The sequence below is a fragment of the Gouania willdenowi genome, chromosome 22 (genome assembly GCF_900634775.1).
Source record: "Gouania willdenowi chromosome 22, fGouWil2.1, whole genome shotgun sequence".
Classification (NCBI taxonomy): domain Eukaryota; kingdom Metazoa; phylum Chordata; class Actinopteri; order Blenniiformes; family Gobiesocidae; genus Gouania; species Gouania willdenowi.
The window spans coordinates 11,977,351-12,265,708 of NC_041065.1; the positions used below are offsets into that span (position 1 = coordinate 11,977,351).

Genomic DNA, 288,358 nt, shown 5'->3' on the forward strand with positions numbered 1-288,358 from the left:
AGATGACGGCTCTCCTCTTAATATTAGCATTGCAAATGAATTAGAAGAAAAAGAAGTGAAGCTATGGAGACTCGGGCCTGCAGGAAGGGAGCAGATCAGTATCTGCTCGCATTTGCTTTCAGGACAAACTGGAGCAGCTGACTGTGGTGTGTACGTATCGCTAAGTCGCTACAAAATCATTTGTAACTGTTAATTACCTTTACGTGGATTATAATCAAGACATGTAAACGGGTTCGTCTGTGCTCAGAAACATTGTGCAGTGATGTGAGGTATCAGACTTTGTCCTGCAATATAATCCATGTTTTTCTTGTTCAAATAGTCACATTTTCACAATAAAGTCAATCCACGTCATTTACATTTTTTTTCAGACATCCCACGCACTTGTGTTTAAAAAAATTCTGAAATTTTTACCAATTGATTTTTAATAATTCAATTGACCTTTCGCAAAAGCCCCATCGCCCCCTAATTTACTTTTGGGATGTCCGCCATGTTCCTGAGTTTGTCTCGTCTGTGATGGCTTGGAGAAGTCTACTGGTGAGTCTTAGTGACTCTTTTTGGAGCAATACCTGCGCAAATCCTCCAGATCCAGGCATCAGTGGATACTATATGCTGTGGAGGGATATATTCAATATATTAAAATAAAGAAAGTGTCTGTTTGTACAGTTGCCTTACAGACAACCCCCGGTATGGTTACCAAAGTACATGTACGTAGCGTCTTAGGGTTAGGTTTAGGTTTAGGTTTTTTGGTTAGGGTTTAAGTTAGGTTATAACCCAATATTGCAACAATTTTTAGGGTTACGCTCAGTGTTGGGAACGTTACTTTAAAAAGGAAATTAGTTATAGTTACTCACTACTTGTTCCAAAAAGTAACTGATTTAGTAACTGAATTACTTTATAATAAAAGTAACTCATTACCAAGGAAAGTAACTATTTGCGTTACTGTTAAAAAAAAATGGTCATTAAATTTGAGTTGCTTACAACGGATGTCGACAAAGTCATCACTCCTGGATATAATGAACACTTCACATGCACGTTCTTGTTTTTGACCACAATTAATTTAAAGTAGTGTTTGTATCGACACCTTAAAAATGTCAACTTTTCATCTGACTGCTCAACGCTCGCCATCTCTGCTGATTCATCAAATCTGTAGTGTGTGTGTGTGTGTGTGTGTGTGTGTGCTGGCACATGAGTAAAAACACTGGCTCTGATTGGCTACCATGAAACATGACTCCGTCTTAGCCAATCATAATCGCTCACCTTGTTTCTAACCCACCTCCTCACAACAGCTGAGTAAGAAGCCATGGGTGCTTTTGGATAATAGTTTATTCAATCAGTGCATGTAACGCACCGCATTTAACGTTCAGTAACAATAACGACGTTGTAACGGCATAAAAAGTAATTAGTTAGATTACCCCATTACTGAAAAACAAACGCCGTTATCTAACGCTGTTATCTAACGCCGTTATTCCAAACACTGGTTATGGTTAAGGTTAGGGTAAGGTTTAGCCTTAGTCACGCGACCTAAACTGGCCAATGACTGACCTATCATCACGTGAACTAAACTGGCCAAATAGGGTCACTGTGTACGAATAGAATGTCAATATATTGATACGGCAACCGTACGATACCAGTAAGGGATGATAGCAGTGTTGTAGTACTTGACCGGTCTTGGTCTCGAGACCACATTTTAAAGATCTTGGTCTTGTCTTGGAAGCATTTTTACTCGGTCTTGCCTCGGACTCGGGATTTTCTGTCAAGACCAGTCGAGACCAGCAGTAATTACTGCTATTTTTAAACTTTTATATAATGTGATATAACAAGGAGAAGAACTAGATGAAACGATAAATATCCTAAATGAATGCGTTAATCCACCTCGTATAATGACCACAAGCTTTCTAATGGGACTGACATGTGTGACGCACACACCTATACACACAAGCAGGAGAGAGAGGTGGGAGGCGTTACAAGGACGAGAATTTTGAGCGCAGACACACGAGAGCTAAAGAAATGTCCGCCAACTCGTTGGTTGTTAAATCTGGCTTCACAAACCACAAAGAGTAACTTTGTAAAACCACAGTGTAAAGGAAACACTCTGCAGTGTGAAAGTTCTGCAACTGAGTGAATCGGCGGGGACGACGTCTAATTTCATCCAACATCTCGAAAGGAAACACAGAGACATGTCAGCTAACGTTAGCTAACACTAGCAATGCTAACTTTGTCTTTTTTAAGAGATGATTTACACCTCAGTGGCAGAGACGTTGGAGGTCAATGCATTGATATGGGGCAGTAGTGGAATAGTGGTAAGGAAAACGGGCTTGTAACTGGAGGGTGGTGGGTTCTAGTCCAGCGCTGGTCAACGATTTTTAACTGTGTAGCTGTTTAACTCCAGCAGCTACACCATGGCTGCTCAACCCTCCTCGGAGATGGTGAAATGCAGGGAACAAATTTCCATGTGGGATGACTAAAGTATAATTTAGGTTGTATGTGTTTATTTCAAGCCAAATTGTACCATCTAGTGTCCAAACATAATACTAAAAATGATTGAGATCCATCTGAATGACACAGTTCACACTTTTGCCAAAACTGCTTCCACCTCAACTTAAAAAAAAAAAAAAAAAAAGTGTATTTTTGGCTTATTTTGTCATCATTATTAATGGTTTCATATTTTCATATTTTTCTTAGTTGGAGTACATATTTTTATACTTATATTATAACATAATTTATTGTCACTCAATATCATTTATTTCCAAAATTTCACATCACTAAAGGGTCCCACTTCCATGTGAATTTGTATTGTTTTCCATTGTGTTATACTCTAAGCAGCTATTATCTGTGCTTGATGGATTATTTATTATGGGTATGTGATTTTTGGATAAAGGAGCTTGGGTTTAACAGGTTGGTGACTTGCGTGTACACACGTATGGAGGACCAACTCTGCCGTAATTGAAAATAAAGTAAATTACCTCTCTTTTGTTTAGGCCAAATGCAAATGATCAATATATAGCACTATTTCTATAAATAAAGACTTCATTTCAAAGACACATAATAAAAATCAACTTTATGTAAACAGTAGGGCTTTTTTTAGGCATTTATGAGGTGTCACCCACAGCATGCATCATTTTGGGTTTTACATTTTATTGTATTTCATAGGATACTGCTCTGCCATGTTTCTCTGAATGATTATAACCTTTGGAATTCATCTCTTGTATAGTATGATACATTTCTTTGTCAAATGTATTTAAAAGAAACTAAAACAGAATGTTATTTAACTGTTGAGCCTTGTCATGGTTTTAATTTTTTTATTTTTTTTTTAATGGTCTTGGTCTTGACTCGGTCTCGGCTCCCGAAAGTCTTGGTCTTGGTGCATTCTGGTCTCGGGCAAGTCTTGGTCTTGGATAATGTGGTCTTGAGCACAACACTAGAAAATGGGTTTCAAAACAGGGAGGGGAGGGGGAGCGTGGTTGTTTCTATACAAGTCTCACAATTCTACATACTTCAGCTTTAAGAAAACAGAAATTTAGATCGGATATTGTATACTTTAGAATAATGTTTGGGTTGTGTTTGTCATCTGAAATCAAGGAAAAGAACACAACAATGTCCACAAAATTTGGCTATAACTTGTACACAGGAATACTTCAAATATAGACTCTTGGTTATTCGGAGGGATCTTACATCGATTAAAATGCCTTAGAATTACAGTGAGTTAAGTGCAATAAGAGAATATCGTTGAGGTGGATTTACATTAAATATACTGCCTTTATTTACATTTTTTAATCATTTTTATTTTATTCTTTTGTATGCTGAAATTAGAACAGCATTCCTGGTTACTTCATTTTGCCAATAATAGCAAAGTCAATTTGAGTTATATGATAATAACTTGTCATATACAAGTTGCGGTGTGCCTTCCAGGCCTAGGGACCGTTAAAGTCGATCTGTTCATGTTGTCGTCATTACTTTGTCAGATTTACCTGTTAATACCAGGTATTTGTGGCTAGTTGCTCTCAATCACACGGTCATAAGCATAAACACTTTCATTCTCCTTTTGTGTTGCCTTAAAGCCATTAGTGATTTGTCCACTACTGTTAATCAGAGATATTTCAGGAGAGTAGCTCCTCGTCGGTGCGGACCAAAGAGAAGCAAAGAGGACAAACAAGGAAACTGTCTCTGTCCTTTACAAACCCCCGAGTGGCCTTCCTCCTTCTGCCGGTCCTCACACACAGAGCCACAATTAAATTCTTCACCCACTTATTCTTCTGGTTTTTTTTTTGTCTGGAAAAGACGCCTCACTTGAGAAACCACTGAGGCTGCTTTTAAAGGGTCCCTGTTTGGCAGGCTGACAGAGGACACTATACTCTCTGCCTTTTCTCTCCTTTGGAAAGACCTGAGCAAAGTAAAAAAAAAAAAGGAGTTCTCTTCTCAGCTCAGTCCCCTAAGGAGCCTCTCCTTTTCTGCACCCCCCACCCACCGCCACACCGCGGCCCGGTTGGACTCCCCTGGTTACTTCTCAGACCTCCCTTGTCTGTGTAACCGTGGTATTGTGAGGGTCTCACAAAGAACAGGAAGCCTGAGGGTCAGCAGGGCAGCCATGAAGGTCAGCTCAATCAGTCTCTGTGATGGATGCGTCGTAGGTCACCTGAAGACGCAACAGGCAAGATGGACGCATACCCACCATGCCCCCCCCCCCCCCCCCCCCTCGCCCTCAGTTGAAGTCAGAGATAAAAATAATGGATTACAAATATTCACGTCACTGTAATTGAGTAGCTTTTATGGGTACTTGTACTTTTTTGAGTGCATTTCTAAAAACAGTGATTTTACTTGTAAGTACATTTTAAAAGAAGTCAAGTATTTTTTAATATTTCTATACCCAACCCTTACAGAGTAAATTACTGCTTTTTGTGATTGTTTTCTATTCCCGTTTCATGGTCGCATTGAAATATGTTCTTAGTCGTGCCATTTCTGATCAACACCCATAGCCACTTTCTTTGGTTCAGGTTGGGGTTTTTACCTTTTATGTTGTTAGCTACATCATGCAGAGGTGTAAAGAGTACTGATATATCCTACTCACGTATAAGTGATTGAAATTGTACTCAAGTACAAGTACAAGTAAGTCATACATAAAATACTCAAGTACAAGTAAAAAGTAGCTAAATTAAATAGTACTAAAAGTAAAAGCTACTTTCACCCCCCACGTTTTTTTCCCACAAATGCTTCTATATAAAATAGATGGATAAATAAAATAACGCCAATGAATTATCAGGTCGTATATATACACTAATAAACTCTAAAACTGAGAAAATAACCTCCATTAACTACTGTTTTGGTGCAGTACTTTACTTTATTTACATTACGTAATTTAGTCAGTCACGGTTGGGTGTGGAAATGTAACAAATTACTTATTTTAAAACGTACTTACGTACAAGTAAATTTACTACCTATAAAAGCAAGAATGTTTTGTGTTTGACCTGAAACTTCCAAATACTCCAAGTGTGTGCATCCGTTATCCGTTATTTTGGAGTAATTTGGTGTTGCAAAACGTTCAAAACGTTCATTTTAAGATTACGGCACTCTCGCCCTCTTGGTTCTTGGTATTGCGCGCGCTACTTCTGGTTCGGGTTTCCTGACGTCACTGTGTCGCAGTTTTTTTGTGTTTAAAAAAGAAGGTCAGTATTAAAAAAACATTTTTGTACTGCTAAAAATGATTTAAGTTAATATTTCATGGTTATTCAAAATGATCCCCATGATCCCAAACTTCCTTTAAATCGCGGGTAGCACGGACTCCACTTCCTCTTCCGTCTCCATCTCTGTGCTAAACACGGGGGCTCTCTGAATAAGTCATTTGAAAGCGACAGCCACTGGTGAGTCTTTGTCGACAAGTTTCCCATTGTTTAAACCATATAACTGTCTGTGTAATTGCTCACTAACGCAATGTTTCACTATAGTCGGTAAACTGCGGATTCTCTGTGGTGCCGCGCATGGAAGTTAAGCTCTGACCAGTCGGTTCGAAGGTAAACAATGATTTTTGTTTTAAAAAAAGACAACCGAAATGTAAATAATACTTTAATTTACTTACTCATTAAAGTAGTTTGAAGCTTTACATCTTGTTTTGCGCAGTTTTGTTACTTTTCTGATTGGCGCTACAATGGCTATGGAGTTTGGACGTCAGCGTCTCAAACATTTCACGGAAGCATTCACACGCACGCGCACACGCACACACACCCTCACCACACATAAGGTATTTATAATAAAAATATACTAAATGAGTAAAATAAAACAAAGGACTAAACAACATTTATACAAAAAATACACCAAATGAGAACAGAAATGCACAAAACGACACTAAAAAAGATACAAAAATATACATAATGACTCCAAAAAACATACATTACAGAAAAATACACCAAACAACAAAAATATGAAAATGACTCAAAATACACAAAACTAAATGTTTATACAAAAAATACACAAAATGGCAACAGAAATGCACAAAAATACACAAAAAACATGCAAAAATACACATAATGACTCACCAATACACCAAACAATAAAATATATAAAAATTAGTAAAAAAAAAACAAAACAAAAAACAAACACATTTATCATGCACATGTCCCATAGAATTAAACCAAAGAAATCACACACACTATTTTACTTTGGATCCGCAAATTTACCCCTTTATAACACTACAGAGTACAGAGTATGTACACCTCTTTGTACATCCAACCTTCAAACACACAGTCATTGGGCCATAATTGACAACTCTACTTAAGCTCCTCCCACTATATGAATGCATACTTCCGACGGGCACTGTACTAGTTCCTGATAAAGTAAAAAATATCAAAAGTGAACGCATTACCTTAAATAACCTTAAAATAAGACTTAAAACATAACTTTTTAGGATGATCCTACAACTTTGCACAGCATAAGATACATTTCAAGCAGAAAATGGATTAATAAATGATTATTCATAAATATTGTACTCTGCGGTTTTAAATAAACTAATGTTACGTTATTTGCCTCCAAGGGACAATTTGGGTTAAAATTGATACTAGACTTAGATATATATATATCTTTAATTAACTTTAAAACTTCAAACAATAGCATCACATTATTTGTCAAAAATCTGAATGTAGTAGTGTTGGATGTACTACTACAGATGCCTCTGAGGAAGACTGTTGGGAGATCAAAGTAAATTTCCTGAAAAAAGTTGTCTGAATTAATGAAACCATATCATATTAGTGATGAATGCAGTTTGTACACATTTGCACATAGTTTAAGGTGTTTGCATGCAAAATGACGTGCATGAGTCAGTGGATGTGGGGGGGGTGGGTGTGTTTGTTTGTGAGAGGGCGGTGGGCTCCAGTGTCGTCATGGTGACCCCAGGGTGTGGGAAGCAGCCCAAACATGTCAGGGCTGAGTTTACTGACTCAAGGTGACTGGGCTGAGGCCACAGCAGCACACAATGAGCCCTCCATTAGGGTTAATGGGGGACACATGTAACTGGATTAGGATGAGGACACCTTAGAGGGACCACATGGGGAGATGGCACACACTCGCTCCACCCTCAGACCCCTCCCGCCCTCCCCCGTCCTGTCCTACTCCATCAAAGCCTGCTGGGATGGAAGGGAGATGGTGACGTTTCCCATCCTGCAGACATCAGCATCAGGACAATTCCCAGTTTGGCCCCACTGTAACATATTTCAAGGGAGCGTCTGCATTATTATTTTTTTTTTTTTTGTAAAAATATTTTCCTTCTCGTTCTAGAAATTCAAACGTTGTTGATACATGTATAGGTTTTTGTTTTTTTAAATTACTATTTATTGCAACAATTTACAACGTTTTTACTTTGGAAACTTGTTTGCATCACTTTTAAAGAATAAACCTCAAACTAGGGCTCATCATCCCCGGTTTTCATGAATTTCTTAAATTATGCCTGAAATATGTTACAATGATGATCAAAGAAATTACATTTTCAAAAATAAAGGAAAATATTCAGTAATCGAGTTTTCCTCAAGGAAATATTGTCTGGAAGTCAATCCAGGCACAATAAACAAAGAAAGCGAATGGTCCTCTTTTAAGAAGAATTAGTTTAAGTTTTTATATAATACTATGTAAAAATAATAATGATGTATTCAGCTTCTTTTGGGAAAAAAAGAATAATAATTCAATGTTGTCATTTGTTACAATGCGTTGGAACTGGCCTTTCTGGTAGGAACATTTTATATTTTTTGCATAGTTTTTGTCAGAAATAGAATAGAATAAAATAGAATAGAATACAAGCTTTTTATTGTCATTGTACAAAAATACAGCAAAATTAAAGTGCTCTCCAAGAACGAGGAATGACGTACTGTATAACACACTTAAATAGAATATTGGAAAATATACACTATATACATCACCATAACACATAATGTCATGTTTTATTCTCTATGTATTTTAATACCTTTAACATTTTAGATAAATAATAATAATAGTGGATTACACTTTGAATATGGAATGTGGAAAAGGAAATTAAAGGATCGATCGGCTTTTTTTTTAAACGTAGTTTTGCATTTTAGAATGAAACAATAACTTGACAAGTTAGACTTATAAGATGTGAGATTTAAAGTTTTTCCAGGAAGTAACAGCAGCTGAGAGGTGTGGAAAAAAGGACTTTCCCCAAACTGCAGAGTCATCATTATGTTACCTTCACTTTTGCCCTTTTGGACAGCAGTGTAAATCAACTGGCGCTTGGGGGGATGGGGGGGGGGGATTCTCAAACTGAGGTCAATGAGTCTCCATTGGTAGGTTGTGAATCTTCCCGCCCCTCCATCCTCCCATCCCTCCCAGCTCATCCCTCATCCCTACTTCCCAGTCCCTCTCCCTTCCTCCAAATTCCTGCACTTTGCCCAAGACGCCCAGTCAATTAATAAGACATTGTCTCCTCCCCTTGGAGCCTGTGCACAAGAGGCCACCCAGGAGCCACTGCGCCTTCCCTTCTAAAGCTGCTTCACTGGTGGCCCCCAGGAATGCCAATCGCTTTTGGGAACAGGCAAAACAGGGTGTAGGACCGGGTGAGGCAGAGGAGTCCCGGTGGGGGGGGGGTTTCTTGGATGTGGATAATAGAACCAGCCTCATCATGCTCATGTGCCGGGGCCAGTCAGTCAAAATTTTGGAGGGCCACAATAGGAAATGCGTTGCTCTCCCAAGGATTGGAGGCACTTCACCCCTCTACACTCCAGCTTAAGCCCCAACTGAGAAGCAAACGGACAGGACGACACACACACAAACACACACCAGTGTTTGGTAGTCCTCCTGCATGCAATGCATTGGGTTAAATCACTTCCTGTTGCCTTGTTATAAACCTCCCCTTCATCATCACAACAGCCATATTCATACAGGATTACACAGAGTTGGAACAATGACATATTCATGATCAGGATGTCAAATGAAATCTAATTATGTCAGTATATTAGTGATGCTTGATGTTGCCAGTAGTTTACAACTCGTTTGGCTGATAACTGATATTTTTCTATAATTATCTATATATAATAGTTTCTGTAGTAGAATTAACATTTAGAATTACTCTGCAGACTCTTTATATCATGTTGGCCTTCTGGCAAATGCAGATATAAGACAAAGTCACATCAGTAATCAGTGCTTGTGCAAAATTTACTTACATCATTATGTAAAACATTTATTTATTATTTAGATTTTTTCTCTACTTATTTTTATGTTAAATATCAGTATGCTGTGTGCTTGATTTTTATTCTGTGTATTTTATTTATTTACTTTCAATTGATTTTGTAAATTTCGTTCATTTTATGAATACGTGTATACAATATGTGCATAAATCTATGGGTATATGTGTGTATATATATTGTATATCTGCGTATACGTTCTAACTTTGACTCAGGGGCGGGTCTTAAAAATCTTGGTTAGGGGGATACTGCAGGGGCACAGACTGATATTATCATGGCACTCTAAATTTCAAACAATTAAAACAACCACTTAAAATCCCAGTTAGTAATACAGTGTACCCCAAATGATATAATAATTTGCAACATGGGCATTTTCCTTATATATTGAAGTAACAAAACCAAGGTAAATATCTTAAGGAAAGAAAGAAAATGCATGTGACATGTAGTTAATGCTGTAAAATAGTTTTCATATCTGCGTGTGAATCAAATTCCAGCTCTGAAAGTTCCTACCCAGTACATACAAGGTACAATTTCATTTGTCTTCTGTGAATCTGGATGGGGTGGCACTTGGGGTGGCCAATCAGATTTTAGGGGTGGCACCCCTTTGGCCCCACCCATGGTGCAACCCCCCCCCTTTTTTTTTTTTTTTTTGCTTTGTATTCTTACGAGTATCCAATATCTATTGATTTTACTTGATTATTTGTTTAACTCTATTGTTGCTATTATTCCTACAATTACTACTGGTATTATTGTCATTTTTTGTCCTTGATCCTGTTTTTTTTTTTTATTGTTTTTGTTTTTTAATGCAACTAATTACTGTACCAAAAGTGGAAATCTTTGTTGATTGAGTGCAAAAAATTAATAAAAAGAGTGTTTTGAGTGGTGAAAACACCTTTTTTTGCAAGATCCAATCATTTTGTGTCAAACCTGTGGCCTATGATGAAAAAACCAAATCAAACCATTTGGAAATTGGTAAATTCAGTGAGTAATTCAACTTTTAAATTGTTGAGTTCCTCTTACTTCTTTTGATTTACAAGCACTCCTGCAGTCTGCCCCCTACACACAAGGTGGTGGCGCTTAGCCACGCCTCTCCACGGGTGATGAGGCGTCTACGTACAGTGTCTGATGTCTGGGTTGATCAAGGAAGTAAAGCCTGTTAATTACATCGAACGGAATGTATTCTTACTTTTAAAGACAATGGCAGCCGATATCGATAACGTGCCGATAATATCGTGCATTACTAATACTTATATAAGGTATCTACTATAAACACATGATATTGTTGTAATAATAAATCTGTATCTGTTTAAATAGCAGGAGGACAAGGCGTAGGAGTCGATGTACGGAAATGCACCAAGTTTGTTGGTGTCAGACTTGTTGTCAGATCATTTATTAGTCAGATTGCTTTGCTTCAGTTTGTAATGAGTAGTTCTAATGTATTTTTGTCTCTTTGAATGTACATGAGCTAATGTTTACTTCAAAAAAAAAAAAAAAACTGAGACGAGCTCGAGTGTAAACCCTCTTTAGAAATGCCTCGCAGAACACAGAATAGTCTTTGGTAATGGATAGCATGTTAGCGCACTGAGATTTCAAAGAAATCTGATATTATACATTACATGTACACACACACTTCTGTGAGGGAGAGAGAATCGACTGCATAATGAGTTTTTTTTTTCCTGCTGAACATTCACAAAGTAAAAGTATTACCAGTGTGAGTGCTCTGTGAGTGCACTATCTGTATTGTTACATATGGTAGCAAGTGGGGTGAAACCACAATTAGAGGATTGAAAAGCATGCGGAGGAGAAAAAAAAAAAATCTGCTTTTGTTTTGGAAGCATTATGCAGCAGCCCTGCATCCGTTTGACCGAGTCGTGTAAAGGCCATCCCACTCTCAACACGCCTGTGGGTCATAATAGGAAGGTGAAAGTAGGAGGAATATGCTGAGCTTCACATTAATCACTGCGAACAAAACCAGGATGAGGAACACATCATATAGTCATTTTGTAAAGATTCAATCATTTTTTTGTTTTGTCACTTTTCAACTGTACTAGGAAGCTTATTTTGGTTTTTCTGAATTGATTAGATAAAACTAAGTAAATGTTTTTTTTTTTTTTTTAAAAATCCCTGTTTTTTGGTTTTTATAGGAAATAGTTTTCAGTTTTTCCTGAATTGATTAGATTTTTTTTTTTTAGAGGAAATATTTTTTTTCATTTTTTCTGAGTCGATACAATCATTTTACAAGGGGATAAAACCGAAAAATGTCTCTTATAAAAGCAGAAAAACAGGGCCAATTTTTTTTTTTTTATTATGAAATTATTTTTATTTCATCAATTCAGAAAAATACACAACTTTTTTTTTTTCTGTATAAATCTCTAAAGCAGTGGTTTCCAATCTTTTTTGGACCGTGGCCCCTTTTTTAATATCATACATTATCACACATATCACAAAACGTTTCTTTCTATATATATATATATACACATACATTTTTTTTTTTTTTTTTTTTTGATCATTGTAGCCAGGATTAATTCGTGCACAAAGTGATAAGATGCACCAGCTCAGATATTTCCATAATGTATTTTATTTATTTAATGAATTCCTTTTTTTTTTTACTTCTTTACTTTATACTGCATGTTAATGAACTCGATTTATATTTGAGATACTGAAAGTATAGAATACAGTTCATTTAAATTGTGTGTTATGTTTTAATTTGAATTTTTTTTTTTTTTAATCTGTAATGTTATTTTCATCAATTATCACACATTTCAGGTGACCCCATTTATGGAAAATGTTGGAAAATACTGCCCTCAAAAGTTCAAACTTGAATAAAAAATAATTTTGACGCATTGAGTCATTATGTATATATATATATATATATATAAGATAACTTGATACATCTTTGATATATCGCCCAGCCCTAATCCCTAAATTATAAAACAGCCTAAATAAAAACATAAATATGAAGCACATGTGTTTATTTAATATACTTACAGTTCATATACAAGTCAACACATTGCATATTTACCGTTAATTTCACATTGCTTGTCTTTAAGTTAGACATTAACATTTTAATTTCTCATGTGGTTCACTGGTATTCACTAATGACTGTATTGATATTGTAAATAAATAGTATTTGTGAGAAATTAAACTGATGACCTCCTCACGTCAACTTTGCTGTAGTTCCAGTTGTAGTTTAGATGGTAACACTTTCATTTCACAATAAAATGACTATTTTCCTTTAATAAACTAGAATAAAATGACAAAAACAAAGCCTCCTGCTCCAGCAGCTTTTCAGCTCATCACCAAAAATGTAAGATTCATTTAATAACATCTATACACTGATAATAAAAACACCCTATGGCCCAAAATGATTTATAAGATCTTGGTTTAAATGCCTCATATTTAGCCAAACTCTTTATTTAAAGATAATACAGACTTTGGTTCATCTAATACACAACAAAAGGAGCAACACATTGTCATAGCTTTAATTTAAACTTCCATTTACAAGTTTCAAAAGGTTTACTAATCCTAAAAGTGGTGACTGTAGCTTTCCATCTAGCAGTCCTCCAAACTGACCACGCCTCTTTTTTTGTTACTCCACCTCCTGTGTAAAAACTATGTAATAGCACTTCAATTATAGATATATAAAAAATTAATTTAAATAAAATAAAGGGAAACGTTTTGTAGAACTTGATTTAAACCAGTGGTTCCCAACTTTTTGGATCTTAACTTTATTTTTACATCATAAATTTATGGTGACCCCAAACAATTTTTTTCTATAATCAGTTTTTTGATCATATTTGTTATACTGTGTGACAAATAGAGCAGAATTAGTGCACAAAGTGTTCCTCTTTCTTCCTATTTTATACTGAATTTTATGGGAACTACATTAATATTTGAGAAAATACAATTGCTGGTTGTGTAATTTCTTATTTTATTTTTAATTTTAATTATTTTTAACATATTCCAGCTGACCCCACATGAGGTCACGACCCCCAAGGTTGAAAAACACTGATTTAAACCAATAATATGAATATATATATATAAATACATATATACAGACATACACACTGTAAGGAGCAACGTGAAAATAATAATAACTTTGAACCTGGAAAGTCTTAAATTTGACATGAGATTTAGTGCTTATTAATTTTAAGGTGATAATTGTTAACAAATATTACCATAATAATCTGTTGCTTTTGGAAAAGCAGTTTATAAAATCTACTTCCACAAATATTTCTAAATATATGATTTTTTAAAAGAAAAATCTTTATAATTACTGACTCGAGTGATATCTTTTTTTTTTTTTTTTTTAACTGTGATGATAATGTTCATTAAATTATGGTTAAATTATTTAATTCAAGGTTTAAGTAAAATAACTACACTTCCACCTTTTTTTCCCCCCATTACAATGACAGCAGTCAGAGCTGCTTTGGTAAACACTGCCACCTAGCGGACACACACTACACTTCGAATAAAACATGCTTCAACGTGGGAAGTTTTGCACATCATTTATTAGCCAAAAATCAACAGATGGACTGGACAACAGACATTTATTAGCAGATAAAGCATTTATTGATGAGAATCAGGATTATTTCCCCCCCCCCACACACACACACACTCTCTCTAAAAACCTGTATGATAATAAATGTTCACAGTGCCCTAAATGGCAGATATGCAGTATAAGGAGAACACATATGAGGTGCTGAGGTTTCTATTCTGAAGTATCAACGTAGAAATATTAAACCTTTAAAACGGAGAGAGAACTCACACAAACACTAAAGAAGAGACGCGTCGGATTAAAAAGACAGTTATAAACAACACCTAAGTGCAATTTCTTTTTTTTTTTTTTGCCCTTTTAAAACTTAACAGCATTGAATGTTTCGTATTGACCAATTTCAAAGGGATCTGCTGCTACAGTACCTTCTGACACTGTTCAGTGTCTGTCACAAGCAGAAAATGATCAAACCCGTCTAATGGCATCCCATGCAGTGATGATGATGATGATGATGATGTAGCTTTAAAATTTAAAAAAAAAAAAAAACCTGAACGTACAGCACTGTTTTTAAAGTTCAAGGCAGGTTTTCCTTTTTTTTTTTTTTTTAACCCTGTAAACTGAGAATACCTTAAATAAAAAACCATATTGAAAGTATCTGAAGCCAAACCATCACTTCCACAGCCTATGTTTGAGGTCTACTGATGGATTTGAAGTGTTTCTGCGTCTCCTCTTCACTGGTTCACTGTTAATATTTGATGTTGTCTTTAAGGCAAAAGGCATTAACATCAAACACGGATTCAATTTAGATTAAACGCATCATTATTTGTGGGTTTTTTTTTTAGCACGTACACTTAGTTTGGCCCCAAACCTGTTGAAATCTTTTGCACAGTACTGTAGTTCAGATTGAGAAAACACTTTTTAAAGAGTTTTTTTTTTCATTTATTTTTTTTACAACGAACATGTCCTTTCAGCACAGCGGACAGCTCCTGAAATACCAAACGAAGCCTGAAGCTGCATCCAGCTGTACATAACGGATACACGACTAAAAGGCCATGCTGTCACTCTGTGTCGGTGAAATCTTAGCGGACACAAACATAGAAATACCTCCAGCCAATTTCTTTACAAAAAAAAAAAGAAGGAGTAAGTACCAGCCCTCAGATCATGGTTTTAAAACCAATTTAAAGGTTTAGCTCATTGGTGTGATGTTTTCACCGTTAAGGAAGAGAGGAAGCACTTCAGGCAGAATGGAAAAAAGAATAGAAGAACATGAATATATTCAGTTTCCTGGGAACCGAAAAAAGAAAAATTGCTTCAAAGACCCCCCCCCCCCCCACCCACCTTCTTCCTCACAGAAGCACTGCCAACGAGTTGTTCTTCAAAAGGTTGGGATGGCAGCGAAAGGGGGCGGGACCCCCAGTTTGAAAATCATCCCAGGAGATGTTTTGTGCAAACCGAGCCCTTCTTCCCCTGTGATGCACTGTTATTTCCTTCACAAAGGGAGAGAGCTGCGTCCCACTGAGGCAGTGAGAGGAGTGTGGGATTTTTTTTTCTTTGGAACAAACAGCGCTGCCGCACATCAGCTAATAGAGCCTGGCTCCCAGAGGGGCGCTCAATATAGGACACTCTTCCTTTTCCTGCACTCCAGCTATTAATACACCCAAACAGAGGAAAAGAGGCTTAATGAGGCAGTAACAAGGAACTCATGCGAACTGAGAAAGACAAGAGCTTTGTAGTGTTTAGCTCCAAGGATTCCAGCTTTCTCATGCAGGCCATAGATCTCACTTTGCTACTTGTATTGTGGCTGGAGCTGTTGTGCACCACCAAACGGATTTCAGGAGGTCAAAAAGGAACACGACAGACAAAATAGATGCATAGTTTAAGGATGGAAAAATGCAAATACTCCTCGTTTTGTTATTTTTTTGCTAAACAACGAGAAGAAAAGCGTCCCACTGCACGGTCCGACCAACACGAGAGCTCGACACACAAACCGTATTACTGCACAAAACTAAAGGTAACAGACAAATGACGTGGTTCTTTGCATAATTGCATGAAAGGAAAACGTAGTTTTAAAGCAGCTACCTTGAAGTTAATGCTTTGGTTCGGAATCAGAGGAAGATGAGGGAGCGAGTTTCTACGCAAGAGAAACATCTACAGGCAGCTGAACAAACTGATCACACTAACTCCACTTTTTGCTCCTGAAATAAAGAAAAAAAAAATCCCATACTTAAATAAAGAAGGAAAAAAAAACATCACAATTACGTCACAAGCAAAAAAATCTATCGAGAAAGGGAATTAAAAAACCCAAAAAGTAAATAAAACAAAAGTGGTAGAGCAGGTTTCCATTCACATCATGGACCGGGAAGTTTACACAGACCATGTATGTGCATCAAAGTGCGAGCAGTCACACAGTGCAACGATCACTCTTTCCCATCATGCAGTGCAAAATTGGGGGAGAAAAAAAAAAAAAAAAAAAGCTAGGACGGAGCTGAAATTTGACACTTCAGGCAACTTTTGGCATGTGTTGCCCAACCATGATGAGTGCTTTTTTTCTTTTTGGCACATAACCCAACCCTTTAACAACAGTAACTTTAAGTCATTTCTAAAGCCATATGAGATGAAAAAACAAAGCTCAGAGGCTTTTCATGTTGCACCAATCTGCTCAGAGGTTGCATTCAGGCTCTGTGCAAACAAGCCGGTCTCATATGACAAGGCAGATCTATTCACTACTACACAGACATGAGGATCAAACACGGGCAGCTGTGTTTTTGAAATAGTCCGAGTCTCACAGTAAGAGGAAATAAATAATCCTAAAATAGATATTCTTAAGGGGACACTATGATTCAGGCAGCAGCATTCCCCATTTACGTATTAAAAAAAAAAAACAGATTTTGGCAAAACTTCTCTTTTTCATGTTTGCTTGTCTCTACAAACAAATACTCAGAGAGGAGGAATAAAAATGTTTCCCTTTTTGCAAAAAAATCACCACAATAAATACTCAAACAAGGATCTGAACTATTATTAACCAGCATCGACTGGTTTGGAATCTCTTTTGCCGACAATAAACGTACATTAGAACTACACATCAGTAACACATTGAAGGACTTGATGCGACTACACGACAACAGCCTAATGAGCTGATGACAAACGTACAAAGTTATATTATCTTCTGTTTCTTAACCACTTCTTAAGCCCACCACTCTTAACCATAAATAATTTATTAATAAAGCTTGTCATAAATAAAGATCAGTCTGTAAAAGTCACATATAAATCACCTGCGGCGTCTTGCACACAAAGCATCTGTGGCGTAAACACGGCCACTTCCTGTTTGAAGGACATACTGTACAGTGATTGGACCAGGACAAAGACACCCATGATGACAACATCTTCCTGATCGGTGTAGAAAAAAGAAAAAAAAAAAAAGACGACTATTGCTAGTGATGGATTGATTAGCTGATCGGTAAGTCGCTGCTCCTGCTGCATGCTTGGTTTGGGAGACGTTTGGGGGGTGCCCATGCAATGGAGCCAAAGGCAGGAAGCTGCCAGGGACTGAGGGAAAGCCCACGGTCGCCTCTGTAGTGGGCGGAGCAATTCAGTCCATTAAAGTGTCTGCGTTTCTCATAGTCCTCCTGCTTCACTGTCCGTCTGAGAAGCTAAAGGCTGGAGGTGCTGGGTGGGGGCCACCATCTGCTCCCAGGGCCACTGGTGTGTTAACGGGTGTGCTGTTGGAGGGCGGGTGATTAGAGTCGCCCTCGGGGGAAGTCTTCTCCTGAGACTGAGAAGAGGAGGATGAAGAGTGGGTGCTCTCACTGGAGCTGCTGCGGGTGTCTGTGCTGGTACTCGTCTTCTTCATCTTCCTCCTCTTGGCTAAGGGCGCTTTGTCCACCGTCTGCAGGTGGAAGCCTTCCCGTTTACATTTGATGAATGCCTGGTGATGCAAACAAACAGGATGGGTTAAAGCACATGTGTCAAACTCAAGGCCCGGGGGCCAAATCCGGCCCTTTTGGCCGTGGTTCTCAAACTTTTTTTGGCTCAAGTACCCCTTTCTCTTACTTTGGAATCCAAGTACCCCCTAGAACATTTTGCTCAGAAATCTGTGAAATTAATCACTTTAAAGCATAAAGATAGAATGCATTGAACACATTTTAAAGAATCTTGTAAATAAGTTATAATGAAACAGTATTTAGATTTATTTTTATCATTTTGATCATTTACGGTCATTTCCTGCATGATGTGGAACCAAGACTAATCCATGTATTTTCAGTTCATGTTCTAATCTAAATAATTTCTATCATCATTTTGTGTTTTGGTTTTTTTTGTGTGCGTCATTTTGTGTGTTTTTAGTGACATTTTGCGTATTTTGTTGTTGTTGTTTGTCTGTTCTTTTTATTATTCGGTATACTGTTATCTTATTTTGTGTGTTCTTGTTATTATTTAAAATAATCTGTGCTTTATTTTTTTATGTCATTTGGTTGTTTCTTATGTCGTTTTGTATGTTTCTCTGTTATTTTTGTGCATTTTGTAGAGATCTTGTGTATTTCTCTTTCATTTGTTGTCGTTTTGTGCATCACTCTTAGTCTCTTTTTGGTGTCATTTTGTGTATTTTGTTGTCGTTGCTTGTTCTTTTTATTATTTAGTATATTTTTCTCTTATTTTGTAAGTTTGTGTTGTCGTTTTGTGAGTTGCTGGTAATATTTAGTATGATTATAATTTTGAACTAAACATAATCATTATAAAACTCCATATTTTTATGCTTTTATTTGTTGATTTTTCCCTCTCTCTCAAGTACCCCCTGTAGATCCATTGCGTACCCCCATTTGAGAAACACTGCTTTAGAGCATGAAATTCGACCCCGCTCCAGAAAGTCAAAAAGAAACATTTTGTAAATGACCAACTAATTTAGTTGAATATATCTCAGCACCTCCAAATACAAAAAATCTATTCAAATGCACAATATTTGCAGAGCTCAGTTTTCCAAGGTCTTAAATCATATGACGACAATCATTTTTATTCTCAAAATGTTGAAAGAACTCTCAATTTTTCCCAGAATCTGTCAAATTTTACTCAAATTATCCCACAAAATTTCTCCAAATTCCCCAAATCAGGGAAATTTAAGTGAAGATCCTGCACTGACTGATATACTCACATATTTTATCATTTTTACATCACTTATGTGGAAGTGCAAAACAGGGCACATTAATGTTTAATTTGCTCTTTTTCCCATAACAAATCTGTGGCCCACTTAAAGTCAAACTGGTCCGTATTGGGCCCCTGAACTAAAATGAGTTTGACTGATGTTCAAAGCTCAATTTAAAATGTAAAAAAACCCCAAAAAACATAACTGCTCCTCTTATTACATTACAAAACAGAATACATGTGTGTGTGTCTAAAACAAAGGTGTCCAACTCATTTTAGTTCAGAAAAATCCATGTTTTTGTGAAGGAAAACACACAAATTCAAACAAAATCCTGAATGTTAAGTAATTGGTGAAAATCCTTTGACATTGCAACTCTTTCTCAAAATTTGCAATGTAATTTGCCAGAATTCTGTGGGATAGAATGCAATAATTTTCCAGGTTTTTAAAAAAATTGTGATTTAATATTACTGTAAATAATGTAGTACTACAACTTATTTGGTAATTTACAAAAAGTCCTGTTTTTTATGTTTAACAAAATCTTCCTGTGGGCCGGACTAGATGCTCTGGTGGGCCGTACTTGGCCCCCGGGCCTTGAGTTTGACAATACGGGGTTTAAAATCTTTCTCTGTGTATAGATGCTATGTGTTATGGGAATATTCAAAGTTGTTAACTTTCCATAAGAATTGATACAAAAGTAATGGTTGGCTCTTAACTGGGATGTTAAATAAAGATGGGAAAATATATTTCATCATTATCTTGACTTCCTTAAGTCCCCCGCATACCTAACCCTATTTTAACATAAGGGATCAGGAAATGCAATAACATTTTACTCAACTTTGGTGTTTTTGTTGTAAAAGAATCATTCGTTTAATCAAATAATTTATAAATAATTTAAAACAAACACTACTTGGTTTATGTTAAAACAGTTATTGGTATCATTGCTGCTGTTTTTACCTTGATTATAAAGGTATTGAGTTTACATCTAATTTTTTATGTTGAAATCATATTACAATTTGCAAAAAATATGTTTACACAACTTGAAAAATTGTAGTTATACTTTCAAATAAATATGTTGAACTCTTACGTTTTTAATAGCATTATTTTGCACGAGTGCACGATATGTTTACTAATGATATTTTAAAATGAATCCATTTTCCAATAAATAATTCCAATGAAAAGCTTCTACTTTTGAATATTCCAAAAATTCCAAAGCTTAAGTTCCTGTATATTCACTGGAAATGTTCCAGAAATGTTCCACCCCTTTGCAAACCTTGTTATGGGACCCAAACTTTTTATTTTGGATGGATTTGACACTTCAAGCATGCACAGTATCGGTTTCTTTCTTACATTAAAGGTAGCTTTGACATAAGTGTGCACGGAGGCAGTGGAGGAACCCAGGATATCTGGAGTCATGAGTGGGTTGGAGGACAGCTGGCTGTCGTCCTGTAGCCAAGTGTTGTAGCGAAGACTGGACATCTTAATCCTCTTGTTGGGGTCCACCGTCAGCAGCTCTGCGCGAATGAGACACAGATAATTACTTTTCGAGCATGTAATGCGCAAGACGAGAAAGTGATTCAGAATAGAGGGAGTGGACTGTGTGTGAGCAGCTTTGTGATGTCGTGGTTTTTAGTCGTAATGTAAACAGAGCGGAGCGTGGAATTCAGAGCAAAGTGGGATGTTGAGCAAGTCCATTAACCTTAATCCACAATATATGTGGTTACTTTTTTATTTTTCTATTTATAGAATTTAAGAACTTAACAGAATCTGTTGTCGAAGCAAGAGTTAAACTTTTTTGAAAGATGTCATTTGACAGTTTGATAAACATACCACTTGTTTTTAATAATGGTACTTGAATTACAGTTAGCTACCATTTTGTACTGTTACGGTGAAAATTTGTGGTTACCTCGTCTTTGGCTGGTTAACACCCTCAGCGTTGGTGAATGATGGAGATCAGACGAAAAGGTTGATGAATTAATAAAAAATGATTTTATTCTAAACTAAATGAAAAAAAGTACAAAGTAGGATGGTCAAAAATGAGAAACCCTCCGGCCGGAGGTTTGAGACAGAGTGCCCAACAGTTCTACACATCACACATTATTACCCCAGTGTGTGTCTGACCTTGTATCAGATCCTTGGCCTGCTGGGACACATTCCTCCAAGCCTCCCCTTCAAAAGAAAAGTCTCCCTGTTTGATTTTCTTCATGATCTCCTCAGCGCTGGTGAGGGTCAAACTCTTTTCCTGACACTGAAAAGGCACCTGTCCAGACAGCATGGTGTACTGGGAACAGAAGGAAAGCCGAGCAATAAGCCAAAAACAACAAAACAACACAAACAAGAAGACAGTCATCAACATCCCCCGCCAGATTGGTTCTTATTATAACTCACAACTTTTTCTTAAATGTCCTAAATCTAAGAACTTAGATGTATACATATGAAAATATTATCACGTCAGAATATAAAATAAATAAAATATTTGCGCACTTCTCATTTTCGAACTCCATCAAGGTATTGATACCCTGAAGCCACACACCAAATGTGGTTATCCTATCTTAAACAATGTCTAAGAAAAGCTGTCCCCTTTGAAGATACCGCGAACAAAGTAAAGAAAAACGGAAAAAGGGCAATAACTCCAGAAAAATAATTGTGCACTTCTCATTTTCAAACTCCATCAAGGTATTGATACCCTGAAGCCACACACCGAATTTCCTCTCTTAAACGGTTTGAAAGAAAAACTGTCCCCTTTGAAATACCTTGAACAGAGTAAAAAAAACGGAACAAGGGCAATAACTCCGGAAAAAATATTGCGCGCTTGTTAGAGCCCGATATTCAACAATGACCTGAAATGTGACAAGAACTGATTTGTTATAATTTTTTTTTTTTGTTTTTATAAAATCTGAAATGTAATAACTGGTCAATAATTTTAAAAAAGTGCTGAGCTCGAAATGTAATTAGAAAAAATGTAATAGTCTCAATCCCCCACACTGAGTGTGTGGAAAACACAAATGATGGAGAAAAAGGAGTTTTGTTTTAGTCAACAGATGTGTTGATTTGCCTACCTTGCCTGTTTACGTGCCTCTAAACCTTGTTTTTATTTATCTAGTTAGTTTTGTTTTGTTTTTTGTTTTTCCTTTGACCTCCATTATGTATGTTATGTCGATACATGTTTGTTTGTTTATATCTTCTGTTTGCAATATTGAAAGTACAACAAAACTTTGAATTATAAAAAAGCAAAATGTTATAGAACCCAAAATGTTACAAATGATCATTAATGTAACACGATGCTGCGCCCCAAAACATAGCAACTTGTCATATTTTGGGTTGAATCAGAATTAGAAATAAAATTGTATGAATTGAGATAAAATGATGATATCCAGGTATATACATATAACATAATTTGTAAAACATAATCTACAATTTAATATAATAAAATTGACAAATCATACACAAATGTATATGCGTACATATTATATATATATACACAACTGGTCAAAAGTTTTAGAACACCCGAATTTTTCCACTTATTTATTGCAATTCAAGTTGTGCCAGGCCAATGAATAGCTTGAAATGGTACAAAGGTAAATACTGAACAACCAGAGGTAAAAAAAAAAAAAAAAAAGGTTTGGTTTTCCCAAAACTGAAAAAAAATGTACATTTCAGAATTATACAAATAGGCCTTTTTCAGGGAACATGAAGTGGGTTAACAATTTAAAGCTGTTCTGCAAAAATGAAGGTTGAATCAACCTTGAAAGCTGGTGCTACTAATTCCTACAGGTGTTCCAATGTTTCTTGGTTACTAACAACTCCCTCTGTCTGTATAAAAGCAGTGTTGGAACACACTGTACTTTGATGAGTCAAAAGTTTAGAACACAGTTTGGTCTATGAATTGATTCCATGATTTGTTTTTCAACTCAAATTGCTTATTTGTTCTAAGCTTTAATATTTCAGAGTGCAATGACACAATAAACGGAATCATTTTCAGTCAAAAACTGGAAAAAGTGTGGTGTTTTAAAACTTGTGACCGGTAGTGTATACTATATATATATATATATATATATTTACATTTATATTTACGCGCACACACACGCGCACACACACTTGTGTATGATAATATGATAATACACTCTACATTGAAGCAAAAGGGCCTTTAATACATAAATCTTTGACTCACTCTATGATGTAATAGAGTTATTACACTATTAGGAGGAAAATGTTTTGCCTGCCCCATAATGTAATAACGACAGCAAAAAGTTGTTGTGTTTTGGGCTCAGCATGTTGTCACATTACTGACCAGTTGTAACTAGGGCTGGGCGGTTTTTGCTTACAAAAATAATCTCCGATTTTTTTGAAGAAAAATTTGAGTTTCGATTCGATTTTATTTTTTTCAATGCACTTAAAAATGACTGCAGACATCAGATAAATTGTCAAAAGTGCAACTTTATTGCTGTGATTGTCCTCAAGAGTTAAAATGCATAGAACAATCCAAAACAAAAAGTAAATGAGCCTCTGTCATTCAACAATTTCAAGCTTTAACCCAGGTTTAAGCAAAAGTGCAACAGCTACTTCACAGTAGCTTCAACATGTAACATTACAAATAAAATTAAAAAAAAACATGTATTTATATATATGTATTTAAACTCAAATTTGCAAAATAAAAATCATTTTTAGCTACAAATTTGATAAATCGATTAAATTGATATTTTGCCCAGCTCTAATTGTAACATTTTAGGTTTCATTACCGTACTTTTATTTTTATAGCAATTGGGGTATTGTTAAGTTTCGGGTCATTGGTAAATATCGGTCTTTCACAAAGCAAAAACATCCATAACATAAAGTGTGATTTTTTTTATTTTTACTAAAAAAAGGAGGCACATGTGTGTGAATATGAAACTGCAGAAAGAACAGCTTTCATTTGGGGCTGATGAGCGATCACGACAGTTTTCATCACAGTCTGAGAGTAAAGCAGCAGAAAAGGAACTCTCATTGTGTGATCTCTCTCTCTTTCACACACAGCTTGTCACTAGCAGTTTCATCACAGCTCCACGAGGCGACGGTGTGAAGCGCGCACACACACACACACACAGTGCAGGCTCAGCGTGGGTGACTGTCTGCTCTATTCTTATCTTCTCTACCACTCAGTACAAGGTTGAATTGGACTGACATTTAGGCCGATGGGACTGAGAGAGCTGCTCTAAAGCTCCTTATAGCAGTTGGTCAGCTTTTTCTTCATTTGGTAGTCCAACGTCAGCTCACCAAGGTTATAGCACGGAGCACGATATGGAGATTCATATCATGTAAATTAGATTAAGCAGAATTCAAGCAAACACATACTGTACATGTGATGAAAGCCACCCAAGCAGCTTAAATCAGCTCAAATAACGGCTGATTGCTTCATCAACATGGCCTGCAGCGAATGTTGAAACCATAAACTTGATAACACGAACAAATCAATAGTGCATGGAGCCTCTGATTACATACTAATGTAAAACTAATTCAAAGTAGGGCTATGTGCTTTGGATATAAATGCTTGTTTAATTCATGAATGCATATAATCAGTGCAGTTTCCTGAGGCCTTGAGGAAGGTGAAAGTCTAGCTTTAACCAATACTTGTCAAGACCATGACGTTACAACGAGAGATGCTTCTAAACAGGCCAAATCAATGTTGTGCTATTTACTTCTGTTACAACGAGAGTCTTTGGAATTATCAATGTTGAAGTCGTTTCATTTTCAAAATGTGGCGGTCACATGACAAACATCTACCTGTGCTTTTCCGTCGGCTCATTGGTAAATATACTAAATAAAGTCCATCACAGCAGCAAAACCACAAAGACGATCACAATCACACACACAAAGTTACTCCTACGTAGAGTTGTCACGATACCAAAATGAGTAACCATGATACTATACCAGACAAAGTATCACGTTCCGGGTAATATCGCAAAACTGAAGCCTTTTTCTTTAATTATTATTATTTTTATGAACTGCAATGTATTTGTACAAGTTAGAAATACTTATTATTACTTATAGTGTTGTTTGGTGCATGATAAGAGTACATGAATAAAAGCATATGAGCGATAAAAAAAAATAAATTTGGATGTGATCCTTCCTTTGTATGTATATCTGTTGTAAATATTGTTTGTAAATATCTCTGCAAATAAAAAAAATAAAGAATAAAAAAAAGAGCTCTGAGTCTGTGCGAAAGAACAAAAAAAGTGTTCCCTCCTTTGGCTCCTATAACTGGTGACAGCGCCTGCACAGTAGATCTCCTTCTGCTTTACTGTCTCTGCCTCGTTTAAAGCCAAAATAGTTCCAAATGGGATTTTGGAGTTTGGTTTTTTGAGCAGAATTAGTGATGCTACTGACGACGCCGCGGCAGACTGGCCGCTCAGGCCCGGTGCTTCTACCATGTGTTGTCTCATGTTTGTGACTGTAAGCCGTGCACGCGTCCAGGCGAGACAGAACTTTAGCTTGCTGTTTGTTTTGAAGTGAGTTTCTGTCACAGCAGAGCGGTCTTCAGTTCCTTCATGCTGGCAGAAACACATGAACAGCCACTAAGCTAACAGACGGGCGGACCCAGCGTGCGGAAACAGCCTATCATATCTCCATACGTCACCAGTAACAGGCAAACAGCCAATCATTCAGCAGCTGTGGAGTTTGGTTGCCGCTATGTAGTGGAAACTAGCACCGGTAGTATCGTAGTATAGTAGGAACCGTTACAGTTTGGCACCGCGGGTACCATGTGTATCGTGCAACTATACTCCAACGTCCCAATAGGAGACTTAAATAAAGGAAAAACACATTTTTGGAAAAGGAAAATTTTAAGTATCCAGTGAAAACTATTTAAAAGCACTCTAAATATTGACTTTGTCAGAAAAGTTTCGCGTATTGCATTGTGGGATGTGGAGTCCCATAGAAAGATCATAGAAGTGGTTTTGTTACATTCTTACTGTGATCTTTATGTGTTTGCCATCAAAAAAAAAATCTGCTAAAGTGACTTCCCAACACATTTCTGGTGTTTTCACAGGCTGAAATTTGTGGCAAAACAATGGGGACTCTACATCCCACAATGCAATGCGGGAAACTTTTCTGAAAATCACAATAAACCGATTGTTTGCGTGTATATGAAAACAAACGTTCAAGCAGCAATTTCAATCTTTTACATCTTTTTTTCGGAATAAATTAGCTTTGATTTATAAATATGAGTCCTACACTGAGTCTTTACTTGATAAAAAAAAAAAAAAGTATCTTCTCCAGCAAAGAGATCATGCAAACTCGAGTCGGAGTTGAACTAGCAATTTTCACGCTGTAAGGCAGCAGTGCTTATTTATTTACAGAAGCTTGGGCCATGTCACCAATAATAATAATAATATAATTAACAAAATTAAGGAATTCCAACCAAGGAAAGTAATGACGTCTGTGACACATGGTAGAGAGTCTACGACTTTGGAAATCTAAATCCATGTAGCAAATCAATCATTTGACGTGTTATGCGTTTGATAGGAAACAATAAAATGGTTTTGCAAAGATGAATACAGTTTAAGTCCTTTTGGTCATGATATTTAAAGTGTTAACACCCACCCCTCTTATATGAGTTGACATACCTAAATCTTTCACCACATTTAATGTAGGGTAACCATATTTTGATTTCCAAAAAAGAGGACACTGGGGCCAACCTTGGCATACTCAAAATACTCAAGGTTTTCTTGAATCTACCTTGTAATGGCAAAATTCAACCTACCGTATTAGATAAAATACTTGTTATTGTCCATAAGGTTTAAAAAGCATAAAGATTAATGTACACATGTAAAGATTAGATACATTAAAGCAGAACAACATTTATTCATCCAGAAATTGAACTTATTTTAGGTCTAAGTTTTTTCCCAGTGGGTCCTTCCTTTTCAAAGCTCTCTCTGAACCTCCATGGAGGTTTTATCATCCAGGAGGCTCTTCCTGCTAAAATCTTTTTATTAAATCCACCAGTATTTGGTCTTTCTCTTCTCTCTTCTGCGTATCTCTGATTCTGTCATGTGTGAGTAAAATTACTGTAACAACATGATACTGGATTTAAATGGTAACTCCTTAGCTTTCAGAAACTGGTGTTATTTCTCAGATGGAGCAAATATTAGCAGAGTTATGATCTTTTAAATTAACATGTTCCAAAGATGCGTTCAGGGTCCCTGGGAAACCCGGACATTTTTAAATTCGGCCGGACAGTCTGGACAAGACATGAAAAGAGGACATGCTGGGGTAAAACTGAACCTTGTTGTATGATGACCGTAATTTTACGAACTATCAACTACTAATTGGCATAAACATCAGTCCATGACCACTGAGTCAAATTTGAAAGATTAAAAAAATCTCTAAGTATATAAAATGAGGTCTCAAAATCATGGAAAAACAAGCACTCTGCTCTGAGACGCTGGGGGGCGTGTCAGTTAGAGACACTGGAACCGCCTCCACACGCGGGAAGGGCACCGCCTCCTTGCTGTGTCTATGGGAAAGAGCAGTGTGAAAGCAGCTCCAGCGTTGATAGTGCTTTCAAAAGAACTTGGATCAGGTCAAACAAGATATCAGCGGAAAGGTCTGCTCCGCCAAAGTCCAAATATGTGCATCCCTCCCGGGTAGAGTCAAAACTGCACCTGCTAGAGGCGAAAAACTAAATTGTGGTGTATAAACGTGGTAATTGAATGGAAAATGTGGCACCGGCGGATGCGTTTTGTTCCACTGAGTCTGAAGATGTGGTTTGTTTTCGGCTAGGGGCTGAATTGCGTCCGCTGGAGGCCGCAGAAGTTTAGTGAGCTTCAGCAGCAGGGTTGGGTTTATGCTAATGATGGCTCCGTTACGTAACTCGTCCCTGATTTCTGACCCGCCCATTAAATCCTAAACACAGAAATTGGAAACAGTTTTTGAATCCTAGCTCCACTTTTCAATTATAAATGGTTGATAGACTTTTTAAGGAATACATTTATGACCCATTTAATGTGTTTAGAAGAAAATGTCAGAATTTGCTTTACAAGGTCTTTAAGACATGCTGGCTTCTTATCAATTGGTAAATACAGTAATTCATAAAATCAACATGTGCTCCTTAAGCACTTAAACCTGTGTGTGATTCCCATACTCACCAGTATGACGCCCAGACTCCACAGGTCGCAGGACTCATCGTAACCATCGTATTTGAGTATCTCAGGCGCTGCATACTGCAGGGTGAAGCAGGGGGTCTTCAAGAGCTGATTGTCTGGCGGTTTGAGACGAGCAAAGCCAAAGTCTATGATTTTGATCTCGGAGTTGTCACTCTCGTCCGTGAAAAGCAGGTTCTACAAAGCAATTCAAGACAGCAATCTCTTTTTTTCCCCCTTTTTCTTCAGCTCAACAAAACTAGTTCAACTCAATGGCTGACAGATCTGCACATCGCTGGTTGACCTATACTATACTATACTATACTATACTATACTATACTATACTATACTATACTATACTATACTATACTATACCGCTCACCTACTGTAGGTTGTGGTCATTGGGAGAAAGCTGTAAGGCATTGTCAACATTTGATTTGACTTTTTCCATTTGATTTTTGATTTATTTGGAAAATGTAAACAACACCATAAGAAACAAAAAAAAAAACTAAAAGTTTCTCAACATATTTTTGCAATTCAGTTTACATTTTCAAAAAGGGGTGGGAAGAAGTACTTATTTTATCCCACCCCCTATCCATAAATCCCTTTTTACTTAATTAACTAGCTTCACATTATAATAATTAACAATATAAACTGTTCATTTCACCTTACAAAGCCTTGCAAATTATTTTAAAAAACATAAATTCACAGTCAACATATACCAAAATACAATTTTACAAATATAGCAAACAAAGATCACCATAAATAAACAAAGAAAGTTACTGCTGAGGATTGTCCTCACTATATCTTTGATTGAGTTATATTTTCTTTAATATTATTATTTCATATTCTGTGCATTTTTTGCGAATAACTCGCCCCCCAACTTTAACCCGATTTACTAATCAGGGTAATGAATTTCATTTCATTTTACTTTATAGCAGAGAAAAAAGGCTGTCTCCTGATTGGCTGCGTTTAAAGATGATGTCACAGCCTGATTTGGCATTCTCACTTGAATTTTCTCTGTAAATGCAGTTTCTCAAGTTTTACTCTTGTTTTGAAAAAGAATGCAGAGTCGGCAAATTTAGTACGACGGATCGTAAATCATTCAGGAAAAACACTGTCATTTCACTTTGGAAGCATGAGAACCTGAAAGCCTGCATTCATCACAAAAAAAACACACACACACTGTGCTGAGACATAAGACCCGTAAACAGCTAGGCCCTGGCTTTGTGATGACCAGTACCTCTGGTTTGAGATCCCTGTGCACCACTCCAACGTCGTGCATGTGGCTGACAGCAGACACCAGTTTGCGCATGATGCGACTGGCCTCGGTTTCGCTGAAATGTTGCTTCTGGCGAATTCTCTCCAGCAACTCCCCTCCACCGAGCAGCTCCAAGACCAAGTATGTGTGGAGCTACAGTAAACACACACACAAAGCAAATGGGTTTCTCCCACACCCTTGTCACACACTGAACACAGGATTTCACACTGAGTGACAACCATTGCTTTCACAATGAACAAATATTAACAAGTTAATGATGTTTTATAACGAACAATCAACCTTTCCTCTAGAAATAAATACATATTGTGGGATGTTGGCTTAAACACTACATTTAAAAAGAAAAACACTTAGTAACAGTAACATGTTGGGGATCAAACAAATCAGAAAGAGTTGTTCAGACAACTTTTTTTCATTGACATGCTTCAACTGTCAGTCTTTCTCAGAGGCATCTGCTGATCGCTTTAATGTTGTATTGAATTCCATGTAATAATTCCAGCAGTTTAATTGTGTCTTCTTTTTGAAGAGTATATTAAGGTTTAATTTATTCAGACTGCATTTTCTCAGAAAAATTACTTTGATCTCCTGACATGTTTTGACTGTCAACTGCCAGTCTTCTTCAGAGACATCTGCTGATTGCTTTGATGTTTTCTTGACTTCCGCATAACAATTTCAGCATATTGTTAAAAAAAAAAAAAAAAAAAAAGACAAAATGAACTTGCTTGAATTCTAATTTAGGAAGAAAATAATGTGTCAGGGAGGTGAGGAAGAGTCTCTCATTAGTGCTGAATCTGGGGAACAAAGGCAGGACTTGCTCAAGAACTGTGAGGCAGCCGTTACCGTGCTTTGATCTGGGTCACAAGCCTGTGAGCTACAGTAATAACCCACTGGGCTCATCAGGGCTGAAGAGGTGCTCAGAGGCATGAAGGACCGATTCTAATGAACACGCACACGCTACCGTCTGTCATGAAGACACACCTTTCCTATATGAACGCTAGCGCTACATTTGGATAATGCACACTCACTTTGAAGTGAGCGATCCATTAGCAACGCAAGAGAATCTGGGTACCGGTAGTTGTTCGACAGACCTAAATGGATGTTATCACAGTTGCAGTAAGTTAATAAATAGGCTGTAAATTATCAAGTACACTGGGATATTTTTATGCAACAACGAAGGACAGAAACTCCCCTGATGGATACAGCAACCCCATTAATTAGCCTTGTTCCACTTGTCGAATTTAATAGAGCACAGTCCCCAGACACGTGAAGAGGACAATGGACAACAGAAAAAAAAGGTAATAATACACCCACCACAATCAACTTTACCTGATCGTGGTAAATTTCATGTAGCTTGACAATGTTTGAGTGGCCATCACACAGCTTCAAGGCAGCGATTTCCCTCTGAGTTTGAGCCTCCATCCTGTGATAAACACACAACATAAACACTCCAACACTTTGATTCCCATACTTTTTGTTTTAACACACATGCACACTTAAACAGCTGATGGCGGCGGTTTTCCATGAGGAGCGTACTGGCAGACAGACATCAAACAAGAGTTACTTTATTTATTATTTAAAAAGTGATCAATGTTTATGTGTCAGTAATGCTGCACACCCATTTGCTGACCAATCAGAGCGGTAAATTAAAGCAGTGGTTCTCAACCTTTTCAGCCTCCAACCCCCGAAATAAAGGTGCCAGAGACCAGGGACCCCCACTGTACCTGAAGGTGGTTGAACACAGACATGAACATTCAAGTGGTTAAAAGGCCATCTATAAGGCTCTAGGGCCATCCATCTATATGGTCCATTGTTATATGAATCTGTGATCATCACATGTATTTATTTATCTGAATAAAATCCATTGTTATCCAGGAAGTTTATTATTATTTGTGCTATAGTACATAGTCATCTCAAAGATGTAAATCCTTGTTACAGCTCCACGTTCCAGAAATAAAAATGGGTTCAAATTGACAAAAAATTGTGGAAAAGGTGGTGAAATAGGGATTTTAAAAACCACGGAAATTGGTTAAAAGTTGCAAGAAAGGATAGAAAAAGTGGTAAAAAAGGTTTCAAACTTTCAATATTGGCTTAAAAGTGGCAGAAATGGGGGAGGGGGGTTGGGGTAAAGTAATTTAAAAAGTAGGAACAATTAGTTTAAACTAGAAAATAATGGGCATGACAAATCGTGAATATGGTTAAATTGGCTAAAAATAAGTATAAAATAAAGAGAAAAGAGGTTAAAAGTGACAATAATGGTTCAACATATGCAACATTACTAAGGTGAGAAAAGTGGTGGAAATGTGTTGAAAGTAGAAAAAATGTCCAGAAAAGGCATTGAAATTTGATGAAGTGGCAGGAATGGGACCAATGTGGTAAAAATACATTAAAGCAGCAAAAATATGGCAAGAAAAAATGATGAAAATAGGTTAAAATATGGCAAGTTTGGTGTAGTTGCAGAAAAAGGGTAAAAATAAACAAAAAGGGGCTGAAATTGTTCAGAAAATATTCTTAGCTTCTTGAAGTCATCTGGCGAGTCCTTTCCAGTGTCTGGCGACCCCAGATGGGGTCTTGACCCTAAGGTTGAGAACTGAATTAAATAACACCTCTTTAGTGTGTTTGCTCACAGAGCACCAGCTAATGCATTATTCACCCATTTCTACCATGTTGCTAACCTATCCCATACTGCAAGCCAACCAGGGGTAGAGTTGAACGATCAATTGCATTTCGATATTATCGAGATATCATAAAATGCAATTTTCTAATCGCAAAAACTGCAATTTTTTTTATTTATTTATGTTTTCTTTTCATGTCCTGTTAAGTTCAGAGCGTGTTTAAGAAGTGCAGTCCACATGTTTACATGTTTCATGAAACGTGAAGTTAGGTAGATATGCTGAAGAGGTAACGCCACAGATTTGTTTGCTTTATTGTTGTAATCTGTGCTTTAAAATTTATCATTTCTATTTATTTAAACTTTAAATAAATCTGAAATAGTTTTTTATAATGAAACATATTGATTTATTACTCGTGTTCACTGAAAAATACATGACAAGAGGCCCTTGAAAAAAATAATCGCATATTAAATCGCAATTTTGAGGAAAAATATTGCAATTAGATTATTTTCCACAATTGTTCAGCCCTAATCAGGAGCACAGATTTGATTGTTTTATTATCCATTACAAACTAAAACTCTAAGGTTGTGATGTCATTATCAAACTATTAAAACGATTTCCTATAGTTTTCTCTTTGAAAGTTACGTCAAACACTTCAAAGAATCATCCCAGCTACTCCAATGCTTTCAAAGATTTCGAATGGCCATAGAAAAGGGAAGTCTGAAGTGATTGCAGGGGTTTGTCAGTCTCCGTGTGTACAATAATTTTTGCTCCCACACTATCAGAACACAAGAGCAGCCACATTGGGACACAATCAAACAATTGTACTGAAGTAATAAGCAGTTGTGGATAGAAGTGTATGTTTAGCAGCCTCCCTTTATGACCTTAAATGGAATCCACAGGAAGAAATTTACATCTATTAGGAATTACATTACACAAAAACAAAAAATGTGGCTTTGTAAATCCAATCTTTAATTTTCAAGCAAGTATTTCTTTAAAGTTGCTGACCAAAACCAGATGTTTCCCATGAAAGTAGAAATGATACCAATCATAAACGCACGTACACGTGTTAAAAACACATCTGAGGGAGTGGCCTGTGAACGTTTACCTTTTGCTGACGATCTTAACTGCATATTTCTGCCCCGTCTTCTTGTGTGTACATCGTCTGCAGATTGAAAAGCTCCCCTCTCCCAGTGCGCTGTCTCTCAGGTCCATTTCATAGCTCATATAAAACGGAGAATCCTGCGGGAGGGAAAAAAAAAAAGTCAAAACGGAAATTATGATCAAGAGGCTTTGATGAAATTGCCTTGTAATTGCAAGTGGTCTCCTTTGATAAGTTTTCTTCATCACAAAATATCTCTATGACATTATTAATAAGTCAGAACAGAACCATAAGGGGCTGTATTTCTAAGGATTTGATTGTGGAGTTTAAATATATTCAAAGATAAATGCTCTAAAGGCCTTATTGTTTCTGTACAGATTTTTCTTATGATTATCACAAGAATCCTCCAGTTTTTTTTTTAAGCCAAGCCTCAACAGGCCATACATCTACAGCTTGACCATTATACAAACAAACTTATTTTTCCGAAAAATCTTTCTTTGCAAAATAGTGTTACAACAAAAGGGAGGATGAGGTCAAATAAATCAGGTAAAATATTTATATATTCAAATTTAAATGTACAAAAAAGGAAGATATGCATACAATACAGTGGAAGTCAAAGAAGGGAGTGTTTGCTCAAATCAAGGAACTATTAGAATGTTCCCGTTTATGAAGGCCTGAGCCATCAAAACGTTAAAACACTGTAGACTTCACAATTTGTTTTATGCAACAGGACTCTTGCCTGAGTATACCCAGAGATACAGTATATCTGATATTTTACAACACTTCATTTCTGATTATTTTAAATAAAAATAAAAAAAGAGACTGTACTAGTTCCACTGGGTCAAACATAAATAGCATAATTTACAGCAAAGTAAAAACTGCTAAAGTAGCTCAAATGTCAGATTAACATTCAGAAGCGTCACATGGTATCTCTACTTGGAGCCCAGTGAGCTGAAAAACTCCACACTTACACTACAGCAGTGGAAAAAGTGCAATCACCACGTCACAGCTATGCTTTTCAGTTACTGGCAGTAGTGGAGACCTCCTCAACAGGACCTCACCAGCCCAGAATATTTTAGAACAAAGCCAGGACAAAGGCCCACCAAGTATTTATACCTCAACAGAAGTGCACCTAGATAAATAGCTTTAATGATATAAACAACCAGGTACTCATTGTATGACACAAAGACTTAAGGGGACACATGACTAAAACTAGGGCTGCCAACTTTGGTCATTTAGTCGACTAATTGGTCGATTCAGTCATTGGTCGACCAGCAATTGTATCAGTTTTAATACCATTTAAAAACAAAATGCAATACACTTAAATAGGTGATAGATTAAATATAAAATATATTGAATTGAATGCCTAAACATGATTATATGTCCAGCAACAGCTGTGTAAGTAAGTGCTAGCTGCAAAAAGAAAAAGAAAAGTTTTGCGCTTCAACTATCAGTGCAGTGTGCTGTCCTCACAGCAGATCGGAGCAGAGAGGGAATGAATTAAGACAGGCTTGAAGCACAAGCATCCACTACTGAATCAATCCTTTTTCTGCACAAGAATATGGATTATCCTTATATTTGATACGTGGATTATGTAAATAGATCCACTGCTGTCTCTAGCGCGGCCGCGCGCACTGCGCACCTGTGTTTGACGTGCATTTGTTTCCCCGTCCGATTATCTGATGTTGACATTAACAGTAGTTTATTAATAAAAGCAGGCTTACCACTAAAACAAACGTAAATATGTCATTTGTGGGGAAAAATAGGTTTTATTTGTCGGTTTCATGTCGGGCTCTGATATAAATACCTAACTTTTGCTTTGTCGGGTTCTGGTCAAAGCTTGAATAAGGTTCATATCATAACTGATAGCAAATCGGCACCACAAAACGCTAAAACTAAATATTTCTTTTTCTTTCTCCTCGTCCTCCTCTGTACCTGCTAAAATAAATTCAGAATTTTGAGCCCAGGCTGGTCAACTGGATGAAGATTTTATTTATTTATTTTTTTATTTATGAATGATTCAATGGCATTTCACACATTAACAGTCATGTTTACACACATTAACAAACAAAAAAACTTTAAAATAAGATGTCTGACATGACTCTCTCAATGTACTGTATCTCTTTCCCCTGTTTTGTTTAGTTTTTTTCATTTTTGAGTCTTTTACTTTAATAACTATTAACAACTATAACCGAGGAGTGTGTACACATGTAATATACAAATAGATACAGAGACAATTCAGCAATAAATCCTTTTCCAACTTATATCGGAGGTAGAATGATGATATAAATGTCATTAACTATGTTCTCCCACTCTTTAATTGTGGGGGAGTCAGAATGCAGCCAGAGGCAAGTTTATTTTTTATTTTTTTAATTAGATGAGCCAAATAAGCAACCCAACTCTTCTTAACGCATGAAAATAACTCTATATATATATATATATATATATATATATATATGTAAATAAAAAAACAGGCTCTTTCCTGAGAGCTGAGTGCAATTAAACAAACACAGCAGAAATAAATGTAGCAACAGTGAGAAAACTAAAACTAACCTGTGGGTGACGACAGCCATTAGCTTAAGTGTGTTTGTGTTGAGGGTTGGAGTCCATTCATCTTACCTTCATCATGGCGCTGCGGGCCACCGCGGCAGAGCCGGGCCTCTCCGAGCTGCCACACAACTGGACAGGGTCGTCCATCACCACATTCCTCTGGAACAGGATGGAGGGAGCCATGAAAGAGTATCCCTGCGCACAGAAACACAACAGCTCTCAGTGTTTACAGTTTTACTCAAAGGGAGCAGAGAGTTAGGAACAGAGGAAACATGAACTTCACCAAACTGTTCTTTAAAATAATGGCTTGGATTTTCTTTTAAAAACTGCTTCAATATTTCCTCAGATGCTAAAAAGTTGCCGCCGCCCATCAACTCCACAATTAGACAAAATTCTGTTTGATTGTGACTGACAATGGCTGTCCAGCTGTTCCTATTGTTAGACCTGTCATTGTGGAGGAGTGCCGCCTGCTTAATTCCAGCTGTGGAAAGCCCAGCGCTTTGAGCCGACATCAATCTCATTCTCTCTTTCCCACAGACACACACACAGCTGTGTGGCATGTAGTGACAGCAATGGATGGACGGAAGGATGGATGTTGAATGAATGAGATGCCCTTAATTGCCGGGCTTGAATATTTGATTGCTCTGCTGTGAAATTACATCTTGGCACTCTTAATGCAATTTTAATTTTGTTTTGTGAGGCACAGTGGGGGAGCAAGTGCACGGTTAAAAACTGGGATTGCAGTCGTTATTGAAAAGATTGCTGGGATTGCAAATTATAAAGACCGCAAAATTTCAGAGTGTGTGTGTGAATGGCAGCTGAGAGCGAAAAAATGCCAAGATGAAGTTGGCAATCAAAGACTGAAGGCGTAACCGAGACAGACGTAGTGATGCTCTCAAAGTGTAACCTTTTATTCCACAAGAGAAGCCCGTTAATGGATCTATTGATCTAGCGAGCTCAAGGATCCAGAAGGCAATCAGAGTCGAAATTTCATGCAATACATCAGACAGCCATCAGCTGGCATGAAGTCGTCGGCCATATTACAGTTCAAAGCTAGATCAAAAATAGTCATTCGCATCTGTTACTTCAATGAGAGTTGCATATGGCGGCAATTACCTCAATAAAAGACTCTTTAGTCCATTTGAATACTAATGCACACAGACAGACGAATGTTGACTTACAGCAACCTTTTGAGGACATTCACAACTTCACTTGATTACTTCAATTACAGTGGAGTATGTCAAATATAGTTGCAGACAAAAAGTGAGAGATGTGAAATGCCCTTTTCACCTTCCTTGTCAACATTTCACCCCAACTACAACCGAAGCGAAGACAAACATTAGCGCAGAAGAAAGAAGAACAAAAAAGCTGAGGCAGACAGACGTATTTATCATGACTTTTCTAAATGGAATAACAGAGTGATGGCATGTTCTCCCACCTGGAAGATGCGGCCACAGTTCTGAGGCAGAGCTGCGGGGGAGTACGTGGGGTCCATCTCTGTGAACTCGTGTGCAAAGTTGCTGACGTCCAGCTCATCTCGAATCACGGGTTTGAACGGAGCAAGTACCGTCTTCGCTGCCAAGTCCTCCCAGTTAATTTTCTAACGGCCAAAAAAGAAAAAAGTTCTTACCAGGTTTTTGTTGAAACTCTGCCAGTCAGTTTTTCTCTAAATATTGTGAAGTAGTCAAGACAAGCAATGAGATCCACCTGATAAAATGGGTGTTTCTTTACATTCTCTGCTCCGTTTGGACCCGAGCCCAATCTCTTTTTTGGATCTTTTATGAGAAGGCGCTGGATTAGGTCTTTGGCCAGCGTTCCCATGTCTTTGGGAAAAGGAGGATCCTTTTTGGAAATTCTCCTGTGATGAAAAAAAACAGGTTGATCAGGGGATTTTAACAGGCTGCTGGCTTAAAACTCTGAGAGTCCATACTTGGCAATGTCTGTGTGTGTATTTTCGTTTCCATCAACAGTGAATGGTGATCCACCAGTAAGGAGCTCATACATCAGCACACCAAGACTCCACCAGTCCACAGCCTAGAACACATTAAAGCAACCAATTGGTACTTTGTTAACAAATGGAAAAATCTCAGTTGGCTACTTGAATATACACATATATATACGTATATATATATATATATACAGTATATATGACACAAAACAAGTATATTCACCTTACCATGTCATGGCCAGACTCTCCTCCTCCTACAATTTCTGGAGCCATATATTCAATGGTGCCACAGACAGAAAACGTCCTCTCCACCTGTAATCAATAATAATAATAACAATAATAGAAAATGAAGAGGCCTCTAGAGGTCATGTAACAATGACCCGAAATGTTAATATAATTTTATTTTTTTAAATAAAACCCAAAATGTAATAACGTAAAAAAAAATGTCACAAGATGCTGAGCCCAAAACATAAAACTTGTTGTTATTACATTCTGCGGCAACATTTTTCCCCTAATAGTGTAATAATTTTATTACATAATAGAGTAAGTCAATGATTTATGGATTAAAGGGCATTTCGCGTCATTGTAGAGAGTAATATCATAATTATTCATATTGAAGCATTTTGGAAAACCTTGACATTTTTGGTGACTTCCCTTCATATATATGTACAGTATAGAATCAGAATGATTTTTATTCACCAAGTACAGTTTAAATACAGTACAAGGAATTAATTTTAGGTAGTTGGTGCGAAGAACAGAAAAAGAACAAAAAACAATAATAATAATGACCATAATAATGATAAATATAAAGGATAAAGAATATACTGTACATATATATTTCAAAAAAAGTTTATACATACATATATACATATAAATAAAGAAGTAAAAAGTTTTTTTTAATGTTTTGGGCTCAGCATCTTGCTACATTATTGGCCAGTTGTAACAGTTTCGGTTTTATTACATTTTTTTTTAATAATATTTTGGGCTCAGCACCTTTGTTATATTATTGACCAGTTATTAAATTTCGGGTTTCATTTAAAAAAAAAAATTCAGGTCTTGTTACATTTTGGGTCATTACATATTTGGCTCTAAAAAGGCAAAAGTTGAAAAAAACAAAACAAAAACCAAAATAGTTAACTTTAAAAAGTAAAAACGTGTGTCTTTTTACATTAAAGCTGTTAGTAAAATGGAAGTTTAAATCGCCATTAAAATAATAATAATAATAAACACTGCAAATGTCCCCTTTGTGGAACTAATAAAGGTTATCTTTATCTTTACTTTAATGCACACAATATGTACAAGATTTATTGAATGTGTTTAATTTGCGAGACTGTTCAACATAACACTGTAAAAATCATGTCAAAGCCAGAAATAAAATAAGAAACTCACTGTAAAATAAATTAAAATGCGGAAAATAAACGGCTCTAAAGTAGGACTATTGTGCTGGTATGTTTGCGACGTACCAGGTCAAAATAATCAACTTTCAACAGCGATGCTGAATAAATATTCATTATTAATCGGGTCTAGAACCAATTTTTAGAGTGATCCCAGCCGTGTGTGCTGGGACTTTCCTCCAAATGTAAAAGTTACCTTATATAAAGCTACAAAAGCGCAGCTTGTATGTGAAGCTTGTATTCAAATATTCACAGGAACGAAAGCGGAAATAAACGTGATAAATACTTGAGAAAGGATAATCAACAAAAGGCTTGATTAAAGTGGCAAAAGACAAATGTACCTGATCAAACTCTTTACTCAGGCCAAAGTCTGTGAGTACGATGTGTCCGTTTGAATCCAGCAAAATATTCTCAAGCTTTAAATCTCGATAAACAATACCAAGCTGTAAATAGAAGATTAAAAGGAGTCAGAGCTCAGTCAATTCATGTTTCAACAGACAAAATAACTGGAGTGTAATAAAGAAGGAAACCTTGTGGAGGTGTTCTAGTGCCAAAACAATCTCTCCGCTGTACAGGGCCACTTCCTGCTCTTTAAATCGTACCCTTTGCACCAGGTGTGTGAACAGTTCTCCTCCATTTACATAATCTGTAACAGAAGATACTGTATGTTAGCTGAAATAAGTTAAATGTAATAAACTCATTCAAATTGAAAAATATAACATCTTTTCCTGTGTTTAAGAGAGTTTGTAACCTTTATTCATACAGAGGACATTGATCAGGAAATAAGCAGAGCAATGAAAACAGCAGAGGTGGCAAAAGTACTAGTCTTTAGTACTCAAGTAAAAGTATAGACACTTGAATAAAAAATTACTCTGGTAAAAGTAAAAAGTAAATTAATTGTCTTTTCGATAAGACAGGGTTTTTAAACCAGCAAATTCCATATCTTTTGTTTTTTATTTTTTTAAGAACTTGTGAAAAACTGGTACATGGAAATAAATTAAATCTGTTACCTTTAAACACCTGGAGAATTTAGCCCTCATTATAGATAACATTTGTAAATAAAATGTTTTTAAGAAAAATAAAATATTTTAACATTTTTAAAAACTTGAAAATGTTAAACATAAAACTAAGGGACCTGCCCAATAGAAAAAAAGCTCAAACTACCAACATTTTGTGTCTTTTTACGTCGTGACGTCATCTTCGAAGGTCTTAAAAGTAACAAGCTCATTTTAAAAATGTAAAGGAGTAGAAAGTACAAATATTTGTTTAAAAAAGTAAGGAGTAAACGTAAAAAGTCGCCAAAAAATTAATTACTCAAGTTAAGGAAAGACACCAGAAAAAACAACTTAAGTACAGTGGGTGATTTTGCCTAAAAAAAAAAAACTCCATTTTTTTAAAGGAAAACTCGAGTTTCGATTAAATTTTTATTTTTCAATGCACTTAAAAATGACTGCAGACATCAGATATATTGTCAAAAGTGCAACTTTATTGCTGTGATTGTCCTCAAGAGTTAAAATGCATAGAACAATAATAAGTAAAGTAAAAAAGTAAATGAGGCTCCGTCATTCAATTTCAAGCTTTAACCCAGGTTTAAGCAAAAGTGCAACAGAAACTTCACAGTAGCTTCAATTTTCAGATTAAGAAATCAGATAACTACATATTTTATAACATTACAATTAACTCTTTCCTTAGCATCTCAGCATAGTGAGAATAAAAAATGAAACATTCCTGTGGTCCACATATAGCCTACTCAAAGAGTAAACACATGTAAACAAAGAGGGGGCGGGCTCACATCGTGCTACGGTAACCCACAAGGATGGAACGCAAAAAAGTCCGAAAAAACTGTGGTGGGAAAAAAATTTAATAAATAAAAAAATAAAAAGTAAAAAAAATAAAAGTAAAATAAATAAATTTAAAAAAAAAAAAAAAAAACTCAAATTTGCAAAATCAAAATAGTTTTCATCTACCAATTAGACAAAACGATTTTTAGCCCAGCACTATTGTCACCTCTGAAAAACAGTTGATTATAAAGTCTCCTCACCAAGAATGAGGTGGAGCTTAGTGTCCGTTTGGAAGGCGTAATGAAGCGTGACTAGAAACGGGGACTGGCGGATGTTCTCCAACACTTGGCGCTCTGTCCGCGTGTGCTCAGCTGTCTTTGCCTTCTGTATGATGGTGGCCTTCTTCAAAACCTTCATGGCGTACAGCTTCCCTGCATCGTGACCACTGACCTTTCTCACCAGGAACACCTTGCCATACGCTAGTGGATAAAATGATGAAGAGTAAAGGGCGAAACTCATGCATGTTCATAAACTGTCTGACATTCTGTGAGACCCAATGGTTTACTACTCACCTCCTGTGCCCAGCACCTTTAAAAGCTCAAAGTTTTCGATGCCCACTCTCTCCACATGACCCGTCAGGTTGGCTATAGATAGAACACAGACAAACAAAAGTGTGGTTTCATGACTGCATGATTTTAGCTTGGATGAAAATGAATCACAACTACTCAGACATCAGTTGCGAAACTGTACATGATTACCTTACTCCGACATCCATTAAATCAAACTCTACAACAAACATAATACCTGAACAGTAAATCTTGTGTAACTGCAATAATGTCAGTAATGTTGATCACAGCATCTTAAAAAAAACCTTCCTCCAAGGCCCTAAAATTTACATGTTAATGGAATCACGGACAAAATTGACCAATAACGCAGAAAATGATATAATGTGAACGAAACGGCGTCATCATGAACCAAAATATTTGTTATTATTACCCCCCCTCAAAAATGCAGAAGGAGGATATAGGTTTGCGCTCCATCCGTCCGTAAAGGGGACAGCTTTTCTCAGAAACCATTTAAGATAGGAAAACCAAATTAGGTGTGTGGCTTGCTTCAGGGTATCAATACCTTGATGGAGTTTGAAAATGAGAAGTGCGCAATAATTTTTTCCAGAGTTATTGTTCGTGTTTCATTTTTCTTTACTATGTTTGAGGTATCTTCAAAGGGGACAGCTTTTCTTAGAAACCGTTAAAGATAGGATAACCAAATTTGGTGTGTGGCTTCAGGGTATCAATACCTTGATGGAGTTCGAAAATGAGAGGTGTGCAAATATTTTTTCTGTAGTTATTGCCCTAGTTCAATTTTTCTTTACTCTGTTCAAGGTATCTTCAAAGGGGACAGCTTTTCTGTTCTAAGCACCAACTACCAAATTATATTCCTTGTGCTGTTTTTAATCTGTTCCTGGAATAAAAACACGATTCTGAATCTGAAGGACGTTTGTCTGGGAAAATGTTTCCGGGGGCTGCTCATTCGGTGCACCACACACCCCCTTCTTGGTCCTGAGCTGAACAACATGTCAAAGTGGCCACCCGAAACTCCGTCTAAGACTGCCAAAAAAAAACTATGCAACTCCTCACTGACACCAAAATATAGAGCGTCTCTGAAGCGCTGCCCATTTAAATGACATGTTTTGTTTAATTAGGGTTATTATTATTTATTTTTCTTTCTTCACAGGAATTGAAAACCAATATTTTCTGGAAAGACATTGATAAAAGATTTTACTTAAGTTAACTCGTAAAACTTGAGTGCTTAAAAGCAAAACAATGCATAACTTCCAGTTGACAAAAAACGCAAGAAAGAAACCCAAAAAGGGTCGGTTTCATAACATGACGACAGAGAAATGGGTGTCAATGGTCTGCAACAGAAATTCAAAGTGCATAAATGTTCAAAAAAAAAAAAAAACTGTACCTTCTTTTGTTTAAACATTCCTTCAAGTGGAAAAAAAAGAAAGAAAAAATTAAAACATATAATCTTTCTCCACACAACAAAACATTCTTTCATGCATCAGCTTGCACACTCCCTACATCCACCATTATCTCTCATCAAATCAGTGAATATGTTGCTCCTTGTGTTTTCCTAATCCCGCCCTCCCTTCACAGCTCAGTGGGCCTAGCATGCTTTTAGATGAGCATGCCCATTGTAGTGAGCACGCTCCTTCTGTCTCACATGCTGGCGATGGGGCAATTAAAGTAGCTGATTTCATCTTTCCTCTTGCTTCTCCAATAGCACGCAAATAGAAATGCAGCAAGCCCTGAGTCAATATGACGCCATAACGTAACATTTCAGAACAATCCTGTCCTTTAAAATTTAGGGTCAGACAATCGGGTTACATAACGGACTTGCCAGGGTCACCCTGTGAAGTCCTGGTTTAATTTAGACGTTTATTAATAGACCGACAGGGGTGTAGAACCAGATGATGTTGTAGTGAGCAGCAAGCTTTCCTTTACTCCATTATTTTTGTTATTCATTCAATCATTAATTCTGACATTAACTGCTGTTGAATTTTAACTGAACTTATGTTTCTTCAACTTGCATATAAAAAACATTACTTGTAATAATTCATAAACTTGTGAATGCATTAAAATTTACTATAAATGTGTAAAAAAAAAAAAAAAAAAAACATTAAATAGATGCTACAGAAACAAGACAAAATAGGGGTTAGTTGACTCAACAGCTAAAAGCCTAGAGGTAATAACACAAAGCCAGAAACAACTAGACGGGCTGCATATTTGGGGCGTGACAGTAATATGGGGTGAAGCACAGTAGTCATGTTACAGCCTGAATAGTAGGACCTTCAATCTATGAACCAGTCACAAATGAAGCGTATAGTCTAAGTCCCAAATACATCCAGCATCCCACAGAACTCTGCACACAGATGTTCTACACTACACTCACACACAGCCTATAAAACATGTTGGAATTCAAACTATGCGTTGCTGTTTGTCTTAAAAGTCATGCACTGGCACATCAAGGATGCATGTGTGTAGTAGATGGATACACGCTTACACACCAACATGACAATGAGCCTGGGTCAGGGTCAGGGTGCCTTTATTCCACCAAAGTGACACTAGGGCTGTGCATTGCCATGAATTTGACAAATTTGCATGTCACGATACGATACAACCCGATACTAAACAACACGGTATAAATCGCAATATATTGCAATAATTACAAATTTCACCTTTAGAAGTACGAAATGGTATGACATACAATTTATACTTGAACAAGTAAATGGTAACTAACTGTAATTCAAGGACCGATACCAAAAACAAGTGGTATGTTTATCAAACTGTCAAATTTTCCAAAAAACTTTAACTTTTGCTTCTCTAACAGTTCCTGATTCTGTAAAGTTCTTAAAGAAGTAACCACACACATTTATATAAGTGCCCAGTATGTTTTATGAAAATAAAGTGCAATCAACTTCCAAACTAAAATGTATTGAGGAGTGAGGTCGTTCAATAAGGTTCTCGTTCTTCTTGTAGTGCACTAGTTAAAATTGCTACTCCTCTGTTATTCAAGAACGGATCGAGTTGAAATCTGGTAGGTATAATCTATGGACGTGTATGCATAGACCCATGGAGGCAGATTTTTGATTTGGGGCCCAGGGGGCCCCAAGGGGCTCCGAAAGAAAAAAAACGAAAATGTCGATTTCTCATTTATTTGCGAGTCACCCCTCATTTCCGGTAATTTCCAAATGAATGGGAACATAGTCGTGTGATATATCGTTTCAAAGGTAATTCAACGTAGATTACGATTATGCCTCGCATAATTTGATGAGGGGCCTAGGGGCCCACCCACTTTTCCGGTAATTTATACATATATCGGAACATAGTTGAGTGAAATATCATTTCAAAGGTAAATCAACGTATATTAAGATTTTACGTCGCACAATTTGATTTGTTTTACTCGGTGGAACCGAGTTATTTGACTGAATTCTCGGGAACGTGGTACGTGCTATTCGGTGCGGAGATGTTCCGTGGGCGCGGCCGTAGTTCATCTGAACTTTTTTTTTTGTTAGAATACATGATTTTTTTTTTTCATATTTGGACATTTTTCGGATTGATACAATCATCGCGTGGTAAATATTGCCAAATCAATTTTTTCTTACACCCTTACTTGACGCTTTACTTAGCACTTGATCGTGGCAAAGCATTCTGCAGCAACATCGAGTCGTTTTAACCTCACGCCACCTTTAGTCTAACTTCTACATTCATATTTAGCTCTACTGTTTATTCATACCCACAGTCATGTGAAAGATACAGTACGAGTATCCCTGCCATAGGATAATGGCTACAAACTCAAATGTATCTCACGTTGGCAATTGGAGATGGGTTAGCCTGACGAAAACCCTCAGAAAAAAAAAAAAAAAAAAAACTCGCTAAGAGCAGATTTACAAACCTCTGAACTGCCTTCTTACCGTCTTACTTGTTATAATTTACTCATTTTGAGGGCAGGTTGGTCTGTTTGAATGAAAGATCAGTTTCGGGAGGACACTGTGTGTGGATACTGTAACACTCACTGTAATCAGGTGAGTTAAAGCTGGCAGACAACTAAAATATGCAGGACAGCTGGCTGCGAGGAGTGGAGTTTGCACTTGATCATCCATGATCATGATCACGTGTTTTAATCCATTATAACTGCTTAATCCAAGTGGAAACACAGTCAAAAGTGAGATGCTCTCACATCCATTATATTACATCCCTCACGTTGCACTCATAGCTTTAGATAATACAACTACATCATTTAATAAGACAGTGAATAATATCGACTTCAACCTGTGGTTACAAAAACAAACTCATTGTTTGTAAAAACCCACAAAGTAAATGAGTTTTAATACTTTTCTAAAACAAGAAATGCAATTACAATTTACCAAATCATTTTAATGTTGAAACATTGTTATTAAGTATGAATATTAAAAGCAACAGTGTCCCTGTCTGCCAACAGTTAGCATCAGCTTCTGTTCTATTAATCACCGTATCTCCCAGAAGGGAAACTCTAGCATGCTTGTTCATTAAAATCCTGTTTAAAGGCGTAAAGGCGCCTAATACTCCAAGTGTTCCTGACAGCTACATAAAACACTAGAGGAGGCATTCAAATCTATAACAGAGTTGTTTTAGCATCAGGTAATCAACACTATTTTAAGCTAATGCTGCAGGATTTCAGAACAACAAGAGATGTTAAATACGTTCAATAATGGGGTGTTTCCCAAATGTTTTTATAACGATAATAGTCTGTTATATTGTGTGTTATTTGGGTTTTTTGCTCATTTTGTTCTGTAAATAAGGCAGGTTGCCGTGCTTAGCAACTAGTTGCAGTTAATATGAATGTTAATTTAAATTAGAGGAGTAGAATGTGGTGGTGGGGTTGCACACGTTTTCTTACTTCCCTGTCTTTCTTGGCACATAATTACATTTGTAATACTGCTGAATCATGTAAAATATGAGAACGTTAAACTAATGTCAGTTCAGAAGTTCAACAGTGTTGTTTTTCTGACATGGTACTGTAACTTTCCCCACCCTCCATTGTTGTTGTTGTCTAGTATTGGATAATAAATAAATAAAGGTACAGTTTTGGTAATTTTTCACACACTTGGCACAAAAAGCCACAATTAAAAGCGATACACATACAATCCATCACATGAATGCACTTTGATGTGCACATTGGTCCCCAACCACTGGGCTGCAGCCTGCTAGCGGTCCATGGACCCTTTGGTATAGCAGAAAAAATAAAATAAAATAATGAATTTTAAATAATAATATGCTTTCTCTTAATGTGCATTTTATCTTGAAAAATTCCAACTTCTGCATTAACAATCAGTCTTCCAGCCGGGGTCAATTGTTGACCAAGTTTTTGTGTCAAGCACTTTGTTTATTTGTTGTCTACATAAATAACGCCTCGATAAAGAAACCTTGACCTGTTCTCTAGCGCCACCATCAGGCCAAACGTTTATATTAGATTTAATTTATCTCGAATAGTTTTCATCCAAATCTTCTCACATTTAAGAGTATGAGCCCTATTGGTTGTGGTGATGATGTGAGCTTTTCTACAGCGCCACCATCAGGTCAAACTTTCAGTTTTAGAGTCAGTCAATCTTTCATCCAATGTGTGCCCATTGAAAAGAATACCACCAAGATCATTTTATGCTTATCAATTGTACCCATCGAATTAGAAAAAGTCATGAAATATGAAGCAAATAATAAATAATAATAATTAAGAGAGTTAAAGAGTACGAAGTGTATCCATACGGAAACGTATGACTAGACTCCGGAACTATTGATACGGAAACGTATGACAAGACCCCGGGACTATTGATACGGAAACGTACGTTTGCCGGATCTTTTCTACATCAAGCGTAATGTGCCTGTGTGTTTTCGCCGTGCCAGGATTGCTGAGTGGTCTAAGGTGCCGCACTTAAGGATCCTTCCTTTCACTAACGTGGGTTTGTATCCCGCTTTTGTCATATACATTTTTTTCATTTTAACACGGCAAATTACACCTTTAAAAATGCATAAACAAAAAAAGAATAAACATTTTAAAGTATTTCCTGGGTTAGGGTTAGGGCTAGGGATAGGGTTACGGTAAAGAAAAAACATATACGAAAAAATTAAATTAAATAAACATTTTAGGGTATTTCCTGAGTTAAGGTTAGGGATAAAGTTAGGGTTACGGAACTACAAGCGAAGTGGTGCACTTATCAAGTCACCTAAACTGGCCAATGAGGGGGCGTGTACTGATAGAGGGGGCGTCAACTGGTATGTCTCCTTATGAATAGCCACGGCCTAAAGTGTATGCTATGATCAGATGAGTTTCCAGTATCATGAGTTACGTGACTGGCGCACTTCCCTGAGTAATCACTACGTCACAGTTTGTCAAACATGTCAACCTCCACAGGTGTTTTTAGTTTAATATGTAGCTTCTAAATCACTCATTCCTACCAGTAAAATTTACATCTTATAGTCTTTCAGTTGAGCTGTCTTTGTATTTCAGGGAGAATGACCCTTGAAGCAGTAATACATTTATTATTATTATTATTATTATTATTACATTGTCTCTAACTCTGCAACATTGTGTCACTACAGAGGCCCAGCTGGGCCCTGCTGCAGGCCTATTGTTTACCTTGCAGACCGCATGTTGACATCCAAAATGGAGACGCAATTAATTTATTTACAGACCCCTGTGTTATCTCAGTTTAAAGATGATGTGATAGGCTCAAGTTTACTGTTTATGACTTAACATCACTGCAGAACAGGCACATCTGTTCCTGGTGTTATAACATCTGTAGCAGCTAAAAAAAAACAACTAAAAAAAAAAAAAAAAAAAAAAAACCTACAATTTTGACCCAAAACATAATGTCAACAACGGCACAAACTTGGTAGGATCATGGTTATTTGTTTACATTACCCTAGTCACATTGATCAAACAAGCTTAAGTGCATGTTATTACCCGGTGCTGTTGATAATTAATATTAGCTATTAGCTCGTGATAATGAGAATACCATTTAGCAAAACAGCATTTGTGCTTTCCTTAGCGTCCAAACTTGGACTTAACCACTTTACTACGACAACCTGGCTCCATTGAGCTAGTCAGCTAACATTTCCCCCTCTTCACACGTGTCTCAAATGATAAATGCCACATGAGATGAAGCTTCCGCTAACTTACCATGTTTCAGCTCGTGTTTCACAGTAAACATGTCCCCATCTGTGGAAGATCCCTCCATCGGGGATGGCATCGTAATTTCGTGTCCCTCTTTATTTTCAAAGATGCCTTTCGAGGCCGGGTTAGGTTCCCCCTCCTAAGTCCGTTTGCGGTGCCCACATACAGACGCTGACATGTTAAAACCGAGTAGACACTAGTTAATGCGGTAACAAACTTGAAAAGTAGATAAACGTAATGTTTTCAACGAAGATGACAGCCGTCAAATACCGGAGGAAACACTCAGCTCTTCCACCGCCACCACTACCTTCGCAACCAGACAGTCCCTTCTTGCTGATTGGTGTTGCTATGTGGAAATCTCACGTCTGATTGGATACTTTCTCCTTAACAACACATTATCCCGCCTTTCTCCAATCACTGGTGCTGCATTCAAGTTTCCCCTGTAAATACTACTGCCAAGAGGTCAGAATGAAAAAAATAATAAAGTATCGTGGCCCTTATAATTAAACTGTAAGATCTTAGTTTGTATCCTTTATCTCATCAAACCAAATGTAACATTTAGATATTTTTGATTAGCTAATTTTCAGTCTTTTTATTTCATCCAGGTTCGAAATGATTATTATTATTATTATTATTATTATTATTATTATTATTATTATTATTATTATTATTATTATTATTATTATAACAATAATAATATTTATTATTATTATTGTTATAATAATAATAATAATAATAATAATAATAATAATAATAATAATAATAATAACAGTTTAAAATCTTGAGTTTCAGTATTAGTAGTGATGCAGAACAAATACAAAGGCATTAAATGGTTTCAGGCAGAGCATGTTATATTAGTTTTGCTTTGAATAATATATGAAAATATATATTGAAATAAATATAAACATAATCATTTCTATCACCCCCCTGTGGTACTTTTTTCCTATTGCATGCATTTATTTCGTTGTTAATGTGTCATGACACGAAGGTAATGACAATACTATTTAAAAGACAACTGAGGGAAAAAAAAACTCATATATGGTAAGTACAACGTTCTTATCATAATTTTTATCATTTAGGTTTTACAGTGTCGGAAAATAAAGATTATGTTTTGGAAAACCAATCAGCTTTTAGTTTCAAAACGTTCACCCAACACAGTTTAGTGCCCAATCCTTTCACGGACCTGATCCTTTCAGATCATTTTAACGCATGCGCAAAACGCATCTACATCCGGTCGGCCTATTTTACGGCAGTTCTTGTACTATTTAAAAGGTTGAAACGCTGCTTTTTAAAATGAATTAGAAATGTATGTTTTGAGTGAATTCCGATATATTTTGGTGTTTATTTTATCAACTGTTTGGTTTTTGATTGTCAGTGTTGTGTATTGTGTTTTGATCTGTTTTTGTATATTTCGTCTTGCTGTGTTTTTTTTTTTTTCTTTCCTTTTTGTCTTTTTGTTTTATTTTATTAACAAAGCAGTCACATATTTACATGTGTTTCCAAATAAAATATTCCACAAACGTTGAATGGTCAGTTTACATTGAAATATCACGTCCCAGGAGCTCTGTCGTAAAGGTTGCGTGTGAAGGAAGTGACGTAGTCTATGCGCATGCGTTGAAATGATCAGGCGCGAGAAAAGATCGGGCACTGACACCTGTCAAATGAGAGAAGTTTGAGAGCAGCTAGTTAGCTTGACTGCACACCGCTCTCCCTGACCTCCGCTCCAACATGGCTGGCGTTCGAGCCCTTGGTGTACTTTCCAGACTGTCTACCAGGAGATATGCAGGTAGAGAACACATGTTAGTGATGAATGTGTGTGGCAAAACGAGTTTTGGTAGTGGTACTTGAGAACGAGGTTTGCTAAGTGTTGCTAAGTGCAAACCAGACGGTCACTTGGCTAGATTAGCCGCTAGTCCTCATAAAAGGTCCTGTTTTGAATGACACTGCCCCTGGATGTTTGTACGAAACTAAGATATATTCATATATATAAACCTAAATGAAAATGACTTTAAATACGTTAGTGTGAGTCTCCATATGACGCTTTAGGAGCAATGTTAGCAACGATGCTAGAAAACCACATGCCAGAGTCCAGGTTCTAAATGAAAAGTTTTCTACCAAAGTGTCTGGTTGAATGGGTTTTATAAAGATGTTCCATACGGGGTCATGGGACGTGGTTTTGGTGCCATTCATTTGGCCCAGTGTGATGTCTGTGTGACTGGTAGGCGGAGAATGTAGGTGAAAAGTCGCTTCATTCTGAATCACGTACAGCATGGCCGAGACCGTCTGAGGTCAAGATGATCCTGGTTAAATGTTCACATTTATAGAGTTGTGGCCATGCTTTGACACCGAGATGCGGCTTTTAAACTGGTGACAGAATTTGTTTGAGTTTAGCTATAGTTATAGAGGACAATGGGGAGGAGTTAGTGAGTTTAACCCTTTTAATATAGTGCAAAGGTTCACTTCCGGGTTCATAAACACCCCAGGAAGATCTGTAGTGAGACAGACTAAAAATGTTATACCATCACTGCCAATTAATGACAACTATTTATTTTTTCCTCTTTTTGCTTTATAGTGAATGCGTTCTTGTGAAATCAAATTATTTAATGCATGTTTCATGTTTTATAAATTTGAAGTAAACAAATATGTATAACTAAAAAGAAAAAGTTTAAAAGAAAAAGAAATCCCAAAGAAAAATGTATTTAATTTTAGAACATACCATAATACCATACATTGACAAACACAGCACAATGCCCATTTAGAAAAAAAAAAAAAAATATATATATATATATATATCACACAATTTCCAATGCTCAAAGGCCTTTCACATACAACATAAAAGGCCCCGAGACACTAAAAAAAAAAAAAAAAAAACCCAAAAAAATACTTTTGTCTGCCCTTCAACACATAGGTGATCTTCTCCAGTGAGAGGGTTGACAACATCTGATGCCTGGTCCATAACTCTTCTTCCAATATATTATATTTATGAATATTTTTTCACTTTTCATATATGTAAGCTGAAATAAGAATAGTATTTGGTCCAAAATATATATCTTGGAAATAATCCTTACCTCTTATTCTTTCCCATAACAATACAATCTTCCAACAATACCACATACAATGAGCTAATAGGGGTGTTGGGAAAAAAAACCATTTGGCAATATATCGCGATATTACGCGACATATTGCGTATATGGCCTTCCTGGATTAACGATAATATGTCGTGCGATTCTCGGATCGATTCAAAATGCATCAATATTGATTTTTCATTTATTTTACCACCTTTATTTAACCAGGAAAGTCTTCTCCACTGCAGGAGACATTGTATCTGCACAAAGAATGATGAAACCTGGGCATGTTGACCAGCTTGTGTGTTTTCAATAAAATCTAAAAAGAAAGTACTAACTTTCTGCATTTATTTGTTGTTCTAGGAATATACCTCAGTTAAGTTGCACTAAAGTCAAAGTTGGTTTAAAAACCACAGGCAGATTGTATGCTATTTTTTATTCTATGCTGTTGGCACATGACATGTTAAAGCCAATGTTTTGAGTGTAAAATATGCCAATAAAATGTTTCATACATAATGTTCTCATGAAGGTGTACACATTTACAGATTAGTTGTTTAAGTCGTATATTAAAAGAAAAAATCTCAATCGCCTTATACTTCAATATCGGGATAGAGGATACAAATCGTATCACCAGATGCCAGGTAATACACACCCCTATGAGCCAGTATTCCTCTACAGTCAGTACATTTTGGACATAGATCAGGAATGTTATCATTATGTATATTTGGATCTACCAGCGTTGCATACATTTGCATCAACCATTTGAATTAATCTGAAGCGTACATTAATAGATATGGTATGTGACAAGTTGCATGCAGCTCTCCACCTTTTCTCAGATAAATCCAATGATTAACCTTCATTCCAAGCTTTGAGTCTACGTTATGAATCTTCGAATTTGCGTAGGTAGAAATGTGTTTACATTTTTTATTGATATATAATTTTATCGCTTTATCCCTGCAAACTTAAGTAATAAAGATTTTTTTAAAAATGTGTATAATAATGACAAGATGGCAAATATCTGTGTACATTGATGGAAACAGAGTGAAGTGAACAAATGACATGCTAATAAATAGGCAATAATTCACATCACTGGTCATTTAGACCCACTCTTGGTCATCAGGAAAACATTTTGTCTTTTCTTGCCACATTTATTCTTTTTTTTTTCCCACAGCTAATACGTCCCGAACCTTCTCAGTAGCTCCAGCCATGCTAGGTAATAATAATGTTAATAATAGCTTAATTTGCAGATTTAAGACCATTTATTTAGCTCATGAAATGACAACATTGATTGCCTTCCCTGTGTATTTATAGCACGCACACACGTGAGCTATGAAGTCAAGGACGATGTTGCTGTTGTCCGAATGAACGACCCAAACTCCAAGGTGAGAGAGCCCCCCCATCGGACTTTTGATTATTCCTTTCCGTCACATTATTGATGATTCAAACCCAATCATCTGGTTTACTCGCCTGTTCTAGGTTAACACAATTTCAATCCAAATGCAAAATGAGATGACGGAGGTGATGAATGAGTTGTGGGCTAACGATGCCGTTAAAAGTGCCGTCCTCATCTCCTCCAAGCCTGGATGCTTTATTGCAGGAGCTGATATCAAGTACGACTCATTCAATCCCATTTATATTGTAACTTTGTTTATACTTTTTCCTGTAATCTTGCAATTAATTCTTGAATCAATTGTGAGTTAACGCTTTCGTAGCGCATAATATTTGGATTAGAGTTTTAAAGGAGTTGTATCCCTCTGTCACAGCATGATCCAGGCATGCAGCTCAGCAGAGGAGGTGACCAAGCTTTCACAAGAAGGCCAGAAGATGTTTGAGCTGGTTGAAAAATCCCCAAAGCCAATCGTCGCTGCCATTAATGGGTCGTGTTTAGGAGGAGGTTTAGAGGTTTGTAAGGGTGTTCAACATGTGACAAAGATGGATCATAAGCATGTGCTCACTAACTATCCGTTTCTGCATTTCAGTTTGCCATCGCATGCCAGTACAGGATTGCAACAAAGAGCAAGAAAACAGTGCTCGGTACTCCTGAGGTAATGCTGGGTCTACTTCCTGGAGCTGGTGGAACGCAAAGACTCCCTAAAATGGTATGCTGCACTGGAATATATACTTTCTATGATTAGTTTAACATTTAATAACCCTCATGAGTAGGGATTTAACAACTTTGTGGCGCAAAATTTTGCGATTTAAAACACACTGATCATTTAAAAAAAAAAAAATGGCAATATGAAAATCAAAGGTTCACAAAACTAGGGCTGGGATAAACTATTATATTTAGCAATTATTTCTTTGATGCATCAATTAATCTAACAATTCATTTTTCAGGTTTAATTCGATTATCTCCCCACTAATTAACTAAAAGTAATCTATACATGTTAATTTACTTATCTAAAATGAAAACAAAAACATGAATTCCTTAACATTGCAATATGTTTACTGCTCTTCAACTCAAAACTCCAAAATAAAGTTTAATTAAGAATATAAAAGTACATAATAATGCATTTAGAGTCAGAGGTAGTAGCATTCAATAAAAAATAAAAGGCAGTGGAAGCTGACAGCCTGTCATAGTGTAGTATGTTGAAAACATAGGCCTAGTTTACTGGAAAAAGTGCATCTTTTAATTCTTCATTCACATGAAAATAACAACAACTTAAAGTAATACACTCTGGAATTTTGAGTTTAAGAAAAACGTGAGTTGCAAACGCTAATACAGAAAGTGCTTTTCCAACAAAAAATAAACTTTCCTTTTACCTTAAGAATAGTGCGTGTGTGTTTCCTCCTTGTCGCGTCGACGCGCTGTCGTCCAGTCACACCAGGCATAAAGGACGAGGGTTATGGGGAACAGCTGCCTTCGACGAGCGAGTGCGTGTCTTCGCTGCCTTGCACTTTTGAAACTCGGAGGAGCCACTCTCATTTGTTATTCCCTGGCGCCGCCATCTTTGTTTTGGTCGGACGACACATCAGCAAGCATATTTTGCGTCGACGTCATCGATGACGCGTTGTCCTGGCCCTACATGAAACAATCCATGAATCTGTCGATACAATACAAATCATGATTTGCATGTCACTATACGATACATTGTGATACTAAACAATACGATATACATCGCGATATACATTGTGATGTCAATAACTATTAATTTCACTTTTACAAGTACAAAATGGTATGAAATGCAAGAACAACTAAATGGTACCTATGTGTAAGTCAAGTACCAATATTAAAAACAAGTGGTATGTTTATCAAACTGTCAGATTACATTTTTCAAAAAAGTTTCTTTTTTCTAAAATAAATAAAGATTCTTTTAAGTTCTTAAAAACAAAAAAAAAGTATCCGCATAGATCTATATAAGTGTCCAGTATGTTTTAAGAAAGTAAAGTGCAATTAGCTTCCAAGCTAAAATGTATTGGGGAGTGATTTAGTTTAACAAGGTCTGATGTGGTTCACTGACACCGCGTGACCGGGCGTTTACGTGCTATGCATGTGTTAACGAAAAAAAAAAAAAACACATTATTGCGCTAAGTGTGATGACAAATATAAATTTGGACATTTTTGGATTGATACGATAATCGCGCTGTGGAATATTGCGAAATATCTCCAAATTGTTTTTTTTCTTTTTTTACACCCTTAAAATTCTGTAAACAAACTTTAAAAAACGCGATGACATTTGTCCCTTTTGCTTGCCGTAGTAGCTCAGACGCTGCAGTGTTTACAAGATGGATGCTCTGTCGACTCATCGGTTATGTGTTGTGATGAAAAAGCGAGCAAACAACGCGGTCAGTGAGCGCCCGTGTGGAAACGGACCGATATGTACGTGGAGGATCCACATTTCAACACATCTGAGCACCAAAGGGTCTTCTAAACAGAAGTTGCGATGAAGCATGGAGTGCGGGCAGGGCTCTCAGGTGTGACTTATGTTTCCGTCACATCAACACATGGATACCACTTGGTGCATTAAAGTGAAAGACACCATGGCGAAGGCTGAGAGAGTAGAGATAATGCCATAGACTTGCTACTCAAAGCCACATAACAGTTAGAGCACACTCCATTGAGATGATGATTGGAAAATGAAAAGCTAAAAGCTACAAACACGAACCATATTTGAATCGCACCAGGGTTGGGATCAATTACATTCTTCAGTTACATTTAAGTTTTCAATTATCCATGTTCAATTACGATTACAGTGACCAGCAATTTTTACAATAAAATTACAAATATTTTTTATCCTCAAAGCCAATTACAATTGTTCTCAATTACTGAAGTTTAATTACAGTTATTCACAATTAATAAGCCTGAAATAAATAACCTACTAAAAATTAGCCTTCCTCTTGTGTTAGCTTTCTGTTAGGATCTCTTATGATAATGGGTCCCAAATCAGCTGTAAAATACAACAAAAGCAAATATCTCTCATTTAATTTATTTCTTATATACTGGTTTCCTTGTTAGGCTTCAGAATCAATGAAAATATAGGTTTCAATATTTTTGGTGTGGGCGTCTGAGCCTTTTTTGTGTCAGTATATCCCTCGATTTCTTTTTTTTTTTTTAAGTGGTAAAATATGAGGAAGCTTGATCTGAAACATGTTTATATAGTTAACTATGTCTGTGTAGAACTGTACATAGAACTGTAACATGGTTCCCCAGTTTTGTGTTCAATTATAACTGACAATTTTTATAGAATTTTCATGGCAGTTACAAATACAAAGTAAATTATCTGAACACAATTACGACAGCGACAGATTTTTAAAATTATAATTATGCAATAAGTATAATTAATCATCAATTATAATTGACCCCAACCCTGAATCACACACAGGCCAAAACATTGCTTCAGTACTGAAAGACTGAGCTTATGAATGGAAAGTCCAACGTATAACGGCCGTAAGAATCAAAGCTTTCAAAACTTTTATGTTTAAGAATTAGAAATAATTAAAAAAAAAAAAAAAACAGTTGAAGGTAAATTTGTTTATATATATTTTTTTTTTGGGAAACAAAAACACTCCCACGTACTGCCTCCCATTTTTGCAGTCAAATTGTTTTCATCAACAGAAAATTGTTAGATCGTTATTACTCTTAATTAAGATACATTGTATCGTGAGCCCAATATCATACCGTGAGTTGATTATTATGCTACACCCCTACTCATGAGACGTCATACACATGATTATGTGGTGCTTCATCCTATGGTCGTTATGGTGGGACCAGACTGAGACCTGACTCAGCCTTTATCTATAATAATCTGGTTAGTTCCTATAAATGGTTTAAAATGTTTACCTGTACCAGTGTATTTCCACATGTGATATTATTCTAAGCAGTGCAGTCACACACTCTTCTTTCTCCAGGTTGGTCTACCCAATGCCTTTGACATGATGCTGACCGGAAGAAATATTCGAGCAGATAAAGCTAAAAAGATGGGGCTTGTTCATCACCTTGTAGACCCTTTAGGTAACACTTCTTTACTCCAGATGTGACCAACATGCTTGTATTCCCAGTGGTAGTAATTATACAATTATTGTGATAGGGCCTGGGCTCAAGAGTCCAGAACAAAGAACGATGGACTACCTTGAGGAAGTTGCTATTCAGTTTGCCAAAGGGATTGTGGACAAGAAGATTCCTCTTCAGAAAGATAAAGGCATGATGCAGAGTAAGTAGCGCTGCCTCCAAGTGTTGACAATTTTTCTTTTAGCGCATCTTTTTTTTTTTCAGATGGTGAATTATTTACTTTATTTTCTCTTCCACAGAAATTCAGGACTACGTAATGAGCTTTGAGTTTGTGCGGAATCAGATTTATAAGACAGTCCATGGTAAAGTTATGAAGCAGAGCAAAGGTCTCTATCCAGCACCACTGAAAATCATTGAAGTAAGTCAAAGCCAGTATTTGGTAGCATGTATTAGAGCTGCACAATTAATCGAATTTTAATCACGATTGTCATGATTAATTAAACCTGATTGTCTGTAATATTTACATTTATAATACGACTCATTGAGGTTAGCCTTTGGTATATTTTAAATTCTTGGGTTAAATTAAAAATACTTCATTATAATTCGTATTTCTAGCTTAATTTTGCACTGTAAACTGTACACATATTGTTTAAAAGTAGTGTAATAAAACTGTTTTTTACCAGCAAATATGATTAATAATTGTGATTATAATCGTAATTACAATATTGGATTATCATGTTGGCCATACTTGTGCAGCCCAAGCATATATAATGAATAACTTGGAAATAAGACATTTCTGTGACGTTGCTGTTTTTGATGCTGTTTTGTCAATAACTGCAAAAAACCTCTAACAACACAAAAACTGATATTTAGTCAAGATAAGGAAAATTAGAGTAGACCCCGGCACAATTTAGAGGGAAAAACTCACATTTTTCTTTAAAATTGTATTTATTTTTTTGCATAAACCTAATGTACAATACATTATATTTGAATGACTTGAACAACACTTACATTACACAGGAAAAGGCATCTAAAAAAACAATTGTTGTATCCTTAATTTGATATATGATTGATATGGTAATATTTGTCTAACTTTCTGTAAACTTCCTTTTTCAGTGTGTAAAGACCGGAGTGGAACAAGGGCCCACCGCTGGTTACTTGGCTGAGTCTCAGGTTTGTTGTTCCACATTACTGACAAATGTATTATAATGATAAAAATATTATTACTTCACATGACCACAATGCGTCTCGTCTATTCAGAATTTTGGTCAGTTGGCAATGACTGCAGAGTCGTCGGCCCTGATCGGCCTTTATCACGGTCAAGTTGCGTGTAAGAAGAATCGCTTTGGATCTCCTGCAAAAGAAGTGAAGTAAGTGCATAGAAGAGATTCCACTTGCACTTGGCACTGTTTAATAGCATGTTTAATCAGTCATTTAATAGCATGTGTTTTTTTTTTTTCCTTCCACGAGGACGCTTGCCATCTTGGGAGCAGGTCTGATGGGAGCAGGCATCGCCCAGGTGACTGTGGATAAAGGTGTGCGTACGATTCTGAAGGACACGACTGTGCAGGGTTTAGCCAGAGGAGAAGAGCAGGTTTACAAAGGGTACGTGCACTTTGATTGTGTATCACATTGAATCATGGTGATAATGAAAGGGCTCATTGTTTTTCAACCACTGTTCAAAGGCCATATATTGTCTATGATAATTTATCAGAAGTTTGGGGAAATAATTACAAAACAAAATTACAGTCAATAGCTAAACTTCAAAAGAGCTATACGCTATACTGTAAACATAATGCTAGATATTTGGATTATACCAAGCCATTTATTTGTTCCTCAAGTCAAAGTTACTTAAATTTGAAGAATTACTCATTTTTCAAACAATTCAAGTTGTATTTAAGGTCAAGAATGAATTATTGAACAGCTCTTTATTGAGAGATAAAACTGAGAAGTAAAATACATTTTAGGTCTGAGTGTGTGGACAACAAGGAAAAGCTTTTGTGTTTCAGTATATTTATGGAGCAGTTTGCCAATGGATATTAAAGAGTGTACAAATATCAAGCAATTTAAAAGAAAATATTTTTGTATGACAATTTTGAAAGTGTAATGTTTTTGCCTGTATTATAATCAAAATCATATAAAGAGACAAAATAATTTTTATTAACAGCAGTGGTTAGAAAACGGGATGCTGAAAAGTAGATTTGTTTACTGTAAATATAGGAAAAGGGGTGGGACTAATAAGTTTATACTTCCACCCACTCCTTTTCAAACACAAAGTATGTGCATGCATTAATATATGTAATTGTTTTTTGGGGGTTTTTTTCAATAGGGAGGCCATCTGCATCAAATCTTTTGTTTCTTGTAATATTGTTTCTTTTATTATTGCATCAGCAAATTGTTGGAAATAAATGTATTGTTACATACTGTACATACGTTTATGTTCATTGTGCGCTTTGCTTAAGGCTCAACGATAAGACAAAGAAGAAGAGCATTACGTCTTTTGAACGGGACTCCATCCTGTCCAACCTTTGTGGCCAGTTGGACTACAAAGGTTTCGAGAAGGTGGACATGGTCATTGAAGCTGTTTTTGAAGATATTAAAATCAAACATGCCGTCCTTAAAGAGGTTGAGGCTGTAAGTGAGACAGTATAATATATATATCTTCAATATGTCTCTTAAAGTATGGGGGAATTTAATTTATACTGAGTTTTTTTTTCATTAGGTTGTGTCCCCTCACTGCATCTTTGCCAGCAACACATCTGCCCTGCCAATTAAAGACATTGCTGCTGCCAGCAAGAGACCAGACAAGGTTTGTTATGGAAAGACTAAACACAACCTCAATGTTTTAAAGAACATATTATGTTACCCATCTCCATTTGTTCTAAGAACCCCAAAAACATAGTATTTGAGGTTTATTTTCTCAAACACGCCTGTTTTCTGGAGTTTTATCCTTTGATAAGTCACATTTCTGACCAATTCTGAAACCGAGCTGTTTGAATGGGCGTGTCTATACACACAGACTCCACACAACAGTTGATCACTAGCGACTTTCTTTTGCTGTCTACACACTCTTGTTATTGTTTTCAATCAAAAAACTGCACATTACAGTAAAACACATGGCTATTTAAGCAGCTATTGTGATTGTGAGTCATAAAAACACTGTTTTGTGACGTGTATAAACCGTGCAGCAACAGCAGCTTCTAACACTTACTGGAGCTGCTACGTTGCTTCATTGTCATCGTCTCATGTAGAGATTACAGGAATAGTCCATTCAACGTAATAGTTCACTCTTTTGTGCAGCGGTCGCATTGTGTCACAAACACAGGATTGCCAGGTTTGTGTTTGGGCTGTTTTTATTAGAACGGGCGGGTTCTAAGATGATCTGATCTGCCAACACTTGTACGTGTGACGTCACAAATGTAGAAAATTTGAAACGGAGCAATTTTCTGTGTTATAAGACTTACACAGACCACAAACAAAGGACTGGATGGTTTTATTTCCTATTTTGTGCACTGGTGGACACTCAATTTACCTCATGTGATTTTAAAAAAAAAAAAAAAAAAAAAAAAAAACAGCAAAAGTAGATTTTTCATATGTTCCCTTTGAGAAACAGCTTTAAAGTGTTGGTAATTTTTAAAGATCTTTTTTGATGCATATTTATCTGTTGTTCACGTGGTATTGCAGCTTATCTTTTGAGTTCAATGGTTAGCAGTTTAATTCATGTGTTGAAGGGTCCTCATGTAGAAGTAGTAAGTGAACTAGGTAGGTTGGAGGTCAACTAGGTTGCAAATAAACATGCTGTTGTAGGCTGGTCCCGTACAAACAGACACACCTATAAAATATAACTTTACTATCCTAAATTTAAAAAAAACATCAATAAGTTTTGGTTTTTCTACAAAATGTTGGTTTTACATTCTAGTTTTCTTATTTCAAACACCCACTGTATGTTTTCAGTTGGTTTGAGTTATACGTCAGATTACCATGCCAACACTAGAGGGTGCTCATGGACCGTCATGGTGCCCATGACAACATAGAAATGTAGTCTACATACATCAGGCTACAGGCACATGATCATATTATCTTATTCATACAAACAAAGCTGTTCCTGTATTGGTTTGTATTCTTACCCTTTGATTGTGATTGTGTTTAACAGCTAACTGGTGCTTGGTCAGAGTTGTGATTATTTAATTACCTTACCAAGTGTTTTATTAATCTTCTTTCTGCTTACATCATAACATAACTCCAAAATATATTTTTTCCAACATTAAAAATGCAGTTTTCTTAAGCTATATAGCTGTTGAGGACCCCTGTAAGAATAAATACATGATATTGGTATTTGTAATGTTTTTTTTATTCATGAATATGTTGAAAAGATTTCCTGTGGTCCAAATTTCTGAACACAATTTTTTTTCTATTTTTTTAAAACCATTCACTCTAAACATTGTATCTTCATTCTTAGGTGATTGGAATGCATTACTTCTCTCCAGTGGACAAGATGCAGCTCCTTGAGATTATAACAACAGATCAGACATCAAAGGACACCACAGCCTCTGCCGTGGCCGTTGGACTGAAACAGGGCAAAGTCATCATAGTGGTCGGGGTGAGAGTTTTGTCACATGATTTGTCACCTAACCACAGATGGACCGGGGAGTTCAAAATCTATATTTCCCTTAAATTCTACAGGAGTTTTTGGCAAATTGATGTCTGTTTTAACAAAGTAGTATTATTGTGTATATAACAGAACATTGTTTTATTGATAGGATGGTCCTGGGTTCTATACAACAAGGTGTCTGGCTCCCGTGTTGGTTGAAGCTGTGAGAGTTCTCCAGGTTAGTCATTTAATGTGCTTTCACACTGAACGTGACTGAAGCAACTAGAATCAAATCAATGTAGATGACGCGACCTCAAGTTATCCCCCCTCAAGCGACGTGACTTGCGTGAAGTTGAAAAATCTGGACTTTATAAACGACCTCAAGTGACAACTCTCCCGTCCGTCACCGTCTGTAGAGCGGAGTGCAGACGGCTGCAGCGGAGGTTGTACAACTTCCTCAATTTATCGGGGCAAAATTAAAGTGGTTAACTTCTTGAAAACAACAGTAACTACTGATCACAACACATTCTCAGTGAACTCATTCTTTAATATCTCTGTAAATTGAAATTTAAACCGTAAAAGCGGAGCAAGAAGGAAAAGAAGTGATCACCCTCTCTCTTTCTCTCTTCCCTATCAATGGATCAACACACACACACACACACACTGTTCCCTGGTAATGACCTCACTGGAGCAATGGAGTAACCAAAAAGCACCACCTTCAAGCGACTCATCAGGGGCGCTTGAAGTGACTGCAGTCGCTTCAGTTGCATTTGGTGTGAACACACATTTAGAGTTTCAGGATTCAGTGTGTCTGAAGAGTTGCTGGTTTGTGTAAATGGTATTTCATGGACATTACAGGAAGGTGCTGACCCCAAGAAGCTGGACTCACTCACTACTAGCTTTGGATTCCCTGTGGGTGCTGCCACACTGGTTGATGAAGTTGGTATTGACGTAGCGGTTCATGTCGCTGAGGATCTTGGGAAAGCGTTTGGTTCCCGCTTTGGAGGCGGAAATGTGGATGTTTTGAAGACTATGGTGGAACTGGGATTTAAAGGTATCGGATAAGTTATTAATGAGCTCCATACAATATATAACATTGTTTTGAATTAACCCTTTGAATCCTTTTTGGTGACCAGGCCGTAAGTCAGGAAAGGGTTGGTATGTCTACGAGCCAGGCAGAAAAATCAAAGAAGTCAACCCAGAAATCGGAGAAATTCTGGAGAATTACAGAATGAAAGCCAATCCTGCTGTGTAAGTTGGCCTTTATTAACTGCTGTGTAAAGCCAGTTAATGTTCACTGTTTTTCACCCTTTCTTTGTTTTGTTTTTAATAGTTCCTCAGACTCCGATGTACAGTACAGGCTTATTTCCCGATTTGTCAATGAAGCTGTGCTGTGTTTGCAAGAAGGCATCCTGAACGGCCCGTTGGAAGGCGACATCGGGGCTGTGTTTGGACTGGGATTCCCACCTTGCCTTGGAGGTCAGAGTTCAACTTAGGATCATTTTTAGTTGTTTTCTGTGATCGAGTTTCCTTCAAATCTGCTGGTTACACGACTTTTATACAAACAATGTGTAAAATGTTTAGTGCAAAATAAAGATTTAAATATCAACTATTCTAAAAAAAAATTAAAAATCATGGCAACTAAAGTTGTGATCACATTCAAATGTGATTAATTGTGCATCCCTAGTGCAAAGTGTTGAGTATTTTGTTAGTGTACCTGCTCTGCTGTTACTTGCTTCCTCTCTTGTGTTAGTCATTCTAACAAAACCTCTCACTACTTTCAGGACCATTCCGCTTTCTGGACAGTTTTGGTGCTGACAAACTGGTGGCAAAGATGCAACAGTTTGAAGCCGTCTATGGGAATCAGTTTTCCCCATGCCAACTCCTGCTGGATCACGCTAAAGATTCCAGCAAAAAGTTTCACAAGTGACCGACTCTCACCACGTGTGCCAATAAAGCATCAAAATGATAAACTCCAGTTTGCCTAACATTGGACACGAGCTGGGGAAATTACTGTAAATTTACCATAAGATTGAATAAAACTTTAAGGTGAGTTTAAAAAAAAAAAAAGTAAGGTAAACCTCTCTTCACAGTAAATGTAGTCTAAATTATTTAACAGCTCATTTAATATTCAAATTAAAGTGTTCATTTAGTTTATATTATACAGTCAGAAGCACTTACCCAGGTTTAACTCACAAATAGTGAATTGGGCATAATTTAATGACAAAAGTGAAGGGTTTTCTACTTAAATGATATTACTGTATGTAAAAAATAAATAAAAAAAGACATGTTCAATGCAATAATTGGAATAAACTGACAATTGTTAACTATTATTGAATGTCTGGAGGTGAATCTGGGTCATTTTTGTATATTAAAGGTGTTCAGCTTGGCTTTGAACAATGGTGTAAATGTGAAGCATAAATAAACTTTGTTATTGAATGAAAGAGGTGTGAAATGTTTTTTGTGCTGGTTTTGAGGACGATGAATCACAGGCATGGAGCAGATTCTTGCAGAGGTGAAAGTAACAGATAACAAGTACTCACATTGCTGTAATTGAGTAGTTTCTATGGGAACTTGTACTTTTTTCAGTATATTTTTACTTGTAATTTATGTTACATGTGTTTTAAAAAAAAAAAAGTAAAATAATTTGTTGCGTTTCTACATCCAGTTGGTAATAAGAAAATAATTTTTTGTTTTAAAATGATCAACGGACATTCTGAAAGTACAAAAAAACAAATGACCAGACAACAATGGAATGTATCACGTCATAGCCGACCAATCAGATTAGATGTAATGTATGGTGCCAAAACAGCATTGAATACCGGTTATTTTCTTAGGTTTAGAGTTCATAAATGTAGCTATACTTACAGCCATTTTTTTTTTTTATTATTATTGAATTTATTCATGTAATTGTATTTAAAAAAAAATAAATAAAAATATTTTATACGTATGGCTTTGTGGAAAATAAATGAATTTCCAATAATGCAAAATTTGGTTTCTTTATACATGAGATGTTTACTGTATGCAAGGGAACCGTGGCAAAATGTATTGCCAAAAATAAACGTGGGGGTTGAAAGTAAGGAGTACCTGTTACTTTGAGTAATATTTAATTGAGCTACTTTTCAATATTTTGAGTTTTTTACGTATGACTTACCGGTACGTTTACTTCAGTATGGAGGTAAATTTGTGTCTTTATTATTCAATTAAAAAATTAAAAATCACTTCAATCCAATAAAAGGTTTACAATTTCAACCAAAGAAAAGTGCAAATAATTGCACGTGAACACTTCATTTGATTGAAAATTTTCAGTTTGATTGAAAACGTTTTTTTTAATTTTTATTGTTTGGTTGATTTTTTTTTTTTTTTTTTTTTTTTTGATTGAATAATAAAAACACAAATGTATTACAAATAAAATGGCCCAAATGCAAAAAAAAAAAACACCCCAAAACAAAATGCTTCAATTAAAAAAAAAAAAAAAAAACATTTTCAATCAAAGAAAAAAGTGTTCAAATGTAAATCTCAAATCTGTTTTTTCATTTGAACACTTATTTTGTTTGATTGAAAATATTTATTTTTGATTGTTTGAAGATATATATATATATATATATATATATATATATATATATATATATAGAATAATAAAGACACAAATCTACCTCCATACTTCAGTACAATTCCAATCAAGTAACAGTACTTCTACTTGTGTATATATCAGTTCTTTACATCTGGGTTCTTGGATCTCATTCGTTGCGCAGGTCACATGTTGTGATTCCTATTGTCCGCAGAGCAGAGCAGGGTGTGTGCATCATCATCATCATCATCATCAGCGTGGGCTGGGTGGATATCTATTCCCTCTCCTCAGCATCATCCTCTGGTATCCCGTGACATCGCATCTTTACTGAGGGGCGGTGGTAGCGACGCTGGATCAGAAAAAAAGCTCCAAACATGGCTCACAAGAAGCGCGTCATCATCCGCGGGGAAACATTTATAAAGAAACGATTCACCATCGCGCATCAGCTGTTTCCTAAATAGCGGGTTTGTTGTTGTTGTTTTGGCCACAGGAGGATGTCTAAAGCCAAGCCCTGTGAGACGGTGAGGGTGGTGGTGCGATGCCGGCCCTTCAGCACGAGGGAGGAAGGCGCAAAGTGCGAGAACATTCTGGACATCGACGATAAACTGGGCCAGATCACCATCAGGAACCCCAGGGCAACATCTGATGAGCCTCTTAAAGTCTTCACCTTCAACTCCGTGTATGGATGGAGATCAAAACAAAACGACATATACGACGATGCGGTGAGACCTCTGGTGGAGTCTGTGCTCCAGGGATTCAACGGGACTATATTTGCTTATGGACAAACGGGCACAGGTAAAACATACACCATGCAAGGGGTTTCCAACGACCCAGAGAGGAGAGGAGTTATCCCCAATTCCTTCCAGCACATCTTCACACTAATATCTAGAACTCAGAACCAGAAATACCTGGTGAGGTCATCCTACCTTGAGATCTACCAAGAAGAAATCAGGGACCTCCTGTGCAAGGACAACAACAAGAAACTAGAGCTTAAGGAGAGTCCCGACTTTGGGATTTACGTGAAAGATCTCTCTTCAGTGGTGACCAAGAATGCTGCTGAGATTGGACACGTGATGAACATAGGCAACCAGTCCAGATCTGTTGGTTTCACCAACATGAATGAACGTAGCTCCAGGTCTCACGCCATTTTCGTCGTCACTGTAGAGTGCAGTGAAATGGGCCCAGATGGTGAAGACCACATCAGAGTTGGGAAGCTCAACATGGTTGATCTCGCTGGCAGCGAGCGTCAAAGCAAGACTGGAGCGAAGGGGAAGCGTCTGAAGGAAGCTGCCAAAATCAACCTGTCTCTGTCAGCCCTGGGGAATGTCATATCAGCTCTGGTGGATGGAAAGAGCACCCACGTCCCGTACAGGGACTCCAAGCTCACCCGCTTGCTCCAGGACTCTCTTGGTGGCAATGCCAGGACTGTCATGATAGCTACAGTGGGGCCGTCGCACAAGAACTTTGGAGAAACTCTGGCCACGCTGAGGTACGCCAGCAGGACCAAGAAAATAAAGAACAAACCTCGGATCAACGAGGACCCCAAAGACGCCCTGCTGAGGAAGTTCCAGGAGGAGATCGCTCGCCTCAAAGCTCAGCTGGAGGAGAGGGGGATGCTCGCCAAGGAGAGGAGGCGGAGGAGGGACAGCAAGAGACTGAGTAGAAGTTTGGCTTGGATGGAAGAAGATGACAGCAATATCTGTGGAAAAGAATCAGAAATGAACCATTGCACAAATGACGTCCCAAAGGTTTCGATCAGCCAGGGAAGCAGTGAGAAGTTAAAGCACCTGAATGAGAAGAGGAAAAGCTTGGAGGACATGCACTGGGACCAGGATGCTTTAGTGAAGATCATTGAGAAATACAAGGTATATATAGTGCACCCCTTAGCTTTTATTTAGTGTCACAACTACGCCCTTAGTTCATGTTATACGTTATTTATTTGTGTCTGCAGGCTCGTCTAAACTCTGTCCTGTGTCTCGTCGAACATTAACCTTGAATTTAAGCCTTTTTTTTATTCATGTATTTCTGATGTTTTGCTTGTTTTAACTTAAACTTAAAGAGTTATTGATGGATGAGGAAAAAGAAAGAAAAAATCTATAATATTGAAAAAATAAACTGACAAAAGTTTCTGTGTACCTCCTGAGAGGTGTTTTTAAGTACCCCTCGGGGTACACGTACCCCAGTTTGGGAACCACCGATGTATAGTGTAGTGATGATTATGAAGGCGGTGTAATTAATACGGTGTGTGCTGGTAAATGAGACACTGGTGGAACAAAAGAAATGATCATGAATAATTGATTGAATGTCTTTGTTCTGCAGGCAATGGAGAGCAAACTGTTAGTGGGAGGAAAGACTATTATTGATCACACGAATGAACAACAAAAGATGCTCGAGCGGAAGAGACAAGAAATTGCTGAGCAGGTAATTCACATTGTTTTAAAAGCTGACTTTTGTCTCGCCTCATGAATCAGGCAGGTTTTGTTTCACCGTAGGGAGAAAGATGTTTTTTTTAAACAGATCTGGAGGCTTTCTGTGAGTCATCTTGGGTTTTGGTCCTGATTCGCAGATAAGACGAGAGCGTGAGATCCAGCAGCAGATGATGCTGCAGGAAGAGGAGACTTTGGAAATGAGAGAGACTTTCTCCTCCATGCAGCAAGAGGTGGAACTGAAGACCAAGAAGCTGAAGAGGGTGAGATACTGTAACTCCGCCCACTCATTCTCCTTTTGCAAAACCCATGAAATGATTTTCTACTGTTCACCAGGGTTAGGGTCAATTATAATTGTAATCACGTAATTGATAATTAATTGACAATTGGCGTCATTATATATGTTTGCTCAGAAAATTCACTTTGTAATTGTAATTGCCTTGAAATTCTATAAAAAAATGTCAATTATAATTCAATGCAAAACTGGGGACCCATGTTTCAGTTCTACGTACAGTTCTACACATACGTAGTTAACAATTATTAAAATATGTTTCATATCAGGCTTTCCCACATTAAAAAAATAAAAATCGAGCTTTTATACTGACACAAAAAAGGCTCAGACGCCCACACCATAAATATTAAAACCTATATTTTCATTGATTAGGAAGCCTAACAAGTAGGGGTGTCCCAATCCGATATTGATATTGGATATCGGTTCGATATCAGCCAGAAAACGAATATCGGATTTTATTGAACTGCATCTAAAATCTCTGATATAAGCGCTCTGATAAGTTTTTTGTTGTTTTTGTCCCCGCCCTCAGTTTTTCCCACCATATACTGACAGTAAATAATAACTGAAGTGAACTTAAATTGCTGACTATTGTTTTCTGTTTGAGTAACATCACTTGATCAAGCTTTTTCTAACATTCCACACTACAAAATGGGTCATAAATGTATGCATGAATTGTGCTGATTTCGGATCGATATTGGTATCGGCCGATACGCAAGGCGGCAATATCTGTATCGTATCGGAAGTGAACAAATTGTATCGGGACATCTCTACTAACAAGGTAAACAAGAGATGAGAAAGAAATAAAGATGATAGATCATTTTAGTGTATTTCACAGCTGATTTAGGATCCGTTATCATCAGAGATGCTAACACAAAGCTAACGCAGCAGGAAAGTTGGCTTTTATTAGGTTGTTTATGTCAGATTGTGATTAATTGTAATTGAACTTTAGTAATTGAGAACATAATTGTGATTGACTTTCTGAGGATAAAAAAAAAAGTAGTGTAATTTAATTGTAATTTGAAGAAATGCTTGTCACTGTAATTGTAATGGATAATTGAAAATGTATTTGTAACTAAAAATGTAATTAACCCCAACCCTGCTGTTTACAAATGTATTTGTCTATATTGTTTTTGGTACTGTGCCTTTAAATGAAATGATGTCTATTCGGTTTCATTTGATTTTATGAGCTTTCTGTAGCCTAGCAACAAGTGTTCCTTCCTCTGCGTAGATGTACGCTAAAGTACAGCTGTTAAAGGGAGAGATGAGAGACATTATTGATGAACACGTCACTACCAGACAGGAACTGGAAGAGACGCAGACTGAACTCACCAGAGAGCTCAAGTACAAGTAAGTAGCATCCATCCATCCATCCATCCATCCATCCATCCATGACAATTATTTGATGTATAGGCCAAAAATATTTTATACATGTTGCAGTATAAATGTAGTTTATATCTCACAAAGACTATTAAAGCACAAGTTCATCATATTGAAATGTTTATTTGCTGTATGTTGATGAAAAGCATGTGTTGCAATGTGTTTACAGATTTCTCCTAATTGAGAACTTCATACCTCCCGAGGAGAAGAACAAGATAATAAACAGGCTGGACTTTGACAGTGAAGAGGATCAGTGGAGACTCTGGCCAGTCCTCCCAGTTGAGAGGTAAATACATTGTTTTAAATAACTGTAAAAAAAGGTAATCTTCTACAACAATCACAGTAGAATGCATGCACACAATCCTTGCTTGGTCGTTATTTTCAGTATGAATAGAGACTTGGGATAGCAGAGCTACCAAACTTCAAATCATTACTCAAAACCCACCTGTTCAAACTGGCTTTTCCATAAACCCCTTTTGTTTTAATTTAATTTAATTTAATTTAATTTAATTTAATTTAATTTAATTTAATTTAATTTAATTATTTAATTTAATTTAATTTAATTTAATTTTATTTTATTTTATTTTATTTTATTTTATTTATGATGTCACTACTGGTACTTGTACTTCCCATACTCCCTCACAACAGTAGGGGGCAGTATGTAGCACAAAAATGCAGTTCAACCTACCTCACAAATATATGGAAAAAACACTGATTTATCTTTTAAAGCAGTGGTTCTCAAACTTATTTGGCTCAAGTACCCCTTTTTCTTATTTCTGAATCAAAGTACCCCCTTTGTACAACATTTTACTTAGAATTCTGTAAAAAAACAAAAAAAAAACAACTATAGAGCATAATGATGGAATAAATGAGTGATAACACATATTCTAAAGAATCTCATTTTGTAAATAAGTGGAATGAAACAGTATTTAGTGCCTCCTGAATAGATTTATTTCAATATTTTTCTCTTGCTTCATGTGGGACCAAGACTGACTCTTGTAATTTCAGTTCATGTTATAATCAAGATCATTTTGTGTGTTTTTTGGTGTTGTTTGGTTATTTATTATGTAGTTTTGTATGTTTTTCTGTTATTTTTCTGTATTTTGTTGTTGTTTGTCTGTTCTTTTCATTATTCAGTATATTTTTTCTCTTATTTTGTGTGTTTTTGTTGTCATTTTGTGATAATATTTTGTATGATTATCATTTTTAACTAAAAATAAATACTATAAACCCCATATTTTTAATACTTTCACTTGTTAATTTTCCCCCCTCTCTCTCTGTCAAGTATCCCCTGTAGTGCCATCACGTACCCCCATTTGAGAAACACTGTTTTAAAGCCTAAATTATTATTATATTATTAGATTTCTTTGTTCTATTCTGTGGAGATAATCCCAGACTACAAAACACTGAGTTGTTACCAATCGATACAGACAAATGTTTTTTTTTTTAAATTGGCACATTTGTCATTTACATCAACTCATAATCCATATTCATATGTACACAATAAGCTGTCTGCATGTAAACCTGGTTTACAACATTCTGAAATATTTACAGTAAAAATAAATGGCAGACTAGTAATATTTCATCTGATGAACAGTATTTGGGAACTCGTCTTATATAGTATACTAAGAGGCATTACAAGCACAAGTGTGCAACATGTTTATATATAGACAATAACGTGCTTTGGGGGTCTATGAAATGCATTGTATGAAATCTAATGCATTATTTTTTATTATTAATTAAATTTGTGTTAAAAAAAAAACACGAAAGTGTAGTAGTAGCCAATTTTCTTGTTCTTAACTGAAACTTCTGCCTATAAAAAGCCTGATAAAATGTTTTGGTTTTTTTTTGTTTTTTTTTTTAAATCAAAGTTTGTCAAAAACATCTGCCAACATCATCATGTGATCTTTAAACACAATAACACTCGTCCAATCACAGCCAGGACCAATCAGAAATGTCCATTGTGGAATTGTATATATTATTTAATTGATATAGTTAAATTGAATCATAAAATATATAAATGTGCAGTTTTAATGCCTCTTAGTATATTTCTATCTGATACAGAGGGATTACATTGTGTTTTAAAAGTTTAGCGTCTTAAATGAATAAATAATCATCCTCAGCCTTTTCTTTCCTTGACCTCTTCTCACAGTTTTCCCTCTCAGGTCAAGAGGAGGCCTCTCTCAGCTGTAGGTTACAAAAGGCCCATTAGCCAATACGCACAAATGGCTGTTGCCACGGCTACATGTAGTGGAGCCCCACACAGATACCAGGTGAGTGACCATGTGGACATAAGGACATGTAGCTATAGAAACTAAGCCTTATTTTGCATACATGTCCATGTTGAACATGTTTGTCTTCTTTGCCAAGATGTGTGGATGATTATAACAATTCCAAACATTTACTTCAAATGTGAGCAATTTGATCTCACTGACATATACATATATATATATGTGTGTGTGTGTGTGTGTGTGTGTGTGTGTGTATCAGTCCTTGTAGGATCTTCACTACAAAATCCTTGATTTTGTGACAAATTGTGTCATTTTTAAAGGAATTGTTTGTGAGAAATTGCAGGACTTTAGAAAAATGAGAGTTTGTTGAACAATTTGCAGTTTAAATGGCTGAAGTCATGTGATATAAGCATGGGAAAACCTCTAGCCCCCTGCATTTATTCTGGAGTTTCACTGAATATTGAATGTAGATGGGCATTGATATCTACTGCTGAATTATTCAGTAACTTACACAATGATTTTTGTGTTTTTGTTTGTTTTAGAATTTAACTTTTACTACTTTAACACTCAATTATCTAACTAATCAGTTGAAAGGGTGTAGGTTGAAGCAAAAGCTTAAATATACACCTACCCCATCACAAAAACAAAACAAGGCTTTCTAGATAATATTAGGATATATTTATAATAATTAGGAAATTAATGTTACTAGTTTTACAATACACACTCAATATATATTCTACAAAAAAAATTGTATATACAGTTTACACATGCACATCAAACATATATACATATACGTTTACACACATACATAGCCTACATACATATTTGCACATATACATACATATTGTACATATACATACATGTACATAACATTATATTAATGATGTACAGACCCTGCCCAATAAATTAGAATATAATGGAAAAATTGTTTAATTTCCACAATTCCATTCAAAAAGTTAAACTTTAATAGATTATAGATTAAGGGCCCACAATTTAAACAATTTCTAGTATTTATTTGTTTATTTTTACATAATTTGGGCTTCCAGCTCATAAAAGACGGGTGAGGAACAGAACCCAAGTTGCTTGAGGTCCAGTGTGAAATATCCACAGTCAGTCATGATTTAGGGTGCAATGTTCTGTTCTGTTCCTCACTCGTCTTCCTTCAAACCCTTGGACTTTGATTCCAGGATGAAAGGCACACTTTACTTTCATCATAAAAGAGGACCACGGACCACTGGCCAACAATCCAGTCCTTCTTTTCCTATTTTTTATCTGCAAAAACTGAGAAGTAAATGGTGATTTCTTCACAGTATTCTAATTTTTTGAAATCTTGTTTTCCTGGGTTTTATGAGCTGGAAGCCCAAATTATGTAAAAATAAACAAATAAATACTTGAAGTCTTTTAAATTGTGGGCCCTGAATCTATAATCTATAAAAGAAACTAAACAACTTTTCCATGATATTCTAATTTTTTGAAAAGGGTCTGTACTGCTAGACAAATTTAATCAATTACATTTTAAATATAAAATATAGTGTGGCAATAATGAAATTAATAATGTTCTCTATCACAATATATACCTTTTATTATGTTTATTAAGTATTAATATATTTTATACCATTATATATATATATATATATATATATATATATATATATCGGTGCTTCTGTGTGGCTGAATAATCTACTCTATAGCAAAACGATGATGTAAGAACATAACCAGAGGAATGGATGTTAGTGTGATTTAAACTTTACAATGGTTGGCTCTTCCAGGCTGAGAACATAATGCTGCTGGAGTTGGACATGTCTCCTCCAACCATGTTCAACCTGAATCTTAATGGCTCTCACCTGGAAAGAGCCTTTTCACCCCGAGTGATGCAGGATCCTTTCCTACCTTTCCCCACAAGAGAGAGGACCGCTTCAGCATCTCGGGTCAGGAAATCCCAATCCTGGTAAGAGAGGAGTGGGGGGAAGAAAGTTGCACAGTTTCTATTTAATCTCTCTTTATTGAAACGGTGCCTGAATTCTGCAGTCTTTGATCGTTGAATAAATGGTTTTGTGCTGCAGGTATCAAGCACCACAAGCTGCTTCTGTCACTGCCTCCTCATCGTCCACCGCTCTGATGGCGGCACCACTGAGCTCCTCTCCGTCACTCAGACAAAGACCATCATCTGCTGTCAATCTTCCATTGGGAGATTCACTTCAGAACGTCCCCTGACTCGTGTCAGTGTGTATTTATTTAGTAGAAGGGCTGGGCTGGAGCTCCATGTGGCATCCACTGATTCTGATTCACTCCAAACCACTCCCACACAATGGCCCTCATTTATCCACCGTTTGTACGTTCAGATCTGAGCGTACGACGTGCATTCGACCATATTCACACACGCTTCGGTATTTATCATTTTTGACGTCGGCGTACACAACGATCAGATCTCACGTCAGGTCTGAGCTCATGTACGCAAACGTGAGTGAGTGAATTTGTGGTACAGCACAACAAAATCTGCCTGAGACTGGTTTAAACATAAGCAGACACACGTTCAGAACAGATCCAAACGGATTATTAAAACAAATTAAAAAAAAAAACTTTTTTGTTTTAAACCCCTATTATTTCTGATACCACTATTTGGGTTTTCTTTTCATGGAGTACCGTATGACCCAGCTGGTAAACTCTACTACCGAGCAGAAGCGCATAGGTTCACCCAGTACGCACACACATACACACACATGAGACGCAGCGCTGCTATGCTCTGTCTAGGAGAACGAGGTCCTATTCCCTGCGTACAGCACATCACTGGGGGCTGTACGGAGGAAACAGGACCTTATTCATGCTTTTAAATGTAAATAGGTTCTTAAACTTTTACAAATGCACTGCAGTAATCGGTAATGTGATGAATTATAGATCAAATTGGCTGAAGGCATAATTAACACAGACAAAGGGATATTTAATCAATGTTTAGTTTAGTTTGTTTTTAAGCGTTTTGAAGGTACATTTTTTTAAACGCGATATTTATTGCCTAAAACATGCAGACTGGGACCTATATAAATGTGGCAGTGGCTAGCCGTATGGTTTCCGTATCAATATACTGACATTCTATACGTACGCAGCGCCCCTATTTGGCCGGTTGAGGTCACGTGACTAAGACTGAACCTTACCCTAACCCTAAAAATTGTTGCAATATTGGGTTATAACCTAACCCTAACACTAAGACGCTACGTACTTGTACTTCGGTAAACGTACCAATAGCACCGGGGGCTGCCTGTACGGCAACGTACAAATAGACACCTTCTAGAAACGTCATATCCGTGCGTCTCTCCTGGATCTCTGTTTTGAAGTCGCTCTCAGTGCACACAGGGGGGCAGACGTCACCTGCTCACGAGCTGATTCTTGTCACAGAGCGTTTAAATGAGCTTCTTTAATTCGAGTTTTCACACTGTCAAAAAGCACATCTTTGTTTTTGCTCCAAAACAGATGTGAAGTTGGCGATTTTCGTCTTGGAAAAGCTTATTTTCTTGTTTGACCTCAGTGGGTGGGGCCTCCAAAAACAGAGACGATCGAAAGCAGCTGCCGCATTTATCAACACCTGACCGTTTGTACGCTACGGATGTTTCATGAATCACACGTTGGTCCTGTCGTACAACCAAATGTGCACTCAAATTTGCACCCGTTTTCACGCAAGGTTGATAAATGAGGGCCATTATTGTTCCGTGTTGATTTGACATTTAAAAAGCTTTACCTTTAGTTAGCATCTCGTCAACATAGCCATGGAGAAAAGCATAGTGCACTAGTCATCTAAGAAGGTCTCACATGAATGTATTTTTTTACACTAATTAGTTTTGTATTATTCGTGGATCTTTGATCGTTTGTCTTGTTGACTTGCCGCAACTTATAGGGCACGTTATCACATGATGTTAGCGTCAAGTTCAGTTGTTTATTTAATTGTGTACAAATCAAATTATTGAAAAACCGAAAGATCTGAAAATAGTCTTTGCAAACTTTACTATCAAACTTGCAGTTGCCGAGTTCGTCTGGATTTTTGACCAAAAACACAAACATTGTGAAAGTAAAACAGCTTAATGCATTAACCACCACATGTAGAAAGCTGGCTGTGCCTCTTCTTACTCTCTCTTCTCTACTTTTAAAACCACTTCTCTTTTATTTGCAAATGACAGTATTGATACTATAGTAAATCTAATTCATCAGTACATTAAAATGGATTTGAACACGTATTATTACGTTAGAATTGGAATGTTAAGGCACTGCCAACCTAATGATGATTTGTTTGTTTAAAAATGAGAAAATTAATCTTTATTAGAATTATTTACACCTATTACAAGTACCTTACAACTCTGGGTTAATGCTGTTGAACCACTGAAAATTAGAGTAAAACAAAACTACTTCTATAAAAAAAAAAAAAACTCAAATTGTCCACAGGAACAATTTTATGGTTATTAACCTGGAAAAACAAATCGTAGTTTTTTTTTTTTTCTTCAACTTTTCTTCTCTTCAGGTGCCAACACAAGTTATAGGTTTAATGTGCACACGTGCACTAATCCTAAATCTTATTCATCTGTATCCAGCTTTATCCACAGATTACATTACTATTTGAAAACATCATTTTTCACTGCGACTCTTGTCTAACAGCACATGTCAATGCTTGATCACCATTTCAGGAACCATATGATGCATTTCTTAATGGTTTATTACAGAGATGGGCCATTTTTAAAACAGCGGGGGCCACAAAAATGTGATTGGCAAATCTGAGGGCCACAATATCAACATTCATGCCAGCATTAAGAATAATGACCAATCTGAGCATTAATACAGGAAAGAATAAAGGGTTTTTGTAGTGATTTTGTGTATTTTTGTACTCGTTTTGCAAATTTTTGTAGTTGATATGTATTTTTTTTTTTAGTGTTTTTGTGTATTTTCTGAATAATTTTGTGTATTTTTGTTGTCAATTTATGTGTTATGAGTCATTTTGTGCATTTTTTGTTGTGTATTTTTGGAGTCACTTTCATACATTTTTTTTTGCTGTGGAAATGTTCCTTTTATTTTTTTTTTGTCTTTTTTAGGTATTTTTTTTAAAAAAATTGAGTGTTTTTGGAGTTGTTTTGTACATTTTTCTAGTGATTTTGTATTTTTTTTTTTCCTTTTTGTGTATGTTTTTGTTGTCGTTTTGGGTATTTTCTGAATAAGTTTGTGTATTTTTGTTGTCATTTTGTGTGTTATGAGTAATTTTGTGCATTTTTTGTTGTGTATTTTTGGAGTCACTTTCATACATTTTTTTTTTGTTGTGGTAATGTTCCTTTTATTTTTTTGTCTTTTTTAGGTATTTTTTAAAATAATTTTGAGTGTTTTTGGAGTTGTTTTGTACATTTTTCTGGTGATTTTGTTTTTTTTTTTCCTTTTTTGTGTACGTTTTTGTTGTCGTTTTGGGTATTTTCTGAATAATTTTGTGTATTTTTGTTGTCATTTTGTGTGTTATGAGTCATTTTGTGCATTTTTTGTTGTGTATTTTTGGAGTCACTTATTTATTTTTGTTGTCTTTTTTGTGTATTTTTTTTTTTAATATTTTTGAGTGTTTTTGGAGTTATTCTAACTTTGCAGTCTGCACAAAATTAGACCGAGGGCCATACGTGGCCCCCGTGCCACCAGGTGCCCATTTCTGGTTTAGTATCCTGAGAGATGGTGATTGTTACTGATCTCTGAGAGCATGTACCAGTAGTAAATCTTTTTAAATGTTACACGCAAACTCTTGGTTACATTTGATTAACCTAGCCTTATGTTCTGGCTTATTATTTGTAAAGTCACTATTAAAAAGTGAGGGCCAAAAAGGGACGCTGTTATGTGTCGCATATGGTCCGCTGCCCGTATGTTGACAATGCTTTCAAACATGTATTTGCCAAAAAATAATTAGGGTAATCTGTTCACAGCCTGTAAACTTGATGAATTGTTGCTTTAATCAATGGTAATTGTAATTTTGTGCCAAAAAATATGCTTATTTCATTAGCTGCCTTATTTTTCATGGTGGTGAAAGCGTGCAAAGTTGCTTATAGCATGGAAATAAACAGACTTGACAATAGCTCTGGTTGTCTGTGTGTGTGAAAAGCATTGGGGGGGGGGGGACTTCAGACATGGGAATGACAGGTATGTACAGTAAGATGACGTGTGGAGTCACGTGACCCTTTACTGTAAATCCAACATGGCAGACGGAGTGGATCCTTCGCGGTAACTACAGCAACGTTTTATCTAAAGTAGACTCAATCAACAAACACTAGTCTGCACTGGGACGTCTACGATGAGGGAGAGACAGAGGAAGAAGAAGGGTCGGACATGGGCCGAAGCCGCTAAAACGGTACAAATGAGCGTCTTTAATGGAGCTGACGTGTGTTTGTGCTTGTTTTCCTTGGACACTCGTACCTCAGGGTTTATGAGTTCATGACCCGCTGAAGAAGCCGCTGCCACAGGCCTGTTGTTGGACGGCTAGCGCTGTCACTTAGCCGCGGAGCTAGCTCACTCATTTTTACACACGGGCTTTACTCACGTAGCATTAATGTCAGCAATGTGCACCCAAGCAGGTCTGGAAAACTGCTGTGTGTCTCCCGCCTGGTTATAAAAAGTGACACCGTGCGCGTCGTTTTAATTCAGTAAAGTCATCACGAAGTTTCCGTGCCAGTGTTGTGAGTTAGCTAGTGTTCTGGATGTGCTCGTGTCCGTGTTAGCCTGGGGAGTGGCTTCCCGCTGTCTTTGCGGTTGCATGTAGTAATATACTGTTATAACATATTATAATGTTATAATATTGTCTATTGGTGTTCTCAATATCAAACGGTTTTTGAGTTATTGTATTGCAAAGATGGGGAATCAACACATTTAAACCCAAGTTAGTTTGCCAAGTTTAGCCCTCTGTGTGCCCTCGATGTACATTTAAATAATCATATCCTACATTTAACACAAATAAATAAAACAATTTTACCAAATAATGTTGAAATATACATGTTCCATTTGTTTTTTTATTACGAGCCGGAAAAACATATTCAAATCCTGTGGCAGTCGGAAGTCAGTCACAATTTAATCCGGAAACCACTCGACCTGAAGCATCGTTAGCATTAGCTCCGTCTGCTAGCATAACTTAACACCGTCAACAACTTTGACCATTGTCACACTAATGCAACACAGTTAATTGTACACAGCACATGATAAACGAATCCGTCACTTGACTCTTATACGTGAAGATAAAGTATTAAGAAATGCAACATTTAAACTAAAGAACTGTTTACATTTAGCACCAGAGCTAACAGAACGGCAAAATTATTTTCATCTTTACTTCACGCAAAAGTTCAGTAAACAAAATACACATTGTATTTGTTTTGCTACCACTGTGGTGACGTTATATTGAACCTTATTTATTCACCTGAAAATGAACATAATTCATTCAAATATGTTACGGTCACGCTATTTATTTAATATTTGTTTGCTATAATACACCACTTAATGGGTTTAAAATAATGGTATGATTACAGAAGGTTACACAAGATGTGCAGGTTTAATCCCAGTGAATTACTGACAGGATATTAACAATGTAGAGGGTGTATTCCTTGTAGTAATGCAGCTTTATAGAAACAAGTATTGCCTAAAGCAGTGTTTCCCTAACTTTTCACAGTCATGTACCCCTTCAGACATTTAACCTGAAGCCATGTACCCCCTACTCTACACTTAAAAAAACATGATTTTTACCTATCCTGATGAGGAATAATATATAATTATAATATTTGCATTTCCTGAAGAAAATACAATTGAGGATGCAGGTGCTGGCCCTTGTCGCACTTCATTAGTTTATCATTGCCATTAGCACTATCTAGCATTAGCCTAGCAATAGCATTCACGTAACATTAACATTAGCATAGCATTAGCCTAGCAATAGCATTAACGTAACATTAGCATAGCATTAGCCTAGCATTCACATTAGCCTAGCATTCACATTAGCCTAGCATTCACATTAACTTAGCATTAACCTAGCAATAACATTAACATAGCAATAGAATTAGCCTAGCATTAACATTGACCTAGCATTAGCTTTAACCTATCATTTGCCTAGCTTTCACCTTGCATTAGCATTGACATTCACTTAGCATTAGCCTAGCAATAGCATTAACCTAGCATCAACATTAGCTTAGCATTAATATTGACCTAGTATTAGCTTTAACATAGCATTAGCCTCGCATTCGCATGAACCTAGCATTAATCTAGCAATAGTAATAACCTAGCAACAACATTAACCTAGCATTAACACTGCAATAGAATTAGCTTAGCATTAGCCCAGCATTAACATTGACCTAGCATTAGCTTTAACCTTGGATTAGCCACGCATTAGCATTCACCTAGCATTAGCATTCACATTGCATTAGCATTCACATTGCATTAGCCTAGCTTTATCGTTAACCTAGCATTAACATTAACTCTTCTATTTATATTCTAGTTTCCATGTTGTCATTGTTTTTAATTCATTCACATACCCTGGGGGTACCCGTACCCCACTTTGGGATGGGATATTTTAATGTGTGTACTATCACAGCGTTTGTTATACTTGTCATAGTAACTGGCATATGGCTTTGTGCTGTTAGCCCCCACTTTAAGATTGAACCACCTGTTCAGGATTAACAGCATAATCTATAGATATACATTTAGGGAAGAAAAAGTCTGCGTGGAAAAGGCTGTGAACAGACACATTTACACCTTAAATCCCATTATATCTAGGCGTCATGAGTGCAAATGTTTTATTCTGAACTGGTTTTGTAAATTCACTAATTTGTATATTTTATATTTCTATGTTTAATGCAATCACATGTTGAAAGTTAACTGTTTGTATGTTACTTGCCGATGTTGGCCAGGTCTCTCAATAGGACGAACCAGTTTAAATAAAGGTTATTATATTTATTAACATAACAAGGAAAGAGGAAGATTTTTTTAATCTAGTTTAGATTTAATCAAATAGTTAAAAACATTTTTAACAACAAACTAATGAGGAATTGCAGTCATTGCACCTCTCTCACAGATTAAGTCACAGTTCTTTTCATTTTTTAAAATGGAGTGACAGAAGGTACAATAATATTTTTTGGAGTAAAAGGCTCCATAGGTCATGTTCCAACTACCCTACAAAGTGTAAACAATAATGTATACACTCATTTGATCATTGTCATATTTATGATATGTTATGCTGTTTTCTGTCTCATCAGGTTTTGGAGAAGTACCCAAACACACCTATGAGCCATAAAGAAATCTTGCAGGTGATCCAAAGAGAAAGGCTTAAAGAGATAAGGTAAACATTGCTTGGGATGCTCTTCTCCTTTTTGATAGGAAACCCTTTCTCGGCCAAGAGTTGACAGTCTCACATCACGTTCACACACAGTTACAAGTATTAATTACTAATAATATTAATTGTTTTATTTCTTTTTGTTTCATTGTCACTGTTCTCATCCAGAAGGTAAGACATTTATAGCCCCAACCCCCCCCTAACCTTTTTAACAGCAGTTTGGATTTACCTTTTGCTTGTTATTAATAATCAAAAAAAATACATGTCCTTGATTCAGTTCCACAAGAAACATTTGATTTATATTCAAGGTACTTGTAGATTCTATATTAGTAAGATAATATATTTTTTCTACTATTTGTTTCTGTAACAATGTTAAAAAAAATAATGGTGTTATTTCATGTCTTATGAGTTTGTTATTGTCCAAAAAAAAACATGTCTACGCTTTGATTTATTGCATGTAAGAAGTCTGCGTTTTTTTCCTGTGAAACCAGTTCAGTCTTAAAGGGATCCTCCACTGTTTTTACAAATGTGGCCTAAAACCTTTGAAATGTCCTTATTAGATCTATGCCTAACAAAACGCATTATTTCACACCAAATATTTTTTATTAACTTTTAAAACTGGGACTACTTTACCCTGTGTGCCGCCATGTTGAATCGACATCATTGGTGATGTGATTAGCCCCTTTTAGACCATTGAGTTCTATAGAGAGATGAAGCGTTCAGGATCATTTAGCAGATTTTTCAGTCAAAATGACAACTTGTGTTGCTTTGGGGTTTTTTTTGTGGCCACAGGGGGCGACAGTTCCCACTCTGCTGTTTTGTAGACGCCATTAAGGCGAGAACTCCTTGTTGTCTTTATTGTCATGCACATGGGGCTTTTCTTCTCTCCTTAAAGGTCCCATATATCATGATATTTTTCACTCATCTCCATTTGTTCTAAGAACCCCAAAAACATAGTATTTGAGGTTTATTTTCCTAAACTCTAGAGTTTTAGCCTCTGAAAACCCTAGTTATGCATATTCATGAGTGGGCGTGTCTATAGACGGGACACTGACTTCCTCCTCCCCACACGGTGACGTCGGTTCAGAGGACGGCCCGCCCTCCTCCCACCCACTCCATAGCCGAGCTCGTGCTGCTTTATAAACACGAGACAGAGCGTGGGGGCGGGGCGTTCACCGGTGCATACATAGACTGTAGAAAATACATACATAGCACTGCGTGAAGGACGCTGAAATGCTCACCTTTGTGGGCGTGTCTGTTTACATGTCAATCAAGGCAAAGAGCTTCCTGGAGGCGTGGCTTCTCCAGCTCAGTGCCGTGTCAAATTTGTCATCAAAGTGGGAACGCGTCATCAAATTGGAGTGAGGTGTTTGGGCTCAATTTAAGAAGATGAAATAAAATGACTTACATTGAATATTCAGTTGTGTTATATTCTACTTTTGGAGAATCATGAACACGTATGAGTGAGGGGTCACTCATGGTTTGACAAAAAGGCTCAAGGGGTACACAAGACAAGAAAGGTTGGGAACCACTGCACTAACTAACAATTGAGGGAATCAATGAAAAAAACACTTTGGTCATGTGTATGAAGCCCAAATAGCACTTTTATCATGTTTAAAGCACAGAAAAGTAAATTTAACGTAACACGGGCCCTTTAAAGAGCAACCCAAAGCAGAACAAGTTGTCATTTTGACTGAAAAATCTGCTAAATGATCCTGAATGCTTCACCTCCTATAGAACTCAATGGACTAAAAGAGGCTAATCATGTCACCAATGACATCATTTCAACATGGCGGCGCACAGAGTAAAAGTAGTCCCACTTTTAAAAGGTAATAAAATGACTATGGTACACTGCATAATAATGCATTTTGTTAGGCATAGATCTTCTAAGGACATTTTAAAGGTTTTAGGCCACATTTGTAAAAACAGTGGAGGATCCCTTTAACAATTCTTCCCAGAGTCAGATCCAGTTCATGCAACTGATCCCTTTGTAATAGACTGAACAGTTTCCCACCCACCCGACACCCTACTCACGCGTTTCTGACCTGCACTCACGCATCTCCACCTGGTGCATGATAGCAGTTTGGCTTCAGTTGCAGTTGTTTCCTTTCAGATATCAGAGCAGCTTGCTCCCCTCCTCCACCCTTCCCATGCCTAGTCATCTGAAGTGTTGTCAAATGCATGTTTTAATTTGTTTCCTTTTTTTTTTTTTTGTCTGGTCATGCAGTGGAACCTCGCCGCTGGCATGTCTCAATGCGATGCTGCACACAAATTCTCGTGGCAAGGAGGGCCTGTTTTACAAAGTTCCAGGTAGAATGGGTGTCTACACGTTAAAGGTTAGTTTGTTCACTAGCGGTGGATCAGTAGTGATGTTTTACAGCAAAAAAAAGTTGTTTAACATGTGTTATTACATCATATGTTGACATTTAAAGGGTTAGTTGTACAACAAGTTACAATAAGAAAAATGTGTTTTGACAAAATCTGGATGTTTTGAGATGTATGACATAGAGAGTGGCTTGCAAAAGTATTCATACCTACTAAACCACATGTATCAAAGGCCCGGGGGCCAAATCCGGCCCTTTGAAGCATCCAATTTGGCCCGCAGAAGAAAGTAAAAATGACAGAGAAACATGAATCATTGTGTAAATTAAATGGAGGAATATTTACAGGGGCTCACAGTTTTCCCAGTCACATGATTGTAGTAAGTTTTTAAATGTTGAAAAAAAACATCAAAATTGGTATAAAATAATTTATTTTTCCTTAAATAATTACATAACATTAATAGGACTTCGTCACAAATCTAGGACATTAGGTATCTGTCACTTATTGCCTGGATATTGTCGGTTTCTTACATATTTAGTATTTTATGTATACGTACAAGTGCAAACTAGGGCACAATTAGCTTAAAATCCTTTAATTTTCTCAAAAATCGACTGTGCGCCTTATAATCAGGTGCGCCTTATGTATGAAATTAATATGTCAGAATGTTTTAGTACAACTTTGGTAAACTATGAAGCTGCACCACTTGATGGATTTTTGGCGCTTCAGGGCTACCGTAGTCTGACGCCTCGTGGAGTGATATGTACCAGTACTGTGCTTCAACATGCTTAATTGAAAAAGTGACTGTAATGTTCTATATTTTATGCGTTAAACCTGAACAATGTTGAGAATCATTGTTAATGAGTTGAATAAAGTTTGACTTATCTGACTATTTTGTTTCACTTAATGAGCCTTAATAATAATAATAATAATTATAACAAACCGGTGCGCCTTATGTATGAAATTGGACCCGGTCAGACCCATTCATTGATAGTGCGCCTTATAATCCGGTGCGCCTTATAGTCCAAAAAATATGGTAGATGCTGCATAACTGTGAAGTGGAAGGAAAATGATACATGATATTTAAATTATTTTTTAAAAAAAAGTGTGGCCTGCGAAAGTATTCAGCCACTCTTTATCAATACTTTGAAAAGTTTAGTTGAAGTCTTTTGGGCTACCGCTCTAGTAGTTTAGCACATTTTGAGACTAAACCAGTCTATTTCAGCTCTGGCTGTATATTTAGGGTCAATGACCTACTGAAGGGGAAGGGGAACTTTCCAGTTGTGCTGTACTATTTCCATTTTGAGATGATTAATTGCACTGTATTTTTTTTACTTAACTCTTTTTAACTGTACCTGTATGTCATCCATTACCAATGCCAGAGTGCCTCTAAAAAGACTGCTAAAGTGGCATTTCTGTTTTTTTCACACATACAGTAAAAGCGGATATTTATTTTGTGGCTTTCAATAGAAACACCCATATACGGCTTAGGGGTGGGAACCTCTGGGTACCTCACGATACGATACACGTCTCACGATAACGATTATCTCACGATATGACGATACTGCGATTATCGATATATTGGTCAGAAATCTATCTACGTTAATCTATGATATAACAAGAAAAAAAAAGATTAAGTAAAAAAATACAATTTTTATTTTATATCTCTGAAAGGCAATAAATTAAAAGTGTCCTATGAACAGTGACACTATTTTAGTGCAACATTTCTGTAAATAAGTGTCAACACACCAATGTAAATGAATAAGTATCTCCAATAGTGATTTCTGTAAACAAAAATAGGGTCTTTCTTACCAGTGACACCATTATAGTGCAATATTCCAGTAAACAATATATTGGTTCTTTCAACTAATAGTGACAAAATTTCTGTGAAGACCTACCTGCACATTTTAGTGAAAAAGCAGAAAAGGTTTTGAAAATAAGAAAATAAATCTTAAATCCAAAAAAAATAAATTAAGAAATGTATTTAAATAGATATTTAGCGCGAGCATATCGATAATCGATTGTGTGAAAAAATATCGCGATATACCGCCATACCGAGATATCGTCACACGCCTAATACGGCTAGCACTGAATATGTCACAGATAGGGATGTAACGATTCACTCAACTCCCGATACGATACTGTGTTCACGATACGATTCTCTCACAATGTATTTTACAAAAAGAGACTGTAGAGAAATGATGAGTGAAAAATATTCATTTTTTTTCTTCAAAAATAAAAACACTGTACTATTTTCTTTCGTCTTTCATTGTCAAAATAATCCCTTGACAAACAATGCAAAATGATGCAATTTAATTAAAAATAAATCCTGAATGGAATAAATAAATAGTACAAATGAAGAAGCCTATTCACTTAAATTCTGGCTCTACAGTAAATTATGCCAAACTGCATAATAGATCCTTTTCTTTTTAAAAGTGCAACTGAAAATGTATTTTGTGCCTCAACAATTGGACTTTAAAACAAATCCCATATCAAAGAAATAATATAAACAAACTATGGCGTTCATTCTCTCTCTCTGCCATTCCTCTCTGAGCTCCTCTTACCTTGGATTTCACATGTTCTTTCTTTCTCACCTCTTTCATTTAGTCTTGGGGAAACCAAAATGCTTCCACACTTCAGATTTAAAACACGGTGGTATGTCCTGAATTTCAAATTCTAAATAAATGTAAAATATATATATATATTATTGTTTATTTTTTTAAAGTACCTGTGATTCAATTTCAGAGAATCGATGTGAACCTTTGAATCAATTTTGAACTCCCTCACTATTATTCTTTACATCCCGAGTCACAGAGTGACATCATATCGCAGGATAAACCTTAAATGAGAATAAAAATAGCATCAAGCCAAGAAATAACAGTAAGAATGTAGTAAAAACACTTTTAGTTGAAATAAACTTTTCCACTGCATTCTTCTAATCTTTGGGATTCCCAATCCCACAATGCAATGTACAAAACCTTTCCCATGTTCAAGTCACATGACCATTCGTCAACAAACCCACTGTTTGTACTGGAGTCATAAACAATCTTGCAAGTAACATTTTCGACCTTCTACATTTGTTTTGTGATTCAATTGTCTTGTTTTTTAGAAGAAATATGAATGTATTGCTCTATGATGTTTATACTATGTCATATCTGTGTTGTAAAAAACATTATTTATTGTCTTCAGCAGCTTCTCAACTTCTCTATAATTTTATCCCTGACCAGGCTGCTGTGTTCCTTGGTCTACAGAATGCTGTTTGTTCACAGAATGTTCTGTCAACAGCAGACGTCTGAGGCCTGTAGTTTATATAACAGCTGTATTTATACTGAGATTAGATTGCACACAGGTGGACTCTATTTACTAATCAGCCGACTTCTAAAAGCACTGGATTTTATCAGAGTAAATGGAGCTGAATACTTTTGAACGCCATACTTTTCAGTTGAGTTTTTTTCTAATGTAAACACCATGTATAATTTTACTTAGACTGCACATTGTGTTGGTCTGTTATGAAATTATAATAAAATACATTTGTAGTTAATATGTGACAAAAAAATGCAACACAGTGATTTAGTTGTTCAAAGGGCATTTATTTTGTAACTGTGCTTCTGTTTTGCTGCTCTTTAAAAGTAAGTTGCATTTGAGGTGTTTTGTTGTTTTTCTTCTATGCAGAAGGACATCTCAGACGTGGTGAAGGAGCTGTCAGATGAGGCCTCTGAGGACAGCAGTGATGATCTCTCTGATTCCAGAAGCTCCGAAAACAACAGCAGTGCCATCAGTGAGGAAGGCAGGATGGGGAGGTGGATGCGAAGAGGTACAGTGCACTGAATTTTACTCCATACCTCAAAGTAATTATTTTTGGGAGGATTTGCTGATGAAGCTTAAGATTAAGTCCTGACATTTGTTACTTGTCTTTATGGAGAAAACAGTGTGTGCATGAACACAAGAGTTCACAAGAAGACCAGTAAGTTTAGTTCAGGAGGGGAGGGGGGAGTGTGGAACACCGTACGACATCATTACATCCCATCTTGAGTTTTTTTTTTTTTGTTTTTTTTTTAATTTTAGATGGGATTCAAATCCAATTGTTGGTTGAGCGTATCCTTCAACCCCTATCCTCCACTGATTCAAACAAAGGTTCTGCTTTTGTGCATCATAATCTGTAGCCTAACAGGAGCTGCAATCTGCACCAAACTAACATCAATGCAGTGCTTTTATCATATAGTCTTACTATAGATATCAGTGTAAATTCAAAGAATGAGTAGACTACTCAGTATTTTCTCTCTCATGTTGTGCTCTCACTGGCCCTTATTAATATATTAAGTGACTGTTAAACAGGAAACTGTATTTTCTCAGTATGACCCGTGACTACTTCCTCATTATGCACAAGGTAGGAGCACACATTCTTGGTTTACAGCTGAGTAGGAGGACATAGATTTATTTTTTATTTATGGAGCAATTCATGCAAAGAATCACATAGTCAAATGCAAATAAGAAGATGCTGGGAAAAAAAAACTTTAGGACCTTCTGTTATATAAAGTGTTATTGTCAACAGCAGGAAAACAACAGGATGGTTTAGCTCTAGAAATCCTATTGAGCTGTTTATGACTTTTCTTTTTTAGTAATGTGATATTTTAGTAAAGCAGTCTGTTCTAAACCATTGTGCGCAAAATTGGTTTCAGTTTCAACAGAAACAATACCATGTTGTGATATATCCTGCCTACCGCCCTCAGGAAATGTATATTGTAACATCAGTTCAGTTGTGTGCGTCTGTGATACGCAGTTCCCTCCAAGCTGCAGTCCCAGCCGACGTCTCCACAGCCTCGATGCTCATCGCCTTCTGTTCCCACCACCAAGATCATTTCTCCCTCACAAAAACACAGCAAGAAGGCTTTGAAGCAGGTACTGGATACTCATCTTGTGTTTTTGCTTTTTTGAATTGTTACAGGATTTCACATTAATTTCTGCTCATCTCAGGATGAAATTTAAGACTGAGCCTCATTACTCTACAATGTAAAGACACACCTCTAAGCATAATAGTGGCTCTGTTTGAAATCGCATACTAACGTTCTACTCATAGGTCTGACGTCAAAATTAGTATGTAGTACGTTCACTTTAGATATAATGCAAAGAGTGAGTATGCGAGAAATACCTGGATGTATACTATATCGAGACATTTCCTAAAAAGGCACGGTGGGCATACTAGTCATACTCAACCACCCCATAATGCATTGCGAGCGGAACGTAAAATCATCCTGGGACCGGCTTCAAGCTAAAAATCAAACATCCTCTTTTCAAAACAAAAGCATCTCTTCTTGTCTTCCATTAGGTCTTTGACACTTTTGTAAATAGGGCTCTTGTTTTGAAGTTAACAGGACGTTTTGTCAGTAGCACAATGGAGGGTCTCTGAAAATCTCAGAAAAGTCGCCATGAAATGCGTTTCCGTGAGTTTTATGGATGAAATGAGCACATGTTTATATTCTACTTGGTCACTTTCTCACTTAAAAGTTCTCAGAACTTTCAAAGGTGGAGAATATTTAGCCTCAGTGTGGTTCACGTTTTCATCTTTTTATGTTCAAAATGCATCTTGGGAAACTTGGAAGTATACTTCAGTGAGAATGATCATCATCCTAACCATACTTTTAGTATATGGTAGACAGTATATACTCATTGAGTTTGTAGTGCATAGTACGGAGTATGCCATTTCGAACACATGTCTCACTTCCATTCTCTTCAAGTATTACTCATCCATGATTCAGTAAGACTTTAATGCGTAAACATCTTTGGATTAGTTAATTATTAAACATTCACACATCTTTGTGTGGATTGCTGCTGCTTTTCATCTTATTCATATATAGCAAAACAATCCACCTTCCATCCCTGTTTTATTTTATACACTAGCTGCATCTTACAGCAAATACATTATTTGATCAATTATTGTTTCTATTATTTGTTACTTTGTATCTTTTGTGTTGCATTGAATTGCGTCTGATTGTAGTTGAGTCCATCTGTGCATGTGAGGAAGACCAATTGGTATTCATTTATTGGGCAGAGACAACAGGCAGCAGAACGAGAAGGCGTTTTTGCAGAAACATTTTGAACTAGCGGAAGAATTCTACTTCAACCAGCACAGATGCCCTCCATGCACTATTTTCTATTTTTTTAACTGGTCGATATTGAGCTGCTGCTTCATTGCTGTATTGTTACTTAGCTGCTTTTTAAACCAGGCAAGTGGCCCAGAGGGAGCAGATGCATGAAAACAAGAGTTGTCTATATTCATATTCACATTCTTTCCCTGTCTATTCTGCTGGTTTGTCAGGCCTTGAAGCAGCAGCAGCAGAGAAACCAGCGCAGACAGGGGGGGATGCCCAGCGCCTCCAGCCCCAGACTGCTTCTGAAGACCATCAAAGATATGGCCGATACCATGACGACCAAAACTGGTAAGAGGGTGACTGCGGTTGCTCTGTCACATTTGTGCTTAAATTATGTTGTAATTTTCAAAGGGAAGTGATGCGTCATGTCTTTAGAAGTGTTTGTTTTGAAATAATTATGATGAGCCAGCAGTGGAAAGCTCTTTCTTTATTCCTTTTTTTTCTTTTTCTTCTTCTTTCTTTCTTCTTTTTTTTCTTCTGTCTTCTTTCTTGGCGTGTTGCAACTACTGTCCATGTTTTATTTAATTACTTGGTTGGTGTGAAGCACTCCAATCTGCCGACTCATTTTAACTCTTCTCTCTGCCCAAACAGATTTATGCCACCCAGTCGTACCAAGGAAGGTGTCACACAGGTCTAGTCGCCTCAGCGCAGGTAGGCGGAACAATTGGTGAAAACTGCTCTATAATGACGTTTATTTACAATGGAAATATCTGAAATATTTAGTCATAAAGTTGCAGATGTTTAACAAGAAGTACCACATTTCAATCTAAATTTATGTAACATAAATATAGCCTTTGCTGGTGTGAAACTTCAAAGTCTCTGATCTTTAGGGGGAATCTTTAGTGTGTATTGATTTTGTCTTGTAATAATTTTGTAATGTTTTTGCACAAGTGGTTACATATGAACTGTACCTCTAAATTACCTGAGATGCCATTCAAGCATTGCAGAGAGATTCTTTGATGTAAAGACTAAAGCTCAATTCCATGACTTTTTAATGATGGCTAAAAACATTTGTTATATTGGCAAAATGTTTTGGGTCCTTATCAGACTGTAGGTAACATTACATTGCGGTATTTAATGATAGATGTGTGCAGCGACCCTCCCCTGTCATAATTATAAGAGAAAGTCAATCTGTCCACTTGACTGCTTTATCATTTTGTTTTCTGTATGCCCGAACATTTTTATGGTCAAAATTGCATTCAGTTCACAGTAGTGCAGTGTTTCTCAAACTTTTTCAGACTAAGGACCACCTAACTCAAAATGGCCCCAAAACAATATGCCAATATGCCAACATAGTCTCTGTACTTTTGTCATCTTATCCGCATTTCGACTCTCCTCTCTGAGAAAGATGGTGCTGCTTTTTTTTATTCTTGGCCATAATTCCATTTTCATGCGTGTGATTTTAATTTTAACCAGCATCCTGGCACTCAACAACTTTTCCTGTCGAGTCAGAATTTTCATCTGCTTTCTTTTTACACGACCCGGTCCTAAGCCACTGATCCATTGATAATTGGCTTTTGTGTTTGTTCGCACCATACATCCACGCTTTACATCGTCACATTCCCACAGTTACAGCAGCAGGATCACACTTAGTTTGACGTGAACCGGTTGTTGTCGCAAACTGGTCCGCTGCACTGCTCAAGTTAGACAATGCCACAAAAAATATATTTTGTCATTTTATATGCTAGTTTATTTGATATTGAAAACAACACACGTCACAGGCAGTTTGAAAAACACTGCATATTAAAACACTGACACATTAATTTTAAAACATGATGTGTCACATCTCACCTCACGGACCACTAGGGGTCTCTCACAGACCACCAGTGGTCCGGGGACCACACTTTGAGAAAGTATGCAGTAGTGGGTTGGGTCGTAGTGGATTAAATGTCCTTAAAATCCCTTTTAAACTTGGCATGAGTCTACAACTCATCGATCTTATTCCTGATGGACTGAACGTTTGACAGCAGGATGGAGGGGAGGTGGTTTTTAATCTCCGGTGAAAGCCACCTCTCCTTCCTCTTTTTTGATGTTTAGTCCTTTGTCCTGGTCTACAGAGTTCCATAGGAATGTTTGATGGTATGATACCGGTTGCGGATGCCCGTACGGATAGGAGAAAGTCTCAGCTGTGAGCGATACGACAGCAGACATCCAGCTCATCAGCATAACAGTAGATGTCAAAAAAGACCAAAAATATGCATAGAAGCCAATAGATCTTCAGGTTGTTTGTCTGCATCCTGAACATAGACAGTTCCAACACTCGCTCATGAAAAAAAATACACAAAATTTAAGGTATACTTGCTGCGAGCAACACACACTCTGCCGGGTCGCACACTCAGGAGCGCCCCTCCCACCAGAGTCAGTCCTGAGCTCCTGCAGATATTCTTCTAAGTCTCTAGTTTTGAAACTGTATTATTTTATTTTGACTTTTTGCTCCACTTCATGCTAGAGTTTCCCTTGCGACCAGCTTGTGTTGTGTGTGTATAAGTGGGTGTGCTTTTAAATAATGGATGAGGACAGCTGTAGTTGTGGACGAAGCTTACCTCCACCTGTATTACATTGTTATTGTTATTGTTCTTACATAATCCCAGATGTTGCACAGATGTTTTCCAAATGTTGATCTTTTTAGATATATTTTTCAACCTTCTCTATTTTGCAGGACAGATAAAGCGCACCAAGTGTACGATAGACGTGGAGACACCGGACTCCATTTTGGTCAACACCAACCTCCGAGCCCTCATCAACAAGCACACCTTCTCTGTGTTGCCTCCTGAGTGCCAACAGAGGCTCCTCCAACTTCTGCCTGAAGTTGACCGCCAGGTGATTTTAAAACAGTCAATGTTGAGTTTAGGTTAAATACTATACATTTGGTGTTTCTTTTAAAAAAATTTTTGAAATGACTGAAAATAAATTGTATCATGCAAAGTATTTTTTTTTTTTTTATTAAGATATCATTTTATACTAATGTTTTTGCACTCCTGAAACACAAGATACATTTCTGTGGTTGAATGTTTTGCTTGATACTTTTTATTTCTGACAATATAAAGACACGGTGCTGTGTTGCATGGTAACATGGTGTTTCTTCTCTGTAGGCTTGCTTGGACGGCCTTCTGAAGGTCACCAGCTCTGCGTTGAACAATGAGTTCTTCACATCAGCAGCACAGTCTTGGAAGGAGAGGCTAGCTGAGGGTCAGTTCACTGGCTTTTTCCACTCCACTGTCAAAATTGTGCTTCTGTATTTCAATGTATATCAGCAGAACAAGTGTTAGAATATGTTTTCTATTGTCAATGTCTCATTCGTAGGGGAATTCACTCCTGAGCTGCAGCTTCGACTGCGCCAAGAAATTGAAAAAGAGAAGAAAGTGGAGCACTGGAAAGAAGCATTTTTTGAAAACTATTATGGAGAAAAGTAGGTTGAATTATGCCGTTAAACTTCACTGGTCATTAATTACCTTAGGTTGAAGCTCTAGTGCAGCATTTTATTTCAGGGGCCAAATATGGACCATTGGGCTACAGATTTTCAGTGGGAAAAAGAGAAAATTCAACGTTACTGTGGCCTGGTTTGCGCTTCTACACCTACATAATATATAAATGCTAAAGTATGTATGTCAGTCCCTGCATGATCTTCACTTAAATTTCCCTGATTTTGGGAAATTTTGTGGAGTAATTTGAGGAAGACTTGCCAGATTTTGGAAAAATTGAGAGTTCTTTCAACAATTTGAGATTAAAAATTAACTGCCGTCACGTGATATAAGAACTAGAAAATTAGGCACTCCGTATATCATGGCTTTTATTAGATTTTTTTGTATTTAAATGGGCTGATCATATCTGCAACTGAATTAGTTGGTGATTTACAAAATCTTTCATGTTTTCTTTCCATAATTTTTAAGTTCTCGAGCCGGGCCAAATTTGATGCTCTAAAGGGCTGGATTTGGCCCCTGGGCCTTGAGTTTGACACATGCGTTCTTGTGTCAAAGACGGAATATTTTTTTTATCAGTGAAAAAGCTTCCGTAAATCAACCTCTGGTTTGGTTTATATTTGATTCAATTGAAATGTTTTACATGTTAGATCAACAAACATTAGTAATTGAATTCTGTGTGTAAAAATGAGATGATTTGACTCACTTCAAACAATCAAATGAATGATGACCAATCAATCAGCTGCATAGTGGCATCAACACAGGATTGGATGACGTTCTTATCGCATCCTCATGTTACACATAACTTAATATAAGTTCTAGTCGTTGTGGTATGTTTAAGTGTTTTCCTCTTTGATAATGCTTGTTTTAATCTCTGTATTGATTTCCTCTGGGCAGTTCTGGGCTCAGCTACGAGAACTCTGAAGAGCTGACGAACGCAGATCTGAATCAGAAGTCTGTAAGCCCGATGTCCTCCCCTCATCAGATGGAACCAAGAGCTCTAGTAGCAAAGAAATCTGATTGCACCAAGGACAGCAAACACACCGCTGCAGACATGAAGCTAATACAGGAACCTCTGAAGACCCAGTGCTTCCCCGTCGCAGAGCCTATGAAGACAAGGCGCCAGCACTCAGAAGATTGTAGGTTGAACAAAGCCAAACAGGCCGAGCAAACCCCTGTCGTCAGAACACCAGAGGTAGAAAAACAGACTGAATGTCAGGCAGCAAGTACGACACCTGAAAAGCAGCAGGAGGACATGGCAGAGGACAAAATTGAGGTCCCTCAGTCACCTTTGAAGAAGATCCCCACACTAAAGCCTGGCTCAGAGCTGAAAGTAGAGCCAGTGACTCCGACTGGGCCTGCCCCAGAGCCTGGAGAGGTGGTCTTTGAAGCCAGCAGCCCCCCAGATGTTCAGAAAAGGAAGTCTCTGAGTGAGACTGAGGGTGAACTGACACCTGAGAAAAGACCCCGCCTGTCCTCTGTGTCGTCAGTGTCTTCTGTGTCCCCCTCAGCGTCGTCCATATCCAGTCCTGCCACACCAAGTCCCACCGCAAATCAAAGGGTTCCCCCTCTTAAGGTAGGACCAGAGGTATAAAGAATACTGATATATCCTACGCAAGTAGAAATACTGTTACTTGATTGAAATTGTACAAGTAAATCATACATAAAATAATCAAATACAAGTAAAAAGTGGCTCAACAAATAGTACTCTCAGTAAAAATTACTAGTTACTCTCAACCCCCCATGTTTATTTTTGGTAATACATTTTCCCATGGTTCCGTTGCCTACAGTAAACATCTCATGTATAAACTAGGGAAAGTTTACATTACATTATGATACTGTTGCCTTTCCTTTTTTAAATGCAAATACTATATGTCAGAAAGATGGAGCCAGGGATTTGCATTCCAGACCGTAATGATTAAACAAAAATAAATGGACACAAAGTTGTATCAGTTATTTCACCACTAGGAGCCAGGATATTTGGCAGTATCAAAAGCTATCATTAGCCGACGATGTTTAAGACTCTACAAACCCTGGCATTGATGGCCTCTTCTACAACAGCACCACTTTTACCACAGATTTTCTGTAGCTCTGATGAGATGTTGTTCAAACGCTCTGAGCAGGTGAAGCTGTTTAAAGCCGATTATGTTTTTATGGAGTGCCTCAGCGCGTGATGAGAAACGGACGGAGCTTCACAGACGCATTGAAATTAAGCGGGAACTGGTGGCTCCTTATTTAGAAGTGAATGATGAGTTGCGCAAATTTTTTTGGCAGTTTAGACGGTGTTTCGGGTGGTTTAGGTGGTGTTTGAAGCGGCCAGGACGGGAGGGGGTCAGTCGTGCACCTAATGAGCGATCCCCATAAAAAAAAAAACTTTCTTTTCCTCACAGTGATGCCGTTTCTTTTTGAAAATTATTATTTTTTTAAATGCAACAGCGTTGGTCAACTAATTTTAACTAATTATCATCCTAGAACGCAGAATTGTGATGTATCGCATTCCACTAATGTAGAGGTTGAATAAATGTGACCTGGTTGTTTGGACTGTAGTAGATTTGCAAAATATGAAATACGGTTTAGATTTTTTGGGGGGGGGAAACGTATTGGATTTAGGACCACATATGAAAGTGACTTATGTCGGATTAGGAAAATTTTGCATGTGTGTTGTTTAAAATGTCTTTAACAGATCAGATACAGGTTGCATGTATTTGATCTGCAAAACCTGCAAAAAAATTAAAATTGGATTTGGCCCACATTTTCCTGCTTTGAATAGGCTAGGCAACGCAAGTTTATTTTTATAGCACATTTCATACACAAGGCAGTTCAATGATTAAGAAGTGCAACAGAAATCATTTAACAGTTAAAAAATCAATAAAATCATTAAATCAACAATAATATGATTAAAAATCTCCCTCTCAGTCAAACACAGTAGAGAAAAAAGTGCCTTTAACTTGGATTTAAAAATGTTCTCATTGGATGCTGACTTCAGCTCTGCTGGCAGTTTGTTCCACTTCTTTGCAGCATAACAACTAAAAGCAGTGTCATCATGTTTGCTGTGAACTCTGGGCTCCACTCTATGACCTGTGTCCATAGATTTGAGAGACCTGCTGGGTTCATGCCTGACTAACATCTCACTGATGTATTCTGGACTAAACATAATTCACACGTTTATACACCAGCAGCAGAACTTTGAAGTGTATATATAGCGTTAATCTTTCTTTTTGTGTGGCTTTCAAATGATTTATCTGAAAATATTTTGAAATAAATGTGTTTTTTTTCTTTGTAATTGCAGATTCCAGTGTCTCGAATCCTCTCAGTTCCTGGGTCACCAAGTCAAGTCTCAGCAAGAAGCCCTCTCCCCACCCCACTCAGTAGCCCGGGCCGTACGGGCGCTCGCACTTTAGCCGACATCAAAGCCAAAGCTCAGCAAGCCAGAGCACAGCGAGCAGCGGCAGCAGCAGCTGCTGTTTCATCTGCACTGAAGGGAGCTGTGCCTGGACCAGGACCTGGAGGGGGCGCTAGTGAGCAGGTACAGTGTTCACCAAGCCCGAGCCCCACATCCCTACACCCATCAACCAGGGTGCCATCCACTAGCAGTCTAACCAGCACACCTGCTCCTTCTCCAGTGGGTTCTGTCGGTCAGCTTAGCCCAAACCAGTCACAACGGGATGACAAACACATGAGTCATCCTGCAGCTGTTGGTAAAGCAGGTCCAGATGCAACGGCACAATCATCTATTCATGTTACAAAAGAACAAGAAATCCTATCAGCTGCTGGATCATCAGGTAGAAGTAGCTCCTGCATCTCTGCAAACAACCCGCTGGTCACTCAGCTCCTTCAGGGGAAAGAGGTTCCTCTAGAGCAGATCCTTCCAAAGCCTTTATCTAAGACAGAAGTGGCAACATCCAGCTTACCTCTGAGTAACAAATGCAGGATACCCAACACTGCTGAGCATGGGACCAATAAGCAAATATGTCAACAGGTCACAACTGTAGGAAAAGCTGCTGTTTTCCCAGAATTCCCTAAACATCACAGAGAACTTCCTGACCAGGAGACTCAGCAGCAGATCCTACAGACCCTCATGCAGAGAAAAGCTCAACAAAATCAACCTTACAAAGGTTTAGGGCTTCATCCCCCTCAGTACGATCCTCCTCAGCTGATGCGCGCAGAACAACAGGACCAGTCTAAGATTTCACTTGGGTTTTTGGGACAAAAGAGGAGGTCCAGGCCAGCCATGACTGGACACTATCTGCTCAACGTATCCACCTATGGAAGAGGATCAGAGAGCAAGAGACACCAGTCAGTCATCCCAAACACAACGTTATCTGTCTTAAAAACAGAAAGCACGGATGGTGATGTGTCCGTTAAGGAGGAAGAATCGTCCAGGAATAGTTTCTCATCTGTTACAAAAGTGAAATTAGAGCAGCAAGGATACCCCATATACCGGTGTGAGGACGCAGAAAGCCTGGAGCCTCAGGCCAGTGTAAAGACTGAGTCTGGATCAGATGATAATGACACCAGCAGAACCAGTGCACCAGCCAAAGACACCAGCGCTTTTTCTCAGCCTCGCCGACGGCAACTAGAACTCGGCAATCGCAATCAAGGAAACCCTGAGCCATATCTGACCCACATGGAGCCCAGTCACCAGCGGGCCACTGCCTATCACACACAGAGGACACTGGGTTATCAGGAACCAGTGCCTCACTCTTTGAACCACAGCACTGTTGGTGCCACCTCCTCCACATCCGATGCTGAGGCTGTCCACGGCAGCGTCATGTCTTTCTCTGTCACCGTGACAACCATACCAGCCGGTCACTCTTTAGACCACGGCAGCCAGGGCGAGCCCTCGTCCCAACAGTCCTTCATGGACAGATCCGACATGGGGGACGTCCAGTCTAAATGTTACTGCCGACTAAAGGCCATGATCGTGTGCAAAGGCTGCGGGGCTTTTTGTCATGACGACTGCATCGGCCCCTCAAAACTGTGCGTCTCATGTTTAGTGGTACGATGACTATGTAGACTCACACATAATAGGGTCGTGATCTACAAAGCAACTCGCTGTTTGGAAAGGCTATGGTTCCCACTCAGGGTCGGGGTCAATTACATTTTTAAATTACAATTACTTCTTCAATTATCCATGTTTATTTACAACTCAACTACGTTTACGGTGATCGGCATGTTTCCCCATTTACAATTAAAATTACAATTATTATTTTCCCTCTGACAGTCCATTACAATTACATTCTCAATTACTAAAGTTGAATTACAATTAATCACAATTACTAAAGTTCAGTTACAAATAATCACAATTACTGAGCCTTTAATAATCTTTTGTTAGCTTCCTGTTAACATCGCTAATGGTAACAGGTCAGTTTTGACCCATGTCTTAAATCATCTATAACATACTCTAGAAAATATTATTTATCATCTAATTTGTTTTTAATTTCTTGTTAGGATTTCTAATCAATGGAAATATTGGTATTTATATTTTTGGTATGGGCATCTGAGCCTTTTTTGTGTCAGTATACTCCTCGATTTAAAATATTTTTTTAATTTTCACCTTAAAATTTTCACTCTTCCCCACCCCTTTCCATTTTACTACCCTGACTCCCTCTTCCCTATTCCCTCCCCCCTCACCTAGGTGTAGCACTGCCCTATCTTTATTATTATTCTCCCTTTATTAAAGTGTTTATTACCCTTTCTTATGGAGGGCTGGTCATGGTCACAATTATCAATTATTCTGTAAAATAAATTCATTTATTTAATTGCAATAACAAAACATGCATTGTTGTCATGAAAATGTTGCACTATATATATGATCCTCATGAGAACTGAGATGAAACTTTAAAATGAAACATATTTTAGTAATTGTTAACATCTGTGTACGCCATAGAACTGTAACATGGTTCCACAGTTTTGTGTTTAATTACATTGTAAAATACAGTTTTTATAGTATTTCCATGCCAATTACAAGAGTCAATTATCTGAACTCGGTTACAATTCAATTATGATTGCAAAAGCAACAGATCTTTTTCAATTACAAATATTATTACGTTATAATTGTATTGAATTACCAATTACATTTGTTATTGACCCCAACCCTGGTTCACACTGGATGTTCTAGTTTTTCCCCCCAACATCGCTGAAACTTTTCGTGCAATTATTTAGTAGATTCGCCAATCGTTTAAATCACACGCGTATCCATGTGTGTGTAATCGAACACGTGGCAATGTTTGCACTCGGCTAGATTAGTGTGATATATTTTTCTAAATGTGCGTGAGTGCGCGTGTGTAGGAGAAGACGAATGTTATTTTTGTAAAACATCACGACTGTTATTTAGCTATAGACTGACACGTTTGAATCGGGCCTAGTATTCACGTTATGGTACAAAGGATCTTAAAAAGGGCGTTAATGATAATCAGCAGTTGTCAAGTAGCTCCTATTTGGCATTAATGCACACATGGCAGGGAAGTGCAACCCACTATGATTATTTTATATAGAACTGTACATAAAGAAAAACCCTAAAGACGTTTAGATTACAGAGCTGAACAGAGTACATATAGTTTTAGAGAGAAACCTGATTTTTGAATTTATAACAATTGCATTGTGATGATTTTTTTCCCCCACAGATAGATAGATATATATATATATATATATATATATATATATATATATATATTTACAGGGCAAAGCACTTGAAAGCAATCTAACTATAAGGTTGCAACTGTGTAAAGCACTTAGAAAAAAATGGAAAAAAAAGAAAAAGTTATATGTTTTATGTTCCTACCTAATCTGTGTCCTCCACACGTCTGTAGAGAGAGAAATGAAAATAGGTAAATGGTTGAAAATACAACACACAAACGAAGAAAGACTAAAGATGATTTATTACTGTACATATTTGTTTGTTTATAGTATCTGCTGAGATGTAGTTATTTGATTTGTGAAGCATTTTTTGTTTTGTTTTTTTTTTTAGCTTGAGCATATCCTGCTGTTTATATTGAAACAATTTTATTTTATAATGAAAAAGCTTGAGAAAGAGAAATTAGTTAGGGTGGAACGCTAAATGCTATGACGCAGATGGTTTTAGCCGCATTGGATAGATAAGAGAAATGTTTCAGATGTGCAATGAGTCACAGATTACAATGCCAGGCTAACACTTCACTTAAAAAAAGACTATTTTCAGACAGAAAAGCGGTACTTTATGTATTCATGATGAAATCAGAAATATCAATACAATAATGTGTGGGGATACACAACATTTGTGTGTTTCCTGCATGATAAATCATTAATGTTGCTCTCAAGAATTGAAAATAAGCCTTCAAATAAAAAGTAAGGGCTGGGCGATATGGACCAAAACTCATATGTCGATATTTTTTCTCAAAATGGCAATATACGATATAAATTTTGATCTATCTGAGGAACGTCTGTGTGCATGTGGAGAGAATATCTCCCCGACGCAGTGTCTGATCGACCTGAAACTTTGACAACGGCTTCTAAATACCCCAAGTCTGTGCATTCTTAATCTAGTCATTCCAAAACCAATTTGACCAATCTACACTGTGGAGCTCCGTCAAACATTGTTTTAGAACACCAAGAATGTTCAAACCGATGATGTCATCAACAGTGACGTCATCATCAGTGTTCTATTCTGTGCTAATGCAGTGCGACGCTGTCTGTCTGTACACGATAACTTGAAAAGTTACAAATGAATTTTGATGAAATTTTCAGGAAATGTTGATTAATGGTTAAGGAACAGCTGATTAAATGTCGGTGATGTTCTGGCTACCAAAAGAATATATATCCCATTCAATTTCCCATCCACACTGTGGAACTCCTGTTGATGTCAATATGAATATATACCTCCGACGGGCACTGTACTAGTATTTTTAATTCAAATAAAGTCTCATCAGAAATACAATTCAGGGTTAAATTTGATAATGAAAAATGTGACACAGGCACATTTATTAACAACTGATGAATATGTGCCACTTTTGGCTTTTTCTCCTCTAAGGGACAATACGTGAGTGAGTTCTGTAGTGTGGCTAATTTAGATGAAGGTCTGGGTTAGGACGCTCTCTAGTCCAGCCTAACTGTGCTTTTCATGCTGTATTTTGATACAAAATAAGCTATAAAATATATATATTACTCAAGGCGATACTGTATTTTTCTATATCGCCAAAATAGAAAACTCGATATATCTTGAGTCTTGATATATAACCCAGCCCTATTCCAAGGTCGACATACCAAAGTCATGTCAATAAAACTAATACAATCAGAACTTGATTTTAAAATTCACAACTCGTAATCAAAGTAATATATGTTAATTAATATATTTTAATATAAACCATTTATTTGCGAATTGTTTTTAACCAATCAACAGGGTGTTTACAATAATAGCATATTGGCTAATTCTTAATCTAATACAGACCACTGTACAGGAGTGTTTGGGTCTGTTATTTGAATTCCCCATTATTATTGTCCGTTATTTGTTTTTCACTAAATTCTTTGGTTTCTATTTCCACAAAGACATTGTCTAATAAAGTGTGTTTCCAGTAAGCTATCTATGTTGCTTTAAAAGAGCACAAATTTGTGTGTTTTTTTTAAAAGCATCTTTTTATATAAATAATATAAATCCATTCCTTGTGTGTGAGGGAGGATAGTGTGTCTTGTGGAAAAATTGAATTTCAAATTAGAATCAGGACATGTTTTCATATATTTTCCATAGATGTTTTAACGACTAAATCAGGCTCACAATGATTTATTTTATATGATTCTTATTTTCCACAAATTAAATGTCACCATTTGATATATTTGTGTGTTTTCCAGTTGAATGTGACATTAGAATGCAGATAAAATCAGGGACTGATTGCATGTCAGTGTGATGTGGAAATGAAAATCTTGAATCGTAAAGCTGTTGAAAGGCGTCGGTCAGCTTTTTCCCACTCGCCTGTTTTTTGTGCGTGATTTTTTATAGATTTGGTTAGGAGCGCAATATCACCATTTTTAAAACGTTTGGCACTAGATGAATTGGTTTTATATATCCCGTCTTCGTCTAAACTCTGGGTGGAATGTACTATAATAATCAGCACTTGTCAACAAAGTGTATTTTATCAAGAGTTCTAGAATATTATGAATAAAACATTGGAAGACAATTGTGGTTTTGATTTTATGCTCGCTCATGCTAGTCTTTTAAAGATAATTGGATTTACCTGCAGATTTTAAAATTTTAAACAACTTAGTTATGGTTGTATTTTTCATAATATAAAAACAGGTTATGATTGACTTATTTTTTTTAAAGTGTAGTACTTAACATTTCATGTAACCTTTGGAAGCCTTTTTGTTTGGAAAATGGGACCCCCCCCCAAATTTTTCAGAATCAGAAAAAGTTTTCACAATACAAGAAATGTGTTCCTTATGGTATATACAGTGGGGCAAAAAAAGTATTTATTCAGCCAGCAATTGTGCAAGTTCTCCCACTTAAAAAGATGAGGCCTGTAGTTTTCCTCACAGGAATACCTCAACTATGAGAGACAAAATGAGGGGAAAAAAATTTCAGAAAATCACATTGTATGAATTTATTTGCAAATTATGTGGAAAATATGTATTGGCTCAATAACAAAAATGAAACTCAATACTTTGTAATGGAGACTGGCTAGGCCACTACAGGCACTTGAAATGCTTCTTACAAAGCCACTCCTTTGTTGCCCGGGCGGTGTGTTTGGGATCATTGTCGTGCTGAAAGACCCAGCTACGTTTCATCTTCAATGCCCTTGCTGATTGAAGGAGGTTTTCACGATACATGGCCCCATTCATTCTTTCCTTTACACGGATCAGTCGTCCTGGTCCCTTTGCAGAGAAACAGCCCCAAAGCATGATGTAACCACCCCCATGCTTTACAGTAGGTATGGTGTTCTTTCTCCTCCAAACACGACAAGTTGAGTTTTTACCAAAACGTTCTATTTTGGTTTCATCTGACCATATGACATTCGCCCAATCCTCTTCTGGATCATCCAAATGCTCTCTAGCAAACTTCAGACGGGCCTGGACATGTATTGACTTAAGCAGGGGGGACACATCTGGCACTGCAGGTTTTGAGTCCCTGGCAGCGTAGTGTGTTACTGATGGTAGCCTTTGTTACTTTGGTCCTAGCAGGTCATTCGGGTACCCCCATGTGGTTCTGGGATTTTTGCTCACCGTTATCATTTTGACCCCATGGGGTGAGAGCTTGCGTGGCACCCCAGATTGAGGGAGATTATCAATGGTCTTGTATATCTTCCATTTTCCAATTATTAGTTGATTTCTTCACACCAAGCTGCTTACCTGTGCAGATTTAATCTTTCCAGCCTGGTGCAGGTCTACAATTTTGTTTCTGGTGTCCTTTGACAGCTCTTTGGTCTTGGCCATAGTGGAGTTTGGGGTGTGTCTATTCGAGGTTGTGGACAGGTGTCTTTTATAGTGATAATGAGTTCAAACAGGTGCCATTAATACAGGTAACGAGTGGAGGGCAGAGGAGCCTCTTAAAGAAGAAGTTACAGGTCTGTGAGAGCCAGAAATCTTGCGTGTTTGTAGGTGACCAAATACTTATTTTATCGAGGGGGTTTACAGAGGTTGATTTGCTGGTATGTTTTAGTTTGTTGTCCTACTGCACAAACCAAGAGTGCTTGAACTTTAAGGCACAAGCCAATGCCGAGACATTCACCTATGCATATTAGATAAAAAATTGGTCATAAAATCAAGGAAATTTAAAGTGAGGCTCCTGTATGGAGTAATATCTGTCACATAACGCCGCTTGGATATTGTCGTTGCTTTTCATTGTTTATACATCATTTCTACGTGAAAGTAAACTATACGACACAGTGATGGTGAAATTATATACTGTACTATAGTATAGTATAGTATAATCTGCTGCCATTTCTGTTCTGAACTAAAATTAGTTTGACATATCTGTAATGAGAATTAATATTTTAACAATGATCTTTCTTTTTTTCTTTTTTCTTTTTTTCTTCTTTTTTTTCTTTTTTTTCTTTCAAAACAAAAAATTTATACATAAATAGTTAGACTAAGAGAATAGATAAATGGAAAACACATTTTGCATATTTCTTTTCTATATAAGTAACCCCTTACATTTGATTACATTATGGAAATATGTAGCTACTTCTTGCAACGACAAAAAAGATGAATAAATGTATAAATAAATGGCTGAATAAGTAAACAACATTGACGAAGTTTTGTGTTGCTGTTTTATTGCTAATCCAGGTTAATCGATTTCAACATTATTCTTGTCGACGTAAAGTTCTGCTGCTGTTGAGAACAGTAAACAATGGTCTCGTGATATCAGCGGTGCGCCTTTAAACCAGCGCGTGTGCGCGCACATGCGTAAAGTGCGGCGCGTCGCGCATGGGCATCTGCATCTGCGCGCCGTGGCTGCGCAGTGCGTCCGTCTCTGCTCTGACGCTGTGGAGCTGATGCTGATGCTGATGCTGATGGTGCTGAGCGGAGCGGAGCTGCAGCCGCAGTTACCGACACCGAGGTCGGATGAAACGGGAGAAGGAGAAGGGCTGGAAATATGATGATGATGATGATGGATGACAGCAGCTGTTTCTCACCACAGCAGTTGTGACGGAAACACGCCCGGAATTATCACGAGGTGAGTGAATCATAGAGGAAATATCATCCATATTCAACTACCTATCGGTCCTATCTGCTGATGTTGCTGCTGCTGCTGCCGCGGATGATGATGATGATGATGATGATGATGATGAGGATGATGATGATGCTACTCCGGTAAAGGCCACCGCGCTCACACCCGCAAGATCTGACTAAGATGCGTGATTGCCTTTGTTGGTAATTACACTGAAAGTGCACTAAAGCACCACCGCACACACGTCTTATTTCATCGGAATGAGATGCAAACATCAATATGGCTACGTTTGTTCTGAGCCGGCTCTCCAGGAGTGATTTCCGAGGTGTTGCAGCACTGCTCGGTCGGTGTCAGGCTGAAGTGAATCATATCACAGATACTGCAGTGAGCGAAGCTTCTATGGATGTTGTCATTACCTCACACAGGCAGCCAAAGGTGCGGTTATAGTGGGAAAACGCATCTCCCTCAAACATCTAGATTTTTACTTGTATGTAAATTCATCTGCGAGGAAAACAAAACAATGTTACAAAACTAGATTTTAATGCACCGGATGGCTTTCATTTCATCATTCATTATTAATAATAATAATTAAAAAAAAAAAAAAAAAAAACACCTCCTACCTTGTCCTGCAGCCTATTCATTCATTATTTCGTGGTTTGCTCTGTTTACATTCAGCTCTGTGAAACGCTCTGCTGAGCTTCCCAACCATAGATTTATGCAGTTACTCCAAAGGCTTTAAATTGGCACTGAAACCATTGTATTGTTGTTTTTTTTTTTGTTTTGTTTTTTTTTTTTTGCTGACGTGACAGTTGGGTTTCCCTCTGCATAGAAATGATCTCCAAAGTACACCAGGCACCCCCCCTAAAAGAATACTTCTGTTTTTTTATGTCCTGTTGTTGAATTTTGTCTCCTTGGTTTGATGACGTATGTTCACTGTACTCAGGCCCTTCGTCATCCTGGTCAAGATCTGATTGATTAGATTCAATTTACTATTATAGATCCATTTTTACACCCTACCATTCATCATGATGCATGTCCATTACATGGCATATCTCTTTAAAAACAAAACAAAAGCACATCAATGTTCTCTGAGTTATTATCTTTAAAATGCACAGATGCACATTGTGTTTCATTTAGGACTCATATGAATGTATTTAAAACTAGGTCGACTGTGCTCTGTGGGGTAGTTTGCTACCAGCTAAAGACCCTGCAGTGTTAAATAAATATATCAAAAAAAAAAAAAGATGTTTAAAATTTTCTATGGCTACTAAAAATGTTATTTGTGATGCCTTTATTGTCATTATACAATTGTACAACTGGATTATTTGGCTTCACCTTAAAGTGCACACAGCTAAAAAGAAAAACAACAGAAGAAGAATATAATAAAGTAACTCTAATTAAGGTATGATGGGCTAAATATGCAGGAGTTATTTACAGGTAGCAGCGTAGTAAATTATCAATAGATATTGCAGAAAAAAAAACAAAAACATTTGCACAGTATAAAATGTAAAACTATTGCAGGAATATGAAATATAATTATTGCACAGTATGAAGTAACATAACAGAGGGTTAGGGTTATATAAATATTACACAATAGGCCCTATATCTCTGAATGACATCTATTTTTACCCACAATTTTCATTAATATGTGATTCATATTCAGTCTGGTATTTTTCAGCCACTATTCAACCCATTTGTACTTTGAGAGAAACGTATAGATGTGCTTACTGTCAACATTATTAAAGTAAATATTCACTGTAGTTGGCCATGATAATAATAATGATAATGCCATTATTGTTTGTAGGCAAAATAATCAAAACCATATCAGTAGGTGGCGTTAAAGAACACAATTACCCTGTAATGTATGGAAAATATTCTGCGTCAAAACCTTCTCTAATGATATAATAAATATGTCAAAGAATCAGTCAGTGCTGCTGTATCTGTTAGCGGTGTCTGGATATGACTTTTTTTTTACTTGTGATGCGATACCGATATTGCAGCCTTGGGCATTGATCAATACAGATATTGATCCGATATGACGTCAGTGTGAATCATACATAGCCTAATGTTATCACTTATTTTGTATTGTGAAATGTTAGAAAAGCCTTGATCAAGTGATGTTACTCAGAGAACAATAGTCAGCAACAGTAGGAAGGAGAAAAACCGACCTATTTATTAATAACTTTAAACATAAGAATATTCTACAGTTGAAAAAAAGAGAGAACATTAGATGAAAGTGAAAGCAAACTAAAAACCAATGATGTGTTAGAGTGCTTGTATGGGAGATTTGAAATGCAGGCTTGTTTGAGCCCAATATGTAACAACAACCCGAAATGTTATTTAAAAAAAATACGTAATGAAACCAAAAATGTTACAACTGGTCAATAATGTAACAAGAATTTGAGCCCAAAACGTAAAAAGTTTTTATCGTTGTTACATCATGGAGCAGGCAAAACAAATTTCCTCTAATAAATCATTGACTCACTCCTGTCGGCTGTAACTAGTAACCTTTAATATAATGGAAAGTTCCCTTTTTATTGGCTGAAAAAAGAGGTTCTGTAAGATATTGGTGTGAGAAAGACAATAGTTCTAACAGAGCTTCAGAAACCAGCAGGATGTTTACTTCTCTGGTCGTGCTCTGCTGATCACTGACCCAACGTCTCTCTCTTCCCTGTCAGTCATGTGAATGCACCCAGGGAACATACATGTGATCCACACATGTTTGGACCTCTCAGGTCTTTCAAAAAAAAAAAAAAAAAAAAAAAAAGCTTTTCCAGGAACGCTCAGATCTCATCACCCATTGGCTGGTCATAATGTGCTGGGTGTCCATCATCATTAAGTGGTTCCTTTGCAGCTCAGTCAGTGTCATTAGCCCACAGGATGCAGTCACTGTGGAGCAGGATGTCAAAGACGATCATCATTTGCACATAGCGGGAGTACTACCCAGCTGGCTAACCGGTATCTGCACAGGGGAGGAAGGGGGGGGGGGGGGGGGGAACTGAGCGAAAACTGAGAGTTAAGGACATCTCTAGAAGTGGGGGGGGGAGGAGAAGTGTGTTAAAAGTTTGGTATGGTTTGTCAGCAACTAATAGCTTTCCTCCAAAGGCAACGCTCACATTACATACTTTTACTTTAAGTGTTTTTCTTTCTTTGCAGGGTTGACGTTGAGTGATTCACTTTGGTCGAGACATTGAGAGAGTAGCAGGTAAGACTGAAGTTGTAAATGATCTAATATGTAATACATGTTCATTGCATCCCTTCATATTGAGAGTAATCAGCTGTGAATTACAGGTTTTGTTTGTCTATAGAAAAACCAAAATGATGGACACACCTTGCTCTAAATTCTACATTTTTGTCCATCCATCTCCCATTCCTTGCAACAAGTGATTGCGATTGATTTGCTTTTTTCCCTCTGGACCCTCGTTTGATGACGTTTGCGTAACCTTTTCCTCGACTAAAAGCTTTGTAAAGTCACAATCTGAGCTATTGCGTGTTCGTAAAGCTATATATGCTGTGGAGTTATACACAAATATACTGAAACATGACCTTTCCTGCTCATGGTTGTAGTCTTTTAGAGAGCAAGGAATAGATATTATTAATGTCGTATGTGAACGTGTTAAATGTCATCATCGCTTTATCATCCACTGCTGGCTGAAAAAAAACTTGTTTATCTTCAAAATGCAAATAACGTTTTCTTTACAAACCGAGCAACACCTTTCAGTCATTTTAATGTATTATCAGAGGTTCCATGTTAACAAAGCCAAAATGTGTGTTCGTCCTGAGCTGGAATGTGTTGATCCAGGATGTAGCAGTTCTGAAAACCAAGCCTGTGACCTTGTACAGATGAAGTGCGCAGATTTGATGATTGAGTGAATACAATTCTTGGTAACACTTGAAGTTTTATACATAAAGCTGACAGTACGCTGTCATTATATGACATGACACCTGTCATTAGCATGAAAAAGGTGTTATGAAGGCTGTGATTGTTTGTTACCCTAACCCAGGGGTGGCCAATCCTGGTCCTCAAGAGCCACTATCCAGCATGTTTTAGATGTTTCCCTCTTCCAACACACATGATTCAAATGACCAGGATTGTCATCAGGCTTCTGCAGAGCTTGATGATGAGTTAATCATCTGAATCAGGTGTGTTGGAAGAGGGAAACATCTAAAATATGCTGGTTAGTGGCTCTTGAGGACCAGGATTGGCCACCCCTGCCCTAACCCTAACTCTTTGTTATCCTAACCCTACCTCAACCCTACCTAACCTTAACCCTACCTAACCTTAACCCTACCTAACCTTAACCCTACCTAACCTTAACCCTACCTAACCTTAACCCTAACCCCCTAACCCTACCTTACCCTACTTAACCCTACCTAACCTTAACCCTACCTAACCTTAACCCTAACCCCCTAACCCCCTAACCCTACCTTACCCTACCTAACCCTACCTTGCCTTACCCTACCTAACCCTAACCCTACTTAACCTAACCCCATCTAACCCTAACCCTACCTATCTCTTCCTAACCCTACCTAGATCCCTCCACCTAACCCAAAAAATGCCAACATAGCTTCAAAGGTGTCATAATTTAGTGAACGACAATTAAAGACAGCCTTCATGACACCTTATCCATGCTAATGATAGATAATGACAGCGTAATGTCAGCCTTATATATAAAACTTCAAGTAAGGTGTTACCAAATTCTCGTTTTAAATACTGTAACTTTAATTACGTTGACTAGTTTTTCAACGGCATTTATTCATTTGTTTGTTTGTTGGTCGGTAAGCAGGATTACGTCAAAAGTACTGAACAGATTTGGACACAATTTTAACCAAAGATATTATGTAAATGGGAAAAATTATTATATATCTGCATCATAGTTGAAATTTAAAAAAATCATATGTGGGTTCATAATTTATCAATCTTTATGAAATTTGACTCCTCAATTACCCCACCGGGTTTCATCCGTAACTGATCTGGGTTCTGCAATCTATTGTTATTTTTTGGAAAAATTGATTTGCCATACATTTGGATCTATAATTTATTGTTATTAATGAAAATGTGAATGATCATGGTACCATGGTAATAAATACTCAGTTATCTTGTTAAGAATACCATATTAGTTTACATGGTTGTTTGCAAATGCAATCTTTGTTGTGCTCAACTATCTGTAAGGGCTAGAGCTCAACTCATGACCTTGTGCTTACTAAGAGTTCATCGGTGCATTTCATTGACTTATCTCAGAGTTAGATCTCACCACCCTTGGTAAAAAAAACACACATGAACACTAGTGCTCCAATCTCTCATGTTTTATTCACTGAAATCGTCCATATGTTACGTTCACGCTCTTCATGCATATTTGATTTCCTTCCTTCTTGTCATGTTTTGTGTCTTGGATACAGTAAAGGGAGGTGTGTACTTTTGTTTCCATAGTACTGTCTAAACGGAGCACACACTGCTCGTTCTGCTGTTTTTAATGTGCTGCAGAATGATCGAGGAAGGCAGTAAACGAGGCAAGGCCATGGTGGAGAAGAGACAGCTCTTCATGGAAATGAGTGAGTGGAGTCAACCGAGTCAAATCTCTGTCACTATAAACACTCAGCAAATGGAAGACTGTGACTGGCTTCAAGTTTGGACAGGAGATGCGTGGTCCTTCACACGCATAATTCCTCCCACACAAAGACAGCTTGGGATGGAGTTTTTATCGGCAGAGCGCCCGTTAGGCTTTTCAGATTTAGACTCACATGGGAGAATTTTGCAGAGATTTTGATATTTTTTCTTTTTTTAATATTTATTTGTTCTTGGCTGTCTTCAAATATATACAATACAATACAACGAATAAACATTTATTTTAACAACCAAATGGAATGGGCTGAAGCAGTAGCTGCTTATCGGAGACCATCCCCAAACAGCATTATTGAAAAAAACACCACAGAAACAACTCAAGAACAGCACTATTCATGAATTTATCAACATGTGTTTCAATAGGTGCAAAACTTTTTTGTTTTGTAAAGAATTTTTGAACATAGACAGTGAACTCCAAACACCGTAAACAGAAATGCATCTTCTTTTAACATATATTCTAAATTTACTCCTTTTAAATTATACTTTCCTTCTCTTTGTTTAAAAAGTGATGTAATATCCAAAGGAAGGCTTTTAATTCTTACTCTGAATAACATTTCCAACTCTTTTAACTTTACTAAATACATATGATTTATTGTTCTAGATTTTTTAAACAGTTTGTTGGTAGGTTCCCGGAATTGTACTTTATGTATTATTATCCCCCTCCTTAAAGTGTGGAAGAGCTCTGTCCATTCGTCCGTCCATCCGTGCGTCCATCCGTCTGAGTTAAAGGGAACAGCTTTTGTCAGAAAGTGTTTAAGATAAGATAACCAAATTTGGTGTGTGGCTTCAGGGTATCAATTCCTTGATGGAGTTCGAAAATGAGAAGTGCGCAATTATTGTTTACCGGAGTTGTTGCCCTTGTTCTGTTTTTTGTTTTTGTTTTTTTTTTTACTCTGTTTGAGGTATCTTAAAAGGAGACAGCTTTTCCTAGAAATCGTTTATGATAGGATGACCAAATTCGGTGTGTGGCTTCAGGGTATCAATACCTTGATGGAATTAGAAAATGAGAAGTGCGCAATTATTTTTTCCACAGTTGTTGCCCTCGTTTTTTTTTTCTTTACTCTGTTTGAGGTATCTTCAAAGGGGACTGCTTTTCCTAGAAATTGTTTAAGATAGTTAGTAATTTTATATTCTGATGTGATAATATTTTCTTATGTATACATCTAAGTTCTTAGATTTAGGACATTTAGGAAAAGCTTGTGAGTTATATTGACAACCAATCTGGTGGGGGATGTTGATGACTGTCTTCTTATTCTTAATGCTCTTTTTTTGTCATTTGATTATTGGATCGACATATGTTTTACATGTATTACCCCAGCTTTCTGAGCATTAGGCCAGGTAAGGCAATAAAATAGATGAATAAAGCAACTTCAGACACTCTTTATTTAATGTACTTTTTGTTCTATGTAGAATGCCAATATTCCAGCAAAGTTAATGACCTATGATGACGCCCAAGAACTTGGTCTCATAGACAAGATCGATTTCTGTTCCAATCAGACCCAACTTTAAAGTACAATCTGTCCTACACAATCCAAAATATGTGACGGATAAATGTTTAATGATTTTGTTGTTCGTGATTTGATTTTACAGGAGCTCAAAACTTTGATGTTATCAGACTGTCGACCTATAGGACAGCGTGCAAGCTTCGATTTGTGCAGAAGAGATGCAATCGTAAGAAAGTTTTTCTCCTTTCTCTGACAAATTATTCTTCAAACACACGGGAGAGACTCGATTGATCCCACTCTTTTGTGCTCCTCAGTCCATCTGGTGGATGTTTGGAACATGATCGAAGCTTTTCGTGACAATGGGCTCAACACGCTGGACCATAACGCTGAGATCAATGTGTCCCGGTTGGAGACTATTCTGTCTTCCATCTACTACCAGCTCAACAAGCGGCTGCCTACCACCCATCAGATCAATGTGGAACAATCCATCGGGCTGCTGCTCAACTTTATGGTGGCCACCTATGACAGGTAATGGGACGTGTGGTCCAGGGTTGGTGTCAATTACAATTTTCAGTTACAATTACACTATCAATTATCCTGTAATTATGCTGTAAAATACGCTAAAAACAAATATTGATCATCTAATGTCTTTCAGTGCAGGTTTTCAGCCAGACTCTGGTGATCTATTGGGTACCGTGTTAGGCTTCCTAATCAATACAAATTTAGTTTTTTAATATTTTTGGTGTGTCAGTATACACCTCGATTTCAAGTTCTTAAAATGGCAAAATGTAGGAAAGCTTGATATGAAACATATTTTAATAACTGTTAACTACATATGTGTAGAACTGTAACATAGAACTGTAACATGGTTCCAAAGTTTAGCGTAAAATTATGATTGACAAGTTTTATAGAATTTTCATGGCAATTACAATTACAAAGTGAATTATCTAAACTCAATTACAATTTAATTACAATTACGACAGCAACTGATTTTCAAAATTACAAATGCAATTATAATTACGCCATAATTGTAATTAATTGTCAATTACACGATTACAATTATAATTGACCCCAACCCTGATGTGGTCCGCATCTACTCAAGTAGAAGTACTGTTACATGATTTAAATTGTACTCAAGTACAAGTAAGTCATACATAAAATACTCAAGTACAAGTAAAAAGTAGCTCAATTAAATAGTACTCATACCAAAAGTTACTGTAGTTACTTTCACCCCCCACGTTTATTTTTGGTAATAAATCTTGCCACGGTTCCCTTGCATACAGTAAACATCTCATGTATAAACAGGAAGAGACAAAATCTTGCACATTTGGAATTTAATTTATTTTCCACAAAGACATATGTATGAAATAAAAGATTTGTCAAAATGTACAATTATATGTGAAATAAAATAACACCAATAACAGAAACTTGTAGAATCTTCTGGCATTCAATGCTGTTTTGGTGTCGTGCATTACATTTAATCTGGTTGGTCGGCTATGATGTGATGCATTTGATTGTTGTCGGGTTATTTCTTTTTGTGTAGTTTCACAATGTCCGTTGTTCATTTTAAAACTAAGATTATTAAAATACTTATTACTTCCTTTAAAATGTACTTAAGTACAAGTAAAAATACTGATTTAGGAATATACTCAAAAAAGTACAAGAACCCATAAAAGCAACTCAATTACAGTCGTGAGTACTTGTAATTTATTACTTTCACCTCCGGTGGTCGGTACTGACAAAGGAAAACATGAAAGTATTTCCTCAGAGATTCACTTTTTATTCAAACAAATACCAACATGAGAAAAATGTGGCACACAATAAGCAACATTATGCCTTATTTTATCCCAATTATTAACTTAAATTGTGCAGGTTTAATGTGTATTTATCTGTTTTTTGCTATAGCCACATTGTAATAAATGTGTACTAAATGCACCTCTGTAAGCATCCGATCGTTTTGGTCGACTTCTTCCTGATGTTTTTGTTGTGCTTCTAACTGGTGCCATCAAGTTAAAAGGTATATATAGTTTATCTTGTAATAAAGTCCACAATGCACCAACACACGCTGCACTATTTACCTTTAACACTAAGAGTCCTGGATATATGTGGGAATCCCCTTGTTGGTTAGATCATCACCCAGCCTTCCCCCTGCTATTTGCTTTTTTATTCCTAATGCTTACATTTCTGTTTATGGAAACATTGTTTCTTTATTAGCTTCCTCCAGTTTAGGTTTCATTTTCAGTCATTACATTTTTGTTTCTAAAGCATGAAAATTGAATGGCTTGTAAATATACTTAAGTCAATCTTTAGCATGTCATTCTATTTTAATTTTAATCAGTGAATTTAGATAAAATCTTAAGTGTTACAGAGTTTCTGCAAAATCATGTAAATTACACATCTGCAAATTCACTGCAAGTGTTTTACATTCATATACACCAAAAAGTGGAACAGTTGAGGGTAATTTCTCAGTCCAGGCACACACACACACACACACACACACACACACACACACACACACACACACACACACACACACACACACACACACACACACACACACACACACACACACACACACACACACACAAAAAATCAACCCTTAAAAACCCTGTGTTTATTGCAAAGTTTAACCATGCATGTTACAGAATATTAAAAGTTGTCTTTTTAATTTAGTCTGCATATAGATAAGATGCAATATGCTCTTTTTTTCCTTACATACAGCGCATTGAACATCAGTGACACAGTGCTGGATGAAGAATTTATATTAATAACTTCTGTTAGAGCCAGATCCAGGATTTTGGAGGTATTGAGGTCACGAGTCAAAATCCATTACTTGATGCTTCTAAGATGCTCAAAAAATGCGTAAACACTTCATACTTTAATTTGATGTACTGAGTTGAATTTAATTAACATTAGTTTCGAAATTCACTCAAATCCAAAGATTTCTTATTCAATGATGTTTAAAAGATGATTTTCTTACTCTTGTTTTACAAAACGTTATCTCTATAAAAACACAAATACTGAATTAAAAAGTAAACCCAAGGTTATGTGTATGTGTCCTTACGCATGATGGTTGGTGATGTACACACAATGTCTCCAATGAATGTGAACGAATGAAAACAATATTACATTTCAAGCCTTTGCTGCGTTCAATAAAGCGCAAACATATATTATTTTAAAATAAGGGTTTTATAAATACATTTAACGCATTATCCTCACTTAATTTAGAGTCTAGAAACACATGGTAAAAGGCGCATTTCGTATTTTGAAACAACTCTACAGTTATTCTACATCCCACCAAGACTCTACTATCAATTATCAGACGCTAGAGTTTTTTTTTTTTTTGGTTCAACAACACAAGCGATAGTTGTGCTATTGCTTGTGTTACTTGGTTTCCTGGGGGCCGCAGTGTTTTTTTTGCTAGTGTTTTGTCACGCTGACTTGAGCTTTCTCAGGAAAATGTTTTCTTACAGCTGTGCAATACAGCCACAGACTCAAAGTCCCTCCACTTCATCCTGTGGTCCAGCGTTTAGAGCAGTGTTTCTTAACCTCAACCTAAGAAGGAGCAGCAAAAATGGGACTTCATAAATGACTGAGAACACCATCATGTTTTTCCTGTTTAATTCATTTAATTCCACCTTTAATTAACTGCCCTGCTGTTGTTGACCATTACACTTTGGTTTTGCCATGCTGAAATAGAAAACTGCTGAAATAGATTTAAATTTGACTCAATTTACTTTCATAATATTGCTTTTGGTGGTATTTACTTTTTCGAATGTATTGATTATTTTCAATCCAGCTGAGTTTTTTTTTATTTTACATCCATTAATCTTTTCCTCTTTATCCTGTCTGGGTTGTGGGGGTAGCATCCTAAACAGGGAAGCCCAGACTTCCCTTTCCTCTGCCATGTTGTCCTCCCAGGGGAAAAACCTTCTTTATGTCTGTAAATAACTATTTAAAAAAGTAGAAGAAAAAAGTAAATAAATATTAAAGAGGAAATAAATAATTGGTAAAACTATACTTGAAGTTTTAGACATAAGTCTGACATTACGCTGTCATTATCTGTAGAAAGTATGACCTGCTATAGAAAAGTGGGAGGTTAAGTAGCTTTTTCATAGATGGTTTACATGGGAGCTTTAATTCCTTATTAATTAAGAATGAAAGTTAAATCATCTTTAAAACTTTGCTCACTGAGGACACATGCTGGTCAATATTTACGTTTTTTTTTTTTTTTTTTAAGGATATTAGACCCACTTTAGTTGTTTTTAAAAGCCCTTTCTGCAGTCACTCCTGTAGATCTCTATGCAGCTTTCAACTTATCCTGAGTTACCATGACTAGCTGTCAACATTGAGCTGTTATTTAAGACAATTTTGTGAAATAATTCATGAATGGTATCATTGCGGTCCAAACAAATTCGACATTGCACACCCTTGAACCAAGCAGCAGCCATGTTGAAAGTCTCAGGTCAATCTGAGCCTGATTCGCAGAGATATTTGGGGAACACACACATAGACAGAGATTCCTTGCTTGATAGATAGATAGATATAGAGGTAAATCGATAGATAGATAGATAGATAGATAGATAGATAGATATGGTGTCGTGAAGGCTGTCTTTAACTGTCGTTTGCTAAATTATGACACCTTTGGAGCTATGTTGGCATTTTTTGGGTTGGGTGGAGGAATCTGTGGTGTTAGGATTAAGGGTTAGGGTAACGAAGAGTTAGGGTAACGAACAACGCTTAATGACAGTCTTCATGACACCTTATTCATGCTAATGACAGGTGTCATGTCATAATAATGACAGCGTAATTTCCTCTTTGCTCTCAGAAAAGATAGACACTTTCTCCTTCCTAAATCTAAATCATGGAATTCAACACAATGTTAGAGCCCGTATGTCCTGATGATGTGGAAGACGTCCAGCAGATTGGAAGTATGATAACAGGTCTTCTGCTGATTGGAACTAGCATTTTCCTGATTAATCTCAAAATTCAAATTTGAACTTGGTTTTTGTTATGAATAATATAAAATCCATCAATTACATAAACCACTATCTTCATCTTCAAATCAGTTCTGGGCTGCTTTGTGCCTGAAAATTTGGGCCCTGAGCTCTCAAAGGTTAAAAACTACTGGTCTAAGACAGAACTTGCATCCCAAATGTGTGTATGTCACTGAGGTCTAGTGGAAAATATGAAGTAATATCTGATACCACAAATGAGTGGAGTTGTGTAGGGCTGTAGTGGAAATGTGTCATTGGAGAGCCTGAATTCAAATCCGTGACCTTTTTGCTTGGAGGCATCATTTGCTAATCTCTGCATCCCTGAGCAACAACAACTATCTAATGATCATTAAAAACACATTATAATTTACTAAATTTACAACCAATAAGTCTATTTTTCTTCCAACTATGAATTTAGCGACAACGTAGTTCACAAATTCACTGCTTTAGTGATGTAGAAACGTCAAAGTAACCACAGTGATGCTTTTCCTGTATATTCCTTTTCCTAATGTCTATTTTCTCTACCCAGAATGCAGTGCATCCCGGAGCAGAGAGCTTGATTATTGACTTTAAAGGCTCTCTCATTATTGCACTCTGTGCGCTCGCGTAGATCGGCTCCGTGTTCATTCAGGGACCTACTTTTATTTCTCAGGCCATTCAGGGTCCCTGCATTTTATGCTGTTGTATCTCTGGGAAACTTTAAGGGAAATGAACGTCTGCCATCACAGGAAGAGATCAGTCAGTCCCTCAGGTCCAAAGTGAATTAGCTTTCTGCTAGCCCCGTTAGGAACGCTGGTTTAATGACTACAATTAAACCGCGGGTCTCTCCGAGCTAGTTTTAAAAGATTTTGGAGCAGCTTTTTAAATAAGGCTTTCATGTTGTGATTAAGGTTTTGCCAAAGGTTCTTGATATTTAATGCACATAGCAAAGTTAGCAAAAAAAAAAAAAAAGATTGTCATGCTAACTTCAGAGTCCCTTAAGGGAAGAAATATACATTTTCTCCTCAAATAAATTCAACAAAATGACAAAACAAAAATGTCATCACTTTTTAAAGCTGAATTAAACCTTCTTTTCTTTGCAGTGAAAGTCACGGGAAGCTAACCGTTTTCTCAATGAGGGCCATGCTAGCAACAATGTGTGGCGGGAAAATTGTGGACAAACTACGCTGTGAGTAAAGTCCTTCCAGTTACTATTTAATATGTATCTATTCTTTATATTCTTTAAACTTTTGATACTATTCCATCCATCCATCCATCTTCATGCCCCCGCTTAGCCGTTTCCGGGTCGCGGGGGCAGCATCCCCAGCAGGGGATACTATTTTCTATTTATATTTATATATATCCTCTATTATTGTATTGTATATTTTACTCCTTCATTGCACTATTTTTTAGGTGTATTGCCTTCTGTTGTCTTTTTTTCTTGCACCGTATCTGAGCTGTAATGACAATGAATTTCACCACTGTGGGACAAATAAAGTCACTCTACTCTACTCTACTCTACTCTACTCTACGCTACTCTGTTCTATTTATAGAGGATATTTTACTTGTAGTTACTCTAGCTAAACACATTGGGGCAGTGTTAGGATGTATTGTGTATGAGTGATTTAAAAGTCATCTTTGGATTTCCATTAAGGATAATTGAGGCTTGCTGCCAGATTGTAAACACGTTGAGAGTAGAATACACACTCTCATGTTGTCCGTCTCTCAGATGTTTTCTCACAGATCTCAGACTCCAGTGGAGTCATGGTGTTTGCCAAGTTTGACCAGTTTCTCCGGGAGGTGCTGAAACTGCCCACAGCTGTGTTTGAAGGTCCATCATTTGGTTACACAGAGCACTCAGTAAGAACATGTTTCCCTCAGCAGGTAGGATCCTCTCCTGTGCTTCTTTATTTGGAACCTGTTCCCATCCTCTGTTGAATATGCGTGTGTGTCTGTTTGTGCGTTTCCATCTAGAAGAAGATCATTCTGAACACATTTTTGGACATTTTGATGGCAGATCCACCCCCTCAATGTCTTGTATGGCTGCCTCTCATGCACCGACTGGCTAATGTTGAAAATGGTAAGTTTGTACCTCTCATTTCTCTGCTGGTCTGACTCAAACTGCTGATTGTTCCACAGTAGTTTTTCTCTAAGTTAGCTGAACAGTCACCTTCGGCTGATCCGTTGTTCTTGCCGGCAATATTTCTGCAGGATGACTCACTTTGTTTAAGAGATGGAAATACAAAGTCATTTTTGAACCAATTCAATGGTTAAATTCCCATTTTGCAGCTTTGACATATCGGTCATTTTCCAGGAGTCACTGCAGAACTCAATGAAGAGGAGAAAAATGTGTAGAATTTGAAGGAGAAAAAATATGGCAAGGGCACATTTATTTGTATAGTGTCTTTCATACACAAGGTACTTTACATTATTAAAAGTGCCACAGAAAACATTAAACAAAGTTTCAAAATCAAACAGTTTGAAATCAACAAATAAAACGTCAAATCAACGGTTGGTTAAAAATTGTTAAAAATATTGTTAAAAATATCCCTCTCCGTCATAAGCAGTGTTCTCATCGGATGCAGCATAACAACTAAAAGTAGCGTCACCATGTTTACTGTGAACTCTGGGCTCCACTATCTGACCTGTCTCCATAGATCTGAGAGACCTGCTGGGTTCATACCTGACTAACATCTCACTGATGTATTCTGGACCAAACCAGTGTAGAGACTTTAAAAGTAGAGTCATGTGCTCCGACCTCTTTGTTCTGGTGAAGACCTGAGCTGCAGCGTTCTGCGCCAGCTGTAGCTGTTTGATGAGGACCATTACAATAGCTCAGTCTGCTGGAGATCAAAGCATGGAGCAGCTTCTCCTGACCGTTCCAAGTCATGAAATATTTAACTCTGGGGATGTTCTTTAGGTGGTAGAAGGCTGTTTTTGTAATTGAAGTAATATGACTGCTGAATGTCAGATCTGAGTCAATCAGAGAACCAGGGTTTCGGACTTGGTCTTTAGCTTTTAAAGATCAAATCTCATGGTACTCGCTGACAGCAGTCCTCTTTTCCCTGTTACCAAACACAATCATGTTCATCTTGTCATGATTTAGTTTTCAGTCACACAACACCTCTATGAGACCATAGAGGGTTTTTTTTATTATTATACGCTGCGACACAGTCTTGTTTGCTGTTGTGTTTCATCCTCTAGTCTTCCATCCAGTGGAATGTTCGTATTGTCGGAGTGAGAGCATGATGGGTTTCCGGTATCGATGCCAACAGTGTCATGGGTACCAGCTCTGTCAGAACTGCTTCTGGCGCGGCCATGCTAATGGTCCCCATAGCAACCAGCACCAGATGAAGGAGCACTCCTCATGGGTAAGGATGACCTCTGTGAGTGTGTGGAGGGAAACAACAGCATCTAGTACATCATGCACATTCACTTCGTGTCCTTCCAAACGACTGGTTGAAGGATTTTATGCCGTTTCACTTATTTTAGAAAATGAAAATGTATTGATTGAATTTGTGTTGTTGCTGTATTCCCTGGAGCTCAATCATTATGTGATCATTTGAAACAAAAGGAGTGGAACACATTTGCACGCATATTTTCAGAAGGAGTCGATGCTTGAAGTAAAAACACTGTCGGTCAGGGGTTGGAGATAGGGCGGCCATTTCCATAACACCAAATAACAGAGGACATTATTCAGAAAATCCATACCATAAATGAATACAAGTCTGAGAGAGAAGGGAGTTGACAGTGTCATTATATGAGTAGCGCGAAATGAACTATTTCATAGGTCGATGAATGAGCTGCTTCTGCCTTCAATATCTGTCTCCTGCTTATTTAGTTTTTCCACTCAACAATGTGTCAGTGTTTGAAGAATCTAACCTAGAAATCTGTATGTTCCACATTGCCAGATAGAGCTGGTGATTCCCGTTTGTTACCCTAACCCAGAGGTCTACAACCTTTACTCTCAAAGGAACCATTTGGCCTAATCTCACCTGGATTAGGCAGCTGAAAAAAACCCCATCCCAATTAGGGCTGAACGATTAATTGCATTTGCAATATTTTCTAATCGCAAAGGTTGCAAATTTTTATTTTATCTTTTTCTTGTCCTGTCCTGTCCTGTCCTGTTAAGAAGTGCAGTCCACATGTTTACATGTTTCACGAAACGTGAAGTTAGTTAGATACGTTGAAGAGGTAAAGCCACAGATTTGTTTGCTTTATTGTTGTAATCTGTGCTTTAAAATTTATATTTATTTAAAGTTTAAATAAATCTGAAATTGTTTATTGTGATTTATTGCTTGTGTTCATTGAAAAATACATGACAAGAGGCCCTTGAAATAATAATCGCATATTAAAATAGCAATATTGAGGAAAAAAAATCACAATTAGATTATTTTCCACAATCGTTCAGCCCTAATCTCAATGAAGACAATACAGTGTATTAAATTCTATACAATTAAAATTACTGTATATAGAATAATGTTTGATTTTATTTGATTTAATTGATTTATTTGGATCATGTAAATGGCAACTTAAAGACAGTTTAAAATAAATTAACATCAAGAAATAACAATAAAACTGTATCTTGCATCTTCAAATTCTCACACATCTTAGTTTATATGAACACATTGTTATATAAAGAAGATTTTTTTTGGTTAATGTATTTGAAAGGCTACAAAAAGTAAAAGTGAATTTAATCACACATGATCATGTGATCAACACATTTCTTGCCACACATAAATCATGCATATTTAACCGTCACATTGGTGGTTAAATGAATCTGTTCCCACACAATTAAAATCTCTATTTTCTTCCAGAATAGTGTTTTTGTTGGTTTAATTATCTTACCAGGGATTTAAAACTTAAGGTTAGCCACAGGTGCAGGAAAGTTGATGGTCTGTAGATGTTGCAGGAAGTAGGAAGGTGCTGAGTCATTGCACAACGTGATCTATTTTAGGTTAACAAATTGTTATATCTTGATTTTATTTGGTGTCAATGTCATTAATCATTAATAGACTCTGTAAGAAAATAACTTTTTATTTCAATATGTTTTTTAAAGCTATAGGGAGCCATTGCAAAAGAGTCAAAGAGCCACATGAGGCTCCAGAGCCACAGGTTGCAGACCCCATGCCCTAACTCAAAAAAGGTCAACGCAGCTCCTATGGTGTCATAATTTATCAAACAACACTTAATGACAGCTTTTGTGACACCTTATTCATGCTAATGACAGGTGTCATGTCATAATAATGACAGCGTAATGTCAGTTTATGTATACCACTTTAAGTAAAGTGTTCCCTGAAATTCTAAACCCAACCTTGCAGCACAGCTTCTGTTGATTCTCCTTTCTCTCAACTTTGCTTTTAGGTTTCTTTCCTCACTTAGATTCACATTTCATTTCCCCCATGAAGAGGAATTAAGACATTTTGATTTATTGTTTACTGATGTATTTTATTTAGACTTAATTTTTGTATACAATTAGATGAAAAGGCAAAATAAGCGTCCAGGATGATCCGAAGACATACAGGCCTTTAAAAAACTGGCCTTTCCGGCCCAGTGGATGTATGGTCACCCTAGTTGGAGACCGTGTAACAATATGCTGTAATATAAGTGTGATTTAGAAAAGTTATTTTTCTATATGAGGCTATAATGTTGGAATCATCAACCTGTGCTTATGCGTCTTTCTGCATTGACAGTCTGGGAATAAAAGTTAGAATAGAGAGAGAGAAAGCAGTAATATCCAGTAAGCTATAGACCTATAGGAATGAAGATGAATTTACTCCAACAGGCACCATAAGTGCAAAAGAAAAAGAGAAAATCCCAGTAATAATTGGATTATTTTGGTGCTTGGCTGTGCTTTGCCAGCCCATTTAAATGACAGTATTCTACAAAGTCAATGATGGCAAGGACGATAAATAAACTCCACAATAAAAGCTATAAGTACAGTAGAGTAGGTGACTGATTCTCTGTTTGTTTTTCCCCTTTTGTAGAAGTCTCCGGCTAAAAAGCTTAGCCACGCAATCAGTAAATCTCTAGGCTGTGTTCCTATCGGAGAGCCGCCACATCCTGTATTCCCAGAGCACACCGAGAGACCGCAGGAACTCACCCACACCGTGTAAGTAGCATTCCCATTTGTCATGTCTGTCTGTGACATTTGTGAGGGAAACCCAATTGATATGTTGATTAACAGTCCGGCTCGGCTTAGTGTGTGTGCTCATGATCTATAGTCAGCTCCCATCATGTAAAAGCCTTCATCTTTTCATTTGGCTGTCAGCACATGACTGGTGATGCTCCAACTCGCCTAAATGTCAAAGCCCTGGTAATTTGGTATGGCGGGAATAGCTGATATACTACACCAGCAGCCCAAGCCATCACCATTGCAGTCATCCCCATCAGTCGGCCGGCAATGAAACTGGAATGATGTTATAAATCCTACATCTCAGGCTTTGCTGCTGCTGAGAGTCATTGAACCGTGCACATCCATTTGCATTCTAGCTGAAGAAATAGTACAATTTATGACAATGAATTCCTCCAAGATACATCCACAACCTCTACTGTAGGAGGGAAGTATACCCTGCTTTTCTCAGCGTTGTTGCATGGAAACTGCTTGTGTCCAGGACTGCAAAGAGCAGCAGTGTGTTTCATTATCCTGAAGCTGTACACACCCTGGATACACACAGAAACAATATTGATTGATGTCAGTAATGGAATTTAAGCCATTTCTTAGTGTTTTCCTGACTTAGTGGCTTAAAAATAGATTCTGGTGTCCTCGTGAAAAAGATCAAATGAATAGGAAAACTATCAATCTATCAATAGAAATCAAATTAACCTATAATCCACTTAATAATATTTTCCCTACATTTGGGCTTAGGGGGGAAAGGACTTTTTTCCCGACAATAAATAAACAAATTTCCACTTCCGCTCAATTTAAAAGTTCACAACAAAGTTGTCGTCATAACAATGGGAAAAGGTGATTATATTTCAATGTATGAACAAAAAACTGTAAAAAATAATACTTTCTCCCTCTTTTATTAGAATGTACCATCTATTTTATTCCTACAAATGTTTCATCAGACAAAATGTCAGTGATTAAAGTTCAGGGGTTCCCCATCGCCGCGCCCCGGATCAGTACCGGTCCATTAAAACCCCTAACTCATGCAAAAAGGACCAGATGGAAGCATGCTTCACTCCGCCACTTGAAACAAATCAGAAACGTCCAGTATCAAAGAAAACATTAATGAGTTCTGCTTTTTATAGAGACACAGACATGATATGGTAAAACAAAAAACCTATGCTGTGGCCACAAATGACCTATGATTTGCGCACAAAACACTACTTTGTGGCCAGGAAATTAGTATAACGTGTACAGAATGTAGTACTTCATTGTCATGAAATAGCAATTAATAATACCTGAAGTGTACATGCTATGTAGTGTTTGTGTTTCAACAACTGCTACGTAGTTAATGCAGTGGACGGACAGGCAATCGTTTTTTTCTCTCATTGGTGCAGGAACGATACCACTTTGTAATGAGACACACATGTTGCTGGTTTCATTGTTTCATCACATTATACAGATTTTAAATGTTAAAATGTAAAAAAAAAAACACACATATGTTTGACAACATGCAAAAAAACAGTACCTTCTCATTATATATATATATATATATATATATATATATATATATATATATATATATATATATATATATATATATAGGACTTTTTTCGAGATTGGCCATTGGCCAAAAAAAAAAAAAAAAATATTTTTTATTTTTTTTAATTTTTTTTTACCATCACCAGCCCTCCTCTAAGAACCATTTTATTATAGGGAGGATATAAAAAGAGAGGGCAGTATTACACCTAGGCGAGGGGGAAGGGAACTGGGAGGAGAGACTCAAGGTAGAAATGGAAAGGGTGGGGAAGTGTTGATTATTATAAAGTGAGATGTGATGTTGTAGTTATGCATATTGTGACAAGTGTGAAGCTTAGGTGTATTGGTGGTGGCTGTGAAGGGTGGAGTGAATGGTTATACCTAAAACAGGTATTTAGTTTAAACCGACTACTTTTTTTTCTTTACTTTTTCTTTACTTGTCTGCATGTGCAGTAAATAATAAATAAATAAATAAATAAATAGACTACTTGCACATATATATACATACGTATATTGTTGTTGCACTTTACTGGTACCCTGTTACCCATCCTGTACTTTTTGTTTTACTTGGTTGTGTACGAGTGTATTTAAAGTTCAATAAATGTCAAGAGTTCTATTGGTGTATTTAATTTAATTTCTAATATATACATTTATATCATATGAGTGTTTCAATTGTCTTTCATAGTCAATGTGCTTTAAAAAAAATAAAAGTATATCGGCCTCAAATATCGGCTTCTAAAACAGGCTTTAGATATCGTCCATGGGCTGAATTTTTATTTTTTTTAAACTCGGTATCGGCCTTTGAAAATCCCATATCAGTCGACCTCTACTAATAATGATAGTGGTCTGTGGCACAAAAGGCTAAAGTATGTACAAAGTGTACTCCTGATTATCATTGTGTGCACTGGCTGAATCAGCAAAACACACACACACACACACACACACACACACACACACACACACACACACACACACACACACACACACACACACACACACACACACACACACACACACACACACACACACACACACACACACACACACACACACACACACAACTGCGGCTAATAGCAACCGCAAAATCTTTGGTCCAAAAACCCTCTCTCAGACCTGGGGGGCTAGTTAAACACACAGCGTAAACCTCTTGCTCTGTGTCATATATAATTCCCTCATTGTACAAATTCAACCATAAATCTAAGCTCTTCTTTCTCTATATAGTTTTACTTCTGGCAAGCGCCACTAAAAAAATCCACTGAGCTGCAATTCTGGGAAAGACTAGCCCAGAGAGAGGAATGTAAACAGATTCAGAGGATTTCATGTTTTTATTTTTTTTTTATCAAATACATCTCCGCTCATCATCTCTGAATCACTTCTCTTTGCTTCACTTGCATGAGGATTTTTCTGTGTTGTGCCCAACCTTGAACGTTAACATTTGCATAAATTTACAATTTATATCGAAGTGGAGAATCAGATCAAAGGTACTTTTCTTCCTCCTAGAGATGAGGCGAACAGATTAGTCTGCGTGGTACAGGCTGTGTAGCATGAAATTACATTACAGGAGTCGATTGATGTTGATAAGAATACATTTGGTTGCTAAAACTCCTTATTTGCTCTGTCTTTGTGGTATCCCCAGGGAAAAATGGGTTCATCATTTTAAGAACATGTGCTGTTTTAGATAATAAAGGATGTACAAAATTATGTATCTCTTAAAACTGTGAGAATAATAGACTAAAAGTACGAAAACTGATTATTTTATTTGTATTTCAGCTATCAGTCACAGAGGAAGTTGCATCTCCAGAAATAACATAGTCACAAAGGGCAACAATAGATAGAAACTGTTGACACAGGAAGAAATACTTGTTTGATTAAAAAAAAAAAATGTCTGGACTATCTAAGATTATTATTTAAAATGCATTAGTTTTACTGGATTTTTAAGGCTTCTGGTGGTGCGTTTGTGTTTTTGTTGCTTGAGGTTGAGGACCGATGCATACCACTGCAGACTCTGACTTGTTGTTTTTGTTTCTCTGGGTTTTTCGTTGTTGCCTCTGCTGCGTGTTTGCGATAGGCTTCTGTTTTCTGTGAAAGAAAAAAAGCTATTTTTGGTTGCAGGAACATTTGTTTTTGTGTGTGTGTAGTGATGAAGTTTTGCTTCAACTGTACAACATAAAGAATTTTTCCAACCTAGCAGGCTCTCTCTCTCTCTCTCTCTCTCTCTCACTCTCTCCCTCTCTCTCTCAAAAAAAAAAAAGAAAAAGAATTCAGTAGTGAATGTGTGTCTCTATAGGGTTCACAGTTTTATGGTTTCAAATGACAGGCTGCAAATGGCGTACAGAAAATAAGCGCAAAAAGTTATTAAGTTCACACATTGGCTGTGTTTGAAATGGCACACTCTGTAATATGCGCTAAAAACTCATTGAGTATATACTCTTTACTATATAATATAAGGATGATGACCAATGACCAATTGTGAGTCTTTTAAGCGAGAAAGTGACCAAGTAGAATATCAACATGTGGTCATTTGATCCATAAAACCCACGGAAACTAGGGCTGGGCGGTATATGGCCAAAAATGTATATCACGGTATTTTTCTAAATTCTAACGGTTTCACTGTATATGTATTTTTATTTTATTTTTCATGCATAATCAGTTGTTCACAGCATTTTCTACTGGTTGAGAGAGGAATTACTGCAGTCGATTGACTTAGGATGGTCTATTTTACTGTCATGATGAGTGAATATTGTAGAATAATTACACACTAGTAGTAATACAAGTTTGCAACAGCAGCCCAATGGCTCTTTTGCCGAGCTAGCTAAGCTGTAGCATTAGCTTGATTTCTAGCTTTAAATGCTGCATACTCAGTGGTGTGGTGGTTTCTTATGGTGAATAAGGTAGGGTTTGGTTTGGTTTGCAGCTCCACCAGGACTTATTTCCGCGTCATAGGAATTACAGATTGCGATCTTTTGCTCTCTATTTTTGTGTATTACTGCCAAACAGCCGACATGCTAAGCTAACCATGCCTCCATGTCCATGGTATTTCTCGCATGCTCAATCTTTTCATACTATCTAATGTGAACGCACTACATATCAAATTTGACTCAGACTTAGTATGAGCAGTACGTTAGTATAGTAAGTAGCAACCCCAAGGAGCAACTTGGGGTTCAGTGTCTAGCCCAAGGACACTTCAACACATAGACCGGTATAGACCGGGATAGAAAACTCAACCTCTCGGTCAGAGGACGACCCCCTGAGCCACGGTTGTGTTCAAAAGTATTACATTTTGAATGCAACCATTGTTGTTTGCTGTTGTACCCAAGCCCATGAATTCATAAAAACAGCTAGATGTGCAGATTGCTTCCAAAAATATTTGTGTAAAATCAGATCATTCTCAAGTGTGCTGCTTTAATAAGAGTAGACAGATCAAGAAATGGAATTAATATTGAATAAAAATTGTCAACTATTAGTGCGACCACGGCTTAGTGGTTAGCACGTCCGCCTCACAGCAAGAAGGTCCTGGGTTCAATCCCTGGGGTGGACACTTGGGTCCTTTCTGTGTGGAGTTTGCATGTTCTCCCCGTGCTGCGTGGGTTTCCTCCGGGTACTCCGGCTTCCTCCCACAATCCAAAAACATAACTGTAAGGTTGATTGGAGTCTCTAAATTGCCCATAGGAGTGAATGAGTGGTTGTCTGTCTGTGTTGCCCTGTAATGGACTGGCGCCCTGTCCAGGGTGTACCCCCGCCCAGCGCCCTATGAGAGCCGGAGATTGGCACCGGCAGACCCCTGCGACCCTGATAAACGGGAATAAGCGGGTATGAAAATGGATGGATGGATAGTGCGACCACTCACGACATGGCGGGACACATGAAATCACCAACCAACTTCAGATTAGCTCATGAAAAGTGAACTTTGTAGATTGGTAGCGTGGATTCCCCTCAGTATTCCCAGACTTTTGGACAATTTCATACTGTGTGTGAATCATCTTGTTTTAAAGTTCCATCAAGATGTGAGATTCGGAGTTTGTTGTAAATGAACTTGATAGAACCCCTGTATGATGAATCATTGTGTGAATTAATACCATGAACGTATAACTCCTAAACCTCTTCTCTAAAGACTTGTCCACACTGTTCAAAACTCTTGTTTTTGTGCAAGCTTAGCTTCAACATGCTTAGTTTAATTGTTTATGCGATTATACATGGATCAATACTACTCCCATTTTATGAACCCTGAGAGCTGTTTTTAGACTGCTCCTAATAAAGAAACGAATACAAATGGTAGTGCACGTCTCTCTTGCCAGATGGTTTTTTTTGCAGCGGCAGAGAACAGTGAAGCTTAACTGTTCTCTTAATTCAACCTTAATAATCATAACTCTTGATGCTACGTAGGAGAAGAACTGGCTCTAATGAAATTAGGCCCATCTGGTAATGGCCCATTTGAGTAAAAAAAAACAATGGCTACAGTGGTTATCTTCATATATTGCACTGCTGACAGCAGAAAGCTCCCCTTGAAGTGGACCCCTTAGATAATTAGAGATTGGAAAACTGCCAAGTCTATATCTTTTTGACGCTGAAAGCATTTTATTGGAACTATTTTGGAGTGATTGAAACGTTTTGAACATGGAGGAAAATGGTGCAGCTAGGTACTTGCCAGTCAGCATGAGTTTAAACTGCAAGAAAGAGCAAGCGAGAGTTTCGCTCTGCAAAGGAGAAGACATCCATCCCTGATGTGTGTGCATGTGTGTGTATGTGTGTGTACATGTGTGTGTTTGCATCTTGAGTGAGTCGCACTGGCAGAATTGGGTTAGAGCGTCAAGTTTGATCAAAATGCTCAAATCGAATGGACATGACTCTCCCAGTGTCCCAAACCATCATCCAGTCCCCAGATGAAATGCAGCTATTGTGAAGTTGTTCTGAAATATTTATGGTCCTCTGAAGGCAAAAAAAAAAAATAAGAGTCGACTTTTTTTAACAGAAGCTCAAGGTTTGAAGTCCACTCGTTGGTTCAAAGAAATCCACCACAGTAATGATCAGACATTTCTTCCCACTCTTCTCTTAATTGTAACAAAACAAAACAAAACTGTACATAAATCTCTTATTTTCATATATCTGACTTGACAAAGACAAACTGCAAAGATTAAGTCCAGATAATGTTTTTTTTCTTCTTTAAAATGTTATTTCTCCATTGACTTTAGGCCTTAATGCAGCAGATCTTAGTAGAGTTACTTAAACATCTTAAAAGGTAAAAGCATTAAGAAAAGAAACCATTTTAGGAGAAAAAAGACAAAATATGCAATATGCAATCACGGTAAACACACAATATAGTGTAGAGATAAAGTGAGTGGGAGCGTGATACATTGGAGTTTATATGTCAAAGGGCTACCAGTTAGAAATAGGTTCTTAAATGCTACATTTTCATGGTTTCACTTTAACTAGAAGGTAAGGTAATAAGCAAGGTTAGCAGTAACTTAGAAGACAAAATTAAGTTTCAACATGCAACACTTTATTCCTCCTAATTTATTCTTTTCTACATTATATACAAAATCCCCATGTTTCTATTTTACTAGCTACTAACAAACAACTAATCACAAATCATGTAAAATTTATAAAACCCTCCTTGCATTCAGTGAAAATTAACATTTAAAGATGGTTGATTTAATATTAAAACTTAATCACGTGCAGCAGTATTTAACTTTATTAAGTACCAACTACATCTGTCATCTGTATTAATCTTTGTGAGTTTAAATTCTGCAAAGTACTGTAAATCATATTTTAGATGGAGCTCATTGATGTCTAGAGCTCCTGAGGGCCACTCACGTGGTCCATGTGGGCTACCTGGTGCCCGCGGGCCGCGGTCACGTGTTGGTGACTCCTGCTCTGGAAAGTGACCTTGTGCTGCTCCCGCCTTTGCCTTTTGAATCCAGACCAAAACGGTTTGAACCAATCACGAGGCAGTGTTGTGGTTTAGGGCGGGATATCTGGGTGTGACGAAGGCAGAAGCGCCGAAGAAAACTGGTGCATGCGCAGTGGCGGAGAGAGGAACTAGCTAGGCTACCGCTATTAGCATAGCTCCAGATCAAAATAGAAAGATGTCGACGCAGGAGGATGGTTAACGTGTCCTTAACTCGCATACTCGTGTTGCAAAAACGGCAAAAGTCACTCAACGAGATAATGACCGCAGCATTACTATCCCAAAAGAATGTTTTCACCAGCGGAGCCTTGTTGTTGTTGTTGTTGTAAATGGTAAATGGACTTGATTTTATATAGCGCTTTATCACCACACTGAAGCAGTCTCAAAGCGCTTTACACATCAGCTCATTCACCCAATCACTCTCACATTCACACACCAATGGGACAGGACTGCCATGCAAGGCGCTAGTCGACCACTGGGAGCAACTTAGGGTTCAGTGTCTTGCCCAAGGACACTTCGACACATAGTCAGGTACTGGGATCGAACCCCCAACCTCTCGATCAGAAGACGACCCACTACCACCTGAACCACGGTCGCCGCGTTGTAGCAGCGTCTCTGCGGCGCATGCCGATGATGACATCATTTGTTACCGTGTGATTGGCTAAAACAAATCATGTTGGACAGGCGCTTCGCCCAATCAGCTTCAAACATTCTGTTCATGTCGCTCTCTGGTTCTGAAAGGATTTTCCAGACACAGACCCAGATCGATGTGGAGAACTTGAGTTAGAGGGAGGGGCTACACATCAATCTGACTCTGGCCTGGTTACTGGAAAGTAATTAAAATCATTTTGTCAACATTGAGGGTTTAAAGGTTTCTGGAAATGGAAAGGATGAACTTTCTGTAGCACATAGGCTTCTCTTCTGTTTTTATCAAACTTAACAGTGACATAACTGAGATTCTCCTCGTTGAGAAATCAAGGGTGTGCCCCACACTTTAGAAAACACTGATTTATATTATTATTACATTGAATGATTTTGGACGCTTGTTATTTTTCCACCAAACATTTTGACAAAAATGAAATGTTCTGAAGTTCCATTACAACAAGCTGTGCACAGATAGTGAGCATTATTCAGAATAAGGCACGTTGTGCGAAGCTGCTCGTGAAGTTCAAGGGAAGCATTAAAATATGTAAATGTAATGTTAGTACAGACCTTTAGTTTTTTTCTCCATATTTTTCTGCTGACGTGATAGAAGTAGATTAAAGCATTCCCTTTGCAAATTACGGCATTGTGATGAAATAGTCTAATACGCTCGAGCAGAGAGCTTCAGGCAAAAACAGAGAAGAGAGAGCATGTGTGTGTGTTTATGTGTGTGTGTGTGGAGAAACACTAGCACGTCATGAAGTCACATGACCGCTGAGTTTCCTTGGAGACAGTGGCAGTGTTGTACATTGAGATGCTCTCCTGCTCATTTGAGGGCAGATAAGGCAGCAGTCGGATGTACAGAGACAGGCAGGCAGTGCTTTCTCTCCTCACAGAGGTAAGATCTGCAACTTGCATATATCACTTTGGTCATTTGGACTCTTTTGAAGCTTATTTGTGCAGTTTTAAGTGCTTGCTCGCTGCTTTTCCTTTGTGTTATTTCTTTGTCGGAAACTTTCTCAGCTGATCTGATAGCTGCTGCCTTATTTTGTTCGGCTTGTATCTGATTAATTCAAATTTACCAGTGAATGTTCCCATTAAACATGTATTTTGATTATTCTCTTGATTATTGAGTTTATTATTTCCTTTGATTATATGATTGAACTTGTACTAATATGGTTTAGAAAGCCACTCGTAGCCAGTATTAATAAAAATACATACAAATAGTTTGGCCACAAAAATGCGGTTAGAAAATAAGCACATGGGACCGGAGTGTCCCTCTGGGCTCTGCCTTTTATGTGATAATGGAATCTTTAAATAAAACAGTCAGTTAGTGTAGAATCAGAGCTGACAAGTATGTGCAGATTGAAAGGATGCGAGTACAGAGACATGGAAATCAAGCTGCTGCTGCTGCTGCTGCTGCTGTGCGAGGCGCAGAGAACACCTGAGACGTACAAAAGGATATTTTTATGGATCAGTAAATGAGAAGCTTTGGTTTGGGCTTTGAAAAAAGATGATAGACGCCTGCTTTTGCTTCCTCTGACAAATGGCTTCCTATAATTTCACCTTTCCTACAGTTTCCAACTGAAGATGATTTCTTCTTATGCAGCTGTTGCTCTTTCTCTCGTTAAACTTGTTTTATGCTATTACTCCACACACATATATTTAAAGCAATATTCTTGGAAGAGTAATTATTATTTGCTACAATTTTAAACCAAACACAAGTTCAGCTGTTGGTTGGCTGTTTTATAATGACCCCCCACCACCACCCTTGTCGTTCCTTTTTTATCTTCCTACTTTGGATTCAATTACAACCAGTATAGCTGATTCACTATTAATAATATAATGCAAATGCACCCTGTATTTTATTTCTTGGTGATCCGCACCAAAGGCCGCTGCTGCAGTGTAGCATTAAAGACCTTTAATCTTGTCTTTTAGTCAGCCGAAACCAGTGGCCTACAACATGAACGACACAATGCTCATGTCCTCCGGGGCACCCACTCCTTCCAAAAGGTAAGCCACGCCCAGGATTGATGTCTCTTTTTTAAGGTCTTTGTACATTTTAAAAGATGACAAACTGACACAGTGAGATCAAACAGAGGAGAGATGTCGCTGTCGTCGCTGCAACACGATGGAATCGAATCCAGCGAAACTCGACGTGTTGTGTGTTTCTGCACGCTTGACGTGCTTTTCTTATGCACATGTGAGTGTAATTTTAGAGGAAGAGTTGTTGTGCTGAATAACGTGCTTAAATGAATATGACACACAAGCAGATTCTGATGAAATCCAAGCTTTTATGTTGGAAAATTATAGGCAAGGTTTCCATTGAAAGAAGCTGATTGTCCTCTCGTTTCAGTCCGTCTCAGTAAAAGGCCACGGTCATTATTACAAAATCAAACCGGCACTCATCAACTACTTTGGTCATGAATGCAATAATGGAATTTAGTATATTTAATATATCTACCGTGTGGGTTGCAGGATTTTACATTTGCGCACCAAACATCCTTTCAACAGCACTTCTGTGTTCCTGTAATGCATTTGATTTTCAAGAAATGTCACAATGTGTAACAAAACGTTTGCTTTGGAAAGATAAAAAAGATCTAAATTGATAATTCAGACCATTTTGTAAAGTCTCACAGCGTGTGAATTGATTTAAAACAGGGGTGTAAAAACTCATTTATTTCAGGGACCAAATATGAAGTAGTTTGATCTCAAGTGGGCCGCAGATTTTAGTGCAGGAAAACGAGCAATTTGAACATGAATGTCCCCAAGTTTTCACTTTGAAGTATAAATGATACATAAAGTATGTAAGGAGCCGACTATATTCAAGCATTAAGTGGCTGATATCAGTCCCTGTTGGATTTTCTCTTTTACATTTCCCTGATTTTGTGACCAGTTTGTATTTTATTTGTGGAAATTATTATTATTATTATTATTGTACTCCAAATATTGAGGAGTTTCATTAAATTTGTGTATTTAGAATAGCTGAGATATCTGCAACTGAATTATTTAGTAATTTGCACAATAATTCATGTTTTTTCTGTCTTTTTTTACTTTCTCCTGCGGGCCAAATTGGATGGTCCAAAGGGCCAGATTTTGCCCCCGGGCCTTGAGTTTGACATCAGTGCCTTGAAATCACACATTTGCCAAACTGTATCTTTGAATTTTTAAGATGTGCTTATATTTTTCCCATTAAGTCTTTTAAATTAGAGATTGACGAGACAAAAATCTGGATTTTTAACCTTGCTAAATATAAGGCAGCAGTCAATAGTGGATTGAGTTTCTGTGGTGTCCAATCAGCTGACAGTATCGTACAGTGGCTGACAACATGAGGACACACAGAGTGGTAAATGAAGACCCATGGAGGTCAGTGGAAGGTGCACGTGCTGCAGTGTGCATGAGAGCGAGCAACGGTTTGCTTCTCAAATGATCTTTTTCCTCATCAAAATATATAATATTGCCCTATTATAAGATATATATATATATATATATATATATATATATATATACATAGATAGTTTTAGATGTCCCAGTTGTAGAATATTGAATTTGATATTTGAGTTATTGTTTCCTCCAAATGTTTCCTTTTTTTTCAAAAGAGAAAAATATTTTAATTTGTAAAGATAAAACTCAATATTTTATATGCTTAACAGAAAATATTGTATTGCTTCATTCCCGTGTGTAATTTATCAAATGCACATTCTAGTTTGAACAGTCACGCATTATGTTCAATGTCTTTTTTTGCCATTTTACACCTTACAAATCTTTATGGGCCCAATTTGTCCTGGAAGTCCCATATTTGGTATGTAAGGGACATGTAGTTCTGCTCCAATCTACACATACAAGCAGTGGTGGCAGGTGGTGATATAACTTTAAGGGGGTTGATTGGGATACAGGCACATCTAAAAAAAAAAATTTAATATTAAAAAAAAGTTCAATATTTTCTGTCCCTCATTTCATAAAGTGTGATCTATATATGATATAGACTCATGACACATAGAGTGAAATACTGTATATCAAGCCTTTATTTCTTGAAATGTTGATGATAAGACTTACAGATACTTAAATATAAAAGCAAAAGGACTAAAACAGAAATGTCAGGCTTCTAAAAAGCCCGTTCATTTCTATGAACTTAATACTTGGTTAAGCGTGCTTTTGTATGATTTACTGCATCAGTGCAGCGTGTAAAAGTATGGTTATTTTTTTAATTGTGTTTTTTTTTTTTTCTTCTTTTCCAAAAACATTGCTTTGTATCCTAATCATCTATCACAGGGGTGTAAAACTCATTTTAGTTCAAGGGCAACATACATGACATATGACCCAGTTTAACTTCAAGTGGGCCGGATCAGAAAAATCCATATATTTGTTAAGGAAAAATAACAAACAAACAAAATCCTGATTGTTAAGCAATTGGTGAAAATTCCTTGACTTTGCAACTAATTTTCTCGAAATTTGCCAGAATTCTGTAGGATTCTTTGTGAGAATTTTCCAGGTTTTTAAAAATAATTGCTTCTTAATATTGCTGTAAATAATGTACCAGTAGTACTGCATCCCCCATCGTATTTTATCTACAATTTATATGGTAATTTACAAAAATTCCTGGTTTTGCTGTATTTTTTACTTCAAACAAAATCTTCCTGTGGGCCAGACTATATGCTCTAATGGGCTAGACATGGCCGCGGGCCTCGAGTTTGACATTGTTTATTGTATTGTGAAGTCAGAGTAAAATCCCACCTCTATTACGTAAATATTTTCTTATTTATAAGTTAAAAAAGTCGTTTTTATTTAGACTTTAATAGAGTACCCCATCAAACAAACTGTACAATATCTAAAAACTAATAATTATAATAATAATTAAGAAGTAAAATAAACATTAAAATCTAATTTGAAATTTCATGATCTCAGTCGGAAAATCATTCAAGCTTTTTGTCACGTCATGAGGAGTAAAACAAAAACGCATACATTAAATGATAGTTGTAAGTTTAGTGTTTTGGTTCCTACAAAAATGAATCAGTCGCTGAAACAAGACGTGTAAGAACATAAAGCATCTTACGTATTATAAAATAGGATATATTAAGTGAACCTGTTGTCCCGAATGCCACTGTTTCAGAAGCAGCAAAACACTGGTGTGTGCGTTCGAGTATGAGTTTGACAAGTCATGAATTGCGATGGATAAAAAAAACTGGGTCAGAGCATCTCTGAAACTGCTGCTCCTGTGGGGTGTTAAACATCTTGTGCCAGAAAGGGTCAATGGAAGGAAAAGCAGTGAAACAGCTGTTATAGCTTCTACAGATGAGCCAAAGGAGTTCCTGCTAACGCTAACAAAGGTGTGAGATAAGACAGTGTCACAGTTTGTCATCAAAAGGACAAATACAGTATTCAGATGGTCGTCATTTTGTTCCAGTTTGTTGATTTATTTGAACATTTTTACATAACTTTTCATGTTGGTTGACCAGGGAGACTAATGACCTCATTCTCTAGATTGTGTTGATGAACAGATGGTAAACTTTGTAAATAACTCAAAAATGATCAGCTTCAGATACTAAAACCTGCAGGGAAAACTTTGCCCCAGATTATACTGTACGTATGTGGGAACCGCGTCAATGCAGGAAGGTGTTTGAGGACATTATTGCGACTTTATGTAATTGGATCAGAAAAACACTTCAGGAAGAACTAAAGTCAAAAACATCGTCCGACTGAACCAAAACAAAAACACAAAAGATTTAATATTAGTTTGGTTTGCATCCCCTAAGTCGTAGTTTGAAGTTTGTTTGGTTTTTGTTTGTTTTTTAGCAGAGATTGACTGATTTTGATGGGCCTGTACTACAAAACTGGATAAGTACAGTATATCCGGGTTATATCTCCGTTTGCGGGCTTTACCTAACCAAACATTCTCCATCAGAGATCCCCTGTCCTATGAACCAGGATATAAACATGTTCACCTCAAGGGGCGATAATATGAAAAAAGTCACTTTATAACAGTTTTCCTACAGTGATATACATCCCTTTAGCCTCATTCAGAGGGCCAAAGTTGAAAAAGATCTGTTTCCTCCCTCCCTTGTTATTCCACATTTTGTAAAAAGTCAGCTCCAAACGGGTGAGTTGAATTTTTCTCGCCATGTGACGTCACGTAGCAGAAACTCCTCCTCCTCCTGACAATCCTGGCTCCTCCTACCCTATAAGAATGTGAGCTCCTCCCTCTCAAACTACCTCACAGCTAAAACAAACACTGCGGTTTAATATATAATATATATTATACTTTATTGTCATATATGTAGAGCTACATACACAAAATGTGTTATCTACATTAAACCGTTCCTGAGGAGCAGTGGGCAGCCATGGGGTAGTTCCATTTTTAGTATCCGTTATATCGCCTCGTATCACCTTTAACTTGATCTGATGTGTTTGTGATGCAATGCAACACAGCAGTTGGACAAAACAAATGATTATCACCTTAAATGCACTATTCATGTAGTTAGTAGAGATGAAGAGGAGAAGAAAGTGACTCAGCAGTTTTATACTCAGGTGGGTGTTGAAGCAGCGCTGAGACAGACTCACAATCACAATAGCCGCTTGAATAGTCATATGTTTTACTGTAAAGTGCAGTTTTTGGCTGAAAACAATACCAACAGTGCGTGGATAGCAAAAGAAAACCGCTTTGATGTGATCAGTGTTGTCCCTCAGAAGAGCGAGGCATAAAGTCTGCGTCTAAAGACACGCCTACTCATGCATATGCATGAAGGCCCCAAAACTGCCTGTTTATAGCAGCGTCATGAAATCGACTTTTCAGATGCTAAAACTCCAGAAAACAGACGAATTTGGAAAAAGAAACCTCAAATACTATGTTGTTGGGGTTCTTAGAACAAATGGAGAAAGATGAAAAATAGCATAATACTGGACCTTTAAGCGAGTTGATTTCAGACAGAATACGTGCGCGCTCCTATGACATGAGATTGCAGCGTCAGACCAATCACAAGCACAGAGAAACGGTGTAGAGCAACATACTGTACGTCACAATTGAGCAATAATTATGAAGAATTAAAATCCATAATTCAGACCAAAAACAAAACTGTTTATGCAGGAAAAAGCAGGAAGGAAGGAACACAGGCAGGAAGCTGCTGACACTGTTAATCCGTAAAAGACAGCATGAGATTATACAATATTAATCCATGGGATGAAAAACGGATAGCGTCGTCTTCATCATCTGACTGTAGATCAGTCCATCAGATGTAAATCTATATCTTTCCTGAAGGATGTCATCGGTAAATGAAAGGATTACATTCATCAATAACTAATCTTTCTTTCCTAAGCACAGCTGTCAGATCTGCACCAACCAGGTTGTTCTAACAATGGGCAGGTCCTTTTCCAAGAGAACTGATTGTTCAGGAGGCGGGACTTTTGTACTCGCTCAGATCTTATCTACTTCATGACCTGGTCTCGACCAGGTTAGGCGTTCAGCCTAAGTTACCATGGTGATTTAGCCCGGTAAGACGTTAGCCAGCGCCGTAGTACAGCACGCACCGAATAAATCCCATAAGTTAGCACGATAAGAGGAAATCCAGCTTTGTAGTACAGGCCTGACGAGTTTAGCATAAATCAAACAATACATACAGTACGAGGCTGTAGAACATGAATATTCAAAGTGGCGATGTTCTCAGTGGAGCAGTTTTAAATCCAGACTAGACTCAGTTGCATGTTTATTCTCCTTCATTACTAATTTCCAAATACCTCAACAGCACCTCTGGGATCATGCATTCACCACATGTAACGCACATTAACGCACATTATCATTTACTGTAATGTTGTGTGCCTAATTTGACATTATGTCGTCAATGACAAAATGTCAGGATGAGCACACATGCATCCACTCACACCCATCCATGTGTGTCTATCACCTCTGAAATCAAAGCTGGGTAGAAATCATCATGTGATTTATTTAATCAAATCCTTTAAACTGATTTATATTACCTGTATAAGAGCTTCTATGGAACAAGTGTGTGTGTGGTACAGAGGTTTAATTGTGTGTCTTTGGCTTTGGAGCAGTGTGTTGGAGAGTCCGAGTCGGTTAGATGAAGAGCATCGCCTCATCGCTCGGTACGCTGCACGCCTGGCAGCGGAAGCCAGTAACTCTGCAGTGAGTGAAATCCAATCATTGCACAGTATATTTACAGACATGTTTTTATGCTGTGAAAAAGTCTGTGTAGTTATATTACTATTTTTTTTTCTTTTTTGAGAGAGGAAATGTGATTGTTAATATTATCCTTTTTTATTATTATTACGTTGTTTCTTCAATTTCAAATAGAAATTGTCTTTAAAGCTGGAGTCCGCAACTCTCAGATCCCTCTCTCCCCCTCCCTCCCTGCTGCTCTCTTGCCCTGTCTCCAAACTTTCCAAAGTCCCTCCCTCAGAGGAGCTAAGAAGCTAACGTTAGTCCGACAGCAACATCACAGTAATATAACGTGCTCTGTTAAAAGCATATTACTGCAGCGCTTCTCTCTCTCAATGTGCACACACCTCAGCAACAGCAGCAACAACACAGTGTCACATAAAGCAGCCACATGGAGGCTGCTGCACATACATGAACACATGCACCACATGCACCACAGAGTTCTGGTGTAACTATTACAAATCAAACATAATGTAAATCATCCATCCATCCATCCATCCATCTTCTCCCGCTTCTCCCGCTTAGCCCTTTCCGGGTCGCGGGGGCAGCATCCTCAGTAGGGAGGCCCAGACTTCCCTCTCCCCGGCCACTTCCTCCAGCTCTTCCGGGGGGACCCCGAGACGTTCCCAGGCCAGCCGAGAGACATAGTCTCTCCAGCGTGTCCTGGGTCTTCCCCGGGGCCTCCTTCCGGAGGGATGCCCTCTGAACGCCTCCCTAGTGAGGCGTTCAGGGGGCATCCTAATTAGGTGCCCGAGCCACCTCATCTGGCTCTTCTCGATGCGGAGGAGCAGCGACTCTACTTTGAGCCCCTCCCGAATGACTGAGCTTCTCATCCTATCTCTAAGGGAGCCAGCCACCCTACAGAGGAAACTCATTTTGGCCGCTTGTACCCGTGATCTTGTTCTTTCGGTCATGACCCAAAGTTCATGACCATAGGTGAGGGTTGGAACGTAGACCGACCTGTAAATCGAGAGCTTCGCTTTTTGGCTCAGCTCCCTTTTTACAAAGACGGACCGGTGCAGACTCCGCATCACTGCAGACGCCGCACCAATCCGCCTGTCGATCTCTCGCTCCATCCTTCCCTCACTCGTGAACAAGACCCCGAGGTACTTGAACTCCTCCACCTGGGGCAGAACCTCATCTCCAACCCGGAGAAGGCACTCCACCTTTTTCCGGTCGAGATCCATGGACTCGGATTTGGAGGTGCTGATTCTCATTACGGCCGCTTCACACTCGGCTGCGAACCGATCCAGTGAGAGTTGAAGGTCACGGTATGTTGGAGCCAACAGGACCACATCATCTGCAAATAGCAGTGATGCATTACTGAGGCCCCCGAACCGGACCCCCTCAACGCCCTGACTGCGCCTAGAAATTCTGTCCATAAAAGTTATGAACAGAATCGGTGACAAAGAGCAGCCCTGGCGGAATCCAACCCTCACCAGAAACGATTTCGACTTACTGCCGGCAATGCGGACCAGACTCTGACTCCGGTCATACAGGGAACGAACTGCTCCTATCAGGAGGTTCGATACCCCATACTCCCGGAGAACCCCCCACAGGAATCCCCGAGGGACACGGTCAAATGCCTTTTCCAGGTCCACAAAACACATGTGGACTGGTTGGGCAAATTCCCATGACCCCTCAAGGACCCTGCTGAGGGTGTAGAGCTGGTCCACAGTTCCACGGCCAGGACGAAAACCACATTGCTCCTCCTGAATCCGAGGTTCAACTATCCGGCGGACCCTCCTCTCCAGTACCCCTGAATAGACCTTACCGGGGAGGCTGAGGAGTGTGATCCCTCTATAATTGGAACACACCCTCCGGTCCCCCTTCTTAAAAAGGGGAACCACCACCCCGGTCTGCCAATCCAGAGGCACTGCCCCCGATGTCCACGCGATGTTGCAGAGTCGTGTCAGCCATGACAGCCCCACAACATCCAGGGCCTTGAGGAACTCCGGGCGGATCTCATCCACCCCCGGAGCCCTGCCACCGAGGAGCTTTTTAACCACCTCGGCAACCTCAGCCCTAGAGATAGGAGAGCCCACTCTCAGGTCCCTGGGCCCTGCTTCCTGATTGGAAGGCGTGTCGGTGGGATTGAGGAGGTCTTCGAAGTATTCCCCCCACCGATCCACAACGTCTCTAGTCGAGGTCAGCAGCGCACCATCCGCACCATACATAGTGTTGACGGTGCACTGCTTCCCCCTCCTGAGACGCCGGATGGTGGTCCAGAATCTCTTCGAAGCTGTCCAGAAGTTGTTCTCCATGGCCTCACCAAACTCCTCCCATGTCCGGGCTTTTGCCTCGGCGACTGCCGTGGCTGCACTCCGCTTGGCCCGTCGGTACCTGTCTGCTGCCTCCGGAGTCCCACAGGCCAAAAAGGCCCGGTAGGACTCCTTCTTCAGCTTGACGGCATCCCTCACCCCCGGTGTCCACCAACGGGTTCGGGTATTGCCGCCACGACAGGCACCGACTACCTTGCGGCCACAGCACCGATCAGCCGCCTCAGCAACAGAGGCACGGAACATGGCCCACTCGGACTCAATGTCCCCCACCTCCTCCGAGACATGGTTGAAGTTTTCCCGGAGGTGGGAGTTGAAGCTCCTTCTGACGGGAGACTCTGCCAGGCGTTCCCAGCACACCCTCACTATACGTTTGGGTCTGCCAGGTCTAACCGGCATCCTCCCCCGCCATCGGAGCCAACTCACCACCAGGTGGTGATCAGTTGACAGCTCCGCCCCTCTCTTTACCCAAGTGTCCAAGACATGCGGCCGCAAGTCCAATGACACGACTACGAAGTCGATCATCGAACTGCGGCCTAGGGTCTCCTGGTGCCAAGTGCACATATGGACACCCTTATGTTTGAACATGGTGTTTGTTATGGACAATCTGTGACGAACACAGAAGTCCAACAACAAAGCACCGCTCGGGTTCCGATCAGGGGGGCCGTTCCTCCCAATCACGCCCCTCCAGGTCTCACTGTCGCTGCCAACGTGAGCGTTGAAGTCCCCCAGCAGAACAAGGGAATCCCCAGAAGGAGCACTCTCCAGTACTCCCTCTAAGGAATCCAAGAAGGGTGGATACTCCGAGCTGCTGTTTGGCCCATAGGCACAAACAACAGTCATGATCCGTCCCCCCACCCGAAGGCGGAGGGAGGCTACCCTCTCGTCTACCGGGGTAAACTCCAACGTACAAGCACTAAGTCGAGGGGCAAGAGGTATAGCCACCCCGGCCCGGCGCCTCTCACCATTGGCGACTCCAGAGTAGAAGAGAGTCCAACCCCTGTCGAGAAGGCTGGTTCCAGAGCCCTTGTTATGTGTTGAGGTGAGACCGACTATATCTAGTCCGAACTTCTCCACCTCGCACACAAGCTCAGGCTCCTTCCCCGCCAGAGAGGTGACATTCCACGTCCCTAACGCTAGCTTCTGTAGCCGGGGATCAGATCGCCAAGGCCCCCGCCCTGGATGACTGCCCAATCCACATTGCACCGGCCTCATATGATCCCTCCTGCGGGTGGTGGGCCTACGGGAGGGCGGGCCCACGTCGTCCTTTCGGGCTCTGCCCAGCCCGGGGCCCGTGGGCAAAGCCCCGGCCACCAGGCGCTCGCACTCGAGCCCCAACCCCGGGCCTGGCTCCAAGGTGGGGCCCCGGTAGCGCCAATCCGGGCGACGTGAACTGCCTTTGTTGTTTAATGTACATATATGGCTATTGAACCGCTCTTAGTCGGACCCGTCACCTGGGACCTGTTTGCCTTGGGAGACCCTACCAGGGACATTAAGCCCCCGACAACATAGCTCCCAGGATCACGTTAAGGTGGCGGTTCATGGAGGAGAAATCAAGCAGCAGTAATTACCTTTTAAGCAGAAAAGTTGCTAATTCCATCTTCTACTCCTCCAGACCTTTACACTGTGAAAAAGACGGCGCTACAGCCCCGGGAAGGGGGCGGGGACTGTGAACAACAGCTGTCAGACAGTCCATCACACACAATCTTAACTATGATTGTTTTTTTTTGCTCGGTCCCGGTGCGTTCTGGCAATCTGCCAAAGGCTGCAGGAGCAGCAGGGGGGACTCAATGAGTCTGTTTTTTTCACACAAACTACTAGTTTGATGTATAGCTGTCCTTACATAGTGACAGCTTTAGCAAATATGACAAAAAGTCACTTTTATAAGAGTTGCAGACTGCACCTTTAAGTAGAAATAAAATGGAGAATGTCTATAAAACCAATTTTTTTTGGCCATTATGTTAAATCTAATCTGTTATTCAATCCCATTAATAGTGTCAACTATTCAGATAGTGATCACTGTATAGTGTAAGCAACAAAATAAACATTTTTAAATCATTTATAAGACTTTGTAAGTTGAAATGAAGAGTTTATGTTGTTAATTATTATAATGAGAAGTGAGTTAATGAACAAAAAAAGGGATTTATAGATAGTGGGTAGGATTAAATAAGTATGCACTTCTTCCCACATCTAAATGGAATTTGTTTTATTTGTTTCTAATGATGTTCTGCTTTTTACATCTTCGAAATAAATTTTAAAAAAATCAAATCAGACACATGTTTGAATATTTATTGTATATTATTTATATTTATATAATATTTGTTATAATGTTCTGTATGTAAACCTCAAAGAATCAATAAATAATAGTTTGGCAATGTATTAAAGATCATTTTTAACTGTGAGTTGATTGTATTATACAGTAATTAAGCATTTGTTAACATCTAGGGATGTCTCGATACAACTTTTTCACTTCTGATACAATACCGATATTACGGCCTTGAGTATTGGCCGATATCAACCTGATACGATATCAGCACGAATCATTTATTATTATTACTTATTTTGTAGTGTGGAATGTTAGAAAAGGTTTGATCAAGTGATGTTACGACATGAGGTATGAGGAAAAACTGACCCATTATTAACCAATTGGTTAGATACATTTTAACCTTCAAGATTATATTGACAGTATTCTACAATTGAATAAAATAAATGAATTATCAGGGCGCTTATATCGGAGATTTTAGATGCAGTCTGATAAAATACGATTTTCGTTTTCTGGTTGATATCGGACTGATATCCCACATCAATATCGGATCAGGACACTCCTATGAACACCTTTTGTCTGTTTGGAACACAAAGACATGGCCAGGGTAAACTGATATAACGGGAACTCGTCTTTTTCATTTTCAGCAACAGTGTCCTCCATCAGATCTGGGTTTCAACTTTGATGCCAATAAGCAGCAGAGGCAGCTGATTGCAGAGCTGGAGAACAAAAACAGGTATGAGTTTTTACATATCCTACAGTACCAAGAGCCTGAGGCCTATCCCAGATGACAATGGGCATCAATAAAGATGCACTCAGTAAAGATTGACATTCCATCACACAGAATCACCACATAGAATCACCACATAGTTGCCACGTTGATCATTTAAAATGCCTCTGACCTGATCTCAAAGAAACAGCCACACGAATGCTGCTATATTAATAATTACCACTCTGGTAAAACTTGTCTTATAATAATTATTTGTATATTAGAGGCAAACCAGTGATAGTTTACTGGTTCACAGTGAATTTTTGTAAAACATAAAAATTAAGAAAGTTTTTATTTTGTTTAATCACTCAATCTTTGCATAAATAATGACCCCCCTCCCCCCCTCCCCACAAAATGTCATGTTTCCTTTATATAAAAGGATTTTGTACATTGGCAATTATGTATTTTCAGTTTTTTGCTTTTGATACAATATGATTTTTGCAGCCTTCAGTATTGTTGTCAGTATCCTTATATCGTTATGAATATGAATCACACATACTTGAATTACTTCTATTCTGTAGTGTGGAATGTTAGAAAAGGTTTGATGAAGTGATATTTTCTCAAACAGAGAACAATAGTCAGCAACAGTAGGTATGAGAAAAACGGACCCATGTATTCTTAACCAATGGGTTACAGACATTTTGGCCTTAAACTTGAGAATATTCTACATTTGAATAAAAATAAATAAGTAAGAAGACCCTGAAAAATAACCTCAATAAATCCAATTTAGACAAAATGTATATTTTTAAAGTCCAAAATTACCACTAGTTTTATGTAAATTTAAGCATATTCTACAATTTACATTTTGGAGATTTTAGAAACATGCCGATATAATCTGATACTAATGTTTTTGCTGTTATCGGACCGATATCCAATATCAATAACCCTTCATTTTCAGACCAAATGTTTAATTAATGTAAATATTTCTAATTTTCTTTCTCAATGGAATGCATTCAGGGAGATCCTGCAGGAGATCCAGCGACTGCGTTTGGAGCATGAACAGGCCTCTCAGCCGACGCCAGAAAAAGCCCAGCAGAACCCCACTCTTCTGACGGAGCTGAGGCTCCTCAGGTAACGTGTCTCTCCCCCCTTCGTACCCACACAGCACAGAACCTTCTGCACTGAGTGGAAGATGTAAAGAACCTAAAATGGACTGTTTTACACAGAAGACCTGATCAGAATTATTTTTGCTTATTATTCTGGTTGGAAACATGTAATTAAGATATTTTCTGAGTGGCATCTGCCTGATAATATGGGTTGAAACTACAAAATCTGGTCGGCATCAGCTGCATCGTAAATCTTTTGTTGCACTAATGAGAATCGTGAGAATAATAGAAAAAATATATATATATATATATGGGAGCAGAGTATGCATTAAAGAATTAGATGAGAGGGCAGTTTTCTAGTTTTTCTTAGAAAGTAAACTTCATATCAGGGGTTTTATTTGGATACCACAGGTTGACAAGCTTGTTTGTGACTGTAGTCCAAGTGCATTATTTGTTTGGAGGGTCTTGGTTTCATCTGAGGATGCTCTTCCTTGGTCTGCTTTGATTTGGTATGAATCTGTTTAAACAGTGATGCTGGAGAACAGATGTTTGTGGGTTTCTCTTTGGGTTCTTTGATGGTTTTCAGACCCCTCTCCTGGTTTTTGAAGTTACATTTACAAACTATGAACACCAGAGGGCAATAATAAGCAAGAACTCTCATTGAATACAGTAAAGTACATAGACCGGGCACTCTAGTCTAATTGCAGCAGAACACAAACACATTGACATACAATTACAGGATACTACAGGCGATGAAAATAATTGATTTTTAGCATTATCATTTATCAGTAAATGTTCAAGGACTCAATGACGAGTTAGGCAGCAAATAGATGCAAATCATTGCAGGTAGTTCAATCAATCAATCAATCAATCAATCAATGTTTATTTATAAAAAGTGCTTTTCATGCAAATAGTTGCAGCTCAAAGTGCTTTTACATATATAGTTAAAAATACACCCACCCCATACAAACCCAGCCCACCACACACAGACACACAGGTTAAAATAAAGACAATAGAACATGGCTGGGTACAGAGGATCTAGGTAAGGAGACATCACAAGGAGCCGTCAGCACCAGGAACAGGACACAGACCGTGGGTACAGGGCGCTGAGACAGAGCCCACAGTCCAGCAAAACAGCAGAAGCTATTCACCATCACTGAGGGCCACGAGACAGACAGCACCACTGCAGCCACTGACCACCACAGCCCCCAGTGCAGAGGGCTCCATCTGAGGAAACACTGGGATAGTAATCCTAAGACATAAAACAACAATCCTGAAACTACGAAAACAACATAAAACATAACAATCCTAAAATTATAAAAACAACAAAAGATAATAAAAACATAAAAGATAACAATCCTAAAACTATAAAAACAAAACTATAAAAACAACAAAAGATAATAAAAACATAAAAGATAACAATCCTAAAACCATTGAAACAACGAAAGATAAAAAATAAAAAAAAACATGAAACATAGCAATCCTAATTTTTTTTTTTGAAAAAGTGGGTCTCGAGTCTGTTTTAAAAAAAAAAAAAAAAAAGAATGTTCTCTGCATCCCTGAGGTTCTACGGCAGACGGGGGCCGTAAAACTGAAACAAAGCCTCACTGTGAGTGCGTGTTCTGACTTTTGGGATTATTTAAAGGCCAGCGCTGGAGGACCTCAAGGCCCGAGAAGTTTCATATGGTAAAAGTAGTTCTGAAAGATAAGAAGGCCCAAGACCATTAAGGCAAATAAAAACCAGTAACAGAACCTTAAAATCAATCCTGAAACACACGGGGAGCCATTGCAGTGATTTTAAAATAAGTGAAATGTGTTCCCGCCTCCTGGTCTTTGTCATGACACGTGCTGCTGAATTCTGTAATAATTGCAAACTTGAAATAGTCTTTTTGGGAAGACCAGAAAGCAGGGCATTACAGTAGTCAATTCAACTGGCGATAAAAGCATGCGTTAGCTTCTCCGTATTGGCCTGAGACAGAATGGGGCGGACTCTGACGATGTTCTTCAAATGATAAAAACCAAAAATGGTGACCACAGCCCTATTTTCCAACAATTTTAATTTCTTTTTAACATGTGTTGTTATTTTATGCATGATATCAGTTCCATATTTAATTAACGCAAGCCAAATAAATTCAACAGGTTGCCTTGGAAGCTTTTATTTGATCAAATAGAATCAGAATCATTAAACACGGGACGTGATGTTAAACTGTTCTTTGTGTCAGAAGATGCTAGTCTCATTTGAAAGTGGTGTGGCAGCTGTGTCTCAGTAATGGGAAGGATGTAGTTTATGATTCACCGTCATTAGTGTTCCTTTGAATCAGGGGATGTATCAGCCTTTTTAACACGAGACATCCTCATCAAAGGTGGTCAGCTACAGGGTGATCAAGCCTGAGCTTGCATCCCATAACTGGTTCCCACTCTGTCTCTTAATTAGTTTCCAGTTACAATTTGAAACAGGAGTCACGTGGTTTTGTTTCGTTTTGTTCATGTTGCTGTTTTGAATTTTGCTCAGCTTTGTCTTAGCAAATGTAGCCACAGGTAAATGTATACAATTATGTTATGAGAGACTTTCAGACTTTGTTGAAATTGATATTGTGGAGAACTTTTGGCACCGTTAGGTTACCTTTGTCTGAATTAATACCAGTCTCTCCCATGTGTAGCACCTTTTAGGGAAACACAAACCATTTGTGGCATTTAAAAACATAAGGTTTTATGTTTTTTTTTATTTTTTATTATTATTATTTTACAGTTGAGGCATGCATTATGTGAATCTCTTCAGGCACAGAAAGGACGAGCTGGAGCGACGCATGTCAGCCTTGCAAGAAAGCAGACGAGAGCTGATGGTGCAGCTGGAGGGACTGATGAGGCTGCTAAAGGTACGACTAGCACCCAGTGTGGTACAGCACTGATACACTTTGCTTGAAACATCAGTTATTTGTGGGTTGATCTTTTAAAAAAAAAAAAAAAAAACAGGTTTGAGACTTTAGTCGCTCGTGTCAGTGTGTGCATGCTGCATGTAGACGGCCTTCCTAATTTCTTCCATTGCTTTAATTGTGTTGCTCTCCCTCTCCTTGCTCTCTCTGTCTGTGCTTACCTTTGCTGGCTGATAGGATGAGGAACAGAAGCAGGCTGTAAGTTGTTCTTAATTCAGTTTGCAAAAGCTCAGTATTTGGCTTTAGCCTCATCACTTAGTTTAATGCTCTCATCTTCATAGAGATGGAATCAAAGGATATTTGACGGCACATTATTAGCGAGGCTGTTGTTAAAGAACATAGCATTACACCATCAAACATGGTTAAAGTGATCATGGCTGTGTTTGAAATCACATACTAACGTACTACTTATACTACGTCTGACGTCAAAATGAGTATGTAGTGCGTTCACATTAGATATTATGGAAAGATTGTGTGTGCAAGAAATACCTGGATGTATACTATATCGGGACATTTTTGAAGTGTGCACGGTGGACACGCTTGTTATACTTAACCGCCCCATAATGCATTGCAAGTGGAACATAAAATCGTCCTGGGACCGGCTTCAAGCTAAAAATCAAACATCCTTTTTTCAAAATAAAAGGAAAGTGTTTATTTGTACAGTTGCCGTACAGACAACCCCCGGTGCTATTGGTACGTTTACTAAAGTACACGTACAAAGCGTCTTAGGGTTAGGTTATAACTCTATATCACAACAATATTTAGGATTTGGGTTAAGGTTAGGTTTACGGTCAGGTTTTGTCTTAGTCACGTGACCTAAACTGGCCAACGAGGGGCGCTGCGTACGGATATAATGTCGGTATATTGATACGGCAAACCGTACAGATAGCCACTGCCAGATAAAAGCATCTCTTCTTGCCTTCCATTACTTTTTAACGCTTTCGTAAATATAGGGCTCGTTTTCAATTTAAGAGAAAGTTAAGTCTGTAGCACAATGGCAGGTCTCTGAAAATCTCCAAAATGTCAGCATGAAATGTGCTTTTGTGAGTTTTATTGATCAAATGACCACATGGCGATTTTCTACTTTGTCACTTTCTCGCTTAAAATGCTTAAAAGAACTTTCAAAGGTGGTGAATCAACAGAGATATTTATCATCAGTGTCCTTCAGGTTTTTGTTGTTGTAGGTTTGAAATGCATTGTGGGAAACTTAATCATACTAATAGTAAATAGTTGACAGCAGAGGTGTAAAGAGTACTAATATATCCTACTCAAGTAGAAGTAATGTTACTTGATTTAAATTGTACTCAAGTTCAAGTAAAAAGTAGCTCAATTAAACAGTATTCAAAGTAAAAGTTACTGTAGTTACTTTCAACCCCACACGTTTATTTTTGGTAATAAATCTTGCCACGGTTCCCTTGCATACAGTAAACATCTCATGTGTAAACTTAAAAAGGAAGAAACCAAATCTTGCACAATTGGAACTTAATTCATTTTCCACAAAGGCATCTGTATAAAATAATAGGTTTGTCAAAATGTGTGTAAATTCTTCTTTTTTTTTTCTAAATAAAATAACACCATTGAATTCAATTTAAAACAAAACAATTCTCAGGCTCTGGTATATCTACATTTATGAACTCTAAACAATGCCATGCCAAATGTGCCATGTAGGTAACAACATAATAGGTAGAAACCCCAACCAAGAACATCAGGATTATGTTCAATGTGCGACCATGAAACGGAACGAAAAAAATAATCACAAAAATGAACAATTTACTCAGTAACGGTTGGGTGTAGAAATATAGCAATTTATTTTGCTTGTTTCTTGTGTCGTGTGTAGTACCAAGTGTGTGATTTCAAACTAATCCAGGCTACTCTACAGCTTCTGTGACACCCACAAAGCAAATCATGTACTTTAAATACAGTTTTTTAACCCAGAAATGTTGTAGAGAACTGCATCTGAGTCCAAACCTCAAGAAAGTGCTCAGGCCATTGGCACAAACAGTTTCCACTTTAATGTGCCTGCAGTCTGTCTGGCCATCTGCTGCCTGGCCTGGAGCCATCAACCTGTGCCTGCACACACACACACACACACACACACACACACACACACACACACACACACACACACACACACACACACACACACACACACACACACACACACACACACAAAGCATGCAGCTCATTATACTGTACGTGCACAGTAAAGATGGACCAGTCATGTACAACCACAGCGAGCCTGGAATGGATTAGTCACAAGTAGTAGTTTTCATTTGTTTTACTTTAAAGGATTACGTTCTTTTTTGGTCACACATTTGTTTGAATAAAACCTTTAATTTTGTTAGAAAGAAGCTGTTGTTTCTTCAAGCTGCTAACAAGTTTAAATGTTGGATCCAGGTATTAATCAAATCTGATCAAATACCATAATAAGGGATCTACTGATGATGTGCAAACAAAGATTTTAAACATTTCTATAAACATAGTTCTGTGATAGATAGATAGAGTATTAGATATAGTTTAGATATAGTTTTATTGTCATTCAGACATACACATCATAGGTGCACCAGACTCGACTTTAGGCTTTAAAAATAAAAGAATAAAAACACACATTTAAAACAATGATACACTGGGTTTGTGATAAGTTATAGATTATTATTGAGCAGAAATTGACTTCATATTCTAACTCAAATGATATCCTCTTCCACAAACATTTTCTGGTATCCCAGGTAGGTTGTACCAAACATATTGAAAATATCACTCAAAGATCTAAAATCGAGAGTTTCACAATAAAGTCATGGAAGCCTTCCTGCTGTTATGCAACCTCCACCATGCTTCACTGTTACCTGCACACAATCATTTATGGATCACTCCTCACAGCCCTTCTCTGAACCTCTTGCTCATGAAGGGGACTCACCTCCAGTCCTGGAGAAGTGCAATCCTGCATGTGATTTTTCTCAGCTTTGTCTGCTTTGGTAGAAGTGTTTTTTTTTCTTGCATTTAGGTGTTTTTAAGCAGGGTGAGATATAATAGTATGATGCCTGATGGAGAGGATTTGAGCAGCACACCCAAAACATAAAATCACACCAATGTTTTGGTCTCCCATTGGTTCCTACCAGTACCAAGCTGACATCTTCTCATTTCAATGGGAAATAGTTTTGATCTTTCCTTTGTGACCTTGGCATCTTTAACCCTCCTATTATCCTCAAATATTACTAACACATTTTACCCTATCCAGAAAATGATTTTCAGTTTTGATGTCAGGCACTTTGTTTATTTGTTCAGTACATTAATAACCCCTTGATAATGAAACCGTGACCCATTCTCTAGCGTCACCATCAGGCCAAAATTTTAAATTGCAATGAATTTATCTTGAATAGCAAATCTTTTCTAATTTGGGGTTCACATTCAGGATTTTCACAGAATGAACCATATTTATTGATGTTGGTGACCCCCCCCCCCCCCCCCCACCCTCCTCTCATAAACATCTCCCTTTTGTAACATACCTGGGGTTAAGGGTGTGTATTGCCTGGAATCTGGCGATACGATTCGTATCCCGATACATTGGTCACGATACGATACAATACAATACCATACGATTTATCCCTTTTTTTTTTTTTTTACTTGTCTGCACATGCTGTCAAAGGTCAACACCACAGGAAGTGCAATCATTATGAGACAGCAATGCATATTTTGTTATTGCAATAAAATACATTGATTTATTTTATTGCTTAATTGTGACCATCACCAGCCCTCCCTAAGGAAGGGTAAGAAATCTTTTATTATAGGGAGGATATAAAAAGGGAGAGCAGTGTTACACCTAAGTGGAGGGCGAGGGGGAAGGGGAGGGGAAAGGGAGCAGGGAGGAGAGACTCAAGGCAGGAAATAGAAAAGGTGGGGAAGAATAGACTGTTTTGCTGTGAGGGTGAGATGTGAGGTTGTAGAATATATTGTGCTTATTATGTTGTGTAATCCAGCCAGTATGGTGACAAGTGTGAAGCTTAGCTATAATGGTGGTGGCTGTGAACAGGGGGAATGAGTGAATGGTAGTACCTAAAGCAGGTATTTGGGATTAACGTGTCTAAGATTAAGCCCAGTATGAGTTTTATCCCACATCCCAAGGCGTGCCAGTGCATAGTATACCAGTATATGTGCAAAAAAAAAACAACGCTACAGCAAGCCCGCAGATGCAGCCAGGCCAGCTGAAAGAGCGGAGGCCAGGGAGCCCCAGGCAACCCCCCCGCGGCCGAGCAACCCCCCAGATGCCCCCAAGATCCCAGGCCGAGAGGCAGCCACCGCCCCCCACACACACATCCGAGGAAGCCCCAAGCAGCCGAGCACCCAGCGCATCCCTCCACCGACCCCAACCTCCAACCCCAAGGCCCCCCGCCAGCATCCAGCCCCCCCCACCCACCCACACCCAAGCACCCAACCCCCCGAGGGAAGGGCCCAGAGAGCCCCCTGCCCGAGACCCCAGCAGAGGAGCCAAGGCCCCCGCCCAGCAGACAGCCAGAGCCGCGCGGAATGGGCAGCCGGCGGGCCCAGAGCCAGCAGGGTCCGGACCCCAGGCCAGAAGGACCCGGAACGGAAGCAGCACCGAGAGCAGCGCCCCCAGGGACGACAACCACGCCCATACGATATATCCCAATATTAGAGTATGAGGCGATTATTGCGATTTTTAATACAGTATATATATATATATATATATATATATATATAGATGACTTAGGAAACAAGTAATCTGTAAATGTCTACACCTTCATGAAAACATTATGTATGGAATATATTTTATTGGCATATTTTACACTCAAAAAATTGGCTTTAACATGCCATGTGCCAACAACTTAAAATAAAAAAATAACATACAATCTGCCTGTGGCATTTAAACCGACTTTGACTTTAGTGCAACTTAACTTAGGTATATGCCTAGAACAACAAATAAATGCAGAATGTTTGTACTTACTTTTTAGATTTCTTTGAAAAAGCACAAGCTGGTCAACATGCCCAGGTTACAGCGCACTTCTTTGTGCAGTTACAATGTCTCCTGCAGTGGAAAAGACTTTCCTGGTTAAATTAAGAAAAAAAAATATCAATATGGATGCATTTTGAATCAATCCGAGAATTGCGCGTTTTAATATTGCGATATGTCACAGAATCATTTTTTTTCAACACCCCTACTTGGAGTTAATCACTATAAAGTCCTCTGTCTCAGACACATCCTCCTTTTTTTGTCACTTTCACTGTCAAAGAGTTGACAGACAGCTAAAGTTTTACACAGCTAAAACAGCTTAGGGGTCAAGCTGACCCCAGAGGAACACTAATGCGTGCAATGTTGCAATGCATGTTCAGCACATTGAAAAACAATAAAAATAAATCCTTTTTATAATTTCCTGCTTAATCAGTTGTACCCATCAAATTAGGAAAAGTCATGAAATATGAAGCAAAAAAAACAAAAAGTTAACTATTGTTTTTTGAATGATAAACATTAAATGGGGTCAAATTGACCCCAAGGATAATAGGAGGGTTAAACCATGTCCGTTCTAGGATCTTTATCTGGTCGCTGCTGATGCTGAATAGATGCTGTGTGTCTTGCTGATGGCCTCAGTGTTTCCATAGTGACATTAATCCATCTCCCACAACCTTGCCTTTGCAGCAGCTTAGCTGTTCCCCATAAGGGTTTAGACCTCCCGCACAGTTTGTGTTTATGTTTCCACCTATACGTGTTACGTTCATGATAATCAGTTAGCCTCATTTGATTGTTCTATACACCAGACTATAATATAATATAGCGAAACGTGTGCGAGTTGACTACGAGGTCCATTTTGTTTCCTACTTTGTGAACAAAATATAATATACTGTATAATTCCAGAAAGTTTATTTTTTCTTCTTTTTAAAAAAATAGTATGTTGAGGTTATATTTATTTCAGACAACTTGTTTCAGGAAATTTGATCTCCTGGCATGTTTCGAATGCCAAATGTCAGTCTTCCTCAGAGGCTTAGTGACTGCTTTGATTGAATTCACAAGGAAAGCATCAAAGCATCTACTGATCGCTTTCATGTGTTTTTATTTTATTTTTTAAAATACCAGTTTATTTCTGCTGAAATATTACAAATTATATTTAATTAAGACAAAATGTTAAAAACTAAAAAAGATTCCTGAAAACATACGGACATGTTTCTGAAGGTTTTATAAAGAAAATAATAGTAAAAAATAAAAGAAAAGAAAAACAATAATGTCACTGCTTCATTAACTAGTCAATAGATTAAATACAAGAAATTTGGTCAAAATGTTTACAGGCACAGGACGAATTTAAAGATTTAGACCTTCTGCATTTTTACTCACAGAATTAACAAAAATGTTGAAAAAGGATGTATCAAATTTGGTCAATAATTTGGTCCTTCTTGTACTCCAGTTGTGCTCGCTGGTTAAACTGTGTATGTCTTGTTTCTTAAATCCATTGCAGTCCCAGTCTGGAGGTTCTCCTCACTCTTCTCCCAGTCACGGTGCCGGCTGCTCCATGCCGATGCCCATCCGGTCCACCTCTGCCGGCTCCACTCCAACACACACGCCACAGGACTGCCTGGCAGGAGTGGGAGGCGACGTGTTGGAGGCCTTCGCTCAGGGTGAGCTTAAACCAAAACATGTCAAACGGTCTTTAACCACGCCAGGCTCCACAGATTCTATATCAAAGAAGAACTGAAATCTAATAAATGCTTGCTACGAGTAGGTTTTGTGTTGCTATGTTTTGAGCTTGAAAAGCCACTTGGTGTAGGAAATATGTAAATTACCAGTAAATCACTGGCAGCGGATTTTACAGACTACTGGCAGCAGGGTTTGTCTACTGTGTTTTCTAGTTATTTATTACCATAATAATAATAATAATAATAACAGTTTTCCTCCCATTTCAACAACGTCGCAAATGAGTTTCACTATAGTACAATGTCTTGGTAGAGCTGTCCATTTTTATGAATTACGCACCTTTACTTTAACCTTGATTAACAATTTTCATGTGATATTCTATACAATATAGAAAGTGTCTATTGGTACGGTTGCCGAAATACAAGTACATAGCGTTTTAGGGTCAGAGTTAGGGTTAGGTTTAGGCTTAAGTTTAGGTTTAGGTTTAGGGTTTATTGCTACAGTTACCGAAGTACAAGTATGTAGCGTCTTAGTGTTCGAGTTAGGGTTAGGTTTAGGCTTAGGTTTAGGGTTTATTGGTACGGGGACCGAAGTACAAGTACGTAGCATCTTAGGTTTAGGCTTAGGTTTAGGCTTCGGGTTAGGCTTAGGGTTAGGGTTCGGTTTAGGCTTAGGCTTAGGCTAAGGCTTAGCTTAGGTTTAGGGTTTATTGGTACGGAGACCGAAGTACAAGTACGTAGCATCTTAGGTTTAGGCTTAGGTTTAGGCTTAGGGTTAGGCTTAGGGTTAGGGTTCGGTTTAGGCTTAGGCTTAGGCTAAGGCTTAGCTTAGGTTTAGGATTTATTGCTACGGTTATCAAAGTAGAAGTACGTAGTGTTAGGGTTAGGTTTAGGTTATAACCCAATATCACAACAATTTTTAGGGTTAGGGTTAGGGTTAGGGTTAGGGTTAGGTTTAGGGTAAGGGTAAGGTTTAGTGTAAGGTTTAGTCTTAGTCACGCGACCTAAACTGGCCAATGACTGACCTATATATCATATCATTTATTTGTAAATAGTTTAATAATGCAATTTTAAGATGGTAACTATTCAATGCGATAAAAATAAAGGAAGAGGAACAGATTTACATTTGCAGTAACTTGGAGCTCATTCATGGTCATTAGCAGCTGGACAACATAACCAAGTCTTCACACTTGGTGTTTTTACTCACACAGTATCATTCTCTACCAGTAGGAGTGTTTGCTAAAATTAGAACCAAATAAGACATGAGCACAAAAAGGCTTCTAGCTGCAAAATCAAATGAACAAAAAAACCAAAAACAATACAAAGTAGTTTGAACTTATATACAAAATAATCTAAACGTTAATGCTGTAGTGTTTAGTAACTGCATGCGAGTTCACAGGGCTTTTAGGGTCTTATTTTTGCTGTTGTCACAGTTTAGACATTGTATTAAAATTATCGCAAAAGATTAAATTAAATCCAACTGATTATCTTGTATTAATCAGGATTAAAGTGGAAAATGACTCCCAGAATGCAACCCTATTTACAGAATAATGCAGTATTTATGGAAGGTGACAAGCTGCAGATAAATATTGCCCACAATGCATTTTCCTATACAAAACATTACCATTTTAATGCTAAACGGTATATTGCAGTCAAATGTAGTTCTTTTTTTTTTTTTTTTTACAGTGCAGCGTTTAATTAACTAACCCTATGACTGATATGATCCCATTCTCAAGTACTTCCTTCCAAATGATTTGTGTTTATGGACGACCCAGACATGTCATTGGTTTTTTTTAATTTTTTTTATAAATATTCAACATCGAACACTTTTTTTCTTATGATTCCCAGACGTGCGTAAACACATTTAATTAACAGCAAACATGTTTCTTTTTTTCTTCTCACAGGTGTACCTAGAAATCTTCGAAATGATCTTTTAGTTGCTGCTGACTCAATCACAAACACCATGTCATCGCTGGTGAAAGAGCTCCACTCTGGTTAGTCACATCAAATTTTTTCATTAATCCTAAACATTTACTCTGTTATCAAATGAAACTTCTATCTATCTGCCTTTACTGCCTATAAATACTAGTATAAATGTTTTGTCTTTGTGTTTTAAAGTTGATGACGGGATAGAAGAGGAGGAGACTAACATGAGGAATGGAGGAGACCGAGGTGAGACTAAATGATTTGTAATGCACAAGTTTACGTAGGAGAGCTTAAAGGAGGTATGTTACGAAGCGAGATTACCTCTTATCGCGCTAACGTCCACGATTGAATCAGTGTGTGCTAGATTACGAAGCTGGGTAACGTCTTAAGAAGCAAAAACCGCCATGGAAACTTATGCTGAACGACTAGCCTGGTCGAGAGTAGGTTTTGTTCTGGATAGGATCTGAGCGAGTGCTAAAGTCCCGCCTCCTGACCAATCAGTTCTCTTAGAAAGCGAGCTCTCCAATAAAAGGTGATTCATGTCTAAATTTAGAATAATGACTGTTACGCTCAGCCTAGGAGCCACTGAACGGCACATGAACACGTCATCCTTTACCAGCCTCAAGCAGCATGCCAACACATCTTTTTCAAACTGGGCTATTTATTTGAGCCACATAAGAAAAATAATAAGTACCAAACTGGGTTACGCAGAACCCACAAATAAAAGAACATAAGTTTCCAAGCCAACTGGGCCAAACTGAAGAAAACGTATCACCGGGAATTTCTCTGTATTTTTTGTCATTGATATGTGCGTTTTTGCAGTAATTGGATGTTTTTGTTGTCCATTTCTATTTATATCTGTAAGTATGAGTGTTTATGGTGGTTTTTTTTGTGTGTGTATTTTGGCCGTTTTGTGTGTTTTTGGAGTAATTTTGAGCATTTACTTTGGGGGCCGGCGAAAATGAAACACATGGCCGCATGTTGCCCCCGTGTCACCAGTTGCCCATGTTTGATTTTGATTCTTTTTTCCCTCTAATACTTAAAAAACAAGAACAAAGAGTAGATAATAGCAATGAAGTAGGATTATTTATGAATGTAAATAAACATCTAATAAACAACAATTACTGTTTTTTTAAATTCCTCTCATAAACTTATAGCTACTATTATGATATTATTTGTGTAAGAAAATAAAACATTTTACTCAGATTATGTCCTAATCCTATTAGATTTGTTTTTCTAATTAAATCAACTCAGCTTCATCTGATTTTCATTGTCCTTGTTCCACAAATAGAAACATCAGCTGTTACTAAAAATGGCTGCAGATTGTAGAATTCCTTTGTTGCATTGTTAAACGAGTTGGCCGCAGGTAAATGCGCGCTCGGCTTCTTTACTGGCAAATAAAAAGCATCTTTATAGCTTTTTTTAATGAGCTGAAAGTGTGGCACATAACCACAGAGTTAGGTTTTTTTAATCCTGTTAATCACCTGGTTCATGCGGACTGTTGGCAGCACTCAGCATCATGTTTTTTTCTGCTTGTGCACACAGGCACAGTGAGAGTACTGAAGCACTGAAGAGAAAAACCACATCACCCCCATCCTGTGAGAACACACAGTCATCTCCTGGGAAGAATCAACAAGAATAACAAGCCCCCCCTGGCATTAGCACGTAGAGTAATGCATGCTGTAATTGACAGGATTTCACTATGTGAAAAAAGAAAAAAAAAAATCTCTCCACACCTTGCAGGTAGCAAGATGTGGCTCATTAGCGAGTGTGTACGTCATCCTGTAAACAAGAAAAAAAGCAAACTGCTGTGATTGCCCAATGAGTTCCCCCATGACTGCTGAGAAACGGCGAGGTGTGCTTTCAGTCATAGCAGCACAGCCTTCTGTATTTAAAGCCTGTTGTAAACACAGGATCTCTTGCACTGGCTCAACATGAGGGAGGCCTGGCTACTACTGTCACCACCTCCTACCTGTCCACATTGTTTACAAATTTAGTTTTAGCGCATATTTTTTTTCTAAAATGATATTTATTTATTCTTTATTTTTACTTTTTTTTTTGCATGATGTTGCACTAATTTTTCTACTGTTCTGTGCAATGCCAGATGTTTGTGGGGTTGTGATCACAGCAAAAAGGAGGGGTGTCGGAAATTAGTATTAGTTTCAAATGAATTCATCCAATTTCTTTCACCCCATAATTGATATATGGAAAACATTTTTCATTTCTGTTATTCAGAGTTTATAGATAGAATTATTGTTTTTTTGTTTTGTTTGTTTTTTTAAAAAGGGAATAAAAAGGTGCAACTTCACCTGAAACAACTCATATATAGACAAAAGAGGAATCAAACGTGGAAGCAATCAGGAAGTGTAGTTCCATTCTCTATTATTGACCTATTTCTATTTGTATCCATTATCAGGAATGAATCAATGGCTAAAAATGCTGCAGTTTGCACACATTTAAGACCATATTTTAAGGCTCGTCAAGGTTGTTGTTTGCCACCACCCTCTAACACCGCCTCCTCCAACAAAACGTTCCCCCTTTCCATATCCGACTTAGCAAATATAAAAGCTACTAAGCTGTTCCCGCTAAAACATCATTGTTGATTCGGTGCACCTGTATTCTGATCTTAAAATATTGCTTTTTGATTGGTCTAAAGCCTTAATGTTTCTTTGCCACTCACACCATCATAATTCATACCAGCAAAGGGTGGAAAAATGCACCAGACAACACCCTGCAACTTTTAGGAATCCACAGACCAAATTCCTGAGTTTGTGTGGAATCATGCATGGCAGAAAGTTAGACCAGGGCCATGTTGTTTCAAGCTCTGCACCCCATGTTGTTGCAGTTCATTTCTGACTGTTTAAAGTCTGTGCTCTGCCTCCACCTGCAGGTTTCCGCACAGTGACTCAGTCGAAACCGGGAATCAAAGGAAAGGTATATTTTCATCACAAATACAGTCCAAAATGATGGCGGCAACTACAGCTAACAAGATTTATGCCACGCCAGATACAGCACACTGATAATCTACACCAAGGTCTCTGCATAAAGACTCCCACATGTTTTGACTATCGCTATCAGAAACACACTTAAATGTGAAAAATAAAACCTGTGTCCACATTTGACCAAGGTTGGGGTCAATTATAATTGTAATCACACAATTGGTATTAAATGACAGAAATCATATTTGAAAAAAATATTTTGCTGTTTTATTCGTAATTGAGTTCAGATAACTGACTTTGTAATTGTAATTGGCGTGAACATTTTATAGAAACTGTCATTTACAATGTAATTAAATGCAAAACTGGGGAGCCATGTTATAGTTCTGTGGTTTACTCCTAGGCCTATGTAGTAAATAATTATTAAAATAGGTTTCATATCAAATGTAGCCATTAGTTCGCTTAAAGCTGCTATCTGGAGTTTTTGAGAAACATCTCGATGTCCCGCCCTAAACGGCCTCACTTCCTCCCACTGCCTCTGCCAATCTACCAGAAGCCACACCTCTACTTTTCTGCACGCGCATCATGTAACATAACGTCTCATCGGGTTGCATTGATATAGGTCTATGAATCAGGTAAGAGCCAAAATCATATTTACCTGTTTGCTGTTGTGACGCGCGGCCTTGTTTCCGTGCACAGTTCCACATTCACTTTGATTGACAGTCTCAAAAACAGGAAGTCGAAGCCTATTGGCTGGGCACATTCGGCGATCGTTTCCTTTTGTATAGGGGTCTATAGGACGAAGGAGGGGCTTAGATACATTAATGTATATGAATGACAGTAGACCTTAGTAAAATACTAGTTAGGTATTTTTTCGCATTTCAAAAGAATGATGCATAAACATAGATTTCTCAGAAACTCCATATATCAGCTTTAAGGATAATTGTACCATTTAAAAAACGGTTTAAATCTAGGGGTATACTGACAGAAAAAAGGCTTAGACACCCACACCAAAAATATTAATTGCAATAATTTCATGGAGATGATGTTTTCTTAGTGTATTTTACAGCTGATTTAAGACATGGGTCAAAACTGACCCGTTATCATAAGAGATGTTAACACAAGAGAAATGTCATGTTTTGTGTCATGTTCTTTTTTATTATTAAAGGCTCAGTAATTGTAATTGAACTTTAATTATTGAGAACGTCATTGTAATTGATTTCAGGGGGGAAAATAATTGTAATTTCAAAATGTATTGACCCTAACCCTGCATCTGACCAACCAACCCTAAAGCTTGACTCCATATTCACTCATTCACCTTAAACCACCATAACAGTAGCCCCCTGTTCTCTACGTCATACTCTTGAGTTTCTAAAATGCGCAGGTGAGCTGATTTTTGTTGTTTCCACCTGTGGACAAATAAAACTGATTATCCCTCATTGTGCATCTGTAAAAAAAAAAAAAAAAAAAATGTATATGAGCAAAGTAGGACACTGATAGCTTTACTTAGTAGAATGAAACGTGTAAGTGCAATGGAGGTGGGTGCTCAGGGAACTGCAGAGCAACTGAAGGTGAAATATGCTGAAAATGTCCTTTCATAAAACACATGTTAATAGGTATTAATATTAATGATCACCATTCCAAGGTTCCATTTTCCAAGTTGAAGACATTTGAGTAGCAGAACTTGCAGCAATGAATGTGGGTGAGGGAGGGAAGCTTATTTGCTATATGGTAAAGCATGTACATGGATATAGTTGTTTCTGTGTGGATTTGTGTGTGATTACAGAATAGCTGTTTTATTTATTTTATTTCACGTCACACAAGGAAAAAACCCGGTTGGAGTCACATGGGTAAAAAGCCCTGGTCAGTAATGTGCAGCAATAGTTTATGACTCATACACGTGAACGAAACATGACATTTTATCCGGTTAAACTTCAACTTTCAGGAGTTGACATTTGCGCTTTAAGCCTGTGCTATGAGCTACCTAAGGGTTTGAAAAATCTCTCACTGTGTCAGAAAACAAAACAAAAGTAAGCTTCTTTATTATTGTCGCTTTAAATGTGATGTTTCCATTCAGTTCTCTGTTGATATCTGTTATATTACTGTTATTATTCAGGTTTTACTGTAGTCGTAGAGAATAGATGTAATATGTTTAATAGACTGAAAACCATTTGCACACTGTCATAATCGCCCGTTGCAAAATGAGTAGCTATATACAAATTCTGTTAACCACTGCTGCCAAAATTTGAATATAACAGCTAAAGTATATACATATTATTTATTGCCTGTCTGCCCTTTTATTTTGACGTCTTTCTATATGTTCTTTCTTTCTGTGCCTGTAGCTGTTCCGTAAAGTGCTGTTTAAAGTAATCATTGAGCAAATGAGACAAGCTATCAGCCTTTATGTCGGAGTTTATGTCTGTGAATTTGTAGAGATTTCTTTTTTTATTTACTTGATATGTTCTCTGGGAGGGGGGAAATATATGCTCAGTCTTTACATTTGTGCCAAACTGTCTGCAGACATCGTGTGTCATACAAACTCCAGGTATATATCTGTATATTTGCTCCATAGTTTCAACACGGAATGCCTGAAGATGTTCTTAGTTCATGATTTCTGCTGCTGTGAGGAAGGAAAAAACAAACCTTACATTTGATATAGGATAAAATAACACATTCCAGGTCTAGTGAGATGTCATTTTAACCAATGTGAAGGCAATACTGCATCAAGACCCAGTCAAACTGCACTCGGGGTGATTATACGCATACACATCACAGCACAGTCAAAGAGTGGTGCATACATAGTTGTTCCATTGTTTGCAATCCTCAAAGACAATGATATGATTTAGTTTGTTGTGTGTTCTGTACAGTTATGTTCTTGGTAAAGATTTATTTTTCATGTTGTTTTGACAAATCACAGATTTATGTCACAAAGCCACTGTTTTTGTAAATAAATCAAATGTGAGATATATTAAAAAGATTTCAAATATGACAATAATGTGTACTCGTGTGTGTATATAGGAGGGTGAATGTGTTACAGTATTAGTCACCTCAGAGGTAACACTCCCAACAGAGCATTTGACTATTAGTATAGATTCTGTGGCACATACAACTATAGGAGTGTATTTTCTTTTGAGAACATGTGTAGATTATTATTATTATTATTATTTCAAACATGAACGCAAACAATGTGCAGTATACACAATTATAAATAAGAAACGTAATAAAAACTCAAGGAAAATAAAAGGAAATTATAAACTTGTATAATCCTACCTTTTTGATATCCAGTATATATCTACTCATCTATTGGTCCCTATAATAAATGACTACAATATATTGTGAGCTACTGAAATACACATGTGCATATTAAAGATTAATGTAAAATAGGTGGATAATAATTAACCTACATATACTTCATTTCTATACATTTCTATTCAAATAAAACACACCTATTCACACTCAGAAAGGAGACATTACACCTATAATTCAACGTTTATATATATATTCCATTTATAATTAACTTATCTATTCATATACATACATATATACAGTACACATATTTATAAACACATATATACAAACATTACATACTGTATATATATTTTAACAAAGTTTTTTTTTCAAACACTTGTCGATCTTGAAGAGGATTTTTTTTAATTTGTTTTTAAGCATTTTTGTAACACAGATAAATACAGAATGTTAGCCTCACTGATCAATAAATTAAAGGTATTTTTCAATTAAATTCAACTTTATTTATATGGCGCAAATTACAACAATAGCCATCTCGAGGCGCTATCGTATTTCTTACGTAAAATGAAAAAATGTACTCGCAAACAAATGTCGGAGGTTGAAATTGTAGCTTGCAAGATTGTTTTTGACTCAATCGTGAACAATGGGGTTGGCGACAAATGGTCATGTGACTTGATCTGCGGAAAAGTTTTGCGTATTGCTTTATGGAATTGGAATCTTGTAGAATGTCTGAGGTTACATTTGGGATATTTAAGAAGTGTTTTTACTTCATTCTTCTTGTGGAATCTTGGGTTTCTTCACCAGACAAAGAAGGAAGATGATTTTTTTTCTGGTTTGTTTATGCTGCTCTCCATGGTATGACATCACTCTGCAAGACATTACGGTAAACTTTGGTCATATCCAGGCGTTTCCATGGAAGCCACAATATCAACATCCACCATTGTTTTGGCACAACTTTCGATCCGTGAAAACACCAGAAATGTCACTTTGGCAGAGTTTTTGTTTAGTGGATGAGAACATTTTTTGGATAAAATACATGTAGAGTTTTAAAAATGTTAGAGATTGTACCCTGAAGCTTTAAATGTGGCTTAAAATCATCACATGAGCCAATTCTAGTCAACAATGGAAACAATCATTTATCTCTCTCTAAAGACTGATTAGGTCATTCTTGTGTGAGATTTCCTGTAGAAGATAAGCAGGTACTGGCAGAGCTGCAATCATAAGCTGTGGTTAGTGTTTGAGTTGTGTTCTAAAAAGCATAAAGAAGAAACACTCAATATCTGTTTTATTGATTGACACATCAAGGATTGTTAACATTTTAACTGGTAAAGTTATATAGATTGTAGCAGTTTGTGGACCATTTACAAGATAAAGAATCTCCCCATGTAGTTTAGGAAACCAGAGGCCGCAAAACAGAATCTTGTAAAGGAACCCCTACCAAGCTTGCAACGGCTCTGGGTGCCAGGCAGTTAGTCAGGACCATATTAAACTTTTGACAAAAAATGGAAGCCAGACCATAAAAACATCTCAAAACACTAATTCACCCTATACCAGGTTTAGAGGTTCAAACAAAAAAGAAAGTGTCTATTTATGTGTACGGTTGCTGTACTGACAACCCCCGGTGCTATTGGTATGGTTACCGAAGTACACGTATGTAGCATCTTAGGGTTAGGGTTAGAGTTAGGCTTAGGTTTACGCTTAGGGTTAGGTAAGAACCCAATATCACAACAATTTTTAGGGTTGGTTTAGGGTTTAGGTTTAGGGTTTAGGGTTTAGGGTTTAGGGTTTAGGGTTGGGTTTAGGGTATAGGGTTTAGGTTTAGGGTTTAGGGTTTAGGGTTGGGTTTAGGGTTGGGTTTAGGGTTGGGTTTAGGGCAGGGGTCACCAACGCGGTGCCCGCGGGCACCAGGTCGCCCGTAAGGACCAGATGCGTCGCCCGCTGGCCTGTTCTAAAAATAGCTCAAATAGCAGCACTTACCAGTGAGCTTTTATATATATAGATTTATTTATTTAGCTATTCTTGTTTAAATTACACTTACATGTAACTTAGAAATGACAATACATATATATAAACACTTAAAATGTAAAGTGTTTTTTGTGTTTAATACATACTTGCCAACCCTCCCGATTTTCTCCTGATTTCTGCCCGACATTGTCCGGGCGGACCATCCTTCACTGAGCGTCGTTTCCAGCCGGACAATAATAACGATTACACCGCATAAGAAGAGAAAGAAGACTCTTCTTCCTCTTCTTATGCGGTGTAATTATATTATTGTAATAATAATATTGTTGTAATAATAATAACGATTACACCGCATAAGAAGAGGTGTAATCGTTATTATTGTCCGGCCGGAAACGACGCTCAGTGAAGGATGGTCCGCCCGGACAATGTCAGTGAGGAAATCGGGAGAAAATCAAATCCAACCATGTGTAGGGAAGTGTTTCTGTTATGGTTATAGCCGTTGTTGTATAGGCTATGTTTAATTTTCCTTTTGTTGATTATTTTTATTTCAAGCATACATTGCATAGATTGATGGATAATTTATGCAATGTATGCCTTTTTTGTTTAATTTTATGTTATTTATGTTATTTATTCTACTACTACCACCATTTACCATTTGCACGGGTACTGTGGAATTTGTTCTTTACTTTATATGTGTTTTTCAAATAAAAGAACACTGTGAAATTGAATTATTTCATTTTCTCTTTAAAAAGCAAACTGCCCCCCCCGCTCTTTTGAAAATCTCCCTAATTATTATTTAAGTGTGTATCAAACTGGTAGCCCTTCACATTAATCAGTACCCAAGAAGTAGCTCTTGGTTTCAAAAAGGTTGGTGACCCCTGGTTTAGGGTTTAGGGTTGGGTTTAGGGTTGGGTTTAGGGTTTAGGGTTTAGGGTTGGGTTTAGGGTTTAGGGTTGGGTTTAGGGTTTAGGGTTTAGGGTTTAGGGTTTAGGTTTAGGGTTTAGGTTTAGGGTTAGGTTTAGAATAAAATTTAGTCTTAGTCATGCGACCTAACCTGGCCAATGACTGACCTATCACGTGACCTAAACTGGCCAATGAGTGGCGCTGCGTATAGATAGAATGTCGGTATATCGATACGGCAACCGTACAGATAGCCACTCCCAACAAAAAAAAAAAAAAAACCTGGAACGTTATTACAGGAAAATATACCAGATTATTGTTTCAAGCTTTTTTGGGAGAAAAATTGCATGTATTTTTCTTTTTTTTTTCCAAACCAGGCCTGAACCATCAGACCAAAGACTCAATTTGATCCCTAAAGGTGAGCTGCATGTGACAATATCTGAAACAATTATTTCTTGTAGAATGTTGTGTTCTTGTAACATTTCTTTTTACCTTTTCCTTTGGGGAACGCACATAATCCTGATCACAGAGGGCAATTCCACCTGGAAATACTGATAAAATACAGTAAAAAGTGGGCAGAGCCCATTAGGCCCATTAACATCCACACAGATGCTACAGTCCTTGGATGAACTACTTGTTGCCACTGATTCCAAGAGAAAAAGAAGCTTCTTCCAGATCAGTGAACCACAAACAATACATTACACTGAAGAGATTATTTCCTCTTTGCCTGGATGGCTCCAAAACTCCTTGACCATTTGGCAACATAAAACATTACCATTACTGAGTCTCACTTTGGTTGGATGAACGCAGACAGGACAAGCATTTTCTAGATCAGAGAATGCAGCATCAGGTGTGTTGAAATGATAAAAGTTGGTTTGAATACTTAAATAATGACCTTATAGGCACTGCTGTTGACCAGCGTTTGTCAAATGGGGGTACATGTAACCCTAGGGTTAGGGTTAGGGTTACAGGGGGTACTTGAGAAAGAAAAGAAACTGAACAACTGAAAGCATTCAAAATGATTTGTTTATATTTAGTTAAAAAATTATAATCATACTGAAAATTACCAGCAACTTACAAAACGACAACAAAAACACACAAAATAACAGAGAGATTTTACTGAATAATAAAAAGAACAAACAACAAAATACACACTAAGAGAGGAAAATCATTACTATTACCAGTAGCACACAAAATCACAACAGACACATTAAATGAGAGAAAAATACACAAGATCCAAACAAAATACACAAAAATAACAGGAACATACAAAACGACATAAGAAACAACCAAACGACACCAAAACACACACACACACGCTGAGAGAAAATAATTTAAATAATACCAACAACACACAAAAATGGCAAGAAAAAAAACATAAATAAAAGAAAAATATCCTGAATAATACAAAAGAACAGTCAAACAACAACAAAACACACAAAATGACACCAAAACCACACAAAATGATGATAGAAATGATCTTGATTGGAACGTGAACTGAAAATACAAGGGTCAGTCTTGGTCCCACAACAGGAAAGAGTGACAAAATGCTAAAAAACTATAGGAATAAATATATTCAGGAGGCACTTAACTTATTACTAATTTCACTCACTGTATTTACAAAATGAGATTCTTTAAAATGTGTTATCACTCATTCATTCCATCTTTATGCTCTATAGCTTTTTTTTTTGCAGAATTCTGAGAAAAATGTTGTGATCAGACAAAGGGGGTACTAGGATTCAGAAATACCACTGTTAGAGTTTTAGAAACATTCATGTTTTATGTGTTACAAGAATGACCAGGTAACTTATGCACAAAATAAAAAGCCTTCAAGATCACAGCAATCAAAGGTTGACTCATACAAAAAAGAAAATGGTTCATTATGCAGTGGTTTAGGGTTTCAATTTGAAAAAGAGTGAATATACACTGCAGTGTAGCTTAAATAATGAGCCAGTACGACATATGTTTTACTGTAAGAGGCCCTTTGATTTGACCTGAGGCGTCAACTAATTAAAACTAGTCTGCTTTGGCCCTCACAGCAGGGGGGCCCATTAATGAAACTAATGAAACATAGGAAGTCTCCACACGCTCCTCTGATCTTTTTGTCATCATTTAACGTACCTTTGGGATTTAATACTATATGTTTTTGAACTGACCACCGAACAGAGAAGCTCACTTTTCACCAATTTTACCATGATTAATGATATTTAGAATTAGGTTTTACATATGCGCACATATGGAGGTACAACACAAGTCACTTCAGTAAAAAAAAAAAAAAAAAAATCAATAAAAAAATACCTTCAGTTCAATCAAAAAAAAAAAAAAAAAAAAGATTTTCAATAAAAGAAAAAAGTTTAAATGCAAAAAAATATTGAGACCACAAAAATGCATTTGAACACTTTTTTCCTTTCATTGAAAGCTTTTTTTTTTAATTGAAATCTTTTTTTTTTTTAACTGAAAAAAAAAAAAAAAATATATATATATATATATATTTATTTTTTTTTGTTGTTGTTGTTGATTGAATAATAAAGACCCAAATCTACCATACATGCACAGTCAACTTTCAATTTGTAAAAGAGAAACAACACTTATGTCAGTAAGATTTTTTGGGGGGAATATTTTCGAGAAAATACTTGCAGTAAAAAAAATAAAATTAAATATAATGCAAGATATGCCCTAAAACCAAGAAAGATATAGGGTTTAGTTTGATGTTTATTAATGATGGAATTGCTTTTCTGGTCCGTTTCACAGGCAATGGCCTGTTAATGTTAAACTAAACCAGGGCCGTCCTTCACGACAGGCAACACAGGCGGCCTTCAAATTGCAACCCTTAATTTTTAAAATTTCTTTATATTAATTTAAAAAGGTATAATAAACGTGAAACACACCCTTTAAAATCACTGTACATACTTTCTCTTCATTGAATATTAATAATAAAAATCTGTAATACTCTGTAATACTATACTTGCTAATCTTCTGCCCATATTTATATTCATTTCATTTTAATTCTTGTTCTACTCTATATAACTCTATTGTGCACATTGTGTTCTTTGGTTTTAAGATTTATGTTACTGACTAGTAAAACCAAACAGGAAAGTAGAAATGTCCTTGTACTGAAACTTTTATATCTTATTTTAACTTTTGATTGCACTGTTTCTCTTTTGGATTTTGCACCATGTTTCTTATTGTTCCCTTGAGACATTTGCACTATACCTGTTGGTTTTGTATTGTATTATAGTGTATTATTCTAAATTTTTAAAAAAAACAAGCGTTAGTATTAAGTAATTTCCCGTAGGGCACCGAAAAGGCCCTGATCCGAACCATGTCTGATATCTAAAGTACTTCACGCAATAGTTGTGAACTCACGAATGGACACGGCGTTTGATTCTTTCTGAATTGCAAAGTATTTGTTGGATTTTGTGGTTATGGAATGTCTCCCCTTGGATTGCTGTGATATCTAATCCTTCCCAACCAATTTATAGACTTTCTCTATGATGTGGTTTGGCACACAGGGTGTGAGCTGTTACTATTGGGCTGAATTTCACTGAAATGCCTCACTCTGCTGAGAAATGACGAGTTTTTACGTTAGATGTCATAAGATAACTTTACAAGTTTCTAAATTAGACACACAATTACTAACTTTTATTTGAGAGTAAATTAAGGACTAAGGTACAGCTATTTGCTTGAATAAAGGCAAAGCTAAAACGCCAGCACAAAGCAAAATAAAAGGAGGAAGACATTGATAAACTCCCGAGGGCCACATCTGGTCCTTGGTCTAATTTTGTTTGGCCCCCAACATAAATATATAGTGACAAAAAATACACACAACAGCAAATATACACAACAAACATACCAAAACAACAGAACAATTTACAAAACAATAATAGAAATACACAAAATACCCAAAATTACAGAAAAATACACAAAACAACTTCCAATCTAAACAATAATGAACAAAGTACTATATTTGGGTGCATTGTCTGCATTTTGGATGATTATTATTCAAATGTTAAACCTAGAAAGCCCTCTCATGTGCAGGCGGTGATGATGAAGTCATTTAGGTATATAGGTGAATATGTTCAAATGTCAAGTAACGGAAATGTGTTTTTGTGTGTTATTGTTGGTTTGTTTTTTTAGAAAATAAAACAGTTGTGATGAATGTAGTTGAGTTTTTGAACTCAGACTTTATACCTTTATTTGTGTAATGTTGAGCCTATTGAACAGCTTTTTATTCATTCTGTGAATAATAGTGATTTAATCTCAACCTTTCTTTTGGACTGTGACCCCATTGTGATATCACAAATTTCTGGTGACCCCAAAGACATTTTTTTTTTTTTCTTTCTAGGGTCAGATTTTTGATCATGTTTGTGTTACAAATATATAGTAGCTAGGTTTAGTGCGCTTGCTCAGATGTCCTCACACTGCATTTTATTTGAGCTATATTTACATTTGAGAAAGTCAAAATGAATAGTTGTTTAAGATTGTGTGTTGTGTTGTAATTTGAAAAAGAATATTTAAAAAAGTGGTTTTTTTTTGTTTTGTTTTTTAAATCAATTACTAGACATTTCAGTCGACCCCACATGGGGTCACGACCCCAATGTTGAAAATAACTGACTTAATTTTTTTTTATGCAAATAATTTATTACTTTCACCTATAAGCGAAAGAAGCAAACTAAAATTTGCATTTTAATAGTTATTTAGTGTTTGTTAAAATTATACGTCATGATGGTCAAATGTTACTACAAGTAACTATGAAATATGTGTTTTTGTGAGTTATTAACACAGTTGTTGCTTAGGTTTTTTTGTTTTTTTTTGTCAAATAAAACAGTTGTATTGATGAATGCAGCTGAGTTGTTAATTTGTTTTGTTTATTTTGTGAATAATGGTGATTTGGTTGGTTTGATGTGGAGTTATTAAACATTAAGTACATCACAACTGACTTTACTTTATTTACTTTCACTTAAGTAATATTTTGACTGAGCTACTTTTTCAAGTTGTGTATATAGAGTCGTTTTTGACAAAAATTATTTGTACTTTCACTGTAGTAGTAAAGGTGGGCACTTTTTCCACCACTGATGTAAATATACTTTACAATTATTTTATTAATACATCATAGTCATAAAATAGAAACGCGCTTGATATCTGTGCTCGTGTCAAAACATAGCTATACATCCGGCTGTGTTTAGGACCCGGCGGCGGGCAGCCCTCCGTCCACAGAGAGCGGTGGAGCTGGAGAGAGCTGGCCGGCCGGGGAGGCGGAAGACGGGGAGAGAAGAGGAACCAGGCTCCGGGAGCAAGCGAGACACGGAGGGCCAGGCCCGGGAACCTGGGGGAAACACGGGTAACGACCGCACTGTGCTGTGCTTTACTGGGTGTTTTTTTTCTCTAAACCCTGGCTGTGCCATCACCGCAAAGAAAGGTTGACCTTTATCTGAATCCAACCAGTGAAAGCGAGCGGAAGGTCCTCGATGGGCACCGGGAAGCCGAGCGCATTCAGGGGGGGCGTCTCAGCGGAGGTGTCCATTGGACACAGAGACGTTCTTAAGTTGATTGATTTCACCTGGACTTCTGGACATATTGACCTTTTTTTTTTTTTTTTTTTTTTTTTTTTTAAAGAAATACCTCGATGTATCTTTAACGTGAGCGTGGCCTGTGAAAGCAGCCCCCCTAGGTCACATTGTAGACCTGCCTGTTTTAAAAGACGTCTGAAAGTTTGCCTTTTTAAACCGTTTTTATCATTAATGTGACAGAAGCGTGTGGGCTGATGGAAATGGGTTCATACAGAACCAGTCAGTGGTTCTGTGATCACATGTTAAAGAAATCAATTTATTTATTTATTTATTTATTTAAATTACATGCATTGGTTATTGATCTGATAGAGCATTTGGGATATTTTATTAAACTAATATTAAGCAAATGAAATACAACATTGTTGAACAAGGATGCAAAGGTTTTTAACATTGAACCCTGATGCAACAGAGGTGCATGGTTTACCTTTAATCCCCTCAGCCAAGGTTAACACATTTAATGTTGTTTTTAATCTGCATCATTACAGATGAATAAACTTGGTTTTATTCTGTTTCTTTTGCTGTGCAATCGTACAGTACATGCATGCGGTGTGAGAGGCCTGCAGGCTATAGTAGCCATACTGTAGTATCTATACTAGACTCCTCTGCGGGTCCTATAGCTACATTACGTGTACTCCACAAAAAAAGCAGAGCAGATCTGACTACAGCAACAAGATTGAAGGAAATCTGCACAGTTTATGCAAAAAGATGAGCCTTTTGCATGAAAATCTGCACACACCCAAACACATGATTCCAACCCTTCATGGTTCAGATTAGAAAACGTGCCAAATCCAAAAAAGTCTGATCTTCACATTCTCCTGTCATCTTCCAGGGAAGCAGAAGGAGAAGAAGAAGAAGGTCCATCTCCCACATTTTCCTTTTCTTTTTGGAGTCTACCTGCTAAAGTGAAACAATCCTCCTCCACGCCATCATCAGACGTTAACCATAAGCTCATGAGCCTCTCAAAGATGCCGTCCAACAATGTCACCAATACCAACACATTCCAAAGCCCAGATTTTGCTGGTTCACCTGGAAATCGAATGGTAAGAAGAAAGTGTATGTTATTCCCGATATATTTGAAAATGAAAGTCAAGTGTTTGCACGCTGTCCCCAAAGCAAGCTCAAGTTGTCTCTCATCTTTCCTAAGTTAGGTACTGAGTAAAGGCACGGGTAGCAAACAGGGTTTAAGGGTCTTTGTTACTCAAGCATAGTTTATTATGGATATATTCATCGTATTTGTGGGTTTTTTTTTTTTCATGTTTTTTTTTTTTGGCAGGATGAATAGTATGAAATAATTGTACACCTCAGGTTGGGTGTTAACCTGCACCACAACTCAATAAAACAGCTTCTATGACAGGGTAGAGATAATTGTCAAGGGTTGCACCCGAGGGGGGCAATCTCATTATGGTAACACACATGGCCCATTTCCGTGTGTGTGTGTGCGTGGCTCACTTTACGCCCTTTATTACACCTGTTATTAGCAGAAATTGGGTTCAGTGCATTGCATAAAAACAAATTTTCTATCTGTATTTTATTGCCCACAGCAGAATTTCCTAATTTATTACCGAGTTAAACTGCAAGTCTTATTGAGTAATATAGTGTGTGTGTCAGGGATGGAAATTCACTTTTGGTCACACTTAAGTTTAAGGAACACATATTAACCATTAACTAGTTGCTTTTTAGCATTAGTAACATATTGGCTCTTACTTAGTCATCATTCATTTCTTATTAATGCCTTATTATACACTTAATGGCAGTCTCACAGTCCTAACTGGGTTAGGATTAGGGTTAACGTTAACCCTAATCCTAACCCTTGCATGTTGAGATCATAATTCATATACAACAACTTCCTTACTTACTACTAATAAGTAATAATTCTGAAGTTATTGAGGGAAACTCTTAGTTAATGGTTTACTGGTTGTATAATAAGGCATTAATAAGTACTTAATAATGACTCATAAAGAGTCAATATGTTACTAATGCTAATAAGCAACTCATTAATGGTTAATAGGTAAACTAAAGTGTTATCTAACTTTTTTCTCCACCTGCCTCTGTGGCTGTTAAATTCTATAAGTTACCATCCACTCGACATGTGTACCGGCCACTTTTATATTTAAGCATTATATTACGTTACAGTACAATGCATGGAAACATATTTTTCTTGCATAAGACATGTACATGGTATTCCCCATTTAGTACTTGTTACCAGAGTTGATTTTTCAGTCATCGTGTGATACCAATGAATGATTGCAGGGCCAAAACTATCCAAGTGTCATCTCATAGGTTGTGAAATAATGTTCAACTATTTAACGCTGAGTCCTCACTACAGTAAAGAACAATTACCCATTAACCTCAAAGTCCCAATTCTTTATAACTGCATAAGGAAAACAATACAAAATGATATACCATTTTAAATAAGCTTTATTTAAAATGTATTTATTAACTTTAGACACAATGTTCACAAAAAAATAAATAAATTATATAACAGGTTTAATCACTCACCCTTTCCCTCGTTCACACTCATTGTCATTATTCCTAAGCAGTGACGTCACACCCTCTTTAATCACTCTACGTATATTAGTAGAACGGCACAGTAGATTACACCCCACAGTACAATGTGCACAATAGTAACATCACATTTTACATAGCTTAGAGGAATTCATTTTTAATGTTCCACCCTAACTCCCTCTCCCTTGTTCTTTTCCCCCTCACTAGGGTGTAACACTGCACTCTCTTTTTATATCTTTCTCTCTAATAAAGTTTATTTTATCCTTCCTCAGGGAGTGCTGGTAATGATCGCACATAAGAAACAAAATACAAGTATTTGTTTATTTTATTGCGCGAAAAAAAACACGCATAGCTGTCACGTCTTTATTAGCGTATGATATCATATGTTAATCTTTGATAACATATACAGACAAGCAAGAAAAAACAAATTGATTTAGTTGCTTTTCATTAAATGTATCTATGGAAATATGTCACTTAGAACAAATAGCCAACATGTGGCAGAAAGTAGATCATTTGGGGGAAAAATGATTAAAGTAACCAGCTGGATATGCAAACAACAACAGAATTGATTGACACTGGGCTCACTGGTGTCTTTTCCTTAACACATCTGATAGTTTTCTGTTGAGAAGGCTTTGCCATGGGTGTGTGTGTGTGTGTTTGTGTTTTTTTTTTTTGTTCAGTTCTGCAACTGCCTGCGTCTTCCATGTTCCTCCATCCAACCCCTCTACACGCAGAATTATCCAGACTAATTAGCACTAGTGGTGTCCAGATCTGATATCGTTATTGGATATCAGTTCGATATCAGCCTGAATTTTTTAGAAAAAATAAAAGTATGTATGATTCATGCTGATATCAGATCAATATTGGTATTGGCCGATACGCAAGGCTGCAATATTGGTATCATATTGGAAATGAAAAAGTTGTATCGGGACTAAGTCTCTCACTCTCAATCTTTCCCTCCCTTTTGGCCTCTGTTTGCTGCCCTGCTAGCTCCTCCCCTACGCTATTTTAACCAATCAAATTTACAGTGCAATTAAAACTAATCGGCTCTCAAACAGGATCCGGCTCCCGTCGTTCAATTCAAAGGGCCAGTTTGTTCTATGCCGACAGAGTGGAATTGAACCTGCCACAGTGGATGCTAAACTGATTCAATTCACCACAAATTCACCCGCATTTGGCTAGTAGTGCTATATTCACTCCCTGGAGTGAATGTGTGTGTGTGTGTGTGTGTGTGTATTTTTGGGAAAATTCCCTGACTGCCACATGATTGGACAGTTGCTCAGTCAAATCAGGTCAAAGCCAATTAAAATCCTCCCCAGCATAATGAATTGACTTCATCTTATAGTCTTCCTCAGGCCTCCCTTTTCAGTTCAAAGGCAATGAGTGAACTCCATAAATCACTTGTGATTCTTCATGAAAAGTCTACATTATCAGTTACGTCTTTAGGCCGAGTGTGGAGTAGCCCGTCACCTCTAATGATGTAGAGGTGGACACATTTAATGTCTTTGTGTAACCACAGCATCGCTGACTGCTGAAGCTGCAGCTGGATTATGTGACATCTCCTAATGGTGCTTGGTGATGAGGGCGTTGGCTGCTGTAGGTCGACTTCCAAATGGAAAAGCTCCACAGTTCCCTAACTGGGGGTTGGGATGTGTGTGTGGGGGGTGGGGGGGGCATCTGTCCTCTTTTACTATGTTCCCATTACACAGTATGGCCCTTAGTCTTGTTGCCTGGCAACTGACATTGCCTTAAATAACTGATTCCCGCATGGAAATGGTGTAGGAATATTGACAGTGTAGTACGGTTCACTCCGGGCAACAACAAATCTAATTCGGAGGGATTTCTGTTGTCTTCCTCCGGAAACATTAGGCTGACGCTGAGAGTGAAAATGGAGTGAGCGCAAGCATGTGTGCGAGGTGGGCTGTTCCTGCAGAGATAGCCAGACATGACTGAATTGTCTTCCGACGTAAGTGGTACCCAGACGAGGCTGGGCACCAGGCTGCGCTCAAATTGTGCTATTATCTATGCAAATTGGTAAGGAAAGGAGAAACACCAGGCACCATTACAGTTCACATAATAACCTGTATACATAAAAAAAAACACCCACAGTACATGTAGCCTGTGTATTATTCCAGTTTAATTATGTAAAATAAAAATAGTAGTTTTTTTTCTGACATTTTAAAGCTGTGGTTCTTAACTGGAACCTTTCCAATAACAACCTGCAGCACAATTTTCTGAAAGGTTTGAATTCAACATTTTGACATAAAATGCAGTATATGTAGTGGTTTCATGGTAAACCTCAATTTCGAGGAGTTTTGATGGTAGAAAAGACAATATTTACTTATACTCGCAGTAAAAAACACCATCAAATAAAAAGTGCATCCATGCAATTACCATTACCTAATAATAGTGTAACCTCAGCTTTTTTTAAACCAAGACTCCACATGGAAACATTCCCAAACACGTAAGTCCAGCTACTGAAGAAGACTATTCTAGAGGTCAGAAAAGGATATCAAAAACAAACAAAACATACAACTGGAAATTGCTGTTTTCAAAAAAAGAGCGTGTTTGAGGGCGGTGCTATAGAGAGAAAACGAAAATCAGCTCTGCTATGTAACAGAAGTTAATGGACATGGATTTTCAAACAATTAAATGAGTGTGTCTCAGGGAAGAGGACATGATAGCAGAAAAACCTCTTCCACCTTCACTTTGGGTTAGGTAACCCTTTCAGGACCTTTGTAAAGGTCCTGAAAGTGTCCTTTATTTTGTGTTAGCCTCGTCACTGAAATGTCTAGCTATATATAACTCCTTGCAACATGTCACCACAGTATTCTATACTTTGCCCTAGCATCTGAGCTCAAAAGGATGTACCCAGCAACACCTCAGCAAAAGGGATCTGGTGACAGAGAGCTTGGTTATCTTTGAAGGAATCTCCCATTCAATTGTGATGGAATTTAATAAGGACTCTACCCCCACCCCCCCCAACCGCCCCCCATGCCCCCGTCTGCTATAGCTGTCAAGAATGGCCTTGAAGTCTCATTCACATTCAAACGTGGTTCTGGTGGTCCTATTCAGTCAATATTGAAACAAAGCATTTACATTAAGGTCATCTTTTCTCCCATCAACCCCAGGGCTACTTGGCAGTGGCAGCCACGTCTCTGTGTTCATGAGCGAAGACAGTTTTAATAATCAAAAGAGAAATTGCTGTCTGGGGGAGTTGGGGGGGGGGGTCTGTCGACGTCTTTGTAACGGTGTCAAGAGGAGATTGTCTGTGTAAGGTCAGCACTGTGTCCGTAGAGCTTTCACTTCAGCTTTGTTTGAAAGGGAAATGTTATTCTGTTTCCGTCTGTCTCACTGTCCACTCTTTTAACAAGTCCCATAGCCAGATTAGTCTGACTAGTCCTGTTAAGATGTTGTAGTATTGGGTTTTCCTGGATATCTGGTATTACTATGTTTCAAAGTCTAACCAGTCTTTGACTTGAAACTAAGCCTTTTGTACTTTAATGCAAAGCTGCTTTTTTTTTTTTTTCTGTGGAAAAAATGTGTGCTAAAGTTGGCGTGCTCTGTCTCCTTACAGGGTGATTGCACAGTACTGGATAGGGACCTGATGGAAGAGGAGAAGTCTACTAAAAGTAGCGTTAGCAAGCCTGGAAGGAAACGCAAGCTGTTTTTAGTAAGTATTCTGTATATCTCCCAAGTCTTTAATGCATCATCCATAGTTGCCTTTAGTGATTTAGTCTTAGTTCTTCCAAAAACTGTTCTCAAAAGACAAACTGCCTCTCTAATTGCACCCAATGTGAGGTGGGATACACTGCTATTGGGAACAAAAGATGATAGATTAAAATGAACTTACGTCAAAGGTTTTCTATGTGTTCAATCCAAAAACATTAGGGGAAAACATTACATCACTCATGTTAGATTTCTTACCCTGACCCCATTGTGTCACTGAATTTTAAAAACATCTTCAAAGATATGGATTTCATATCTTTCACAACTGCAACAGTAAGACATCTTTGTAGTCATGTGTCTCATGCACTTCTGGCATGCACATGAACGCAAGCTCTGATTTATCAATGAATCCTAACATTTTTTTTTTCCGGTACTCTTAGAGGATACATAAGCCTCATGTTCATTAAATCTCACTTAATAGTCTTCCAAAACGTGAAGGATGGTTTCCATAAAATGTCTACACATGGTACACAAGAGAGGTTTTTTTTTAAGTGTGTTTATCTGAAGCAGATGTAATGGGTAGTATCAATAACTGCTCTGAATAGGGGTGCCTCACTCTCAGTGTTTTTACAGCTGGAAGGGATTGAATACATGTAGAGCATCAGACACTCCAGGAACAAAGGTGTGTCACAGCTGCTGCCATTGGGCTCTTAATGAGCTAATCATACAGTTAGACATGGATATTGAAGTTATTTATTTTTCCGTACTGATTAATAACTACAGGTAAAGGGAAAAATGGAAGTGAACAGAATCCAATCTTTAAACATTAACGTTTAAACAGCTTTTACATACATAATCTGGTCTTCATTCATTGAAACAAATAAGATAAGTAGAATTTTCCATCAGTTTTTTTTAATCTTTGTATTCATCTGATTAACAGGGACAATACTTTTTAATAGAGATATTTGATGTTAGCTGTTTGCCGATATCCGATATTGTCCAACCATTTCCGATTTCTGATATCAACCAATACCAATATGTACAAAAATAATCGAACTTCAGTTTTGGAAAAAGTGGCATCTTTATTTTTAACAACAACACATATCGGTTTTCAAATATCAGTGGACAAAAAAACTGCCCTTTCTTTTTAAGTATGTTACCCTAATAAAGTTTTTCCTTAGGGAAGGCTGTGTGTTGGTGGTTTATGAGAAAAAAAACATGCATATTTGTCAAGGAATGTAGCATCGACTTAAGACAACAAATGCAAAATAAGGAAAACATTATTTTTAATCAAAACAATATGGGCAAAAAAACCAATACCGATACCGATGTCAAATTATATTCATTTTGGATGTAAATATTGGTTGATAATATTGGTAAGTTGATAATATCAGTGAGCTGATAACATCGCCCATCTCTACTTATTAATCAACAGAAAAAAATTAAAAAAATTGCAGTGTTAGCCCAAGATGGTGTTATGCACACACAAATAGTTTTGTTACACTAATGGTCCCATAGGTGGGCCCCCGGGCCCCATTAAAAAAATAGGGCTCCAAGCATCTCATCATATTCATTAATAGAGTATTCATATCAAACTGCATTCCGATCTAACGAGAACTAACAGAGGAGTAGTCATTTGAAAAATGGCACCCCCGTGACACGTACGGGGTAATGGGCCCCATATATATATTGGTATGTGCCAATGATTCAGTTCCACCAACTGTTGTAATATTTGACTCACAAATAAATGAGAAAGCGACTTTTGTTTTGTTTTTTTTTGGGGGGGCCCAAATAAAAAATGGGGCTCCGAGCGTCTATGCGTATACATCCATAGATTATACCGACCAAATTTTAGCCCGATTCATTCACTAATAACAGAGGAGTGGCGATTTGAACTAGTGTACACGAGAAGAAGAACAACAACAACAACAAAGTGAGTGGCGTTTTGAGTCCGGTAGCCCGGCCTAAAAAGCAACATGTTGATATGCTCTGAAATCAGCCTGGTCTGTTCACCATAAGACCCGCCTCACTGCTGCAGCTGTCGGCTGGGATTATGAAGGTAGAAACCAAACACGGATCCGTTATCCAGATGTCGGTCTATACCTCTCCCTCCTCCTTGCTTTTCCTGTGAGACTCTCTCACAATGGATGGATATCATACCTGACCCTAGCCCAACAGCACCCGACGGAACCAGGCGGGGTCAGGCCGGGTTTGGAAACATATGTTGGTCACATCAGCTGCGTGCACGCTTGTTGTTCTGTGTGTGTCGGTACTTAGGGCTCACACAACCTGTATGATTCTCAGCAACAAGGTGCCATGATAATACTTCACTAACTCAAAATGAGCGGTAGTCTGGAAAATTAGACAGTTTTGGGTTTTTTGAGGGGGAGAGGGTGCTCGTCTTACGTACATGTTGCACGTGTCGACATACCCCCGTGAGTCGATTGACATAGTTACCTAATTTAAAACAAATAACTATTAGTATTAATTGTTTTAAGTTTTTGTTATCGGTTATGGGGTGACCGGTTAACTATGAGCATGCCTACTTTCAGCATATTGTAATTTAAAGTGTTCTGAGAGGACACTGGACCTCTGCTCCTTCTCTTTGCTCTGCCAAGCTTTAGAAATCAAGGAGCGAGACGCTCTTTTAAAGCCAATCAGAGATCTTTTTAAAAACAAAGTGATCCTTGAGCCGATTTGGCCTTTACTATTGGATGCTCTATAAAAGTCACTGTACATTCACGTCCTACTGTATTTGTAGTGAAGGTGTAATTGCAGATGTTTCGGCAGGAAAAGTACCCATCGTGGTGTTAGACACAACGTCTTACATGCCAAAGCAAACTTATAAAAGGAAGAACAATGTGGAGAAGCAACCGTCTAAAGCCCCAAACATACTCGGAACGGACATCCGCAACCGCGCAGAGTGCGTCACGTACTGGTGTAGTGATTTGTTGATTTTCACAAAAAAGTATGTAAGAGGAGTTGGAAAGTTGCCAGATTTAGCAACAAAGTCATTGCAAAAAGCTCCACAGTCATGTACAGTCACAAGGATGCAGGTGGATTCAAAACAGGGAGGGGAGTGGGGAGTGTGGTTGTTTCATTCCAGTCTCACAATTCTACATGCTGCAGCTTTAAACAAACACAAACATGCACACACACACTAGAGTCACTCTTGTTATGAATGGAATCATAACATCAATAGTCTGATCTGTGGGTTTGTTGTTTTAGTTCTCCATGATCTGATTTACTGGAGAGACACTTTTTATATGCATGCGCTTGTTTAGTTTACAGTTAATTCGCTTCTTCTTTTTTTTTTTTTTTTACAAATATGTGGTCATTCATTGTTGTGACCAACTGTTTCAGAGTCAGCTTTGGTTTGGTGCAACTCTATCATATTACAGTCTAATTTTTTAAGTAAGCTAATTTTGCATGTCTGCTCTAAATATTCTTCATTCAATTGTTTTCTTCTTCAGCAATCTGGATCAAACACAATTAAATTAAAGGAATTTTATCTAGTACAGACAAAAGAGTCAATCTTTAATCTTCCCTTTGCAAAATATTGCCTGCTGCGAGACAGATGCATCCTGAGTTCTTGCCATTTCCTGCCATATATACAAACCGCCATGTCTATATTTACAGATGAAAAGACATGAACCACATTTGCTGTCACACCTTATATGTAAAACATTTACTTTTAAGGCTTTTTCTTGACACCAGCGACAGCACAGTTGATCAGGGTTTCGTGTAGGGCATACATAGCTTTTCAAAATATGGCCTATTTTATTTAACTAAGTACAAAACAGAGGTTAAACAACCTAATAATTACATTAACACTGGAACAAGTCATACCGGCAAGTTCCAAGGACATGAAGAAGCATGGATGAATAATTAACATACTGTGTCAGTGCAAATGTTAAGTTGTGCTAAAGAAAATTAGTTGATAGAAAACACCTGAGTGGGAACATGAAGTGAAAAAGAAAGTCTCTCACACAAACATACTGACATAGGCAGGGAGTGACTACAAAGACAGGAACCCATTATGCGCAAAGAGAACGAGGATAGACAGAACACATGACCAACACCATAAACTTACTCATTTTTCAAACAGGATTGACAGGAAAAAAAATAAAAAGCCAACTGAAAAAGCAGCCCCCTTGTACCAGAAACAAATAGAAACAAGAGCCAAGCCTCCCCCAAGCTCCAAATATCCTCTTTGCTAGATTATGGTAGTTATCTGGATCAGTGATCATGATTATTCACACTTTAAAGGCTTGGAAGAAATTTCTACATCCATTAATAAGGATACAGTAGGTCCAAATGTATGTGCACCCCCATTTTTTAAAAGAAAATTGTGATGAAATGCACATTTTGGATCCGATCTGTATGAAACTCAGTGGGGTAGCTAAAAGAATCCATCCCGGCATAACCGAGTCAAATCTCATACAGATAAAGATATTACTTTTTAAAATTTCACCAATGATGAAAGAAAGTGATTTTCCATTAGTTTAAACTGATCAAAAATCAGTATATTGATCTGTATCCCCTCCAAAATGGAATGAACTCTTCCATTATGTAAGGTCTATCCTTGGGTGAAATGTTGTCAAAATCCACTTGGCAGTTTTGACGTATTCCTGCTAACAGTCAAACAAATGAATAAATACGGGTGAAAATATTACGTCCTTGGCGTAGGTAACTATTCCCACTGCGCCACAACGCGGCTAGACCTCAAGACAACAAATAAACACAAACCTGACCTGAACTGAAACTAAATATGAACAACTACCATACCCAGATCATGAAACAATCCCTTTTCTTCATGCGTATTGTTTCAATCTGTCAAATGTGATCCACGGTAGTTGTTTGAAATGTAACCAAAACCATTCACACGGAAGAAACAGATGAACACTTAAACAATGAAAGATGGACAATAAACTTAAAATGTAGAGTGGATTAGGGCTGGATAATGGGTCACGATACAAGTGGTTCATATCAGTCTATAGATAATTATTGATTCAAAACAAGGAGCAGAAGAAAAAAAGCCAAATTTAAATAATTTTCTTTTAAACCTTGTCTTTAACATTTAAAAAGAGGTCATCACAACTATGGGAAAAACTGAAAAACATCAGTTAAATAAACAATCTTGTAAATGTGCAAAATAAATGCTTAAACAAAACATATTTAGTAAATAATAAATCAGTGCCCACCTGAGGTAGAACTAACATCTCTGACATGAAACCAGCAGTGATATGTCAGTATCAAACCAGCATAAAATTGTAATACGAAAACATTTAAAAAATAACTCAACATGGCTTCACTGCAAGGACAACTGTTTCACCTTCTCAGGCTTTAAGGCCATACTGCTATACTGTATGTAACAATAAACAGGAAATCAGAAGAAACTTGAGGTTGTCTGAACATCTGTGACATGAGACAAAAACCTGTTATTCAGTCTCAGAGCGCTATCAAAAATTAAGAGACCACTGCAAATGAGAAAAAACTGCAGTGGTTTCTTAATTCTTTTCAGGGCTGTATAAGGAAATATCAAACCAGCCTATTCAAATGTATTTACTGATTTCTTATAATTCAATTGTGTATGTTTGGGTATTTAGGTTATATAGGAGGCCACAAGACATGTCCTCACGTGAGATGTTGATAGTATCACGATTGCTTCATATGAGAAGAATGACATTCCTTTTTTACATTGTATTGCTCTGTCTTAGCGGGGGTTGCTGTCTCTAGCTTCATTCTGAATCAACATCCACACTAAGAAGAGATCTGTACTGCCTGTTGCGTCCTTCTTTTACAGCCTAAGAGCTGGTTGCAGCATGCTTTCCTTGGAGAGTGTATACCAGAATTCTCCATTCTTAGCTGTTCAATTAAAGATCTGGGAAGAAGGTATAGAGAAAAAATCTTACACTATGAAAAAAATAACACAAGCAAGCACTATTCAACCATGGCTTCACTGCAGGTTTTGTGCTTTAATCCCAATTCCAAGTCACGATCTTTACTCGCTGGCCGAGTACAGTAACGATGAATGAATGAGTGCAGAGGATCTCTGTGAAATGTGCGCTGACAGACTCTGAACCCGAATTGCCACGTGTCAGTCATGGTGTAGAAGTGCGTGTCGACAAAGAGGTCTACACGTAGCTAACAGCGTCTACGTGACACGGAAACATAAATCTCACCTGAAAGTGAACTTTACATTATTTTCACTCTGTGTTCCATTTCAAAATCTGCTTAGAAGCCCACTCACAGGACTCCAAAACGGACACTTTGGCCCATTTCCAGACAAGTGAGCGCTGACAGCGGTATTTGCTCGAGTCATCACATCCTGTTTTGATCGGGTCTTTTGGTGGCTGGATTTGCGGTGCATCACTAGTTTTAAGTACATGTAATGATATTTCCCCAGAACTAAAAATCATTTCAGATGGCAAAACATGAAACACAGCTACTTTTGAAAGGCTAAAGCCGTTCCGCTGCCTACATCCCCCAGAATGCCTTGCGGTTCTGGGTCGGGGGTTGTTTCCGGGTTTTTTCTAATGGAGTTCAGCAAAAATATCAAACATTCTATTGCACATACTGTATTTTCTACTGATATTGATCGCATCTCACATCAGTTCACTTCATTATTTTTAGCAATCAAAATACTGAGAGTTAACGAGATACTGTATATGGGAGCACAAAAGTTATTTATTTAAAGACACAAACCAATTGGCAGCACATCACTCATTTTGTTTTCTCATTTCTTTCTTCAGTTATTTAAACAAAAAAAAAGTGAATATCAATTGTACTTTTAAGCCCAAGCATTACTGATTATAATAATTAGAGATGTCCCTATACAACTTTTTCACTTCCGATATGATACCGATATTGCAGCCTTGCGTATCGGCCGATACCGACATTGATCCGATACGATATCAGCACGAATCATACATACTTTTATTACTTATTTTGTAGTGTGGAATGTTAGAAAAGGCTTGATCAAGTGATGTTACTCAAACAGAGAACAATAGTCAGCAACAGTAGGTTACTTTGTTGGAGTGTGAACCACAGTCACCTATGGATAGAGGTGCTGGAGTGGAAAATTTTATCGGAGAGCTTATATTGGTGATTTTAGATGCAGTCCGATAAAATCCGATATTTGATTTCTGGCTAATATCTATCCGATATCAATATCAGATCAGGACACCTCTAATAATAATTGGTTGAAACACTTGAACTGAATAAACTGGACAGAAGCAGAAATGGCTTTGTTATCAAATAGCCAACATTCTCCACATATTTCTGTGCTGATGTAATGGTGACTACAGGATACTCAATGGAACTGGATGACCTGTAATGCAATACTTTTCCTCGCTTGCTGGGTAATGACTGCTTTGCAGATTTACTGCCAAAGCCTTGAAATGTAGTAAGCTGAATGGGAAGTGCCATAATTCACTGGCAAATAAGTGCAGAGTTGTGGATTGATTTTGACCAGGTATTGCTGAGAAAGCTTAATGGTTGATATTAGGCCTGTCTGTATGAGCTAGAAAGCATTTATTTTTAAAAGGACAATTAGAAACAGAAACAGGATTTTGTTGTTGCTAATAGTGATTTTATCGTTACTCGAACTGGTAGTCTACTGGATAATTTGTTTTAATGTCCTGTTTATTTTCCAGCCATTTGCAGTGCATCCACTGATACATCATTAGAGCTTAAGCCTGCAATACTGTTGTAGATCTGCAATAGTCTGACTATATCAAACTGGTACAGCCTTTGCAATCGGGCATTGATATTTCAATGTTTTCTTTGTCCACAGGAGGGTTCTGGATCTCTCAAAGACAACATGAGTAAGGGGAACAGCTTTTTGGGTGCAGGCAGGCCCTCCATGCTCCAAATCCACAATGGAGGTGTGGGGGGGCTCAGAGATCGGATACCCGATGCCTGCTTCCCCAAACAGGAGAAATGGGAAATGGAGAACGGGATATCCAGAGAACCTTCATCTTGCAGGGTGGAAAATAGCTCCCATAGTCGAAACCTAAGCTCTCCCCTGGAAAATGGATTCTTGCCTGGCCGGGAAGAGCAGAACTTGGAAAAAGACCGGGATGACTGCTTGATGACGCCACATAAGAAACGTGGGAGAAGGAAACTGGAAAGGCCAACAAAATGTGAGTTTTTGTTTGAAATTGTTGTCTTTTGATCAACTGTTTGTTGATATTTGAAAGAAAAGACATAATATGACTAGAGCAGGATGTGGAGTAATGTGTTGTGATTGTAATCAGAATCAGAATTCCTTTATTAATCCCAGGGGGAAATTGCTTTTGTTACAGCCACAGAACACATCACAAATAAAAGAATAAAGATGTTCACAATAATAAAAATAAACAATAAATAAGTATATAATTTAGTAAAAGACTGTTTAAAACAGGAATGTGCTATCAGACTGAGTGCTTTGGTGCTAGAGTTAGAAACAATGGAGCCAAAAACAATGACATTCATTGTGCTAAAGAGAGAGCATGAAAAGTGCAGCAACGCAAAGGTGTGTTTCTTCAGGTAATTTATTTACTGTTGATTTATGGAATGCAATGCATGTTGTGTGTCACTTCTATTTAGGTATAAAATTAGACTGCTTTCTAAATTTACACAGAGCCAATCGTTCATAAGTTAATAATCGACAATGCCATTGGATTTTGCTGCAAAGGAAAAACAGTGGATTTCAGCATCATCAAAAATGTAAATTTATGCTTAATTTAACGTAAAAAAATATGCATCTATTCATACTTTCATTAGAGATCTATCAGTTGAGAAAGGATGTTGTCTGCAATGCAGTACATATATGACAAAGATGAAAGATCAGCCATTTAACATTTCAACCTTAAATAATTTAATAACCTATGTAGTGCACACATCTTCTATATCTGAAGATATTTTTATGTTTCAAATCCAACACGTGCTACGATAATCTCAACAAAGCTCATCACACACACAACCATTCTGTCCAACCACAGATCAAAGCTAGTAATCTTGAGTGATATAATGAGATTAACAATATGACCTAATGCTGCATTTGAAGATATTTCGATGTGCTGAACTCTGTTGAACTCAAGTTTGGAATTTTAAGCTCAGAAATGCCAAGTTCTAAGTTGCAGCATTACGTGTTTCTCAGTCAGCTCGCTTTTTGATTGGCTAGATTCAGTTCCACGTCACAAATCACAGGGTCATACACACACAATGAGTTTTGGTCATAAATATTGAACAGGTTGAATGCCGGCCTTGACCTGTTTCAGAGTCAATTATCAGGACAAATTCACTCTTAACACCTAATGCTACAGGATAATCTTATCGGATAACCTAAACAAATACATAAAACAATCTCGCATTTGCCGTCTGTGCTCGGAAAGGGGGGCTATGGGGACAAAAACAGCTCGATTGTCCCTGTAACCAATCTGCCACTGGATGCTTTGAGCGATGAGCTTAAGTATATAAATGAGATGTTAAGCTAATAATGAAAATGGGCTGTTTTTAATTGAATATATTGAAAGATGTATGACCAGGTTATGCATGTTTCAGGATGTGGGAAATGGTTTACAAGGTCATTTGATGATTTATATTTTTTAATCTTTTACCGTAACTTACGTTCAAGCTTTTTTAGCCTTGACCATGTATTTTGGTTTATGGAACAGCAAAGTTAATGTAAGTGTAGGAGACACACAGTTTATTAACATGTGAACTCTATAATGTATGTCCTATTGGAGATCTCTATCTCTAACTATTAGCATTCATCCATCCATCCATCCATCCATCCATTCAAGAGTTCAAATTCATTGATTAATGTATCACTTCTAGCCATGTATTCCTAGCATCTCTACACTCTAGACCAGAAACAAATCTGTTGTAAACAATTTAAAGGTCCAATATTATACTATTTTTCACCCATCTCCATTTGTTCTATGAACCCCAACAACATAGTATTTGAGGTTTGTTTTCCCAAACTTGCCTGTTTTCTGGAGTTTTAGCCCTTTGAAAAGTGACTTTCTGAGCAATTCTAAAAATGGGCTGATTTGCGGCCTACTTATGCATAATCATGAGTAGGCGTGTCTGTAGACGCTATCCACACACTCTTGTTATTGTTTTCAGCCAAAAAACTGCACATTACAGTAAAACACATGGATATTCAAGCGACTATTGTGATTGTGAGTCAGAATAACAGTTGTTTCTTGAAGTATGTGTGCCGCGCACCAGCAGTAGCTGTTTGCAGAGCCAGAGCAGCAGCAGCAGCAGAGGAGTTCAAACATTTCAAACGTTTATCGGAGCTGCTTAGTCACTTTCTTGTCATCATCTCATCTAGTGATTACTGGAATAGTTAATTCAAGGTGATAGTCCACTGTTTTGTCCAACCGCTACATCGCATTGCGTCACAAAGACGTCAGATCTCAAAGGCGAAACGAGGAAGAGTTCCCGGCGCGTGACGTCACAGGACGGGGAAAATCTAACTCGCCCCTTTGGAGCTGACTTTTTACAAGGTGGAATAACAAGGGAGGGAGGAAACAGAACTTTTTCAACTTTGGCCCTTTGGCCATCTTGAACCATGACAGAGGGGCATGGCTGAATTTGAACCGTAAATCCCATCCCCTACTCTGATAATCCCTCCCAGTCTCCTCCTCTCTAGAAGTGCATGAAATTGCGCATGAGAGCTGAATGTGCACTACCGGTAAAACGTGTTGCCACGCAAAAGGATGCACACAAAATATAGGAAAATGGAACATTAGAATTATCTGTCTAGAAGGAAAACAGCCACTTGCGCGTCCAAAGTAAGTCCAAGACTGAAAACAAGTTTGCACCGTGCACACGCTTCACTATATATCGCGGAAGCCAATGAGGAGACTCCTTCGTGGGATCTGCTCACCCCTCCTTTCTCTAAATCCTGTGGTTGAAGCTGGAGGGGGTGACGCCAAGATTTTGTCTTCCGGGGTTTTATTAACTAAAATAATTCATTATAAGGCACAGACAGCACGCAGACATACAATCATTTCAGAAATTATTACTTTTACGATGTACTATATGATGCTAATAAGAGCCTTTTTTTAAATTAAAGAAAATAATTTGAGTACTCCAGCTTTAAGACTACCTAAAATAAATACGGAAAAGTTCTGAATGGGCCTGAAAGAAGCTAATTGTCTAAATAGGCACACAGTCTGGAATAGCTTTCTCCCTCTCTCTAATTTTTATCTCGGCCCATCTCACACAAGTTCTGACCTTGAGGGGTAGTTAAGTCACTAAATTAAAAGGAAGGAGAGACTTGTCTCCCAGCAACAAGCTTCTCTCAGTTGTAACTATCACTGGATCAGGAACCCACCATGTATTGGTATTTAAAGGCCTTGTTAAACACAGTCCTCCTCATTTGTCCGTTCAGGATACTTTACCTCACTGATAAAGGAAAACCTTGCAGCACAGAAGCTGCATATAATTCTTCAGAAAATTAGCTCAACTGTTATAGACCACACAAGCTAACCCTCCCTCCCCCATCCATCCATCCATCCATCCATCCATCCATCCATCCAAGAGCCTTGGCCACCCATGAGCTCGTCACTGGTTCACCTCTTTCGTTGCTCAGTCCAATTTTGATAAATGGTGGCCACTTCAGACCAGGAACTCTTACAAGAGCTGCATTTAAGAAAATGATTCATTGCCATCGTCTAGTAATTACAAAAAAATTGGCCCTTTAAAGAATCACTCAAATCTTCATGCTTGTCAATTTTTCTTGCTATTAATAGCTCCTATCTAAGACTAACTGTAATTATGGGCTGGTTATTACTGTAGTTTCCATTTCACACTATTGTGTGCCCCCAGGCAAAGTCCTAAATTATTTTGTCATTATGTTGTTACTTGTTAGGGCACATACTGTATATAACATGTACAGTATGTATAGTATTAGTAATAAGTCATGATTCATTTGCATTTTATTTCTGCCTTCTATCTTTTCAAGTGCTCTAGGTACCGTATGACAGGATTTAAACCAATGTATTGATAATCATAATAATAATAATAACAAAAATAGTGATGATTAGAATAATTATAATAATCAGTATCTATCGTTAAATAGAAAAGGACGGTGTTACGGAAGCAAACATTTTTGTTATAGGATGTTTATTATGAATGTCAATATAAGAAGTATAAAAACAGAGCATTTCCTCAAATTTCAACAAATAGTTAGGGGTGCAGTAAATTATTGTTTTAGTTATCGATTAATATGTCCAATTTAACTAATTTATTTCACAAAAACATTGCGGAATCCAACAAAATAAACTCACATGATCTTTTGAATAGGCATTACTTGAATAAAGACATAATAAGTAACATTTCTTAAATAAACACAATTACAGTGTTTAACTAAATGGTGCATTTATATCCAAATTGAGGTAAAACAAAACTTTTTCCCAAAGTTCAACAATGTTCAACTGTATCACTTTAGTCAGTTTATTCAACAAATTGTTTTCAGACCTACAGATAATACCAGGATGTCAGATTAAGAAACACTTTTGTTGGTGGCAGAAGGTAAATACATGAAGGTCTGGAAAAAAATTGAAATAATATGAGATCAGCAATAACTACGGATAAAACAAAAATTGTCTCTTTTTTCCCCCGTCCATATATTTTTAGATGTTCCGCTCCTTTAGCTGTAGCAGCACAAAATGTGTTTCTTCCTTCGTCCTAAAGTGCATTTTCTGCTTCTTGCCTTGCAGAATGCCATGCCTGATTCCTATCAAGTTAACTTGTCATGCGCAATTAGCTCTATTTTTAATCGCATCATCTGTGTGTTTTAATCAAGCAATGGATTATCTGGTTCCAGCTGAGCTAACCTCTTTACATGCATTTAAAGATCCAGTTACTATCGGATTAAGCCATTTATTTAGGGTTTTCTTCAGCTGCATGTAAATGCCGAGTGTGGCCTCTGCTTGAGTTTTAGATTTATTAACTGCATGTCATAATTTAATTAGTACTGAATTAGTAAGAACATGATTTAAAGTGAAAGGATCTCAGGTTCATGCATGCAAAGGGCACAGAAAGGTTTGCTACTGCAGTTTTAGAGAAAGACATGGCGCTGACTGACAAGCTATACCCTCTGTGGGCAGAAGGAGCAAGCTCCTCTTTCAAACCCGATGACCTTGGCAGTGTGCATGCCTCACCGATTAGTTATACATTCACTTTGTGGTGAAGACAAGTGGACCAGGAGAGAGGGATTGTAAGTTTATAAAGAGGGGGGTTGGGGATGTGGGGGGCTCAGCTACACATGGAACCAACATGAAGAGGCAGCTAAGAGAGCAGGCTATTGTTAGAGTCTGTCTGTAGGGTGCTTCACTGACGAGCCTGGTTAGGTCGTGCAGAGAACACGCCATCGCAATTTATCCTTAACCTTTTGGTGCTCAAGTGTTAGCATAGTGCTTGTGCTCCATCAGCACATTGTAGTGTTTACTCAGGCACTCCTAATTTAGGACGGAGCTGACGGGGCTCGTGCAAACTTAGATTTTTAAACAGGTGATTACATCATTGGAACGACAATGTGTGGGTTCAAGCTTGTGTTATGTGCCTGATTTTGGCTTTTTTTTTGTATAATTGCCTGCTGCTTCTGTAAACTGAAAGAAGACCCATAAATCTCTAGCTTCATGATCCATGGATAACCTCTCACTGCTCGGCTGAACGCAGGCAAACAAAGCTGTTTCAAGAATGAATAACATGCCGCCTCTTCCTAAATAATGGCAAAGTTCATGGGAAATCCTAGCCAGGGCTTTCATTGTGTTGGTCATTGTTAATTTCATCATCTAAAAATTTTAGTCATAGTTTTTGTCCACTACCATTTTTTAGGTGAGAAAAACTAGACTATGACTAATTTAAGAAAATTACACAATAACAACAATAATAGTCATATTTTCATCAACTAATAAAAACAAAACTATATTTGCGTCACTTGGGTTGAAATTTAATCAGAACTCGTGATCATGTGGTCTTACACACTGGCTACATCAAATTCCTCTGTTTGCGTTTACAGTTATTAATACCATTCAATAGCAGATTGATAAAAAAAATAATTGAATCTTTAAAAATGTGTCAAAATTAACACTGGTGTTGATTCCAGGGATCATTTTAATTTCTAGTTGTTTCAATTTCCTTTTGCCCTTACTGTTGGTGCTTTGCGACGAGCTTTTGGTTTGGCTCCGACCTCCATGCTTGTGGTTGTTTTTCTTTCTTTGCAAAATATTTGTCTTTCCAAAAAAAGGACTTTCAGCATCCTGTGTAGCAAAATATCTTTTTCACCTTACTTTGGTTTCAACTTTTGGTTGTCTTTGAATACGCTACTCCTAACCACCCAGTGTAGAAATAAAGAAAGACAAATCTTACTGAATTTCAAAAAAGTTATCTTAGATTGAATAGGGGCTGAGATGAATTAGCATTAGGACTCACAGGTTTTCCTGAACTTGTAATACACCACAAACCTATGCATACACGACAGGCTTGAACAGAAAAGAAAACACATTTGGAGAAGCAAACGGAGACCTTTGAGTCTTAGGAGATTGGCATGGCAATGTAGGAGTCCTGAGCCAAAGACCTGAAAGTGTATGTTGTTACCTTTAGTACTCCATGTCAGCATGAGAGAGGGGTGTGTGTGCTAATGGTTGCCAGCTGTGTTTCTAGTTTGGGGAGATGTCAGGTCAGGACTGCAAATTTTGCCAAAGAAAACCTGGCCACTCTCCACCTTCACTCCTGAATCTCTGGGTTGCATCAAACCATCATGTGGACCTGAACACATAATGTCCTACGATCCTGGAGGTTTTCGAACTGCGAACATGTGCTATATAGCTTATAGTGGTTTCACTCATATGAGGAGTATAATTGTTAAATACTTGACATGCTAAGTTGACGAATGAGAGCTGCTGAAGGTTTACATAGAAGAGAGTAAAGCAGTGCCACTTCCCATTAGTCATTAATGTTTCAGGCCATTGATCGTGTTACCGTATTCTTTCTAGATGTGGAGCACAAAGAAGAGGATGCGAGTGACACAGTCAAGACTGAGGTAAGATGTCTACTCTTTAGTGACTTGTTTGCCAAGTTGATGTAACTTGTAAAGTGTCCGTGACACTTTTCAGGGCTGTGGTTCGTTAGCTTTTGTGGTGGATAGAAAATAAATGGAAATGTTTTTTCTCATCCAAAAACTTGTTCAGATGTTTTTGCATTAATATGGAGATTATTGGTCAGTCCCCTACGATTGCAAGGGCATATTTTTATATTTAGCCGTGTTACAGACTCTTGGTGACACCTACTGTAAAGGGAATGTTTTATATGTTGATAGTTTTCTTATATGTAGTGCTATAAATAAGTACTTTAGTTTTTTCCACGCTTCCATATGTCAGATCATCTGACTAACGCTACTTTTTAGATGAAGGTAGCTTTAATCATTTGAATCAATTATGCATTTTATTTAAGGGGAAATTATATTCATAAGAATCTGGCCTGTTTGGTGGCAGGAAATGTGATCAAATATTGGTAATAGGCTTTGGATTCTATCGAAGAAATGTAGCTAGCTCTTCAAATTAGAATTGCGTGAATTAAGTCACAATGGAGGTCTAAAGTGTAGACTTTAACATGGTCAATTATTTTTTAAAGAAGTGAGCTTTGTGATGTTCTTCCATTCCGTGACCCACTGCATTGTGATTGAGCTCAGGGTTACACCCTGATAGCCCTGGTAATGTCCTCCAGTAGGGTTCCATTATTACAGCAACACTTGCTTAAGCAGTAAAGTAGCACCATCACAAATGAAATTCCATTTACTTCACAAAATACTTTCTCGATACTTTTTGAGAATAAAAGTCATTTTTTTCGAAGTCTCGTTCATATTGTTGAATAATGAACCTTGGCCTTAAATGCAGCTCCTGAGTACATAGTTGGTGTTGTTGTTGATGGAATCTTGGAGTAAGTTTGCATTATTGGCTTCTCCTGAAAAGGTACTCTTCTATGTTAGCTCTTACCTGACCCAAAACCTTAAAAAAGGCTTTTTTCCTTCAACTTTCTGACAAGGCTTCAACTTCACATCTGCATAACTTCAGCAGAGCCTTCCAGTATTGGTCATTCTCATTTGCGTTTTCACTAGGAAATTCAGCCTTTTCTAGTTCCCTTTGTCACTGTCTTTTCTACAATGTGAATGTCTTAACTCTAATGTCTCTTATGTCTCTCTAACATTGTTTCTTTGTCTTTTTGTCTGTCATTTTTGAACAGTGTTAATGTCTGCACACACAGCATTATTGTTGATGGATAAAGTCCAAAAGTAGCCCCTCCCACCTCAAACACACCCATACTGTTTTCAAATATTTCAAACAATTTCTCACCTCTTCCTTATCATTCACCAAATTAGCATATTTTAGCTGAATAGTAATAAGTGAGCAGGGAACTGAGCTGCATCTCTGTTCACCATGTGCACTGAAGTGAGCATGGATTTAGATATGTCTGGCAGCACAAGATCTTCTGGCCAGAATGGACTGCACAGAGAAATAGTTTAAATTGCTTTTGGTGTGAGAAAATGAGCACCTCTTACTTAACCTCTTACTCTTACTTAACAAGATTTTCCAGGATTTCTTTACAAACGAGTTTAAATCTCAAAGGAATTTTCCTGGTCAAATAAAGATTGAATAGAATCTAAAAGCCCTGGCCGTTTATCAAGTAGCGTTAGAGTGCAAAATATCCCCAATGTCAAGAATAAGTTAAAGAAATTGGAAAAATCAGTATATGGCAGTATCCATTCTCACACATAAAAAAGAGGAACCACTGTAATACTATTGTTATACATTAGCCCATTAGCTACAATAGTAACTTCTGGTGTAGCACAATGACATCAATAGGCTAACCTAATTGCGGCATCATACACCTACTTAAAATCATATTTGAAATCCCTGATACATCTTACCAGAAATGTTGCAACATATAAATTCCTTCTGAAAAACATGAAAGATTTTAATTGCTGTACTTGAATAACTAACAAAACTACACTGATAATTACCTTTACTGCCCCATTTTAGTCTGGAAATTGTGGGTCGATGTCTGTTTTCAATCAAAAATGCTTTAATTCTGACACACTTGTGAAAGAAATGGTACCTAGTGTTGTATGAACTTGAAATATCAAATACACTTGGGAGATTCTTGTAACATGTTGGTTTTTTGCCAGAGAACTTTGGTTAGATATTGTGTCTCCAGCTGTTTACCTGCACCATATGGCACACCAACATGTGAGTCAAGATATATTTAGAAATCAGGGCTCTCCATTGCCTTCCAGGCAAACTAGCCCCCTTTTAAAACTTAAACCAGCTTCACCAGCTATCAGTTAAAGTTCCCAGTAATCTACACATTCAAATGCTGTTTTCTAAAAGCAAAAGAAAGAATAATAAGAAGAAAGAAATAGCTAACTTTGTTTCTTAATACCTTAAACAGGCAGGTCGAGGCAGGCTTCGTGGGGGAGTTGGTTGGGAGATCAGCCTTCGACAGAGGCCCATGCCCAGAGTAACCTTCCAGGCTGGGGACCCTTATTACATTAGCAAGCGGACCAGAGAGGAGTGGCTGGCCAAGTGGAAAATGGAGGTGAGTACTCAGCCACCTCAGACTGCAGGGTGTTGACAGACAGGGGTCGAAGGCAGAACTCACAGTGCATTCATGACCAAGTGTATTTGATGGGTCACTTTATATTTCATGAAGGTACCATTTATTTCTGCTATATTGAAAGCCTTGTGCTCATTTGTCTCTCGTGTTTGTCTTTGTCTTCCTGTTTTTGTCTGGAAAAGAAATCAGTGTGGTTATTAACATGATTCTTAGATAAAAGTGCGAGATACATTTTAATTTGCATTACTGTGACTACTTTTCAAATTCTGAGGCTGAGGTAACCCAAGTGTAGATAAAAAGGTTGCGGTAATGCAAACTCCAGAAACACATCGTTTTTTCCATTGCCTGCTTAATAATGTGATGTGGATTTTTAAAACGGAACAAAGGCATTTGTGATAAAACACTTTCATTTTTGTAGTTGATGTTTTGAAACTATTACATGTGGAATTCTGCCCTTATAGGTTGTATTATCATCAATGGACATCCAGACATTCCATAATGTAGTACTCCTCCACATCAGTAGGTGGCAGTATGAAGCTGTCTGGAGCTCTCTCGTTCCAGCCGCTTCCTAGAATATATAAAGCAGGTGTGATTAATCACATGCACTACACCTGTGATTAATCACCCACATGATCCCTCTCTGAATCCCCTCCCCCCTTTTCTGCCATGCACCCATCACGGGTACTTTGTAAAATGTTTAGATATATCATTCCTTTCTCATATCACAAGGTGAGCCAAAGATCACGACAAGTTAGAAAAAAAACATAATTTGGAGATTTATCTGACCATCACAATTTGTCTTTTGAGAAACTGACTTAAATGTTTGAATTCTTTCTTCTCACACATGAACTTTAGGGACAAGGTGTTCACCCAAGCCTGAACTTGCGCTTGTGTTGCTAGCTAAATTAGTGGCTGCTACAAGATGTCAAGATATAAAGATTCTCATTCCTCAGATTATACACCATCTTAATCTGTCTTCAGTGGCTCCACGCCTTTTTGTCTCGCAAGCACTGTGAGCTTTCCTGCTTAAACCCTTGCTTGTGTTAATGGATGTTTATGTTAGTCAGCATGTTTCCTTGAACCTGTTCTTTGCCTCACTGGACTTTATTTATTCAGCTTATCTGAGTTTTGGCTTTATTTGCATTGTGCCGCAATTTGTTTATTAGGAAAGTAACTTGTTAATATTTCTTACCATTCTTGTAAAGTGCTTACCCGTATATGCCTCCAGTGGAATGTGTGCCCCAGTTTGGAAATCACTGTAGTGAAGCTAACGCTTATCAAAATATATTCAACGTTGCATTTAAATGTTTTTTTTTAATCATTGTGTATTAAACATTATTTTTCAACTCTTTTTTTTAATAGATATTAAAATGCTTATGCGTCTGAACTCTCCAACTTACCGTTAGTTTTAGTCAAGCAGCTCTTGTTGTAATATTATGATGCGGTGTATATACATCTGTTGCTCAATAGTCCGTTTCTGTCTCTGCTGTGTTGGACTGCTGCCCCCCCACCCCCACTCCATTATCCTTAGTTGAGGGTCATAAAAGTGTCTTCAAGAAGGAATAATTGCCAAATTAGTGGGACATGTTGGGGTCCTGCAAAGAAAATGTTGTGAAATGTGGCTATTTTCAGACAGAGGTGGATCTCTAGAGAACAGGGCGATGCACAGAGATTGGATTAAAGAAGATGTGTATGATGCAGATTTGGATTTTGCTGATGTTTATCTGGATTATAGTAAGCTTTGATTAAAGTTACTAGAGAACTGATTGTTTTTTGCCGTGAAAATCCAGTCCTTGTAAATCCAATGCGAGTGCTTCATCTATCTATAAATACAAGGATGGTCTGTGTGTGTGCGGAGCGAATATCTCCCCGACGTGGTGCCTGTTCGACCTGAAACTTTGTCAACGGCTTCCAAATACCCAGAGTTTGTGCATCTGTTATTTTGGAGTAATTTGGTCATTTCTAAATGTTTATTTTAATTTTATTTCACTTCTGGACGGCACGGCAAGTGAAACCTATTCAGCTTTTGACCTCAGAGTGTGAGGGGGGGCGCTAGCACACCATCTATATCTATTTCACTGCACATCTCACTTCCGGTCCATGCAAGAGCTCCTGTGGACTTCTCTTTTGAGGAAAAAGACTTTTTTACTGTTCCTTATTTGGTGATGACGTTTCAAAATGTTTTTTTTTCACGTTAGTTTGACCGTACGCTATTTAAACCGGACAGATCTCACCTGGAAGTTATTGACAGCAATGGCTGCTGTGTTGAAAGCTGCACATTTCTTTGTAGCGCGTGTGTGAGAGAGAACCAACGGAGGTTGAGGATTTTAGTCTTAGGTAGAGAGTCTCACACACACACACACAAACACACACACACACACACACACACACACGTCGATCAGGTGCACTTCACTATCGATCACCGTTTACGTGACAAGCGTACAGGTATGTTAGTGTTGAGTGTATAACAAACCACCATTTAGTCCGGTTACAGTCTGTGTCACGACACCCGTCCATAGCGTGGTAGTGACTGTAGTGTTACGCTCTGAGACAGATCTAAGTGTTTACATGTTACGTAGACGGTGCTACATAATGAAGGTAACGACACACCTGCCACTACACCTAACTACTGAAAATAGATACTTTTAGTGAAAGTTAGGCAGGTACACGTGGATGGACTGGTGCGCATGAATTTAGAAAGAATTCACCCCCCCCCCCCAAACAAACACACACACACCAAACGACAACAAAAATATGAAAATGACTCAAAATACACAAAACTAAATGTTTATACAAAAAATACACAAAAGACAACAAAAATGCAAAAAACTACACTAAAAAAATATACTAAATGACTCCAAAATCACACTACAAATGCAACAAAAAACATAATAAAATGCACAAATGACTTAGAACAAAAAACTGAACAATATTTATACAGGAAGTACACAAAACAACAACAGAAATGTACAAAAAGGCTCCAAAAACACACAGAATTACTCCAAAAAACATATATTATAGAAATATACACCAAACGACAACAAAAATATGAAAATGACTCAATATACACAAAACTAAATATTTATACAAAAAATTCACTAAAATGACAACAGAAATGCACAAAACTACACAAAAATAATAATAAAAAACAAAAATACACAAAATGACTCCAGATTCACACTACAATGGCGACAAAAAACAATAATTATACAAAAAATGCACAAAAATACAATGGAAAGATACAAAAATACACAATAACTCCAAAAAACATACATCAAAAAAAATACACCAAACGAAAAAAATATAAAAATGAGTAAAAAAAACCAACACATTCATCATGCGCATGTCTCATAGAATTAAACCAGGGAAATTGCATACACTATTTTACTTTGCAGCTGCAAATATACCCCTTCATAATGCTACAGAGTATGTTATTATTAGGCCCATAATTGACAACTCTACTTATGCGCCCACTATATGAATACATACTTCCGACGGGCACTGTACTAGTTCACATGAAAGGTGCAATGGTCGGGCAGCAGGGCCCCAATGGTGGCTGAAGCTGTCTACCTTTTTCTCCAGGTTCTCCCCCTCCCTTTGTATATGCCTTGTCTTACAGTGGACTTTACCATTTTCCCTCCCCCCTTTCTTTTCTTGACCCTCCCCCAGCTATGGAAAGGAACTCTGTGCTATAGATATGAGCATGAAGATGAGGTTTTGCCGCAAATTTCTAGCCCTGCTTGCAAGACAGCCTCTTGGCTCGCTGCCAGCCTTTTGCAAGTCCTCTCTAGCCAACCAGAATTCCTAATGGAAATCACCTGACCCTGAAATCCCAGACAAAGAAATGTTAGGTCCTTTTTTTGGTGATCTGTTTTACCACGAGAGTGGGGGGTGAAGTCCCACACTGGATTATGAGAGTAGCACGCTGGCATGTACGGGTATGTGCACCGCATTGTTTGTATGAGGGGGTAGTGTGCAAGGCAGTCCTCTTACAGTCAGAGGAATTATGCTGACTTAACAAGAGAGTAGTTGTGGACCATCGGCTCTGCACGGCTTAAAGGAAAACCGTCTCTTTAAAAAAGGAAAGGGGATCACACTTAAGTCGGGTTTGCAAAAAAAAGTTGCTGGCATGGAAAAAGTATTTTTTTCCGAGGGGTGAACACGGGCTGAAAGTATTTCCTGTTTTGTTGCAGCACATGGAAATGTCAGATTAGTATCCAGTGTCTATAGGTGAAACGCTGTTTTTGGTCTTCAACTTGACTTTACAAGGCTGATGTTGTCATGTAGGCCACAATGGCCGCTTCCTTTTGTGTGTTCAGCTCTGTTTAATCTCAGCCGGTGTCAAACATAGTTCCAAATACCTGAAAAGCAACAGTTAATTAGCAAGATCATTTGGTAGCAATTGAGGATTTAAGGAGAACTCAGCTCTTTTGGAATCCAAATCAAAAGGCCAGACTTTTGATTAGATCTTTGTTAAACTGTGTTAATTATTGCCTTTTTTGCTAAATATTATCAATATGTTATTACATACAGGTTGTTTTTTTTAGAAACTATTTCTACTGCCTTACTACAGATTTCTAATCAGTCAGAATATGAAAGAAAACCAAATTGTTTTGATAATCTTTGATCAAAGCTTTGATTCATGGTCTTCTCAGTCTTGCGGCTTAATCTTCATTGATTTGTGTCACTATTGTGTCATTTGTATAGGAGGAACCACTCGATATGTGTTTACTTGTTTAGGTTTAAGTTTATTCCTGACATGTTAATAATACATGTTAATGTCACATCACAATATCAAAATATCATAAAAAAAGACAAATTGCAAAACATCATAAAGTGTTTTGATCATTATCCAAAAAGGAATAATAGGATTATGGAGTTGGAACCAATAGAAGCACAACAGGATTTTGCCCATCAATCTTTTCTTGAGTTTCTTGACAGATGAACTTTCTTTTTCTTTTTCTTTTCTTTCTTGAACTAAAATCACTTTTAGCTTCAATGTGAAGCCATTTTTAGTTTCAGAAATTGTTTGGTATTGAGTCAACAGGAGACTTTAGCCTTAGTGGAAGGAAACAACACTGCAATAATGCTTCTGATACCTCTCAGTATGTAAAACTTAGTAGACCTGAGTCTTTGCACGTAGAAAAGGTCTCAGTTGTCTGATTCATCAACCAGTTACAAAAAGCAGTCCCTGCTGTGTTTCTTCTGCCTGTTGCACACGAGACAAGACTGCACTCAAAGGTCGGACTTCTTTATTCTTCTGTTCTTTCAAAGACTTAACGTCATACTGACTGAGGGGGTAATGTTTAGTGACAGTTTATTTCATCACTTTCTAATCAGACAACTCTTGAATATTTGACTGCTTTTTCTGCATTCTTGATTTTATTTGCAAACGTTTGCTCTTGTTGGGGTTTGACATCTTATGAATCTACAAAGCTGTACTTTTAAATCTTTGACACTATGAGGGAGCAGTGTTGGTTTTGATTTAGGTTTTCGTCATAAAATGACAGTTAGACAGTTAGTTAGAACTTAGTTTTACTCGTCACTAGGACTATTTCACTTATAGCCTAGTTGTAGTCACCGAAATGATACTAAGTTGTTAAGGTTTTGTTTATTTAGCCACGGCCAGAAATAACTCATAAGGACACACAAAAGCAATCAGTAGATGCTTCTCTTATGAAATAACTCATAGGGATCCATCAAAGCAATCACCTCTGAGGAAGACTGACAGTTGGCAGTCATGTCAGGAGATCAAATTTTCTGAAAAGAAATGTGTCTGATTAAATGAAACCTTAACATATTTCAAAAAAGAAGTCAAAAGGAACTTTCTGGAATAAGAGTTTATGTATTTTTTAAAGATTCAATTAGCATTGTTTAACCTGATATGGGAGGGTATTAATGTTTGTAAATACACACAGCCAGATGTGATGTGATCAATGCGTGAGACCCATGTGATCACATGGGTTCTGATTGGATTTCATCCTGTGTGACGAAATTATAGTTTAGTTTGTATTAGTCAACGAAAATTTGATTCAATTTTGATTTATTTTTTGTTGACATGTATTATTTTATTGTCACTTAGTCAACAAAGTTAACACTGTGAGGCATCAGCATTTTAATAAAATAAAAAAATAATCCCATTACTTCATCTACCTTTATTTAACATGACTTCATTGTTGATGAGTTTGACTGGCCAGGAGAGTTTCAATCATCTATTCTGGAAGCTTATGTTACTTTTGTTCTGCCTCTGCTCTCACTGTTGGTGCATTACACCACACAGCCTCAAAGTCAGATTAACCCACATTGCTCCCCTCACATGTCTTTTTTACTCCCTGTCACAGCGCTGCAGAGCTTCTGCTAACATAGTCACAATGGCAATTTAACATGTATGTATTTACAACAACAGTAGTCCTGTTGTCATTTTGGGTGTTTGTGTTCAGTGTAGCGTGACATCAGATATAAGGTGGTGCTTTTTCAGAGCTGTCAATGACGAGCGGGTGAGTTTTAATGATGAAGGCCGCATTGTGTCTCCTTTACCTTCTTCTTTTCTTTCCTTTTTTTTTTTTTTTTTCTCCCTTTCGACTGGAAGAGCCTGTCGCGCTAGTGGAGCTGCACACACACTGTGAGGCCCCCAAAAGGAGGGCATTTACAACTGGGAAACAGTCCAAAGACAAATATCTGCTTCTTATAGCCACTGTAGGCTCGTCAGCCACCCCCACCCACCCCACCCCTCACTTGCATTCTCATTGGCTATGAGGAAACAGGCTGACCTTAAATACTGCTTCAAGTGCTCAGAAAACAATAGTTGTCACTGTTTACAGATTTCTTTAGAGGGCCTAGGTTACATTTATAAAGTTAGCTTTTGTGGATTAACGTCCGTTAAGTATCCAACCCTGGTGTTCTTTTGCATGAGCTAAGAGGACTTCCACATGTGGACAGTGTCTTTGAAGATCCACATGGCCCTGTAGTGTATTTATATTGATACTGTGAAGTATTGCTTTTTATCGAAGAGCACATGTTTTTACTCTTGTGCAGTTAAAACCCCTCCCCACACCGTCTAGGCACCACCTCCCCTTAAAGGCGCCATTGTTTACAAGTCACACTAGGAGGAAAAAGGAGAATCGGCCCATTCGCTCTCTCACACCCTCACCCTCTTTTCTTTTTCCCCTTTCCTCACTCACACTTACGCCCACTTTGGCTCTCTACTTTTCTGTCATGTGTGAGGGATGAGAACCTGAGAAAGTCGGTAGGAAAGTAAGCACAGCTGTGCTGCAGTCCTCTCTAACATGGAACCTATAGTGTGTCCAACGTGTGATTACATACGGGGCTTTGTGTGTGTTTGCGTAAAGAAAAAAGAGAGGAGAGGAAAGTGCACTGCATGACATATCATGCGTGTTTTTTGAGAGAGCGAGAAATCAGAATGCGTGCAGCTGTTGGGGGATTTACTTTGACAGGTTTGAGCTTCATCTCCTCCTCTGTGATTGAGCTAACAGTGAAGTGTCATGCTGCAAAACCCAGTGAACCTGCAGCTCTGTCACTATAGAGTTACTGTACACAGTGATGTGGCTCACAAGATGTACAAAGGATTCAACTCTCATTGTGTATTTGAACAGCAGTGGTTTGGGTTGTGGAGCTGCTGTAAGTACGTGTAGTGCATCAGATTTGTGAGAATGTGTGCATAACCAGTACTATTAGTGAGTGACAGCTTTGAGTCATTTGGTGGATTGATGTGAGCTGCAATTGTTTCCAATGAGTTGCATTTTGTGAAAGCACTCTGTAATAGTGTATTTATTCAGTTAACCCTTGGTACATTTAAAATTCTTAGGTTGTCATTGTGCTTAATGACAGAAACACATTCTTGCCTAGAACTGAGAACATTCCCCAGATGTCTGTGCACCGACCAGTGGAACCCCCGCTGTAATTCTCACCCTTGGTAGTCTGACTAGTGCTCCTACTCGAGCGGATGTACTTTTTGAACAGCCCGGGGCTTTGCGGGGGTGGGGTTTACATAGTCAATGTCTGATTGGTTGAAGAATCATCAGCCAACCCAGTTAACTCCCGACCACTGATCACCATTTCATTCATTCATTGTCTTTGGTGCGTTTTGGCTGTTAACACTCTTTGTAAATTATTTTGATGGGCAATGAGGTTCACGCGCTTCTTGCTTTTTCTTCTGTTGAGAAGAGCTTCAGTGGGACCTACCTGGGTTAGGCATACGCGCTGATCTGAAAATGCCTGATGGCCCTAGGGATTCGCACTTGGAAAATCAGGTGGGGGGAAAAACTTGTGAAGCTGAAACAGGACTACATAAAAACCAAAGACCAGAACAGCTAAAGCGGCCAGCCTCCATCCTGTTCTAAGCTGTGTGAAGGTGAGATGTTGGACCCCGAGCTTTGTTTTCTTTTTGGAAGACTAACATAAAAAAATTTATGCACCAAGATATCCTAAAGTTTTGGAAAAATAGCTAATGCTGAACACTTTTAACACTGTAAATCATTGCCGATCTTTTAAATCATTAATTCTTTTTAAAGCCTGAAAAAAATTGCTTCCTAAGAACTTCCACAGAACTTATTTTATGGTTTTGATGATGATATCTGAGCACAAGTTTGTTACAACATAAACACAGATATGAGGCTTTGTTTTTGTTTTTGTTTTTTTTCAAACATATAATGAGGAAGATCGAGAAAACTGTCCAGTTATATCCTGACAGTTTGCTAAATGAAAAATGTACGGTAGAAGGTTGGGAACCAAAGTAACTGGGTCGGATAAACAGAACAATAAATTATCAGCACATAAATTTACAAGACTTTCAAAATTACCAAACTGTACACCATGAATACTTGGGTAAATCCTGATTCCTATTGCAAGAGGTTCTAAAGCTATATTAAGAAGGAGAGGAGAAAGAGGATTTCCCTGCCTCACACCATGTTGCACTTCAAAAGACTGAGATTTATCCATGTTAGTGAGAATTGAAGAAACAGGATTATAATATATTATTTAAACCCATTTTATAAAGTTCACTCTGAACCCAAATTGTTTTAGTGTCTCAAACATATATGGCCATTCAATCTGATCAAATGTCTTTTGGACATCAAGGGCTATAACAGTGGCTTGTGTATACTTTTTGTGGTGTGAGTACTGAGTGTTTAAAAGCAGATGGACATTACTGAATGAGAATCTACCGGTGATGAAACCAGTTTGCTCACAATGTATAATTTTTCCTTTTTTTTAAACAAATGTTTGCCTCATACAGGGAACTGTGAAGCCTCTTATTTTTAATTGAGTTGGTTACCATTCGCAACATGAGAGGAACTATTCTTTTCCGCAACGCCTTATAATATGCTTTGTAGGTCTCTTCCAATGTTGGAAGCATACTGTACTCTCAATATCCTTAAGTCGACAGTCAAGTTCGCGTTTTTAGACGATTCAAATGACATAATATGGCCCCTTAATACAATTTTATAGGCCTCCCACAGTGTAGGGTCAGATACCTCCCCATTATCATTGGTGGCAAGAAACTCATCCATATTAGCAGTCATATCGTTAACAAATGAATTATCCTGGAGGAGGAGAGGATTGAACCGCCAGCTGAACTTTAGTTTAGACAGGATATTCTTGAACTGAAGTGAGACTGGGCTATGATCAGATATCATGTGTTGAGTTCACAAGACTGGGTAGTAATTCAGAAGAAATGAAAAAATAGTCAATCCTAGTGTAGGACTTGTGGACATGGGAGTAAAACTAGAAATCTTTACTAGTAGGATGTTGTAAACGCCAGACATCAGCCATATTCCTTGCATTAATTAAATCATTAGGCATTTGCACTGAGGCTATGGCAGAAGGAGGTTTTGTTGACGACCTGTCCAAGAATGGGTCTAAATAGTAAGTAAAATCACCTCCAATGATGACATTGGGACAGGAGGCTGGTATCATACCAAATGCGTGGACCAAAAAAGTAGGATTGTCTATATTTGGGGCATAGATATTAAGCATTATTATTGGAAGGGAATTTACGTATATGACCTGAAATCATAAGGTATCTACCATATGGGTTTGCTGTCATAGAATCAAGGCAAAATGGAATATATTTATAAAGAAGAATAGGACCCCTTTTGCTTTGCGATTAAAAGGAGCTTTGAAAACCTGAGAAATCAAATTAGCTCTTAATCTGCATTGTTTATTTGGTCCAATGTGAGTTTTTTGAAGAAAAATTATGTCTGGCTTCAAGGATTTGAGATGTGAGAAGACAAGACCCCTTTTAATTACATGACCCAAACCTTTGACGTTCCATGAGACAAAAGTTAAATTATCATTAATGCTGCTATGTGCACTGCTATAACTCCTGAGATAAAGACACTTTGGTATCCATCCAAAACAACACACAATACAGTTAAACACAACACATAGTAACCATAGACAGAGGTGTAAAACGGCACCTTTAAACCACCCAGTGAACATACTCCCTACCAGCCCACCCGCACTCATGCTTCCCCAAACAAAGCACTGACGACTCTCTACGCTAAACGCACATCTAGTCACTAGCTCCCAGAAGAGCAGTGATTAGACAAAAAACACTATAAAAGCAAGCTCAACTCCGCTGCCAATTTCTGCAAATTAAACTTAAACAAATTGACACTCTCATATCACCTATATCCCCTTTGAAGGCAAAACATTTACATACAGATATGGATAACCCATTATACACAGAGTGGTATTACACATTTTAGGATGTGTTTTTTAAGTCAGTGTTCAGAAATACCATTGCCTCACTCGAGGTAGTAAAAACTTTGAAGTGGCCGTTGTGTTTAACACAAAGCTTTGCCGGGAAGAGGAGACTGTGCTCCACCTTAAGCTCCCAAAGACCGGCCAGGAGCTTGTTGAATTCACGTTGGCAGTCTGGGAAAAAGGGCACCTTAATTGTTGCCTTTATACTCCAGCTCCTTCATTCTCCCGATAGAAATGGACCCGGGTGATGATGACGTGGAACTTGGCTCCCTCCGGGGGTGGCGGTCGCAGGATCCGAGGATTGGAAGTTATCTTCTCCAAAAAACTTCAGGATAAGAAACAAACTCTGTAGGTTTACCTCCTTCTTCTCGTTGTTGCGACGTTGTCTAGCTTGAGTTTGAGTGCGTTGTTTTCATCTTTGAGGCTAGAAACTACCTTTTCCAAACTGCTTATGCAGTTATCCTGCTCCGACAGCTGCACTTCAATAGATTCCAGCTTCTCTAACATTTTGGATTGACAGCTTTGTACTGCCTGAAGAGTCTGTTCCAGCTTATTGAACCTCTCGTTTATGTGTTGCAGGATCTTATCTGAAACTTTCTCCCATATTACTACTTAAGTAAAGATGGTTTTTACATTACATTATATCATATTATATGGTAATTTATAACGGTAGAAGTGCTTGATATGTCATTAAACAACTAGACCTAATTTAACTAAGTTAAATTTTAATAATATTTCATTAAATAGAACACAAACTCCCCAATAAAAGGATGAAACTTCAGGCAGAACCAGACTCAGAAGTGTAGACGATGTAGAAGGAAACCAGAGCAACAGTGTATGTTCACGATGGGAGAGGAGGTTTAATCGCTGGCATAGAGATTATATAGGAATTTTGTCACACTTCTACACTATTACAGGGTTTTTTAGGTACATCTGTTATATCCATGTACTCTTGGAGGTTTCTATTCTTAACAGTCTTCAAGACCTTCACTGTTTGTTCAATGATAGTCCCTTAGGGTCAAATTATTTGCAATAATCTTATTCCGCTCTTTTTCCAAGTCATGTTCAATGTTTTCAAAATGTTTTTTCACTTGAACCAGGGATGTCTGAAATGCAGTCTTTTCCTTATCAGCCAGGCTCTTCTCCTTGTGGAGAACTAATGCAATGGTTTACTCTTTTTGTCTAATTTTCAACTAAATGTTCTTACGAAAGTTCTTCCACTAAACTGGATTTCCCTTACTAGGTTTGTTTCTCCTTTGAGGCTTGTTAGGATTGGACCAGTGACAGTTTGAGTTTGGCACTTTACTCCCTCTGTTTGTTAATGAGATAAGTAGTCTCATTTTGCTTATCGAGCTATCTGTGCCCGTATTTACGAAGCTTCTCAGAGTCCTCTCAGAGAGCTCCTAACTTAGCCTACAAATTCGTAGCAAGGAATCTTAGCTTAAAAGTGATTCAGGAACTTTCTGAGAGTCTGAGAGCAACTCTGAGCAAGGAGTTGACATAAACATTTTATCGTAGTGAGGAGGTGTGGTTGACCCTGTTGCTGGGTATGATGCAATCTGCTAAAAGCTGTGATTGGTTGTTAAAGAAAGGGGAAAAAACACTCTGTGTAAAATCAATGGATCATACTTGGACTGCATTGATAAACGTGTATTCATGACGATTATTATATAAATTACCTATTGAAATTAACTGTCCACGTTGGTAATTTTACCACTGTATGTATTTGATAATGGAGGAGCAGACACAGCTGTCAGTGATTACTGTGATTGCTGGCCCTTATAATCAGTGCATCATTCCCTCTCATGTGTGGCAAAGATTACAGCATACAGAGAAGGGAGTGAACAAATCGCGCAGCAATACAAGGCTGTTATTACGTTACGCTGAGTGAGAAAAGTCAGAATCAGAGTAGTTTTATTGCCAGTTTAAAACAATACAACACAAATTGGTGGATGGTGTGAAAAAACTAAAACAAACCAGAAACACTATAATAATAATAATAATAATAATAATAATAATATTAATAATAAAAGTAAATATAAGCCGGTTGCGTTTTATTAAATCACTGTCGTTAAACATACAGAGAATATATTGTCGCCCTCTCTGTTTCTGTCTGTTTAAGACACTTTTAGGCTTCTGAAAAGTCATCCTCACTAATCATAACAGTTTTTTTTTACCTTAGAAGCTTTGTTAGGGCCTAAGATGCTTTGTGAATTACTTTTATCCTAACAAGAAAAATTTCTAAGAGTGACATCACTAAGAGCTACTTTTAGCCTCAGGATGCTTTGTGAATACATGCAATGGTCTGCTCTTCTTCCCACTGGATCGGCTTCTTTTTTTTTCATCATGCTGGGACTGGACCATAGACTGTTGGACTGTTGGAGTTTGGCAATAAGTCAAGAAGGGAAAGATGTACCTTTTCTAGTACTCAATAAATGGTTTCTGTCTTCTGACCCCCTTGGGTCTGTTTCTCTTTTAGTTTTTTTTTCTCATCTGAACCAATGACTGTTTGAGACTGGCAGTTTCCTCCTGCCGTTGGCCAAAGGAGGCACTGGTGTCCTTTTTTCTACTCAATAAAACTATCATGTCTTAACTCTAGCTCCTATTGGGTCTGTTTGTTTTTAAGATGTTCTCTTACTTGGACCAGTGAAGATCTGAGGTGGGTGAAGTCTTCCTTCTTCAGCCCCATCTCTTATAGTAAAGGGACCTTTTCTTTTTCCACTGAGAAAATGTTTTCATCCTCACTATCCAAGCATTGAGCCTCTGTAACAGCCCCTGTGGTGTGTTATCTTGTACAATCTAGAGACTCAGATTAAGATAACATGTATATTTCTGGATGGCAGTAGGAGTCCTGAGATCCACACACATGCAGAGATAACATGTAAACTCCACACAGAAAGAACCCCCTACATCATGGTGCTACCTGCTCTGTTTAGCTTCTCACCTTTTCTGTTCACTGGTTTTGTTTCAGGCAGAGAAAAAAGCTAAAGTGATGTCAGTGATGAGTGCGATGAAAGACCACAAGAAGAGTGAAATTGAAATGGAGAAAGAAGAGGTCTCACTACTCCAGCACTCACAGCCTTTAAATCATCATCATCATCGTCCTCCTCCTCCTCCTCCTCCTCATTATCAGCAGCAGCAGCTACAGACACATGCTCAGTCTCAGCCTCAGTATCAACAGCAATCACAGCCATCACTGCTGCAGCAAAAGCAACAGCAGCAACATCAGCAGCAGCAACAACCTACTGACCCAGCTTCCCCTACTGTGGCCACAACACCTGAACCCGTCCCTGTTGGAGGAGACAAAACGTCCCCCAACTCGGCAGAAACTGAGCCAGAGTATGAGGTAAGAATACTTGGTTTGTCTGTTTTCAGGTGGCAACATGCAGTGGTTGTCCTCTGGGTGCCTTTTTAATTCTTTTATTCTCTTTTCTAACTGTTGAATTAAAGAAAATTAAAACCAAAAACATATCCCCAAAAAGATAGTGTAAATCTTTTTACTGTTCTTGATGCTCAACACAAAAGCGGATCATGTGTCATCACTTTAGTTGCAGGACGGTCGTGGTTTTGGCATCGGTGAGCTGGTTTGGGGGAAGCTGCGAGGGTTCTCGTGGTGGCCCGGCCGCATTGTATCCTGGTGGATGACGGGACGGAGCAGAGCTGCTGAGGGAACCAGATGGGTCATGTGGTTTGGAGATGGAAAATTCTCCGTGGTGAGTGTTAAGAGCCAACATTAATAAAGTTAAGAAGTGATTTTATTCGCTCTATTTGGAACAGCCTTCCATATATAGCAACACAAACAACACTACTGTGAGATTTTGTGGGTTTGTTCAGCCATGTCGTTACTCTCCAACTTTATAAAACCGTAGTTAATAAACCCCAGACACTATTTATCTCAACAGCTGGATTTTTATAACACGTAAAGTAAACAACATTCTAATTTTATGTGTGTTTTCACAGGTCTGTGTGGAGAAGCTCATGCCTTTGAGTTCCTTTAATATCGCCTTTCACCAACCAACCTATAACAAGCAGCCCATGTACAGGAAAGCCATCTACGAAGTCTTACAGGTCAGCATATTTATTTTTTAACATATGTTTTATTCAGAGGAGATGTACATACTCTAAACCAGGGATGGGTAACATTTATCACTAGGGGGACCACAAAGATGCCACATTATCAACATTCATGTCAGCATTTAGAGTAAAGACCAATCTGAGGATTAACACAGGAAAGATCAAGGGTTTTTAAACTATATTTCTGTTGTTTTGTGTATTTTTGGAGTCATTGTGTGTAATTGTTTCTCATTTTTTTTGTTTTTGTGTATATTTTTGTTATTTTTGTTTATTTTGGTAGTCGTTTTATGTATTTTTCTGTAATTTTTTTGTTGTACTTTTGTGTATTTTTATCATCCTTCCGTGTTGTTAGTTGGGATACAGATGAGAAATGAGAAAACCAAGGCTGGAAACCGAAACTTCGAAATAATTTATTTATCCAGTTATTAGTACAATTTCAAAACTAAAATTAAAGCTTTGCAGTTGCCTTATTGAATATTAATGCTTTAAAGAATAAATCAATTACCAAATACTAAGATGTTTATTTAGCACTGCCATTCCAACGATGGAGAATATAAAATATAATAAGGAGACATGTTGGCCCGTATCCAGACAAGCACGTGCTTACCGCGGGGTTTTTCTTGCACCATTACTACATCCTGTTTTGGCCGGGTTGTTTTGGTGAAAAGATCGTTTTGGCCGAAAATCTGAAAATTCACTTTTCTTTACTTTTGGGCCATTTTCGGTGGCAGATTTTTTGGTTCATCGCTAGTTTTTATGTAATTTTGTAATTTTTTTGTAATTTTTGGTGTATTCCAGTTATCGTTTTGTATATTGTTTTTTTGTGTATTTTTTAAAACGTTTGATGTGTTTTTTGAGTAATTTTGTGTATTATGTATCTTTACACTGTATCAGTATTTTTTTTTTTTTTACAGTATTCCTTCCTTCCTTAGTTTGCATGTGTCATGCTGTGTTTGAAATGTTTGTGCAGGTGGCTAGCAGCCGGGCAGGAAAAGCCTTCATGTCCTGCCCTGACAGTGACGAGACTGAAACCTCCAAATCAGTGGAAATGCTGAATAAGCAGATGATTGAGTGGGCTATGACAGGGTTTTTACCAACTGGAACAAAAGGCTTGGAGCCACCAGAGGGTAAGATCAAACTGACATTACGGTTCCCTGTTTCCTACAAACTGGAGTTATTCAGAATTCCTTCATATTGTTGCGTCTCTAGAGGAACGTAACCCATACAAAGAGGTTTACTCAGAGATGTGGGTGGAGCCAGAAGAAGCAGCCTACATGCCGCCACCAGCTAAAAAGCCTCGTAAAAGCACAGCTGAGAAACCCAAGGTCAAGGAGATCATCGACGAGAGGACACGGGGTAGGCGTCTCATTTATTAGCTTATATAGGGGTCAAGAACTCCTAATCTTTCCCTGAGGAGCGTCTTAGGGAAGATTTACTCCTGTGTGAGTGGCCTGTAAGGGAGTCAATCAGAGTGCCACATTAAAAAGGAAAAGTGCAGTGTCACAAAGCAAAATGAAATGTATGTCTTGATATTAATCCCTAATGTGCTTCAGAGATAACAATGGATTTATAGACGTTTCATTCCAAGAAGAATTAGAACTAGAACTACAATTAAAATGTATAAAAGGATGTTAATATTACTTTTGTATCACGATGAACATTGATTTTAAGGATGTTTGCGGAAACATCAAACTACACTTGATTGGAAAAGGTTGTCCACACTTCTGCTGCAGAGCTGCATGATTACTAATTAGATTCACGTGTGTTGGAGGCCTCTGCTTCATCACACCTCAGTCTAATTAGTAATCAGAAATACTTATTTATCCCAGGGGAAATTACTGTACTGGCGTTACAGAGGCTCAAGAAATATTACAAATAAAAAGAATAAACAGGAAAGAAAGAAAGAAAGAAAGAAAGAAAAAGTACATAATTAAGTAAAAGGCTGGTAATTAGATTAATCATGCAGCTCTGCAGCAGATTTCCAATTAAGTGTAGTTTGATATTTCTGTAAATATTCCTAAAGTTGTGTGTACACACACACACACACACTCAAATGTTATTCTTTTATTGTAACTGGTACAGTTCAAACATGTTGAATATGCTAAAATTGTATTGTTGTTTCTGCTCAGTATTGTTTTAAAACTACTTCATCATCTGTAAATGTTCATGATTTCATGTTTGAATAATCAAAAGAAGAAAAAAGAACATCTAACCTGTTTTTATCTTTCTCAGAGCGTCTGATTTATGAAGTGAGACAAAAGTGCCGCAGCATAGAGGGTAAGTCAACCTTAGGATTAAATGTGACGGGTAGTGTAGGTTAAAAACAGAAATGTAGTTTTCTTTTGTACTTGCTCATTGGCTCTTTTGTGTTTTGTCCGTAAATGTACCAGTGTAGGGTTGTTATTGACCCTGGTCTGGTTAACACTCACATGCTGCTCCACTTTCTACAGATATCTGCATTTCTTGTGGAGGTTTGAACGTCAGCCTAGAACATCCTCTGTTTGGTGGAGGAATGTGTCAGGGCTGCAAGGTGAGCTGTGGGAATGATCCATCCATCCCTCCATCCATCCATCCATCCATCCATCCATCCATCCATCCATCCATCCATCCATCCATAAATGAATAACGTTACAAATGTCTCCAAGTGACTCCAACTAACACACTTTATTTCTGGCTCACTACTACCTGGTTATAGGTGTTATTCTCTGTCATAAACAGATACATTTATTTAATGTATTTAAACCATATAAGACAAACTCTTGAACTTACAATGAAGGCAACAAATTGCATTTATTGACTGCCAAAATGCCATTTATAAAGGAATCAAGACAGTTTTTTATGTTCAACCAGAACATTTTAGTGGAATACTCAGTTATGGGAACTTTATGTACCGTATACAGTATATTCACTTTACTTAATTATTCTTTTTCATGTGTTCTTGATCGGTTTCACGACCCAAATACAGCAGAATTTATTTTTTGATGCACTTTGGAGAATTTATGTTTTGAATGACAAATTAAAAAATAAAAACTATTCCAGTCTAAAATATCATAAAAATCAAAATTGCGATTGAATTTACCTTTTCAAATTTTTTTATTGAAATACCTATTGAATATGGATATATTGCCATTTCTTATGAGTTACTTCTGCAATCACTTTTGAAGTTTTTCTCATTATCATCAAATTACATTTTATTAACACACTTCAATAGTTATGCTGACTGTGGCTCAATTTAAATGTGATATTACAGAACTGCTTCCTTGAGTGTGCGTATCAATATGATGATGATGGTTACCAGTCGTACTGCACTATCTGCTGCGGTGGACGAGAGGTCCTGATGTGCGGAAACAACAACTGTTGTCGGTGAGGATTCAAAATCAATAAAAAAAACCTGTTTTTTTTTGCTTTGAGTTGGTTTTAATAATTGTTAATGTTTGCTTCTTTTTGCAGGTGCTTCTGTGTGGAGTGTGTTGACCTCCTGGTTGGTCAGGGAGCTGCACACGCTGCCATCAAAGAGGACCCATGGAACTGCTTCATGTGTGCTCAGAAGAATGTGAACGGTCTGCTGGAGCGTCGCTCCGACTGGCCCAGCCGCCTCCAGCACTTCTTTGCCAATAATCACGACCAAGATTTTGTAAGTTGTTGTCAATTAAGGGATATCACATGAGGGGGGGGTGCTGCTGTGCTGAAATATCAGCACTGATGTGATTCGGCTGTCGTAGATAATCACACCAGTGCTGATATTTCAGCACAGCAGCACCCCGTCTCATGTGATATTGTTTCTATACAATAGTTCAAGAAGCACATTTTATTCATTAACAGTAATAAGTGACATGAGATTATGATTTGTTTGTTCATTTAATCATTTGGCAGAGCACACACTCTACGCTCACACTGCAGGCAAATGCGACCCAAACCCAATCTTTTTGCCCATATGCGACCCGTATCCGATCTGTTAAAGGTCACATGTCATTCTATTTTTCACCCATCTTCTTTTGTTCTAAGAACCCCAAAACATAGTATTTGAGGTTTATTTTCCCAAACTCACCTGTTTTCTAGAGTTTTAGCCTCTGAAAAGTCACTTTCTGAGCAACTCTACACAAACAGGCGGATTTGCGGCCTACTTATGCATATTCATGAGTGGGCGTGTCTATAGACAGGACATTGAATTTCTCCTCCCAGCACGGTGACGTAGGGCCAGAGGACGGCCCGCCCTCCTCCCACCCACTCCGTAGTTGAGCTCATGCTGCTTTATAAACACAAGACAGAGCGTGGGGGCGGGGCGTTCACCGGTACATACTTAGACTGTAGAAAATACATACATAGCACTGCGTGGAGGATGCTGAAATACTCACCTTCGTGGGCGTGTCTGTTTACATGTCTATCACGGCAGAGAGCTTCCTGGAGGCGTGTCTTCTCCAGCTCAATGCCGCTTCAAATTTTTCATCAAAGTGGGAACGCGTCATCAAATTGGAGCGAGGTGTTTGGGCTCACCCTGCAGTAAGAAAGGAGCAAATCACCCTCTAACTAATGATCGAGGGAATCAATGAAAAAAACACTTTAAACATGTGTATGAAGCCCTAATGGCACTTTTATAATGTTTAAAGTGCAGAAAAGTCCATTTAGCTTAACATGGGTCGTTTAAAGACAATTCTGATTTTTTTCAAATCCGACCCATGTCACTTTCATATGTGGTCCTTAATCTGATACGTATCTGATTTTTATGCAATGCGACTGCATTATGGATTGCCCAACTTCTGTTGGAAAGAATATTTCTCAGCACGACACACAGTCCTACACTGGAGGCCTCCATATTTACTTTCGTAAACACCGTACGTGCCTGTGGAGTCGTGTCACCTTAGGACCTTTTCTGCGCATACGCGTCACTTCAGGGTTGCATTCCGTTCATACTCCAAACTGATTGAAGATGCATTTAATATGTAATATGAACAATCACACAAAATAAATCAGATTTTTTTAAAGAGTCAGAATTGTGCATTAAGACCTGTAGTGTGAACATAGTCACAGTGTACTGTGGTATGTAGCCCAAGATGTAACAGTAATTAATGGTATTTAGATCAGCTGTACAGTGGAGTGATATGATCCATAAGAAGTCCCAGTGCTGTTGTTACTCTATATCAGCACTTTTGGAATGTCTGTTGTCCAATCAGATTAGTTGGTCGAAACTAACTGTTGTATAATAAGCTTCTGAATTCTACTACAGGTCTAACTGAGAGGATGCTTTATTAACGTGTCGCTGATTTATTCTGCTTTTGTCAGGATGCACCAAAGCTTTATCCCCCCGTCATGGTGGAAAAGAGGAGGCCCATTCGAGTGCTGTCGCTGTTTGACGGCATCGCAACAGGTATGACCTCATCTCCACCTTTGTCTGTTTCTCTCTCTAAAAACTCTGCACTTTAGTGTCGTTAAAAAAAGATTAACATGAGAGAAAGTTGAACTTGTGACGGCGTTACAGCCTAAACTAAAGGATCACTCTTTGATCTTATACTCTGTTTAGGGCTGCTGGTGCTTAAAGAACTTGGTATCCAAGTGGATCGCTATGTAGCTTCCGAAGTATGTGAAGACTCCATCACCGTGGGAATCGTCCGACATCAGGGCCGCATCATGTATGTTGGCGATGTGAGAAACGTTACGCGCAAACATGTAAGTGCGTGCTTTGGTTTTTCCTCCCCAAAAACTAAACAACTAAAAATGTTCTTTATAGTTTTCTTTGCCTACATAATTTTAAAGTGACAATAAGTAGACTATGACAAATTTTAACTAAGTACATGTTAACAAAAACTATAGCAAATATATTTGTATATTCATCGACTAATAAAAGCAAAACTATAATGTCTTCACATGGGACAAAATCCAATCAGAACTCATGTGATCATGTGATCCTATGCATTGATTACAGCAAATCTGTCTGTGTGTATTTACAAACATTAATACAATCCAATATCTAGTTGATCAATGGTAATAATTTTAAAAAGATCCATAAACTTTTATCATGCATATTTTAGTTGGGTGTACTTGACTAAAATATTAATGTAATTTACTTGATTAAAACTATAACTGAACTACTCTTGATGACTACATTTTGACTAAAACTACATTGTATTTTGGTCAAAAGAAAAAAGCTGCATCTACATTTTCTGTCAAAATTGACGCTGCCCCAAAATTAATATGAAAGCTGTTCCATTTAGAACAAATCAAACCTTAGTATGAAAACATTTAATCATATTCACTTTCCAAATTAAAAACGAAGAGCTGTATTTTGAGGACAGAGCGTGCAAACGCCAAATCAGTGGACACTAAGCAGATATAACACATTAGACAGGTCCATGCAGAAAACAGTGAAGCCAACAAACATACATTACATACGCTTCCACACTGATCAAATATAACTTAGCCTGCAACGTCACAAAGTGCCAAAACCAGCACCAGAAAGCACAAATGTTCTTGTTGCAAAGTTCTTTTGCTGTTTGCCAAAGAACAAGGTACACAGACAGGCTCTGAGGCCGTTTGCTAATGTGATCGTGTTCGCGCTGACATTTATGCTCGGTTGCTTATTAGCTTCATGCTGCGTTTTGAACATGTCAGAACGAGACGTCAACACAGCGTTAAAATGGGGGGAGAAAAAAAAGCTTACATCTAAGCGTAAGATAAGAATGTACATAATCTGTATAAAAGATATTATGGTAGTCACATTTTGTGCATACATTGATAAGCAGGAGCTATAATGTTTCTCAGAATAGCTGCAAATGAATCTCAAGGTTCTTAAATGCAAAGGATTGTGTTTACTTTAACCTCTGGTGTTAATCTTCTACAGATACATGAGTGGGGCCCCTTTGACCTCATTATTGGTGGAAGCCCATGCAACGACCTCTCCATTGTCAATCCTGCTCGAAAAGGTCTTTATGGTGCGTCTAAGACGGTTTCCTATGACTATGATTATGTAAAAACAACTTAGCCTGATGTTTTAGACGTTTATTCACTTTGCTCATTGTTATTCTCTCTGTCTGTGTGTCCGGCAGAGGGCACCGGTCGCCTGTTCTTTGAGTTTTACAGGCTGCTCCACGAGGCGCGGCCTAAAGACGGGGACGACCGGCCTTTCTTCTGGCTCTTTGAAAATGTGGTTGCCATGGGCGTCAGTGATAAAAGAGATATTTCTCGCTTTTTAGAGGTGAGCTACTCCACTATTATTACCTGCTCCAAATATCACTTAAACATGCTGCCAAGTAAGAGGCTAATGTAATCCTGCCTTTTCTAATACGACAGAACGTTTCTGAGCTTTTTTAAAGTGTGATCGTAAAATTAGACCTACTGGATTATGTTGACTTGTTGGACTAGAATTGTATTTCTTTAATCTGGTGCAGAGGAAGTAACACGTATACTAACTTTAAAATGTTTGTGCAACATTATACGATTAATCTAGTGCAAAACTAAAGTATATTCAGGCTATTGATAATGGAAGCTAGCAAAGCTAATGGCTATAGTCTTTCATACTAACTCTCAAAATATTACATGCAGTAATAATGGTGAATGATGACTTCGTTCTGCAGCGTGTCACTTTGCTCTTCTTCCTGTTCTCCAGTTTTAAGTGGATAAAATTGTTGTGATGTGTTTGAAATGGCACATTCACGTACTATACACTACAAACTCAATGAGTATATACTGTCTACTACCTACTATAAGTATGATTAGGATGTTGAGCATTCCCACTGAAGTATAATTCCAAGTTTCCCAAGAAAAAATGAGGATGCAGTTGTAACAACAGCTGATGATTAGTTTTAACCCACATTAGCAGGCAGGTGACATTTAGAAAACATGCTAATTACATGTTTCCCACAGTCGAATGCAATACACTAGAAAATAAGTCCTAACTTGTTTTCGAAATTGTGCACTACAAACTTAATGAGTATATACTGTCTACTATATACTATAAGTATGTTTAGAATGATTAGGATGGTGACCGTTCCCACTCAAGTATAATTCCAAGTTTCCCAAGATGCATTTGGAACCTACAACGACAAAAACCTGAAGCACACTGAGGCTAAATACTGTATATCTATGTTGATCTGCCACCTTTGAAAGTTCTGAAAACATTTTAAGTGAGAAAGTGACCAAGTAGAATACCAACATGTGGTCATTTGATCCATAAAACTCACATTTACACATTTCATTCCGACATTTCGTAGATTTTCAGAGACCCGTCTTTGTGCTACTGACAGAACTTCAGGTTAACTTCAAAACAAGAGCCCTGTTTACAAAAGCAAGACAAGAAAAGAGGCTTTTGTTTTGAAAAGGGGTCATTTGATTTTTAGCTTGAAACCGGTCCCAGGATGATTTTACATTCTGCTCACAATGCATCATGGGACAGTTGAGTATGACTGGTAGGGGTGTGTATTGCCTTGCATCTGTCGATACGATTCATATTCGGATACATAGATCACGATATGATACCATACAATATATTTAATACAATATATTAAAGTGTAAAGCGATTATTGCAAATTTCTTTTTTAATATATGACTTAAGAAACAACTAATCTGTAAATGTCTACACCTTCATGACAACATTATGTATGCAAAGGCCGATTTAGTATACAAAACGCCTGGGTATTTCTTGCTTACTCAATCTTTGCATACTATCTATTATAAACGCACGCCATACTCATTTTGACCTCAGACGTAGTATGTTAGTGTGCGATTTCGAACACAGCCACAGTGTTTCCTTTTTGCAGCAGGTGTTACTAATACTGTGTGTGTGTGTGTGTGTGTGTGTGTGTGTGTGTGTGTGTGTGTGTGTGTGTGTGTGTGTGTGTGTGTGTGTGTGTGTGTGTGTGTGTGTGTGTGTGTGTGTGTGTGTGTGTGTGTGTGTGTGTGTGTGTGTGTGTGTGTGTGTGTGTGTGTCCTTTTACAGGGAGCAGATAAATCTCTAATTACATTGTATGGGAACGTCTGCTCTGTTTAACACATTCACTTTAATCACATCTGTCAATCAACAGCTTTGGATTCACTGGGTTATGATGTAATAGTGTTTGAATAAATCATTCCAAAGCAAGACTGACTGATTCATGGTATGAGTAATGATTACATCTAATAAATCTACAGAGTTGTATCTTTTTATCTTCGTGCATATTGAAGTGTATTTGAAAGACATTTTCTACAGTATGGTGATAAAAGCTAAACAAAGCTGTCCATGCTCCTTCCTTTATATTTGTTTCTGATGCGTGATTGGTCTTTGCCTACAGTGTAACCCAGTGATGATCGATGCTAAGGAAGTGTCCGCTGCCCACCGCTCTCGTTACTTCTGGGGTAACCTTCCTGGCATGAACAGGTTGGTGGGTGAATGGTGAGGGAAGCAGCCTTTTTCAACAAATGCAACACAATATTACATGCTTATTTTATCCCAGTGATAAGTCTGAGTTCAGATGCACGCTCGGCTTAACTTTGAACTGAGGGAGAGACAGCTGCAGCACGTGCACAGTCTGAATTCCGTTTGTGTTGCTTCTGTTGGATAAGCAAAATAGAACTAATCTGTGATTATTTGTGTGTATTTATGCAATTTTGAATGCATGCGTTGTTATTTCAGGCCTTTGACTGCCTCGTGCACAGACAAGCTAGACCTCCAGGACTGTTTAGAGCACGGCCGAACAGCTAAGGTAACTATGTTTTGGGGTTTTTTTCTGCATGCACACTCATCTCAGACTGAAAGTACAATGGATTAACAAATGGACAGTTTCATGCTCGTATACACACAGCATGTTCAGTGAGTTCATTTGAATGTTGGACTCTGCTGGAGCCATGTGGCAGCTTAGTGAAATCTAGAAAGTCTGCTTGGTAATAATGCCAATGGTTCATTTCATGGGAATTAGTTGATTTATTTCTTAATTTCAGACGTATTAAAATATAAATTTCAGAATGCAAGAACAGAATATTGGATATTGGAGGTATGGTGTGTAAAACAGGACAACTTGGGAAGCAAAGGAGACACAAACAGTGATGAATGGACAATAATTCACAACAGTGTGTCCTATTCGACCTGAGGGTTGATTTAGCAACATTAATAACATGCCAGAAAGAAAATGATGGTTCAGTTAATAAAGTTTAAATATCACTGCAAGTGATAAATGAGGGTGTAATAAGAATGAATTACTATGTATTTCCTGTAGAAAGTCATTATTAGTGAGTAATAAACATATACTTGCATTTAAAGAGTAACTAACCACTTTTTTCTGCTGAAAACAAATGTATGAAGTAGTGTTTATTGATTCTTGTCCAACTCTTAATGGGTGTAGAAATGTAAATGATTTACTTTACTTCTTTTAAAATGTACTCAAGTACAAGTAAAATGACTGATTTAAGAAATATACTCAAAAAAGTACAAGTGCCCATAAAAGCAACTCAATTACAGTAACGTGAGTACTTGTAATCTCTTACTTTCACCTCTGCATATTATCTCAAAAAATGAAGACAAAATAAACTTACTGGAATTATAATGTAACAATAAAACATTGACGATAACTAAATTTGGCGTGTGGCTTCAGGGTATCAATACCTTGATGGAGTTTGAAAATGAGAAGTGTGCAAATATTTTTTCTGGAGTTATTGCTCTTTTTCCATTTTTTGGTGTCTTCAAGGTATCTTCAAAGGGGACATCTTTTCTTAGAAACTTTAAGATAGTTAGTAATTTTATATTCTGATATGATAAAAACATATGTATACATCTAAGTTCTTAGATTTAGAACATTTAGGAAAAGGTTGTGAGTTATAATGACAACCAATCTGGTGGGGGATGTTGATGACTATGTCTTCTTGTTTAGGATTAGGACTGTTTTTAATGTGTTTATCTTCTGTTCCAGTTTGAAAAGGTGAGGACCATCACCACCAGGTCCAACTCCATCAAACAGGGCAAGGACCAGCACTTCCCTGTCTACATGAACGAGAAGGAAGACATTCTTTGGTGCACTGAGATGGAGAGGTAGGCCAACAACAATCACATGATCTCCCGTTGTGACTCGTGACCCTAAACGAGTGTTTGTGTTGTCGTTGTTGTGTTTGCTTGCGTGCGTTCTCCTCTCTCCAGGATCTTCGGCTTCCCCGTTCACTACACAGACGTGTCCAACATGAGTCGTCTGGGGAGACAAAGGCTCCTGGGCAGGTCGTGGAGTGTCCCGGTTATCCGTCACCTGTTTGCACCACTCAAAGATTACTTTGCTTGCGTTTGAGTGTTTCTGACAAAGCAAAAAAAGGTGCTCTCACCCTTTTAGGAACTCCAACAGCTGTATGTTGCAACTAGAAAAAGGAGCCTGAAATTATACTCTGGTATAATTTTGATAGATTTCACATTATTTCTTGTATTTTTTTTGTTTTTGTTTTTTATTTGTAATTCTTATTCTATTTAATTTTTAATATGTCATTTGACCTTTTTAGCAGTGTTGTTTTCAAGTACTGTTGATTTGTTTGTGCAAGCTAAACTTGAGACTATGCTTTCTTCTCAAGAGTGACACACACACACACACACACACACACACACACACACACACACAGAAAAAAAAAGAAACGTGGTGAGCAGAGGTTCTAAGGTAAAACGTTCAAAATAGACATGAAAAGATGTGAAAAGATTCCGCTGCATCAGTCCGAGCGCGTGAGCTCGACTGAGATGTGAAGAGAAAAAAGCAGTCGTGTGTCTTTGAGAATCCAAAAAAAACAAAGAAAAAACACTACATTACACACACACACACACACACACACACACACACACACACACACACACACACACACACGCACACACACACACACACAGGCCTCTTTGTTTACAGCTTCGATACACAACCGAAGGTAATAAAAGGTACTACTGTAAAAATGGTTCCAATACCATGGTGCTCCAAGATGATGAGAAACCTCCTGACTCATGTGGCACCGCCAGGTAAAATTGCTGAGAGCGTGTTAGCTTGTTAGCTTGTTTTTCATTTTTAACAACAACATAAAAGAAAAGTCAATCTTTATATCAGTTTACAGCTTTGTTACAGTCTCTACTGGTGCTTTTTACACTCTCTGCCTTGGCGGGTTCTGCACAATCACAAAGTGAGCTGAGCCACATGTGAAAGGAGGTTTATTTTTTAATCATTTATCAAAGTTTAGTCTGTGGTGACCTACTTTTTACTAGTTTCATCTTGACAGGTGACTTTTTTTTATTATTTTTTTATTTTTACTGTACAACCGTTTGTGTGTGGTTGGTGGAGGCAGCGAGGGAGTATGAGTGACCTCCTCCTCTCCCTCTTCCTCTTCCTCTTCCTCCTCCACTTCCACCTCTGTAAACTGTAAAACCATCAGGGGCACAAAAAAAAAAAAACCTCAACAGTTATGGTGCGGCTTCACAAGGTTCTTCTACCTTTTATAGCAACTTTGTGCTGTTTTATCAACATTGTAAAGCACTTTTTTATAACTATGCTTTCCTTTCTTCTTGGTATATATATTTTTTTTCCAATTTCGATCGTGTGAATTGCTTTTGTTTCGTTTTTACGATGTGAACTGATCTACCCTTGTGCGATACTTTTAATGTATACAGTAGGGCTGTGCCAATAGAAGTGGGACATTATGGAGATTGTGTGACATGTGAATCCCATGTTAGTGACACTTTGTGCAGTGGATGGATTTGACATTTGTAACCCACGCCCCATTCTCTCACCATCAATGATCCAAATTCAAAGAATGTCGACTTTAGCTCAGACTGTAGGATCGTCATAGGGCTTAGTTAAGATCGGCTTTGTGTATTTTTGTCCCTTATGAAGGACAGAAAGATGAAAAATCATATATAAGACATGCTGGTAATTGTAAATCTCACACTGTAAATGATCTCGATTGTACGCTCTAAGCCAGTGGTTCTCAACTGATGTAGTTTGAGCCCTCACCATCACGCCTCGATAACAAGTCAACACCCAAATAAAAAGAAATATCTTATGTTCACAATTCTTACAGAGAAAAGTTAATATTTGAATTTGAAAAAACAATACTAAAAGACTGCACTATGTTAAAAAAAAAAAGTCAAATCAGTACTGTGAAGCAGTGTTCATTTTGTCCACTAAAAATATTTTTCGATAACTAGACTGACTAATAAAGACGCGTGAACGAAAACTACTGTATCGAAATTTGATGTTTTTGTTCGTTAGTAAAAAGGAAATTATAACTTTGTCACATGAGACAAAATCCAATCAGAACTTTTGTCTGTTTACAAACATAACTATAAAAATAAAATAGTAAATAAATGTTTTTTTTAAAAAAACAAAAATGCTTCATACTTTAATCAACTATATCATGTTATTTAGTTGACTAAAAATAGACTATAACTGAAATATTCTTGATGACAAAATTTAAACTAAAACTAAGTTGCATTTTAGTCAAAAGACTATGACTGAATCTAAATGTCAAAATAAACACTGCTGTGAAGGTTTCGTACCCACAAACTCACTTTCTTCTCAAAAAATGCAATTCCAGGAAGAAAAAGTATATCTTAACCATCACCTACTGTTAGATAGAAAACTAGCTGTCATTCTTCTGCATAGATAAATCCACTTCAAAATAAAAGCACAACTTTTCCCAGATTTTTGATTCCCCACGTATGGGTCCCGACCCACCGGTTGAGAACTGCCTCTCTAAGCTATTTGTGTGGAGGATTAAAGGCTGTAGTTTGTCAAAACGAAAAACTGACACAGTGTTTGACAGCGACGTCGGCACTTAAAGAAGATAATGTTTTATTACTTATCTATGGCTATGTCATATTTAAGAGTGGAGAATTGAAATTTAATTTCCTAATGTAATTAATTTCTGAAGTGACCTTATAGACATTACTCCCTTTTTCCCTTCTTAAAAAAAAAAAAATAGAATAAATAACCCGTCACATTTGTACATTGTGTACATAGCGTTTTATGTTTTGCTTTTTTTTTTTTTTTTAATTCCATATGAAATGTACAAATATAATTCTTTGATAACATATAATCATTAAAATAGAAAAGGATCTTAGGTGAAGATTGAAATTTGATTCAAAACTTGCTTTAAGCGTCGCAGAGACTCCGAGTCGACATTTTTCACACTGATTTATAGTTTGTTTGAAGGATGCTTATGATCTTTACGTTTGCTTATGAACGGTTTTTAAAACGAACGCCTCGACTTTCCTGCACAGCCCTACATTAGGTGTTTTTTTGTTTTTTGTTTTTTCTTACTTCTGTTTTTTTTTTTGTAACACTTGGGATTTTAGGTGTTTCCAATGGTGCTAAACGTTTTTATTTTATCCAGAAAATTCTATTTGACTGGATGATGATGACGACGCATCCTGACAGTGACTGTTTCATGTTTTGTTGTGGTAACAGAAAAACAACGATGATTTCACTCATACAAGTATATTAACAAAAGCATTTTAACTTTGTACTTGGGAGGGGAAGAAAAAAAAAAAAAATGAGGATAACATACGGAAAGGTTTCCTATCCTGTTTTAGACTAGACATTGCTGTAGTTGGTGCTTATCTGTGGGAAAATTGTGTGAGAACAAAATGGTAATCTTATTACTGTAGCATTATATATGCTTATTACGCATTGCTTGGTAACCTTACATTCCATGCTGTAATATTCTCCATGTCTCTTTTCAGAAATCCAGCGCTTTTTCTTTGTTGCATTTGTTTGGTTCACACTTTAAGTCAGGTCCACACCACATACTGTATACGGTAATACTATGAACTTATCAACATCTACCAGAACTGTTTTAAGGCCGACATTTGTTTTTGTTTTTTTTCTCAAGACGAGTTCGTACAGCAAATGTAGCATTTGTCAGTCTCCACTTTGACCTTCGACCTCATACTTATGTTTAGTGTCCAGAGAGAAAAAGGCTCCGATGTACTTGTGCTGGAGAACACTTGAATAAATGTATTGTTTTTGTGAAAACAACAAAAAAAAAACTATATATTTTGCATTATTTATTGTTCTATCAAAGAGACTGTGTTGCACTATTGGATGTTTATTTAAAACACATACACATTGGAAGAGAACTTGCAACCTCCGAGACCAAGAAAAAAATCAAAATATATATTTATATATATTACTGCCATTTACAAAACAGTATATATGCAAATAATGTTGTTGACAGCTGAATGTAATTAGACCCTAAAGATTGATCAGAAACTGACGTTACATCACTAAAAATGCAAAATCAAAAAATCTTTATTTATTCCTTTTTTTTTTTCTAAATGACCAACTTTTTTATCATTTATTTATTTAGCAAATTTAACATAGAAAAAAATATTTAATAAATAATTTGAAAAATGACTGAAACAGCAGCTGCAAACGGCATATTTCAACATTTTAAATAACATTTCAGTACATTTCAGATAAGAGCTGTTTTAAAAAAATAAAAGTGAGTGCATATATATATATATATATATATATATATATATACTAAGGGTGTAAGAAAAAAAATCAATTTGGCAATATATTGTGATATTTCACTGTTCGATGATCGTATCGATCCAAAATATGTCCAAAATTATTTTTCTAATTGTGTTTTGTGACAAAAAAAACAAAACAAAACATTTAATTGTGCTAACATATGCATATACGACATAAGACCTTGGTAAACTATTCACTCTGCAATACATATTACCTTGGAATTTTGTTTTTACTAAACATACTGGGTATTTCTATAGATATAATCTTTATTTACCCCTTAAATATGACAGCCTTTCATTTTTTTTTTTCTAAATGACCATATTTTTATTTTTTTTATTTTTTAGCAAATTTAACATTAAAAAGTGAAGAAAATTGTTACATTATATGTTAACTCCAGTTTATAAAATCAGGTCCTACATAAGGAAATTCCATTTTATAAGTATCTTTACTACTATTGTTCCCTAACTTTAATACTCTTCTTTTTTTCATTTGTTTATTTATTCTAAATGTTTGTGTTGTTTAAAAACACTTCCATTCCTACAATTTTTTGAATTAAATCTGATTTAAGAGCCATGATATAACAATGATACAGTAAATAAATGCATGTTCTGCTTGGATTATCATATAATAGCCTATTTGGATATAAAAACCTTCCATTTACATCAAATTGAGCATAAATATCCAGGGAATGGCTGTAATTTAATATAAAACTACATTAAAGCGCCCATTAATCTTCATGCCCCCCTATTCTAATAATGGTACAGCCTCCCCACACATTGGACACGCCCACAGTCTAAAGTAATTGCTCACCAAGGCGACCAAGCCTTCAGTGAAGGCTGCTGATTGGTCAATCACAACATCACACGGCACGAGTCCCGCGAGCCGCATCAAGTCACCGGAAGAAAGGTAGACCACTATTGATGATCCTACAAAATAAAAGACAGGTGGTCTTAACTAGTTTTACCTCAATATGATTATATGACAGTACAGGTCATAGAATAAATATACAAAATCAATAGTTCTCAAACCAAGCTTTAGAAGACATTTTTTTTTTGTTTATTTATCTTATTTCTTGTGACTAAATCTATTGTGTAATAAGCAAAATCATTTCAAATTCAAGAGTCAATGAGCAAATACTTATTTATTCACACATTAATATTGATTTTTAGCCTTTTTGACAATGGAGGGTTACATTCTGAACAGCATGTTTGTTGTTCAGACACAATTTTTAAAAATTGGATGAAATTTTGTATTGCGTCCAAACAAGGCTTTACAAATTGACAAAAATAATTACGTTCAAACCAAAGTTCACACCATGGGTATTTTTTTTTTTATTTTTTATAAAGGTACAATTAAACAAACCAATATAATGTATGGTTTAACCCAGTTTGGTTTATTATGGGTCACTGACGTTAAAGGGTTTTTACCGCACGATATTTCATGAAACAGGCATCATTGGACAAGGTTTGCATGAATATTATGAAGAAAATAATTATTAAAATACTTAGACATTTAATACATGATTTTAAAGCACTTAGGAACTCGGGCAGAAAATACATTTTAATTTTAAAAATGATTTTGAAAAGTGATGTCTTTTTTTTTTAAATTAAAAAAAAAAAAAAAAAGAAGTATGGAAAAAAAATCAATTCTGTGGTATATAACAATATTTCACCGTGTGATTATTGTATCGATCCAAAATATGTCCAAAATGATTTTTCTAATCATGTTTTTTAATTAAAAATACATATTTAATTGTGCTAACGTATGTATAGCACGTAAATGCCCGATCACTAGGTGTCAGAAGTTGATAGCACTTTATTATATATATATATATATATATATATATATATATATATATATATATATATATATATTATATATAACCTGTTATAAAAGCAAAAACTAAACTTTTTTTGAAAAATGGAATTTGACAGTTTGATAAATAACTTGTTTCTGATAATGGTACTTGAATTACAGTTAGTTACCATTTACTTGTTCTCACAAGTTTTTTAAAAAATTAAATAAATTGTATTTCATACCATTTTTTACTTGATGTCGCAATGTATATTGTATTGTTTAGAATCGGGATATATTGGGTTATAATGTATGCAAATTATGAATCGTATCGTATCGTCAGATTCATGCCAATGCACACCATTAATAGATACTACAGTACTAAATATTGTGCTTTTTTATTTTAATTGTCACAAATCAATAAGTTAGGGAAAGCGTTCAACAGCAACAGAGACAAACTGATCTTTTATTTTGAAGGCCTGCCCAGACGTCTGACTGTAATCTATGTGATGTTGATGGGGATGCTGCTGCTGTCTGCTGGACCCGGACCCGGACACTGGACCGGTTTTCATCTGCTGTGCGTGTGTGCGCGTGTGTGTGTGTGTGTGTCTACTCGGAAAGCGTCATAGACGGACCGTGTTGGCTGTAGTTGCTGTGATAAAGGGAGGAGGTAGGTGCTCAGTATCATGTGATTACTGCTGTTTGAGAGGATGTAGTCTCACACACACTGCACTGTGTGTGTGTGTGTGTGTGTGTGTGTGTGTGTGTGTGTGTGTGTGTGTGTGTGTGTGTGTGTGTGTGTGTGTGTGTGTGTGTGTGTGTGTGTGTGTGTGTGTGTGTGTGTGTGTGAGAGAGAGGATGATGGACACAACACTAAGGGCCCTGCAGGCACCGGGTTTTATTGTGAAGGGATCAGTGTGCTGTGGGGGGCTTTCTTTGTGTCATCATTACACCCACCCTTCACCCACATGTCACAGAAAATCACATTTATTTCTTTATTTATTTATAATTTGTTTAAATTGATGTGTTATTAGAAATAAATATATACATTATTATTATTATTATTATTATTATTATTATTATTATTATTGTTATACATAATGTATCTATATATCTACAATCAACTCTATTAGCCCTTTACAATCATCATAATCTCACATGTTTATGATGCATCACTTTCCATTGTGATTACCATGTGATGTTAATAATAATAATCAAAATGTAAAAAATATGAATATTAAAGCCACACCCCTGGCACTAACCCATGCCTTAGTTTGGCAAAGCTAAAATGGATCCTTAATGGATCAATGGTTGAATATTTATTAGTCACTCATCACATCTGTAGGACAGAAGCAGTCCACTACATGCAGTCAATGCCGCACCCTCGCACGCACGCACGCAGCAAGCACGCACGGACAGACGCACTGAGATATTAACATATGATCATTGTTGGTAATCATACCTCCTCAATAAAGACTTTGGTATTAATAATTATCAAGTGACTTTTAGAATGAATGAACATATGATAGAGAAAATAATCCACTAAATTGTCAAATAGGTCATCTTTAAGATTAGAAATTATTATTATTATTATTATTATTATTTTACAGTGTATTAAATTTGTTACATATTCACAATAAGATGTTTCTTTTAAATCACATAATTATCAATTCTTTCATCTACCCTTTTCAGTCTTTTCATTGGTGTTATGAGGATATTACGTCAAAATACTTCACAAATTGTGACAAAATTTTAACCAAATTTGGACCTGCTTAGGCCATGGAAGATTCCATTACATTTTGATGGGGATGCAGATCAATATACCTATTTTTAATTAGTATGAAAAACCAAAAAAATTCGTATGTAATTGGCCAAAACACAAAAAAAAAAAACGAAAAAACAAAAAAAAAAAAATCTCACTTTGTAATTGACCAATTTTTATGAAATTTAACTCATTTAAGTTGAGTTGGTTCTTTAATTACCTCACTGAGTTTCACGTGGTCAGATTGTGCATTTCATCGCAATTTTCTTTAGGAAAAATGCGACAGTCCATTTTGATCTACTGTGTTGTTATTAATTGGGGGATACAATTTTTTTTTAACATTCTCACTGGCATTGAATTTCTAATTTTCTATTTGCGAGGCAACTTTTCTGTTCTCATAAAAATAATAACAACAAAACGTGTTGTTTGTTTTGTCAAATAATGTTTGTGAGCTAAAAAAGGTTATATACTCATTTATATATCCGTTGAAAAGGTGTGTTAAAATGAAAATAATGTATTACACACTTACTAACAAAAGCAAGGCAGAATATAGAACAAACAACATTATTTGTCAAATAAGGTGGTATATGAATATTTATTGGTTAAAATAACATATTGATAATTTTGTCGACGAATAAAAAAAAATGAAACTAAAATTTTGTCACATGGGATGAAATCCAATCAGAACTCATGTGATCATGTGATGTTACGCATTGATCACATCTAATTTGTCTGTGTTTAAAAACATTAAAATCATCCAATATCAGGTTCAATATCAAATCTTATGCTGTATATTTTAGTCGACTATAAACATATTTAGTTGACGATAAAACATGTCATTTAGTTGACTAAGGCAGACTATAACTAAAATAGTTATTCTGACTATAATTTGGAATTTTAGTCAATAGACCAGACATAGGCAATTGGCGGCATGGGGGCCACATTCGGCCCTCAGTCTAATTTTATGCGGCCCCCAAAATAAATGTAGAAAATGACAGCGAAATACACAAAACAAGAGCAACAATACATTAAAAAACTCAAAGAATTACAACATTGCAGGAAAATACAGTAAAAGACAAGAGAAAAACACAAAATCACATAAAAAAATACACAAAACTACAACAAAAATGAACAAAACGACAACAGTAATACACAAAATTATTCAGAAAAATATATCTTCTATCTATAATGCAAGAAAGGTCTGCGTGTGTGTGTGTTTGTGGAGCGAAATTCTCCCTGACGTGGTATCTGTTCGACCTGAAACTTTGTCAACGGCTTCGAAACACCCCAAGTATGTGCATTCGTTATTTTGGAGTAATTTGATCTTTCAAAATTTTTATTTTCATGTTTATTTGACCGTCAACAAAAATATGAAAAAGACTCAAAATACACAAAACTCAATATTTATACACAAAATGACAACAGAAATGCACAAAACTACAGCAAAAAAGATACAGAAATACACAAAATGACTTCAGAATCACACTACGATGGCAACAAAAAACAATAATTATACAAAAAAATGCACAGAAAGATACAAAAATACACTTAATGACTCAAAAAAACATACATTACAGAAAAATACATCAAACAAAAATTATCTAAAAGTGAGTAAAGAAAACAACAAACACATTTATCATGCGCATGTCCCGTAGATTTAAACCAGGGAAATCGCACACACTATTTTACTTTGCACCCGCAAATATACCCCTTTATTACACTACAGAGTATGTACACCTCTTTGTACATCCAACCTTTAAACACGTACTCATTTGGCCATAATTGAGTTGAGTTGAGTTTATTTGTCATTGCACATGTTACAGAGCAACAAAATTACATTTCAGTTTTATCCCATCCAAGAAAACATGAAAAGACAATCACATAACATTTGTAACATAACATGGGAGCACAGGAGCAGGAGAACTGCGGTTCGGCACAAGGGCGGCGCCCCTTATTTAGATGAGAAATGGGATAACACTGTAGAGAGGGGCAGAGTTTGGGATCATGAAAAAAATACTCTTCAGCAACATTGTGACAGAAACCAACAAACACAACATACAATTCAATTCAACAGCATGTTAGCACAGGGGATGGGTCTTTAGGATGGGTAGTTTGCAGGTCAGCCACAGTGTGGCGCTGCCCCTATGGCGCGCCTCCTACGGCCAACCGCTGGGAAGGAGGAGGGTTAGAGCCAGAGGAGACGGTGACAAAGACAGGATATGTAGTGATGTAGGAGGAGTGAAAGTGTTCATCTGTTTACTCAGATTCTGCTGCTGACTCTCACATAGAGATGACCTCGAGAGTTCGTTGGCAGAGCCGAGTCCAGGTGCATATGAAAAGTGAGGGAAAGGTCAGAGGGCCGTATCAACATTCCGTCCTTGGAGAGTTTGGAGAGTATGGAGAGAAGAAAACAAAACACAGGCTGTTCATTCGGGGGATGGGGGGCACGAATGAGAATAGAAAAGGTGTTTTGAGACAGGCTAGCCATAACATGGCTGCCAGCCCTACTGTTCTGTTCCTGGTCAGTTCGATAAGTAATCCAATAGTGTGGCCATTTCCTGTGAGACAAACCATCCTCCTCATAAAGTTCCACGGTGGAATCCGTCTGAGAGAGTTCGGAGAGTTTGGCTCCTTTCGTCGTTGACTGCGGCTTCCAGTAGTGCTGCCAACGTAATCCAGTTTTGCGATAGATCAGGAAAATGCCAGATCCAATCAGCAGAAGACCCGATATCACGTCCTCAGGACTTGCGAACTCTCCCATTGCCCGTCCTTCTCGTAGAGGGATTTGACCAAAAGCAAAGAAAGACCAAATAATCAATTCCATGATTAGATTCAGGATCGGGATGTTGATAGATGATAAAACATGAAAAATGACTTTGTAAACCCACAGTACTAACAAACAAGTAAAACAATTAAATTGGGCTTTAAGCCTTTATTGGTCTATGTTGTTACACATATAAATTTGTCCTCTGCAATTTAACCCACCCCTGGGGGGCAGTCGGCAGCCATTTTGCGGCGCCTGGGGAGCAGTTCGGGGTTAAGGGACTTGCTCAACATCCCACAGTGATGGCCCAGGTGGGACTTGAACCGGGAACCCTCTGATTACAAGGCCAGCGTCCTTAACCAACAACAGAAATACACAAAAATTACCTTAACAAATGCAAAATGACAGCACGAATACACAATATGACTTCAAAAAACAGATATTTTACAGGAAAAATACACTAAAGGACTTCACATAAATACACAAAATGCCTCACAACGAGCAAGACAACAACACACATACACAGAATGAGAAAAAACACATAATTAGTATAAAAACTCTTTGTTCTTTCCTGTATTAATGCTCAGATCGCTCATTATTCTAAATGCTGACATGAATGTTGAAGAATGTGGCCCTCCGATCAAACAAACACATAAATTATGGCCCCGCGGTGATGAAAGTTGTCTACCTCTGCAATAGACTATGACTAAAACTAAATCCAAATTTACAGTGAAATTTAACACTGACAATCATTCTTGTCATTGCACATGTGAACAAGAGAACAAATAAAGGTTTTCAAATGATAGCTTTTTTTTTTCAAAGCCATTTTCTAACACTTTGATGTATTTATTTAACGAGTAAACCAGTACAGCTACTTTATATCAGAGGTCGACCAATATATCGGCCGGCCAATATATGGACCTTTTTTATTTTTATTTATTCATTTTTTAGCACTTGAGAGTAGCCATTAAAGGAAAAAAGAAATAACATTAAATAAAATAAAAAAAACATCCATTTGGATGTATTAATATACAACAACAAAAAAAGGTAATAATAATAACAGCATGTGCATGGGAGAGGTAGAAGCCAATAGGCTTACAAATAAAAAGCCGATATAATAGGATAAGGATATAATATAATAGTGACTGATCAATATCCTTATCCTATTATATCCTTAATAGGATAAGGATTTTTGTTTTACTTGTTTGTGTACGGGTATATTTAAAGTTCAATATATGTTAAGAGTTCCATTGGTGTATTTAATGTAATTTCTAATATATACATTTATATCATATGAGTGTTTCAGTTGTGCTTTAAAAAAAAAGTATATCGGCTTCCAAAATCGGCTTTAGATATCTGCATCGACCTTTGAAAATCCCATATTGTGGTGATATTTATTAGTTTAATGTATATTGTAAATAGCTCAAACTCTAATCATAATGAAGTTAAAATAATGGCCGTGTTGACCTCACAGTAGATTGACCTTCTTTCTATTTATCACTGCATCACTGTGTGTTACGTCTCAGGCAGTGACTGACACTGGCCCACTCAGCCTTAGAGTCAGTCACAGTCTGATCACTGAGCTGCATCACTGCATCACTGCACACTCACTCATAGCTCCACAAACAACATGAGGTCTGCTAGAAAGTTAGTATTCTCACTTTTCCTTAGACAAAGGCTCCTGTGCTACCTCTACAGCTTCTATGTGTTTTCTCCTCTGGTTTCTAACAGAACAATAGTGATGGCTTCCAGCTCAGGAAACGTGCGGATCCTGATTAAAGGTGGTAAAGTGGTGAACGACGACTGCACCCAGGAGGCCGACGTCTACATAGAGAACGGGATCATCCAGCAGGTCGGGAAGGAGCTGATGATCCCCGGTGGGGCCAAAGTGATCGATGCCACGGGGAAACTGGTGCTGCCTGGGGGCATCGACACCAGCGTCCACCTGGAGGAGAGCTTCATGAACGCCGTCACGGCAGATGATTTCTACAGCGGAACCAAGGTAGCCTACCACCAGAGTTCCTCTCTGGGATAGTCACAGAAAGGAATCCATCACAAAATAATAATAATGGCTGCATTAATAATAATAAGTTATTTAAGTTCATTTATAACCCTGATCATTTTGGCATCTCAAGCACTTTTTCAGTGGGTATCATCATGTGAATAAAAGCTTTCCACTGACGTTAACCAGAATATATCGTCAGTGTTGTTCATCTTACATTTTTAAATTCCTTTTCATAATCTTTGAATAAATATGTAGACCGTACTTCTATTGAAGCTGTAATAATTTAGGCAGTGGCTATCCGTACGGTTGCCGTATCAATATACCGACATTCTACCCGTATGCAGCGCTCCTATTTGGCCAGTTTAGGTTACGTAACTAAAACTAACCCAAGCCTAATCCTAACCCTAACCCTAACCCTAGGACGCTACGTACGTTTACTTCGGTAACGGTACCAATAGCACCGGGGGTTGTCCGGATGGAAACCGTACAAATAGACACTTTCTATAATTTACTACCTGTTTTTGGTTTCAAGCCTGGATACTGTTATTTTTTTCTAAAAGAGCTAAACTATTTATATTTACTCAGGAAAAATAATAGTTATATAATTAAAGGTTTGTCATATTTGCTAAAGCTGTCACTATGTAAGGACAGCTTTTCATCAACCTTGTAGTTTGTGTGAAAAAACATAGTTGCTGCTAATGCTGAGGTGTGTGCACATAGAGAGAGAGAAGCGCTGCAGTAATATGCTTTTAACAGAGCATGTTATAATATGTGATGTTGTTGTCGGACTAACGTTAGCTTGTTAGCTCCTCTGAGAGAGGGACTTTGGAAAGTTTGGAGACAGGGCAAGAGAGCAGCGGGGAGGGAGGGGGAGAGAGGGATCTGAGAGTTGTGGACTGCACCTTTAAATCGGGTATTGCATGCTGAATCTTTATGTTATTTATGGCATATTTTATACCTGAATATTTTGCAAACAGGTAGAGTTTTATTTTTTTTAATCAATTTTTAGTTTACTGTGTGTATTTTGATTAATGTTGTTATGCGTTATTTATGCTTTGGTTTTTGTGTTTCATTTTGGTTATATTTTCTTTTCTGTGTGAATGTTATTCGTACATCTTAGACCCCAGGAAGAATAGCTACTGCTTTTGCTGTATAGCTAATGGGGATCTAAATAAAAAAAAAAACAAAAACAATAATTAATTAAAAAAAAAAGAATACAATATTTGGTTACACTTAACTTGAAGTTTTATACATAACGCTGACATTAGGCTGTCATTATTATGACATGACACCTGTCATTAGCATGAACAAGGTGTCATGAAGGCTGTTATTAAGTGTCGTTCGTTACCCTAACTTTACCTAACCCCACTAGATCTCTGTAGAATGTGATGTGAGCTTGTAGAACATGATGTGAGCTTGTAGAATGTGATGTGAGAGCTTGTAAAATGTGATGTGAGCTTGTGTATAAAAAATCCACACGTGAAATAAATTTAATGTCACAAATGTTGGGAAAAAAGTAGAGACTGATATTTACACATAAAGTTACAGCTGCAAACTTGTAATCAAACATTGATTCACATGTTTTTTAATTCCTTGCGTAAATGATCGTTTACAACCACAACTCTCCGGTCACAACTTCTCGAATGCCGGCCGATGAATCGGTCTGTCACTATAATGAGGCTGGATGATGGTTACCAGAGGTTGTAGTGAGTAGAGGTTTAATAGTAGACATTGATGATGACTGGTCACCAGTGTCACGGCAAATTTGCGGTTGACCACATTTGGAGACATGATTTATTGCTCTGGTTGAGTGATGGAGTCCAGGCGAGGCATTGATGATTTTATAAAAAAGGTTTATTATAAAACTAAGTAAAAAAGAGTACAAAGATGGACAAAATTAGTGACCGCCCGGGCGGACGTCCGATGATCGAGTGGCACAGTTCTAACTCATCACGTATATTCCCCCTCAGTCCCCCTCCCTCCTCCCCCCAGGAGATAAAGAGGACAGGGTGGAGGTGATAGAGGAGGGTGAAAAGAGACAGTTTCTTCTTTGGGTCAAAACAACCAGTTCTCTGGTATCTCCTGATTGTCGTGCGTGTATGGTGTTTGTGTGTATGAATGGATGTGTATTGGGTGTGTATGTGTGACTATGTGAGTGTGTGTAGGCATGTGACTGTGTGATGCCTCCGTGTCTGAGGGATAAGATGTGTTTTGGGAAGCTGACCTCGAGAAGAGAGCAGAAAACATGAGACAGCAGAAATGAAAAGTCTCAACTTAAAGCCTTAAAAAGAATAAGGTCTATGAGTAAATATGTTAATAAACATTAACTAACAATTTTGGCCCTGACACCAGTCTGAGCAATGAAGGATGCTGAGGCTGAGAGGGGCTGGTAGAAGCTGGTGACAGACACTATTCTCTGCTCTCGCTCTTTCCCTCCTGGCTCCTCCCCCTTTTTCCTAGACTAGGGTCGCTGCTGAAAGAGAGAGTGAGTCCACAGACAAATGCAGATCAGGCCGTCACCATGGAAACCACGGGGCTGTCGCAAAGCCTTTTCACTCAGGCCATTGTGCTGAAAGACAATGGTTCTCAGGCTCCTCCCCCTCCCACCCATCCTTCCACTCTCTAGGGTCAGCTGGCAGATGCTCAGTCAAGTGTGCAATTATACACAAAACACAGAGTGTATTCACTTAATGTGGGTTTTGTTATTGACTGCTGTGTTGTCATTAAATCTCTACATCTTTATCTGCACATTAAATGCTAGTGCCGTACAAAATGACAAAGATATGGATTCATATGCTATGAGACAAATAATCAAGGATTTATATTTCCCTCAGCAGCCATTTGGAAATAAGGATACAGATACAGTAGCAGGCGCTTTGTGTCTATTGGCTACACACGACAGTATCTTGTTGTTCATTGTCACCGAGAGTCCTATTTTGAGAATGGATGATATGGTTGAGCACTTGGACTAATTTTATTCAGTTGGGGGAAAGATGCAGATCCTCCCTTTTAATTTTTTAAGCTTTTCCTTTTATGTCCTAAACAGTTAGCCAATGCACATATAGATTTAATACCGACATTAATTCTTAGGTGTATAGATTTAGGCTGTAAATAATCACAAACAGAAACTGAACCAGGAATGCTCAACAAATGGCACAAAATGCAATGGCCTTCTGGCAAAGTTACAGCTGAGTGTTATTTACAAGAAGATATGTTTGTGTAAAGTTAAAGATTTTTACAGGTAAAAATTGAACAAATAAAATATCTACAACTTAGCTGTAGCATTTATTTTACATGCAAGTTAACTTCTTTTTTGTCATGCAGTGTTAGATTAAATGACTTATTATTATTTGCAATAGTTTACATCAAAAACCCTTTTTAACCTGACTGAAATGGATGAAAAACTGGACAAAGACTGAAATGAATACAAAGGCATGATGAAGAAAACTAAAGAGAGAAGTTGTTGTGTTTATTTTGTTGAAAATTAGGTCAAGACAAAATGCCTTTTAGAAAAATATAATTAATCAGAAATCATTTTGTTCAGTAAGTCACTAATATGGTCAACTTTAGATGATGAGGTAACCTAAATAGCAAATGTTTTGTGGTTAGGTATAGGGCCTCATGACTTCCGTAATTGTGGAAATTAGGATAAAAAGCCAAAAAAGCCACCAGACTCTGTTTTTTCTCTATTTTTATATAAAATCAAACCCCAACATGACACGGAATAGCCTCACATGCATATTTTACAACAATATCACACATTTACACAATTTTTTTCATGGCAAAACGGGAGACTAAATGTCTTGACGCTGTGACAAAAAATAAACAATACGTCCAATTCTCTCTGTAATCACCTTCATAATCCTGCCCTACGTGTTACGGTGAGACTATAGTGATCATGTTATCTTGTGATTGTAAATACATGCATGCAGGCTTCATCTGAAGTGTGTTTTTAATGTGTTGTGATGAACAAAGCGGTTCAGATTATTATGACCTTATTCAAATCCATAAAGGCTCTGGTACAAAGACAGGTTTAGCTGATGATGTATTAGTAAAAATGGTGATCAGTTTATCTGGTGACACGTCGGAGCAGAAACATCTCCAATCTCATGGCTGTGCTGGGGTTTCGTGCGTAACGTGAGGGTGATTCGCCAGTTGGCGATAATTAAAGGTTTCACAAATAATGTTTTGGGACCACGTCACACATTTCCATGGTTTTTTCCTTATTAAATGGGTGTCTGGGGATCTAGCATTGGGGCTAATGTTGCGATGCGACTCAAGTGTTGCCATTCTATTTATCTTCTATCTATGCTATCTATATATCTGCATGCGTGCATGCATGTGTGTGTGCGTGTGTGTTTGTGGAGCAAATGTCTCCCTGGCGCGGTGTCTGTTTGACCTGAAATTTTGCCAAATACTCCAAGTGTGTGCATCCGCTATTTTGGAGTAATTTGGTCCTTTCAAAACGTTTATTTTAATTTTATTTTGCCTGGACGGCACATTCAAGTTCACCCAGAAGTGAAACCTATTCAGCTTTTGACCTCAGTGTGTGAGGGGGCGCTAGCGCACCATCTGTATCTGTTTCCCTAACAGTGTCGAGCTGGAGTCACATGTGCGGTCAGAGCCAATTGCTGCGGTCAGAGCCAATTGCTGCGCACACAGCCAAGCAGACACGGACTGCAAACACACGAGAGAGGAAGATAGTTTAGACCGGAGAGGGGGAGGGGTATAATAGTTTTGTTACAATAATAGCTCCATAGAGGGGCATCTGAGCAGAGGCGCTCACACTGACATACTAGCAAAGCTCAGTCTCAAGTCTCACTTATTGGGCCTGATGTGAGTCACTGATGTGCTTGTGAGCTACAAAGTAGCGAGCCATAACATCATTATGTAAAAACTACACAAAACAACGACAGAAATGTACAAAAATATACAAAAAAAAAACATACATTACAGAAAAATACACCAAACAACAAGAAAAATATGAAAATGACTCAAACTGCACAAAACTAAATATTTATACAAAAAACACACAAAATGACAACATAAATGAACAACACATTCACCAAAAAAGACACAAAAATACACAAAATGATGCCAGAATCACATTACAATGGCAACAAAAAACAATCATTATATAAAAAATGCACAGAAACACAACAGAAAGATACAAAATACACAGAATGACTCCAAAAAACATACATTACAGAAAAATACACCAAACAACAAGAAAAATATGAAAATGACTCAAACTGCACAAAACTAAATATTTATACAAAAAACACACAAAATGACAACATAAATGAACAACACATTCACCAAAAAAGACACAAAAATACACAAAATGATGCCAGAATCACATTACAATGGCAACAAAAAACAATCATTATATAAAAAATGCACAGAAACACAACAGAAAGATACAAAATACACAGAATGACTCCAAAAAACATACATTACAGAAAAATACACCAAACAATAATAAAAATTAGTAAAAAAAAAAAACTAAAAACAAACACATTTATCATGCGCATGTCCCAAAGAATTAAACCAAGGAAATCGCACACACTATTTTACATTGTACCCGCAAATATAACCCTTTATAACATTACAGAGTACAGAGTATATGTACACCTCTTTGTACATCCAACCTTCAAACACATACTCATTTTGTCATAATTGACAACTTTACTTAAGCCCCCACATGAATACATACTTCTGACAGGCACTGTACGAGTTTATGTAAATTCTCTGAAGCATATAAAATGTAAATAACAGTAGTTGACTCCATTAACTCTATTTAGCATGTTCGGTACATTTTCTGGAAGTTGAATATCCAGTAAAGTCTACTAAAAAGGGAAAGATGATGAATGGGAAAAAAATTAACCGACATGAAAATGGCTAAACCCTGACACTGAATGTGGTCAGTTATGAAACCCTAGTTATGGATCTCCATGATTGTGTCTGTGCGCCCTCGCTTTGCTCTTTGATTTTTCACTGTAAGTCACTCACTGGTCAAGGCAGAGTTGGTTTTTTTTTTGCCATCACAGAAAGTCTGTCCAACTATAGACCTCAGCAAGCTCCATCACTTCCTGTTCCACACTGTTTAGTGTCATTAAAAGGACATTTCCAAAGTTTCTCTCATTTAAATTTACAAATGACAATAAGTAGAGACCCTTCTCTCAATGTGTCCAAATTATCAATATTGTTATATCTCTTTCAGGCTGCTTTAGCCGGTGGTACCACGATGGTGATCTGCCATGTTCTGCCGGAGAAGAACGAGTCTTTGCTGGAGGCCTACGAGAACTGCCGTAGTTTAGCAGACCCTCAAACCTGCTGTGATTATTCTCTACATGTGGGGGTTACATGGTGGGGACCAAAGGTACAGCAACACTTCCACTACTTTACTCTATCAGTCACACTTTGTTTCCTGGATACTTTCACTGTTTTTTTTGGAAATACAAGTAATAATTTTCTTTATGATTCTTGTTACTTTTTATTGTTTGATGAGAGTCACAGCTGGATATCTGAAAGGGGAGACGTTGCAGATTCCAGGTTTTATGAGAACATAATTCTTCCTCCTCCTCATGCAGGTGCGAGCTGAGATGGAGAGTCTGGTGAGGGAGAAAGGAGTGAACTCCTTTCAGATGTTCATGGCATATAAAGACATGTTCATGTTGAGGGACAGCGAGCTCTTCCAGGCCCTGCAGCATTGTAAGGACATCGGTGCTATTGCTAGAGTCCATGCAGAGAATGGAGAACTGGTCGCAGAGGTAGGACAGAATTTACCATGACCATGTCATCCAATGTTTAATTTCATTTATTCATGTGGCATTTAATGTTTTTTCTTATTTTTTTCTGGAAATATGATGTTTTAGTTTTCAGCTAAGTTAAAAATAGCTTCAAATTTAGATTTTACCCAACAAATAAATACATTTATGCTACAATAATGAATGACTTTTTCCCAGGGTGCAAAGGAGGCATTGGAGCTGGGCATTAGTGGCCCAGAGGGGATTGAAATCAGCCGGCCTGAGGAGGTAAAAACATATTTTGTCCGTAGTGGTAATTTATTAATGTTATGAAAACATTCCAACTTTGGCTTAAAAACCTTTTTTTTTTTTTTTTTTTAACGATACTTACTTGTCTTTGTTTGGTTTAATTCCAGCTGGAAGCAGAAGCAACCCACAGGGCAATTACCATTGCCAACAGGGTGAGTAAGGTGTCATAATTTATTGTAGTTCAATGCTATTACGAATGCAAATTAAATTATCGTTATTTTTATTACATAAAATGAGAGGATCATTAAGCCAGAGCTGATCAAATATCAGCAGTTTATTGTGTAGGCCTGCTGTCACCACAGCCTCTTAATAGCTCATTTTATGGCTGTTAGCAGAGTTTAATATTTAATATACTTTGTGTGTGTTTGTTGTTAGGCTCGGTGCCCCATTTACCTTGTGAATGTATCCAGTATGTCTGCTGGGGATGTAGTGGCTACAGCTAAGATGCAAGGTAGGGGTTGTTATTAATCAGAAATCATATTAAGTGTGAAATGTATTCAAATGTATTATTGTAACGAGTCTTTACTTCAGGTACATGTTCAGTTTGTGTAGACAGAAAGTGGAGCTGGGATTTCTCACGTTTGTGTCTATTTTTCTTAGCCACGTCTTGTAAAAATGTTCACACTGTGCCCTAAAATGTCTACAAACTAAAAAAAAACTCAGAATCACTCACCTCAGTTCCATCCACTCACGAAAATATAAAGACAACAGCTGTGGTTGAAGCTGCACTACCTGATTTTTGAACCATGACAGAGGGACATGGCTGAATTCGAACCGTAAATCCCGTCCCCCACTCTGGTAATCCCTCCCAGTCTCCTCCCCTCTCGTAAGTCGCATGAGAGCTGAACGTGCACTACCGGTAAAAAACACGTCGCCACGCAAAAGGATGCACACACAATATAGGAAAATGGAACATTAGAATTACCTGTCTAGAAGGAAAACAGCCACTTACGCGTCCAAAGTTAGTCCAAGACTGAAAACAAGTTTGCACCGTGCTCGCGCTTCACTATACATCGCAGCAGCCAATGAGGAGACTCCTTCGTGAGCTCTGCTTACTCCTCCTTTCTCTAAATACTGTGGTTGAAGCTGGAGGGGGTGACGCCAAGATTTTGTCTTACGTGGTTTTATTAACTAAAATAATTCATTATAAGGCACAGACAGCACGCAGATGTACAATTATTTCAGAAATGATTACTTTTACAATATACTATATGATGTTAATAAGAATCTTTTTTTAAATTAAAGAAAATAATTTGAGTACCCCAGCTTTAATTACCCATGTTGGAGTTGCTCCCTAAACCGCCCTCCACCTGTCTCTCTCAAAATGATCCAATTCACACATGTCAATTAACATTACATTATTACCTCCACAAAGCGCAGAGTGGGAGGTTATATTTCACCCTACGTTTGTCTGTCATTTCAGGAAATGTTGATAATGGGACAAGGAACAGGTGATTACATTTGGGTGATATTCTGCGTTACCAAAAAATGAGAAAATACCAAAAAATAGGAAAATAGGAGTTGTGCCTGTGCCTGGGCCTGCTCCTTTAAGCGCGGTGGCTTATGGGTAATGTAGGTGTGGTAGGGAAGGGCATTGTGTGTATGTCCCGCCCGCTACTAGTGCTGGACTTGGCGGAGATCTGCGCTCTCCGAGTGCTCTAGTTTTATTCTGCTTTAATAATTGTCAGTTATATTTGATAATAAATATTCCATGTTAGTGCCTTAATCCCTTTATTTTCTTTGACTTTTTAATACATCTCATTTGGGCTTGAATATAGAGTAATAATGTGTATAATAATAATGTCATGTGAATTGCATTATGATATATTATTTCCTTTCGCCATTCTAAACCGATTCATTGTTATATTTGAAATCCCTTACTGTGTCTTTTACATTATCATTAGAAAGTATTTGACGTGAGATTAGTTCAGTCTACCCTCTCCTGGAAGACATACAGTATTTTCCTTGCGTGCTGTCAAATTAACCTTCATTCATTATTTCTCCATGATACAAAAATGATTGTTTAAGATGTACCTCAGTTAATGAAAAGTAGCACTGCCCACCTCTGGAACTTGATTGGAGACCTAAAGAGCCAATTGGACAGTCGTGGATGTAATCAAAGCATCATAAAGGCAACATGTTAAAACACCAGGTTAAAGAATGTGATTATTATAGTAGATGGACCCCTGTAAAAGCATTTGGCCACTCCTGGTAAAACAAACCTTAAAGTGTAAATACACCCTAAAACCTTCTGCTGAATACATACATGATTAGGTATAAACTAATGTAGTTTATTGTTCCTTGTCTCACTCTTCATATTTTAATCTAAGATTTAAGTTTAGCGTTTTTAGTTGCGACATGTCAGAGTGAATGATTCTATGGGTTGAACACCAGCTATTGCAATTTAATTTTACTATTGGCTGAGATTAGTAAGTGTTGTCTTATTGGATCAGTGACGTCACTAACCGTCACTGCTGACTCCGCCCCTTCTATGAAAGATGGCCCTCAGTGAGCATTGATTGGCCACGGTTACATGATGTTTTTAAATTCGGAATTATTTTTTTCCAAATTAAATCATTTGGTATGAAAGTGTTCTGCTTTGCGTTTACATGGAAATAGTAATTCCCGAACTGAGGTTTACATGGAAAACCGGTTTATTCGGCTTTAGTTAATTCGGCTTTAGGTCCGGGGGTTGGGAAGGTTCTGATTGGACAGGGGGAGAACGTAACGTGTGATGTTTATCGGAAAAAAAAACACAACAACCCTTTGATTGTCGGCTGTAACACAGAAGACCACACGTTTTCACCTTTATTTTGATTGTAGTTTTATGCCTCGTCCATCCACTCTTTTCAATAGATCTATGTCTTTTAAAGCTCTTATTATTATGTCAGCTCTAGTCCGGACGGCCATGTTGGATTATGTCGTCACCAAACAGTCGCGCATGTGCAAAATGACCGGAATTCACATAAAGCGGCTTTAAGTGTTGTTAAGTAGTTACAAGAAAGAGAAATTATTTAATTCGGAATTAAAAACGGAATAAACCAGCCACTTAATTCAGAATTAAGTTTAATTTGGAATTAAATTAGCATTAGGAATTACGTATTTACAAGGTCAAGTTTAAGAGGAAGTAACTTTTATTCCACTTTAAAGAGGAATTAAAGCTCCCATGTAAACGTGGCCATTGACAGCTCCATGTGTAACTGTGCAGCGCTGTGGGGGCGGGGCTGCTGTGACTGGGCGTGTTTTAACTACTCTAGGAGCAACACCCATGATCACGGCATTTTTTTAATTTCCCCCTAGCGTCAGGTCAGAAAAAACCTGGGAGTGTACATATGTAACTAATGTATCTACTTTTTTCCAGTCATATTTTTATCAATTATAGAGGTATTTACAGAAAAAAATAATTTTATGAAAATGTCATAATCCTCTATCCTAATGTATTTTCTGACCACAGGTCGGGTAGTTCAAGGAGAAACCACCACAGCACATGCTGTCCTGAATGGAATGCAGTACTATCACCAGGACTGGTGCCATGCAGCTGCTCATGTAACCGTTCCTCCACTTCGCCTGGACCCCAGTACTCCCAATATCTTAATGAGCCTGCTGGGAAAGTGAGGAAACGAGTATAGATGAAAAAAAAAAAATATATATATATATATATATATATATATATATACGCAGACTACGGAAGTGGACTAGGGCCAATTTTGATGGAAAAAATAATTTTGGGCAAATCAAGAATCAAGTCGAAATGTCGAGAATAAAATTAAAAATTAAAAAATTTACTGAAATCACAATATTGTGACAAAAATCGAAGATTTGCTAATAAAGTCAAATCTACTGAAACTGACATGGTCCAATTCACCATATTACAGCAAACAGCAGATCATGGCCATCTACAAAATGCCGTGTATCGATTAATGTATAAACTATACTTCAAAGTTGGGTTTAATAACAGATTCTTTCTTTTCTTTCTTTCTTTTTTTGCTCATAAACACGGTGTTGTAAACTCTTTAAAGACTTTGAAGAGATATTGGCAAAAACTGAGTTCAGAAGGAAAAACCAGTCAAGTTCAGACGACGGGGAGCATTCAGTCCATCTGTGGAGTTGTACGGAAACAGATCAGGGCCAATTTTTATGGAGACTGTTGTTGCATATGTTGAATTGGCCCTTGTCCGCTTCCGTAGATTTGACTTGATTAGCAAACCTTCAACTTAAATCTCAATATTACAGTATATTTCAACTTTATTCTTGAAATGTCAACTTTAATCTCGACATTTCAACTTTATTCTTGATTGGCCCAAAATAATTTTCTTCATTAAAGTTGGCCCTAAACCACTTCCTTACAAAGGTAATAAATGTGAACTTCGCCTTGTTGCAGTGACACGCTGAACGTTGTGAGCTCGGATCATCGTCCATTTACCATCAAACAGAAAGCCATGGGCAAGGATGATTTTACAAAGATCCCTCATGGGCTACCAGGTGTTCAGGACCGTATGAGCATCATCTGGCAGAAAGGAGTTGTACGTACAAGCAATTGCATGGTGTTACTGTATCATTTCATACATTCTGGGGTTTGTGCATGACAAGTAAAGACTATGATGTCTGAGAATACAGTATATATATGCATATTTTGTGTATTTAATGTGCCAAAGTCCAATATCTGTACAATCACTAGTTTCACATCAAGTGTGACAAACATGTTGTTTACACAGATTGGAGGTAAAATGGACGAGAATCGCTTCGTAGCAGTTACAAGCTCCAACGCTGCCAAGATCTACAACATGTACCCGAGCAAAGGCAGGATCATTCCAGGAGCAGATGCTGACGTGGTGGTCTGGGACCCCGAGGGATCCAAGTATGGAACCTGAGCCCTCATTTTATCGACCAGCGTGTCTCACTGCAGCTTTTAGCTCTCAAGCTGCTCAAGCATTTTGTCTGCCTGACCCGCGTCGTCTGTCTTCATATTCCCTACCTGTAGGACCATTTCGGTGGATAATCAGTTCCAAGGAGGGGACGTGAACCTGTATGAAGGTCTTCGCTGTTACGGCGTTCCCCTGGTTACCATTAGCCGCGGCCGGGTCGTCTGTGAAAATGGCATGTTTACATGTGCGCAGGGTTCTGGGAAGTTTTACCCACTTCGCACTTTCCCGGATTACCTCTACAAGAAAATGGTTCAGAGAGAAAAGGTATTTTTTCATGTTTTATTTAACATGATGTTTCTGAGGATGGTGATGTGGAGGGAACTGTGGAAACAAGCTAGATTTAAAATAACAGGGTTTTTTTCATTCCAACACTTTTTACTTTTATTTTCAAATTAATTAATAATTTTTTCTCAGGATTATTTATTGTATTATGTAGTACTAGTAATTGTGTACCAACATAAACACAAAGTACAGTAGTCTTCCCCATCCAGGGTTGGGTTCAATTACAGTATAATTGTAATTGCGTATTTGATAATGAATTACAATTATGTTATAATTATGATAGTATTTGTAATTTAGAAAATCTGTTGCTGTCGTAATTGTAATTAAATTGTAATTGAATTCAGATATTTGACTTTGTAATTGTAATTGGGATGAAAATTCTCTAAAAAAAATTGTCAAATATAATTTAACTGGGGAACAATGATGCAGTTCTATGTACAGTTCTAGACATATGTAGTTAACAATTATTAAAATATGTTTCATATCAAGCTTTCCCACATTTGACCAATAAGAAAAATTAAATCGAGGGATATACTGACACAAAAAAGGCTCAGACGCCCATGCCATAAATATTAAAACCTATATTTTCATTGTATTTTGAAGCCTAGCATGGTAACAAATAGATATGACAGAAAGAAAGATTTGTTTTTAGTGTATTTTAAAACTGATTTAGGATTCGTTATCATAAGAGATGCGAACAGAAAGCTAACACAAGAAGAAGGTTAACTTTTATTAAGTTATTTATTTCAGGCTCAGTAGTTGTGATTACTTGCAAGTGAACTTTAGTAGTTGAGAACGTAATAAAAAATTTAATTTAATTGTAAATGGAAACAAGCTGGTCACAGTAATTGTAATTGAGCTGTAATGAACATGGGTAATTGAAAACTTAATTGTAACTGAAAAATGTAATTGACCCCAACCCTACTAGTTTTGCTTTCCCACACTCACTGTTTATCTTTTCTCTTTACCCATGTTCAAATGTTTGACCAACACCAGAGCCAGGCTGTGAAACCTGTGGAGCGCGAGCCCTACACAGGAGAAGTGGTTCCTGTGGCCAATTCAGGAAAGAGGGACACCGGTTCTTCAGATCTAGACACCCCGACACGGCCCAGCACCCGGCACGGAGGTGTGAGGGACCTTCAGGGATCCAGCTTCAGTCTGTCAGGTGAGGAGGAATGCAATCATTCAAGCCTCAGACACATTAAGTATTGTTTCTAATGTTAAGATTCAGATCACTTTATTTATCCCCAAGGGGCAATTCAGTTTCAGTTACATCCTGTCCAAGAAACATGAAAAATCAATCACAAATAACATGGGAGTACAGGAGCAGGAGTACTGTGGGTCACCACAAAGGCAGTGCCCCGTATCTTAGATGGAAAGTGGAAAACAGGTGGAAAGGTAAGGGGAAAAAGGCACGTCCAAAAACTATGTTCCTTTAGAGAGAGCACAAAGAAACACAATCACAATAAAATTTTAGGACTTAACAAGTGGGCAGGGGGTGGGGGAGGGGAGGATTATTGCAACCAACCACTGGGGGGCACACGTGCAGCCTTTTTCAGGCACCTCGCTCACCCCTCCTGCTGCCACTAACGTGGGGGGGGGGGGACAAAAAAAGGCATTGAAACATGATCCCATTCGCTTCATTCTGAACAGTTCAGCCCGTCGTCAGATGACGTGAAACAACCTTGGGTAGATCTGATTCAGAAAGAAAGTTCCCAGGTGGTGCCGATGGGGAAGAGGAGGAGGAGGGGATGGAGCTTCATTCGACACGAACATCTTGGAGAATAGAGAGATGAACCGGGGGGGGAGCCAATGTAGATAAATGATTTGTTTTTGGCAGGCTAAGCACAATTTCCGTCAGCCTTGGAGTCCAGGTCTCACCAGTATCCAATATGGTGGCCTTATCTGGAAAGCTGAGCTGTTAACTTCTCCAAGTTAGATTCCATCTCGCGTAGATGTTCCAAAGTAGCATCTTACTTTTGAGTTCATTTATCGCATGAGTCTGAGTGTTAAGAGCCCTGCACAATCCAATCATAAATGGCTGGCAGCCTTCCCAAAGCAGCTGCCAACGTAATCGGGACTTTGCGATAGATCAGAAAACTGCCGGCTCCAATCAGCAGCATACCTGCTATAATAATTCCAATTATGTAGATGTCTTCCACGATCAACGGACAGGATAGACAGACCCACAATCCTCCACTTGTCCCAGGAGTTCATCGTGTATCCAACTGGAAACATTCCGGCAGGCGGGCTCACCACTGCACGATCTTTTTGTTGAAAAAATGTGGTCGATTACATGGAGAGATCAGCTAATCAATTCAATAATTTTGGAGATGTAGAGAGAGGCTCCCAATAGAGTCTGACAAAAGACAGTAGAAAACAAAGGAGCAGCAAGCAGGGCAGATAAGAGAGGGAGGGAGCAGAGAAAAAGTGTCCGCCTTCATTGAGAGCAAGAAGAAGAATTTAGATTTTCATTTGTCTCAAAACAATGTTCTGATATTGTGACTCTAGGACAAACTAATTGGTCCCAATCCAGGAGTTAAGAACCTTTGCTTTAAATAACTAAAAATAATATGGGACGCTCTGCATTGCCATTTGTGCCGCAATGTGTGGATTAAATTGAGCATTTCATTCGAACTAGCTTTTTTTTTTGGAAAAAATATTATTATTAAGTAGAATAATAAAATGCTTTGATTTTCACAAATCATAACCTTGATTAAAAAAAAATTATTTTTTTGGCCATTTTAAGCCTAACTCGTGTATTTATTTTTTTTTTTTTTACATTATAGGAAAATTGATAAATTAAATAGGTAAATTAAATGAAAAATAAATAAAATATAGATAAAAACTTAAGCATAAAATCTCTTAAGGGCCAAAAAATTTGTTACATCATCAAATCTCCTGTTGAATACATACATGATTAGGTATGAAGTTTATTGATCCTCGTCCCACTCTTCATATTTTAGTCGAAGTATTTAAATTTAGCGTTTTTAGTTGTTAAATATCAGAGTAAATCTCCTCTATGGGATTAACGCCGGCTATTGTACAGTTACATCACTAATTAACTGTCACTGTTGGCCCTGCCCTTCCTATAAACGATGTGGGGTAGGACTGGTTTTCGTCCTCTCACAGCCCTCACTGAGCATTGATTGACAGCTCCATGTGGAACTGTGCAGTGCTGTGGGGGCGGGGCTGCTGTGACTGGGCGTGTCTTAACTACTTTAGCAGCAACACCCATGATCAAGGCGTTTTTTGAATTTCTCCCGAGTGGCAGATCAGCAAAAAACTGGGGTGTACTTAAACTTCAAGGCACGTGTGTCAAACTCAAGGCCCGGGGGGCCAAATCCGGCCCTTCAGAGTATTCGATTCGGCCCGCTGAAGAAAGCGAAAATGACAAAAAAAAAAATATGTATCATTGTGTAAATTACCAAACAATTCAGTTGTAAATTGTTGTTGAAAAACTTCCAAAATCTTTCAATTTTTCTCAAATTATTCCACAAAATTGAAGAAAATTTGGTCAAAAAAAACATATTGCTTGGATTGGACTAATTGTTGATGTCATCCACAGTTTATGTCTAATTTTAACTGGATTTGCAAATTTAGGCACATTAATGTTGAAATTGTTTGTTTTCCCGCCTAAAACCTATGGCCCACTTGTGATCGAACTGGTTCTTTATTTGGCCCTTGGAATAAAAAGCTTTGAGGTAAATTTTTTGGCAACAGCATTGCAAACATGTTGGAACTGTGCAGTGTTAGGCTATTATGAGTAAAAGGCATGTGGCAAACCTCTATAATCCTAGTCCCTATTCTGTTGTAGGTGCTCAGATCGATGACAAAATTCCAAAGAGATCATCGGCCAGGATCCTCGCACCTCCTGGTGGGAGATCCAGTGGGATCTGGTAATCAATTCCAAGTGAAACACACCACCTGAGAAGAAAAAAAGTGAAGCCAAGTGAGAAGTGTTGTTACTTACATTGTGTGTGAAGGGATTGCATTTTCTTTTCCTATTGAACTGTTGCTTTAAAACTTCAACTGTACAATTTTGCTATAATAATGAAATAGGCTGGATAACAACCGTTTAGGACATCATATAGTCAAATTTTTGTCAAAAGATCAAAACAAGCCATTTTGGTACTTTGATTAATGGAGAATGTGTGTGTTACTATTACTAATAGGTCTAGGAATAAGAAGTGAGTTTGTTTCCTGACGGCAAACAACTATTTTGCACTTGTATCATGTACTATTTAGATGCCTTTTTTTTATTACATAATTTGTGTCACATAATGTCATAATGTTGAATAAAATGTGGAAAAATATAACAAGAATGTTAAAACAACATTAATCTGTGTGTAACTGTAGAACAAAGTTGCTATTGACCAACTGATGATGGTTTATTTTATTTTTTTTAATTATAATTTTATATTTAAAAAAAATTGCAACATTGATTTGTTCTATTCTGACACGTTATTTATTATGTTTTGTTTTTGTTTTTTTCTGCGGGTCGTCATTGTCAGATTAGCATTTGGAAGGCTTTTTGCAGAACAGATGTCTGTGTTTAACCACAGAAATTGTGAATGAACTGACAGTAACTTACATGGTAACGAAGATAAAACTGATGTAATCAACACTAATATTGATTATATCACGCAGCATATCTTTTGATTGTATTCATATCAACTGAGAGCCTTTGTCCCTGTAATGGACACCCACCCCCTCAAACACATGGGCCCATACATACTGCATTTGGCACTTTTTTACACCAAACACTACGGTAATTCTTGTATGAAAAGGCAGGTTGTATTTTATTTTATTTTATTGTTTATCTTACACTTTCAAAGTAGCAGATCTATGTGAACCATGTCTATCCATAAAACTGAGGTCTAACAGCACAAGAAATCAGTTCAAGTTGTATGCCTTTTTAAAGTTTGTATGATTGTTGAACAAAATGAAGCACTGATACTGTTACATGTTCTGTGTATTTTTTATTTAGGGTTAGGATTTATCCGTATTTTATACTGTGTTAAGAAAACCATGGAGCTACAAGAAAAACTCCCTCAATAATTCCTGGTTTTCTTTTCCTTCTGTGAACGTTCCATGAAATGTTATTGTATTTCTCCTCTCACACCTTGGTGCTGAACAACCTTTTATTACCTTTACTTCTTGCAAGTCTTAATCACATGATTTGAGTGCAAATAAACCACAATGAAAATCAATACTGTGTCTGTTGCTTTACAATATTGTGATGTCATTAAGCTCTGTTAATATATAACTTTCTGACATAAGAGCAATTCATTTATGCAAACTAGGTCAGGGATTACATCACAAAGGAAGAAGATAAAAACTTTATTTACATTTTTTTGTGTGTGTGCAAATAAAATCCATAAATATAATAATACATTTTATTTGTTTGATGACGCCTTTCAAGTCACCCAAGGTCACCTTACATAAGATAAAAGCATAAAATAACTTCACACAATATTAAAACCAAACATTGACATAAAAACAAAATAAAACGCCAGTTGGAATGTCAAAATAAGAACATTATTGTCAGTCTTTATTTTTTTGTTCTATTTGCAGAGTGACACCTACTGTATTTCAATTACAAAAAATTGATTTATTTGTTATTTTATTTAATATTAACTAATTCCAGCAAGTTCATTTTGTCTTCTTTTTGAATAATATGTTAAGGCTTCCTCTATTCAGACAACCTTTTATTTTTTTTTTTAAATAAATGAAACCATAGCATAATATTTTATATTCTATATATTAAAATTTTTTTATAATCTATATTCACTTGAGTTGAAAATAGGGTGCCGAATGTAAAAACTCCCGTTTTCATAGCTGACATATTTTGAACATTTAGATTACTTTAATTTAAATCTAATTCTAAATGATAAATCTAAATGTTAAATCAGTCACCAAGTGTAAAGCTAAATGTTTAGAAATGATGCAAAGTGGGCACTTTGTAGAATTTTTAAACATTTAGCTTTACACTTGGTGACTGATTTAACATTTAGATTTAGATTTAACATTAAGATTCAAATTTAACATTTATATTTATATTTTACATTTATCTTTACATTTAACATTAATATTTACATTTGTCATTTAGATTTAGATTTCACTTTTACATTTAGATTTAACATTTACATTTAGATTTATTTTGTCTAGACACGTGTACACATTTTAACAACAATATCGAACATGGTGTTTTACATGAATTTCTGTCTCAAATGAAAGAAAAATGGGTTAAATGTTCAAAATATGTGAGCTATGAAACAGTGACCAAGTTTTTAAAAATCGGCACCCTATATATACCCACAGACGTTATTTAAATCCAAGCCAGTATCATACTTATTATTATTTATTTGATTTGCCTTTGTTCTCTTTCCAAAAATATCGGCTTGTATCATTATCAAGAGCCCAGTGTCGTATATAATCCAATCTTCAAAACTTTGTATATTTGTCTTACCTCTAATAGATTAAATAACATAGAAACGTGACCCATGCGTGTGTGATTTTAATAGATTATTAATAGATCTTCCTTCAAATCTTTTCTATTCTAGATTCAAGTTGTGTGTTTTATCCTCCATAGTAACTAACTATATTTAACACATCAACAGGAAGCCCGACCTCATAGAAACCTCAGTGACTAAGCAGGCCTAAATACATCCAAGCGGACTCATCATGTGTCTGTTAGCTGCGATAGCTGGGACAGGCCAAAGTCCTATTTATAATGAACCTTTAGCAGCGTGGAGTCGGGCGCATGCGCAGTGGAGGCCCAGACAGGGGCGGCCCGTTACCAAGCAGCAGCAGTGCACCGCGCGCACACCGACGTTTCACTGAGCACCGCTGTCAGAGGATAACAACAGACCCTCCTCAATACAGTGAGTATCACCACTTTACACCTCATGTACAGCTAACACATGTCATATTATCTACGTGCTCCGGTGCTGCCTTCATCCAGAACCGTGCACTGGCCGTCCTGAGCGGCTCACGGAGGCCTGTGGAGGAGAGAGCGCTGCGGGTTTTTAAACCACATTCAGCCTCATTATTGTTCCCTGCTCAGGCTGGAAAAATGTGAGACCCCCGCCCACTGGGTAACGCTGGACCCCAAGCAGCTACACTGCAGTCATTAGCGCAGTTTGTTTCTTAATAATGGGCAAAACAGACTGGTTTCCCCTTTCTTTTATGGAATACAATTAGGCTTATTTAAATACATATACACCAAACACAGGGTCTATACGCCCATTAATGTCGGTGCAGCCATGTGTGGTTATGTTTTATTAAAGGGTTTTGAACAGCTTAATGCTTGGTGTGTGTAGGTAATACTCATGTATTTTAAAGGATAGCCATGCCTCAGTGTAGAAGGCATGTATGTGATGTGCGTGGTGCATTCACTGTACCGATACTATCATCAGAAAACAGAGTGATGCAGTCAACTACTGTAATAATAAGTAAAATATTATTAAATAGGTTTTTTTTGTCCAATTTTTGAATAATATGAAATTTTTCGACTGTCAACTGGCAGTCTTCGCCAGAGGCGTCTGCTGATCGCTTTGATGTTTCCGTGACTTCCTGCGTAATAATTCCAGCAAGATCATTTTTGTCTTCCTTTTGAATAATATGTTGTTTTCATTTATTCCGACAACTGTTCCTCAGGAAGTCCACTTTGATCTCTTGACATGTTTCGACTGTCAACTGTCAGTCTTCCTCAGAAGAGTCTGCTGATCACTTTGATGTTTCCTTGACTTCCTGCGTAATCATTCTAGCAAGCTTCATTTTGTCATCTTTTTGAATAATATGTTAAGTTTTCATTTATTCCGACAACTGTTCGTCAGGAAGTCCACTTTGATCTCTTGACATGTTTCGATTGTCAGCTGCCAGTCTTTGTCAGGGACGTCTGCTTATCGCTTTGATGTTTCCTTGACTTCGGTGTCATAATTCCTGAAGAACAGTTGTCTGGATAAATGAAACCTTAACATATTATTAAAAAAGAAGACAACAATAAGCTTGGAATTATTATGCGGAAGTCAAGAAAACATCAAAGGAAACATCAAAGCGATGAGGAAGACTGACAGTTGACAGTCGAAACATGGTTGAGCAAACTTTAGATCATAAAAAACCACATTAACAATTAGAAATAACTTGCGAAACGTGAATAAAATTGACTCTGAAAACAGACTAAGCTTCACAATTACATAATTTCATCAAAAGATGTGTGACAAAAAGGCACTTATACTTTTTAGTTTTCCCCAATTTTTAATAAAAAAAAAAGAAAAAAAAGTATAATTTTTTTTTGTTCTGTTGTGTTTTTGCCTGTTTTGTGTTATAACAAAATGCAGTGTACTTTTGAGAGCTGTCTGTGAAAATGTTGTTTGTTATTTAATGCAGTAAAGTAAAAAAATAAGATCAAAAGACGCCTCTGAGGAAGACTGACAGTTGACAGCTGAAACATGTCAGGAGATCAAGATGGATTTTCTGAGGAACAGTTGTCTGAATAAATGAAACCTGAACATATTATTAAATAAATGTGTTAAATTAGAGCCTAGTTGATTACGGTCAATACCGATATTGGGATGCCGATATCTGATGTATTTGTCGATAACTGATTTATTGATCACTATGTAAAATAAGAATATTGATAATCACAGTATATATACTGTAGTGTGCATTAATACTTTTAATACACAAAATATGATTCGAGACAAAGAAGCACAAAACTACCAAAGTAAAAAAAAGCAACTTTAATCACTGATTAATAAGAAAAGACAAACTTTTCCAAACTGTATATTTTGGAATACAATGTAAAAATCATAATTAAAAAATAAAGCATGGATAAATCAAAAAAGGCTAAAAGTAACTGTGAACAATGAACATGTGCACCTCTCCCACCTCTCCCAATGTGTAATTTTGTAGTCATCACTACTGAATGAAAATTGTCCGATTATATTAGAGAACGCAGTTTAGCATATCAGACCGATGACGATTAATCTGTGATTATTAATTGGTCGGCCTCAACAGTTAATATTACAATAATAAATATGTCAAATAACTTTTTAAAACTTGCATTTCTTTAAATACTTGTCATAAAATGTTTGATTCTTCATTCTAAACCGTACATGTGTCTAAATACTTATGAGTGTTTGAGCACTTGACTTTTATGACATTATCACAGACAGTCAGGTGCAGAAATCCTCGTGAAACCTCCTGGTTGCTTGTGTTAATGTGCATTTTAATTGCAGGGATGAGCCTCAGGGATCATATCTGAAAGCTTTTACCTGCATGACACATGCAGAGTAAGCACAGGCTGTATCTGCCAGCTGTGTAAAGATCAGATCTGTTTAATCTACAGGATTATCTTCTAAGCAAAAGCAAAAAGTGGATTAAAAGACACAAATCTACATCTTTTTAACCTAACATAGTTCTGCCATCAGAGAATAAGCTCTTTTTTGTTCACTTTACATTTTGTCTTTTCATTTGTTACAGTGCAAAATAACAAAAATAAAAAAAGGAAGAAGTTTTAAGTAAAAAACAACAACAAAAAAAACTAAGTAAAAAAGGTGTTTTGTTTTCACTTTAAATTTCAGTTTTTATTTTTTAGGTCAAGTTTGACTTTGTTTCAGTATCATGTTAATAAATGAATGAAGAAGAAAAAAACGTCCACACTACCCCAGACAATGACACAATAATTAAACTATCTTTTTTAAAAACATCTGAATGATTATGATATTGATTATTATACTATAAACATATTTAATTATGTAAAGGTTTGAAGGTGGGCATCCTTGAGAATGTTAAAAAAAAAGAATTTTAACATTTTTATTATTTAGTTATCTGAAGAGCTCTACTAAAAGTAAAAAATAATAATGTGAATTAGAATGATTTATTTATTGTTTTTTTGTTGAAAAAAAAAAAAACTTTATATGAAGGATGTGCTGATCTGATATTGGATATCGGTCTGATATCAGTATAAAAATTATTTTTGGATTACATCGGCCTGCATCTAAAATCTCTAATTTAATATTGTTTATATTGGATTTTTTATAAATTATTTTTATTGATTTTTTCAATTGTAGAATATTTTTTTAAGGTTAAAATGTATGTAATTCATTGGTCAGTAATAAATAGGACAGTTTTTCTCATACCTCCAGTTACTGACTATTGATCTCTGTTTAAGAAATATCACTTGATCCAACTTTTTCTTACATTCCACAATACAAAATAAGTAATTGAAGTATGTATAATTCATGCTCACGCTCAACGTAAGCTTCCATGAGACAAAGTAGGACTGTTTGACTGGCCATTTCCTCAACTTTATACGAAGTAATTAGATTATTGAATAAAATGTAAACTCAACATTGATTTACATTCAGCAGTAAAACGAAGACAGATAAAATGATTTTAACCAAACATCTGCAGAGGATCACATATTAACACAAAGTGTGTGTTTCTTTCTATTTCCTTTTTTTTTTAAATATACCTTTGAAGGAAAATGGCAGTGAACGTGTATGCCACGTCTGTGTCCATTGACAATCTCAGCAGACATGACATGCTGGCGTGGGTCAATGACTCTTTGCATCTCAGCTACACCAAGATCGAACAGATGTGTTCAGGTGAGATCCTCAGGACTGAGACACTTTGTGATTGTGCATGAGTGAGTCAGTGATTATGTTTTAAAGCTTTTACCTTGTGTTTCTTCAGGAGCGGCGTATTGCCAGTTCATGGACATGTTGTTTCCTGGGTGCATTCTTCTGAAGAAAGTCAAATTTCAAGCTAAGCTGGAGCATGAATTTATACACAACTTCAAAGTTCTTCAGGCAGCTTTTAAAAGGATGGGTGTTGACAAAGTTAGAGCCCTTTTGTTTACGACGTCACACTTTCACAACACTTCATATCCTTTCTGATCTGTTACCTTAACGTTTCCCTGTTTTCACTCTTCCAGATTATTCCTGTAGAAAAGCTTGTTAAAGGGAAGTTCCAGGACAACTTTGAATTTGTGCAGTGGTTCAAGAAATTCTTTGACGCCAATTACGATGGAAAGGAATATGACCCTTTATTAGCCAGACAGGGCCAAGACGTGGCCCCTCTACCCAATCCAGGTGATCACTTTATCCACAAACCAAAGAGAAACCAAGGTAAAGCAAATCAATCTGCTTGTGCTGCACGGTCTTGCTGAGCTTTGGATGGCTCATAAAGGGTCCATGCTAGCAAGCGTAACCAGCACGATGACTCACACCCCCACCTGCATTCACAAAACTATGACACTGGAGGTATGTGGAAGTCATGGGAGGGGTCGCGGTACTGACCACAGTGCATAGTGGATGGCTTTGTTAGAGAGGCGCATTTGAATACTCAAACTCCTACAGAAAGGTTTGCTACCGTTTATCACCGACATACAAGCAGACCAGACTAAGGCCCTGTTTACACAACAATGTTTTCAAGTGAAAATGCAAAAGTATTGTTGCATTTTGGCGGTGCATTAACAATCACAGTGCTGAACTCTTACTTAGAGCTGTATACGATATGTTTGCACGACATACAAACCAAATTCAATGGGAAGAGGTGGTAAAAGGCAAATTGTTCTCCTGTTGGTCGGCGCGGTTTGAATCGCACTGCAAGAGCCTTGGCCGCGGCATGCGCGCTCCCGTTTTTCCCTGACATTCATCATTTGCTTGAGTTGAAAATATTGAATTCCAGCGAATGTTTTACGTGACGCACAGGTGCAAAAGCCAGTTAGAGTCCTTGTTGTCAATGACGTGTGACGTGTGGCCGTCAATACAGACACCGGTCTTGTCATCCATTTTAGCATGGAGGACAAAATAATCATGACGGTGTGTGACCACCCGGAGCTCTACGACATGGCCAATGTTTTTTAACGGGACTGGACCAGGAAGGAATTGGCGCAGCTCCTGAAACAAACAGTAAAGCTCACCAAGTTGGATGCGTCGCTGGTTAAATGGTGAATGCAGGAATGTCACCGTCAAGCGTTTTGACAGCTCTTCAGCTTCCACAGAAGGTAAAGAGCAGCAATTTTACCGGGGTGCTCCAAATGGGAAAAATTATTTTTGATCCTGTAGAAGCATTCGCGTGGTGCCCACGTCATGAAAATTTGCGCCTCGTTCGGTTTGAACGCAGCATAAGAGTGCGTAGAAACTTCTGCTTGGAGCAGCAACAAGTTGCCGTGCTTTTGATGGTTGTGAAGCCCTGTTTTGCATTGTTGCAGGTTCTGCTGACCACCCACAATCCTGTGCACCCTACGTCATCGCCGATACTTCCTGTTTTTGGTTCGCCATGAGAGTGGTTGTGTTCACGGTGCTCCTACTCACTCTAGGCTTTGATTGGAAACACTCCGAGACCAACAGAAACAATGTTTGATCCACTCTGTACTTCGTTTGCATGTTCACACTGCCCAAACGAGGCGGACTATCCGAGCATACAGATCCTAGAGCGTTTTAAACAGTCTAGGATTCATCTGTGATTAATCGTTGTGAATGCGGCCTTACTCAACCTAACCAAAGCAGAATAAATAGCACCACAGGCCACGCCCTCGACACAAGCAGCTGAAGCATCACTGTTACAGCTTTAATTCTCAAAGCTGATCAACAATATTTATTTATTTTTTTGTTTTTTTATTAAAGCAGAACTAAGTAACTTGTGCTTAGCGCTCCCCTTTAAGGTCCCTTTTGGTTATGTCACTATCGTAAACACTCCGCACCCCCGAGGCAGCAGCTCCTCCCTCCCACTTCAGTGAGACGGGCAGCGGGAGGCTTCCTAAATGTACTGGGGAAAAATTAAAGTGGTTAATCTTGAATAAGCCGACATTCTGAGTGAACTCATCCTTTAGTAACTCAGTAAGTTGACCATTTTTACCATAAAAAGGCGCTGTTTATGATAAGGGAAGTGATCAGCCAGTTGTCTCCCCTGTCACCCTGCTATGCACACACGCTGATGTCACTGGAGCGATGAAGTGACCAAAAAGCACCACTGTGTTCAAGCGACTCATCATGGGCGATTGAAGTGACTGCAGTCACTACAGTCGCGTTCGGTGTGAACGCACCTTTCGTGTGTATTGGGCTGTCGTAAACCAGTATGTGTTGTTGCGAGAGCGAGAACAGAGCTGCAAGACTGCCACCAGGTCGGAGGCAGGGAAAGTTGCAAGTGCTGTTTTCTGGCCAGAGACAGCAGGGTGGGGTGGAAGACCCCCGATCACCCCATAAACACTTGCATTAACCTCACAGGGACTATGAAGTTAAAAAGTTATTTAGTTCTGCTTTAACAAAAATTAAAGCGCTCTGACTGTGAAAGCTTTCTGCTTTTTGAAGTGTGTTTAATGGTGATTGTAACCTGGAGGACTCACTGCCTTTTTTTTCAAAACTGTTTGAAATGCACATCAGCATGTTTTGCTTTTCAATTTATTTGTTTATTTATGTATTTATTTTTGCTAAAGCACATTTAGAGTTTTAGGTTCCCTGATTCAGAATTTGATCTTTTTTTTAATAAAAAAATAAATCAATGATTTCCGCAAGTGTATGGGCTTACTAACAGTTTGGATGTAAAATAGTTGGAAATTTCCTCTGACCATGCTCTATAATGTGCTATATCCATCGCTACAATTGCTACAAAGCTTTCCAAATAATGCTGTAGATCATTCTTGGATATACTGTTTAATGGTTTTTACTGTATCTGGTTTGTCCAGGGCCACAGAGGACATCACCAACAGTCCCTAAAAACATGCCAACACCGCAGCGCGTCCAACACAACACTGCAGCCATGAGGAAGAATCCGTCATTGTCTAGAAATGGGGGAGATGCTGAAATCATGGAGTTAAATCAACAGGTAGGCAAGGAATGACAAAACTAATTTACAGAAACAAGATTTCATCATATCAGTACGTTCCACTAAGCAAATGTAAAGGCTTTGATCCAGACTATATACTGTATATCAGGGTTAGGGTCAGTTAGAATTGTAATCGCGTAATTGACAATTAATTACAATGATGGTGTTATTATAATCTTAAATGAAATAATCTTTTGCTGTTGTAATTGTGATTGAGTTCAGATAATTTAGTTTGTAAATGTAATTGGCATGGAAATTCTATTAAAAAAAGTATATGTATTATACACTGAACAAAAATTTACACTTTTGTTTTTGTTCCCATTTTTCATGAGCTCAACTCAAAGATCTAAAACATTTTCTATAAACACAAAAATACCTATTTCTCTCAAATATTGTTCACAAATCTGTCTAAATCTGTGTTAGTGAGCACTTCTCCTTTGCAGAAATAATCCATAGGTGTGGCATATCAAGATGCTGATTAGACAGCATGTTTATTGCAGAGGTGTGCCTCAGGGTGGCCACAATAAAAGGCCACTCTGAAATGTGCAGTTTTGCTTTATTGGGGTCAGAAAACTAGTCATTAACTGGTGTGTCCACCATTTGCCTCACGCAGTGCAACACATTTCCTTGGCATAGAGTTGATCAGGGTGTTGATTGTAGTCTGTGGAATGTTGGTCCACTCCTCTTCAATGGCTGAGCCAAGTTGTTGGATATTGGCAGGAACTGGAACACACAGTCGTATACGCTGATCCAGAGCATTCCAAACATGCTCAATGGGTGACGTGTCCGGTGGCCATTCAAGAACTGGGATGTGTTCAGCTTCAAGGAATTGTGCACAGATCCTTGCAACATGGGGCCGTGCATTATCATGCTGCAACATGAGGTGATGGTCGCGGATGAAATGCACAACAATGGGCCTTAGGATCTCATCACGGTATCTCTGTGCATTCAAAATGCCATCAATAACTTGCACCGGTGTTCGTTGTCCATAACATACACCTGCCATTACCATAACCTCACCGCCACCATGGACCACTCCATCCACAACGTTGACATCAGCAAACCCCTCACTTACACGACACCACACATGCTGTCTTCCATCTGCCCTGAACAGTGAAAACTGGGATTCATTCTTGAAGAGAACACCTCTCCAACGTGCCAGACATCATCGAATGTGAGCATTTGCCCACTCAAGTCGGTTACGACGACAAACTACATCGAGGCCCCGATGAGGACGACGAACATGCAGATGAGCTTCCCTGAGATGGTTTCTGACAGTTTGTGCAGAAATTCTTTGGTTATGCAAACCGATTGTTGCAGCTGCTGTCCGGGTGGCTGGTCTCAGACAATCACGGAGGTGAACATGCTGGATGTGGAGGTCCTGGGCTGGTGTGGTTACACCTGGTCTGCTGTTGTGAGGCCGGTTGGATGTACTGCCAAATTCTCTGAAATGCCTTTGGAGACAGCTTATGGTAGAGGAATGAACAATCAATTCACGTGCAACAGCTCTGGTGGACATTCCTGCAGTCAGCATGACAATGCACGCTCCCTCAGAACTTGCAACATCTGTGGCATTGTGCTGTGATTAAACTGAACATTTTTAGAGTGGCCTTTTATTGTGGCCACCCTGAGGCACACCTGTGCAATAATCATGCTGTCTAATCAGCATCTTGATATGCCACACCTGTGAGGTGGGATGGATTATTTCTGCAAAGGACAAGTTCTCACTAACACAGATTTAGACAAATTTGTGAACAATATTTGTGAGAAATACGTCTTTTGTGTTTATAGAAAATGTTTCAGATTTTTGAGTTTATATTTTTGTTCAGTGTATAATATAATTTGAGTAAATGCAAAACTGGGGAACCATGTTACATTTCTAAGGCTTACTCATATGCAGTTAAAATGATTAAAATATGTTTCATATCAAGTTTTCCCACTACCTGTCAGTGAATCTTCACACCCACACAGGTGGTAAGAGTTAGAAGAGGTAGGGGTTAGTGTGTTAGTTAAAGTTAGAATATAATAATATTGTATATAAATAGGGACAATACAATTTTATATTGTAACAATATTGTGAATGTAACTGATGTTTAGTACAAAGAGTTTATAGCTATTGCTAAAATCCAACTCTTGTCCCTAGTTGTGCTTTTACATAAAGATATTATAATAATTGCACTAAAATGTCAATGCAAAGATGCTAAAATGACACCACACACACACACACACACACACACACACACACACACACACACACACACACACACACACACACACACACACACACACACACACACACACACACACACACACACATCATCCAGGCATATCATTAACACCTCAGTTACTAAACTGGAATGCACCTATTAACAGGTAGGGTAAATCCCATCATGTTAATCAGGATTGGCTCTTATTTTGAATAGGTGTGAATTGCTCTGGTGCCACATTGAATGGAACCTGTAGTGAATCTTCACACTCACAGAGGGCTGAGGTATTAGAGTTGTTCAGACCTATTGTTTAAGCAGTAGTTTACATATGTAAAGGTCTGCTGGGGTGAACCATGTTAATCAGGGTTGGCTGTTACATTCCATTGATGCGAGTTGCTCTGGTGCCATGGTACTTAACGCCTGTAGTCATGGTAACACAACAAACTGATTTATTTATATGATTCGCTTCAGGATCATTTTACCATTACATTTGTTTTTTTAATCAAGAAGTATACTGAGAGAAAAAAGGTGCAGACGCCCACACCAAAACATATAATGCCAATATTTTTCATTGATTAGGAAGCCTGACAAGGTAAGCAATAGATGAGAAACAAATTTAGATATGAGTTTTTTGTGTATTTTACAGCTGATTTAAGACATGGGTCAAACTGAGATGCTAACAGAAAGCTAACACAAGAGGGTTACGTTTTATGGGATTAGTTATTAAAGACTCAGTAATTGTGATTAATTGTTACTGAATTTTACTAATTAAGACTGTAAAAATAATCATAATTTAATTAGAATTGACAAAAATTCTGTGCACCGTAATCGCAATTGAATTGTTATTGAACTGGTATATATTATTATCATCCGCCACAAGAACTGTTTGCGCATGTTCATAAAACACTAGTGTGTCCTTCCTTCTCGCCCAAAGTTGATGGAGTTGAAGTTGACCGTAGACGGACTAGAGAAGGAGAGGGACTTCTACTTCAGCAAACTACGGGACATCGAGCTGATCTGCCAGGAACACGAGGGTGAAAACAACTCCACCCTCAACAAGGTCATCGACATTCTCTACGCGACAGAGGTATCTGGTATAGTACAGGACTCAACCGACCATCCATCTGTCCTTTATAGACAAATTATGTTTAAACAAATATGTGCACAAACTTGTCATAGTGGGTCATCAACCTGTTGGATGTTGTTTGATTGCAAAAATTACTTTCAGTCATTCATAGCATCAAATTGTTTATGGGATGTTGATGACTAAGAAATCAAAGCAGAAAATAAGGGTAACCTGATTCAATATTGATATCGTTTATATCCATCCAATATTAGCAAGAAACAACCAAAACAAATTTAAGCGTGTTTTTCAACCTTTGGGCCAAGACCCCATGTGGGGTCGCCTGAAATTACTGATTAAAAACTAATTTTTGACATTTTGTAATTATAATTTTGGAACAACTTGTTACAAATACTGGCAACTCTGTATTTGTTATACATTATGACTAATATGATAAAAAAAAAAAAAAAAATTATTCTTGATATTAAAAAGGGTCATGATCCAAAAAAGGTTGGGAACCACTGATTTAAAGGTCCTATATCATGCAAATCAACTTTTTGTTGAGCTTTTAACCTTGTTAAAATGTTAATTCATTATCAAAAACACCCCCAAAGTAATATGGGCTTCAGGACACCCCAAACAGAAAATCTAATATTTGTTTTTCTATCTCAGGAAGGCTTTGCTCCTCCAGAAGATGAAGAACTGGACGAACAAGCTCACTTGGACCAGGACGAATATTAAACCCATCATCTCCCACTCACCAACATCTCCCTCTTATCTTTCCTTTTCTCTTTGCCTTCTTTTTTTTCTACTCACTCTGCACGCTTTCTATAAATACACACCATTATTGGTGCTCTCTGGCTTTTTTTCCTCCGCCCTCTTGTGTATATTTGTTGGTAAACTACCCCCTCATGCCTCTGGTCATCCATATGTGATACACAACATCTTTTTGTCTTTTTTTTTGCTGCTTCGCTCTTCCGTCACATTTACTGTAAGAATAACAGTATTGTACTATACATATCCCTGATGTTTCAGCATGAGAAACTGGAACCCATTGAGCTGAGCTTGGTATAGAGATCATCATGCCAAACACTGTCTTCTGGAAGAATGATGTCTTATTGAATTGCCTTCGATGCGCCTTGAATAATACTGGCAGAGAGAGCACAGAACAACTGCTTCAACGTGCCACCTGGACACTGAGCTACGAAAACTGTAACAAAAAGTTTTTTGTTTTTTTTTTAATTAATATTATTTAACTTATGTTTTAATGAGATTACATTTCTGTAGTAGAGCCTGTGCAAATCTACTGTAGGTGAAATAAAAGCTGTGGGAAAGACTGGAAACACATGGTCACATGTTATCGATCAGCAACATATCTGAGCATGAGAATGTTACACATTGACTGTGAATGATTGATATTTTGTAAATGTGTTTTGCGTGGAGATTTTTGTCTGATATCACTGTCGTATCTCTTAAGCTGACATGCAGTAATAATAATAATCATAAAACAAGAGATTCTGGGTATAGATTTTTGAACAATTGTCATGTTTTGCAGAAATGACTAATTCACATGACAACTTCTGTGATGTTCTTACTGTATATTATGCATTCATAACAATTATGGTCAACTCAATGAACATAGATGTCATAGATTTTCCAAGGTTTATGGGTTATAGCCCTCCTTGTACTCCCTAGCTGTTTTTACTTTGCAAACTGGCTGTTGTTCGCTCTGGAACGTGCACTCATTGACCATGTGAACATGTCTACACAGAAGACTCATCTTTTAAGTTTTAAGAGTAAAGAAACAATTGGGGAAAAAAAAAATTGTGATCTTTTGAATATTTAATGTTAGATTATATTTAAAAAGTGATCGCTCAATGCAAATGCTAAATTAGGTTTCTGGTCATTTTAAAATTTGGAACAGTAAAGCCAACAATACACTGTTTGAAAAAAAATTTCCATCAAAGAAACACATTGCAATGCAAATAAATATTTGACACCCCCCAAAAATTGCATTTGAACACTTTTTTGTTTAATGAAGTGAATCATTATTTTATAGAAAATGAATTATTTAATTTTTTATTTTATTTATGTATTTATTTTTGCTAAAGCACATTTAGAGTTTTAGGTTCCCTGGTTCAGAATTTGATCTTTTTTTAAATAAAAAATAAAAAAAATGAATCAATGATTTCCCCAAGTGAATGGGCTTAGTAACAGTTTGGATGTAAAATAGTTGGAAATAGTTCATCTGACCACGCTCTATAATGTGCTATATCCATCGCTACAATTGCTACAAAGCTTTCCAAATAATGCTGTAGATCATCCTTGGATATACTTGTTCTGAAGGCCAAAGGGACTGTGCATACTGAGGTGTGTTTCCCAGGCCGTCCACTAGTTAGCGCGGACGTTTAGTGAGCAGGTAATAATTGACAGAAGTCTGTGGTGATGGTGGCCTGTGGTGATGGTGGCCTGTGCTCTTCTTAACCTCTGTTTGTAAAGTGTGCGTCCTTTTGACATGTGAGTGGTTTCTCTCCTGTCTTGAGAGTAGGTCAGGAATGGGGATTGAGTTGTTAACGTTGTTTCTGTTCCTAATTTGTGTATGTTAGCCAGTTAGCTGCTAAGCTAAGCTAATCAGCTATGCTACATGCTGTGTTATTATTAATATTGTGTGTTAGAGGCTTTTTCCAGATAATTGTCCATGTTTAGAGAGGTTAATTTGAACATGTTTCATAAGACTCTGTTTCCTGCTGTTAGATATTAATACATATTGTGATATGTTGTCAAGGTGTGGTTAATACCATTGAAATGTCCACAAGAAGGCAGCATGGCTGCATTATCCTGTTATTAGTGTGGATTGATCTCTGTTAATGACAAAACTAACAAGATTTCATCATATCAGTACGTTCCACTAAGCAAATGTAAAGACTTTGATTCAGACTATATATATCAGGGTTAGGGTCAATTGTAATCGCGTAATTGATAATTAACTACAATTATAGTGTTATTATAATCGTAATGTAATCATAATTGAGTTCAGATATTTTAGTTTGGAAATGTAATTGGCATGGAAATTCTACAAAAAAAAAAAAAGTATATGTAATATACACTGAACAAAAATATAAATACAACATTTTTGTTTTTGCTCTCAATTTTCATGAGCTCAACTCAGCGATCTAAAACATTTTCCCTATAAACAAAAAAGACCTATTTCTCTCAAATATTGTTCACAAATCTGTGTTAGTGCAGATATATTCCATCCCACCTCACAGGTGTGGCTTATCAAGATGTTGATTAAACGGATTATTGCACGGGTGTGCCTCAGGCACGTGGTATCGGTCTCCAATAGTAGAAATGCTGAGTTAGCTGCTAATGCTGCACACAAGCTAAAAAATCAGGTTTTTCCTGGCTTTTCAACAGTGCTCAATCAGCTAAACAGTGCTGATTCACTGATTGGCCTGTCCATCTTCTGCACTTCCTTCAAATTTGTAAAATAATATCTTAATAAAAATAATCATGGACCTGGTTAGAGAATGGTGTACCTTTTAAATTGACCTTTTCAAAGTGAGAACTCATACTGTGCTTTTCAAATGCGGAAATCTCGCTTTACTATCAATAATAACAATACATTTTATTTATAAGCACATTTCAAAAACTCAAAAACACTTTACAGTTGTTAAAACTAAAAAACTGAATAAAAAAAACAAAAAAAAAACTATCAACAATAAAGGTAAATAGAGAAAATACAGGAGTAGGAAGCACAGGAGCCCGAGCTATAATACTGCTTCTCACATAGGATATGAGTATCCATCCATCTTCTCCCGCTTAGCCGTTTCCGGGTCGCGGGGGCAGCATCCTCAGTAGGGAGGCCCAGATTTCCCTCTCCCCGGCCACTTCCTCCAGCTCGTCGGGGGGACCCCGAGACGTTCCCAGGCCAGCCGAGAGACATAGTCTCTCCAGCGTGTCCTGGGTCTTCCCCGGGGCCTCCTTCCGGAGGGACGTGCCCTGAACGCCGCACTAGGGAGGCGTTCAGGGGGCATCCTAATTAGGTGCCCAAGCCACCTCATCTGGCTCTTCTCGATGCAGAGGAGCAGCGACTCTACTTTGAGCCCCTCCCGAATGACTGAGCTTCTCACCCTATCTCTAAGGGAGAGCCCAGCCACCCTACGGAGGAAACTCATTTCGGCCGCTTGTACCCGTGATCTTGTTCTTTCGGTCATGACCCAAAGTTCATGACCATAGGTGAGGGTTGGAACGTAGACCGACCTGTAAATCGAGAGCTTTGCTTTTCGGCTCAGCTCCCTTTCACAATGACGGACTGGTGCAGACTCTGCATCACTGCAGACGCCGCACCAATCCGCCTGTCGATCTCTCGCTCCATCCTTCCCTCACTCGTGAACAAGACCCCGAGGTACTTGAACTCCTCCACCTGGGGCAGAACCTCATCTCCAACCCGGAGAAGGCACTCCACCTTTTTCCGGTCGAGAACCATGGACTCGGATTTGGAGGTGCTGATTCTCATTCCGGCCGCTTCACACTCGGCTGCGAACCGATCCAGTGAGAGTTGAAGGTCACGGTATGTTGGAGCCAACAGGACCACATCATCTGCGAAAAGCAGTGATGCAATACTGAGGCCCCCGTACCGGACCCCCTCAACGCCCTGACTGCGCCTAGAAATTCTGTCCATAAAAGTTATGAACAGAATCGGAGACAAAGGGCAGCCCTGGCGGAGTCCAACCCTCACCGGAAACGATTTCGACTTACTGCCGGCAATGCGGACCAGACTCTGACTCCGGTCATACAGGGAACGAACAGCTCCTATCAGGAGGTCCGATACCCCATACTCCCGGAGGACCCCCCACAGGAATCCCCGAGGGACACGGTCAAATGCCTTTTCCAAGTCCACAAAACACATGTGGACTGGTTGGGCAAATTCCCATGACCCCTCAAGGACCCTGCTGAGGGTGTAGAGCTGGTCCACAGTTCCACGGCCAGGACGAAAACCACATTGCTCCTCCTGAATCCGAGGTTCAACTATCCGGCGGACCCTCCTCTCCAGTACCCCTGAATAGACCTTACCGGGGAGGCTGAGGAGTGTGATCCCTCTATAATTGGAACACACCCTCCGGTCCCCCTTCTTAAAAAGGGGGACCACCACCCCAGTCTGCCAATCCAGAGGCACTGCCCCGATGTCCACGCGATGTTGCAGAGTCGTGTCAGCCATGACAGCCCCACAACATCCAGGGCCTTGAGGAACTCCGGGCGGATCTCATCCACCCCCGGAGCCTTGCCACCGAGGAGCTTTTTAAACCACCTCGGCAACCTCAGCCCCAGAGATAGGAGAGCCCACTCTCGGGTCCCTGGGCCCTGCTTCCTGATTGGAAGGCGTGTCGGTGGGATTGAGGAGGTCTTCGAAGTATTCCCCCCACCGATCCACAACGTCTCGAGTCGAGGTCAGCAGCGCACCATCCGCACCATACATAGTGTTGACGGTGCACTGCTTCCCCCTCCTGAGACGCCGGATAGTGGTCCAGAATCTCTTCGAAGCCGTCCGGAAGTCGTTCTCCATGGCCTCACCAAACTCCTCCCATGTCCGGGCTTTTGCCTCGGCGACCGCCGTGGCTGCGCTCCGCTTGGCCCGTCGGTACCTGTCTGCTGCCTCCGGAGTCCCACAGGCCAAAAAGGCCCAGTAGGACTCCTTCTTCAGCTTGACGGCATCCCTCACCCCCGGTGTCCACCAACGGGTTCGGGTATTGCCGCCACGACAGGCACCGACTACCTTGCGGCCACAGCACTGATCAGCCGCCTCAGCAACAGAGGCACGGAACATGGCCCACTCGGACTCAATGTCCCCCGCCTCCTCCGAGACATGGTTGAAGTTTTCCCGGAGGTGGGAGTTGAAGCTCCTTCTGACGGGAGACTCTGCCAGGCGTTCCCAGCAGACCCTCACTATACGTTTGGGTCTGCCAGGTCTAACCGGCATCCTCCCCCGCCATCGGAGCCAACTCACCACCAGGTGGTGATCAGTTGACAGCTCCGCCCCTCTCTTTACCCGAGTGTCCAAGACATGCGGCCGCAAGTCCGATGACACGACTACGAAGTCGATCATCGAACTGCGGCCTAGGGTGTCCTGGTGCCAAGTGCACATATGGACACCCTTATGCTTGAACATGGTGTTTGTTATGGACAATCTGTGGCGTGCACAGAAGTCCAACAACAAAACACCGCTCGGGTTCCGATCAGGGGGGCCGTTCCTCCCAATCACGCCCCTCCAGGTCTCACTGTCGCTGCCAACGTGAGCGTTGAAGTCCCCCAGCAGAACGAGGGAATCCCCAGAAGGAGCACTCTCCAGTACTCCCTCTAAGGAATCCAAGAAGGGTGGATACTCCGAGCTGCTGTTTGGCCCATAGGCACAAACAACAGTCAGGATCCGTCCCCCCACCCGAAGGCGGAGGGAGGCTACCCTCTCGTCCACCGGGGTAAACTCCAACATACAGGCACTAAGTCGGGGGGCAAGAAGTATAGCCACCCCGGCCCGGCGTCTCTCACCGTTGGCGACTCCAGAGTAGAAGAGAGTCCAACCCCTGTCGAGAAGGCTGGTTCCAGAGCCCTTGTTATGTGTCGAGGCGAGACCGACTATATCTAGTCCGAACTTCTCCACCTCGCACACAAGCTCAGGCTCCTTCCCCGCCAGAGAGGTGACATTCCACGTCCCTAACGCTAGCTTCTGTAGCCGGGGATCAGATCGCCAAGGCCCCCGCCCTGGGCGACTGCCCGATCCACACTGCACCGGCCTCGTATGATCCCTCCTGCGGGTGGTGGGCCTACGGGAGGGCGGGCCCACGTCGTCCTTTCGGGCTCTGCCCGGCCGGGGCCCGTGGGCAAAGCCCCGGCCACCAGGCGCTCGCACTCGAGCCCCAACCCCGGGCCTGGCTCCAAGGTGGGGCCCCGGTAGCGCCAATCCGGGCGACGTGAACTTCCTTTGATTTTGATTTTTCATACATGGCTATTGAACCGCTCTTAGTCGGACCCGTCACCTGGGACCTGTTTGCCTTGGGAGACCCTACCAGGGACATTAAGCCCCCGACAACATAGCTCCCAGGATCATTCGGGTACTCAAACCCCTCCACCACGTTAAGGTGGCGGTTCATGGAGGAGGATAGGGTTAGGGTTAGGGTTAGGGTTAGGGTTAGGGTTAGGGTTAGGGTTAATGAGTATCATTAACTGTAATGCAGATTTCACTTGTTTGTTGCTCAATTGGCTGACTGTGGCACAAAAAGAGGCGTTTGGAGAGGATCGTTCATGTATAACAAGCAAAAGACTCGATTGACCATTTCTCACATTGCCATGTAGGGTCACTGCCCAGGTGTGAAATGGTGCAAATTTGCATATCCATAGGAATAGCCAATAGCTTGCTCTCAAATGAGAAGTCCTTCCTTTTGTGCTGAGGTGAATAAATACCCCACTGCACATAGTCTACAGTCTTCAGTGCCCTCAAGAAGGAACAAAGATGCAGAGAAGACTGAACACTCAACAGGCATTGGAAATGCTCCTGAACGAAGCAGACCCTTGTGACTCGGATGGAGAAGACATAAACCTTCAGCTGGATTCGGACTCTGAACTGTCTTCAGGTTAGATTTCCCAAACATCCTATTTTCATTTGATGTTATTTCCTATTTCATTTCAAACAAGAGAGTGGAAAATACAAAAAAGGCAGAGTGGAGTGACCGAAACATCCACTCTGCCGTCTTTGTATTTTCTACGTTCTTCTACTTTCACTGCCATCTGAGATCATTTGACTTTCCCATTGCTCATAATTTGAATTTGTTCACACTGCAGATGAGGAGACTGCTCCTCTACCACAAAAGAGAGCTCGGTTAGGGAGTGAGCCAACAGAGACGGCAAAAGATGGCACAGTGTGGCGTGAAGAACAGGTGGGGACACGTCTCCATTTCACCCCAATAGAACCTTACGACGCACATGGAGAGCCAACGGATAAGGCAAAAAGTATCGGGAGTCGCCTGCAGAGCTTCCTCTGTTTCATCAGTCTTGACATGCTTCGTAGCATTCAAGAATGGACTACTCAGCATGCACAGCAATCAGAGCAAGTGGATTGGTTCATGGCCCTGCCTGAACTGATGGCATTTATTGCTGTCATCATCATGCGGGGGGTGACCAAGGTTCCATCACTGCGTGACAGCTGGTCAGCAAACCTGGGAAACCCATGGATCATTGCAACTATGTCCAGAAACCGCTTCCAAGACATCATGCGGCACTTACGCTTTGATGACATGTTCACGCGCAGTGAGCGAGCGGAGACCGATAAGTTTGCTGCAATTTCCGATGTGTGGGGATCGTTTGTCACCAACTGCATCACATCCTACAACCCTGGTCGACACATCACTATTGATGAACAGCTTTTCCCGACAAAGACTCGCTGCTGTTTCCTGCAGTACATTGCAACAAAACCTGACAAGTTTGGGCTCAAATTCTGGGTGGCTTGCGACTTGAAATCCAAGTACATCTGCAATGTCCTCCCATGTCTTGGCAAGGACCCCAGTCGTCCTAGTGGGGAGAGACTGTCAGAGAGTGTAGTGATGAGGCTGATGGAACCATTCATGAACAAGGGCCGAACTGTCACCACCAAAAATTTCTTTACATCGCTGTCACTTGCACAACAACTGCTTAGCCAGAAGACCACCATCCTTGGCACAGTTAACAAGATTCGCAAGGAAATTCCTCTGTCAACTAGACAAACGAACCGCATTCAATTCACCACTCAGGTATGTTGCAGGTCTTTTTTTATCAACACCTGTGTGTCATTGTGTGTGCTGTGAAAATAACAATGTATCTTTTTTATTAGGTGTTTTCAACCGCTGGTGCCACACTGACAGTGTATGCGCCCAAACGGAAAAAGACCGTCTACGTTCTCAGCAGCATGCACAGCATGGTTGAGACTGAGGATACCACCAAAAGGAAGCCAAACACCTTCATCCAATACAACACCACAAAGTGCGGCGTAGATGTGATGGACCAGATGGTGCGGGAGTACAGTGTGCGCGCAGGAACACGGCGATGGCCAGTCGCAGTGTTCTACAACATGATTGACATGGCAGCACTGAATGCATATGTGCTTTATCAAACATGCACCGGGAGGCAGGAGAGACGGATAGACTTCCTGTTGGAGCTTGCAACAGAGTTGGCTAACTCTCATGTGGGTGCGAAGAAGGAATGCGAAGAGCAACTGCTTCGGCAACAACCTTCCTCACCTGATCCAGGGAAAAGGGCTAAGTGTCAGGTCAACCATCGATGCAAGAAAAATTGTGCCACTGTACGATGTGTTGACTGCTACAAATACACGTGTGGCAAATGTAGAAAGGACATGCCATGGCAGTGCCAGGTATGTGCTGACCAATGCTGAGTGAGGGAGGGAGTGCTGAAATGACACACACTCCTAATAATGCATACTTTTTTAAAATTGTAAATATTTGTTTTATTACTTGTATTTTCCTAAACTATGATAAAAGCAAACAAAAAACAAATCTCAGTTGTTCTTTTGTATATTTCCCATGTCACACACTGCTCGTCAATAAACCTCAGCAAGAACTGAAAAAAAAGTGGCTCCCCCTCCTGTGGTGCCTTGTTTACGTAACAAAAGTGTCTGTTTGCAGCGTAGGAGAAGGTGTTGGGTAAAACCTTCAGCTCAAGTGACCATTCTGTGGGCTCCATAGGTATAAATATAAAATGACCCATCAATGGCCACGGTTACATGATGTTTTTTAATTCCAAATTATTTATTCCGAATGAAAGTCTTCTGCTTCGTGTTTACATGGAAATGGTAATTCCCGAATTGAGGTTTACATTGAAAATAGGTTTGTTTGGCTTTAGTTCATTCTGCTTTAGGTCTGGGGTTTGGGAAGGCTCTGATTGGACAGAGAGAACATGACGTATCACGTCTATTGGGAAAAACACACAACAAACCTTTTATTGTTGGCTATAACATAGACGACCACACATGAGAACTGTTTTCACCTTGATTATGATTGTAGTTTTGAAGCAGCAGCTCGACAATAACGTGGTTTCAGTTTGGACCGCGAAACGAAAGAAAGATAGGAACTAATCACTGGTAAAAAGCCCAGTAAACCTCTGGAAACCAATCACTAGGAATAAATAGTTGCTCCCTGGTAAAGATAGTAGCTTTAACAACTAATTGGCAAATCTATCTCAACTCTTCACTGCTGCTCCTAGTCAACCACAGTCAACGTCTGCTGGCTGAAGGTCAGCTCAGTTCTCAAGTTTTATCCATGGCCACATATGCCTGGGGTGTTATGAATGGAAAATGATTTACACAGTGTTGGAGTAAGACAAAGTTGCGGTTGTGAATGTTCCCTGTTGACAAGCTGAAGCCGAATGTGGATTTTAGGCTCTGAAAACTTTAAATAATGTCTGAAATATCTAAAAAAACTGTGAAATAATGTAGATTTTGTTGAAGAACTAAGGCAAACTGAATTGGTGGCTTTAATTTATTTAACACTAGAAGTCCCAGGGATTTCTATATCCCCCCAGAAGTCCCAGAGCAGGGTCTAATGAACTCTAGGACCAAACTGACGACTCTGATGGCTACAATTTGCATCTATTCATTTGTAAATGAATCACCTGAGAAATCAGCAGGGGGGAGAGCCTGACTCTAACAATGGAAGTCTGGAATGTTAGGGGGAAGTGCCCTGGAAGCTAAAGTCACAATGCCCCGTTTATTAACTCGTTCTGCTTGATGCTGGGGGAGAACAAACACAGACTACAAACATTGAAAGAAAAAGAGTCACAAAAAAACATCAGATTTAATGTGTTTAATTGGTTTAATAGTGATTTCACCTCAAATTATCACACTTCTCTCTCCAAAACAGTAACTGCTATCACTCAAATAATGATATAGTGGTACTGTGAGTGTCTTGTGAGCATTCTGTGAAGTTTGTGTGTGTGTGTGTGTGTGTGTGGTCAAATATGTGTCTTGTGGAGCAGTTAAGAAGTGGATGTGTTCGCCTGCCTCCAGATATTTTTCTTCTCAGTTAAATGTGACTTAATGGTTGGTGTTCCTGTCATTTAAAAGCCCACAGAGTCAAGTTTTTTTTTGTCTGATTGCCTCCATAAATCTACTGTAACACCAGTACAAGTGTACCTACAAGCTGATGTGTTATTTCTCTGTTGGAGTGAAAATTAAGGAAGGAAGGAAGGAAGGAAGGAAGGAAGGAAGGAAGGAAGGAAGGAAGGAAGGAAGGAAGGAAGGAAGGAAGGAAGGAAGGAAGGAAGGGCCATTTGAAGACAAGGTTTTCTGGGTTTTTTTCAGTCAGTCAGTTTGCTCTTCCACACACTAACTGGCTGTCAGCACTCCACCCCATACACACCAGTGCACAAAGCTCAAAGTGCCTAAAAAATAATCAATGTTTGAATGCAACTGTTTAAATAGTATGAATGCTGTGAAAACGTTGAATTCATGTGAGAATGTCCTAATATTTGTGAAAGTTTCACAGTTTCAATAAAGAATAGAATGCTTTTATTCTCATTTTACACAACGTACAACAACATTAAAAGAAAGATGGATAAGTGTATTTACAAGAGAAGCCACCAAGATGATGATAAACAAATAAGTAGACGGTAAGAACAACAAGGATAAATATATTGCACATATTTCTGAATTGAGTGGACACCTCTTATGTGTTCAGTAACCACATGGCACTGGGATAACACGTGTTGGTGAATCTGGTGATGCAGGCGTGGATGGATATGTGCCTCTTTCCTAAAGATTTTGACAGAGGATTACTCAAAAAGTACACCGTAAAAGTACTTAATATTATGCATGCTAGCTGTCTATGAAGTACTAAGTTCAGCAAAATATGAATCATGAACTACTTATGGAAAATTAGAGTAGTATTCTACGTCAAAGTTGGGTGAAATACCCTTAAATTTGTGGTCTGTACAGGATTTTGACATAGGATTGCTCAAAAAGTACTCAGTATTATGCATGCAAGTAGTCTAGGAAGTACTAAGTTCAGCGGTATATAAATCAAGCACTGCTTATGGGAACTTTTTTTTTTTCATTTAAGTTGTCCTTACCGTAGTTGCTCGTATAAATACGCCCTCAAAATCAGTGGTTCCAACGGGGGATTAGCTCAGATGGTAGAGCGCTCGCTTAGCATGCGAGAGGTAGCGGGATCGATGCCCGCATCCTCCAAACGTTTTTGAAGTTACTCGGGTTTTTTTTTAAATAAATAAATCAGTACATATACGTAGAGTAAATTAAACGTTCATCAGACAGCTGCCATTTGGTTTACAAAGTTGCTTTAAATGATTGAAAGCATGCACACATTCTGTATTCTGAGAAATAAGTAAAAAAATGAACAAAATAAACAGGAAAACCCATGTAATACAATTAGTAGTTCATAATAAATGTGGATTTTTGTTCATTCAAATACTTTATTTCGCTATATTATAATTCAAGAAAAAATTAAATGAAAAGCTCCTTTGGAGGATGCGGGCATCGATCCCTCAACCTCTCGCTTGCACTGTAAGCCTCAGCGGGAGGAACGTGATTGGTCAATGTGAACCCAAAATGACTAACGTGAATGGCTGATGTGGACTTACTTTGCGTCCAGAAACTGGTTCTCCAAACCTTTTTGAAGGTACTCACAATATGATTTTTTTTCTTCTTCTTTTTGGCCTGGATTTAATCCAATCCAGTTTTATTTAAGGAGCACAAAGTGCTTCACAATAAAATATAAAATCCAGATGTACAACAATGTAAAATAGCAGTATTTCTCCTATTTATTTTTACAATCGCAAGAGGCATACATAATGTCTGAAATACAAACTTTATTAAACTCTTTATAAAGTCAAAATCCTTTGGGCCTAACAACATTAGGTTTAAAATCCACTTAATCCAGTGTCCAACCAATCACAACAGTTCAGTGTGCAGGGAGAACCTTTTTATGTATGTGTTTATTTTTAAACTTTCAGTCATTTTTATTGACAAATAGCAAGTAAAAAACATAACGAGAACAAAGAACAAAGTCAGGAGAAACATCACTAGTAAGAATAAAACAAGTACAGGAAACAGTAGAGTTCTCCTTTTTCAAAAACTGTAACGAATTCATATAATAACTGAGCTCAATTAAGGAAAGATGAAAATTTAGAGGGGATTTTGAGAATTTGCATTTATGAATATGGAATTTGCCCACAGAGTCAAGTTTTTTGTACACCAATGCACACCCGTACACACCCATACACACCAATGCACACCCATACACACCAATGCACACCCATACACACCCATACACACCAATGCACAAAGCTCAAAGTGCCTGAAAAATGATCAATGTTTGAATGCATCTGTTCAAAAATTATGAATGCTGTGAAAAAAGTTGAATTCATGTGAGAATGTCCTAATCTTTGTGAAAGTTTCACAGTTTCAATAAAGAATAGAACGCTATTATACACAAGGTACAACAAAAATTAAAAAGACAACTCAGAGGAAACAATGAAAAGAAAGACAGAAAAGTGTATTTACAAGAGCTGCTTTTATGGATCAAGTACCACGTGACGTCTCTTCAGCTTCAGATAAGCGGTCTGTTGGCGCCCTCTAGCGGTCATACCTAAGAATTGCAGACTGGAGGGCTACAGTATACAGTACAAAAGCGATCTATCTATCTATCTATCTATCTATCTATCTATCTATCTATCTATCTATCTATCTATCTATCTATCTATCTATCTATCTATCTATGTTAAATTTCTGCTGACAAATACATCCGTTGTGTTCACTGCTTTAAATCACCGCTAAATGTCATCTTTAACTAATTACAATAAACTGGTGAATTACTTTTGTAAATGTCAAACATCTTCTACTTAAACCAATATTAACATATAAACTTTACCTTTTGAAAAACTCTGCTTTGACCAATATAAAATGTATCTTAAATGAGCTCATGTTTAAACCCTGACATAATAAATGTTTTACATATCATAACAAAAGTACCACGTGCAGCCTGCATGTGCCAGGCAAACGGAGGAGAAACATCAGATAATAACATGGAATAAAAACAAAAAAATAAAAACAAAAAAAAAGCTGAGAAAAGCGCGTTTGGGGTCCAGGGAGTGACCGAGCCTGTGTTTGAGATGAGCCTGTTATCACCTATTGACTTTATTGTTGTTGATTTATTTTCTATTCATCTCTAATAAATTGATTGATTCAGCAAAGCAAACCCTCTCTCTCTGTCTCTGTGTGTGTGTGTGTGTGTGTGTGTGTGTGTGTGTGTGTGTGTGTGTGTGTGTGTGTGTGTGTGTGTGTGTGTGTGTGTGTGTGTGTGTGTGTGTGTGTGTGTGTGTGTGTGTGTGTGTGTGTGTGCAAACTCAGGTACTGAACATGTTCGTTAGCTGAAAACTCTAAAATAACAACTCAGAACAAAGTCAATCCTTTCTTTTCTACCATTCACTATGAAAAATATGAAACATGTTCTGATCTTACCTTTGCTGAAGGTCTGGTAGCTTCAGGTGTTGGTCTCCATCTTTTAAAAGCTGCTGTTTTTCCTCAAAATAAAGTTTCTCTATGGTCTCTAGCGCTGCCATCCTGTCTGTGGTGTGATTATTCCGCTTCAAGCTACAGTAGAATACTGGTGTCAAGTGATCTGATGTTTGTTTTTTTGCTACGCAATTTTTACCACCTTTACGGTACACAACAAGCAATACTGTGCGCCCTTCAAAATAAAAGCCCAGATTTATTGATACCTATATGCATCAAATCAATGTCTTCACAGGTTTGCTGATAATTTCAGTGGATGTTAATACTAGACATGGTAATAGTAAATATGGTACAATTTTACTGTATAAATTTGGAGTAAAATATTGTCAAACAATGAACTGATGACATAATGAAATGGTATTTTTCCTGTTTTAAAATTAACATAAAATCAATATCTTCATAGGTTTGCAGATAATTTCAATAGATTTTAATAATAGACATGGTCCTTTAGTGTAATTGTTAATATGGGACAATTTTACTGTATAAATTTGGAATAAAATGTCAAACTATGAACTGATGACATAAAATTGTTTTTTTTTTCTGTTTTAAAATTAACATGAAATCAATGTCTTCATAGGTTTGCAGATAATTTCAGTGGATGTTAATAATATACATTTGTCCTTGACTGTAATAGTAAGTATGAGACAATGTCACTGTACAAATTTGGAGTAAAATATTGTCAAACTATGAACAGATGACATAAAATGATCTTTTTTTCTGTTTTAAATTGTACATAAATTCAATGTATTCATAGGTTTGCAGATAATTTCAATATATTTTTAATACTAGACATGGTCCTTTAGTGTAATAGTAAATATGGGGCAATTTTACTGTATAACTTTGGAGTAAAATGTCAAACTATGAACTGATGACATAAAGTTGTCTTTTTTTTTTTTTAAATTGTACATAAAATCAATGCTTTCATAGGTTTGCAGATAATTTCAGTGGATGTTAATAATATACATTTGTCCTTGACTGTAATAGTAAATATGGTACAATTTTACTGTATAAATTTGGAGTAAAATATTGTCAAACTATGAACTGATGACATAATGAAATGGTATTTTTCCTGTTTTAAAATTAACATAAAGTCAATGTCTTCATAGGTTTGCAGATAATTTCAATATATTTTTAATACTAGACATGGTCCTTTAGTGTAATAGTAAATATGGTACAATTTTACTGTATAAATTTGGAGTAAAATGTCAAACTATAAACAGATGACATAAGAATGTCTTTTTTTCTGTTTTAAAATATACATAAAATCAATGCCTTCATAGGTTTGGGGATAATTTCAATATATTTTTAATAATAGACCTGGTCCTTTAGTGTAATGGTAAATATGGGACAATTTTACTGTCGTAAAATATTGTCAAACTATGAACTGATGAGATAATGAATTAGTTTGACAATTTTTTACTCCAAATTTATACAGTAAAGTTGTCCCATATCTACAATTACATTAAAGGACCATGTCTAGTATTAATATCCACTGAAATTATCAACAAACCTATCAAGACATTGATTTCATGTACTTAAAAAAATATATAACTATCTGGGCTTTTATTTTGAAGGGTGCACGGTTTTGCTTGTTGTTTACCGTAAATGTGGAAAAAAAATAAAAAATGCGCAGAGAAAAACAAACGCCGGGTAAGAGAACGTAGCAGCAGCCACGTTGTATCAATAATTTTTATACATGTACGAAAATGCACTTTAAAATGTTTTTAGATTATTTATATTGGAATGAAAAGGGCCCTGTGTGAAATTAAGCTGATTGCTAACCACAGTTTTGCAATAAAACAATTATTAATGCTACAGCAGGGCCCTAGCTATCACCCCCTTTAAAACAGTGCAAATGGTACGACCCACATGTGTTTGTTGCTTAGTCAATTCTTCAGCGGTGAGCTTTAGAACACACATCTTTTTTATGTTGAAGCCCAAAAGAGTCATAATTAAATAAATAAAAACAACATTTTGGTAAGTAAATAAGTAGCCAGAGTGTCCCCATGATTCTAATCATTTTATATTTACCTTTTATTAATCTTTGTAGACGTTTGCTTTGTCTGTGTGTTAGTTATACCCCCCCCCACGGAAAAAAATAAAAAAAAATACATAAAAAATTACCAGCCACCCCTAATATTGTAGTATGTCACAAACACAATAGTCAAACCACTAAAATATAGTAGAACAGATTTATAAAATACAAGCAATGGATATGGAGTCATTAGGTTATTGCAGTTTTTTTTTTCAACCTTGGGGTCAGAACCTCATGTGGGGTCAGCCTGGAATTTAAATGGGGTTTATATGTCTAATAATTGGTGGGAAAAAAAGAAAAAAAAACAAACATTTCAATTATTGTTTCGCAAATACACATCACACTCAATAAATATCAAATAACTGTATCCTATACTTTAATTTTCTCAAATATCAATCTAAAAATATCTGAGATGGCGCACTTGTCACTTTGTCACTAATCCTGACTACTCTGTATTTGTAACACTTTTCAGAAACATGATCAAAAACTAATTTTAGAAAAAATAAAAAAAAACGTCTCTGGGGTCGCCGCATATTTGCGATATCAAAATGGAGTCACGACCCTAAAAAGGTTGGGAACTTCTGGGTTAATGTGAAGTAAAAAAGAAAGCTTATATAAGAATACTTGGAAGAAAAAAAAAAAAAGAAAAATGTACATATTAAAACTTACCGGAGGGGCCCAACAAGATGGTTTGTACCCAGGACCCAAAATGTGGCGCTACGCCCCTGAGCTGAACATGAGGATCTATATAGTGTGATACTACTACTGTGTTCTATACTATTCATAAAGGGTAAGTGAACAGGTAAGATCTGAAATGGGGATTTTAGGGGTATCTCTTGCCGCCATGATGAATTCATGTTGGGTGTGGGATACATATGTATGTGTATATACGTATATATGCATATGTGTGTATCCATAAAATGAAGAGTCCATCCTTAAGACTGCTCTACTGTAAAGTGCCTTGAGATACCATTGGTTATGATTTGGCGCTATACAAATAAAGATTGATTGATTGATTGATCTCTGTGGCTTTAGTTTTCATTCTAGATGGCAATATGTTGTATTTAAATTAGATCTGTTGTAAAGTACACTGTAATTAATGACGTTTATTAAATAAAAGCCCCACCCCCCAAAAAAAAAACAAACACTTTAGATGCTTTTTTTATTCACAAATAGGAAATAATATACATCAATAACTCAGAAACAAACAAGCAAACAAAAAATGAATCAATCAATAATGTCAGTCAGAACATACGACACTAAGTATCTGACCTAAACCACCAAAATGTTCATTTCTAATTGTAACTTCTTTTTTTTAAAACAATAAAAGCAGAGTTTCTATGAAAGCAATGTAAACCACATTTCAAGAAACAAGAAAACAAGTTCCGTTAGACACTCAAGACTTCAGTGATAAATACACTCAATACTATGTCATACAAGTGATGCAATCAAAGCAGTTTTTGTCTATTAATGAATGAATTATCTGTCTACATCCTACAATATCAATCGTTAGTGAAAAGCACACGCCCTTTGCGAGGGCTACAACTTCTCGGCTGTGTAGGTTTTTAAGCTCCCAACATTTTCTTCACCATGTAGCCAGGCATGTTGTATATGAACAGACCCAGGATGGCGAGCAGCAGGAGAACAGCCAGGATCTTGATGGTCAGCCACCTGTACTGGTCACAAATCAGGTGTTTCGCCGCTTTGAAAGGGATGAGGAACCAGAGGAGGGCAACATCTGGACGACTAAAGGAGAACAGAGACGTTTGAAAAAAAAAGATGTTAACAAAGGTAAAACCATAACAACCATGTCATTATTTCTTTAAAAGAAATACTGATCATTTGTTTTGCCTTTTGATTAGAGTCTAAACTCACAATGATTGTGATTGTGTTGCTGTAATTCACATTGTTTATGTTTATTAATTAGTTTATTCATTTGCAGGTTTATTCCCTCCAGGTTACTCTTTGTTTAAATCAGTAAATAGTTTATAAAAAGTTAAATGTGTAGTGAAAAAAACCACATCTTATAAGCACAAGTTGTTTATTTCATTATCTAGATGTAAAAGTTTATTGGTTTGGGGAAAGAGCGCACAATGGAAAGAATAACAAGTTGACTTTACTTTAAAAAACGTAAAATCATTGCCTTGTAAAAAACTTAGATCAACTACGTTTGATTAACTTTTAAATTATGTTTACTTAGATCAATTACATTGAATCAACTTATAAGTTATTTAAAACTATTTCACATAAATTCGTTTTGGTAACACTTTACTTGAAGTTTGACACATATAGGCTGACATTACGCTGTCGTTATTATGACATGACACCCGTCATTAGCATGAACAGGGTGTTATGAAGGCTGTCTTTGAGGCCCAAGAGACGAGCGAGGAGGGGCCGACTCGCCATCGGAAGCCAATGATAAAGCAATGAATAATGTGTAAGTAAAGTGAGAAAAAATTAGATACAGGTGGAATAAAATGGTCCAAAAGTGTGAATATCGTGGCCAGAAAAGAGGCTAAAATGGGCCGAAAGCAGTCAAGAGTGGCAAAAAAATGGGCAAAAAAGAGGAAACAGGTGGTATGTAATGGCAAATGGTAGCTTAAATGAGGAAAATGTGGCAAACAAACGTGTGGAACAAAATGTAGAGGAAAAAAGGAAACTATTGGAAAGGAAATGTATTTATTGGGCAAAAGGTAGCTTAATTACAAAAAAAATGGTTAAAGATGGGCCAAACCTTGGATAAAAGTGTCAAAAAGAACTTGCAAATATGAAGAAAATAATAGGGAAAAGTGATGTTTATTGGGAAAAGGAGCTACAATTTGAAAAAAGTGTCAAAAATGTTGAAGAGGGGCCAAAAGAGGACAAAGGAAGTTGCAAAATGGCCCAAAAAATGGGTAAAAAAGGGTTAAAATGTTTCCCCCCTTTAAGATTTTCTAGGGGAATAATTTAAATTAAGACAAAGAGCCACTGGCTTAATAACACTTTTATCATGGTTTTAGTAAATATCTGCCTCAGAGCAGACAAAGCCTTGCACACCCCCAAGATCCTTGGTTCCTCCCTTGGGGGGGGGGTTGCAATAGAGGCCCTCAAACAGCATCTTGCATTGGGCCCCCACAAAGCTAGAAACGGCCCTGCGCGTTAGTCTCATCTCACCTTTCGTCATGACATCACTTCTGTTGTGATCTGACACTATAATCAATAAAGTGTGATTGATTGATCACTTTCAGTCATTGAGCTACACGCTTTATTTGTTAACTGCTCTCAAGGAATAGGACTCTGCTTTGTTGTTTGCATCAGAGAGGAGATTTATGGACTTCTACATGGTGTCCTCTGATAAGGTCCTAGGAGTAGGACATGCTACTTCCTACTCCTTTTCGGACAAAATAAATTGTATGTGGTGTATGGCAGTTTAGGGATTATTTTTGCATTATTGTGTATTTTAGTTATCATGGTATTAAATTGTTGTCTGAAATAAATAAATAAATACATAATGTAGTGGGCTGGTCTGGAAACAAAATGCCAGGGCTGGATGTTTTGTCCCACTCCACCCCTGTCCAAGGCTGTCATAATTTAGTGAAAAGTGTCATAATTTAGCAAACGACACATAATGACAGCCTTCATGATACCTTATGCTAATGAAAGATAATGACAGCGTAATTTCAGCCTTATGTATAAAACTTCAAGTAAAGTGTTACTTTAGTTTTTAAGGCAATAAGTTTTCTTTCTTTTTTGAATTTTTTAAGTAAAGTCAGCTTTGTATTCTTTACAGTACAGATAGAAATGATTAAAGCAAGGATGAGAAATGATTTGTCTGGTTATAGTGAAACTGCTGGAACCTTCTGCAGACGTGTCTGAGGAACATCTCAGGCTCCCAGCATTTTCTTGACCATGTAACCTGGCATGCTGTAGAGGAAAAGAGTCAGCATGGCCAACAACAGAAGAACAGTGACAATCTTGATGGCCAGCCACTTGTACTGGTTGCAGATTAAGTGTTTAATGGCCTTGAAGGGAGTGAGGAACCACAGAAGGCTGGTGTCTGGTCGGCTGGAAGAACAGAGACGTGCATGTTCAGTAATACAGGCTTGGAGGGCAGTGGATCACTCTGATGTTTCTCTGCATCCAGATCAATTTTTTTTTAAAATTTCTTTAAATGCAAAATGTTGCTAACATTACTGAAACAACAAGGCAAAAAACGTAGACAAGAGAAAAGCTGCTAAATGTTATCATAAGGTCGCACGAGATGGAAATTAACAAGAAAAATTTTAATTTAATTTTTAATATTTTTTTTGTTTTAGTCAGCTTTGATAGTTTTTAAATATTGTTTATGTATTTTTATGAAACATTTTAAATGTGTTTATCCCCTTGGTTTTAAAGGGCTTGAGGTATATTTATTCCTGCATTTTTATTTACGGAATTATTATTTAACTTGTTTATTTTCTGGTTATTTATGATGGACTTTTATTTTATAAATACACAAAAGTTCAAAAGAGAGCATTTCTTCAAGGTAAAAGTAAAAGAAGTAAGAAGGAAAAAAGCCACTTAGGAAATAAAATCCTCCTCCTCTTCCATACTTGGGTTTCTCCAGTGGCTCTGGTTCATTTCGTCCCTCACCGACCGGACTTTTCTCTGCCTCCTCTCCAGTGAGGAGGTGCAGCTCTGCTTCCACCTTTCCCTAATGGAAACATACAGATAGGGTAGAAAATTGAATTTGCAGGTAGGTCAAAATTTTATACATTATTATATATATATTTTTTTACTGGCCCAAAAACTTTTTATGTCCACAACCTGAAACCACTGCTCTTGTATTGAAATAAAGTGTTTTTGGGGAAAAATAAATTATTTAGCAATGTTGGCTTATGGAAGGAGCCTGTCAATGTCGAGTTACCTACATTTTTACCCGCATTTGGCTCGTGGCAGGTGCTAATTTTAAACCCTGCATATAGACATCTTTCATTAGAAGGTATCAAGACAGTCTTCAAGAGCATTGTTTTATTGCCACCTCATTTAACTGTGGTTTGGGCCATCAGACTTTAGATTAGACACATTTATTTAGTGGTACTAGCAGCAAGTAAACTAATGATGCTGATGTCAAATTACAGCCAGTTATAAAGTTGATCAATGTAATGGTGGGTAAAGAAAATCTACCCTGGAACTTTTTATTGTTTTTTAACTCAATAATTTAATAATAAAAATATTAAATAAAATGCTCAAAGAGCGTAACTGGGGCTACACAAATTTTATCGTGCCCCCTAGCCCTGGTGTAGCGCCGTCCCTGATTTACAATACCAACCAAATGGATCAAATGTCAGTCGGCTTGTATCTTCATGATATCGGACTCCTTTTCCATGGTAACGCTTGGATTTTCACAAGGTCTAAAAAACATTGATTATGGGGACCTACCGTTAGCTCAAACTCATCGTCTTCATTTCTGACCACAAATGGCCACCATCCTTTGATCCTCTTCTGTTTGAAGATGGACACCATGGGCATCTCTGTTTCATTGGTCACCATTTCAATGGTGCACTGCTTGGAAGTCTTTGCCCCACGAGGGAACCGGTTCAGGTCCAGTTCAATCGCCCCTGTTTAAGTGCATTTGAAGATTCAATTACAGCAAGAAATAATTGAAGTAAAAGTTGGCTGGTCATGCTTGGATATAAAATCTACGGATATGTAACAAGATTGACTCAAACCAGTCTCGGAAATTTTAAGAAACTACATTCCTACGTTAATCAGAAGGTTTTTTTTTAATACCGAGGAAATCATCTGCAGAAAAGTGATCAGCGTCCCACACTTGGAGGTTTAGGCGAGCAGGGATCTTATACTCTGTCTCATCCCAGGCAAACATGGACTCTTTCTTTGAGATGACAATCTTCTCCTCAGCCAAGAGGTAGTCAAAGGGGTAGACGAAGCGCCAGTTGAAGTTGCCCTCTCCGGTGATGGAGTGGTAGTGGACGTCTGTGTCCTGCTTGTCCTCTTGTTGCCCCTTTAACCAGCTGTGCCATAAATACAATATGGGATTTTTGATTTATTCAATTTATTCATGTGACTTGAATGTGACCAGTGAGGGATCAGCTAGCTGGACTATGATGTCCAGTGAGTGAAACCTTACCCTCGCACAAAGATGTCACTTGATTTCTCGCCCGTGAAGATATCGTCATCTTCTAAAACAACCTCATCCGTGTTCCAAATAATCACCCTCAGTTCAAACCTGCACACAGGTCAAATTAAGGAGCCAATCCACATCACATTACATGGAATTCTTTAGGAGAATATCCGTGAGTTGATTTTATACTTCTTTGGTTTCCTTGGGGAAATATCCAATGCTGGGCCTGGTGCCATCATATCCTTAGGAAACATATCCACCCAAAGCTCAATCCTTCCCTAGGCATCCAAGAATATCAGAAATTAGAGATACATTGTGCCAACAAAGAAAACAAATAATTTTGAGGCCAAGATATCCTTATCATAGACAACACTATATTGAAGTACTTGTTCAATCCCTGGTTTATCAGGGTGAAGCAGCGGCCGGGTCTCTACGTGTTCTTTCACCAGTTTACATCCCACACGAGGGATTTCCTCCCAGTGATTCAGCACCGTCAGAGCAAGGTGATCATCTGTCTGCTTCTTCAAACCTGATAAATAAAACAAGTATGTTATTATATGTTTCACTCAGCTCACTGCATTATTAGAGGATACCATGTAGAAGCCATTATTAAGTCAGTGCTGCTCAACATGTGGCTCTTCATGTCTTAATTTTAATTACTATTCCCTGAGAAAACCTTAAAAGGAAGAAACTTTTAAACTTTTTACCTATTTCCCTTGGCCATTTTACAACTTCCTTTGTCCCACTTTGCCCCTTTTCAAAAAGTTCTGACACTTTTTTTAGACTTTAGTTCCCATTTGCCAATAAATATCAATTTTTTCCTATTTTTTATCCAATTTTTGTCTTTGTTTAATTTATATGACCACTTTTCATTCAAAAACTTTTGCCCAATAAATACCACTTGTTTCCTTTCCCCCCTACATTTTGCCTCTTTTTGTTCCATGTTTGCCCTTTTTCACTATTGTTTGCCACATTTTGCTAATTTTCACTACTGTTTGCCACATTTTGCTCTCATTTAAGCTACCTTTTGCCATTACATACCACCTGGTTCCTCTTTATTTGCCTATTTTTTGGCCACTCTTGACTGGTTTCGGCTCATTTTAGTCACTTTTCACTCTTTTCTTGCAACATTTTTGCCACTTTTGGACCATTTTTGGCCACCTGTTAATATGTCTACCTCCACTCGCTTGTCAAAAAAACAGACCAACCCACTTCGGGTTGACGGCTCTCCGGGACAATGCCTGGTATGCCAGAAGGCCAGTCCACCCCTGCTTAGATTTACTCTGTTCACATTAGCTATTGTCAAAGCTATCTCTGCATGTTAGCTCAAAGAGCATGGCACTTTTGTAACGGTAAAGTATTGTGAAAAGTCGCTGAATGTCATAAAGTTGGCATTGCTGCTTAATCCACATACAAAAACGACAGGTAAAGATACCATTTTCATCTTCTATCTCAGTCGGTGCCATGAAGACGCGGTTCTCAACCTTCACTCTTCCTCCCGGGCCATAATGAGGTCCGTCTAATTTGCCGTCCTTGCACAGTTTAGCCAAGATTTGTGTTGGCTTCAGCGGATCTCGCCAAACATTGTAACCGTGGCTACAGGAAAAGAAAGATACAGCTATTATTACATCAAAAAAATTTCCACAGCTGTGTCTGGACATGAAGTAGCTAGCCTAGCCTTTCAGTTAAGAATCAGTCTCACATGGCGTAGTTCTGGCCGATGCCACACGTGGCTCTGTGTTTGCTGTAGAAACGGTTCTCAAGGTCAATCTTGGTTTCTCCAATCAGGTCATCAGTTCCCACTAAGTCCCAGTCATATATAGACACTGTTAGGGTGGAATCCATTGGGAATGTGGCCTCCACATCAAAAGATCTAAAAACAAGAAATAAAAAAAACAAACATTTTAAAAGAAATTTAAAGCAAGTACAATACATAGAAAATCCCATACTTACTTCCCAAACAGTGGGTTCAGTTGTTTTGAGATGTAGCTTTCTTTATCTTTGATCTCTGTTTTTCCTAGTTTGATTGCAATGTATGGATCAGCCTTCCCATTTATATCAGCAGGATGGAGGTCTGTCGCCTACAGAAAACAACTAAGTTACTCACGCAGGGTTTAATGCAGAGGGATTTTTTGTAGCAGGGAACAGAAGACCTACTCTGATAACGTAGATGCGGACAAGGACGTTGATCGGATCGTTGTGGGGAATGTTCTGAAACATTCCCATGTTGGAATCAAAGTTCATTTCTCTTTGCATGTCATCAGACACTTTGACCATGCACAAAGATCCCTAAGACACAGAGGAAGACATCTCAGAGTCATTGATGCACATCTTAAATGCACATTAATCTCATCTTTCAACTTCACGACACTTTCTTACTTTGAATTTTCCAACAATCCTGTCGTCATCCAAA

The 288,358-nt window shown here is 37.8% G+C and overlaps 9 protein-coding genes and 1 non-coding gene across 25 annotated transcripts in view; 8 read left to right on the forward strand and 2 right to left on the reverse strand.

The window, feature by feature from the left end:
- Positions 1-14,170: 14,170 nt before the first annotated feature.
- Positions 14,171-49,115, reverse strand: rps6ka5 (ribosomal protein S6 kinase, polypeptide 5). 3 transcript variants are annotated; one of them, XM_028437667.1, is made up of 17 exons: positions 48,802-49,115; positions 41,655-41,726; positions 41,343-41,561; positions 39,832-39,947; positions 39,643-39,744; positions 38,136-38,219; positions 37,890-37,993; positions 37,667-37,817; positions 37,398-37,559; positions 36,029-36,154; positions 33,416-33,549; positions 31,025-31,118; positions 29,663-29,833; positions 28,426-28,617; positions 21,425-21,584; positions 20,654-20,817; positions 14,171-18,097 (listed from the first exon to the last, which is right to left on the reverse strand). In XM_028437667.1, the coding sequence occupies exons 1-17, from the start codon at positions 48,869-48,871 to the stop codon at positions 17,804-17,806; spliced, it is 2,415 nt and encodes an 804-aa protein (XP_028293468.1). In that variant the 5' UTR covers positions 48,872-49,115; the 3' UTR covers positions 14,171-17,803. The 3 variants fall into 3 exon arrangements, 2 of the variants coding, with proteins under 2 accessions (XP_028293468.1, XP_028293469.1); XR_003672793.1 differs by lacking the exons at positions 14,171-18,097; positions 20,654-20,817 and having other exon boundaries at positions 21,448-21,584; positions 28,426-28,538; XM_028437668.1 differs by lacking the exons at positions 39,643-39,744; positions 39,832-39,947; positions 41,343-41,561; positions 41,655-41,726; positions 48,802-49,115 and having other exon boundaries at positions 38,131-38,213.
- Positions 49,116-50,404: 1,289 nt separating this feature from the next.
- On the forward strand, positions 50,405-63,990 carry hadhab (hydroxyacyl-CoA dehydrogenase trifunctional multienzyme complex subunit alpha b). The gene is made up of 20 exons (XM_028438692.1): positions 50,405-50,581; positions 53,032-53,073; positions 53,172-53,242; positions 53,337-53,470; positions 53,624-53,762; positions 53,840-53,959; positions 57,210-57,312; positions 57,389-57,511; positions 57,609-57,727; positions 58,426-58,482; positions 58,570-58,679; positions 58,780-58,914; positions 59,772-59,943; positions 60,032-60,118; positions 61,769-61,909; positions 62,070-62,138; positions 62,759-62,954; positions 63,037-63,151; positions 63,234-63,379; positions 63,685-63,990. Exons 1-20 carry the CDS (start codon positions 50,524-50,526, stop codon positions 63,828-63,830), a joined length of 2,283 nt encoding a protein of 760 aa, XP_028294493.1. The 5' UTR covers positions 50,405-50,523; the 3' UTR covers positions 63,831-63,990.
- Positions 63,991-65,754: 1,764 nt separating this feature from the next.
- LOC114456878 (kinesin-like protein KIF3B) lies at positions 65,755-74,698 on the forward strand. The gene is made up of 8 exons (XM_028438915.1): positions 65,755-67,336; positions 67,791-67,892; positions 68,038-68,160; positions 69,418-69,536; positions 69,736-69,852; positions 71,719-71,839; positions 73,567-73,745; positions 73,861-74,698. Exons 1-8 carry the CDS (start codon positions 65,966-65,968, stop codon positions 74,009-74,011), a joined length of 2,283 nt encoding a protein of 760 aa, XP_028294716.1. The 5' UTR covers positions 65,755-65,965; the 3' UTR covers positions 74,012-74,698.
- Positions 74,699-77,990: 3,292 nt separating this feature from the next.
- On the forward strand, positions 77,991-98,288 carry asxl2 (ASXL transcriptional regulator 2). 2 transcript variants are annotated; one of them, XM_028437774.1, is made up of 13 exons: positions 78,093-78,149; positions 81,028-81,110; positions 81,273-81,275; positions 83,332-83,440; positions 87,096-87,237; positions 88,204-88,322; positions 89,740-89,860; positions 90,164-90,223; positions 92,232-92,392; positions 92,665-92,761; positions 92,876-92,981; positions 93,889-94,567; positions 96,281-98,288. In XM_028437774.1, exons 1-13 carry the CDS (start codon positions 78,093-78,095, stop codon positions 97,997-97,999), a joined length of 3,456 nt encoding a protein of 1,151 aa, XP_028293575.1. In that variant the 3' UTR covers positions 98,000-98,288. The 2 variants fall into 2 exon arrangements, with proteins under 2 accessions (XP_028293577.1, XP_028293575.1); XM_028437776.1 differs by lacking the exon at positions 81,273-81,275 and having other exon boundaries at positions 77,991-78,149.
- A 6,136-nt stretch (positions 98,289-104,424) lies between these two features.
- On the forward strand, positions 104,425-160,551 carry dtnbb (dystrobrevin, beta b). Of its 6 annotated transcripts, XM_028437683.1 has the most exons (20): positions 104,425-104,635; positions 107,786-107,834; positions 110,115-110,182; positions 111,843-111,923; positions 112,012-112,225; positions 117,777-117,862; positions 118,403-118,557; positions 118,648-118,753; positions 119,878-120,044; positions 122,661-122,785; positions 132,807-132,881; positions 138,912-139,002; positions 144,225-144,313; positions 145,304-145,417; positions 148,172-148,268; positions 148,503-148,523; positions 154,787-154,946; positions 156,866-156,955; positions 157,080-157,133; positions 159,778-160,551. In XM_028437683.1, exons 3-20 carry the CDS (start codon positions 110,116-110,118, stop codon positions 159,852-159,854), a joined length of 1,869 nt encoding a protein of 622 aa, XP_028293484.1. In that variant the 5' UTR covers positions 104,425-104,635; positions 107,786-107,834; position 110,115; the 3' UTR covers positions 159,855-160,551. The 6 variants fall into 6 exon arrangements, with proteins under 6 accessions (XP_028293484.1, XP_028293482.1, XP_028293479.1 ...); XM_028437681.1 differs by lacking the exon at positions 132,807-132,881 and having other exon boundaries at positions 158,433-160,551; XM_028437678.1 differs by lacking the exon at positions 132,807-132,881.
- Positions 160,552-171,146: 10,595 nt separating this feature from the next.
- Positions 171,147-223,181, forward strand: LOC114456081 (DNA (cytosine-5)-methyltransferase 3A-like). Of its 5 annotated transcripts, none has more exons than XR_003672786.1 (23): positions 171,147-171,272; positions 172,331-172,541; positions 177,584-177,679; positions 185,474-185,822; positions 192,678-192,724; positions 195,130-195,276; positions 208,991-209,365; positions 209,568-209,732; positions 209,980-210,087; positions 211,064-211,220; positions 211,303-211,449; positions 212,326-212,370; positions 212,544-212,623; positions 213,344-213,456; positions 213,544-213,727; positions 215,374-215,458; positions 215,612-215,757; positions 216,929-217,019; positions 217,134-217,282; positions 219,354-219,443; positions 219,695-219,764; positions 220,965-221,083; positions 221,189-221,203. XR_003672786.1 is itself a non-coding variant. In XM_028437605.1 (23 exons), exons 2-23 carry the CDS (start codon positions 172,452-172,454, stop codon positions 221,328-221,330), a joined length of 3,006 nt encoding a protein of 1,001 aa, XP_028293406.1. In that variant the 5' UTR covers positions 171,147-171,272; positions 172,331-172,451; the 3' UTR covers positions 221,331-223,181. The 5 variants fall into 5 exon arrangements, 4 of the variants coding, with proteins under 4 accessions (XP_028293406.1, XP_028293407.1, XP_028293408.1 ...); XM_028437605.1 differs by having other exon boundaries at positions 219,354-219,454; positions 221,189-223,181; XM_028437606.1 differs by having other exon boundaries at positions 219,354-219,439; positions 221,189-223,181.
- A 4,669-nt stretch (positions 223,182-227,850) lies between these two features.
- On the forward strand, positions 227,851-251,322 carry dpysl5a (dihydropyrimidinase like 5a). Of its 2 annotated transcripts, none has more exons than XM_028438697.1 (13): positions 227,851-228,003; positions 233,591-233,861; positions 240,088-240,246; positions 240,458-240,637; positions 240,833-240,901; positions 241,030-241,074; positions 241,298-241,373; positions 244,377-244,533; positions 245,304-245,445; positions 245,638-245,780; positions 245,904-246,111; positions 247,126-247,294; positions 249,947-251,322. In XM_028438697.1, exons 2-13 carry the CDS (start codon positions 233,601-233,603, stop codon positions 250,030-250,032), a joined length of 1,695 nt encoding a protein of 564 aa, XP_028294498.1. In that variant the 5' UTR covers positions 227,851-228,003; positions 233,591-233,600; the 3' UTR covers positions 250,033-251,322. The 2 variants fall into 2 exon arrangements, with proteins under 2 accessions (XP_028294498.1, XP_028294497.1); XM_028438696.1 differs by lacking the exon at positions 227,851-228,003 and adding an exon at positions 233,429-233,506.
- A 1,539-nt stretch (positions 251,323-252,861) lies between these two features.
- mapre3a (microtubule-associated protein, RP/EB family, member 3a) lies at positions 252,862-264,581 on the forward strand. Of its 2 annotated transcripts, none has more exons than XM_028438442.1 (7): positions 252,862-253,016; positions 256,621-256,745; positions 256,834-256,979; positions 257,075-257,267; positions 259,829-259,968; positions 263,110-263,262; positions 263,911-264,581. In XM_028438442.1, the coding sequence occupies exons 2-7, from the start codon at positions 256,625-256,627 to the stop codon at positions 263,977-263,979; spliced, it is 822 nt and encodes a 273-aa protein (XP_028294243.1). In that variant the 5' UTR covers positions 252,862-253,016; positions 256,621-256,624; the 3' UTR covers positions 263,980-264,581. The 2 variants fall into 2 exon arrangements, with proteins under 2 accessions (XP_028294243.1, XP_028294244.1); XM_028438443.1 differs by having other exon boundaries at positions 257,075-257,231.
- A 10,810-nt stretch (positions 264,582-275,391) lies between these two features.
- On the forward strand, positions 275,392-275,464 carry trnaa-agc (transfer RNA alanine (anticodon AGC)). Its single transcript has one exon. It is a non-coding gene; the product is annotated as a tRNA-Ala (tRNA).
- A 5,766-nt stretch (positions 275,465-281,230) lies between these two features.
- Positions 281,231-288,358, reverse strand: part of LOC114456206 (otoferlin-like) — a 19,238-nt gene continuing 12,110 nt past the window's right edge. For both annotated transcript variants that reach the window (XM_028437831.1, XM_028437830.1), the window contains exons 31-42: positions 288,325-288,358; positions 288,103-288,234; positions 287,899-288,026; positions 287,648-287,818; positions 287,381-287,541; positions 286,332-286,474; positions 286,135-286,223; positions 285,952-286,050; positions 285,594-285,835; positions 285,243-285,421; positions 284,414-284,514; positions 281,231-281,588 (exon numbers count right to left, since the gene is read on the reverse strand). The exon at positions 288,325-288,358 is cut by the window's right edge and continues 104 nt beyond it. In XM_028437831.1, the coding sequence (XP_028293632.1) occupies positions 281,408-281,588; positions 284,414-284,514; positions 285,243-285,421; positions 285,594-285,835; positions 285,952-286,050; positions 286,135-286,223; positions 286,332-286,474; positions 287,381-287,541; positions 287,648-287,818; positions 287,899-288,026; positions 288,103-288,234; positions 288,325-288,358 (1,660 nt within the window). In that variant the 3' untranslated portion in view covers positions 281,231-281,407. The remainder of the gene's footprint in view (positions 281,589-284,413; positions 284,515-285,242; positions 285,422-285,593; positions 285,836-285,951; positions 286,051-286,134; positions 286,224-286,331; positions 286,475-287,380; positions 287,542-287,647; positions 287,819-287,898; positions 288,027-288,102; positions 288,235-288,324) is intronic.

What these genes read in the sequence shown, in the direction of transcription:
- rps6ka5 (XM_028437667.1), bottom strand. Translation starts at nt 48,871, where the DNA reads ATGCCATCCCCGATGGAGGGATCTTCCACAGATGGGGACATGTTTACT. An exon ending in ACTGTGGCCGCATCTTCCAG is followed by an intron (nt 36,155 to 37,397) that starts GTGGGAGAACAT and finishes TTCTGTGCGCAG; the next exon opens with GGATACTCTTTCATGGCTCC. An exon ending in GGAGTCTGGGCGTCATACTG is followed by an intron (nt 21,585 to 28,425) that starts GTGAGTATGGGA and finishes TTCTGTTCCCAG; the next exon opens with TACACCATGCTGTCTGGACA.
- LOC114456081 (XM_028437605.1), top strand. Translation starts at nt 172,452, where the DNA reads ATGAGCCTCTCAAAGATGCCGTCCAACAATGTCACCAATACCAACACA. An exon ending in GTGACACAGTCAAGACTGAG is followed by an intron (nt 192,725 to 195,129) that starts GTAAGATGTCTA and finishes TACCTTAAACAG; the next exon opens with GCAGGTCGAGGCAGGCTTCG. An exon ending in CATCGACGAGAGGACACGGG is followed by an intron (nt 211,450 to 212,325) that starts GTAGGCGTCTCA and finishes TATCTTTCTCAG; the next exon opens with AGCGTCTGATTTATGAAGTG.
- dpysl5a (XM_028438696.1), top strand. An exon ending in ATGGAGAACTGGTCGCAGAG is followed by an intron (nt 240,638 to 240,832) that starts GTAGGACAGAAT and finishes ACTTTTTCCCAG; the next exon opens with GGTGCAAAGGAGGCATTGGA. An exon ending in TTAATGAGCCTGCTGGGAAA is followed by an intron (nt 244,534 to 245,303) that starts GTGAGGAAACGA and finishes GCCTTGTTGCAG; the next exon opens with TGACACGCTGAACGTTGTGA.
- dtnbb (XM_028437683.1), top strand. Translation starts at nt 110,116, where the DNA reads ATGATCGAGGAAGGCAGTAAACGAGGCAAGGCCATGGTGGAGAAGAGA. An exon ending in CGGAAGCCAGTAACTCTGCA is followed by an intron (nt 139,003 to 144,224) that starts GTGAGTGAAATC and finishes TTTCATTTTCAG; the next exon opens with CAACAGTGTCCTCCATCAGA. An exon ending in ACGGAGCTGAGGCTCCTCAG is followed by an intron (nt 145,418 to 148,171) that starts GTAACGTGTCTC and finishes GAATCTCTTCAG; the next exon opens with GCACAGAAAGGACGAGCTGG.
- LOC114456878 (XM_028438915.1), top strand. Translation starts at nt 65,966, where the DNA reads ATGTCTAAAGCCAAGCCCTGTGAGACGGTGAGGGTGGTGGTGCGATGC. An exon ending in GACAAGAAATTGCTGAGCAG is followed by an intron (nt 67,893 to 68,037) that starts GTAATTCACATT and finishes CCTGATTCGCAG; the next exon opens with ATAAGACGAGAGCGTGAGAT. An exon ending in ACCAGAGAGCTCAAGTACAA is followed by an intron (nt 69,537 to 69,735) that starts GTAAGTAGCATC and finishes ATGTGTTTACAG; the next exon opens with ATTTCTCCTAATTGAGAACT.
- asxl2 (XM_028437774.1), top strand. Translation starts at nt 78,093, where the DNA reads ATGAGGGAGAGACAGAGGAAGAAGAAGGGTCGGACATGGGCCGAAGCC. An exon ending in TACCATGACGACCAAAACTG is followed by an intron (nt 89,861 to 90,163) that starts GTAAGAGGGTGA and finishes CTGCCCAAACAG; the next exon opens with ATTTATGCCACCCAGTCGTA. An exon ending in AAAGGGTTCCCCCTCTTAAG is followed by an intron (nt 94,568 to 96,280) that starts GTAGGACCAGAG and finishes TTGTAATTGCAG; the next exon opens with ATTCCAGTGTCTCGAATCCT.
- hadhab (XM_028438692.1), top strand. Translation starts at nt 50,524, where the DNA reads ATGGCTGGCGTTCGAGCCCTTGGTGTACTTTCCAGACTGTCTACCAGG. An exon ending in TCTCCTGCAAAAGAAGTGAA is followed by an intron (nt 58,680 to 58,779) that starts GTAAGTGCATAG and finishes TCCTTCCACGAG; the next exon opens with GACGCTTGCCATCTTGGGAG. An exon ending in TCCTTAAAGAGGTTGAGGCT is followed by an intron (nt 59,944 to 60,031) that starts GTAAGTGAGACA and finishes TTTTTTCATTAG; the next exon opens with GTTGTGTCCCCTCACTGCAT.
- mapre3a (XM_028438442.1), top strand. Translation starts at nt 256,625, where the DNA reads ATGGCAGTGAACGTGTATGCCACGTCTGTGTCCATTGACAATCTCAGC. An exon ending in TCATGGAGTTAAATCAACAG is followed by an intron (nt 259,969 to 263,109) that starts GTAGGCAAGGAA and finishes TCTCGCCCAAAG; the next exon opens with TTGATGGAGTTGAAGTTGAC. An exon ending in ACATTCTCTACGCGACAGAG is followed by an intron (nt 263,263 to 263,910) that starts GTATCTGGTATA and finishes TTTCTATCTCAG; the next exon opens with GAAGGCTTTGCTCCTCCAGA.